The 229,994-nt window shown below is 36.7% G+C and overlaps 6 protein-coding genes across 6 annotated transcripts; 3 read left to right on the top strand and 3 right to left on the bottom strand.

Moving 5' to 3' along the window:
- Positions 1 to 373: 373 nt before the first annotated feature.
- On the bottom strand, positions 374 to 132,285 carry colec12 (collectin sub-family member 12). The gene is made up of 25 exons (XM_015354420.2): positions 131,540 to 132,285; positions 111,048 to 111,098; positions 71,132 to 71,253; positions 62,363 to 62,459; positions 60,473 to 61,516; positions 58,514 to 58,999; positions 57,872 to 58,008; positions 56,889 to 56,998; positions 55,409 to 55,554; positions 41,377 to 41,556; positions 26,425 to 26,490; positions 21,286 to 21,370; positions 19,119 to 19,194; positions 15,514 to 15,609; positions 12,922 to 12,936; positions 10,594 to 10,740; positions 10,041 to 10,131; positions 9,564 to 9,756; positions 5,925 to 6,019; positions 5,754 to 5,842; positions 5,267 to 5,354; positions 4,526 to 4,580; positions 4,107 to 4,260; positions 2,922 to 3,085; positions 374 to 1,873 (listed from the first exon to the last, which is right to left on the bottom strand). Exons 1-25 carry the CDS (start codon positions 131,544 to 131,546, stop codon positions 1,657 to 1,659), a joined length of 4,011 nt encoding a protein of 1,336 aa, XP_015209906.2. The 5' UTR covers positions 131,547 to 132,285; the 3' UTR covers positions 374 to 1,656.
- On the top strand, positions 29,554 to 50,413 carry hacd1 (3-hydroxyacyl-CoA dehydratase 1). The gene is made up of 7 exons (XM_006634305.3): positions 29,554 to 29,904; positions 37,706 to 37,823; positions 38,955 to 38,973; positions 39,073 to 39,161; positions 42,834 to 42,955; positions 46,187 to 46,365; positions 48,447 to 50,413. The coding sequence occupies exons 1-7, from the start codon at positions 29,789 to 29,791 to the stop codon at positions 48,527 to 48,529; spliced, it is 726 nt and encodes a 241-aa protein (XP_006634368.1). The 5' UTR covers positions 29,554 to 29,788; the 3' UTR covers positions 48,530 to 50,413.
- A 15,607-nt stretch (positions 132,286 to 147,892) lies between the features above and the next one.
- Positions 147,893 to 157,172, top strand: clul1 (clusterin-like 1 (retinal)). The gene is made up of 9 exons (XM_015354517.2): positions 147,893 to 147,956; positions 150,966 to 151,124; positions 151,309 to 151,457; positions 151,863 to 152,033; positions 152,788 to 153,223; positions 153,779 to 153,904; positions 155,408 to 155,622; positions 156,302 to 156,480; positions 156,872 to 157,172. The coding sequence occupies exons 2-9, from the start codon at positions 151,022 to 151,024 to the stop codon at positions 156,885 to 156,887; spliced, it is 1,395 nt and encodes a 464-aa protein (XP_015210003.1). The 5' UTR covers positions 147,893 to 147,956; positions 150,966 to 151,021; the 3' UTR covers positions 156,888 to 157,172.
- Positions 157,173 to 157,434: 262 nt separating this feature from the next.
- tyms (thymidylate synthetase) lies at positions 157,435 to 162,615 on the top strand. The gene is made up of 7 exons (XM_006634350.3): positions 157,435 to 157,904; positions 158,518 to 158,591; positions 158,681 to 158,855; positions 160,399 to 160,500; positions 160,706 to 160,881; positions 161,539 to 161,610; positions 162,453 to 162,615. Exons 1-7 carry the CDS (start codon positions 157,676 to 157,678, stop codon positions 162,588 to 162,590), a joined length of 966 nt encoding a protein of 321 aa, XP_006634413.2. The 5' UTR covers positions 157,435 to 157,675; the 3' UTR covers positions 162,591 to 162,615.
- On the bottom strand, positions 162,025 to 174,276 carry enosf1 (enolase superfamily member 1). The gene is made up of 16 exons (XM_006634306.3): positions 174,088 to 174,276; positions 173,570 to 173,672; positions 172,479 to 172,594; positions 172,048 to 172,134; positions 171,511 to 171,537; positions 170,264 to 170,336; positions 169,818 to 169,856; positions 169,646 to 169,728; positions 169,340 to 169,374; positions 167,635 to 167,722; positions 166,593 to 166,727; positions 166,114 to 166,155; positions 165,516 to 165,645; positions 164,125 to 164,224; positions 163,769 to 163,850; positions 162,025 to 163,284 (listed from the first exon to the last, which is right to left on the bottom strand). The coding sequence occupies exons 1-16, from the start codon at positions 174,169 to 174,171 to the stop codon at positions 163,180 to 163,182; spliced, it is 1,329 nt and encodes a 442-aa protein (XP_006634369.2). The 5' UTR covers positions 174,172 to 174,276; the 3' UTR covers positions 162,025 to 163,179.
- A 2,051-nt stretch (positions 174,277 to 176,327) lies between these two features.
- On the bottom strand, positions 176,328 to 228,282 carry yes1 (YES proto-oncogene 1, Src family tyrosine kinase). Its single transcript, XM_069191075.1, has 12 exons — positions 227,744 to 228,282; positions 200,872 to 201,150; positions 193,138 to 193,237; positions 192,119 to 192,217; positions 190,720 to 190,823; positions 188,820 to 188,969; positions 188,507 to 188,662; positions 187,735 to 187,918; positions 185,693 to 185,765; positions 185,127 to 185,280; positions 182,900 to 183,031; positions 176,328 to 178,214 (listed from the first exon to the last, which is right to left on the bottom strand). The coding sequence occupies exons 2-12, from the start codon at positions 201,140 to 201,142 to the stop codon at positions 178,006 to 178,008; spliced, it is 1,632 nt and encodes a 543-aa protein (XP_069047176.1). The 5' UTR covers positions 201,143 to 201,150; positions 227,744 to 228,282; the 3' UTR covers positions 176,328 to 178,005.
- Between the last annotated feature and the right edge of the window lie 1,712 nt (positions 228,283 to 229,994).

The following is a 229,994-nucleotide window of genomic DNA, read 5'->3' as shown; positions in this document are numbered from 1 at the left end:
ACCTGTGTCAAGTCATTTAAAAGCTAAATGTAAAACACAAATTTTAGTAGGTTTACTATCTTATTGTGCATCCTTCAATACCTACATAAAGTAAAGCAGCAATGTTAAATCATCAAGCATAAATATAACAGGAGATAAAAAGATCACACACTTCTTCTACAGTATCTTACCCAGGTGCTCAAGTCACTGTACTGTGTAATTCTTAGGCACATCATGGAAATAAAACTGAATCTTGATTCTAAGGTAACTTAATTGTATTTTTGTCTCCAAATGTGCTAAAAATACATGACATACTGTACCAGTAAACCTTCATCTTGATTATGGGAAACTAAAAAATACTTAAAAGAAAAAATCATCACTCAAAAGACAAGAATTATGCTGAGTGATCGATCCTTTATTAAAATAAGTACAAATAAAATGTTCTTTACATCAGAGATACTGTGACACCATTCAGGGTACTAGTGATATTAAGTATCTGCACTTATGTCATATAAGCTTGGTGATCCTGCTACTAGAAGAAAAAATACTTGGTCATGGACATCATACAAAGTTTTGATATCGTCCACAAATTTCATTAGATCAGGGCTGCTTAAGCTCTTATCTAAAATTCCAAGAAAACTCAGTGCGACAGCTTCTTTTTGGAATCTGGAAGGGGGTAAATTTTAATTGTAGAGAAAACACCTTCACAGAGAAGAAGAGCTGAGACCCAGTTACTAAAAAAAAATTGGGGTTTGAAATGAACTCTACGTTTTGTGCTTGAAATTTTGAGATATGTGGCAACTCATAGTGCACCTGAGATAACTAAGATTAGAATGAGCTCCTTAGAGCCCAACTTCATGAGATACAGTCCAAAGGCTTCTCAATGTATATCATATTGCATAAAATGTTTTCCTGAAATTTGAATATTCAAATACAGTTACTGGAGAACCCTGAACCTAAAAACAAAGCAGAGATGCCCATTTTATTATTTAATAATTAAACTAAAACATCTTGTTTCTCAGCTTCAAACTTATGACACATGTCCCGATTAGTGTTAATTACTGTATAAATATTACAAAGTGGGATTTGGTCAAGGTTTGTTTCATTTATTTTCCTCATTAAAGCATTCATTTCCATCCATGATGGAGTTCATGTGATAAACAATCACAAAGGGATTTTTCAAACAGTAGTTTAAAATAACCGAAGAATGCAGAATATCATGTTGACAATATTTTCTAAATACATTCCTTATACTGCTGCCTTAAAAAATCAAATATAAATTAAAATACACTACAAAAACATCAATTTCTTTGACAAATTTACTATACCATTAATCAATGTAACACTGAGTAAGAGTTGCCGATGTGATCAAAAAAGGCTAGCCAAAATGACAAATAAAAACGCCCCCATTCCGTTATATGTACAACATACATGTCTTAGCTATTCTGAATTTATCATATTAGCCGCACTATACTTGGTGTTGAGTTTTTAGTGAATACTAAAAACCCTGTTACATAGAAGAAAATAACCTAAGCTATTGTCCTTCATTTTAGTGTTCTGTAAAAAATAGAACCCCTCTTAACCAGTCATTGCACATTGTGATCAGTTCCTGCAATCAGATTCTTCTACGAAAGGGAGATGATCCAGATGATAAATGCTAGATTAATGTCCAAAGTCCTATAGCAGTGCTTTCTGGGAGTACTGCAACTGCTGCTGGGTGTCTGTCGGCTGGGGAAGACTCTGAGAGGCAAGGGTGTAGTTTGACATCTGGGACACACTGGCATTCTGGTAGGAGGTCATTTCAGCATTGGAAACAGCCACAGCATTAGGTGGGGGACTGTAGACTGCCGGCTGGCTCATGTATGCAGTGCCCGGAGTCGAGTTCACTATCGTGCTGGTTGACCATAAAAACAAGAACCAGAATTTTGTTACTTACATGAGCTAACACTTGGCAACCAATTCTCAACAGTGGTGTAACACAGAGAATACATATGCAATGATGTCATTTCGCACATTATGTGATATAACTGAATAGACTTGACTGAATCAAGTCTTACATGTTGAGAAAAATCTCAAAATCTCAAAAAAGGTCCGGATTTTATCCCAAGTGCAATCTGATCAATGTATAGTATACCTCACTGACTTCTACCAGGAATGAAGAACATATTTAATGTCACACTGTATAATCAGGGTGTTTTTTGGTTCAAAAGATTAAAAAATATTGAGATTTACTTTAATACATATTATTTTTTCAGCTTAATAAATAAAAACATTTTGAAAAGATAGATTAGATTAGACCATAGATTTCTCATTAGTACATCTTATTTTTCAATGAGGCATCAAGTCGCACTTGACTACAGCTACACTTAGCCAGGCAGAGCAATAAAATCCAATGAGGATATTTTCCTGTTCTTATTATAAAATACAAAGCACATACAAGCTTCGCACTATTTTCAACATTTATGCTTTAAATGCATGCAAAAGAGATGTCATCAGCATTTAAATTGTGTATTTGAATGTTATAGCTGTTCAATACATCTAAGCTCAGTAATTTGTAATAGTTTTCATCTAGTCCAAATAAACAGCAGAGACACTATTATTTATAAGTCTTGAAAATTACTGTTGGAAATGCTCTACTACATGCTTAACACCTTGCAGAGCAGATAACTAACCACAAAAACTCTAAAGACTCTAGATGATGGTGTTTGGATAAATAGCTCTAAAACAAAGAATAAGGTGCTCATCTGAAAATACTTGTAAAATAGTATTCTACTACTGAAACAATTTGAACTCATGATAATTGTGTTAAAATGTTTAAATTATATACTGTACCTGAACACTTAACAAATGGCACATAAATAGATCCAATTAGATTCCCATAAACAGAATTTCCTCCAATATCAGCAATGAAGGATACGGAAAGCTGAAAACAGCACTGTTACCTTGGAGCAGGCTGTGAGGTCATGGCAGGATTTGGGCTGTGGGGGAGTCCTCCTTGGTTCACTGAAGCCAGCTGTTCTTGTGGCACACTGTATCCCTGGACTGTTGCCATGGCAGCAGTCCCACTCACTGCATATGTGCTGCTCTGTGTCTGACCTGGGTAACCCTAGAAGTAAACACGGGGTGTTTATCCTCGCACCCTAACCTTTCTTACTAAGTTCATAAGACTACAAAATACAGCAAATCACAATGATTCCCATTGAAAACAACATTTGGCAACACACAATTCGTCAATTACATTTGTGTGAAAAAAATAAAGAGATTCATATTAAAGACAAGCTAAAAACACTCAGAGAGCAAAAACAGGTTACTGGTAACAATAAAGCAAACAAGCTTTCTCACTGCCCCACACTTTGAAAAATGTCCAGGTCCATTTGAGGGGGTATAAGGTCAAACCCAGGCAAAACCTGGAGCACACAAGAATCCTGAATCCTGAACACTTAAAGAACTATGCAAATTAAAATGTGACGCAAGGTTTTGTGGCCTGGTGAGACATATTGAAAATTTGAAGCACATCAAACCTGCTTCTCAACAGCAAGCATTGGGAAGGTTCACAGGAATCAGGGAAAATGGATATGGCAAAGTAGAGGTGAATCCTGGTGAAAAACCTGCTTTAGTAAGTCAAGGATCTAAAACTGGGTTTAAAATTCATATTTCATTAAAACAGTGACCTAAAACACAAAGCCAAAACCATACTGGAACTATCTGACAAGAATGAGTGCCCTTGAGTGACTGTGTGATCATTACAGTTTTTACATCAAAAAGGTAATTCGGAAAACCTACACTTATACTGTATGTTTTTGGGCTTCTGTTGGTTTAATTAATACAAAGAATGTGTTAATACTGTTCAACATAATTGTGTTTCATTTATGTCATGCCAAATCCTGGCACACTAGAACATTTTCAGTTTATAAACAATAAACTAAAAGGATTTGGTCATTTCAAAAAATGGCTGATATGGATAAGGGGGTAGTTTTAATACTACATTTCCCAGGTCACTTATCTTTTATGACTGTTAAAAACAATGATTAGCACACATTCACAATATTTTAAATGGAAGTTTAAGAATATATCAGTTTAAAAAACTTTTAGCTCACACCTAAGAGAAAGAAAAAAATCCTTTATACCGGCTGTGTTCCCGAAGCAGGCTGCTGCATATAGTACTGCTGGCTCTGCAGTTTGGCGTACATGGCGTACACGGGGTCTTCGTTCATCAGCTTGGCATACAGTGAAAGGGCCTCCATCACCTTTACATTCAGCTCTGACAGCTCAGAGTGCTTCCTGAGAGAAGAAGCAAGCAGCCGTCAGTCTTCGAACAAATGGTAAGAAAAACTTACAGTGCTAATTTTTATTCCAAGGACATAGGTCAATATTTATATTCCCGAAATTTTGGAACAACATTTTAACAAGACACGGTTGTACAGGTAAAAACATTTCATCGAAATATGATTTTGTACAATCGGAAAAAAATAATATTTATATTACCTTATATCCACATTACCTGACAAGGTAATTAACACAAATAATTTAGGAGAAGGCTTAATACCTGTCAATATCTTCTAGTTTTTGATCAATGAGAGGTCCCATTTGATTGCAAGCCACTATAATACAAAAAAAAATCAATATAAAATGATGATAGATGAAACATTGAATACATTTCTAAATGTTAAGTACAGTGTTCTCCCACTATCAGTATAGAAATACTGTATAGCAAAAGCAAACGTTACTGGTTGTAACTTAGACCAGAAATCTATAGTACTAGAAACAATGTTGGCTTACACCAGACAAGTTACTTTTCTGATTTATTTAGTGGCTATTAACTATTTCTTTGATTAAAATGTATCAAACAACAAAAGAAGTCAGATATGGCAAACCAAGAGCTTACCATCTTACAATCTATATGGTCCTATTACTGCCTCGAGCATCATTTTCAATCATCCATCATTATACAATACAGCATGCCACCATAATGTGGCAGTGCATTGGGAATTCCTTTAAGAATAAGTGTTTTCAAGTGTGAATGCACCTGGACAATTTTTAACAAGGATACTTTACTATCATTGCGCTCTGACTGCTGAAGTTAATTAAACAACAAACAGGGTCTCCTTATGTATTCCCTTCACAAAGGTAAAATCCTTAAGCCTCTCAGATATCCTTTCTTCAGTCTGTTCCAATATCTTAGTTCTTCTGTATAATGCTCATGCTGTATGATCTCTCATAGATAAACTGTATTTCATAAATGAAAGATTTAAGCTCAAGAAAACCCACTGGGTTTACATCATTTTACCTTCCAGCTGAAGCAATTCTGTGAGATCAGGCTGATTGTCTGTAGGATCTGCACTTTGTATCATCTGTAGCAACTGATCCATTTTTTCCTGAAAATTAGAAGCAATGCTTTAAAACTCTTAACCGTTTTAGTACTATTCTTCAAAACTGGTTTCTAGTGGACAGAATCCTCATGTCAAATGTGAAACTTGTGAAAAAAAAAGCGATTTTAACAATGTGTTCAAAATGCAGTCTAGAAACAGTATTGTTTTCAATAGAATCTACTTGTAAAATCCAAAAGATCTGTTGGACACAAGGAATCTATATATACAACTATTATCACAACTATTTAATTGTATTCAACACAGAATGCAACTGTGGGATCACTGGTGTTTCCTTGTTTGTTATGCTTAACACATCGTGTCCCACCATCATGCATCTACTGAACTAATACACATTTGGTCAATGCAAACCAAAGTGTGGCATGGGACAAGTTTGAACATATTTACCTCATCAATATAAACTGGCTCTGGCTCAGGTTCAATAGTTTCCACTTGAACTTCATCACTGAATTGTACCGTTTTCTTCTCCGTTTTTACTGTGAAAACAAGTTAATATTTATCTACATCTAATCTTCCTTATAAAACAAAACACTGGATGTAGAGCTTTCTTATACTCACTCATTTCTGGCTCTGCAGTCAGGTCAGCAGTCACAAAGTTTGAAGGAAACAAGCCAACTCCTTGATATGTTTCTCCTTTCCACCAGTTGGGGTCACTGTGGGAAAAATACAAAGCAAAAAAAGACACCAGAACTACAGAATTATTTTACTATGATCCATTTCAGGTTACTAATACAGTACTTCTTTGTAAATGCATTTACAGTATTTCAGGCTACTGTATCAATGCAACACTTGCTTAGTTAGAGAAAATACAGTGCCTTGCGAAAGTATTCGGCCCCCTTGAACTTTTCAACCTTTTGCCACATTTCAGGCTTCAAACATAAAGATATAAATTTTTTATTTTATGTGAAGAATCACCAACAAGTGGGACACAATTGTGAAGTGGAACGAAATCTATTGGATTTTTGAAACTTTTTTAACGAATAAAAAAATGAAAAGTGGGGCGTGCAAAATTATTCGGCCCCCTTGCGTTAATACTTTGAAGAGCCACCCTTTGCTGCGATTACAGCTGCAAGTCGCTTGGGGTATGTCTCTATCAGTTTTGCACATCGAGAGACTGAAATTCTTGCCCATTCTTCCTTGCAAAACAGCTTGAGCTCAGTGAGGTTGGATGGAGAGCATTTGTGAACAGCAGTTTTCAGCTCTTTCCACAGATTCTCGATTGGATTCAGGTCTGGACTTTGACTTGGCCATTCAAACTCCTGGATACGTTTATTTGTGAACCATTCCTTTGTAGATTTTGTTGGAAGATAAATCTCCGTCCCAGTTTCAGGTCTTTTGCAGACTCCAACAGGTTTTCATCCAGAATGGTCCTGTATTTGGCTGCATCCATCTTCCCCTCAATTTTAACCATCTTCCCTGTCCCTGCTGAAGAAAAGCAGGCCCAAACCATGATGCTGCCACCACCATGTTTGACAGTGGGGATGGTGTGTTGAGGGTGATGAGCTGTGTTGCTTTTACGCCAAACATATCGTTTTGCATTGTGGCCAAAAAGTTCGATTTTGGTTTCATCTGACCAGAGCACCTTCTTCCACATGTTTGGGGTGTCTCCCAGGTGGCTTGTGGCAAACTTTAGACGAGACTTTTTATGGATATCTTTGAGAAATGGCTTTCTTCTTGCCACTCTTCCATAAAGGCCAGATTTGTGCAGTGTAAGACTGATTGTTGTCCTATGGACAGACTCTCCCACCTCAGCTGTAGTTCTCTGCAGTTCATCCAGAGTGATCATGGGCCTCTTGGCTGCATCTCTGATCAGTCTTCTCCTTGTCTGAGCTGAAAGTTTAGAGGGACCGCCAGGTCTTGGTAGATTTGCAGTGGTCTGATACTCCTTCCATTTCAAGATGATCGCTTGCACAGTGCTCCTTGGGATGTTTGAAGCTTGGGAAATCTTTTTGTATCCAAATCCGGCTTTAAACTTCTCCACAACAGTATTACGGACCTGCCTGGTGTGTTCCTTGGTCTTCACGATGCTCTCTGCGCTTTCAACAGAACCTTGAGACTATCACAGAGCAGGTGCATTTATACAGAGACTTGATTACACACAGGTGGATTCTATTTATCACCATCAGTCATTTAGGACAACATTGGATCATTCAGAGATCCTCGCTGAACTTCTGGAGTGAGTTTGCTGCACTGAAAGTAAAGGGGCCGAATAATTTTGCACGCCCCACTTTTCATTTTTTTATTAGTTAAAAAAGTTTCAAAAATCCAATAGATTTCGTTCCACTTCACAATTGTGTCCCACTTGTTGGTGATTCTTCACATAAAATAAAAAATTTATATCTTTATGTTTGAAGCCTGAAATGTGGCAAAAGGTTGAAAAGTTCAAGGGGGCCGAATACTTTCGCAAGGCACTGTACATTGTATGTTTCTGATGTTACAAGTTTAAAGAACATCTAGTCAAAATGTATATATTGCAGACTCATTAAAATTTGGTACTTCTTGCCAGGAGTCCAAGAGGGACTCAAGTTTCAAAGAGCTTCCATGTAACTACTGATACCATTACTATCTTAAACCAAGTGCAATTTAAAGGCCGGTTTGTAATGTCGAATTTATATCTCAGAAAATAATTAAATTCAGAAGATATCGTTCTCATGTGAACCTAACAAGTATTTTAATGTATCCTGGGTTGTTCAACCTGGGTTGCTCAAACATTTTACATCCTGTTCATTTATCACACTTCTTTTCAATGTGTACTGTCTGGTGAATTAAATGTTTATTTGTTCTTGTACATAAATACGGAAACTTATTAGCTCCAGGGAGAAAAAAGATCTCATTTATACAAGAGAGTATTGCGTTTATACAAGGAAATTATTGCATTTAAATGAGAAAATGATTGCATTTAAACAAGACAGTATTGTGTTTATATGAGGAAATGATTGCGTTTAAACACAATACTTAATTTGTGAACAATGCTGCCTACTACATCAATATATTGTATTATATATATACAATATTGTCCTGTGCAAAGCAGCATTGACTTTAACAGAAGAATACTGCCACATTCCTCTTTTTGGGAAAAACAATCTAAAGGAGCACATGTTCCATCTTCTGTATACAGCACATGAAATACAGCAATGTGACAGTAAGCATTCCCAGGTTAAATGCTAGTCAGTAGTCAAGTATTCCATTCAATGTTTAAAGAGTCGACAAAAACCCACGTATGGTACATATTTCTGCAGATTCACATCAAGAATAACATACGTTTGGAAAGCCATGTGATTCTAGTTGTCAGAGAAACAGCGACAAACACACACGTTTAACCCAGGAATGCTCACTGACACTCTATTTATATATAAAAAAGCCAGTACACGTGCTCATTTATGTTATTTTTTTCCAAAAAGAGAAGTGTAACAATATTATTCTGTTGTTAAAGTCAATGCTATATTATTGCATATATAATGCAATATATTAGTCTAGTTGGCAACATTGTTCACAGATAAACAATTATGCCTAGATTGCGCTAATAAGTGTCCGTACATAAATGAGGTGTACATTGTAGTTGTTTGACCATATTTTACGGGTTATAAGGTAAAGACCCAGTTTGGAGTAGGGGATATTTGAACGGAGCTTGTATAGGGAATCGTTATTATATATTCTTTTTGTATTTTACTGCATTTGAAAAAATACAGGCTAACTAAATTAACATAAAGTAAATTAGATTCATATTATTCTCCTTTTCACTACAATCCCAAACACTTTGCTGTAGGTAAAGAACAAATACAAATGAAAAGAAAAAAAACGATTATACTAGTGTGTGCGAATGATCTAAATAAGCACATGACAAAAAAAAACTAAACATGCTGGGTGGGCTATAAACTGGCTGATATTTACAGAGAACAACTAAGAAAAAGCAGGACATTTTTTTCATTGGAAAACTCGTACAATAAAATGGGCACAAAACGTGAATAGTGTGGGACTGAAGAAAAAGAATACAGTGCAATGACCTGTTTCTAAAGCTATCCATTATCATAATGCTGCTTATTCCTGGTGAGGGTCACGGCAAACTGGAGCCGGTCCTAGAAGCATAGAGTATAAGGTGGAACTGCACCCTGCCTTTTGTTCTATTTCTATTTGCCCGTTGTTCTATCTTTGTAGCTATTTAAAGGGGTGTTAAAAGAAATAAGAAAGATTATTCACCTGTCATCGAGGACTGTAATAATTTCCCCTGACTTAAAAGTCAGTTCGTTATCTTCAGCAGCTTCAAAATCGTAGATGGCTCGCACTTTTCTGCCCTCTGATTTATGATTTGTTACCAGGCTGGAAGCACTGGGGTACAGACTGGAGAGGGCTGACTGGGGCTGCCTTTGCTCTTTTAATGACAGCTCTATAGCTGCATATGAAAGAGAGATCATAATATACCCACATGTACTTCACCAGGAATGAAATGCTCAACAACAAACACAAGGAAAAGATATACAGTATCTATATGGTAAAAACATTTTTTTTTAATGTGTAGATGATATTTCATTAACAGTTCCAACTTATTGAGTTAAACCACAAGAAGACAACTTACGTTTTTGTGCAATTATCAACACATTTCAACGAATTATGTTGTTTTAACTTACTGCCATTTTTTAAGACTTATTGGATTTTGAATAAAAAGGTTGAACTTGCCTTTAGCCAAGTCCTCTTCTTCCTTTTTATTTGCAGTAGTAGAGGGGTCTTTAGCTACCAGAGCGGGGCTTGCTTTAGCTTGTTCTGCTGCCTGCAACAAGGAAAAAAAAACAGTAGAGTCAGCTTTGTCATTATGTGCAATTATTTTGGTACAAGGTTAAGAAGTCACTATTTGATTATTTCTGTGTCTCTTATGAAAGTTGCACCGTGCTCTATATCGCGGTACTACATAAAAAAGGATGCTTGGATGATTAGTACATCTAAGAAGATACTGAAGATTACAGTATCTTAGGTTAGGTTTTGGTACATGGTGCACAATGGTCTTTGATAGAACTCATCTGGAATATTCTATCTAATCTCTTAGAGAATCTCCAAAGAAGAAACACTGAACTTATAATGAGGCAGTAGGCCTTGGTTTATGATGGAATTAAAAATAACTAAATATTTGCTCTTGGCAAAGGTACAGTAAGGCTTGATTTAGTGCTTCAAAGTGAAATAACTCTACTAGCTGCTTCTTTTAGTAGAAATTCTCACATGCATGCTGGTTTCATACCTGAGAGCCTGCAGCAGGAAAGGACACTCCCTGCTCTTTGAGATTTTTAATCATGGCAGATATGAGACTGAGCTGGGGGTCATTTCTGAACTCCTCAGCCCATTCCACCATCAGGGCCTTCAGTTTCTCACACACCTTTGGGTGACCCTGAAATGCAGAGGAACATTAGGTTAATTTAGCAGCTGGAAATTGAAATAAAATATATTGCAAGGCAGACTGAGGTTAACAAATGCTGTCACTTATGTGCTGAAAGATTGAAATTTCTACTTACTGAAAAAAAGATTAACATAAAAATCACTGACAATTTAAAGGTTACCCATTTCACAAGTCATTTCATTGAAATACAAGAAAGGCTACGTTTTGTAAGTTATTTATCCAATATTTTTTTTTTATCCATTCACTAAAAAAAGGATATGCTAAATTTAAATTTGGTGCTTTCTGCATTACTGTTAAATTGTATTCTGTATTATATTGAGATGCGAGGCAAAAAAAATATCAGTACTTTATTATGAGGGTGTTTTAATAAATAAGGTAACAAGACTGCCAGCATTTCTGCCAACCCAGCTAAAGGCATAATCATGAATAAGGCCATGCAATAATATGGCCATAAGACATGTGAAATCCACAAACATGTTTATGCGTAAGCCACTATGATATCAATATATAATCCTGCGTCACAGAAATCTGTATCAAGCTTGTGTAGCCAACAGCTTGCTACATTTTACTGACTTTTTATCCTCTTCTTAAATTTCCTTCTCGACCGGTGACTCTAAGACACTTAAACGATTGAAATGTACATTGGCAGACTAAGGTTTTCTGCATGGCAGCACAACAAATGTAGCAGATAGATCCTTGTAAAGTAAGTATGGCATTGTGGACATCTGTGCTTCAGTATCCAGTGGGTGCACACTTGCTGGTAATCCAACTGCATAGTTGCCTAGGGACAATGACGTGAACTGTTAACCATTACATACATGAGTTTGCAATAATAGAGTTCAATGTCTGCCTTCTCTTCATTGAGGCAAATACAGTATTTGCATCTGTGGAGAAGGATGCAGGGTTACCAGTTCAAAGCTCATCTTGAACAGCTCTCACTGTCAACAAAGCAACTTCAGCACACCTACTGTACATCTTTACACGACATGGCATAGGGTTGATATGGCTGACAGTCCCTAGAACCGATGATGAATTTCAGAAAGTGTTGTGTCCTTTGCAGGCAGACATATCATGCTGAAAACCTTAGTGCTTTGACTACATTTGCAAAAAGCCAATACTGGTCTGACCAAAAACAGGAATTGCCCTACCACAGCATGATGATGATGGTAAAACAGCACACTACTCAAACTTGTCAGGGTAATCTGTTTTCAACAGCGAGTGATTTTGACAATTTATTTATTGAAACACCCTCATTGTATTTAAACACAGCATTTTGTTAGATAAAGAAGATACTTATCACATTGTGGTTTTACTGTTCACAGAGCCTGATTGTTTCTGTGTAGCTGAGAACAACCTTTTCTGGTGAAAAAGCATGAAATATATCTTTTATGTTTTATATTAAAGTTTTCTCCATTTTGTGATATGAAGATGTTAGCGTTTGCATTAGTACAATAACAGTAAAAGTGCCCTATTTGTCCTTTAGGAGTTGATTTTATTATTAAACAGTTTCACATTACTTTACTTAAACTGACAATAGGAAAACCTTATGTTTTATTTGGTTGGCAGCTAAGGGGGAATTGGGGAAAGATGTATTCAGTTGTCACATTGACCATCTACAGTATAGGAACAAGTAATAGGTTTATTCCATGCTGAAAAGAGAAGAAAGAAAACAACGTTTCGGCCGTGGAGCCTTCTTCAGGTGTGAGGGTTTAGATGCTTCAGGTTCTTCAAACCTGGAAAAGGCGCCACGGCTGAAACGTTGTTTTCTTTCTTCTCTTTTAATTAATATTAATAATTAATTAAATAATTAATAATAACTGTGAGTTTAAAACCTGATACATAATAAGTTATATTTTCAATAAAATTGTTTCTTTCTAAATTTTAAAAAAAAAATTCTAAAGTGTAGAACAGTTCAAAATGTGTAAGACTAATGCACAGCAGTTTACATATTACATTACGCATTATTTGATTCTGTACTAGTTCCTGAACTGATTCTTATACCCTCGGTCTGAGTAAATAAACATAGTGAGCTTTTAGTTGGGCGTTAACAGTCTTTACATTGCATAAACAAAGACCTGATATTCAGGTATCTTTTTACATTGTGTCAAACAATCATATAAAAGGGTGAAAAATAAAAAGTAAACATTTTTACCCATTCTCCAATTTTCTCACCTCATTCAATGAACCCTGTATGATAAATCAAATAGCAAATGTGTCAAGCCTTTATGTATAATGTATAACTTCGAAACATTACATTAGAATGCTCAAATACCAATTAAATGTCTTCAGCAGCAGGAAAAGAAGCTTCATAAAACAAATACTTAAGTAGATATTCAATGTGGAAATAGTTGAGTAGATTACTTTTTTGCTTTTATGTAATGTATTTGCAACTACACTAGGACATAATAGTATTTGCTGATCTACCAATCAATTATATCCATTATAAGGTCAAGAAAACAATTGTAAGCTCTAAAATGTGCAAAACTATGGTGTGATTTAACTCAATTCAGAACCTGATGTTAAATCCAATGCAGAAGAAAGTAATTGTCACTAGATGGCACCAACAGCCTATATTTTAAGAGTTAAACTTTACATTTTTCATGTCTAGACAATATGACATACTGTACAAAATAAAACATAAAACAATTAAATTATAAATCAGTTTATTTTTTGTTTCTTTCTTGGGTCAAATAAATAGATATTTTCACAAATTTAGGTTACTAATGAAAAAACAATCTTCTTTCACCCATATGTGGATGCAGTTTGCAATTTCTTATTATGATCTGTTTGAATTTGAATTCATGCATGCCCACGGAGTTCTCAAGATGCACATTTGTAATAGATCAAGTTATAAGATACATAAGGTAACAGTAATAACTGAAATGACATCTTGTGGAGTTTAGGTTAATAAAAGCTGCCTCTTAAAAGCATTAATGATCACGTTAAAGCAAGTTCAATGTACCTTCCTAAAATGTGCAGTAAATACAGTGGACTCTAGAATTATTGGCACCCCTTGATAAATATGAAGACAAAAAGAAGTATATAACAAATAATATTTCCAACATAAGGAATTAATTATCCTGAATTAATGATTCAATTGAAACAACAAAGACAAAATACACTATAAATTATTTTCCCCAAAATAAAAGAAACATTTACTGGCATCCTTCTTTTTAGTACTTGGTGGAGCCTCTCTTGGCAAGGATGATGGCAGTAAGTCTTTTCCTGTAATGTATCAGGTTGGTGAACACACTGGGAGGGCTCCTAGACCATTGCTCCATGCAGAACCTTTTTCAGATCCTTGAGGTTTGTAGGTGTGCGCTTAGGGGCACTCCTCTTCAGCTCAGACCACAGGTTTTCAATAGGGTTCAAATCAGGGGACTGGGAGCATTTCTTTGTTGATTTTGAAGTGTGTTTTGGATCATTGTCATGTTAAAAAGATCCACTTCGGCCTAGATGCAGCCTCCTGGCAGAGGCAACCAGGTTTTTGGCCAAAATATATCCTTTTGATAATTCATGATGCCATCGATCTTAACAAGGGCCCCAGGACAACTGGCAGCAAAGCAGCCCCAAAGCATCAAAGATCACCCGCTATATTTTACAGTAGGTTTTTTACAGTAGGTTTTTCGGCATATGCATCCTTCTTCTACACCAAACATACCCGTGATGACTGTGGCCAAAAAGTTCAATTTTTATCTCATCTGACCACAGCGCCCACTCCCAGTGCCAATAGTGTTTGGCAAACTCCAGGTGCTTCAATTTGTTCCTCCACAACAGTAGGGGCTTTCTTCTGGCAACTCTTCCAAACAGCTTGTTGGCATGGAGGTGTTGTCAAATAGTCGTTTTTGAGACGGTATGACCCCAAGATGCATCAATCCTTCTTTAACTAAAACCTTTGGATTATTCTTTGCCACCCTCACCATCCTTCTCACTGTGCATGGGGACAGTGGGCTTGCATGCTCTTCCTGGCAAATTAACCACTGTTCTAGTGTTGTTGAATTTGTTTTAAATCATTGCTCTGACAGTTGATATTGGTATTTTCAAGGTTTTACTTATGTTTTTGTACCCATTATTTCCTTTGTGAAGATCAGCAATGGTTTGCCTAATTTCTGTTGTTAGATCTTTGACCTTCTCCATGCTGAAGGATGAGAAAAGGTTTTTCTGTGCCTGTTATACCCTGGGGAAACAGAAAGTCACTAAAGTACAGATATTAGCTCCTTAAGACAAAAGTGAACTCAAACAAGTATAAATATATTATTTTTTCAGATGTTTCTGATTGCATTTGAAAGGATCTTGAAGGGTGCCAGTAATTGTGACTTTTAATTACTATTTTGGCTAGTAATTTTCACCAATGATTTTCAGGTAGAACAGCATTACTTGTTTACAATTGAACCTTCAAATGAAATGTTTTGGGAAAAAAGGGACAAGTATTCCTCTTACATATGAGTATTAAATATCTGTCATTATCTATGTGGTTTATTTTATTCTTCATATTTTTCAAGGGATGCCAAGAATTCTGTATCTGTAAGATACCTGACAAAAAGTTGGTTGACTTGAAAACATTTGATTAAATGCCTCACAAAATTCACACGAATTTGTAAAAAAACAGAGACACAAATTAGAAAAAAATTGAAATTTACTGAATAACTGCACCTCTTGCAACTAAATCCACTTTTGTACTAAATTAGTAAATCAGTAAGAAAAAATCTTTCAAGCTTTTTTATTTTAGAAAAATCAAATCCTATTAAACTGCAGTGTACCTACCTTATTTAAGACATTGCTGACTTCACTGGCAAAATCTCTTGAGCAAACCTCGAGATGGAATATTTTGCCACAGTTTGATACACATGCTCCAAGAAGCTTCAAAATAGAGAAAAGAAGTATATAGACATGGGATGTTTTTTTTTTACTGTAACATAAGTTCATTAAAAAATCATCATCATAAACTACATTGATATTTTATGTGAACAGTTATACACTCTTTTCAAAAGCAAACAACTGAATTTATCTTCTATTACTTTGGTACATAAAACTCTCCTGATAAGATATCTCTCCCATGAGGAGTAAAACCTATGCATAGTTTGTCCACAACATCCAATAGTGCATCACCATCAGTTTCTGTCTTTTTAGTCTTAATCATCTCCGGAAGTACCTGTATACAGGGAAAACTCTCTTATAAATTTGTATCTTGTATGCATGTTCCTTGGGGTTAAGGTCAGCGGCCAGCAAAAGCTGAAATTTATTAGTAGGTGGACTTTATGCAATCTGTGCAGAGGATAAATTCAACAGCGCATTTGGATAGCTTTTGATTAAAGCAAGGCTTCCTATATATTAATTCTTACAATAAAATGAGCACAAAATGCCAAGGCCGTTAATGTTTTATTTACAGTAAATTTGCTAACTATCCATCAATCTATTTCTCACCTGCAAAAAAACATTAAAACATTGTCCAATTACAAATGTTTAAAAACATGATGATAATCAATTTACTGACAATGTAGCTTATTAAGTTATGAACTAATGAAGTGTAACACAGCTTAATAAAAGAATACAAAAGCTCTTTCTCAGTTTGACTAAATAAAGTGGTCAGCCAAATGTAGTTTTAGCATTAAAAAACAATTCACATATAAAAATACACAATTACCTGAAACTTAAAACTAAAGTGTAAGGAACTTCACCACTGGCCAGACCACATTAACATTAATGTTTTGTTACGGTAATGCATGAGTTTGTGAAATAATATAAATGCTAAGAAGGAGGAAAGCCATTTTATAACAACTGGCTCTGGAACAATAAAATGTTAATAGTAGGAGCAAGCTGTTAACAAATTTTCATTTAATCTAAATTACAATAAAGCTACTGTTAATTAATTTGTAACACAGATCCCATCCTAAGACTATTTACAGTGTTAATAGAATTCACTTCTATAAAATCACACTACAGGACACTAAGTAGGTCTTCCAAGTTTCCCCTGTGAAATAATTTGTTAGGGCCAAATGTGTTTTTAGGAAGAGTCTACATTAGTCAATAACAACACCATTGCTGAGTTGTAAACCACTTTACTGTTCTAATGATTGCATACATAGTGCATTAATTGATTATGTCTGTAGGGTTTCCTATAATCTGCTCTATAACAGATTTTCAAGACTTCATGACCTAACTAAAACATTTTTTTTTAATTCAGTTTAAAATTTAATATAGACATTTAGGTTGAGTTGTAAGGCCTACTGAGGCACTTCTGTGCTGCAGTCACTGTGGTTAGATGACGCATGTCTATATAAGAATCACTGGGAGCTCCTTCAACTAAACTGCAAATTAACCTATTACAAATTATTGTTGTGTCTATTGAAATGATTATTTGTTCCCTTTGCCAGTCACCTCCCTCCCAAATGTAATACTCATCAATATGGCTCTGTTACAAGACACTTTTATCAGAAAACAAAAGACAAGTATCAAAATGCGCACCTAGTAAAGCCATCTGACAGCTTTTACAGTGCAAATCCCAAAATGCCAACAAGAGAGATTAGCACTATTTGAAAATGGGAGGAGGCTTTCACTGACAATACATCACGTTCCCAGAGGCCCGGCAAGATCACAGATCACTGCCATGCAGAAAACAGAAGATACTTTAATGAAATACATTCACTCAAACCAGGCTGGAATCAGTGTATCACAACCTTGTTAATCAAGGTAACGGTTGGCTAATGAATCCTACTGAATCAGAGGGAAAACGCTTTGTATTCATCTTCAACAGTATCTTTATGCACAGTGGCTATCAAAATTATTCACCCCTCCTCCCCTTGGGCTTTTTTTTAACAATTCATTGTATTACAATATGGAATCATAATGTATTTAATGGAATTTTTGCCATTGATTGACACAAAACAGTCTACATATATCCCTAATTTAATTATAGATATAAAACAGAAAATAACCAATTTAATTAGTATGCATCCCCTTTGCAATGACACACCTAATTAGGGTATCATGAAACAAACTGTCTTGAAAACTTTCATTATTTGTGAATGGTGTCCACCTGTGTGCAGTTAAGTTACTTCACATGGGTCTACAGTAGGTGAAGTACATCTACAGTATCTCTGCAAGTCCCACCGCTGATTAGCAAAGCTTCCAACAAAAACAACATCATGAAGACAGAAAAATTCAAAGCATATCTAGGATAAGGTTATTGAAAAGCATCAGGGGAAGGGTGTAAGAAAAGTCCATTATAAAGAAACAGTGAAAATAAGGCACAACTGTAAAAATGTGTGGAACAGGGTGTCTTCAAAAACAGTATCCAGGCTAGAAGGGCACTCAGGAAGGTCACCAAGAGGCCTATGAAAACTCTAGAGGAATTACAGTCTTCCACTTCTGAGATGGGAGAAACTGTGCATATTGTACGACAATGATAGCCTGGGTGCTTCACAAATTTAGATTTCAGGGTAGAGTTACAAAACAAAAACCATTCCTGGAAAAAACCTCACATCAATTTTCCACTACAGCTTGCCATAAGGCATTTGGGAGACTCTTAGAACAAGTGGAAGAAGATTCTATGGTCTGATTCGATCCAAATGGACCTTTTTGGCCTCAACACCGATTGTTATGTTTAGTGCAAGCATAACACTGCACATCATCCTGTGAACACCATGCCTACAATGAAACACAGTAGTGGCTGCATCATGCTATGGGGGTACTTTTGTGCATCAGAGCCTGGAAGATTTGTGAAGAGACAGAAGGCAAAATGGATGCAGCAAAGTACAGAGAAATCCAGGAAAACCTGCAAGAGACCTGGGATCTGGGAGAAGCTTCATCTTCCAACAAGGCAGTGACCCAAAACGTACAGCCAAAGCCATAGTGAAGTGGCTTAAAAACAAAAAAGTCAATGTTCTGGAGTGACCCAATCAAAGCCTGGAATTTAATCCAATCGAGAATCTGTGGCAGGATAATAAAATTGCTGTTCACGAATGGTCCCCATCCAACTTGAGCAATTGCAAAGAAGAATGGCCAAATGCTATGTCCAGATGTGCAAAGCTAGTACAGACCTATCCAAGAACACTCATTCATTTCTGCCGTCTCTACCAAATATGGGCTCAAGGCAGATGAATACTTCTGCCATCAGTTATTTTCTTTTTCGTAGATATAATTAATTTAGGATTAATTTAAATGTAATTCTCTATAATCTTTTTCACTTTGTGTGGATTAAATACATTATGATTCCATATTGTAACAAAATATGAAAAGGTCCAAGGGGGGTGAATATGTTTGATACCCACTGTGTACATCATTATTATTTCATAGGTCACAAAAGGTGAAATAATTAATAGTAAATGCACAAGATGCATCTCTTCAATAGACTGTGTGGAGTGACTTACAGTGAGCGCTTGCATAGCAACATGAGGATCCTTGTGGTTTACTCTTCTCATTATAGACCGAAGGCATTCCTTTGGCCTGAAAAACAAATGGGAGGAAACCCACATAAAAGAAGCAGAAAAACTACGATGAAAAATACACAAACACAACATAACAGCCAGTCCTGACTTTTGTGAAGCTTACAATTTTAACATATCCCATCAAAAGAGATTTTTTGTTCATTTTGGTTCACAGTACAAAATCCTATTATTTATCATGTACACACTTCCAAAATTATTTTTAAAGATAATTATGGGCTAGATAAGAAAGGCATAACAATCAATCTTTTATTTCAGCCTTCGAACTGCTAAGTCATGCCAGTGTCTTGACACGTGCAGACAAATGGGTAGACGATAAAGGATGAAAATTCTTTCTTGCACATTTTTTGTTATTGTTGTGTTCAGCAACAACAAGGAGGCCATAGAGATGACCAAAAGGCTTTGATGACTTTCTGAAATAATTTCAACAACTTCAACTTAGGTTAGACTATACTATAAATAAAGTTGATTGTTTTTACTAGCTCTTGTTAGCCAAAGGTTCACATATTCTATAAGGGACCTACAGAGTTAGTGGATAAAACTGTAAACACCAGATGTTATACATCTCAGTTTATTGCTGCTTGTCTCAACAATGTGTTTACTATACACAGCAATTTTTCATAGTAACAACAAAGAAAATGCCTGCAGGACTAGGACCATCCCTTAACTAAGACGAAACTTCACAGCACAAGTGAAATATTTAATAGCAGTATACTTTCAGGTCAGACTGCAGCGCTATTGTGTAACTGTAAGAGGACACTGTGATGCCAACTGAACCCATTTCAGACTCATTCATTTTCCAGAGGGACAAATTAAATTAAATAATTAAAATTAAAATTTTCCATGTTAGGAAAAGGCATAATAAAAAAAATGTTTCATATTCAAGAATAGGGGGCTTCTAACTCCAGCATCTGTATGATAGATTCCAGGTAACCATTGTGAAGATCATTTCTGTGAAATCCTGTTTTAAGTTACAGAATCAGATCAAGTTTCAATGCACCAATCTATATTTGGTTGTGCCTTGGGTTTACACAAACTTCTACTTCATGCAAATAGAAGGGCTAATTTTAGAACCTGCAGTGGTGCACTTTCGAGTTTCTACGTTTGTAGTGAGGTATCCACACTGTCAATGTACAGTAGACCAGGGCTGGCAACACTATCTTCCAACACTGGAAAAACATGGTTTTAAAAATGCTTGCCATGCAGTGGTTGATGTAGTGCCAGCTTCTAGAGTTCAAGTGGCTGGTGTTATTGAATTAAAAGTTTCACAGATTTCTCTTTCCAGACACACAAACCAAAGACACACCAGCCTTTGGGAATGGAACTTCTGATTACAAGAAAAGACCATAACACCTGACTGTGTGTAATTGTCAGATGGTAAACTGTCATGCAATTCTTTCACAATATAAAGATCAGTCATAGTGATAGAGTGATGTTCTTTTTTCCCCCCCATCATGAGGGGACATCTCCTTATGGTCTGGTCATATTTGGACTGGTTTGGTCATGGTCTGGTATACTTAGTCAGTCTTCCACCTGGCAACCAAGATGACTGTGGTCTAGACAAGCTTTGAAAACTTTAAAACCCACTGGATTCATGCCAAAGACTATGGGTTGAAAAAAAAAAAACAGATGTAAAATTAATTGAAACGTAATTCTTCAGGTGAGACCCTACTGTGGGGGTTTTCCCCTATGTATAATGACTACATATCTGGATCATGAAGCAAACAAGAGAGCTATACTTTTTCGACATCTGAGAAGGAGAACCTGCCTAAATGTGATTACCTCTGACACGGCTAAAGTATTTAGAGAAAATGTATTTAGCAATTAAAGACAAGGGAAGGAAATTAGTCTTTAAAAATGAACATTACAATGGAAAGACTGCCATGAAACGTATAGCAGGGATACTGTTTTTATAGTTTTACATCAAGGTAATGATTATAAATGCCATACAGTAAGTGCTTTTGCACTGCCATTAGCTATTGTATATATACATTGCTATTGCTATTATATTATATGCATAGAACTGCCAGCATACACTTAGGATTAATATAATGCATCACACAAAATAGAACCATGAATAAATTATACTCACCCTGTACGTGACTGTCCTACTTTATCACAGATATCCAGTATGAGGCCCCAGTCCTCAGCAGTGTTCATCTCACTGGTTGCTTTCTCTGGTGAACAAGAATGTGAACACATATTTAGGAGTTTAAAGCTTCTCTGACAGGAACTGTATATTGAAAGTTCAATGCACAAATGCCATGTTTACACAGAATCCAATATTACAGAGTTTAACCAACAATCCTAGATGGACAAACATGCCTCTCCAGATTTATGTTACTTGTCTGCAAGCCAAAATGTAGTAAAAACTGAGAACTGCAAATTACCAAAGACCAAACGTGTAGCATCCAGCTTGGACTGAACCAAAATGAAGGAAATCACTTCAGATGTATCAAGGCAATGATAAGAATCTTCTGTAACTGCAAATTTAGGCTATCAGTTTGCACTAAAGACATGATCTACTTTACAGCAATCACAATCTTAGTGTTAATGATTAAAATTTGATTTCTTTTTTGCATGTCTCAGACAGAAAGAAAAAGATATTTACTGCAATCAAACCAACATAATATACGGTGTAAAACGTATGCTTGGTATATTAATTAAACAAACGCATCTGCAGTGTTACTGAATTTTGATTAAAGGTACACTGGAATGGCTAAACAAAAAGAAAGTGAATGTCCTTGAATGGCCCAGTTCCTTTGACTGTTAATCTGTGGCGAGACATGAAAATTGCTGTACATAAACAATCCCCAAAAAGCCAGACAGTGGTTGAACTTGTTTGCAAAAAAGAATGGACAAAACTGGCAGCATTCTGGTTTGCAAAGCTGGTATAGACTTTTCCAAAAAGACTTGCAGATGTACTTAGTGCTAAAGATGCTTCCTTCAAATTTTGATTCGGGGGATGAATTCTTATGCAAATCAACGTATTTTAGTTTTTTATGTCTTTCACCGGTAAAATTGGAAAGAGATAAATATTTTACGGGGAACTGTATGTTAAATACAAAACAGTCCCTACTGTTCACCATCTCTACAAGGAAATAAGAGTAAGAGTACACTTGACGGCTTCCATCGCCTACTGGACTAGTGGAAATCAAGAATCATTATGCCTCTTTGTGTTGCATCTTTGCAAAGAATCAGTCCCCTCTTGATCCTAAATGAAATGTTACAATTTATTGTATCGTTTTTGACATACACTCTCTTTTTCCTAGGGAACAATAAATAAGAAATATTTCAAATGAGAGGACCATCTAGTTGATGGCAGGTAAGTGATTGATCAAACAGTATCATCCAATCATTTCATAAAGAAAGCCAAAGTATTGACGTCAACAATATGGCCATGCTGCTAGTTCCAGACTCCCACAACCCACTTTTCTTTGTGTAAGAAGTTCGGCCTGGAAAATTTGTGTTTTCATTTTTTTTACTGTAATCTGTATTCCGCTGCTGGTACTGTTTGACGACTTTGAGAATACTTGAATCAAACAAAGAATACCGGACAGTCTAGACGGAAAAAAAAAGCTTTTATCTTCAGTGCAGGTCATTGCTTTAAAGGCCACATAGGGACTACACTGAAATGAAAATGTACAGTATTACACTTGGTTGTTTATTGTGTCATATATCTTGTTTTAACGCACCTGTATAGTAACACGCACTGCCGATAAGCAAAATGAAGGGAAACTGCAATGCTATGTTTAAATTTTGGAGTTAGAAAGAATCAGCATTCATGAGTGCATTTCAGACCACAATTAAAGTAAAATGTACACAGAAACTTGTAAAACCTCCAATTTACATGATAAAAGAGACAAAATTCCCAGATATGTGCATCGCCATGTTCTGCAATTCAGGCAACAAGATGTCTGGTGAAAAGTTGGGGCCTTCCTATATTTTAAAGCAGGCCTGTGAATATATCTTTTTTTAATCTAATAGAAATATTGCTCTCAATTTTGAGATGGTTTTGACAACAAATACTACTAACTTATTAACTCCATATGCAGATCACATTGGAACATTTCTGCGGTAAAACGTCTGCTGTACAACATCGTACATTGCATTACATTAGTAATTACAAAGACTAGTGAGCAAGAAGGTATCAATTTGTGTCACCATTCGTGGGAACTCTTGCTCTCTCCCATGGCGAAACTAGGGGCTTGCGACAACATTGCAACTTTTACAAAGTTCACGATTTTGTGTTTAATTCAAAATTTGTAAAAATAAATTATAACTTCAAGGAATTTATTTTGTTACCGAGATTTAAGAACCAGTCTGAGTAATTGGGACTGCAGTTCCCTTTTAAACAATCAGTCAAGCCTCCTCAGTTTTTGCAATATTTGCCCTTTGCCATTTTTTGTATTTCAGAATGTACTGATGTAAACTTTCGTAGACTCATTTTTGCCCAGTTGGAACTCAAACTGATCCACTATACAATCACTGTGGAAACTCCTACTTGTGACAGCCTGGTCGGTCTGTTCTAACACATCAGTAGTTCCAGGTAGAAAAAAACAGATAGTAATTCTTTATATTTCCAAATAAAATTCAAAGATTCAATGGGAAAACATTTTTGAGAGTTCAAAAGCCATTTTTTGTATAAATGCAAAGTCAATGCCATGTAGTGATCACTACAATTCTGCATGTACTGTATGTAATCAATATATACTGTATGTACTATATACTGTATATACTGTACATACAGTGCCATACACCTACTGTAGATGTGTTACAGTAAGAACTTGAAGGCAGTGATTGGTTGACTACCAACTGATTTTGAAATTGCTTATTTAAAAAACAATCTTATTTTGACATACATACACTGAACTGTATGGTGATGTAAAGACTCATCTATTAAATTAATATTGTTTGCAGAACACTACACAGAATACAGATTTCAAACCCATAAAGTCTTGTTACAGATATGAGCAAACCCCAGGAAAGAAAAAAAGAAAATTAAAAACTGAACTACTGCTTCTGTTTGGTACTTTAACGGTCTAAACTGAACACAGAATACTTATTGTGATATGAGAGGAAATGTTTGTTTTTTTTTTATTAATTGGAATTGGAGATAATGCAACAACAAGATTTAATAATAATTCAGACAGCAGCATCCAGATAGTAAGTTGAGCATTAACACAAGTCTTTTCTGATTTCTAATTAATATACAGTAGGTCAATTTTGAATTAAGAGTGTATTTAATACAACTAAGAATTTGTCCATTTACTTCTCTTATAACTATGTAATACTGCCACCCTCTAGTGGTACACAAGAGACCATTTTCTTTCTTAGTACTGCAGACAATTAAAGCCATTACACAGTTAAAATTTAAAAGAAAAAAAGAATGCACACAGAAGCTGAGTGCTGTCCACAGAAGTTGATCAAAAATCATAAAATGAGTAGGATGCACACTTTCTTCTCTATAAAAATGTATTATGTGCTGTTGATGTTTTGCACACAAAGGCCTACCTGTACATCATAACATTCTCAATTATTCATTTTCTCAATCAAAGCTAATCGTGCTTTTTCAGTTAAATATGTAAAAACGGAGAATGTCCACAACTGTACTAAATGGGGTGATTTTAACATTGTATTTAAAAACCGAAGCAATCTGAATTTTCTATGTCAGTACTTCGATACCCAATGTACTGTAATTAACACTAACATCATTTTTCTAAATAGTTATTGATCTGCAAAAAAACTGTATTTACAGAAAGTTTTTAAACTTCACTGTATGTTTTGCGTGGCTGAACTTTGTACCATCTTTGACTGAGCAGTTTATTAATATCTGTGTTTGGTATAGCAAATATTTTTAATGTTGTGTAAAAATTAGATTATTTTTAAGAATTATTATGTGTGACTTAATATTCTATTTCGTATGTATTTATAACATAACGGCACAACTTATTATTGATTGATTGAGAAATAAAGTTTCCCTTCACATGCATATTCTCAAACATGCTAATTATTCATCTTTTACAACTTGTAACAATGATTTAAAAGAAAACAAGTATACAAGGACATTCTCTAACAGGTACAGTAAATAAAATCCCCTGCAGGCTGCAAAGAGCTTTTTTTCCTGCCCTTTTAAAATGAAAGCACACTCTTATTTTAAAAAGTGTGGTTTTCAGAAAACGTTGTTGCTATAGAACATTTTTAGATGCTGGGGACTATATAATACTTGCTTTCATGTTAGATTTGTATCAGGAAAATGTAACGTCGCAAAGGAGTCGCAAATTAACATTAGCTACAAAAAAATCGTTTATTTACATGTATGAAAACAATACTTTAATTGTAAAGTATAACAACTCCTGTTATTATACTGTATACTTCTGCGTGGCACTAAATAAAAATATAGGATATACCCGAGAGATAACAGAATTATGTAAGTTTGAGAACTTATGTTTTTGGTCTTCTATTTAATTGATCATAGCCTTCATTTTAAACATTTTTTTTTTTTCAGAAGCAGTATTCGTATCATTCGACTGAATTATACAGTACCTTCAGACTGTATGTACTGTATAGTGTGGGGTGTGGGACAGCCAAGTGGCTTTCTGCGTTGCCTGTAGTGAATCCCAATAGATGTGAACGGATACTTAGCGCTGACAGTGGGATTCACTGTTTATTTTTAATCTGATCTCAAACAAGTAGCCAAGAATTAATACTTTGCACTAACTGCTTTTTCTTCAGAATAATACAAGGCTATTTCTTCTGCTAAGTAAGAGTACCACCGTGAATCTACTGTACTATTGCAGCGTCATTGTAATACCACAGTGGTCATGTGCTGATGCGAAACAAAATCACTGTTTCTGACTCCTTGAAATCCAAATGATAATATCGGGTTTATTTCACAAAGGACAAATAAACGTTACATTTTAAGATACACAATTTTACTTTCAAAAGATTCCCCTAAAACTGCTCACAATTAAAATCGGCATGTATTAAGCTGCTATAATATAAAAGAGTCTACTAGGGACCTACAGAGTGAAACAATTTAAAAAGGTACAACGGCGAATAACATTACGCACTTCTAATTATTTACTGGCGAGTTTTAAAGTAAAAAAAATCCAATTATGCTGTAATCCAGAGAAATATAAATGGAAGATATCCCAGAAACACCAGACAGGAGAAAACAAAACAAAAGCCGGCTCAGTAGCTACATGACAGCTAATAATAGGTAACTTACCCACATCTTGGTCAAATGGATTAGATGTAAAGAGAGGCATTGCAGAAATTAAAACTACAGCTTCGTCTTTTTATATTTTTTCACTCGATTCTCTAGGCAGCAGTTAATAAATAAATTCATACATAAATAAAAACTGACAAATCCAGACAGAGGCTCAGTATTGAGTCACAGACACTCCTGCAGGAGCAACTAAGCATTGTGGGAAACGGGGTGTCTGTCTGATTGCCTGGTTCGGTGAAATGAAGTAATGCACACGTTTCGGTCTTTTTGTTCTCACACAGTTTTACAGATGCTTCATAGTTTTTTCTTTCTTTAACATCGCTGTTGATATTGTCAGACCGTTATGTTTCGAGGTTCCTATCCGAACGAGCGGAGCAACTACAATCCTTATTCTGAAATAGAGCTGTTTTTTTGCAGTCAAGTGATCCAGTCAGATGACCTGCGAGCTTTTGTTATTTGGACTTTTATAATTAGATCGATATGACTGAGTTTGAAAGAGGGCGTGGTGTGCATGATTGAATGTAATTGTTGCGATTGTAAAAACAGATTTTTTAAAAATGCTGAAATTCTGCATGATTTGCTGGCTCTGGTGGCTCTGCTATATACAGTATACATACAGTTTATATTTTTTTCCAGAATTTGACCCAGTTTTGAATGACTGGCCTTATCGGATTATAATGCTGATTTCTGTTTAATTATTGATAGGAATATATAAAACCTTACACAACGAAATAAAGAATGATTCCATATTTAAATATTTTACAGAAAGTAGGTCATGTTAATTATTTTAATACAACATTTAAAATTGCCTGTTATGAACCTTTATTACACAGGTAACTATACAACAAGAGACCTTTACGTTATTTTCCAGGCCATTTGTGATATTTACACCAAGATTTTCGGTTTATGTCGTGTTTATCTCTATTGCTCTGCGCTTTTGTCATGGTTTATTACTTTGCTTTGACCGTGACAGTATACATCTCTAAGAATAAGGTTTTGAAATCAGTGCAGAATATGAAGCACCAGATCTACTTTTTGTGGCCACACTACTGTATTGTAGCATGTTATTAATCTGATTCTGGTTAGTCGCTTTGAGACTAGGGGGCAGTATAGCTCGGTACAGACATTTTTCATCTGCCTTGGTCCTAGTATTCGGCATACCAAGTATTTAAATAGTCAAATTTTATGTAATCTTAACTCTCAGTGGTTAGATCATATTTTTTTAAAACAAGGAAAGCTTCATTTCCAAAGGTAGACGTTTGAGAAATTCATAGATTTTTGTTAACATCCCTTGTGTCGAAAATAACCTTATTCTGTCTCTTTTTAAAAAGATTTTAAGATGACAGTATGTGTAGAGAAAACCAAAGTGGGCATGGAATTAATATTTTTTTCTAAACTTTGGAGGATATAGGGGACTGCACTAGCAAAATCTTTGCAGGAAATCAAAGGTGAAATGTGACTTCATAGATGAAAAACAACTTTAGATTAAAGAAACAAATGTGTTCTCAAATAATAGATGTTAGGAATAAATCGAGTGCTATAAATACAACACTGAATTTGTGTTTTTGATGTGTCATTACATTGGTATTGCACAGAACGTCAGAGTAGTCAAGGAGGACTGGGACTGTAGTGCATGTAAATGAACACAGTAAATTTTTAAAGCTAGAAATGACACATTAACTGACTTTGAAAGCAAATATTACTTGAAAATCAAGTAGTTTTAAAGTAGTACAGTAGAACCCAAATAGCCCCCCAAATATAAAACCTTTTTAGTTTTGTTATTATTCTGTTCCTTATATTAACTGCAGTCTGCTGAATTTTGATAACAATCACGTCAGCCTTGTTGAAGATGTATTTACTATATTCACTTAATAATTTACTTATTACTTTATTTACAGTAGTTTTTAAAAATACCAGAACAATCCTAATAAGTTAATACTTGTATTTTGCTATCCCCAACTTTCTTATAAAATCCCATATGTATAGCCAAAGGAGGAGCTGTGCTAGCTCAGATGGCGAGGGTGTCTAGCTCCTGACTAGAAGGTCCCAGGTTCAATCCTAGGTAGGGGAAAGCGATAAAGCTTGCTCTAATTCCTTCCAGACGGCTCCCAGGTCTGCTTTCCAAATGAGCACTGGGGGTTAATCCTTCTGGGAATAATAGGCTGTCCGGAGCGTGATAGTGTGATGCTGACCACATCACCTTCACTTCCGGTGTTGGATGGTTGAGGAAAAAAGGTGGTGCATGGGCCTTTATGGCCTGAAAAGAGGACCCAACCTACCTACCTTTGTATAGCCAAAGTCAGTTAAAAAGTACTATATTTTTTCGGTTTCCCTTACAAGATATACAGTACATTATTTTTCTACTGCTTGGCTATAGCTTGGCTATCTTCTCCACTGCAGTCCCTAAAGCTACGTTCTACTGTATACTGTATCACTGAATAGATACAGACCTCCTTTGTAATATCCCCCAGATGTTTCAGGATTTTTTAAGCATGATGGTAGCACAGTGTGTTGTCCTTTTATTGGAAAGTTGAAACTGTGTTTCTGTAGTCAAATTAAGGGGCTGATTAAGGTGATCAGAGGCCCTAGACTACACATTGTTACAATATTGTAAATATTTGGAATGAACACATAGAAAGAGGGATGTTATTGGTGGTTCTTCTTCACTCTAACTCTGAATTTCTAATATAAATAAAATCTAAATATACTAATATTTTACAACCCTCTACCCTTCTGTTAAAATATTACTGATATTATTAAATTTATCTCACAGTGATGGCAGTCACATTTATCCTTCCACAAGGATATCTTTATTACTGAGAAGGTTCTGTTTGTCTGAAAAAAAATATATTATGGTACACATTTAAGAACAGCTGGTTCATTTTTAGATAATGACATTAAAAAAGAGAACAACTATCTGTACTTAGAAGTCAATATATTAAATAACCTACTAACCAAAGTTAATCGGGAACAAACACACCACGGAGTACTGGAGAAATTAATAAAAAGTAAAATAATAATGTCTACTTCCCAAAAATCTCTGTACCATGTTTTAACAAACTTAAAAAAAAACATTTCTCCATTTACAGTACACGCACAACATATCTAAGTAGCATACTATTCTTTTGGTCCCTGGCCACTAAATTATTGCCAAGTACACAAGTGCGCACATTACATTTCAACGCGCCCCTTCGCCCTGTAGCTAATGAGGCTCTCTGGACGTGTCAGGCACTTGTTGCTCAGCAGTGATCCCGCGAGAGGGGGTGCCGTTTGATCCATGGATGGATGACTGTGCTGCTCTCAGCTCCAGCTGTCAGCCGTGCTCCTGCTCCTTTTCTGACTTACCCACTCTGTCCCTGGTACCATGGCGTCCAGTGAGGAGGACGGTGCGGTTGAGGAGAAGGAAAACAACAAGAAAAAGGGCAAACGCGTCCTCGCCACCGCATGGCTGACGTTTTACAACATTGCCATGACAGCCGGGTATGTAATTATAATTCTCATTATTCTTCGCCACTCCCTTTTATATGCAGCGTTACCTCTTGCGGCATGGCAGCGTTGCCGTTTATAGGAGCAAGTTTCTGCGTATCTGATCTGCTTTTAAGTTCATGCGCTGGGGAGTGGAGCAACAGTTCACGCATTTACGTGTATAGCGTGTAACAGAAGTATAATAGTATTCAAAACATATGTTTATTATCTGAAAACACATAAATGGCTAGTCTGTGCTTCAGAGGGAGAGCCCCGAAGCACGTTCAGCTTTTCCTAATACGGTCGATTACACGGTGTTGGCGTCATCTCTCCTGTCTTGACAGTTGCGGTGATAAGTATAGATTCAGCTCTGATACTGGAGCTCCGGTCTGGGAGAGCGAAACGCTCAGTAGGCACATTTTAATGGCTTTAGGAGTTTCGGCGCTCTTAAATAAACCCGAGAAGACCATATTATTATTATTATTATTATTATTATTATTATTATTATTATTATTATTATTATTATTAACTAACATGATTGTACATTATTAACTTTTCTTATATTCGAAATATCACTTAATACATATTTTTACAACGGATTATAAAGATTTAATCAGCAAGTAAAATCAATAATGGGTACTTGCCCGAAAAGCTCAGTAATTATGATCATATCTATGTACATGTATCCTGCTTTATGAATTATGATTTTAGTTTATCGATTGAACAAGGATTTCAAAAATAGTCTGTTAATTAATTGTCGTTATTTAATCATTACCATTTGTCAGTACAATACTGTAGTCTTTTAAGCCTTCAAAATCTTTGAAATCCGTATTAATGGAAATGTTTCGCATGTAAACCATTATAGTATATATGTATTTAAAAAAATAGATGCTTGATTTTTTTAATAAGTGCAAACGGGGTTAAAATGTATTTCATTTGCGTTTTATACTTCGGTTTTATGTCATGTTAGTGTTTACTGTATTATCTATACTTTAAACGTTATGGTATTGGCGAAATTAGTGAGAAGGCAAAATTCAATTATCTTTAAAGATCTTAAAACATAACTTGTCAGCCTTTTTAATTTATTAAGCTATAAATTTGTAAAGCTCTGTTAGCTTATACATTTATGCAGAAGATCAGTTTGAAACTAGTTTTTATTTTTCATACATTTTGTTTTCATATGAATTAAGATACTGTGGTGTCTACTATACATTTGTTTTGGTAGTGTGATTTATTCACATAACCAAAATGTAGTTTTATAATGATACATAAAAATGAACAACATACTGTATCTCTGTCATTTTAATTGAGGAGGAGAAAAAGTCTAATTCATTCCAGGAATTGTGCGACAGTACTGTACTGAATTTATGATACTGTAGGATCACATTGTTAATTCCTAAAATCAAAGGAAATGTTTTGCCAAAATACTGGGAACTGGAGGATAAAATATAAACTGGCAGATAATGGCCTTCAATCAATTATTCAGAAGCAAGGCTATCATCAAAAACTTACAGGTGTGCTGATGTACAATGTGTTAAAGCCCTAACACAAATAAATGTGATATAAATACCTTATTTAAAATACTGAATGTTATGTAAAGTAATTAAAGTTGACATCTGACTCTAATTTGTGTTTCTGAGATAATTGTAGCTGTACACATACAGTACATACGTATTACCAAATCAATTGGGAATTACAGCATATTTGCTGCACAGTTCAATGTCATGAGGAGCACTTTTATGACATGCAGTAAATAACTTTATAGAAGTAGCATAATGGGAAGCAACACATTTTCCTTAACATGATCTTGCTAACAAAGTCTTTAAGAAATGCTTTCTTTTTTCTGTTAAGTTGCAAGGGGTGGCAGAAGTGCATTGTTATTGACATTTCAAGACAAGCACATCCAATAATTTCAAAGTGTTGGTACCTGCATCCAGTTTTAGAAGGAGTTAAGTCAGGTAATTCAGATCTCAAAAGACTGAACACTGAAAGCTAATGTAGTAATCAAGTGAAATTAAAGAAAGTGTTTTCTTTTTTTCTAGGGCAGCTATCATGGCACTTACAGCAACCATAAACTATATGATTTCACTGGAAATGAACAAAGAACAAAGAAATAGTTTTTTTTCTAAAAGAATAAACAATGTTAGCCACTTATTCAGGTGTAGGATATACAGTACATTAGTGTTTTAGATGTTGACTTTGTTAATAATTATAAAGTCCTTCACAAACTTGTATGTCAGTATGGCTGCTGTACAGTATCTACAGAATATGGGAAAGAACCAGAAGAACTGTCACTTTAGGAGTCTAAAAAAGCCATTGGTTCTGTTTTGGAAACAAATGTAAGAACACTTAGATGCAGATGTGAAGGAGGTGTTTCTATAGTGTATAATGTATTCTGTTTTATGTAGAATGTAGGGAATACAATAATGTTTGTGAACTGTGAAAAAAATCCTCTGAAATAATGGCACATTATTCCATCAGTCTAATTATTTGTAATTCCCTAAAGTGTAGAGATTAGTGAAATTAGAATGTTAAGTGAGGGGGATATTAAGGATCATTTTTAGAATGTATCTGTTTAAGAATGATTAAATTGTTAAATTTAATTTTTGAGTTATAAATAGTCTTTTTCTGCTGATACTTTTGTAAATTAAACTGTTTTTTGAGAATTCAAGAGCACTTCTGTTCTCATCACTTTTCCAGCAAGCTTTATGTGAAACCATCATAAGTGGTCAATTATTGAAATCTATAAACTGACAAGTGAAAAACATTGTATTGTATGTTCAGTGTTTGATCTAACAGCATCTTTAACCTGGTCAATGAGGAGTATATGTCTGGCTATGGGCTGAGCCACCATGATTCCCTCAGATAGCTGGTGGCAGTATTAGGAGTACAGTAGGTTAGAATGCAAGCATAAAAATATGCAGGCTATTACAAGAAATTTCCAAATACCACTGTGAAGCATAAATGTTAAATTCCAAATAGCATCTTTGTGCAGCTGTTTCTGTCTTTGGAAAATAAAGTATATTGGAATACTGTAAATCTCAGATTTCTGAGTTTTACTTGCATTGGCAATAAAAGCCCATTGCTGGTGTTATTAGTTTTTTTAATGGGAACACGGGAACAAAAAGGATGGTTTTCTTACCCAATTCAAATTGTCATATAATTTTCCAGGAGACTCTGATCGAATAAAAAATATCAGCAGTATATTATGTTCAGAACTTCATTTTAGGTTATCTGCATTCCAGAGTGTGTTGTGATTGCATCTCTGTGACTCTGGGTAAGTTTTTCTTTCAAAGCCTGATGTCCTTCTACTGTATGTACAGTATTGCACCTTCTAATGAATATTTTGCAATCAGCTTTTTATGTGTCATGTTTAATGTCTAGACCTTTGCTTAGGGAAAACTGAGTGGTAAAAGTTCAAGCTAATTATTTGCTTTAATCTTCTTCTAAATTACTGTAACTGAAAAATAATTACCCTACAGTATCTGGCAATAATTGCTTTGTAACTTATCAGCTCTCAGTCTAGGAGTTCTACCAAGGTTTAAGAAACACATCTTTCTGCAAGTTTTTTTTAATCTCTAGTTTTTTTTACTTTTTTAGCTTGAAAATTGATTATTTTTAGTTTCAAGACAAAGTCATGGAGGTTAACTAGTGTGGACCCCAGTACCTATTGGTGATGATTCTATGCCATTTCCTTTCAGAAAATATGTAGTGTATTATTGACAGGAGGTGCCAGTTGTCTCAGCTTGACTGTGATGCTGACTACTGTAATAGCTGGGACTCAGTGCATGACAAAAAAGTGCGTTTTCGTTACACAATTTAGGTGAAGTCTAGTTTCGATTTGAATACACCCCACAAAATGTAAAAATATGTTTTATCTGTATTTTTCTCTTGATGCATTTGATTCACGTCTGTTATGGCCATATCACCACTAAAGTAACTCACAACAAACCTGTTCATTATATAGGCCACTAAGCCTGTTATTATCATCTAAATGCATACATCTTCTTTCATAAATTGTGCCATTGAGGTTAAAAACAATTGAACAGGTGTTAAATATAGAGTAATACATGGGGTGGTGGTAGTTGTGTGTTTACAGTATTCCATCAAGTGGTCCTGAGCCATCACAACCACAAGAACAATGCTCAAATTAATATTAACGTTAATATTAAAATACTTAAATTAAATATTTTCAGACAATTAAGCTTATGTTTTACAATAATTTTGTATTTGGTACAGTGTGTAATGAATGTATGATATCAAACCTTTGTTTTAAAGTTACATAGAACATTGGTGCATTACTGTTCTGGGATCACACTTGCCATTAACTTTCTAAATATAAGAGATCATTGGTATTCTTTGATTCAAAGTCTCAACCAGATAAGGAAAATTTGTAATATTTTCTGTATTGTGGGACAACGTGTGTTATAAGGACAAAGAAGTACACCCTTGAAACCTTTCTATAGTAACTGTATTATTTTTTCCATTATGGTAGTAAAACTTCCAGCATTACCATTTGTAATTTCTTACTGTACAGGTTAATACTCAATCACTCCTTTGGCACATCCCCTATTTACATTACAAATTATAATGTAAGACTGAACGGGCTTGAATTGAAATGCCTTTGCAGACACCAATAAAAAGCTTTTAAGATTTTGTTGTAATTAATCAATATGAGTCCTGTGACACAATCAACATCCCCATTTACTCCCCTGCAAAATAATTTGTAAACTGACTTTGATGGTGACAATTTTAAATTAATTTAAAAAAGAACCCCAAAAGTATGTTTTTCCTGGGTTGAATGATAGCAGTACAGATCCATGCAAACACCAAAAAAAAACAACAAAATAGTCCCTATTTAATAAATCATACATTGAGAAAATGCAATAAAGATCATAGCTGCATAAGTAATTCCTTGTTTACAGTTTCCAAAATGCATTGGTATTAGATGGGGAGTTGACTGGGCATTCTGGGATGGGCATCACTGAGTGGGCATTTGCAGACAAATTTTACATCTGGTAACTAAGGAGATTCATACTGATACTACGAAGCACACTAGGGATAACAGAGTTTTTTTTTATAATTTCTTTTTTAAGTGTTAAAGTGTTCATTTTCAGAGTGAGTGCTCAACACAGGCATTGGAGAGTGCTCAATGTGTTAGGTACCTGTACAGTTGGCAGTTCTTCTGTCACATAGGAACATGAGGAAGTCTTCTGGTCAGTGAGAGAAACAAGGTAATCTCTCCCTTTTATAGGGAGGAATTTGTAACGATAAACCCAGTATAGTAAAGTAAATGTCTTGTAGCTTTGAACGTTGATGTGGCTTAGTGAAATTATCACTATCAAAAAAATAAGACATTCCCTAAATGTCTGTCTGTGTGTAGCAATGTTTTGAATTGGTCAAGCAGGGCATACTGTAGATCAGCTCATTTCTAATGATACCTCTTCAGCTATGAGAAGCTTATAGAAAATAAAACTAAGTGTTTTTACAGGTGACTGTTGCTTTACATTGATTCTTTATTCTAATAAAACATCAGCCATGTTACTAACATGGTGCCTAATATTGTCTGATCTGAAAGCCTAAGCAAAGCTGGGCCATATAATTTCTGGGATAAGCGACCTCTAGGAAACATCAGGTTGCTGCTTGAAAGTGTTTTTTGTTGAGCTTGTATTTGGTATTCTTTCCCCTTGACCTGAATTTCTGAGCAAATGTGCCAAGATGGTGACTTGGTACTATAGAAAGTGCCGTACTCCTTTGTGCTGGATTAATTGCACTTTGAATACTATCTGACCTCCCTAAAGTTCTCCATTAGTTCAAAGAATTTCTCACTTTTATACAAAATCTCTGTAGTTGGGCAGCTGTTACCTACAAGACTGCTACTCAAGTCCCAGGTGTGTTCTACACTTCAGTGGTGGATGAGATAGAATCAATCTGCATGTAAGGTGCTTTGGGATCCTTGGGATGAAAAGAGAAATACAAAATAAAAGTAATTATTAATGTTATTATCATTGTTGGAATAATTGACATTGTTGGAATAGTTGGTAGAACTAACAGATAATTTTGGAATGTAGACTAAATCCATAACAGTGAGCAAAAGCTTTAACTGCAGAATAATATTGATGACTGTACATTGTGTGTATTTTTTAGTTGGATACCAGTTTTTGTGAAATTTATGTAGTGATACTTTGTATTTATTAACTATTGTTTAATGTGCTTTGGGCAGTTATATCTTATCAGGAAGTCTGTGTGTGATTTATTGTGACTGTTTTTGCTTAAACTCATCAGAAATGATTTTAGAGAAATACCAATTATTTCCCCCATACAAAAGCTGCTGCAAACAGTAAAAGGTTTGAGTTTTTTATAATTTTGTGTTGAGTATAATTTAAATCCAGAATTGTGCATTTAATGCTACACTATACAGTAGAAACATGGAATTACTATATAAAGCTTAAATTAAAATTCTGCGGTATGTAAGTAAATGATTTTCATAACTGTTAACAAGCTGATTTGAGAAAGACAAACAACCAAGGTCATGTACTGTACATATTCACTCTACTGTTTTGTTATAAAAGTGTTTTGTAATGGATAGAAGTTGGGGTAGTTTGGGCACAAAATGTCTGCTTTTGGCTGTTGTTTTCTGGTAAGATTCAAATATTTAATTTGAGAGTAAACATTACTAAAGAAATGGGAACATCCATTGTGAAACATTTTAGTGAACCAGAAAACAAAAGCGGACATTACAGAAAAGTGCTTTTAAAACTGATATCTTTGCATAAAGGGTTACGAGACTTTCAAACAAGCTATCTAAAGTATGTTTTTGAAGCTAATGCCTTGGATTCTTTCAAGAAACAGCTGGATGAGATCCTCAGATGACTTAGCTAAATGCAATGACCTCCCTCTCATTTCTAATCAGCTTTATGTCCTGAAGCATAACAACATCGAATAAAAGTTCTATGAAAGGTGCTGTGATTGTCACATAGTGCTAACTCTAGATCGTACTGGGTCAGGCCAGGCTGGAACCTGTTTTAGGGATACTGTTGTGGAGATTTATAATTATAACCATTTACTGTACATCAGGGATTTTTAATCCTGGTCACGGAGAGCTACGGTTTATTTAAGTTTAATTCCATCTGAGCTCTGAGAATGACTTAATTGGGGATGCCAGTTGCTTAATTAGGAGGAGCCAATGTGCTTCCTAGCATGCTGCTCAATAACCTTTATAGCTGCCTATAAAACCTGCAAGACTGTGGCTCCACAGGACCAGGGTTGCTGAGCCCTGCTTTAGTTCATTACCACTGTCTTTATTATTTATTATTTTCTGTTGATTTTGTAGGCTATAAGCTGGGTAGGTTCCAGAAACATAAGGATCTGGATGACACCTCAAAACGGAGATATTTTTTTTCAGGGTAGAGTTTCAGACTCTGTAGTAAAATAACAGTAAAATATGATATCTCTTCAGCTTTCAGTTGCTACCCCAGTCTTTTGAATTAGTAGAATTTAATGTTTTACTGTAGACAGAGACATTACAGGTCATGAAAAACATAAATATAGGTGATGGACAGTATAATGTGAAGTGTCCATAACAAAAAATAACTGATAACAAAGAAATAATTTATTGCACTTATTCAACATTGAAAATAATGAACACCTATAACTTTTGACTTTTATGTAGGATATGTGTTTGGGATTTTTAGTTTTCTTCTTATTCCTATGGGTACACATCTTTATTTTGGAATTTTGAGCCACTGTATTTACTGCATTATGCAGACAATTACAGAAGGTGCAGAAATTTACTTTTTTTTTCTTTCATATTTAGGTGGCTGGTGTTGGCTGTGGCTATGATCCGCTTTTATATACAGAAAGGAACACACAAGGGTCTCTACAAGAGTATATCAAAAACGCTCAAGTTTTTCCAGACATTTGCATTACTTGAGGTAAAAACAGTGTTCCTATTTGAATGTTATTATCCCTAAGCTCATCTTCAGAGAGAATTTAGTCAGTGACTTGTTTCTTTATTCTTTAATAAATGGTTTTAGTTAGGAATTGAGAGAACACTGAAAACTATGTTTGTTTTGACCAATTGCTATAAAAATTACCCTTCCTCTATGGTAATATTACATTATACATATTCTTAAACTAAATTTGCAATACTCAGTTGAGTTTTTTCATCTTAATTCCTCAGGAAAACTTCCTTAGACTACACAAGCCTATGTCAATACAGTATGGCACCTTTGACCTGGAGGTTGCAGTTTCAAACTAGACCTGTGCATTTCGCACAATATGTGGTGACAATCAATTCACTAACCTCTGCTGAATTTGAGATATCCGGTGCAGTGACCTTTGGTGTTTGCCAGAAGGATGCAAGGCATTACCACTAAGAGCTGTTTCTGTCCTCCACCTGCTAGTACAAATCTGCTCTTGAGCTCCTGAATTGCTCAAAGAGCAGCGTTTGGAACAAAGATGTGGATGACTTGATGATGCGCATATCAAAGAGGATGTATTAAAAAAAGGAGAAATTATCAACTTTAAAACTGCTTTGAGAAAAAAAGACTATCTGATAAAATTGTTATTTACCATGAAGCTAATATAGGAAAGACAAATCAGGAATCCTTCTGTGAGGTTTAGTTCCACATAAACATTTGTAAAGCATGCGTACTGTGTCTTTTTCTTATGTGAAAGATGTTGGGAATAATGTAATAATATTGTCCCATATTAAACCTTAGGTTTCTTCAAGAGGAAAGCATGTTGTTACTAATCACATTAGGGTACATTTACATTTACAAAAGGTTTTTTTTATTGTGTTGCTTCAACAATGTACTTCTTAAGGCTTCCTCTAATGTAAGGTACAGTATTAAGGCTAGCTAGACAGACTGACTATTCTCATATTTCAGGTTATGTAAGCTCACTACAGTCACATGAGCTTGTTGAATGTGTTCACAATATTTAATATAAACAAGATATGTCCAATGGCATATTCTGACATCAGACATTTACTCGAAGCTAGTATAAGATTTGGTATAATCATGTTATGACATATTGGTTTGACTTTTGTTTTCTATTTTCAGGTTTTCCATTGTGCAGTTGGTATGTATATAATGGGTTTTTTTTGTTGAATTTACAAAAAATATATAATGTTAATAATATATTCTAATATATAATAATATATCATTGTTTTTTTTCAAGGAATGGTACGCACGTCTGTGATTGTGACTGGGGTCCAAGTGTCTTCTAGAATCTATATGGTTTGGTTCATTACTCACAGCATTAAACAGGTAACTTGAACACTTATACTTTGTATTACTCATACAAGTGTGGTTATACAACAGTATATAATACCCTGAAAAGTAAGGGTATCTGTACTTTTAATGATGATTACTTTCATTTTTAATCAAATTTAATAGTGGAAAAATGAAGGACTGTATGTTGTTCATACTTTTGATTCACACAACATTTGGATATTATTGTACGTCCTGTTAGAATTAATTTAATACCTTTATGAACGTATGTGTTCAATGCAATTTGTAACATACTGCTTAACACATCAAACAGTACCTCAAATATCTTTTTAGTAAATTTTTAAAAGTAGGAAATTGTTGGGTTTTTTTTCAAAGCTGTGTGGGTTGTGACTAGGGTTCTGGACTTGCAGTTAAAAAGGTGTGGGTTCAGACCCAGAAGAGGATCTGCTTTTGTAGAGCTTTCCTACTTTGTTCAGATTAATCCAATAAAATGTCTAGCTGAGAAAATATTAGGCATTAGACCAGTACAGTTATTGTTAAAATAATCTTTTAGCACTTACTGTATATATTTTTCAAATAATGTTACTTTTGTTCCTTTACCCTATATTCCATTCATTATTAATTAAAATCTTCAGCAACATTCACTAGAGTCTGTGTTTCTCCCAAACTGACGTGACCAGTGATCATTAATAATACAACTGAATTTCAGTATGTTGCCATCTAGTGGGGACAACTGCACATGTTTAATGTACAAAACAAATTCACAGATGTATCAGTGAAAATTAGAAAATAAGATAATATTTAGAGAGACAAAAGGGTCATTCAGCTCATCTGACTCATTTAAATAATAATTAAATTATAGTTGATTGATCCAAGGATCTCAACCAGTTAATTTCTTTGAAAGAAGCAATGTTGTCAGCTTCCAACAACATGAGTGGGTTTCAGACCCCACAAAACCTAGTGAAAATTGTGCCTCCTGTTCTCTGTTTCCTGTTTCCCTGTAGTTTCCTTTTTTCTCCTCTGATTCATGTCTCACTGTTGATACCAAAGAAGTCGACATGGTTGACTGTCAGTACCTTTAATGATTTTAAATACTTTTATAAGGTCTTCAGGGCTAGAAAGATTCAGTTCTTTTAGCATGTCATTTTAGGACTTTCCTCTGAGGACAGGAATGTACATTATCTGTTTGCTCTTCTGGACAGATTCCAGGGCAGCTATATCTTTTTGTATCGTGGGGATCAAAACTAAACAGTATTCTAATCTTGGTTGTACTAGTTGTGCATTGTATGATTTTAACATAAAATCCTTCCACTTAAGTTGGAGAAACATTTTTAACAAGGCAAACAAAACAGTATACAAATAAACTGAATTGTCAAATATACACTATTTGAGGTGCAGACACAGTGAAGATCTCTCGAAAAGCTGAATGAAGCTACAGTACACAGGTTACTGGTTCATATACTGTAAAGTAATGACAATAAAAAACATGGAGTAAACCCATGCACTAGGTAAAACTGCAAATTCCAACAGTTTTTGGGATTCCAGAATCAGCAAACAAACAGATTTAACCACGCACTCAGTCTCTGTATTGATACATCCGCTCACAGTTCTCTATCTATGCAGCTGGGGTCCTCTTTACAGTGGGCCAGTGGAGGGGATCTGCAATCTCTCCAAAGTCCCAAAGACACCTCCAACTGTAAAAGGCCTGGCCAATGAAGCTCCTCAATGAATCTCTTTGGGAAGGGCCATGGCTCTACATCTCTGAATCTGTCAGTTGTCATCCCCTCTGGCTCCACTTCGTTCCACAGGAACTTGGTTTCCCACTGGAGGAGGTGGTACATCTTGGGGTGCCTGCTGCCTTAATACACAAGAAATGCACAAGCGCTTTTCTCTCAATTCTCAAGTGTAGCAGTCCCCACTTCTCAAATTGACAGAACTGAAGCACTTTGTTGGTTCCAGGGGAAGTACACGTCTTTACTTGTGACCCCATTGAGATTTCTGTAGTTCTCAAAAAAGAGACATATCATTTTCCTTTTTCACTAGAGCCAGCCTGAACAACCAGGGGTTTTCTTAGGACATTTCTTAGGACTGTATAACATTAGCCCTTATCAGGCTTTCAAGCTTTCAGGTCTGTTTTGTAGCTGAGCTCTTTAAGCTCTATACACTCCATTTTACTGGCACTATTTACTCTAATGCTTTAAGGCCTGCCTTTTTCAGTGACTGCATTAAAACACTAAGTCACATGACTTACAATCATGGCAGGTCTCTTCACACTCCCTCAACTCTCTGCTGTCAGTGCTGAGTGTGGTCACTGTGCTGACATGGCAGGCACTCTCTTCTTCATCTTCTTGGGGATATGGCTTGATCTGCAGCTTTCGTATAGGCCCCCACTTTTCTGGACAAGAAGGGCTGTTGCTGCTGTAGGCACAATCTGCAGGCCCTGACAGATTTGGCCACTGTTGTCCCTTTCACCTCTGTTGGAGCACATAGATCTTCAGTGCCCCCTGCTGATTCAGAAATCTAGACCAAGAATGCAGTATTTCCATGAAAGGAACTCGTACTGTACATCACCATACATTCTTTTAATGTATTTGATGTGTTGATAGACAAGAGATGTGTTTCTGAAACAGTGTGAAAATAAGTCTAAGGCAGACAGGTTGAGAAAACAGGGAAACCTAATTGACACAAGGCAGCTATACAGTGACTTGGTGCACTCTAGGAGCACAGCTCCTCTACCCCATGAGCACATTTAAGGGCACCCAAATTCTTTTAGTCTGCTGTGGTGGATGGTGGAAAAGTGATATGGGAATTGGCAACTCAACCCCACCAAGCAGGATCCTGCTGTCTTTATTACCTCAAATAAGCCCCCCACTCACATCCTTCATATAAACCAACTAGATACAGGGCATCTCGGTCTGAAATGTTACTCCAGCATACTTGAACACCATAATATCCAGTATTTAGATGTGAACTAGTTGCCTCCAATTGCATAGCATAGGTTATGTGAGCTAAAGGGTCTTGTGCAGCTTTGGCTAATAAGGCACCTATGGAAATACGTAATTAATATAGTTAGAACTAAAAAATGTTTTTATTACACATTCAGAACCTGATATCATCTGAAAAGTATCTGTAGCTAGTAAAACCTGTATTGTGCCGAAGATCTGTCCAGCAAGAGTCATATTTTCAACGCTAAATCAACAAGATTTTGAATTACATCATGCTTCAGATTTTGCTGTCCTCCTTAAGTTACACAAGGAAACAGTTTCAGACCTTTGAAAGTATCAGGAAATGTACTGTATTCCAGAAGGCTAGTGAAAAAAAAATGTTTCCTAATGCCCAGAAGAAAATGTGGCACTCTTTGAAATGTGTGAGGAATGTTTTTTGTCATTGAATAAGGAGTTGTCAGGCATTAACTATATTTAATTTTCATTCCTGTTGACAGTTATTTAAACATTTCTTTTTAAAGAATTAGAAAAAGAAGTACTCATTTCCACTGCTGAAAGCTTTCAATGCTACTTTTATAGACACAAGTCACCCTGATATTAAAATGAACTTGAGCTATGTTCAAGCTTGTTTTACTCCTGGTGACATACTTTTTTATGTCATTCATCCATTCCATGTCATTCATTGTGTCTGTAAGGTGGCCGAATTGTCATACATGTCACTGGTTTATTGGTTTGTGTGTTTGTTCTTGACTTTTTTTGGAAGATCCAGAATGAGGAGAGTGTTGTCCTTTTCCTGGTCGTCTGGACGGTGACAGAGATTACAAGATATTCCTTCTATACATTCAATCTGCTGAACCACTTGCCATATTTCATCAAATGGGCCAGGTGGAGAAGTGTGCTGTGGGGTTGGTTGGCATGCATGGTGTTTGCATGAGCTTCGCAAACATGCCATTGGATTAATTTTCCTTGCAACATATACTGTTAGTGTCAGGATTGTGCATTGGTAGCAACAGTTTGTGTTCCCTCTTGAAGGAAAACATTAATACCATACTAATTCTAAAATGGGAATTATTTAATTTGAAACAAATTGTTATAACAGATAATTAATATATGTTGTAGGCCCTTTATAGTTTTTGGATTCTTATTAAATAAGTTCATGTTTAATTCTGTCAAACAAGGTCATATCGTCTTATTTTAAGCTTCAATATATTTAGCATAACCTTTCTAAAAAAGCTGTGTTTAAGAGCATTTTTACTTACAGTGTTCCTCCACACATGCCCAAATGTCACTTGGGTAAGTTATAGAATGATAAAAATGTTATTCTGTTGACTTACCAAAACTGGATTTGTCAGCCCTGGGCTTGCAGTACATGAAAAGTGCAGTGAATAATAATAATAATAATAATAATTGCTTACACTTATACTGTATAGTACATCTCTGGACACTCCACTCAAAGCGCTTTACAGGTAATGGGGACTCCCCTCCGCCACCACCAAATGTGCAGCCCCACCTGGATGATGCAACAGCAGCCATAGTGCGCCAGAGCACTCACAACACATCAGCTATCAGGGGGGAGGAGAGCAGAGTGGGGATTATTAGGGGGCCATGATTGGTAAGGGCCAATGGGAAATTTGTCCAGGACACTGGGGTTACACCCCTACTCTTTTCAAGAAACACCCTGGGATTTTTAATGACCACAGAGTGTCAGGACCTCGGTTTTACATCTCATCCAAAGGACAGCGCCTGTTTACACTATTGTGTCCCCATCACTATACTGGGGCATTAGGACCCACATGGACTGCAGGTAGAGAACCCCCTGCTGGCCCCACTAACACCTCTTCCAGCAGCAACCTTAGTTTTTCCCAGGAGGTCTCCCATCCAGGTACTGACCAGGCTTTGTGAGAAGGGCACTTTGGTGCTGTCAAAGAATGCATGAGGCTAAATGCCTGTAGCATGCTCACCTGGGTTGTTGATGGGACAAGAAAGTTTTTTCTTTTAGTAAAATTTCATCTTAAATTTTACTAAAATTTCAAATATATATATATGAAATATATTTAAATAAGCTGCCTCAAAACGTTCTTTTGTATTCGTATCTCTTGTATTCTTATCCACCTGTGATTTCTTTTCTATAGTTAAATTTTATCCTCTTATTTGTAAATTTGCTGCAACCTTTTTTATTTTTTCAAAATTGATTTTTTCTCCATTTCTCTCTGTACAATATTGAAATGCTGACTAATTTTCAACCACTGAAAAAAAGACAAATAGAATGAAACCAGAGGGTAACCCTCTGGAATATAGTAAGGAGAATTTAAGGCCTGGTCATACAAAGTCTGTACCACAAAATCTCATCAAGATATCAGTATGTTGGCAGGTTTGTTTAGCGGAGGTAAAGCAGGGTCTGGGCTGATATAGAGAAAAAGTGTTATTATTGCTCTAAAGTGTAGTTTATGTTAGCATCACAGAAATTTTATTCCATAGCGGTTTTCCGTCAGTTTTTTGTCTTTTATATGAATTTTGTAGTGTATTTTTGTATCACTGCTAGGCACACTAAACATTCTGAGAAAGACAAAAGGTTATCAAAGGAGAAAAAACATCTGTGAGGAGAAAGCCATTAGGTTTGGAGATTTAATTTTGTGAAATATCTCCATAGCCTCCAGTTTGCATCTGTAATAATGGCATTTCTGTTAGACATTACCAAAAACATTACTTTTACATAGAAGAACTACAAGTACAAGAAGTACAAGTACAGATCTTGTGTAAAACCAATTACCAAATTCAAAATGATATGAACAGGGACAAGATATTAATTAAAGTAACTGAAATACTGTTTTGGAAATACTCAATGGCTAAGCAATGTTCTTCTATAACTTGTTACACACTTGATGTGCTGTTTGGGGAATTAAAAAATATTTAAAAAGTGAAGAGGCTACATTGTATACATTGATGGTACATTTTAGGTTCGGTTGATTTTATCAACTGCATGACTGAAATATTACACTGTATTATAATTACTTTTAATTACTTTAAATAATTAATTTAAGTTTATTTTAATAATGTAGAAGTGAACAACATAGAAGTAAACCTTGATGGGATAAAACATTGCCAGATGTGCACTGAGTTTAACTTGAGCTGTGTTTTTCTAGGATTTGATCAAACATAAATAGCATGAAAGCTTTGTCACTGTCAGTCTAGTGTTTCAGTTTTGGTTTTGTCCTTCTTAAACATGAAACATGGTGTCTTTTTCATGTTATGTGTCAATGTATGAGACAAGGGCTGCAAAACGTCTGTCTGACATGTAGGGGTGGCCCCTTTAAGCTGAGGAGAGGGAGAAGGCCTTGGGAGGGTTTCAGATTCAGCTGCTCCCATTTTAAAGGCCATCTGTTTTGGTCATGGAATGCACTTCGAACATTTCTTTCACATCCACTGAGACAGTCTCCTTAACTTCTGCCACTGTAAATACTAGATTCTCAAGGCTTGGATCACTAAATATAGTGCATCTGATGGCTTAACTAAGTCAGGTGCTAAGATCCAGTGAATCTGATTCATTGTACTATACCACACTCAAAAGGAGGCAGTACTATGCTGCCCTAGGATCCCTCTCATCTGATGTACTTTAGTACAAATATGGAACTCTAATTTCAAGGAGCCTAGTTTTCAGAGTGCAGGATATATTTTTATCTGCCAATTTAACATGAAGACAGAAAAGGTCAAATTTTCATCCCATAACTGACAAAACTATTATGTTTGATAACTAGTTTTAGGCCACATTTTAAGTGGAAAAGGTCACTTTTATGTAGTAAAGTACTTAAATTAAAATTTCCAGAATTGTAACATTTACAGTATTTCCGAGCAAAATATGCATTACATTTTTGAAAAGGGGAAAAACATAAGTGTTAACATAATATGAAGGAAAGAACTGTGTGTCCTAAAAGGCATTTTAAAACTTGATTGTGTTGTTTTCTTACGAGATGTTTTCTCAGTGTGGTTTTATGCATGTCGCCAAGGCCTCAGAAGTGTTCAGTGTATACTGGCTGTGCTGTTGTAGGAGTTGTAAGAATGTGGAGAGTATTCATTTTTTCTGCCCCTGACCTTTTCTACTATGTTTGTCTTTTCCAGATACAACTTCTTTATTGTCCTGTACCCAGTTGGAGTGGTTGGTGAACTCATGACCATTTATGCTGCTCTGCCTTACGTTCAAAAGTCTGGCATGTTTTCCATGAGGCTTCCCAACAAATACAATGTCTCTTTTGATTACTACATCTTCCTTATCATTGTCATGATCTCCTATATACCATGTAAGTAAGAGATGCATACTGTATATTATTGTGGACACATTTTGAACACAATAAACACATTATTTAACTTAAATATTTAACTTAAATCAGCCGATTATTATTATTATTATTATTATTATTATTATTATTATTATTATTATTATTATTATTATTATTATTATAATAACACTCTTTGATCCCTCCTTAGACTCATTCACACTTTGAAAGCTCCATAGGGCCTACAGATGAGTGAGCACTAGTTGGAGGTGTCTTACTGTTCTCGCTAATATCACTGCCCAAATTAAATGTGCCCATAAGGTGTTTGGAGGGTTCTTCTTGGACCAAAGGCCAAGGAAAACCTAGACAATTAAAGTTCAGTTGACCACAGTTGTCCTACTGTTAGTTGTCCAATGCTTTCTGAGAGAATCCCAGACACAACTGACTAGTGTCATAATCCAGGTTCACACCATAGATGTGTGTGTCACTCCTGAAGATGTCTCTACAGCTGAAATGTTGTGTTTCTGCTGTACAGTATATGTTTTAGTGTGGTATTAACCTTTATTTGCTCCTTTGTGTATTGTTATTGAATATGAATTTAATGTTCATTTATACGTACCATATATTTTGATTTGTACATGTGGATTTCTCCATGTACTAAGGCTTTACTTCATTTAAAATATCCATATGTGTATGTGACAATGTGAGTTTGAAAAATAATATTTTTCCTGGGTTCTAAAAGTTTCTACCCAATAGGCAAAGAGTTTATGGTAGGCCTAAAGTGAAGGATGGGTATAGACCCAGGCACTTGGTAGTGGGACTACAATATTTGTAACAAAACAGATGACAGATATGTCTGCGGTATCTTTCATTTTCCTTGTCCTGTCTAACATGCTAATTGAGTTACTTCTGATATTCTAGTCAACCATGATGGTCTGTTTCTCACTCTCAAAATATATTCATAATCATTTTATTTAAACAGTTACTAGTTTCTGTGTAGTATAGTAGAGAGGATGTAGCAGTAAATTGTGCTGCTCCAGGGTTCTAATTTCAGTTTTGTCCTCAGATAGCGGCTTCTGTGGTGTTTGTATGCTCTCCCCTTGTTCTTGTAGATATTCATCTCCAACGATGAATACCTGATTGGGGTTGACTGTTCTATATTGTTCCTTTTTCTGTGGCTCTACAATGGAGGGTGACACCCCAGCAAGTGTGACAGCAGACTGTGCTGTCAGTCCCACCTTGAAAGCTATGATACTGCAGCTCAGACTCATGGCCAAGGAGCCATAACCCTTTTAGGTTAAGTGGCTTACTGATAAGAGAACTTTAATACAGTAGGTGTATCACTTTAACAGGAATTTTGAAAAAGCACCTTTCCCGCATAAATCACAATTAAATGAACAGTAAAATATAACAAATCACATAGATTTGAATGGAAAATCTCAGAATAGTGAATTCCAATTCAAAGTATTTTTGTATGAACAGTTACAGTATGTTTATGTTTACAAAATGTTAGAATAAATACACTCTTAGGTATACATTAGGTTAAATCTACTGTTCTCTCCAGACTTTTAATATTTATATTGGTTAATTATTTTTAAGTAAAACTATTATGTATTTTATTAAGGCAGGAACCTCTACTTGCCAAGCAATTTCATAAACCTACATCCTGTAGATGGGCTCAGCCTTTTTATGAGCAAATAAAGTTAGTTCACTCTGTAAGTAAAGTCAAAATAAAGTAAAAGAAATCATAAGATCTGTCAACACAGACCTGATGTTTTTCACACATTGGTATTCTCGGTTATTATTGAAATGAGAAAATGCTGTATAAACACTCTGATGCTCAGATTAAAAGTTGGGGGGGGGAGATAACAGTTGTTCATTGTGTAAATTGTTTACATTCAAGCGTCTTAAGTTTTCTTTTAGAATATGGCATGAAATTAACTGGGAAATCATCCACACATGCACATTTTATTGTTCAAAATTAGATACATTTTATGAGCTGAAATAACATTGCTGTGGTGCGTTGGGGCAGTAACTTCCATATCGCCTGCCTATTATTGAATGCTCAACCTCGCGTCTCTTTTGTTTGTTTTTGTCCTTGAAAGTGTTTCCACAACTGTACTTCCACATGCTCCGCCAAAGGAGGAAGGTGCTTCATGGGGAGGTGATCGTGGAAAAGGATGAGTAGAACGGCTGAAGAGCCAGCCTGGCTTCTCTCGAGATTACAAGATGGTCCAGCTCGGCCACCATGTCCCAGGAAAAGAAGCTTGACTAACAATCATGGAACCAGAATAAATGGCTGTGCATGAAATTATGTGGACTCCTTTATCTCTTTTCACCAATGTGCAATACGTCTCTAACCCTTAAACCCACAAATTGGTGCAAAGGAAGGAGAGACGCCTTATTACTCTGATCAGATATGTGTCGTTTTTCTACTGGAAATATTTTTAGCGGTTTCTCTCCAGTGTCTTGATATATTTTGAGCTACCTGTATATGTAAAAAAAAAAATGGTAAAGCTCAGTTTTTTCTCATGTGTTCATCACATAAACAAAATGCATAAACAAAAACAGAAAACAGAATGCATACCAAGTAAAAATGCTGAAACGAGTTTGCTGTCAAAGAGTTTTTGCTTCTAAAATAAAGACTTCAAAGGGCAAACAAGCAAAAGAAGAAAGGTATGATTGATTTTTTAAAAGACAATTGGATACTGTAAAAATACTTAAATGCTTGTAATAGCTGTTTACAATAGTTAATTACAGTTTATATTACTGTTATTAGTCTTTCAATATGCAGCAGGAACAATATGATGTGTCAAAGTATTTGATGAAAATACATTAAATCTTACCATGTTTTTTAGCTTGTTTATGAATGAGATATGCTGATTTACTACATTTCTGATAACTTTTCAACATGTTTGATGAAACCTATGCTCATTGTGCAGATAAATAAGGCTGTAGTTGAACTGGAACAGCTGAGTTCCTGGAATGTCCAATCTTTAGGACGTTCTGTTACAGTTCATTCCAAAACAAAAATGCAGGGTTACAAGTTCTAGGCTCTGCAATTGTGGGTTACATGCGCTTCTAAAGATGTTGCCAGGTTTGGATGAAGCCACATTTTACTTTTTCCTTAGAAAATATGCCATTTATTCTTTTTTCATAACCTGCTTTCTTGTCAGCTAAAACCAATTCAGTAAACCACCACTTTTAAGGAAAGATTGAACATATTCTTGTATCTTTTAATTGTGTACAGTGGCATCACCTATTTAAAAGCCCAGTAACTGTAAAGCTAATTTTGTTATGGATGTAATGTAATAATACATAAAGGATTATGAAACAACCCGTAAAACCTAAGGAATATGCAAAACAAATGTAAGCACAGAATACTAAAAAGATTTTTAGTCAATTTAGTTAAATTTTAATTCCTAGTTAAAATGACACACTTTAAATATTTTTCTTGTTCTTGTTTCTGGATCGAAATTTAAACTGGATGTATAACTTACTGAAAGAGGTAAAGGCAAGTTTTTTTGTAAATAGCAGTAGAATTTCTTATTTGCAGTAATATGGTGCATCACTACAGAGCTGTCTTAAAAAAGACTGCAGCATCCTGAGCCATTACAGAAGTTCACTTACCGTTTCAAAGGTGCTGTTTGTACTACAATGAGATCATTTCCATGTTATGTGCAGCTAAACAAAAAAAGGAAGACCATATACTATATAGATACAGTACAATTTTAGATGACGGTAATCATAATTTTGACCTTTAGGAACATTTTTGTGCTCTGGGCAGTGGTACATCCAATTTCTGTGCTTTTAATTCAATTGAGTTAATGAGCACAGATATGACGCTTTGTAAAAACTGTGAAAGAAGTTCTAAAGCAAGTAGAACTTTAGTTCTGAATCATTTGATGTTTCTGTGTACCTTGGATGTTGTAACTGCTTCAGGCAGTCCTGATTGGGAAAATTTGAAGGGATTCTGTGAGGAATGGAAAGAAGTATTGCAAGCGATGTTAAAAAAGTGTACGTGGGCGTGCAGCAGAAAAACCTGATATGATATTAAAGGAAATCATCAGAACTTGTGGATAAATGTGGAGTTTGTGCCTTTGGAATTGCACTTCACTGAAAGGAATGAACACTGTGTTAGTTTACTAAAATGTATGAAGCAGTGCTGTACTTATTCAAGGTACTACAGTATGCACAAAAGTAACCACTAAGAGCAGTTTAACAGTTAACATGCAACTTAGCATAGCAGTACACCTTAGGAACAACATAATAAATTGTTTTACAGTATGTCTTAACAATAATACAGTACATGTACTAGTATTTTAGGTCAGTACTTTTGTGCATGTAATGTATGTGTATTAAACTGAACATAAAAACATTGTAGTTGTGCTGTTTATTTTTGAGGTACTCTATAGTTTATATCTACAGTATTGTCAAATAAAACTAGGATCTGTTCCTTTAGGTTCTGCAAAACAGATACTGAATAGTACTTATTTGCTTCATATTAGACTAATTAATGGCCCCTATAGTTTCATAGAGTTATTGTTATCACAGAGGTATTGTGCATATTTTAGCACTCAGCATTATACAGTACCTGCTTTGCTTATAAACTTACCCATGTTTATGGAGAGCATGTAATTCCAAACACATCAGTCTATCATTTGCCATGTGGAATAATTAGGGTTATAATGGTTTCTTTAGAATTTCAAAAGCCTATCCACCCTTTCTAAGTGAAAGGGTCCCTTCATTGACTACTTGTCATGCAGCTACTGGATACACAGTTTTAATTCAGGACTATAATTTTGTTAAAACAGAAAGGGGTGAAAACCTGTTCTTCAGTCTTTATGTTGATATGATGATATCTTGTTTGCTGCACTTCATTGACATTGTGTGACACTGCATTAGGGCAGCATGGGGGTACACAGGTGGTGAGTGGCACTGCTGCCTCACAGTGCTCTGGCCCTGGGTTGCATGAACTTCCCATGTCTACCAGGGTTTCCTCTGAGTGTTCTGGTTTTCTCCCAATGTCCAAAGGCACGCTGGTTTACTGGCTTCTGAAAAAACAGTCCTTGATGCAAGTGTGTACATGTTTGTGTGTGTGTATTGGCCTGTGATGGACTGTTTTCCCATCCAGGGTGTATCCTGCCTTGTGACAGCAACCTTGAATTGGAAGAAGCAGTTGTAAAATGCATTACAATTACAATAGCGTAATTATATTACACTACACTGCACCCTGAAAGTCAATGCCAAGAAAGTTAATGTAACATTGTAAATGTATAGGAGACCTGAGAAAGCTATATTTTTTCCTGGAACTCAAAATAACATTCAAAATTAATAGCAAGATAAATCTAGGTGTTTAGCTTCAAATTGAAGTCTCACTTCAGGATACATTAGATGAGCTACTGTAATGGACAAAGAGATTGCATACACTCCTAGAGGCCATGAAAACTAACTTTAGGCATCAACTCAACCACATTAAAGAAATGAAGGAACATATGTATAGAAATTTGCTTAGAAATGGTTAAAACGTTTTGGTAACCTCTATGTTTAACCAAAATCATGAGATACTGGAGACATACAGTATGTGTGAAAATATAATATGAATACGATGAAAATATATAAATACATTACCAAAGCCCAGCTAATACCAAATCGTAAGTCCCTGTCATTATCATAAAATACAAAGCCAGCAATTAATATTTCATTTGTAATTGGCAGGAAGATTTTAACTTAATCTAGGCTTACTTTTCACTTTATTTTTTGTTAACCATTTTCATGCAGCACTGACTGCTTAGATTTTGTATCAGTTATGCTTTCTTACTCGTAACTTTGTAACCAGTGAAACATTCTGAGGCATTTCTGCATGCTAAACTACTGTAGCAAACGCGTTAGCAAAGAAAACAGAGTCCAGACTCAATAACACATATACTGTACGTTTATTTTTGTTACTGATGGGCAGTTGGGAATGACTTATGAAAATTTAGAGAGAGGTTATTCACCACAACAAAATACGCTATACAGGAAATCACAATTTCCCTGAGAGTAGAGATAGAAATGTCTGGCTGGTCTTTCTGGATCAAGAGGTCAAATGTGTTTTTATGTACAGTGTGTAAAAAGTGTCTCATAAAATTATGTTTCACAATTAAACATAAAACATCTATTAAGTAGAAAAATATTATAACAAAATGTAAACTTACAGTTTTTTGCTTTCAATCCACTGAATGCCTTTTCATGATACTGTTAATATTATGTATGCAATATAGCTATGTATAGCCAGCCAATTCTCAAGGTTTAAAAAGGCATTCCTCAAGGATATCTTTACACCTTGTGGTTGATTAAAAATTTACAAGAACGCCTGTATCACTTGCAAAACAAATTATTTGATTATGGTACTGAAAAACATTCAAGAATCCAAGTACTAAATGACATGTAATAAGAAAAATATATGTTCTGAAATTAGTACGTAATGGACTACGGGCTTGTATATGTGAAATGGCATTTAAAAATAAAAGAAAAAATATACATTTTATATGATTGAAATAATTGGACTTATAGCTAAATAACAAATATAATTCTCTTAATTTGTAACTGTCTTTGTGCTGAAATGCTAAACTTCTTTTCTTTTGTAAAGAGCTGCTGTATAAATTCAATTTATTCTTGCAGCAAATTTAATTAAATGGTATTAAATCCTGAAACCACAGACAGGGATGAAATTGTGAATTGGTTCAGTTCCCTTTCGTCTTCAGTTTCTTCAGAAACTCCATCACTAAGCTGTGTGTTTGAGGTCTTCACAACAAGTTTATGAAGCACTTCAAAATTACACCGGCCAAACATCACACATTTTCTTTTTCTTCATGGGGCTTGTGTTATAATCCTAGCCTTTTTGCTAAAAAACAAAACAAAAGGTTAGTTTTGTAACCAAAAAGCGTCTCCAAACCAAAAAGCATTTCCAATGAAATAATAAAGATATTTCACATATTTAATGTTAATGCAACCATTAAAATGAAAACACAATTCCATTATGGACAGCACGGTGAGACAGTGGGAAAAACTAAGATTGCTGCTGGAAGAGGTGTCAGTGGGGCCAGCAGGGGGCACTCACCCTGCAGTCTATGTGGGTCCTAATGCCCCAGTATAGTGACGGGGACACTATACTGTAAAAAGGCGCCATCCTTCAGATGAGACGTAAAACCGAGGTTTTGACTCTCCCTGGCCAAATTTCCCATTGGCCTTTACCAATCATGGCCTCCTAATAATCCCCATCTATGAATTGGCTTCATTACTCTGTTCTGCTCCCAACTCATAGCTGATGTGTGGTGAGCGTTCTGGCGCACTATGGCGGCCGTCACATCATCATCCAGGGAGTTCCCATTACTTGTAAAGCACTTTGAGTGGAGTGTCTAGAAAAGCGCTATATAAGTGTAAGCAATTATTATTATACCATCTGTTTGAATGCGTTCATGTACATTTCTGCTATAGAGTGCCCCCTACTGTTTCATTAATTTTGATTGCAGCAGCAACCAGGTTTTCCTTAGACGTTCCTTAGACATCAGGCTACAAGACAGTAATGCGCTTCCATTTGAATTTAAATATACCTAATTACTTTGTTAAATACCTCATATGTTTGTAGTACTAAATCACTTGGGGTTAGTCATATTATTTAAAAATTTGTAAAAAGGTACAGTATAGTATCTACAGTATATTTCAATTAAACATTTTAAATATAATCAAACATTATTTGAACACTGTATTCATTATTTCTGACACATTAAATTGACTTATTTCATAACATTAAAAGATGAGTAACGATCTAAGTTAATAAAATTAATTGAAAGTATGTACACACTCAAAAGGGGAAGAGAATTGCAGCTTCTCTGTAACAGTGTCCATACCATACAACTACTGTATATACTATTTATTACTAGATATACTGTATCTACAATATACATTTTTAACATTTTAAGACTTTTGTTTTTGTATTTTCTGTGTATGTAAACTTTAAATAATTCAGAATAATGAAGATAAGTAAATGTGAAGGTGAAATTTAATATTTCAGATCTATATTGTGTATGTAACTGTACAAAAAATTTTAAATTGGTACAAAAAGAAAAAAAAGTCCATAAGAAAGGAGGTCATTTGTGTCATCTTGCTTATTTGCAATTTAATTTATGGGCTCCCAGGTGCCACAAACACTTGCTCAGAGCACATAAGAGACATCAAGAGGGACCTGAACGGGGAAGCAAAATCAGAAAAGGAGATGAGTAAGTCTGTTGAGTGTCAGTAACAAGCTACAGATCCACAGATCAATAAGGTGCAAGCAGCCAAATGAGAACAATGAGTCATATGGCCTCCTCTCATGTAACCTTCTTATGTCCTTAAGACAGATTCCAGTGGCAGCTAAACTGCACAAAAGCATCAGAAGGTACACTCTGTTCTTTGAAAAAAAAAAACTGAGCCTGGCAACAACCTTTCTCTTCAGTGTGAACTGAACTGGGTGAAAAACTACAAAACTACACAACAAATCAAGATGTATAACACTACAGTTAATGGCTACTGTAGTGCTGTTTTTTAGAAAAACAAATTGTTAGATATTTTAGTTTTTAATTTGCTAGTACAGTGTGGACCATGTTTTAAAACAAATAAAGGGTTTATCATTATGGTTGCTAGGGTATATGTACTTCACTTTGAACTAAAATAAAAGGCTAAGAGTTTTGTGTGCAGGTTTGTGTCTTTACAGACAGTCTTTTGGTGGTATTCACTAAATGTGCTTGTTGAAGTACATTGTAAGCAAGATTTGGCCTTTTCCTTTCTGGGTTGCTGTAGGATGATCCTATTATACAAACAATATAGAACAAACAAATCAGTCTTGATGAAAATATGATTTCTTCAGTCCTGTATATCAATCAATCTTTGTAACTTTCATTTTGTTGCTTAAACCAAGATGGCTTCCAGGCACAGAGGATCGCAAAGCAACATAAAAAACACCACATTTTTCACTGGGGTAAGTACTGTATACTACATCATAATAATGACTGAAGCATAAACTGACTCTCTAATGCAGCCTTACCTTCCTCCATGTCTTTCTCACAGACAACACTGTTGATTTCATCACAGAAGAAATCATTCCAGTAGCCGTCATGAATCAGGCCAGCACAATCTTCCCCTTTCTCATGACCATGGCTCCAGTTGTCTGGTTGTCCTGTTTTCCAGTTTCTGAAACCACAGAAGGGGTGATAATTAAGGCACATGTCAAATTATTGTTACAATGATCATAAAAGCTAATGTTTTTAGAGCCTACAAACAATGAGTAGGAGCCAAGATGTTTACTGAGCTGTACAGTAGGTGGTCTGAGATAAGATCAAAAGGATCCTGCTGGTTTACTAGTTAATTTACTCCCTGCCAAATCATTAAAGTCCTCATCGGTCAAGAGACAGGATAAAAGACTGTCAGAGAAAGAGAGAACAGAAGAAGAATGGAAGAAGAAAAGAAGAAGAGAATCAAGGAAACAGGGTGAGGAGTGTGCCAGGTGAGAGGACCTTGTTCTGATCAATCTTAAAGACCAGATTCTAGCTACAGTAAGTAATCCATCGATCCATCCATCATCCATAAATCCATCACACAGGATCCCAACCATCCCAGCCACAAACTGTTCTCCCCTCTACCTTCTGGCAAGCGGTACTGCACCGTTAAAGCAAGGACCACTATCTCAAGAACAGCTTCTATCCCACTGCAGTGAGCATCCTATATAACAGCTAACTGAGACTCAGACTCAAGTGCACTCTTTTTACATAGTCTATCCTTTTTTTTCTCTGTCTCACTACTACATATTTATTGTTCCCCAAAATATTTATTTCTCCTGTTGTCCACATTGTGTAGTGTTGTCAGTTGTACTGTGTGTGTCCCGAGAGATCAGCGTGATTAAGAATTCCAATGTACAGTATGTGTACATATGGCAATAAACTACTCTACTACTCTACTTGTTAAATTGAGCACGCGGTCCTTTATTTTAGGATTTTCTTATATTTGGCAATTCTGGCTAACTCCAAGTTGGTGATACCTTTTTAGAATGGAGGATAGATTCCCATTCATGTTTGGAGCATCCTGCTCTGTTTTTCTATTTTATTAACCCCCTTGTTCCTAGACTGTTGACGACACTCTTAATCATTTAGCAAGAAGTTAATAACAACAAATATAAAGGGATAACTTGCTTAATATTTTGATGTTTGGCATTATCTCTCCTGGATGAGGCAATTACAGCCTCAAGGATGACAAAACCCCCGTCTCACGTGAGGAATGAACCAGATCGGTGGGTTGGGGGGAGTTTACCAACACTTCCTCATTTTCCCCTGTATTTTCTATGGTCATGGAGTTTGTATGCAAGCCTAGACGATAAAAACGCACAACTGCCAATTTTAAAAAGGGTATGCATTGTAGTTGTCTACATACCATTACCCAAGCAATTATAAATATCAGGATGGTTTTTATTTGGCAAAGCATTTATAAAGTACACAAACAGCAGAACCACTGTGCATTCCTGTAATACTCACGTGAAAGATGGCTGGGTACCATCCCACCACTTCCATGTGTTTTCTTCCTCTTTGTCAGTCAGGCCTATCCAGAAGTAGCCCTTGCCTACAATTTGCTTTTTTAACCAATGCTTCAGAATAAAATAAAGAAAAACAAACCTGAATTAAAATGATAGATTTGATATAACTGCAATTCCCTGTCTACACGAATACTTCATACCAATTATTGTAGTAACTGGAGGTTTTGATTGGCAAACTATTTTCTGAGGAGTAGCCACAGGTTGATGCACTGTCACTTTACTCACTGAGAATACCGTTAGTGCAATGCCACAGATTCAGAAATAACAAACAATGGTGCTTTTCACTCCAGGAGGTTAAAAGCTCCAAATTAAAACCATCCAAAAGCTAAACATTTCTTCTGGTCTCCCAGAGACACAGACAGTGGTTAAGCTGTCAAATCTAAACACAGACAAAACAAGACAATGACTTTCTGCCAATGCTGAATCAGCTACTGCTGACTGTTAAAGTATTGTATTTTGTTTGAGATGAATGGGCATCCATGAATAGGTCAAGACAAATTAGAAACAATTAATTCATGAGTCTTACTAATTAAATTGGATTTGTTGAAACATTTGAAAAATACAATAAATAAACTATATAATACAAGAAAAATAAACTAGTCTGAAAAATGTTGAATGTTGACCTCATATTAAGTAGCAAATCAAATTCTAAGAACTAAAATTCCTTTCTCAAAAATACGAGGTAAATGTAGACTGCATTCAAGAGAGGGTTTACTGTTTCCAGTAGATGATTAAAGGTTACATACAGGTAATTCTGCTCAGAGCAGTGGCTTCACAATGATAAAAGTAACTCTAGTAGATTTAAATCTGAGTTAAAGAATTTCATACCTTGCACCTCATAGATATTTGGCTTTACATAAGTTATGGTTTGGTAAAATGAAGAGTGTAGGAAGAGCTACACAGAAACTCAGGAATGTACTTCACCTGCTCCTCCTGATCATTAATAATAACCATGGCAGAAGGCATCTCTTCACAGTGTCTTTTGGCTTCTTCAAAATTAAATCTTTCTGTGGAAAAGTAGTAGCACTTGTCTCCGAAGTTGTTCCACAGTGGAGGGCATCCTGGAAAAAAGAACCTTTTTTAATCAATAAAAAGATTAAGCATCTTCCATGAACATCCCAGATATGTTATCCATGTGGTCTGGTTTATCTTTACAAATTAAGTGATCATAATTTTAAAAGAAAACCTAAAGGTAGCAGTATTCTTTTTTATTTTTTAGTGATGCAGGTTCTGCTTAAATTGGATATTTATTTTTCAAGTTCTTGACATGAAATATTTTTCTGCACTGGCAGTGGCCAATGTGAAACCTATACTGTACATGGTGTAAAAATTGAAGTGCATCTGGCATGGGACGGCGAGTTTTGTTGGAACATGCAAAGTAAAAATAAAATTCATTATGCTGGATGAATTCAGCCCACGGAGACAAAGCCGTAAAAAGAAAGTGGGTTGATTATTGATTAAAAACAGAACAATCAGTGAGAAGCTTTACACTGCATGCATCAGGGATGACTACATGCTTCCCAAATGGTCCCAGTAATATCTGTGTAAGAGACAGACAAGACATACCCTGTGATTTAGCTACAGAAGTGGAGGTCTCGCTGTGCAGTGAAACAGGCTCCACAGGACTCTCGGGTCTGCCAGGAAGTCCTGGAGGTCCAGGGGGACCAGGTGGCCCAACAGGGCCCACTGGCCCTCGAGCCCCTGGTACTCCAGTTGGCCCAACTGGCCCTCGTACCCCTGGTGGCCCCTGTACCCCTTGGGGTCCTGGCAGCCCATCTCTGCCTGGGGGTCCCTGTATGCCTGGGTCACCCTTCGCTCCTGGAGCACCAGCTCGCCCTCCAGAACCCCTGGAGCCTTTAGAACCGGGACTTCCCCGAGAGCCCGGCTGGCCTTTAAACCCTGGGACTCCCGGTGGACCTGGAGAGCCCTTCTCTCCCCGTGGGCCTGGCAGTCCTTGTGCCCCTTTGTCTCCTTTCTCTCCTTTCTGTCCAGGTTGCCCAGCGGAGCCCTGAGGTCCTTTGTCTCCCCGCGGACCCCTAGGACCTGGAGGGCCTGGAATAGACAAGCAGAACTTTCAAGTCCAGCTCAGAGGAAGCAATGCTGATCATTTTAAATGAAAATGTTCTGGGGTGCTGCCATTTTTCGGTGCATTCTTTGCCCACAGTATAGAAGGCATCTGCGAAGTGCAATGTCTTCTAAATTAATATTTTTTTTTTACCTTTAGGTAACTTTAAACTAAAATGCGGGAGAAGGACATCAGCTTGTCTAGATCACTAGGTTGCTCATCCGTGACCTGTCAACAACATGGCTAGGTAGCTGGCTCCAGACTCCTACAACCCTTCTGCAGAAAAGTGCAACCTGCTTTAAAAGAGAGCAAGTAGCTAGCTCTAAGGTGGTTATTACTATTTTACAAGTGCTCACAGTGCTTTTAATAGCCTGTTAATATAGTGTTTATTACAATTCTCATGGATGTCAATACTAAAATGTTATCTCAAAACCTCTTGACAGGCTGAACAGCATGTCCCACCAAATATAAATGTGTGCCAGTAAAATTAGTCCATTTTTTTCTTTTACAAATTCTTTTACACGCAGTGATAAATTTAAGGAGATTCCAAACTGCAGTCTAAAATAATAAATGAAAATCTTATATCGCACTTCTGGGTCAGACAGCTAGAAACCAATCAAGCCCTGCAAATGAGCTAGGAAATTTCATTAGAGTGAGAAGATAGAAACCAAAGTTATTCCATGTTGAAAAGTAGAAAAGATATAGTAAAACCACTGTTTTCGCTGTGGAGCTTTTTTTAGAGAGTTTTTACTGTAGGTATGCATTCTGGCCGTCTTCAGGTCTCTTATACACCTGAAGAAAACGTCATAGTCAAAACATCATTTCTTTCTACCTTTCAATATGGAATAAAAGTTGACTTGTTCCTTTGTAGCTCGCACTCTGACACAACTCCCAACTTGAACCTCTGATTGCATATGTACAGTTAATGATTAAACAAGCTATAGTACAATATTCTAAATCACTACACATCTGATAAAAAAACTAAATCAAATACATTTTGTTATCTTCTCCGCAGGTTAAAGCAGTACTAATGACAAATAAAGCAACATTTTTTTATTTCTGTTTTGAGTTAATCGTTTTATCTAATCTTTACAATAGTAAAACAATATAAAAGAAATAATAATATAGTGAAAATAATTAGACTTATTTTCTCCATTTTACTCTCTTCTGTACATATAGCTTTGCATTGCACGGCATGGGTGACAATTTCACAGCCCAGACTCAAAGCAGTGACATTTTGTCTGCCCTACAGTGATATCTGTAGGACTCAACAGTGCTTCACATCAGTGCTTTAACTCTTAAGACTCGAATATTTACTGTGTTTTTCAGAAACAGAAGAACTGGAACTTCACTAAAACGCTATAAAAAATCACAACTTTAATACTGAGGTGCTCAGAACGTGGGTAAAGAGCAACAGATCTACATGATTCCTAAACTGAACTTGATTAAACTGCCTTTACCTTGAAGGATGGTGAAGTTAGTGATAAGCTGAGAATGCTTGGAGTCCACAAGCTTCATTTCTTCCATAACCATTGATAGATTGTTCACCTCTTTATCCAGACGGGCCCGCAGCTCGTCCTGTTGCGTCCTGAGAGTAGTGGTATCCACACGCACATCTGCCAGTGTACTGTTCAGGTTAAGCAGATAGTCTGAATGCCGGCCAATGGTCTCTGTGCACGTCCGCAAGTCATTAAGGTTGGTGTTAATGGCTCTGAGGAGTTGGGTGGTGATGCTAATGTTGCCGGTGACGCGGTCAATGTCCTGCTCTGTGCTGTCCATACGTAGTTCAAAGGTGTCAAACTTTGATGAAGTCATGTTATCATGGTCTCTCTGGTGGTCCATAAGCTCCCGCAGGCTCTGGTCATGACTTTCAGCCAAGACCGTGGTGTTCTGGATCTGGCTGCTGAGGGCTGCCAGCTGAGAGCCCATGTCCTCCAAGGAATCATTGTTCGCTTTGGCCAAGGCTGAGTTGTTAGTGGCCACAGCCTGCAAATTCTGCACCTTCTCCTTCAGCCACTCGGCATCCGTCTTGGTCTGCCGCACGGTCTGCTGCAGGTTCTGGAAATCGTTCTTGATCTTCTGAATGGCTTGGCTGGTATCATCCACTGACTTCTGCAAAAGACTGACGAGATTCCTCTGCTGTGCCTGTGTGATGTTTAGGCTGTTTATATTCACTACTGTGATGCTCTGATCCCTCACCTGGTTCTGGAGGTCAGTCTGGAGGCGAGAGGTGTCCTCCTGCAGGCTAGAGATGTAGCTGCTGTAAGTAAGCAGCGTGCGGTTGACATTTTTGATCATGTTGGCGTTGCTGTCAAGCAGGCCCTGTAAGGAGCTGTGGCTAGTTTGTATGGACTGTCCAGCATCCTGCAGCTTGTCAAGTGCTACTTTGTTTTTAGTGGCCTTTTCAGCAATGTCACTGAGCTGCTTTTGAAGTGTCTGAAAGTTAGACTTAAAAGCCAGGATCTCACTGCTGGTGTTCTCTGTTTTCTGCCCAGTCTGGTCATCTGAAAAAAAGCAACAAATTGTGAGGATTTTTTATAAATTATTAAACAATAGCAAGGGCAGCACAGTGGTGCAGTGGTGGCACTAACGCCCTGGTTTCAATTCCCGACCTGAGGAGTGGAGTTTGTATGTTCTCCCTGTGTTCACATGGGTTTCCTCCAGGAGCTCCTGTTTCCTCCCATATTCCAAAGACATACTGGTAGGTTAATTGGCTTTTGTGAAAACTGGCCTGGGTGTGAGTATGTGCATGTTTTTATGCCTACATGATCCCCACAATGTACTGGCACCCTGTCCAGGGTATACCCCGCCTTGCATCTGCTGCTTCCCTGTGACCCTGAATTAGACAAAGCAGTTAGAAAATAGTTGGATGGACATAAAATAGCTTTAGAAGAAAATTGCTTGATTATACTGTTATTGTTGTGACCATCTACGAAATCCTGAGCTACAGTCAGCCATCACCTGAACAGTAAAATAAAACGTTTATCAAGTCGTAAATATCATGACATTCGTGTTACAGTACATACAACAGCACTAAATTATGATAAATTACAATCATATTACAATTATGTGATAAAATAATAAAGTGATAAAATGTGATAATTTGCCAATTAATTACAGAACAGATAACTTATACAGCTTCAAAAACAGGAGTAAAAAAATATACTTTTTATTTTAGACATGTAGGTATATTTACTTCACAACGTGAATTTGTGAATTTTCAGAAATAACCACTTTATAAAATTACTCCAAATCTCCTGATTCAGGAAAAAATAAAGGAAAGACTATTATTTCTTAAGGGTTAACATTACAGAAAAGTGAGCACTAAATTACCTATTTTTGAAACTTACCAAGTTTCTTCAAGTCAGTCTCTACAGCTGTGATCTTTCCCCCATAAGACTGCAAGCCCTCTGTGACATTGTCCATCTTCTGGACCACTAGGAAACCCAAACAAAAAAGAGAAGAATCATTGTGTAACACCTGCAAATTGGTCTGTTTACCAATTATGTATTTATTTTACCTGTTTTGTTTTCTGTGTGACCAGTAAATGTTCAAGGTAGGATGATAAGTAGTGTACATTAAGGCTAAGAATGGCTTTTATGGCCTATTGCTATTGCATGAAGAGAGCTCTGTACACTTCAGGGTTAAAGAGTGATGCTTGAAAAGTAGGAAGTGAGTAATTAATCATGCTTTATATAACACAAAATCAAAATGACAAGAGAACATCTTAAATGAAAAATAAATCTTGCTTATATAACCTAATATATAACCTAAAGGTGGCTTTTAAGAAAAACTGATACCATTTCAACCAAATCCAATCCTACAAGACATTCTGCAAACAAAAATCCAAGAATATATAAGTGTATACATACATATTCAGTATCTGAGATATCAAATAAGAAAGCCTACAAATTTGCACAGGGTAGAAAGTCTCTTAGTAAACTAGGTGTCTGCTTTTTCCAATTCAAACCACTAGGCAGCAGTAGTGCTTATTTTTTTCTTCTGGTAGTGAAATGTTTTTACAGCCACCTACAGTATTTGTCTTTGAACATATTTTAACATGAAAAAAATAAAAAGAATTAACATCATTTCAACAAAGAGCAAACTACAGAGCAAATTTCCAGCCCAGGTAAAAATATTTATGAATTTATATTTATGATATTTTTGAAAGAGTCAGAGTGAACTACCAATAAATATGTTTGCATGCGTATGCAGAAACTGAAAACCACCAGCAGATTCCAGATCTCTTTCATTTCTTCTATTGTGAGAAATGTATATTCTCTTTTCCAATACCAAAAATCATAGACTACCTTTGACCCCTCCCTTTCCTTATCACATCATACTTTTACCCTAATAAGCTTTCGCCATCTACCTGTATTTCTAAAAACACCTACAGGATGCCTTTCCAATAACGTGCTCCACTCGGCTCTTCAGTCAAGCTCATGTTCTTTCTTGACTTGGTCACCAAAACAACTCTCTCAGCTGGCCTCTCTACACCAACAATTCACCCTCTTCAGCTCATCCTAAATTGTCATCCTAAAAATCTGCATTGCTTCACCCTTCCAATACCTGTTGTTCTGACTCTTCACTGCAGATTTCTACTCAAAACTCTTTTTACATTAATTGACATCCATTGCCACTGCTCCGTTCATTGTTCTGCCTGTGCTCTGTGCCATCACAGACAGGTCCTCACCCTCTTCACATCACCATGTCCCTGGCATTTCTAGAATCACCAAGACTTAAGCATCTCTGAACACCTCCTGATGCTTCTACAAGATTCTACGTTTAGATTGTATGATATATGATTGTATCAGTTCTGGATTGATCTTTTTAAGTTAATGTAGACTGTTGTTTTCAAACCTTTTCTTTTATTATTAATAATTCTATAACTTTTTCATTATAAGAAACCATTGTATGGTTCCTGCACCCATCATACCATTCTGTGAACTTTTACACTGCTAATATGTTTTGACTTTTTTGCATGTAAATTGCCCATGTCTTTTCTATTATGTAATTTATTGAACTTACTACTAGCTGAAAATCTACAAATTACATTCTGCTTCATTCTACCTTCCTTTCTGTGTATTTATCTTGTCTTATCTATCTATTTCTTGTTTTCTATTAGGTTATTTCTATAAAGGACAGTAAATCCTCAAAAGAAAGGTATATAGAGAGAACAACAATGATTTGTGGTTTCTGATCTCTGAGAAGCTACCAAAATTACAAAATTACAGTATGCAACAGCAGCAGCCTTTCCTGTATATGAGATTCATTCCATATGTGCCTGCATGTTTTATTCTACCTGATATTTTAAGTCATTCGTCATTTCCCTTTGAAGTACAACTTACACAAAGCTGCCCAGCCTTTTAGCTCTTCTGAGCAAAATACAAGTGTTGAATTCAAAATATAATTTCAGTTTTTTTTTTTTCGGCGAGAAGCAATACAGGCAACATGATCTCATTGTTTGACAGAGACATCGCCACTGGTTCTGCTGCTCTGTAGTTGCCAGGTCACTATTGTTGCACAATAAAACAGAGCATTTTAAAGTGGATGCCATAGATCCTGTTGCCTTACTTTCTGTCATCTTTTGTTTGATAACAGAAAACCTCTCTGGCCTCATGGCTCAATATTTCTTTGCTTGAATCACAAACTTTAACTCCTTGGTAAAGTAGACACCCACTGCTCTGGAGGTCTCCTGTAACTGGACAACCGACAAGGTTCAGGCAGAAAACTTGCGTGTGAGGAATGCCAAATTACTTCATGTGCCCCATCAAAACACATGATGTTTGTCTTCTGACATGGGGTCTGACTGCATATTTTAATTACCTGCAACCATTTGCCATCCAAATAATGACTTAATCTGCCAGTGGTTTATTTAGTTTAACCTCTTTTTGTCAGCAACTTATTAATGATTAATTTCAGGTAGGAATCTATTCACCCTCCAGATGTATGATTATGACTAAAATTACAATTGAGGATTAAAATTTAAAACGACTATCTAGTATTAACTTCTGCCCAAATCCTGGAGTTTACCTGTATGAATCAAGACGTTCCTATTTGCAAACTGCTGGTAACTCCTATTGTCGCATAGCAAATGTAGCATTATTCAAGATAATCCCTGCTTTAAAGTGCCCAAAGAACCCTTGACACTGACCAGACAGTGCTCATATCATCATGGGAATCTCTTTCAAACCTCAGTTACTTTGCCACTTGCTCTTAAGGATCACTACACGGAAGAAAAGCAGATGGCTTGGTGATACAGGCCTTGGAGGGACAACGTGTGTGGTCTTCAACTCTGAGTGTGATGCCAGGCTCCCATGGTGAGTTGGGTTGGTTAACAGCACACAGTTCCAGAACTGTGAGGTATGAAAAAAAGACTAGAGAATCTATATTTTGTTGAAAGATAAATGTCTTTTTTTTCCTAAAGTTTTTTTTTTTAAGTGTGGCTTTGTGCTTCTTTCAGTCTCTGGAAAATCCTTGCGTTTAAGCATTTGATGCCTAAAGATATCTCTTCGAAATAGAAATGAAGAAAATAAATATATTACCTCTCCTCCAAATAAAATAATATTGACTTTTGGATTTGTTATTTTGGATTTTCTATTTATTTGAATATTTCATGTTACATTTCAGATGCGGCAGTTCAATTTCAAATGATTTTTATATACAGTACGGTAATGTGTCTATTTGTCCCTAATGAATTAAAAAATGTAAACAATCAGTCACCCACTGACATGCTTGGCTCTCTGTTTGAGCTAGCGCAGCACCAGACTGAAATGTACTGTATGCTTCAATATTTCAAAAGTCAGCTTTGCCAAGTTGAAATTTATCTAATGCCTCAAAAGGTCATACTTGGTAAGCTGAAGCTGAATGGAACGAAATGCAACTACAAACATAACATGTGGATTTGTCATTGTTTCAGGCAAAATAAAAGTTCTGCATTAAATTAGATTACTTACTGTTAAAATTATACAATATGGGTGGCACAGTGGTGCAGTGATTAGCACTGCTACAGTACCTCACAGAACTGAGCCCTAGATTCAATTCCCAGGGTGTTATCTACATGGAGTTTGCATGTCCTCCACAAGTTTGTGTGGGTTTTCTCCGGATGCTCCATTCTCCTCCCGCAGTCCAAAGACATGCTGGCTGGTTAATTGGCTTCTGTAAATTTAGCTCTAGTGTGTACATGTGTGTCTGGTATAGGCTCTGGGCCACTGTGTCCCTGAACTGGATAAGTGGAAAATGAAATTGATGCAATGATGATGATTATGCAATATACTACCAATACTTCAATAACAATATTGGGTATAAATCTGGCACTCTTTTAATGTGAGGGATATGTCATAAGAGTCAAAAATGAATGGCACAGATTAAAAAAAACTACTCTAAATACTTTGAGTCTTAAAATACAGTAGATTAAAAAAGAAAGGTCATACAAGAACTCAGAAAGGAGAACCATATGGACCAAATAAGCACCTTGTTTTTCATAATCAATTCATTCTTGAATATTAAAAACTAGTGATGAAAAAACAAAGTTTATGATTAAGAAAATGTTTACCTGGAAATAAGATAAATTCTTTAAGACAAGAGCCATTTTGAAGTTGAAGCTATTTTAAACAGTTGAAGCCGTTTTATAGGGAACTTTCAAAATTGGCTGGATGAAATTCTCAGTTCAATAACACACTAACAGCTGGATGTGTAACATGATGTTTTTAGACATTCTTTCTGATGATCATCAACTCTATCATCACACCACTTTTTTCTTTCCCTGAAGACATCTGCTTTCTGTTTTTCTTTTGTTGTTGTTATTTTGTTTTATCTAGCTGACCAGATAAAGAGGCCTCTATGACATGTAAACCATTAGAAAAAATTCAAGGCATCCAATTGTTTATTAGTCTCAGTGGAGATTTACAAAGATAGAAAGACAAAACATAGGAAGGGCTAACCCTTTCTTTACAAATGAGTACTAACTGCCAAACTTTTAACCCAAAAGTTTACTCATGCAAATCTGAATTCAAACAAAACCCTTTCCATTGTGTAACATGGCACAAATACATAAAGAAGGATAATGGTTAAAAAGGATTGCAAACAGAAACAATATACAAAGCCGAACAGAATTCTGTTAATGAATAACTGTCCAAAATAAGGAAAATGATTTCTATGATCTCTAGATTTCAACTAGAGAAAAATTATCGCAAGCATCCATCTGGACAGTGCTATCTCAGAGAGGTAGCAATATTCCGCTGTGTTATTCCATTTCTTAGCTTCAAAACATATAGAAAAAAATTGAGTTTTTTAGCCTTCAGACAACACTGAGCGCAGGATAAGAGTTTAGAATCAATCAGATTAGCAAGGTGAGCTTTTTGACTCCTTTCGTCCATTTCTAAATTAATCACTTCTGGATTTTCACACGGTGACAGTACACATTATTGCTTCCTGAGTGTTTAAAACAGGTTTTATTTGATACAAGCAGATTTAATTGCATTTAGAACCTTGCAAGGGACGGGCACAATGACAAAAAATAAATATTAAAAATAAACAATTTTATGACTGTGTTCTATTCTGCCACCCTGATATACAGTAGTTGCTACTGTCAAAGGAAGAAGACTACGGTGGTATGGCCATGTAATGAGAAGAGATCAAGACCTAATAAAACATAGTAGAAGAGAATACTGAGGGAAAGAGGCCACGAGGAAGTCCTTTACTAAGATGGCTTGATTCAGTGAAAAAAGGTGCTGGCAAGGCCGAAATTGATGAAGATGCCTGGAGAGAGAGGACATGGTGGAGGAGGCTAGTGGGCGAGGCAATGGATCGGCTTTCGTTCGAGAAGCCACCTCAGTAAGTGGCCACTCTTTAAGCATATCTTTTAGACCTGTCTTTGCAAGATCTGCCCATTAAAATCAGCTATCTGCAATATGTCAGTTGTTTTGTGGAAACCATTTTTCATTACGACTTTAATTGTTGAAAACTCCATCCTAATTCGAAGGCAATCACATCTTACAGTACAGATAAAAAGTTTTATAAACATCAACATCAAATTCTAATATAAAATATCCTCTCCTGCAGTGTGAATGCTAACAAATCCCTCAGGTATGTTGGCTGGTATAGCGGCCTGCTCTTTAACCACACTGCTCTGAGGTTTCCATTCACCAGACTGTGGTCATACGTTCCACTGTGTGCAAAGACATTTCCAAATATAATTTAGCATAAGAGCCCATTATCCTCAGCCGTGAAGCCGTTTCCCCAGTGTTGTGCGACCCATGAGTCACCGCAGTGATGGGCAGGCAAGCTCATAGCCAGCTGCGCTCCAGCTGAAAATCACGAGTAGCATTAATTTTGATTCCCCGCACAGCTTTCATACCTTTATTTATTTTCACTTGGCCCATGTTTATACTCCATAATGGAGCAGTTCTGTGCAGTGTGCCGTATGGCTGGAAATGAAAGCTGGGTGTTGGAGCTTGGACACTGAACTGAGCCTTTTTGGTTTCCCCCCTCCCTTTGTCAGTTGCACATTCTTATACAGTGCATTACCCTGCACTAGCAGCAAACTGGTAGGGGGTTTCTTTTGTCACGCCAGTTTTATCGTTTGGAAAGTTAAGAAAGTTAATTGCACTTTCCAGAGGAAAAAAAAAAACATTTTTTTGGGAAAAAGGCTTGCAGAGTCACAGTTCCATAAATTGTGGATCAAATTGAGCTGCAAGACATGAAACAGTGTTTATGCATTTTGTTGAAGAAGACTAAATATTTTAAGACATAGTTGACTGGTGGTTATGCGATTTGCCGATTTCAAAGTTGACATTTGATTGGAAAGAAAATCTAACAAGTATGCCACAGCTGCATTAACTGAACAGCGTCATACAAATGTTGTATAAATTAATTTCTCCAATAAATGTGTAAGCGAAAGACCACTATTTGTGCTTAGCCTATATGATATGTAACCTCGTTTACTACGAGGGGTATTTCTGACTGCTTTTAATTTAATTTTGTACTATGTTTTGACGAGTTGAACTGGAGAATCTATTTTTTTTCTTGTTTTTTTTGAATGCCTTTAATTTGCTTTGCTTCCTATCCCAAAAACAAAACTTTCCATAAACCCCCCAAAAATATTTTCATAACATTCAAAGTATTTCTTTCAAGTAAGATTGAATTTTTATTAACATATGGCGTGTCTGGAAAGCTTCTGTAAAAAGGAAGTTTTTTACATAATTTATTACATTAATATTCACTGGATTCTGTGAACACATGGTCACTATTTAATTCTTGGCTTTGGCTAATTAAACTAATATTATTACAGATCTGTGAATGATTTAATTTAGGGTTGAATATGATACGAACACATTCCATAATTTGTCTCACGGATGTATTGAGAGAGCAGCTTGGAAATCTTTGGAGACAGACGTAAATATTAAACTACTGTATGTAAGGTGATCACAGAGACTGATCTCGCCAACCTACTGACCTTAACCCCAGTTCAATGTACAGTGCCTTCAAAAAAATACTGGGATACCAAATTCAAAATCGTAATTGTAAGCAATTTGTTTTTATGATCATTAGAACAATATGAATAAAAAGTACAATATAATATGCTGCAATAGCAATAATTGCATGAAGTCTATGACCCTTTAAGCAGACCAGACTCTTGTGCGACTATTTAAGATGCTTTGCAGCGGACACTTTGAGAACTTGCTTATTCTGGATTTTGGATAATCTGGATTCTAAATGTTCTAGAATTTCTAGAATTGTCTTGACTTATCTTCATACTTTTTAGCAAATTATGAAGCTTCTGGTGGAGATAAAGTACTGTATAGTATCTTGCCCCACACACAGTAAGGAGGATGGCTGGGGAAGCAAAGAAATATCCAAAGGCCACAGTTAGAAAACTACAGAATTTGGTTCCATCTTGGGGTCACTACAGTATGTCTCCAAATCTACCATTAGACAAAACCTCCATGCCAATGGGCTATTTGGAAGGGCTGTCAGAAAAAAACAATCAGAAACGTAAGTGCTTGTAGTTTGCTAAATGGCACTGGAACTTGGAACCGGGAAAATAGAGCTGTTTGGCCACACACACCAGCAATGGGTTTGTCTTCAAAAGAAGGATGATCATGCAGAAAAGGATGCTACTGTTAAATATGGTGGTGAATCTTTGATGTTATGCAGTTGTTTTGCTTCCACTGGTCCTGGGGGATTATAATAATGAGCTCCACCGGGCACCATGTGCCTGTACACACATCAAAATCCACAAATAATAATTAACTGGCCACAAAATCAACATTTTGCAATGACCATCTCAGTCTCCAGACTTGAACCTAATTGAAAACCTGTGGTTTGAATTGCAGAGAGAAGTCCATGATTGATCAAGGGTCTGGAAAAATTCTGTACGGAGGAATGGCATCCCAGGAAACATCCCTCCCAATGTGTTCTCCATTCTTGTAAAGCATCATAGAAAAAGTCTCAGTGTTGTTATCCTTGCAAGAGGAGAGTGCACTAAATAATGAAAACAGGGATGCCAAAATCTTAATTACTTTTTTTAAAATACATTTACATTTTAATTTTGGTTGATTACAATGATTAATAGAGGTAAATATATTCCATATGATAGTGAATTACAAAATAACTCATTACCTGCCTTTTGTGTTTATTTTTATCAAGGGAGCCAATAACTGTGGAGGTGACTGTGTATATACTATAAATGCTATATATAAAACAGTACATATATGGAATTTATATTGGGAATGGAAAGCTACTTTAAATGATGCTCACAGTGTAGATAACAATGACCGCATTACTCCATGTGCTGATAGCTATGCCTTCGTGCTGAGTCTGTGGTAATTTGGTTATTCTAATGCAGAAACATTCTGTCTAAATTCTGGCCACTCTCAAAATGGAAAACAACAATGTAGCAATTTGTAAAACCTCATGACATGCTATACAACTCCAAAATACTTGCAAGAACCTGGTATTCATTATTTCCATAATTGAACATGACACATTATGAAAAGATTAAAATGGAAAAGTAGTAATAGGAAAATGGAAGAAAAGAAAAGAAGGTTTTATATGGATGTTTTTGTTCATTATGGACTTGCTTCAGTGTGAACAGTAAAAAGTGGATAATTCTTACCTTTATATCCCAGAATAGCTACAGCAATAGTCAACAATGCACATAAGACATATAAAAGAACAATGGCTGCTTTGAGTGCCCAGTCATTTTTGCATTTGGTACATTGCGTACCCTCCTGAATTCCTGCAACAGAAGAAACACACAAGCGTCAGCTTCTCAAGATCTGCTTTTGTTTTGTCTGAGAAATCATCACATTTTTGTGGTGGTGATGGCACACCTAAAGATCTTAAAGCTGCTTGAAAATGTATGACAGTATTTACATCTGTTCCCTTGTTTGCATAACCTGTGTAATCTCTGCATGTTTTTTTCTCAGTTTGGAGCTCAGTGTGATCAGCTGTACAGTTTATATTTGCATCTATATTAAATATATGAAAAAAATGTATTTACAGTATACAGTATAGTAACATACTGACCTCTACTGCAAATCAATTGGATATTCAACCCTTATCCTGACCATAGCCTGAACAACAACCCATACTCTAAATCTAGGATGAGGGGCATATAATAATATTTTATAACTGCTTATACAATTATTAATAACATGTTAATAGATTGTTTACAGACATTTATTAGCTAATTCCTATACTAAATCATTACCACTTATTGTCCATTTTTAAATTACTTAATTAGTTAATGGATGCAAATAAAATTATTGGTACCTTTTAATTGGAAGAAGGTTAGTTACTTATTGCAATTGTGTGAAACTGGTACTCAGTTTTTCTCTAGTACACAGTGTCCTTCCTCAGTAGATAGTAATGTCCGAGAGCTTTACTTATGTCTTTCTTATTATACACCACATAAAAAACCTCAATCATGCTTTAGAGATTTAGAAATCATTTAAACAATAAAGAGATCAACCCATTCATAAACCCTGACTGAATGCCTTCATCATCCTGTTCTCTGGCCAATAATTCTCTAGAGTCATTTTCATCTTGTGATGGTATTAACATAAAAATGAAGCACATAAATCCTACCACACACATGTGCATAGAACAGTTCTTTGAACTGAAATTAATTTCAGTACATCCCGTCTCCATGAATTTCCTTGTTTTCTAAGGCCTCAGCAACCACATCAGGCTAACTGAATTAACCTTTCATTTACGTTTATATCATTGATACACGCTTCCCTCTATCTGTGAAAATGGAAGATACAATTTCAGTATCATTCAGGGTTTAATGGAAGTTCTTTCTCAAAACCTCTTTTGAGAGCACATCCCTTGTACAAGGTGAAGTTATAGTGGGGAATGAAGCATATTATTCTTTCTTGTTTTCTTAGCCAGAGGAAACTTGTTAATGATTTTCTAGCTGCAGCCTGTAATGGTCCCAGTGCATGTTTACACAGCCAATTAAAACTGTAAAAGCTATTAATCTTCTAAATGGAAACAGAAAAAATGTCTAAAAAGCTAAAAAGAATATATCAATTTATATATCTGAGTCATCTCTTGTAAATATACAAAGTACATTTCAGCCTATACCAATACTGTCAAATTTGATTAAATACAAATTATATAAATCAATAATGATCAAATGGTACACTGTTAAATGTCAAGCAGTCTGAATGTCAGCAAAACCTGCAAAGAAAATCTAAAAATTGATAACTGATTGAGCACTGATTTGTGTATTCAGCTCACAAAGTCAATTAATTGAAGCGCCTCGGACAGCAAGTCTTTTTTGGATAGTTCAACACAGTGGCATGGTGTAATTTTTACCAAATTTCAAATTAACTGTCTAAATTTCTGTGGCTGAACTGCTTTAGAGTCCTTTGTAAAATAAAGCACAAAAGTCTGAAGTGCTTTTCAATCACATCAATGACGCTAACAACAGTTGATACTGTATATGCAGGAAAAAAAGACATAGGACATTGTTGTAACAATGCTTCTCTGTTCCCTTGACAGGAATATTTAACTTATATTCTTAAATGAATAAAATGACAGTATATCTCAAACCAATAACTTATCTTCCAACTGCTAGAACAGCATGACTCTGCTTTTTAGAAAATTACGTATGGTATCCATGAAAGAACAGGCTCTGAAAGCATCTTCATCTACATTACTTAAGTTGCATGAAAGTTGCATTAGTTGGGATAATACTGTAACTAAACTGATTTATTTTTCAATTTTCTAGTAACCAAAGCAGTGTTGTGCATATAAAATTCAAAGGGACCCATCAGCAACTCATTTAAAATATGCTGATTCAAACTATTCATATCAACTATTCCTGCAGATTTAATTCACTTTTCATTTGACTTGAACAAAGATTAAATCAGACCCTAAACCAGGGTACAAGGAGTAAGCATTTCAAACATGCAGTTGCAAAGATCCCTATATCCTACAAAGAAACCCAGACAGCTAGAGCTGGGATAGTTTCCTCGTTTTTCTTTCCCTTCTAATTTTATCAGGCTGTAATAAGGATCAGATGCCGCAGGTCAGGCTCAAATGAAAGGCTTCAGCTTATTTGAGTAAGAAGCCCTCCAGTTCCTGTGTCACAGAAAAGGAATCACATCTGGAAAAACAACCTGGCACCCGGAACAAAGACTCCTGTGGTCACATGTGTGTGGGGACCAAATTTAATGCTGTGGACAAAAAAAACAAGCTTCTCAGCATTCCTGTTTTCTCTTTTCATACTGCTTGTTTTCTTAAGGCCATCATCTAAAGCCCTGCTTCAGGTCACATGGTGCCTTATATGTTCTATGAAATGTAAACATAAATTTTGAATACTGGATTTAATTAAGAAATAACCATCTTGTTCCTGCCCCTGCTGTGTTTCATGCATAACTGGCAATGAAGCTATTTGTATACTGCACTGTGAGGTATGCATACCATCACAGCATCTTGTCATTGAGTAGATGGTAACATCTGAATACAAGCAACACTGTTCTGTTGCAGTTCACAACAGAGCAGCATGATAAAACAGTTCAAAGACAATGAACTACATAGAACTTTGAAATTCTAAGAAAGCAAAAGTGTTCTAAAGTTTGTAAAACACAAGTTTCATAAGAAAGAATTCTTATAATCACTTAACATGGATTAAGTTCTTTAGACAAACAACAACAGTAATAGATACATGTAGGGCATATGGAATGTCTTTTTCAGAAGACTTTTGGAAAAAGTTGCTCATAAACAATTAATTAATAAATGAATTAGGCAACAGGGAAAGTGTTTGACTTAAGAACTGGTTATTAAATAGGAAACAGTGCATACAGAAGGAGTGAATATTCAAATTTGGGTGATGTAATTAGTGGAGTATCCCGGGGATCTGTTCTGGAGTCTGTACTAGGACTACTGCTTTTCCTACTTTATATTAGGAAGAGCCCAGTAAAGTAACAGTCAGGTTTGTGAGTGATACCAGATTAGGAGGATTAGCAAACATTATAGAAGTAGTAAATGAAATTCAGAACATTCAGAAAACTCCTTACAGATGATGTTTAATGTAATGTGCTAGGAGTTCCATTCAGGTGCAAAAACATAACCTATACATACAAAATGGGAAACAGTGAACTAGAAGAGGCAATTTATGATAAAAGATTTAGATGTACACTTTGATACGTCATTTACATCTTCCAGGTAATGTAGAGAAGCAATTAAAAAAAGGCTAGGATATACAATATACAGTAGTTCATGTGTAGAATTTAAACCAAGGGCGGCCTGGTGGTGCAGTGGTTAGCATTGCTGTCTCACAGCATTGAGGTCCTTGGTTCACATCTGGACCTGAGGTGCTATCTGGTGGAGTTAGCACGTTCTTTCTCTGTTTCCTCCAGGTGCTCTAGTTTCCTCCTAAAATCCCAAGACATACAGTAATATGTTATGTCTTAGGTTAACCAGCTAATGCCAAAACTGGGTCTAGTGTGCATGTGTCTGTGTTTGTCCTGTGATTGACTGGCATCCTGTCAAGGGTGTATCCTCCCTTGTACTTGGTGCTTGCCAGGAATGGATCCTACTCCCCCATCACCCTGTATTGGATACAGTGGCTATAAAAGGAACGGATGTTATGTTAAATTGAATGACACACTAGTAGGGCCTTATTCAGAACTGTGTTTACAATTTTTGTCACCAAGATACACAAAATATGTTGCTGGAATCAGTCAGGAGAAGAGCAACCAGACATATTTTGGAGTTTAAGGGAATTTCCTGTGCTGGCAGGCTGAAGAAACTGGAACTATTTAGTTTTGAATAGAGATGCTTATGAGGGGAATTGATATAACTATTCAAAATCTTCAAAAGCATTGACAAAGTCAACCGAGTGTATTTCTTCAGAATGACCAGTGAAACCAGAGGGCACAAGCTGACTAGTATCTAACTACCAGCTGGCCCAGACGGACTTAAGGGCCTCTCATTTGTACTGTAACTTGTCTTATGTTCTTACTTAGACCTTTTTACCAAAAAAGCTTCTGAAGAGCTGAATTTATCATGTATACAATTATGAGAGGAAAACTGTCAAGTTCTCAACAGTAATAAAAATGAATGTTGAAATAAAAAGAACATAAATTAAATCTCTAAAAAAGGAACATCCATTAACAGTAAGCTGCTTATTCAGGTGAGGATCACAACAGTCTGGAGCTGATCCTAAAAGCACAGGTGGAACTGAGAACATGTCTGCACACCCCCTTAATGGGACATAAGTCTACTGCAGGGCCACAGAAAAAGGGGAAATTTATACCAGCGAGCATGACCTTAGGAGGTGGGAGAAAAACAGAGGACTTGTCAAAAGTCCATGAAAACTCTTAAAGTGCTGACACTAGTGCTGTAAAAAACCTGAGTGAATCTGAGGAATGTGCAAAGCAAACCACTGCCATTAATGCCTCCAAAAAAGGTGGAGAGTGAATAAAATATCCTTTATTTCCCTAGAGAGACAGGACCTACTGTATAACATTAATTAAAACAGACCTGTCAACTCTCATAGTAGGTGTCATTTATTACCTGAAACAAATTACTTTTTAATTAAATGGAACTGAGTTGTTATTGGTTTTAATCAGCACTGTTAGTGTCTGGTTTGGTTCCTGTTAGCTCTTTGAAACATAAGAATAAGTCACTGGAATGTCATCACTTTCAGGACTAAATGTAACTATCATTTAAAATAGTTTTTCTTATTTTAAGATATCTGCTAGAGTTTGAACAAGTCTCCCATTATAGCAAGCTCCATCTTATTAATGTCACAGAGCCTAAACCAGTAAGGCATCTCACTGTTTTTTTAAGAATCTTATTACATTCAATTCTACAATATTCAGTGTGGTACATTATTGTATAGTGTGCTGTGGATTTAAGGTTCTACATACAACATCCCCCTTCTTAAATTGAAACACATTGTGAACTAGACAGCAAATCTCCTAATAATCCCTCACCTTTCTAGTCATATCGTCCACTGTTCTCTTTCTCTTCCTGTACAATTGCATCAACTTATCATATAGTAACCCAGTTAAAATATTATGACTTCATGTTCCAGTTGGGAGACTTTACAATACATAAATGAATTCCTGTCTATTAAGCACATTTAAAATGTTTCAGTCCAGCAATAACTGTCTTTGGTGTGTTAAGTGTTTCTTTCAGTCATTTCTAAATCTACATTATAGTTTCTCTATATCTCTATATTTCTTTCACAAGAAATTATTAAATATGCTGGAGTTTCATTCTTCTACAATTCTCCTGAAGGCTGTCTCTTATAGAGGCCCTATTCTGCAGGGTCAGCCTTAACTTTCTGTCATTCTAACTTTTTAGCCCTGGAAGAAACATACGAAGTCTTACAACCAACACCATCAGTGTCCACCTAGCCGCACAACCAGCAAATCAATGTGTACAGTAATAACCTCTGTGAGGTTACTTTCACCCTCTTTCTCTACCAGAGGTTCGAACAGTGTCAATTTATCGATTTTCCAGTCCATTAAAGGAAAATACCTTAAATGTTATGAGTAGAAATGGGAGGGAAACCCACAGCAGCCAATGCACCAGACACTTTCATCACGGAACAGTGGAGATTGTTTAAATCTAAGACACCAAGATGTTTCATTATTTTTTTCAAGAATACTTTCATGATGGATTAGTGTCGAAACCTGCACTGCGGCTGGTAAAACAGCTGCATTTAATTTTGTCTCAGGAAGTCAAAAATACCAGGTCCTGTTTTCATGTACCTGAAATAAAATAGCTGCAAATGCCCAGAGAAGGAATGTTGCCTACCACCTCTTCTGGAAATTTCCAAATCGACACTAAGAATGCCTGTGCATTTTTATACATTTTACTTCAGTTTTTGTGACACATTTGTCCACGTTCTATTAATGTTCTGTATATATACTGACCACAATAAAAATAAGAAAAACTGTTTCTCCAGAGACTTCTGGAGGTTTTTTACAAAAAGAATGCAGAAATATCTGACTTTTAAAAACATGAATCCTGCCAAATGCCACACAACATGTTCCCATTGACTGTTATTTTGTTCTTGAGGTTAATGAACTCTTTTTCCTTTCTCATTCTAAAAGTTATTCTTTTATGTTTTCTTTTTTCATAAGCATTACATTTCAAAGACTAAATTTATGCAGAAAACAAAGATGTCAATTATTTTATTCAAGATGGAATATTTTCATCTGTATAATGGATTTTGTTCTGATTTAAAAGTACAGTATCTATAAATGAACATGTTTATTTCATTTAAAAAACAGTTAAAAAACAGTTCAATTAATCAAGAGCTCAAATGGCAAAGAATCTTAGATGTACTGTGATGAAACCCTCAAGGACTGGTCAGAAAACATGTGGTTTAAACCTGTAACAAATTACCTTCAAATTGTAAATTATGATATACAAAATATCCCACATTTTGCTACTACCAAAACAGAAGTCCAAGAAACAACAAACACAATAATATTGTAAGGTCTTTTTTGCTCAAAAACTGTGTACAAAAATGTCTCTTAGTGAGAACAAAACCTTTTGATACACTGCCTGCTTTCAGACAACAGCCTCAAAGATGATTTCTTAAGTTAATATTTCAAGTCACAGTTTACTTCTGTGGCAGAGGTCACCCAGCATTTTATTTTCCTTTAGTATTTTACAGTTTAAGAAAAGTCCAAATCACAAACTTGTAAACACTACATTAGGAAATCACACTTGTGCCAAAATCACACTTTTTATAGAAAAAATATCCTACATTACACAGAAAAGTGTATTCTCTTGAAGATGTTTTACAACAACACATAGGATTTGCAAATAGCTCATTGAAAAGATTGTGTTTAAAAAAAACGTATTTCACATATTCTGCATTGACTAAAATGTCTACAGTTATTCTCAGTTTCACAGTGTTTGTAGATTCCTCAGCTGGGGAGTGGAGTTTATGATAAAAGATTTAGATGTACACTTTGATACGTCATTTACATCTTCCAGGTAATGTAGAGAAGCAATTAAAAAAAGGCTAGGATATACAATATACAGTAGTTCATGTGTAGAATTTAAACCAAGGGCGGCCTGGTGGTGCAGTGGTTAGCATTGCTGTCTCACAGCATTGAGGTCCTTGGTTCACATCTGGACCTGAGGTGCTATCTGGTGGAGTTAGCATGTTCTTTCTCTGTTTCCTCCAAGTGCTCTATTTACCTCCTAAAATCCCAAGACATACAGTAATATGTTATGTCTTAGGTTAACCAGCTAATGCCAAAACTGGGTCTAGTGTGCATGTGTCTGTGTTTGTCCTGTGATTGACTGGCATCCTGTCAAGGGTGTATCCTAAAATAACAGACACCTCTGGCTTGTTATTTTGGTAGCTTGATGCACCTGTTTACCCACAGAGTCAGCCACAGTGACACCTGATAAACGGGTTCACATTGAACAGTGAACAAACTGAGCAGTGAACAAACTGGTGTCCCCTGGCTGCCCATCTGGAATGTCCTGTATGTACATACTGTACGTATTATAACTTAGATGTTGTTCTAAACTGTTCTTAAATAGATGTCTAGCATGAGTTTGTATAATGAGCCAATTGAGCTGCCAAGACATTGCTGTGACCTCGGCTATAAATAATCCCACACTTCTTTGTGATTGTTTGCAAAGAGTTATTAGAAGAGTGTGTTGTACAATGTAAGTGCACTGATTTATTGTACCGAAGTTACAAATTATTTTCATTGTACTCTCCTGAACAATGTTATGGTGACTGTATATATATACTTTTTTTATACGGCAAGTCTTTATTTGTTTTCCCAATAATTCTAAATGCACTTCGTATTAGCTAGTACTGTATGTGCAGGGAGGCAAGACTTTATTTAAATTGTTCTTTAATTACTAATAAACTACAAATCATCTTGCAGAACATTTGCTGCTACAAGACGATTTTGAGGCGGCACAGTTTCACAGTGGTTAGCATTGTTGCCTCATAGCAATGGGGCTGGCTTCAATTTTAGATCTTGGGTGCTATCTGTGTGAAGTTTGTACATTCTCTCCATGTTTACATGGCTTTCATCTGGGCGCTTTGGTTTCCTCCCACAATCCAAAAAATATGCTGGTAGGTTAGCCGGTTTCTGGGAAAATCTGCACTAGTTGTGAGAGTCTGTGTCTGCCCTGTGATGGACTGGCGTCCCTTCCAAGGTGTATCCTGCCTTGCACCATTGCTTGCTGGGATAGGTTTCAGCTCCCCTGTGACTTTGAATTTGAAAATGGTTATGGATGGACAGGTGGTGCTAAAGCCATAATGCCAACAGCAATTAACTGGTGCTCACTGTTTGCTTCCTGATGTAATACTAAACAGAGCAAAGAGTAGATTTCATCCAACAATATCAGACTTCCAAAAATATTTCTAATGGCAGTCAATGAACTGTTAACACTGGTCAGTGTAAAAAAATAATCTCTGATGGCTACAATTTATTGTTGGCCTTTATAGATAATTGTAAACATGGCAGTTTCGGAAAAAACGAGCACCTGCCTATCTGCTTTTCATAGTCATTCTGCTTCCACATCTGCTCTCCATTAATCACAGCACAAGTGTGAGTCATTCACAAAATCCAAAGCACATGTATATTACTGGTTAGGAACCTATTAATGGTCAAACGGATTTAAAAGCCATCCATGACCCCTAAATATTTTACGAGACATACATGCGCCAAAAATATGTGTTGAAACTGCACAATGATCCTGCAAGTGAAAGTCTTACCCAGATAGTTACTTTAACTGGACTTAAAAACCCAATAGTGATTTGATCATGCAGTCACCACTTAATGACTTACAGATACTTCAAAGCAGTTTTTGGATGGGCCAGTTCTGTTCATAAATCTGTCAATGATCATCAACTACAAAGACATCTTAATGAGACTGGGTTATATCACTAGACAACTAGCGATTCCCCATGCAGTGGGGAATAAGAGCCAGAGTATTGCCAAGCCTGGGTGTGCTCATGTGTGCAAGGCTTCCATGATCTTGCCATGTAAGAGTGACATCTGAGACATGCTCAGCATGTCTGTGCTTATGGAGTTACCAGAGAGAATTTTCCCATCCATTTCTTATCTGCACTGTAGAATGCATATGTTTGAAGAACCTTAAAAAATACCAAGCAGCATCACTGTTGAGAGACAACATCAGTGTTCATAATTTCTAACTGAATGTCACAAAACATTCAGTTAGTCCTACTGACAATTTCTGTGTATGATTCAATATATGAGAAGATTAGGACTTGAATATTGACTATGTCACCAAGACAAAGGCAAAAGGGGGATGAAATTCCACTTCGACAGTGCCAGTGAACTACGAGTAAACTAGAATGATACCTATAAAGCACTGGGTTCTTTAGCCATTTAATAATTTTCAGTACAGGGTGTTTCTCAAGGCAGGTGATCATTCACTGACAACATATGAAGTACAGGCCTGAAGCAAGTTTCACATCAATTGATACAGCTTTTCCAAAGACAGTGGTTGTTTGAAGTTTAGGAACAAAATGATGGTGAGGAAATCATATCAATTTTAAGGAGCAACCCATTTCAACATGTTAATAGCAAACTACTGTAACTTGTTGATACCAAGCTTTGAATTATTTGTCCAACTAGTTATTGCTTCAGAATAGATTACTGGCATTGATATTCAAGTCAGATGCAACTTTGGTTATTCATGAAATCAAGTTTTAATTGAATCGGTGGAGTGTCTCCCAAGACAGGTAGTGTGAATTCTAAGAACAGAATGACAGTCATGCAGTCATCCTGCTATACACAGGGACAGCAATGCAATTTATTTATGTCCCAGATATGCTAAATATTCATAGGTGCCTTTATATAGTACATCCAAAACAGAAAACATGCATCCAGGCTGATAACAGGTTATGATCATTACAGAATGAAAACCCTTCATTTTCATTATCTGAGTTAGATGCACCAGCAGAAAGCTAGTTTTTTTCTTTGGTTGTTTGGATTCTGTAATTTCCATGTTACTCTTTTAAAACCTTTGGCAGCACCACATTCCCTCATATTTTAGAAGATAATTCAGATTCCTAAACTTTGGGACAGGTTTTATAGCTTTCCTTACAATTCTGAAAATGGTTCCTTATTTGTGTTTCATAAAATCTGAAGTGAAGTGTCAAACACACTGTATGCTAAATCATCACCCAAAACTGTCAAAACCAACAATATCCCCAAAGGAGTTCGATAACAGACTTGGATAGTGGCTTTACTTCTAAGTAGGCACTTTACACCAGTTGCTCCAGTCCAACCAGATGTGGGGACCATCTCTAGCCTGATGAGCTACTTTGGCTCATTTATGCAAATTACCTATTTTTAGTTAGACTGTATTATGGCCTTGTAAATTTCTATAATTTGCCAACGCGTTTTGAAAATCACCTTCACTTAGCACTACTGTAATGGCAGACAATGAGGGATGCGTGTTTTCAATAGGTAAATGACATATTTCATATACTCTCACTCTCTCACAACCAGGCCAATTTTCAAGGACGTCAATTAAACTAGTAGTATGTCTTTGGACTGGGGCAGTAAATGGAGTAGACCAAGGAAACTCACATGAACAAGAGGAGAACAAAAGCAGATAACACCACAGGATTTGAACCCAGGGCCCCAGCGCTATGAGGCAGTAATACTTACACTGCACCATTGTACCACCCACTTTTTCAATACAAATTTAGCTAAATGTTATTAAAGTAAAAGAAGGGCTACCAAAATCATCTTAGAATGTGATTCCACTTTTTAGTCATTCTCCTGTCGAAGGGAAAATTAGAGACCATTGATGATGTAAAATCTTAAAGTATATATTTTGTGCACAAAAAGCTTTCTTCAATGTTTTCATTTGCAAGTAGACAGTTGTTAGTTGCCAGAAAAGCTAACAATGTATTGTTTTTATTGAATTTTCCTCTGTGCGTGCATTTGCAAATTTCCTTTCCTTCATAAATTTGAGGTTAGCACGATGCCTTTTGGCTACACTGTGCATAGCCCTGATAAATATTGAAAAGCAACATGTGATATACAGGAAACACCAGTCTCAGTTCATTCCAGTCTTCCACTCCTCCTGTATCAGTCCATTCTAGTTGAAGGTTGTGCTTTGCATTCCAGAACAGAACATTCCAAGACAACAATAACTGGTGTCAGATCTGGCAACTGCTGTGGACACATCCGGCAGTGCTTCACAACATCTGCTTTTCTACTTCTAAATGATTCCTGCAGAGTCTGAAGCCCTGGTTTTACTGTTTGTCTTACTTTGGTATGAATTTTCAATCAATGAAAAGGACACACATAGTAACAGTTATAATACAGAGTAAGAGCGCATTTTTCAAATACTGTATCTCCAAGTAAGTAAACTGTCTTTGTCTGTAACAACATTTTATTTACTTTGACTTGTGTGTATTATCACTTTATAACTACTCATGGAAATGAATCGTTTAAAATTCAACAGACTCGATACCAGCATAGAATCTTAGATAGATAGAAAGATAGAAAATGACAATTTAACTGCATTACTGTCAGTTCAACATATGAAGCTGCTTAAGACATCTTTTTTATGTAGGCCCACAAAGCTATTGTATTAGGTGTTTGATATCTTTAATTCAGAAAACCAGATGAAAAAATACATATAAAATACAAAATAAATTGAATCAACAACAGAGCAAAAAACAATTGAAATACTACAAATAATTGTTTGTATTTTCTATATGAAAGCTATAAAATCAGATAAGCATAGAGCAAAGCATTCCTACATAATCTTAGATTGTACAATCAATGGTTTTATCATGAAAACAAATCACTGAAATTATTTATTCAATCAGGTGTAATTGTCATAAATTGAAACAATGTGTCATAATGTTTATTATTTTGTAATGTTTTAATGTTTCATATTAACGTTTTACAATGTTAATTATTTTTACAGTGTGTAAGACTTTAAAGTAGATGCAAAGCCCAACATGTAGACAATAGAGTTAAAAAAAGCAGAAAGCTGACTGAAATGTTTGTTTTTTTATTAACACCTTTATAAAAATTAATGTCTAGAATTCAACTTCACTCAATAAAAAAGAGAACAACCACACACACAGACACACAGAAATAAATGCTCCAAAAACTGATTTCCAGTGGCTTGCAATATTGTTGATTTGAAGCATGTAGTCATGCATGACACTTTGAAGTAGCAATTATTATGTTGTATACACAATCTTTTCCAGACATTCAAAGCAAAAAACAGAAAAGAAAGAAGAAAATAAATTATATGAAAGAAAAATACTAAAGTCATCACTACAAAAGAAGTCAAATGTTTTTCTGTGCCAAATGTTAACTAATTTAGGTGCAAAACATTACCTTAACAAGAGACGTAGTTGAGTTGCCAGTCTGTTTGCAGTAATAGTGGTTTATATGATTTCAGAATAAATACACCTATTTTTAGAAGGTCCCATAGTCACATAGTGCATTTCAAGAAAATATTCCATTGTGAAGCCCAAGGAGCTTTCAAAAACACTTTTGAAATTGAGATCATGAAACACATATAAAAATAAATTCAAAGAACCTTAATATCTCTTTGAGATATTGTGAAGCTGATCAATATGGAATAAATGACATACAGATAGTGCCTAGATCAGCATGTCCCTCCAAACTGAGCAGTCAGGCAATGAGGAAAGTGGTTAGTGATGCAACAGTGCGGCCAACACCAATTCTGTCTTTCAAAGTTCGGTGGCTAAAATGGGAGAAAATGTCCTTGAGTCAACAATATCCCAGTGACTCCACAAAAGGGAATCGGATGGAAAAAGTCTAAAAGTAAAGCATTACATCTGACACAAACTCAATGTAGTGCATCAGTCACACCATGCCTACTTTTCAAACACGTCGGAGGCAGCATTATGACATAGTTCTGTTTCTAATCAACAGGAACTGGGAAGCTTGTTAATAGTAATATTGATAGAGCAAAACACTAGAAACCTCAGACCTAAAATTGGGACAAAAAATCACCTTTCATTCATGAGGGCTGTCCAAATCATAAGGCCAAGCTACACGGACACTGGACTGACTTCAGGATAAGAAAGAGACTGTCCTTGAGTGGGACTATCAAAGTACAAGCTTTAATCCTGAATCTACTTCTTCTTGAGTTCACAGGTAGAATACTTATGTCATTTGATAACATTTACTGTAACTGATCTTATGCTTAGAAGTATTCAGTTTGAGCATTCAAGATTTAAATAAAATATTAATTGAATTTTAAAAGTTGTATATGCAATATTTTGTACTTTCACAAAATGGCACACCATAGGAATTGTCTGCAAAAATTAATTTTGCAAGTCACTATACATATTTATAATTCATGTTATACAGTCCAGGACTTGGTTTTCGCCTTGTAACTCCTTCTTGGACAGCCACCTGCCATGCTTTCTTCAAATTCAAACTCTTCCCAAATCTGTATCTTCCCTTGTTTCTTCTTGTACCCTCTTTTCTCATGCTACCGGACTGTTCTGGTACCTCCACTGGTCCCCTACTGCTGCACACATCGTAATTTAAACCATACTTTTCATCTAACATTCTCACCCTTTCCACTTTTGCCTTTGTTCATTCTCTAATCTCACGGTATACCCCACTTTTCCCACAAAGCTTCTCCTTTTGCACTAGACATTCTAAAACTTGTCCCTCATCTCCCATTCCCACAACCCATTCATTCTCCACCCCACCTCTCAGGAGTGAAATATCTACCCACAGAAATCAGAACTGCTCAGTCCCTGACCACCTTTCCACAACTGTTGAAGACTCTTCTGGGTAGACAGCATCTATGGCCTCTAAGCTCTTAACTACTTCCTTCATTAACTTTTAAACCATACTGTACTATTTGTCTTCATTTTCAAACTGGTAATTGTGACACTTTCAGGTGCGTTATGCATTAACTGTTATCTTAAACTTTTGATAGGTCTTTCATTTACACTGTGAAAAACACCTCAATATACAAAATAAAACCCTAGATCAGCCCTTACTGAATACTACAGTACATGAATTTCTTCTTTGTAAACTCTCTGTTAAAAATGCCTAATAGCTGGGCAGCTAAGATGCTTCCTATCACAAAACCAGTGAAAACCCAGTAACACACTATAATGTCCCAAACTCCACAGGCTCCATGGTTGGTTGTTTGGAATTGTCCTTCTCTCTCTCCCGTTGATGCAGTACATACAGTAACAACTGGATGTCTTTCCCAGACACCAGATTGGAAACCTCCATTTCCTGGTTTTAACTGTCACCTGACCATATGTCTTTATCCAATTGGTCCGGTGACAGAGGACAGCAGGTTATTTCCCATTGTTTTCTGGAGAATGTAGTTTAGAGAAGAACCACCTTTATTTCTCCACCCACCATCCTCATACATATCCTTCTCCATGGGAGGGAAGTCATTGGTCAGCTGAAGATTAGCTGTTCCACAGCCAATTTTACCCAGGGTGACAGCAGAAAATAGGGTAGGGTAGATAGGACAAACTGTTGATTCTCCAGGATCACACAACTATTGCCTTTCGTAGTTTATTCCATCAAAGATTACTGGACATGACTATCCCCTCTTCTGGGGCCCTAGGGAGAGTGGCACTGATTGCTACCTACAGTATTTCTCTCTTTAAGTCTGCTACAGTTTCTGAAATTTTTGCCCTCCCCAAGAGATCCACATTTACAGTTTGTACTACTCACTCTGCATGTAATGTGTTCCAAGATTCCTCTGCCTCTTTTAGCTTCACCATCTGGTTAACTGATTCAGTATTGCTCTGGCTGAAAATGTCCTGGGTTTCCTGCTTAAATTCCTGCAACTGGTTATTTTGAGGGAAAAGCATCTGAAAGCATCCCTTGGCTCCATCTGCCACTATCTCAACTGCTGTTTCCCAACATCCTTCACAGTCTGCCTAGGATTCAGTTTTTCTTTTCACCTTTTTCATTGGATGCCAGTTTTCACATGAAAATTGTGGTGTTGTGTTTTTAATTTTGTCACTCAATTACATTTTTTGTCTCTTTCTCATGTTTTTAAACTTGGTGTCCCTTCTCCAACACCGTCCTTTGACTGACCTCTACCAGAGCTTTTATTGAGTCCTATCCTCCTGCTGTCTCTTCTCTGCAATGGCTTGGTTGCGCCAGTCCCCTCCAGTACTTCATTTGTGACTCTGTGCTGGACACGCCAGACTGGATCTTGGTTAGTGTAGTCATCCTTTAAACTAGTTTTTTCTACTTCTTCCAGATAACTATCATTTCTGCTTTGGGACTTTCCTAGCTCTTCACTAAGCCTCAAAGTAAATGGTTGTACAAATAATACAATACACATAATTTTTTATATAAAATTGCAGCCACATAATGACAATACTTCAATCACCTAAACACATATCAGAAAAAATATTCAATATTTGCTGAATATCCGAATAAAATGCTGGAATAAATTTAAACTTATGACCTCATGAAGGAAATACCACTGATGGAAATATAAATGCAGCAAAAGAAATTATACCTATTTGTGTATTTAATGTAGCTTTACAGCATGCCCTAGAAATGATCTATAGCAGCCAATAACAGTTTCAAAACCCCAGAGAAGATCACAGGCCATAGATTTTAGAGTCTACTGACATATTTTGTGTGAATTTGAAGGAAGGACTTATTATCTAGAAAGTCCAGTAATTTTATTGCGCTGTTGACAATATTGAGAGTGAGAGAGGTGATTTAATGCTCTGAAAAGCATTTGTATTCAATTAAACACCAAAAATATTTACACTTAATACATATTTGAGTTTTTTTGAATAATTTTACATTTGCATAATATGTTATTGGCACACTGTTGTTAATTCTGTTTTCAGTATAATTTTAACTCCAATAAATTACATGCAATGTATTTCACATTGAAAGAAAAAATATTTTTCTTTAATATTTAGAAATATTATTGTATTGCTTAATATTGTAGACAATAGTATATTATCTGTAATATATTAGCGATTTCTTTAGAAATTATTTTCAAATTCTATTACTCATATCCTTGTTTTTAACTTCAGTCTTTGAGTCATGTTGTAGTTTCAGATTACAGAAAAATTAGATAGATTAAAATGGACAGTATGACTGGCCAATTTCAGGAAACAGGTCAGCATTTGTTTGCTTGTATTTCAGTAAAGGCATATGAAAACTTCCAAATGTCTCCTCTCTCCCTTGTGCACTTTCAACCTCTCTATCTTTCTCTTCCCCCATCCCCTTACTGCTGAGCAAGCCTCCCCACAAATCCCCAGGCTTTGGGCTTTCCAACTACTTCAGTATGACATTCATTTTTCTCTTCTGTATGTTTCAGCCTGCAGCCTCAGATAATTTAAGACATCCCTTCCCCTTCTTAATAGTACAATGTAATGTGCAGCCAATATCTACTAAGTAATGCAGCAGACATGGGTTTTGTTTTTTACATCATCTAGAACAATCTGAACCCATCAGTCTTTCCACACTGACAATCATCATCCAGAGAGCTGAGCTGAAACTTAAGTAATGCATAAATTTAAAGAAAGACTTTGAAACTCAATTCCGCTGTTTCAGAAGCACTGTAAGCTCATCTATAACTGTTTATAGAATGTGAAGTAGGTAGAAGTACATAGAATGTATGGTTAGGGACAGTACATAATAGAACACAAAACAGTTTTGGAGCTAATGAGATACGAACCAATCAAAAGGTTATTTTTGGATTTACTTGAGGTAAAATACTGCTGAACATAATTGTTATTGTATTTGATAAAAATGTTTTTTTTATGTTTTTGGCTAAGAATATTCTAAACATACAGTAACTTTAAATAAACAGAATAAAATAATAACAAGAGGACACTGCTGGACACTTAGTAGTTAGCATCTTGTAATATTTACCAGGATTAAATAACACTGTACTATAATGGTACAAATGCTCTCACTAAAGAGGTGTTATTAAATCATTCTCTTCACTCTAGTCACAGACATTTCTATAATTAATGAAATAATTAATGAAAGCATGACACAGTTCAATCCCAAAGCCGTCAGTGAATTGTGGGAGAACATTGACAGTTCCACTACATTTAATTCCTTTATTGTTATCCTTGTGAAGAATCATTGTTGTCTACTACATGCTGACCATGTTTAAACTCACATTTCCTAAGCCTTACTTTACTTTTTTCCCGGATGGTTTATAGCACGTGCACGTGTAAGCCTGTGTTTTATCAATCTTTTTTCTGTAGCCTTCCAATACTGCAGCAGATGTTTGCAGGAGTATCTCTTCTTAATCAAATCCATAACTCCCCAAGAAAAGCAAGGTCACACACAAAACATGCCACAAGCCTTCTGATAGAACTGCTGACATGACCTTGGACAACATGATAGATTTCCTTTCATTCCACAGCATTCCAAAACCCCCGCCATGCTGAGGCTGACAGCAGCCAGCTCAGACCCCACAGAAGGCCCACACCCACATTCTGTCTTTCACACCACTGTCTCACTGAAGCACACTAGGAGACATCTGTCCCATTCTATGGCGCAGCTTCTAGAGTAGAACTTCATCTGGGTCCTTTGCTTCAGATCAGAAACAGATCACTCTTTAAAAGAACTGTCAGTAGACAGGCCTGATTAATTCCCTATTTATTGCCTCAGTACATGTGAGGAAAACATTTTTAAAAACTCCAATTTTACTACTTGGATGCAAAGAAGTATCAAATTATTTTATTAGTTATAGTATTACGTCCCCCAATGCTGCAAAAAACAATGGCAGCAAATACTTTGTTTTCTAAATCACTCAGCACTGTAAGACATTCTGCACTATGTCAAGCGCTGTGCTTCTTATCGGCCATTTTACATATCTTTTTGGACAGTCACGCCCTAACCACAGTGTCCCAAAATGATTGTCTGCAACCTCAGTAGTGTACGAGGTAAAGTCCTCAAACTAGTAGAAATGCCTCCTGTAACTGCCTGGAGCGTCTCAGAAATCAAAATTAATTCATGGTGTTGCAGATATCCCCATGGATGTGGAGATTTCAAGTGTAGGGTGTGAAGCATTCTTGGGCATTGACTACTTCCAGTAAGTTGGATTGGAAACATTTTAAAATTAAACAAGAAATAGTGAAACATGACATGGTTACTGTAAATGAATCAATATGTTCTGGTGCCCCCTCCAGAAAAACACGATTACTTCACCCATCATCGAATTATAGGACTCCAAAAATATAAACCACCATGCTGTTGGCAACATTACTACTTCTACTGGTTCATATTATGATGATTCAGTTTTGTAGGCGGTCGACAGAATCAAGGGAGCACTGTCGCAATTAAAATTGAAATAGCATTCTTGACTGTGCTCCCTGCTGTCGCTTTAGGACAAACATTATAAATTCTCGTTTTGTCTTCAAAGGTTGGGTGCTCGATACACGTTCTTGGCTTTGTTTTAGTTTTTCAGATAGAGTTATTTACTTAAATGTAATTCCACAATTGGAAAGCATTAACCATACAGTTTCGGAAAGATGACCTTTGTTCACTGATTGCATCGGCCAAAAGTTCAGGAAAACAACATAGTTTAATAAGGGATTTAGTTCCAAGACTGTGTTATGGTATCAGTCTCCAAGCAACAGCTGAACACCATTTCTGATAATTGTGTGGCCTGTTACAGATTCCAGATAATTCACCACTGGCGATGCAACCATAAACCCATTTAGAACTGAAGAGAGTGTGCTGAATAAAACTGAATTGGAGAGGAGGAAGTGAACAAGATAAACTTAGCAGAGCATTCAGAAAACAAAACCTGTATCTCAACAACAGTTATTTTTTTTAATGTGTGTAAAAAACAAACACAATTATATCTATAGAGTGTGCCACATGGATCGACGTGGTAATTCAGACAAATTCATGCAGCTAATTGGAACAGGGTCAAACCCTGTAGGGAGAAAGAAATTAGCGCAGTAGATCAAACCTTAAATGCATGTCTTTGGGAGGTGAAAAGAAACTGAAGTCCCCCCAAAAAAACAGAAGCAAACCACAGTTAACAAAGGTGAAGACTCAAACTCATGATCAAAGAGTTGTGAGACAGCAGTGCTAAATGCCAAGTCAACATACCACTTTATATACCATTAAGGAGATGTGGTCATATTTTTTCACAGTGCATTTACTTTAAACAAAAAGCTGAAATTACATTTTTTTATTCTTGGTGGATGCAGCATTGCAGCTGTGGTTACACAACAAAAATCTGGTGCAAAATACTTCTAGGTTTCCACAAAACACTAAAGCAACAAATGGTGTCAAAAGAAGGTTCCCTGGAGAAAAGTTTAGCAGCCCATTGCAATGATGAGATAATTTACAGTGCCTTGCGAAAGTATTCGGCCCCCTTGAACTTTTCAACCTTTTGCCACATTTCAGGCTTCAAACATAAAGATATAAATTTTTTATTTTATGTGAAGAATCACCAACAAGTGGGACACAATTGTGAAGTGGAACGAAATCTATTGGATTTTTGAAACTTTTTTAACTAATAAAAAAATGAAAAGTGGGGCGTGCAAAATTATTCGGCCCCTTTACTTTCAGTGCAGCAAACTCACTCCAGAAGTTCAGCGAGGATCTCTGAATGATCCAATGTTGTCCTAAATGACTGATGGTGATAAATAGAATCCACCTGTGTGTAATCAAGTCTCTGTATAAATGCACCTGCTCTGTGATAGTCTCAAGGTTCTGTTGAAAGCGCAGAGAGCATCATGAAGACCAAGGAACACACCAGACAGGTCCGTAATACTGTTGTGGAGAAGTTTAAAGCCGGATTTGGATACAAAAAGATTTCCCAAGCTTCAAACATCCCAAGGAGCACTGTGCAAGCGATCATCTTGAAATGGAAGGAGTATCAGACCACTGCAAATCTACCAAGACCTGGCCGTCCTTCTAAACTTTCAGCTCAGACAAGGAGAAGACTGATCAGAGATGCAGCCAAGAGGACCATGATCACTCTGGATGAACTGCAGAGAACAACAGCTGAGGTGGGAGAGCCTGTCCATAGGACAACAATCAGTCTTACACTGCACAAATCTGGCCTTTATGGAAGAGTGGCAAGAAGAAAGCCATTTCTCAAAGATATCCATAAAAAGTCTCGTCTAAAGTTTGCCACAAGCCACCTGGGAGACACCCCAAACATGTGGAAGAAGGTGCTCTGGTCAGATGAAACCAAAATCGAACTTTTTGGCCACAATGCAAAACGATATGTTTGGCGTAAAAGCAACACAGCTCATCACCCTCAACACACCATCCCCACTGTCAAACATGGTGGTGGCAGCATCATGGTTTGGGCCTGCTTTTCTTCAGCAGGGACAGGGAAGATGGTTAAAATTGAGGGGAAGATGGATGCAGCCAAATACAGGACCATTCTGGATGAAAACCTGTTGGAGTCTGCAAAAGACCTGAAACTGGGACGGAGATTTATCTTCCAACAAGACAATGATCCCAAACATACAGCAAAATCTACAAAGGAATGGTTCACAAATAAACGTATCCAGGTGTTTGAATGGCCAAGTCAAAGTCCAGACCTGAATCCAATCGAGAATCTGTGGAAAGAGCTGAAAACTGCTGTTCACAAACGCTCTCCATCCAACCTCACTAAACTCGAGCTGTTTTGCAAGGAAGAATGGGCAAGAATTTCAGTCTCTCGATGTGCAAAACTGATAGAGACATACCCCAAGCGACTTGCAGCTGTAATCCCAGCAAAAGGTGGCTCTACAAAGTATTAACGCAAGGGGGCCGAATAATTTTGCACGCCCCACTTTTCATTTTTTTATTAGTTAAAAAAGTTTCAAAAATCCAATAGATTTCGTTCCACTTCACAATTGTGTCCCACTTGTTGGTGATTCTTCACATAAAATAAAAAATTTATATCTTTATGTTTGAAGCCTGAAATGTGGCAAAAGGTTGAAAAGTTCAAGGGGGCCGAATACTTTCGCAAGGCACTGTATGTTGAAAGTTTATTGAATTCATTAATGTTAGCCTTTTACCTCTGCTAAAGATCTTAACAAGCCACAGTTTGACATTAAGAGGTTTTCATATTCATCACCACTCAGAATTATTATGCATAGCATTTTATTTCAGCCTCACTATCTCACACATCTGCAGATCTGTAAGGGTCTTTCACCCCACAGCCACAAAGAACACATTACTATGTGTCTTATTTTGGTGACTTAATATAATAAACGCTTATATTAGCAAAGTTCTTACTGCAAAATACTTGTGGAATACAGACATAACCATTAGAATGTAACCCTTTCTTTTCACATAAAGGCTGAGAAAAAGTCTGTCTCTTTAAAACACTTAAATATTGTTGGTTCAAGGTCTTATTAAAGGTGAAAAAGGTCTGACATGATTTGTCTTGAGTCCAGCCTTTACACTAACAAAAGCTGAAATTTCAATAAGGATGTGTAGACTTTTTATCCACTGTAGGTCTGTAAATTAAACCAATATAAACTGAAAAAATTGTACAGTAGGTTCACGATCCTTTAGTAAGTTGAGCATACTTATAGAGTGACTTGAAACCAGAAATGTGGGTGGCACATCACCTAGGGGAGCTAGCTAGCAACTTCCACAACCAAAACCAGAACTAAATACTTCTTTACATCACCATTAAAGTGCAGTGCAGTTTTCTTGTTTATGTTTTGAATGATAAAAACCAAGGGTCAGAAAAATGTGACTCCACACAACATACTGAAGAATAGTTCACCAGTCACTAGACTCTGTTTTTAGAAAAACTGTAAAGAAGACTACTAAATGAGAAGTGTGCCACTAAAACATTTGTAAGCCATTTTTTTCCTCTCTATAACAACTTTAAATAAATATTAATTCTGATAGAAATTATGTATAATGTTTTCAAAATAATAACAGTGACACAGAACGGGCAGCCACATTATTATGTCTACAGCAGGTACTTAACAATTGACTTATAGAGAACATGAATAAGGGTACTGAAGATTCTCTAGTCTCAAGCATCACAAGTGAGGAACTGCAACATAAAGGGCACATCCTGCTACTGTAGTTTTGTCTTTCTCATTATCGTATAACTCGAGGCCATCATTGTCTCTTACCAGAGTAAGACAAACTAGCCATGCTTCCTTCCTAGACAACACTTGCAGGATAGGGATGACATGGACCAACATCCTTCCTCATCAATATCAGAAAATTCCTGCGCTATTCAATTGACAATTCAAAACAATTGACTTCTAGAGCACAAGAATCAGGTTATTGGAGATTCAGTAGTCTCAAGCACCACAACTGAGCATACAACTGCCACGCAGAAAGGGCACATCCTGTTACTTAGCTTTGTCTTACTCATTATTATATAACCCAAGGGCATCACTCCCTCTTACCAGAATAAGACAAGCTATCCATGCTTCCTTCCTGCCAGTGTTACATGGGCAACTGCTGCAGGATAGGGGTAACATGGCCCAACACCCTTCCCTCTCAATATCAGCAAATTCCTGTGCTACTCCATCAACACCACAGCCTATGGAATTACTTATCTCACTCGGCCAGAAGACAAGTAGGTTGAGCACCAGGTATTCAACCAGGGGACACAAGGATGCACAATTTCTTACACTGGCAAAGAAAGTGTAGCTCAAACATAGAGAATTGACATACAGTAGCAGTATCTTGTCATCTTCCACATTACAAAAATGGTTAGTCACTACAAAATAGCACTGTCGTTAGAATTCTATATTCAAAAGTTTTCTCAGTGCATTTGCAAGTTTTGCAAAGCATAATTATAATGGAAGAAAAGAATTAAAACTATTTTGCCCAATTAAATCCCTCCAATGATCTTGCTCCATTCAATACTTTATTTTTTAAGCAGTCAATCCAGAAAGGGAAAGGTATCCATTTACACACACCAGTGACAAAAGTAATCTCAGGATCGCTATGATTAAAAACGCGTGGGAGAAAGTGCTTACTATTCATATGAAGAAAGTTAAATACTACCTTCACAAATCTAACACTTCTGTAGTTTTGCCTTGTCAAGCATCAGTGAGACATTAGCTTGTCAAATCAGTAGTTTGTGCTGCATACCCAACGAAATATCACCACACCATCTGCACTTCTTAAATTTGCCAGTGTAAATAAATGTCCTTAATAGTTTTCATATGATGTGTTACTAAACAAAGCACGCAGCTTTTACTGGAATCCCACTCCATCAGGTCTCTTAAAGGATCACCAGGAAAAGCCTTTCATGACTTAAAAGAGCCCTGTTTTAAAGTGGTTAAGCAAACATTGCTAAATTTCAAAAACTCATAAGAATGGGGAAAGTGGAGATCTCAGTTGGATGCTTTGGAGCCTAGGAATAACAAGGATATTTGTTACAAAATAAACAATCCAGGTTTCTCCAAGGCCCCTGAGTTCTGTGTGGAGTTCTGGCTTTGAGCAGTGCTGTGGCACGGGAGGGGGGCTGTTGCCAGTGTGCACTGCCAACTTTTTAAAAAGGGTACTTGACAATGATTAACAGGAGGCAAAAATCAGAAGAAACGCAATAAACCATCTCTAGCCTTGTGTACTTAATGGGCTGGAGAGCACGCACAACTGGACTCTATTTACGGAACGAGCAAAGTGAGTGGTGCTGAATTACTGCTAAAACCTTTGTGTGGATTTCGAGAGATCTGCAGTGGCTGACATGAAACACGTGCACTCCACTTCCTGAAAACCTGTGTTAGATATCAGTTGGCCCACTCAACCTACCAGTCATGATGCTATTGAGAAAGAAAGGCATGTCTGATTGCTCAGCCTAAACAGGCTGACAGTTTAAGTCAAACAAAAGCCCTAATCTTCCCGTTGAGGAACAGAATTGGGGGCCAGGCCACAATCTTACAATCTTTTTTCTTGATTGCTTATAAAAGAATTGGGAAGTTATTTTAATGACGGAAACATCATGTAATTAGTATAGTGCTTATTTAATTACTGTAGGTCCTATCATAACTGGAATGTGGTATTAGAATGCTGTAGAAAATAAGATTCATATTATATTTGTAAACAGCAAGGGAGTTATTAAAGACAAAAAATAATTATATACAGGCAGTATACTTTTGTATTAATTTAATTTGAATAAATTATAATCCACTGGAAGTACTGGAAAGACAAAAAGCACACAGGAAGTGATGATGGACTGCACTGAAACTTGTGCTCGTTTTATTTTAATCACAATTTGATTTCTCCAATTGCTTGTTCATTTAATGGCCTTGGAAACACCAGTGATCAACTCTTTAAAGATATAACCCAAATACCAACATAGAATAAGGGTAAGAAAGGATAAGGACCATTCTTGCTTCCATTTAAAATGTTCACTTCTGATGTTTTATAATTTCCTGTTGTCCCTTAGTGTAAAAAACAATTAGCAAATTTGCAGAAATATTTTTATGCTTGGTGTAAATATCGCATAACCACAGATTATTTCTTAAATTACATGGACTGAACAGTACTTCAACCATGACCCCTTGGTAAAGGATGAAAATGCTGCTAGTGTGTTAGCGTCACGGAGATGAAAACTGACTGGTGTAAAGACAACATTTCATCCCACATTAAATGAATACTTTGGCAGACCTACACTAGTTAAAACACACTAACAAAATATGCAGTGAAAGGATCATCTATTTACCATAAGTCAGTTGTTTCGATACTCTCAGGCTACTTTGGCAGAAGAAGTTTTGTTGATTTTTTTCCCTGTCATGTTATAAACACAGGCATTGTGTCCAAAACCATTTTGGAGCTGCGATGTTCCATTTAGTGCTGCTGTAATAGTTGGGAGTTGAATGCCCTTCTAGCTCCTCTCACACAGATGTTTCTTATTGTTCCCTATTCATTCAAGACAAGAATATTTTTAGATGCTTGAAATGTTGATCAACATGATTCACTCTGCTGGAAGGGCACCAGAAGTGTTATAACACATCCCTCAGGCAGTTGAATGTGCTGTCCAAGTCACAGATCAGGGGAGGTTCTATATTGAGCAATTCAGAAAAGGCAGCTTCAGAAGAGCTTACAGTATGTTAGAAATGTCTGTGTTGATCAAGACCATTATCTCTCTTCCTTCCTATCTTTAAATACAGTGTATATATGTATGTCCAAACATGCATACCCTTGCACAAAATCCAAGAATGAATTGGGTTTTGACAAGAATAAGCTGCAGCATTGTTTCGGTGTTTTTATGCATTCCATTACGTTTATGTTCTTTCCATTTTCTATCAGCTTTACAAAATTTAGAGTCAGTAGGGGAGCTGAAGCCTAATCTGGCAAGAATCAGGCACAAGACAGGATACACCCTGGATGGGATACAAGTCCATCACAGTGCAAACATACAGGCATGCACAAACTCATGCCAAGGCTAATTTTCCCAGAAGCCAAAAAACCTACCAGCACGTTACTGTGGGAGGAAACCACAGCACCTGGAAAGAACCCACAAGAACATGGGAAAAACTCCATGCAGATAGTACCCCAGGTCCGGAATTAATCCCAGGGCCTCAGCTCGGCGAGGCCGCAATGCAAACCACTGTTACTGTGCAATGTGCTACTCCTTCATGGCTATTCATCTTTTTAAATTTGTTGGGAGCATCAGTGTAGGTTTACAAATCAATTTATTGTGAAACCACAACAACAGAAATGAATTGTTGATGTCAGGAAGGAAGCAACCAAATATCTCGCAAGACAACATTTGCTCAACCTGCCAGTGTGTGCGGATCCCATATTGCCTGTATCATTCTCTTTTGGATTCATAGAAGACTATGATCCTTGATTACAATGGAAAGCTGTAACAAGCCGTGTTGTTGTTTGAGTGAAGAACCCTATGCGGAGCAGGGGAGCCAAGGCAGGAGAGCTTTCTGACGAGTCCAAAACGTTTGGCCGAGACGTGGTAAATTCCGGGTTCGATACCAAAGGTTATCCGAATAGAGAGAGAGGCAGACAAATCCGAAGTGTTAGACGAGGTTGAGGTCAGAAGGGGAGATCAGGGTTCGAGTATCCTAAGAAGGCAAGAGGAAGTAGGTAATGCGAGGCACGACGTTCCAAGGAAGCTAACAATACCGAGCACTGTTCCGTGAAAAGCAGAAGGCTTAACTAGGTCTGGAAGTAGAGGGTGTGTTAACAGATGATGTGCATGGATTGGATGGAGGGGTAGACCGGGAGTGTTTGCAGAGATTGCCTTCACCTGGTGCTTAATTGGGACGAGGCCATTTGTGAGGATTAGCGGTGGATATGACGAAAACTGGTAATGTTGTTGTTACTAGAGTGAATATCTGCATCACTCTTACTATCTCTCACTCACTGCACTGTCATAGAATGTTTGATAAGAAATACTTCACTCTGGTCCATATCTAATGTACATTAATGCCCAAATGCACAACAAAAAAAATGACGAAAGAAGTAATACATGCAACATTCAGTGGCCCATAGTAAATCTTCTAATAAGTCTGTAGAGCATGTTGTCCTAAATACTAGGGTAATTAGTTAGGCTTATAGCTAAGACGTAACTTGCGTTGAGTACCACAAAACACTTTTTAGTTAATTATACAACATATTGCATAAAGCACATATACCAAGAACTACTGAATATTATTTTGTCAAACAAACTCAACACTAGAAGACTTTTGTAAAGCCACATGGCTTTGTCTGAATAACAATTTGCTGAAGATAAAGTAAATGGCAGGAGCTGGTGTAAGGTTTCTTAGATTGAACTAATAAAATGCAGGCAAATTGTCAAAGTGATGCAATTGTGCTATTAGCTTAGAGTACTGCATTGCAATTTGATTAATTTAAATCCACAGTAATCAGAGGAAAAACTTTAGATGTTCGGTTTAAAATGCTATTCCAATGCCTTCTGTAAAAAAAGGACTCCAAATGCCTGATTACTGATTTATAACAATGGCTATTTGGAAGCTCTATGAGCTGTGTCATAAAAATACTGTATATAATCTCATGGGAAGGAGAGAAGTGCATGGGAGTCAGCATCAGGTTTTTCTGGGAGTCAGAAAAACCAAGTACAGTAAATAAAGAAACCCTATCGTCCCAACTGACCTGTTGCTCTCAACTCATACGAAGGGTTTAGGATGCAACAAAACCTGTACAGTGCAATATCCACCATCACATACCACCATAATGCTATAAACCACCCACATCCTTAGAGCATTATCCCTATTCCTAGTTTATTCCAATTATTGTGGAAGTGAAGGAATTCAGCTGCTATAGATGTGTACTGCATAGAGAGAACACAGTAAATAAATCTGCTTACACAAAAATTTGATGTCCTAGATAAATGAAAAAAAGTTGTTTGTTGACATTAACCTCTTTCATCCACAGAAGTGTTCAGTTTTAGCATTCAAGTTCTGATTAAAACTATTCACTTTAAAAATATGTATACATTATTTATAATTCAGTGAGATAGAAATTAACCCAAAAATGTAGCAGCTGGTGTCTATCTTGTGACTAAATAATCTACTTAAAGTGTCGAGTTCATGCGGAGTTCCTAAGTATCTAAAACAGATATTTTACTTTTAAATACATTATGCTACAGGGCTATAAAGACAGTCTAGATCTAATTGATAATCAAATAAAAAAGACTGATCTTTTTTAAGGAGAAAGAAAAACCATGTAAACACTAAATTTTATGATAAATCCTACTCAATTCTGGCTCGTTGGCAAATTTCTCTGTTTGAGCTTAAGATAATTGCACATGCGCTAAAGATCCGAGGATGTAATTTGGTGGTGCAACAATTGTCATTATATGGTACAGTACCAGTCTTGCAATTACGAAGTCTCAATGGGTGGTCTGACGCGCCTGTGGTCTCCTTTGTAAGTGAGGGATGTCATTTGACAGTATAGTTAGTGGTCCGCTTGCTAGAGGTTAATAAAGCACCATTGGCATCTGGCAGGATCTTAATAATATGGGCAAGGCTACAATTGTTTTCAGGTTTTGTACTTTGGTACAGTATTTCATTATTACACAACAATATATCTTTCCACTCATACTTCAACAAGTATGCATGAACCAGCGAAAAGGGTTACTAAATAAAGGAAGTGCCATGAAATGAATAATAAACATGCAGCAATATATGTAGAATATTACAGTTTCTAAGATTTTTCATGATCCTTATGTCAACTGACCTCAAAACAACTCAGTTCATTCTTTACTTCATCATATATTTTGAGATACAGTATATTGAAATATATGAACATTCATCCATTTTTGTTTACTCCTTTATACAGTACAGGGTTGCTAGAACCTAAACTTGCTAGCAACAGGCACAAGACAGGGTACACCTGGATGGGATACCAGTCTATTGTGGGGCGGAGACAGACACAAACAACATTTTTCCAGAATTCAATTAAGCTACAAGGACATCCTTGGACTGTGGGAGCAAACCAAAACACCTTGAGGAAACCCACTTGAACACAGGGGAACATACAAACTCCACACAGATTGCATCCCAGAGATTGAACTCCGGACCCCCAGCACTGTGAAATAGCAATGATGCCTAATTGAATTCAACAGTGGACCTCATGCAGGCATTTGTTGGAAAAAAAGCAACAATATTATCTTTTAAGTTTCTCTTCGACACTTCTCCTTAATTTCCATTTGTGCTCTCTGGTATGTGTTTCAGGATTGATTCTTAAAAAGCCTATAAGGTTAACTTTGTCTTTGAGTATTTTGAAAACTTGAGTGAGGTCCCATTGGAATCTGTAAAACATTGTAAAACATTCAGTTCTTTTAACCTGTCTGAATAGGATATTGTTTTGAATTCAGAAATGTATCTACAGTAGTTGTTCTTCATCGAATGCATTCTATATAGTTGCTCAATGTAGATATCAAGGGCTTTTGATTTGCTATTTCAGACAATGAGCTGCAAGTGTACATTTTTCCATTGCTAATGTTTCCAAGTCATTGATTTGTTTTTCTGAGTTTTCCAGGCATGAACATCAAGTATGTAGTTTTCCAGGTTTCTGTGTGTGGAAACCCTGAGAGTTGACCTGATATACCTGTTTTTGATACATTCCACATTAAAAATGTGTTTCTTTAATTAGTATAACATCTCCAGTTATTGTAATGTGCAATGCTGGTAGGTGGTAAACAAATGTCTTGTTTTGTTTTGTGGTCAGGTAGTTATTTTCTATGTTTAACTATTGCAGGAGAAATGTATTTTGAAAAAACAAGATAAGAAAGTGATGATGGTTAACATACAGTTCCACCAGGTCCTCAGAGATCTGTTTTGGAGATTTTAACATTTTAGTAATTAATCCTAAAAACAAGGTTACAGTGGTTTTATGTTACAGTCAAAAGAGACAATACAAGGACATTCAACATTTCACTCAGTGTGACATGCTGTCAATCAGTGACAGAGCCAGAGACTGAGCTGGAAACCTTCTGGCAAAAAGTCCTTTATCCTAACCACATAGCCACCAAAGGAGCTCAGCCTCAAACTGGTTTTGAGGTATTTCAGTTTTGAGGTTTCACTCACAAACCACTCAATGCTATACATTGCAATTTTGATATACTTCCTCATTGAAGATTAATTCTAAAATTGTACGCTGTACAGTAGGTGTTACAAACTGACAGATGCATCTTACTGACAGGCTAGGAATGCAAATGCAAGGACTCAGGTAACTCCAGGGACAGGCGGAGAAGGCCGAAGTGGTTTAGAAAAGTTTAGGACCTGCCAGAGATAGATGTAGAGGAGCGGAGATGTATTGAGATCTGGTTAATAGAAAATTAAAGATTTTTTTATAATTAACCAAATGAAAGAGTACAGGGCGGGTGTGCATGATCCAATCTGGGTAATGTAATTAGCAGAGTATCACACACATCTGCATTAGAACCACCACTATTCTTAATTTAAATCAATAATCAATAACAGTACTGTATACTGGTATACAGTAGCTAGTAAACTAGTGAAATTTGTGGATGATACCAAAATAAAATGTTGATGCATCATTTGCAGGCTCTAGACACTGTGTGGAAGCAATGAAAAGGCAAAATGTAGGTTGAAATGTCATTAAAATCAATGGTTGATATATATTAAATCTTCAAATAAAACATCAACACAATTGTGTCCAAGTTACAATAGTCTAGGTGGGGGAAGATTTGGATTAGCTTTTGGGGGAAGATCCTGTGAATATATTTATTAAGCTGTGGCAGGAGTGTGTCTGAAAAAAAAATAAGTTGGAGATTACAGAAAGTCGAGAGTAGATTCCACACAGGAAGGTAAAAAAAGGAGATCTTAATTGAAGAGTCTGGGTTTTAGATGGAGAATGCATCCAGCAAGTTTAAATTCAATCAGAGCACAGGCCTCCAGAGTGTCTCAACTGGTACAGGCTTGTCACTATCCTAGTCACGTAATTAGCTATAGTAACTGAACCTAGAACTCCCCAAGCAGCTGCGCACAACTGGTCTGGCGCAACAGAAAGTAAGGTGGGCTGTCTCTGAGCAGTGTGTCTCTTCACCAATCTGATAAAATAATGTGCCTGTGATGTCTTAAAAAAATAGTGGTTTAAAGATGAGCAGGTCTGAGGAATGTACCTACACTTTCCCATTCTCTCCTGTGTGAGGTCACAGAGTTCCTAGCCATGAGCCAAGATGTGAAAAACATAACTGGCTTGTGTTAGACCCCACCTTCAGTAAGGTTGCTCCAGAGAGCACATAAAAACTCACAAATGGCAAATTTTTTATGATCCATATATGGTATGGCGTTATTGCAGAAATGTCACGTCTTCCAAACGAGCGACTCTAAAGAATTCCCAGACTGCTACCAATCACTGAATAAAACTTTGAAACCTTATTTTAAGGTGGCGAATACTTGGGTCAGGATTCCTTGTAGTCTGCTCTGTTTGAGACTAAAAAAGAGAACAAGCTAAAAGTGGTGAACAAAGTCAGCCCAATGAACTGTTTCAGTATCAACAGTGAGCAACAGACCTAATGTCACAATAGAAACGATGTGGAAGTTCGTTTATATCTAAGGATGGAAGGCACTTCATTAAGCAAAGGTTTGTGAGAATAGGGAACAAGTAGCCCAGTCATGCTGTTGAAGCTGACATTCTGGAGTCTTTTAAGAAACAACTGAACTTTGTTGATCCTGGGATCTAGTAGTTACTAATGACCAAATGGGCTAGATGGACGGAAAGTTCTCCTTTCCTTGTAACCTTTATTTTGCTCTTATGTTCTTACTTTGTCTTGATAAGAATCACACATTCAATAAGGAGAGGGGACTAGGTTAAAGGGTGAAACTCTCTGAAATGTGTTAGATGTTTTGATTTGTTAGATAGGAATAAACCCCACAGCCCCACAGAATTAAATTCCACATTCCACAAGCATTAAACATATAAATATACTACGCCCAAAAGGAAAAAGCATGACAAATATGGCAAACTAATATGGTAAATATAACCTCTAGCTAATTTGTGATTCACACATGTACTGCCAGCAAATTCATCTGTCACTTGAAATTACTGTAGGTAATGAAGAAAGTTATTGAATCATACATTGTAACAATATACTTGAATTGCAGCTTAGAGTGAAGACTGAGTTTGAGATTACATTGGAACACAAGCAGAATGTAAGAGACTTGAATAGGACTTTGTTCTGGTTGCATGACAATATACTGTACAGTAGTTATGTCACAACTACAGCTGGAATGTCCCAACACATTGTTGTAACCCGCTACACAGAAACACCATTAGTGCACTTCTGAGACAATTCCAATCACAATGGCAATGATATGCAACATTGAAGATGTAACTGTGTTATGGTAATGTCTGGAATTTTTCTTCATATCTAATCTTTCAGCCTTCCAGCACCAAAGGCTATAAAGATCAACAAAAAATGATCACTCCATTGTGGCACATGGAATGTATACAATGTGTCAAAAGAATGGTGTTGCTTTAATGGTAAGATATAAAATATCTAAATCAGTAAAAAAGTGCAATAAGTTGCAGTATTTTCTAAAATACTAAGTGAAAAAAATAAAAAGTTTTAAAGGAGCAAGTAAATGTCACAGTTCAGAAATAAAATCTCCTGTACTATAAGTGTTATATATTATTGGAACAAGTAATAGGTTTATTCCATACTGAAAAGAGAAGAAAGAAAACACAAAGAAAATGTTTTGGCCGTGGAGCCTTCTTCAGGTGTATTGTTAAATTATTATTGTTATATTTAATATAACAGTTGGTTTGTTTGAAGAACTTCCTACATGAAAAAAAAACATTTTTAAGACTTACAGAATTTGTAACAGCTGACAAATATCATTTAGACTTTAGTGTTGGGAAGACAGGAAATAATTTTTCATTCTAGCTCCAAAGTTCATTCAAACCCACTCAACTGCTGGTTTTTCTGCAGAGATGTTGTGCAGTATGTGCTCACTTTAGGTTTACATTAATTGTCCAGGCCCAGAATATAATCTAACTGGAGAGTGTCAGCATCCAAATCATGTATATTATTATTATTATTATTATTATATTTTGGGTTGAATATACTGGCTTCCTTAAGAAATTTGTGAGCTGATTGAAAGAAACAGGTTTTCTTTTTCATTTGATCTGGGATGAAGTATGCAATCTGTTCTTCACTGTTTTACATCAGGGGTTTTAAAACATCTGATTTGTCTGCCTCTACTATTCATTTGCTGTATCAATGCTTGGTACATGTCTATTATTTCTTCATTTTTATTGTGTTTCTCCTGGACTATAATTTTATGACTCTCAAAACCACTGTATTTGATTAATCAGATTCTTGAAAAGCATTCCAATGTGAAAGAAGTGTTTCTAAATCTACTTTGAAAATGCTCTCAGTTTTTTTTAAATCATTGTATTCTGTGACTACACTACTGTAGTGAAATGTGTATTTCTTTTTTCACAAAGGTGGGTAAAAACTAATGTACAGTATTTGGAATTCTTTTCTGCTGTATCATGTTATACCTGGCTTTGGAGGTAGCTCTATGTGTAGAGCACAGCCTCTCTGTTCAATTGGATCTCTCAAAAGCTCATAAAGCATATTTTCACACTTGGACAATGTATAAAAACCCTTTTCAAGGTTTTTTGAAGGTTGCATGGTCAAGAAAAGCTCTAGGCCCTAGAAATGATGCCAACATTCAACAGGTAGATAAGGGTCATGATCCTTCATCTACAACATTCAGAACACTGCCCACCTACCTAAGAATCCACCTTCAAACAGTCATTAACATTTTATGTGAACATTTATGACCAAATGGCTTTATGATTTGTATTTACATCTCGTGTGAGACATTATTTAAACATAGTGGCAGGATTGGAAATGTTGGATGACTGAGTTGGGCACACTGAGTTAGGGATGATTCATGTATAATATAGTTATTGTATTGCGAACGATGCACTATTTTGCTATTTCATGCAGTTTGTTTCCAGGGGATAAGATGTATAATGAAAGGGAGATCTAAGCATAGGAGCACAAAATAATATTTATCCCTGGAAACATACTGTAAAAAGGTAAGCTACATTCCACAATCATGGATATCAAGTGAAGTATGCAAGGAGGACATTATGTCATAATTATTATTAACTAAAAATAACAGGAATCTTTCTGAGAACCTCAATACTGCTTGTGGACACCTTGAACTACAGCACAGCCCTGGATACAGTGGCACATGCTCCTTGCCAAGAAATCTGGTTTTGCTAGACTCTGCTCCTTTTGGAAAAAACACTGATACTCTATACACTATATATCTTATACACAGGTGAACCATACAGTATATTTTTTTAAATGTGTGTTTAATGAGATACAAAACAGAACTAACTGCTGACAAATGTTTATTCTGGCAGCCAAGCATGATGGGTATGTCTGCAACATACTGTAACAAAAGTCTGTGGTGTATTGCAAAGTTGTGAGCTACTACAGTATGTGCTGATTCCCAAAACTAAACTGAAGTAAAAAAACAAAACTCATAACAGAGGGAGAATATCCTGGGTTTCACTGTAGTGTACAGTAATATTACAGAACAAAAAAGTTTGTACTAAAACAATCCAAGTCTGGCATCCAAAAAAATATCTGACATAATTCTAAACATTTTCCAGACTTCAAATGCAGTATCCTGTACCACTTAAATGCTTAATATTATACAGAGCAGATGATCAGATAAGCAGGCCACCATTTTTTACTTTAGAGCCAGTACCTATAGACATTACCTAGATGGGCTGAATGGCTTTCTTTCATTCTTCCTATGTTTTTAATAATTCCATAAACTGAAAAACAAATGGATATCTTAGTAATGTAAGTAAAGAAAGAATAGTTTACATTATTCTTTAAATTACTCTACACACATTTGGAATTCTTTGATATAACTGGTTCCACTGGCACAAAACAGCAGTGGTACTAATCTTAGGCAGATGTTGGATTCTGCTATTATTATGGAATCTTAAAGTTGACTTCAGCAAATTATCATTTAACAACGAAAGCATAAGAACTGTAGTGTTGCTTCTCATACATACTTTACACTTCGGCAAAGCTATCATTTTTAATTGCAACAAAAATGACTAATATCTGGGATGTAACAAAATTGCTCCTAGATTGGTACCTGAGAGGTTATTACTCGGACGACCTCCATACACTCATAGTTTTGAGAATAACAGCAGGCAGCTAAATCAAAGAGTATCTTTTTATTTAATAACCTTGGCACAGTGTCATAATCAGATTAGTGTACAAGACTGCTAGATTAGTGATTCAGAAATTCCCTTGCGCTTTGAACAGATGCCCCTTTTTTCTGTGATTAAAGAGGTCACCAAGTGTGAAGCACTTTTTTTCTCGTTTGGCCTCCACTCAAGTGCCTGTTAGCGTTTTTCAAGCCATGCGCTTTATAGCAGGCTCACAGGTGGAGCGGTTCACGTGGTCAGTGAGTCAGTCAAGGCTATTTGTGGTTATTACCCTCACTGTAAATCTTTTGGACTATTTTCTGTGAGTTCTTCCCTGGGGCAGCTTAAAATAATTTGAGGAACAGGTCCTCTTTGACCAAAGCTGGAAATGCAGAATGCAATAAAAAAGTTACAGCAGACTGGCTCTCTTCTGAGATAGGTGAAAGTAAATACTTTCAAATATGTACTTCTTCATTATCAGAACAATTGTCCTTTTTTATTTTAAACGCATCATCAAATTGCTACAAAAAAAAACGATGCACCTCCTTACAAAAAGCTAAGTTTTGACAATGGTGTGTTTTATAAAGGAAAATCTCTATGGTAACCCTTCCTGAATAAGAGAAGGTATTAATTATACCTTATGTCTGCATTTATGCCACTCAGATTTATCACTTTGCACAATCAATATCTTAAGGTCAATTGTGTGGTCAAGTGTCCTATTAAAAGTAAAAGTGCTAAACTGATGCCAATTACGTGGTTGATGGCTGTCAACTGGCTTTGTTTTCATTCCTCAGAAGTGAAAAATGAAATATTGCAAAAGAAAGATCCAAACCTGTCCTTAGAAACTTGAAACTACAAAATATGAAAAAGGGGAAAAATAAACAAGACTCATAAGAATAATAACTCCCAACCATGTCATTAGAAAGTTAAATGTGAACTGCAAAAAAACATTAGAATGGCGCAAGCTAAGCGATTTTTTTGCTTTTACAGTTTGAAGCCACATTCATTTAAAACCACTTATTTGGAATACTGTATTTGGAAAGCATGCAGAAAACAAGAAAATATTCAGTTACTCAGTATATATACCACCAGTCTCAGAGGTTGGTAATAAAGTTTAAGATCATTTTTAATTACTTAAAAGGGATGTAAACATTTTTGCTTTTATGAAGTTTCCAAAAAAGTTAAATAGAAGCTTAATGCAGCTTCAAAAGTCTGGTTGTGCTTCTCTAAAGAAGTCAGTGCCCCAGTTATGTACAGCACAAAGACCTTTCAGAACTCTAATAAAAGGTCATTTCTAGGGGATCCTGGTTGGCAGCAGCGATTGGTACTGGTGTGGAACTTGGTGAAACTTGGTGCTTGGACATAATCCATAAGAAAAGCTAAAGCCTGCAGGAGGGCAACCCAACAGCAGTCCCCTGGTCCTGCTGACACAGCTGGGCCAGGGTACAGAACCCAGGCTCTGGAGCCCAGGGGCATATAAGGTTGCAGGGAAGAAATCATAACAAGCACAGGAAACAGATCAGCACACTTCAGGTTTTACACCATCCCCCGGGAGGCTGTCTTTTCCAAAATGCAGATGTTAAGGAAAAAAAAAACCTCTAAACCTCAGACCTCTCTCTCCAGTTCTCTTCGCCTAAGTAAACTAAGACAACAAACTGAAGCAGAACTTTTTTTTGTACTTATTTTTCCTGCCAGGTATCAGGGGATGACATTAAGGAAAGATTTTGAATTGCTCCTTTGAAATACAGGATACAGGAGGTATTAATTTAATTCACGTGGTGGGCCACTCCAGCAGGTCAAGGTTTAAAGGTGAATACCCTGTTCAGTCAGAAATGCTCTGGCTGTCTTGCGCCCAGTTTCCACTTGCCACTGACAAGGATATAAAAGCTCTCCCATTAAGTGTCCGTGAACCCCAGAGTCACATGGTGAAAGCAATCCTCATTCCAGCTTCCAAAATGTAATTTTTTATCAAGAGATAACTCTGATAAGGCTGCAGTTCAGCAAAAGCAAACATGTTTACTTTGAATCAGAGGGATATGCTAAAAAAATCAGAAAAACAAATTAACTTGAGTATGGTAAACACTAACAAAAATGAAAGAGAAATTATGATTTATACCAAAATGATAGGCAATGTGACTTTCTTATAAAGCACCCATCTTCAAATTAAAGATCTTCCTAACTGATATCAGAATTAATTGAACAGACGTTCATGAGAAAGTACTGTTGCTAACTGTAATACATTGCTCTAGTTAAACTGTACACACAGCCACACAGGATCCAAAATTACTAGTCTAGACCACGTGGAAAGGTGCCTTCTGCCTCAAAAAAACTCACCACATTTAAACTTTTTTTAGTTTTCTCAAGGAATAAAAAATGTGTTAAAGCAGAAATCATTAACGTCTAATATGTTCGGTTATTTTTCATGGAACTTATTCTTCATTGTTTGCAGTCCCATACTTTTCCCTTTTATCCTTTTCTGGATAATTGCTATTATAATTAGTTCCTAAAATACACTGCCTAGCAAATGTTATGCAGATAAACAGTCTGAAGGCTAGGAAAGAATATATATACAGTATCAGATTTTATTTGTTTCTGTCATAAGTTGCTGTAACTAAGCTAGTGAGATCCACAAATAAGTTCACCATACACAAAGTTGAAAAACCTTTCTTGATAAAACAAGAGTAATTGTTTCCATTAAGACTTTTACATACTGTAAATTGTTAAGTTCTGGTCAAAACTGATGATACTGTAACAAGAATTATTATACGGTACAAAGCAATTACTAATCAAACTTGCTTGGTGAAAAAAAACGCCCTCTGTTGTATCTGAATATTGTCTACAATTTGTCTTCATACGACCCTGATTCTACATGTGACTCAGAGTAAAAAAACAGGCAATGGTGAATGAAATTTTTAAGTGTTACCATGTGTAAGTTCCTTTGTAATTCAACAATTGTTTTAGGTTAGGTCAGCTGGTGGTAATAAAAAATACAGCATAACAGTTGCCAGGTGATTTCACAAGCCAAGAACACCAGGGATGATCTGAGTTTAAGTGTTCTGGTTTAAGTGTTTACTTTCGTTTTATGTTATAATTTTTTTAAGTTTCCACAGGTCTAAAGTTCATTTAAATAAACTCTAAAAAGCACTAACATTGGCTCCCTTCTTCCTTTTTTTATCTTTGTCAGAGCCACAGCCAAGTCACAGATCAAAATAAACAGGATAGTTTCTCTTCCAAGATATTTTAATGACTGGGATGGCCGAGTCTGAAGTACAGTTTCTCCCTTTAATTTGTTACATTTCATATGCTCTGTACACATACTGTACAGTTGCGTATTTCATAAATGAGGAATCATGACAATCCTTCTTGAAATCGTTGAGGAGCTTCTGCAAACACTAAACACTTCTTCAAGAATCTTTAAATATCTTTTCTAATTTTACTTAACTTTTTGCTCTGATTGTGGATTCTATGTGCTTGTAAACGTTTACACACTCTAAAAAGACTTGGGATGATTAATTGTGGAAGTACTGCACCTGTATTCCCTCAAGAGAACTTCACCCTTACTTCCAGCACTGTTTATTTTAAGACCATGACTAAAGTCAAAGAACCACTCAAGGCCAGGACATTACTGGCTGTGCCTGACACCGATTTCCAGCTCCAGCTCTGGTAAGAGCTGGGTTGCTTGTATCCTGTAGATAACATTAAGTGTTTTGAGTGGAATTCCTATTGGATTGGTTGTGTAGTACAGTTATGCCCCATTGTTCTGTATAATCCTTGAGCTAAATTAAATTAAAAGGAGAAAGTTTTATGTATTACAAATATTGTTTTACTTATATGTACAATGCATTCTAATATTTGTGATGCAATGTTGGTACTGATACTTAAAATGAAAAAATACTAAAACATTAAATATCCATCAGATTCTAACAGGTATGTCAGAAATATTTTGGATTCCAATGATACTGTGAAGGATGCTTATCAAAATAAATAATATAATTTATTTTGCCTGCCAGAAATTCCTCACCTCTGGAACTGGAGCAGACTAACAGAAATTAGTTACCTATTTGAATGCTCAAATTATGATCTTCAATAAGAGTTTAAAAATAGTCCATGTATCTAAGGTATATAATCTAATTAAGCAGGTCATACATAACTGTGTATGGAAACCTTAATTTTTACACAATAAGCAGTTCCAGGACTGTAAATTGTAAAAACCTACACATCAATTTATTTAATTACATACAAGCTAAGACCAATAGACTGTCTCCCTCAGTAAGGCAGCAATTAAGGTGTAAAATAATTTCATAGTTTTAGGTTCATATTAAATTACACATTGGACTCACTAGCAAACGGCAAATAACAAACCCAAAAGCTTGTATTTTCTTCTCATAAGTTCTTTGCCTTTATCCACTACAGTGCTGCTGTAAAGTACTGAGTTTGTAATTTTCAATAGGCAGGTACAGTAGGTTGAAATTCTAATTTAATTTAAATACAGGTATACAGTTAATCTGTACTTTGAAATGCCAACATACTCTGTTTATAATAACAGTGATAGAAATCACACCTTTTCATGAGCATGTTTATCAAAAAAGATGACCTATATAGACCTATATAGACACTTTACACAAAAAAATCAATAATTTGGTTTTCTTCCATAAAAAACTGACTTGTTTGACCGGATAACATGATCCTCACATAAAATATGCTTTCATACAGGTGACAATTCATTCAGTGTCCAAAAGAAATCCTTGCCCTCCGACTAAACAAAAGTTCATTAATGAGCACAGGATGGTGAAATTGTTACTATTGCTATTGATTATTTTGTGGGTAGAAGAGACTGATATCGGAATGAATTGATCAGTGCTATGTGAATGTGTATACGCGATACTTTGGCTGAATTATGTTTGATCTGCAGTCTACTTACCAAACCTCTTGTATCCAAAGGACTGCACTTCCTCTTCGTCTGCAAAGTCGTCTGCCGAAATAGAATTACAAACAAATATGAAGTGACAGTGAAGGCCAAGGGCAGACTAACATCAGTGAAGAGTGTTCAGCCATTCAGACAGCATTAGACTCTTGTGCACGATCACTGATAGATACCACAATAAAAGTGTGTAACATGTAACAATGATTTCTTGGGTCACTAATTTGATAAGAACAGATATAACAAAAAAAATGTATGTTTCTGCTAATAAACTCAACTTTTATCCAGTACCCCCCACCCCTTCAATATATCATTGAATCCTTGTATTGCTCGCTATCCTTTGGTGACACTTAACATCTTTAACAGTAGCGTAGTTCATCTTGGACAGGAGTTCAGAACCCTGGGACTAAAGTATAGAATTATTACTGCAACATGGCCACCAAAAGGGTTGAGGGTCTACAGACAAAAATATTCTAGAAGCCCACCAAAAACTCTCTCCATCTATCCATTATCAGAACTCCTCTTGATGGCAGCCTGGAGCCTATCATAAAGTCAAAGAGCTCAAGGTGGAATTACGCCTTGGTCAGGACACTAGTCCATTGCAGAGCACACCGACACACACAAGCAAATAGGAACTCTTGTGAACATGAAGAGAGCATGCAAACTCCACAAAAAGGAGAACCAATATATTCTCATAATAAGTTTTATTTTTAAACATCTTCCCAAACCCAAAAACACACTACATAGTGATAAAGAAAAAGACAAAAATGCAATAAACGTAAACGAAAAAATAAGAATTTACAAGATAAGCTGCAGGGCAATCAGACACAAGCCCTCATAAAAAGATGAGTTTTGAGTTAAGATAGAATATTATAGAATATACAGAATATTAGAATAGAATTCTTTATTGCCACACAATAGTTGGTGGAACTTGCTTTCAGTACAGCAAGGGAACACAGATAAGGCAGAAACACAAAACATACAAACATTAAAAATATATAGAAATTAAAATGAAAAGACAAGCAAAACACAATCATAATCATATACGCGTGTAAACAGTTACCTTATATTTGGTAACAGAATGGTAAAGGAGATACTCATGGGAGGCTAAATAGCTGAAGTGGGAGAGTTCAAAGTTTGTACGGCAGTAGGAAAGAAGCTAAGATTAAGGCGGGCAGTTCTTCATGGGATCAATTTAAAGCATTTACCTGAAGGGGGGAGCTAAACAAGATTAAGAGCTGTATGAGAGGTGTCTGAAATAATCTTGTAAGTATGATTGGAAGTACAGAAGGGTTTTCAGAGACTATTAGTTTTGAGGCTTTGAACTTGATCCTTTTAGCATTTCCTTTTGTAAAGTTGTTCAAATTCCCTAACAAACTGTGTGTGGTAGCTATCAAAATACTTTGAATTATGGCTAAAATAGACTAATACGTTGCCTGAGAAAGTACATCCTCTGCTGCACCTTCTTAACTCTATTTCATCTGTGTTGGTGTTCCACTTAAGATAGTCACTTACTGTACATATTTTTCCCAAGAATTTGGAGGAGTCTGTGGTAACTATAGAATGGCCATCAATGATGGTGGTGAGTTTGATGTCCCAGACACATTTAAAATCAATAATTATTTCCTTAGTTCTGAATGCATCGAGTTGAAGGCCATATCAGAACAGAACTGTACCCCAGTTTATAACCTGTTGGCATGGAGTTTCATAATTTATCAGAAGTAAGGGCAACAACAGAAGTATCATCTGGATAATTAAATGTCTTAACCAAGTCAAGTGAAGTTGTAAAAAGGGAAATAAGACAGAGATACTGTAGGACATTGAGCCTTGGGAAGCACCTGTACTAAGAGTCAAAGGGTAAGATGTCCTGTTATTCACTTTTACCATTTGTTAGAGGCACATCAGAAAGTCCAGAATCCAATGATGCATAACAAAGTTCATGCTCAAATCCAGCCATTTATTATATGATTTATGTGCGTTAATGTTGTTGAAGGCCAAACTAAATCCAAAGAAAAGGATATGAATATAGGAAGTTGGTTTTTCCAAATTCTGGAATGTACAATGGAGATCTAGGTTAACAGTGTCAGATTTTGAGAGTCAAAGAATTTGTCTCTCAAAGAGTCAGAGGAACTGCATTCCATAACAATGGATCAAAGACCAAGATTCAGTCTTAGTTACAGTGAGCAAAGGACCAGCCTCAAATGAACGGAGCCTGTGGGAGGAAGAGTCAACATAGAGGAGTTCAGAGATGTATGATGGAGCCAGATTATTTAAAGCCTTACAGATTTAAGTGTAGGAGTGTTTTGCTGTTCATTTAGTGATGTTACAGTACAGTATATCATCTAAGGATTTATAAGGATTTCAAAAGCACACTGAAAAGGTATTGTATTACAGTATTACACACTCTGTTTCAACAAAAAGAAAACTATATTCCAATGTAGTAGGAGATGGATGTGCTTTCCTAAAAGATTTTTACAATAAATTAGGAATGGAAGTCTCAATCAATGGCCATGAAACAGCACACACCATCATGTACAGTATGTAAGTACATGACAGCATGGTTGAAATTAAAAGAAGAAGACACAAAAGCTCTCCTGGACAAGGGCTAGAGAGAATGGCAAATAAAAGACAATCCACAAACTATCAAAGTGTAAAATAACAGCTGTTTCATTCCATGCATTCAATCAAACGATCCACATTAGCTTGAGTCATTAGCTGGGGTGGTCTCACCATAAAAGACAATCCAATTTCATACTGTCCAAAACGGGGTAACCACACTTTCATGTGGCTTTGGGATTCATCAAAACCTATGGAGTGATTCTGCATGGCTTACATCTTACTGTCAGTGGCAGAGTGAGAATACAGCACAAGTGTTTCCTATAAGAGAACGGATTCACTGCCACCAGAAAAGTTTGTTAACTGCATGTTCAGGCCACCAAGAAATTTGGTATTTGAGAACCCTCATGTTTAATTGGCCAGCTTAGCAAAAAAGGCACAGTTCTTCATAGCTTTCCCACAGTTCATAAACCTGCTTTATTTAAACATGCTTTATTAGCAGCACATTTCTCTGCAAGAAAAACTAACTAACGAAAGACAAGGAAATTTCCATTCCAACATGGTGTGCTATACTGCCCTAGCAGGGCGGTTAAAGTTGTTTGTGACCTGATTCTCTAACTTTGTTGAATTCCTTTTATTTCCATGAGAAAAAAATGTTTTTAGAAACAGCTGCGCTTCATGTCCTGGTAGGTGGTGATAGAAAAGCACAGTGGGACACCACTCCCATGAGAAAGATCTGCTTCTCACTCTAGGAGAGAGTAGTGAGAGGCCATTTCATAGCACATGAATGAAGGACAAAAAAAAGATTTGAAGATCATACATCCAGAATAACACATGCATATATACTGTATACATATATCTATGCTAAAAGGCTGAAATAAAGTGGAAGTTAATTAGTTTAATCTTTAACTATACAATTGGTTTGCATCCATGCTGTATGGTACATTTGTATGATTAATGTATTATTATGCACAGAAAGATAATAATAATAGATAATGCATAGATAATAATAATTTCCCAGAAAGATTTTCTCAGTTTTTAAACAAATGCAGTCTCTCACTTTTCTTTTTATATCCTCCAATTTGAACATTCTGCTTATTATATGGAGGTTAGTTCTGTTTTTTCTTGTGTGTGGACATGGTTTTTTTCAATGTATCCACCCAGCTGGAAATCACAAGTTGTTGTTCCACTTAGCTCACTGCTGCTATGACTCTCTTAATGGCTTGGAAGAGAGGAGCTGTGTGCATGCCTTCTTCTGAAAAGTACAATGTCAGTTAGAGTTATCAAATTCTTATTCACACTGTAAGTTAATATCAGCTGAAGTACATAAAGTATATAAGTATATAAGTGAAGTATATTCACAATAAAAAACTCTGCAAATTAACAGGTGCCATGGATACTTTGACTGACATAGGATCCCCTATTCCTGACAATCGTCAATGAATTGAATGATTTTTAATCTCAGACAGCCCAGACTTGACTCACTAATGTCTGAACTATAACACCCAACTTTCACTCATAAACAAGTACTTTACTGGTTGAACCACCATTTAGAACCCCAGCTGAAAGATTCTAAACCCTGGCTTTTAAATGTTTCACCTTTTCAGAAAAAAAAACACATATACAGTATTTCACATTAATAACATCATTTATTAATCTGTGAGGAGATGGTCTCAGGAGGCTATGGAGGATCTACGTGGTGCTCTGGAGGCCACCAACTGGGATGTGCTGTATGAACCACATGGGGACGACATAGACAGCATAGTGGACTGTGTCACTGACTACATTAGCTTCTGTGTAGACGACACCATCCCCACCAAAGACGTACACTGCTTTTCCAATAACAAACCCTGGATCACCAGCGACCTGAAGGCTCTTCTGAATGACAAGAAGAGAGCCTTTAGGAGGGGGGATAAGGAAGAGGTCAAGCGTGTACAGAGGGAGCTAAAGCAGAAGTTAAGAGAGAGCAAGGACGCCTACAGGAGGAAGGTAGAGGACAAGCTGCAAAGGAAAAGGGTGAGGGATGTATGCAGCAGCATGAGAGAGATCACTGGCTTCAAACAGGCTGGGGGTGCAACGGAGGGGAACCTGGAGATGGCCAATGAGTCGAACCAGTTTTTTAACAGGTTTGATTCAGGGCCCTCTGAGGCTCAACACCCATCCCCCCACAGCCACATGCTCCCTAACCCTTTACAGCTGCGACTGCCCAACACCTTCTCCATCCCCCCCACAATCATGGCCGTCTACAGCTATGACCCCCAACAACTACTCAACACCCCATCCCCCAGAGCTGCCACTCTCCAACACCTCCGCCATTAAAACCTGCAGCACTGACAGCGCTATGAGCACCATCCCCCAGGCCAGGCTGACCATCACGGCTGACCAGGTGAAGAAGGAGCTGAAGACGCTGCACCAAGGTAAGGCCACAGGACCAGACAACGTCTGTCCCAGAGTTCTGAGGGCCTGTGCCGATCAGCTGAGCGGAGTGCTCCAGCGACTGTTCAACCTGAACCTGCGCTTGGAGAAAGTCCCTGTGCTCTGGAAGACATCATGTCTGGTCCCGGTACCAAAGAAAGGGCGCCCCTCTGTCCTCAATGACTACAGACCAGTTGCACTGACTTCTCACGTCATGAAGACACTGGAGAGGCTGGTCTTATCCCACCTGAGACCCCTGGTTAGCTCACCACTGGACACCCTACAGTTCGCCTACCAGCCCAATGTTTGTGTCGAGGATATGATCACCTATATGCTGCAAAGGGCCTACTCACACCTGGACAGGGCTGGCAACACCGTAAGAATCATGTTTTTCGACTTCTTCAATGCCTTCAATATCATCCAGCCCTTACTTCTAAGGATGAAGCTGGAGGAGATGCAAGTCGATGCCTCCATGACCTCGTGGATCACTGACTACCTGACAGGCAGACCTCAGTCTGTGAGACTTCAGAACTGTATGTCTGAACAGGTAGTGAGTAACAGGGGCTCCTCAGGGAACGGTTCTTTCTCCATTCCTCTTCACCCTCTATACTTCGGACTTCAAGTACAACTCAAAGTCATACCACTCCAGAAGTTCTCAGATGACCCTGCAATTGTGGGATGCATCAAAGGTGGGCAGGAGGAGGAGTACAGAGGACTGGTCAAAAGCTTTGTGGAGTGGTGTGGGGAGAACCACTTGGAACTGAATGTAACAAAGACAAAGGAACTGGTGGTAGATTTCAGGAGGAAAAAGGTCAAACCTACTCCTGTCTACATCCATGGGAGTGGCTTGGAGATGGTGGACTTGTACAAGTACCTGGGAGTGCACATCGACAATAGACTGGAATGGTCTAAGAACATTGAGGCCATCTATAAGAAGGGACAGAGCCGACTTTACTTCTTGAGGAGGCTCAGGTCCTTCAATGTGTGTAGTAAGATGCTACATATGTTCTATCAGTTGGTGGTAGTGAATGCCATTTTCTACGTAGTGGTTTGCTGGGGCTCTGGGATTAGAGCAGTGGATTCTAAAAGGCTGAACAAGCTCATCAGGAGAGCAAGCTCTGTCATTGGGTCTGACCTGGATCCCTTGGAGGTAGTGGCTGAGAGGAGAATGGTGTCCAAACTAGAGGCCATCATGGACAACATCTCCCATCCCCTCTATGACCGGCTTGTAGAAATGAAGAGCACGTTCAGCAATCGAATGATTCATCCACAGTGCGACAGGGAGCGCTACAGGAGGTCATTCCTGCCTTCTGCCATAAGACTGTACAACGTATCCACCTTGCGTCTGGGCAGAGGCAACACTGACAGTGACCTGTTTCTGGACTGAACACATCTACACATCTACTGCTACATCTGTTCTTTTTCTTTTCCCGTTTACAACTGTTTTTGTGCAATATATGCCAGGGACCCGTGCAATACATTTATATTTATATTTATCTATATTTACATCTATATTGATATTCATATGTGCAATACGATTTTTCTGCGTACTGTTCTGTTCTAATTTGTTCTTTGTGTGCCCTGGACTGTGAGTAACTCTTTTAGTGCACCCCTCACTGTACTGATTGTATTGTATGTATTGTATTATTATTATTGTATCATTCGTTACACTGTGGCTGTGTTGTCTGTATCAAGCTGCTGTTGCAGTATGTATATATTTTCTTTATTTATGGTTCTTTTTTATATTTTATGCACACAACAAATAGTTTCTATTGATTTACTGTATTAATTGTTTGATATTTCAGTTTGTTCATTAAACTGAAGTCAATACACTTTTTAACTAGAAAAAAAAGTTTGTTACAGTACTAAGCGAGCAATATCCAGAAGAAGCAACAGAATGAAGTTTAGAGAGACCTGTAAAAATAAAAATCGGGGTGTCTGTGTTTATTTTGAATAATACATGCATTTAATGTCACTCAAACAAATGGAACCACAATGTCTGCAAACCAGCAAATAATGGTAAATGATTTCATTTACTGAGAACACCATCCTACATTGATGCTCTATGGCACAACCAATTCAATAACACATTGTGAGAACTGATGAACAGTTTTTTTGCCAGTCTTCTTTTTTACTTTAAAATGAAGTTAAACATCATTATGTACTGTATACTGTATGTACATACACATCTGAAATTGATTTAAGAAAGCTGACTATGCCTTTGTTGCTAAGGAAACTCCATTATTTTGCCCTTGATTAATATTTCTATTTGAAGTAAAAAAGTGAATGTCCTGAAGCTGGTGGGCATGTGCAAAAAATACAAATTAGGTTAATTTAACAGTTAAACTAGGAGTCTAAGTGTTTAGTTACTGCTATATTTCATTGAGACCTGACAGTGATATAAAAAATAAAATCTTGAAATTGCACTTGTCATGTACATATTTATGGAAACCTGTTTCATATTATTAAAAAGTAGTAGATCCTATAGAGACAATTAAAGGTGATAGTTAATTCTCATCTGGCTGGTTTTCTTTTGGCATGTTTGACCATGGGATTGATCAGTCATTTCTGTAACATTTAATAATAACAGTATTATTATAATAATAATTGTGGGTGGCATACTGGCACAGTGGATGCAGTGGTTAGCATTCCTGCTTTGCAACACGAGACCCCTGGGTTTAATTATTATGGAGTTTGTGGTGATGATGATGATGTTATGTCAGTCGGATCCGACTCTCGGCGATTCTATAGGCCATCTCTCGCCACGCTTTCCGGTCTTGGACTTTCTCTTTCAGCTGTTCTATGCCTAAGCCAGTGTCCGTTTTGATGGTGTTGAGCCACCGCGTTCTTTGGCTGCCTCGTCTTCTTGTTCCACTGACCATTCCAAGCATCATTGCTTTCTCCAATGAACCTGATCGCATCATGTGACGAAAATAAGTGAGCCGGAGTCTGGTGAACTTTCCCTCAAGCGAAATTTCTGGCTTGATGCGCTCCAGAACCTCTTTATTGGTGACCCTTGCTGTCCATGGTATCCATAACAGTCTTCTCCAGCACCATAGCTCGAAAGCATCCATCCTCTTTCAGTCAGCTTTATTCAGGGTCCAGCTTTCACACCCATACATTGATATGGGGAACACAACAGCATGGACCATTTTGCATTTGGTTGTGAGGCTGATGTCTTTGCTCTTCCAGATTTGGTGCATGCTCAGCATCGCACTACGGCCTAATGCAATTCGTCGCCTGATTTCAGGGCCGCAGTCATGGAGTTTGTACAATAAGGTAAAAACATAAATATACACCCTTAAGATTTTATCATTTCACATATCGAGATATATTTGACACCTAGTCCTCACCAAGTCCTATTAGTAAATTAAACTAATTTGATTTGACAAATTACACACAAAAATTATGAAAGCTTATCAGCACCACAGAGAATAAATTACTTATTGCATTTAAACAAGATATTGTTTATGTTAAAACAAGATCAAAATTAGATAGTGCTGCTTACGCATCACTGGGTTGTGTGAGGTCCTGTATCTCTTTACATTCATGTCAAACCAACACAGAAATGCTGTTTCTTCTCTTTTCAAATGACATGTTTCTTGCATTTTTCTGTGTAATTCCAAATTCAACTGCATCTGATGTGTGCATAGGCTACTTTGATGCATATTTAATGACTGACCAACAGTAAGAGTAACAGTAACAGGAAGACAACAGTTTAATTCTTACTGTGAAATCACCATAAATGTATTATATTCAATGTTTAAAAATTAGACAAAAACCCAGTACATGTTTCTGCAGTTTCACATTAAGAATAAAATACATTTGTAAATCCGTTTCATTTCTGCTTTTTTACAGAAATGGTGCAAAAGACATTTGTTTAACCCAGGATCACAGGATGTTCTACTTCATGTACACATGACATTACAAGTGCTTCTTAAGATTAATTCATTTGCACAAAGAGGGGTGTGACTCTTCCTTTGTTAATGCCAATGCTACTTTGCATAGAACAATGTTACTGCATATATATTGCAAGATATTAATTTATTAGGTAATACGGTAATATTAGGTAATATTTACACACCTGAAGAAGGCTCCACGGCCGAAACATTGTGTTTTCTCTCTTCTTTTTTTCAGCATGGAATAAACCTATTACTTGTTCCTTTGCAGCCTACGCATGCTGACGCAGCTGAATTACTAGGTAATATTGTTTACAAAGCAATTATCACATTTAATGCTATGTTATCTCATTTAAACACAAAAGGTATCTTGTTTAGATGCAATAAATTGCTTTTTTCTCAGTGACCCTAATAAGCTTATATAAAAACCTTAACTTTGTAATTAAAAATAAATCATCCAGCATTCAATATCATTCTGTGAGAATTTAAGTCCACCCCTTGATTCAGTAACTTGTGGCACCACCTTTAGTAGCAATAACTACTATAATTAAATGTTTTCTGCAAGAGTGGATCAGTCTCTCACATCACATGGGAAGAATTCTAGTCCACTTTATCTTACAGAACAACTTCAACTCTATGATGTATGAGGGCTTTCTCATATGTACAGCTCTCTTTAGGTCCTGCCACAATATTATAAAATGTTAAATATCTTTTTTGAGCCATTCTGCTTGTGTGTTTTGGATCATTTTAACTGTCAAACAGATGGTCTCACATTTCCCTCTATAACACTCTGGTAAAGTGTGGAATTCACGGTAGACTCAATGATAGCAAGTGATCCAGGTGCTGAGGCAGCAAAACAGGCCTAATCCATAATCCTCTAACACTGTGCTTCATGGCTGGTATGAAGTCCTTCAGGTCAAAAGAAGTATTAAGTTTTCACCAAAAATGATGTTTTGTTTATGGCCAAACAACGCCAATATTAACTCATCTGTTCAGAATACGATGTTCCAGAAGTTTTGCTTTTCATTCAAGTGCTATTTTACTTAACCTGTGCAGCAATGTTCTTCTTCTGGTTTCCTCCTGATTATCCTTTTATGAAAGTCATTCTTATTCAGTCTTTTCCTGATGGTGGACTCATGAAGTCTGACATTTACCATAGCAACAGGTCTGTAGATAACATTGTGGTTGTTTCAGACTTCTAGGAGGATCATACTGTATGGGCAGATCTTGTAAATAGATTTATATCCCTTCCAAAACTGCAACAATTCCTTTTCTATGACTTTCACGGATTTCTTTTGATCTGGGCATGATATGTTACCACAAACCTGACAAAGTTTATGATTTTATGTATAGGAGGAACTGTTTCACGTGTTTTGGTGCAATTGATTCTACATACCCTCTTAATTGATAAATACACTTACTTTGTCACACAAAGATATTCAATACTGGTTGTTTTTTATCAAATAAATAATAACAAAGTAGACTGTGTGTTACATGTCAAATTAGTTTTATGTATATTAGGACTTGGTGAGGACTAGGTGAAGGCTAAATATATTAAACCATGAAATCTAAAGGGGGTGTACCTACTTTTTTACTACGATGTATGTTCTCCCCATGTTAGCATGTTTCTTCTGGATGTTCTGGTTTCTCCTACAGTCCAAAGATAGTAGGTAGGTTAACTGGCTTCTGTAAAAAATGACCCTGGTATTAGTGTGGACTTCCATCTGTGTATGCCCTGCGATAGACTGGTGTCCTGTTCAGGGTGTATCCTGCCTTGTGCCCATTCCTTGCCGAGACTCCGGGTCCCCTGTGACCCTGTATTGAGTACAGTGGTTAGAAAATGGATGGATGTACAATAATAAATGAGGTGCTCTTTATTAAAAAAGAAGACTATTGTCATCTGTAATAGTGTACTGTTTCCCCTGTCTGCAAACTGTGTGACAAATTAACCATCTAATTCAATTATAATGAAATTGGCAGTTTACCCACGAGAGAAATAAGGACCTTAACATGTCATTAGTGTCACTAAGTTTGCATGGTGACCTCTTGTGGTCAATTAGCAATACTCCAGAAAATAATTTGAAAGTACAGTATATTTGTTTTTCTGTTTTATCACTTCTTTTCATTTAACTCTTGTTACTTTGTCATTGTGATGTCACCCTACCCTGCCACAGTGTGGCTTTTGAATTCACTTTGCATCTTAAATCCCACATTCCTTAAAAACCTTTTTGTTCACAACATAATTTAAGTGGATGGCATGGTGCTGCAGTGGTTAGCATTGGAGTTTGTACTGTATGTTCACCCCATGTTTGTGTAGTTTTTCTCTAGCTCTGGTTTTACTCCCAGTCTGAACACATACTGGTAGGTTAACTGGCTTCTGGAAAACCTGGTCCTGATGTGAGGGTGTGTGTGTCTGTGTGTGCCCTGTGATGGTCTGGTGTTCCATACTGGGTGTATCCTGCTTTACACCCATTACTTGCCGGGATGCTGGCTCCCCTATGACCCTGTATTTAATAAAGCAGTTAGGAAATGGATGGATGAATGGATAATGTAAGTACTGTAGAAAAGTGGTTACAATACCTGAGATGTTCCAACCTGAAAGAGCTAAACCATCAAGAATATACTCAGATTATTGTAGAATAGCTATTCTGCATTTCATTCTATCTTAAATGTTACATTACCATATATAAAAAGCATCATAGTTTTATTACTAAAGTATTTTTTCTCCATTAACATCTACAGCATCTACAAGTTTCTTTACAGAAAAGTATGCACATTTTTAAATGCATAAAGTACAACAGTAACATCAGTTTATTTGTAAGAGGCATAAAATGTTTCTACAAACAAAAATGTAATTACATGTTTTCAACTGGCAAACTGTTTGCAGTCCATGAGCTGGCATTACTTACTATGTTCTGTTTGGACCAAACTGAAAACTAAAAGTTGATTATGTTTTTCTTAATTATATATATTTTTAAAACTTTTCTTATTGCTATGAATTAAAATGCCTAAATGTTACTGTATTTTGTATGTACAAATTGTATTTTGCATGAGGCAGAAAATAATATTCCACAATTATTATTTAAGTTGGTTTCAAAGCACCCTACAAGCGTCTACAGTATGCACAAATTAACTAAGTCCTGTAAATTCTTTCCACAAATCTAGAAGTTGTGAAACTTTTCTCTGTATGGGAGGAAATAGAACATATCTGATCTAAAATCCACTACTGAGAGACTGCCCATGGTTCATAGTAAACACTAATTATACCTCACTTGAAAGTCCATGTAAACTCAGCACTGATAGCCTGAACATTGGTGATAATAACAAACACATGTTCCAGAGCTCCAGTGTGTTCATGGGGGCTCACTTTGATATATTCAGCATGGGCCCCCTGATCTTTTATTAACCTGTTTAATTTACTTCTTAAATTAGAAAAATAATCATTTCAGACAAATCCAAGGACTCTAAGCTTCCTTCCAGCTAAGCATAATGTTCTATCTCTAGAGATCTTACCTTAATATTCACTTAAAAAAACCCAAAAGTTTTAGGTCAGGGGTCGAAGAGTTATGTATGAACAACGCACAGATGGTTGTTGTGTTACGGATTACTGCAAAACACAGTAGGCCTTCTGTATAGTCTTGGCTGCAGCAACAAAATGAAAAAAACAAAACAAAATCACTGGGATTCTACCAAACAGCTCATAATTCTTATTTCTTCAAATAGAGAATCTTACAGGTATATTTTCATATGGGCAGCACATACAAACAAAACGTAATTTGCAGTTGTGTCATTGAAATTCTTATCTCAGCACTGAACTTCCATATCAGACCAGCAAAACACTATAATTAATTATTTCCTTACACTTACAGTATATACAGTAGTGCTTCTCTGGACACTCCACTCAAAGCACTTTACAGGTAATAGGGACGCCCCTCCACCACCACCAATGTGCAGAACCCACCTGGATGATGAGAAGGCAGCCATAATGCACACATTACACTCACCACACATCATGTACAGTGCATAGAAAAAGTATTCACATCCCTTGGACTTTTTCATATTTTATTGTGTTTTGCCACTCATCAACATCAATACTCTATAATGTCAAAGTGGAAAAGAAAATCCAGACATTTTACTAAAGTAATTAAACAAAAATAAAATAAAATAATTGAATGCATAAGTATCCCCCTCTCCCCAGATTTAATATGTGGTAAGACCATATTTGGCTGCAATTACAGCTGTGAGTCTCTTGGGGTAAATTTCTATCAGCGTTGCACATCTTGACGCTGGAATTTTTGCCCATTCTTTTTGGCAAAATTGCTCAAGCTCCATCAAGTTGGATGGGAACCGTTTGTGAACATCAACCTTTAAGTAATTCCACAGATGCTTAATTGGAATGAGGTCTGGGCTTTGACTGGGCCACTCCAGGACATTAACCTTTTTGGTTTTATGCTACACTGGAGTGGCTGTATGTTTTGAGTCATTGTCCTGTTGGAAGATGAATGCTCTTCCAAATCCCAGTGCTCTTGCGGATTGCAGTACGTTTTCCTCCAGGATTTTTCAGTACTTAGCTCCATCCATTTTTCCTTTTATCTTTATGAGGTTTCCAGTCCTTGCCGCAAAAAGCATCCCCAAAGCATGATGCTGCCACCACCATGCTTCACTGTAGGTTTGGTGCTCTCAGTGTGATGTGCTGTGCTTAGGATTGAGGCCCAAAAGTTCAATTTTGGTCTCATCAGATTGTTGAGTCTCTCACATGCCTTTGGGCTATCTCCAACCAAGATGTGATATGAGTTTTTTTCAACAAAAGCTTTCTTCTTGCCAACCTCCCGAACAAGCCATATTTATGAAGTTTGTGTGCTATTGTTGTCTCATGCACAGTTTCTCCCACCTCTGTCACGGAGGATTATAACTCCTTTAGAGTTGCTGTAGGCCTCCTGGTGGCCTCCCTTACTACAGCTCTTCTTGCACGGACACTCAGTTTTGGACGGCCAGTTCTGGGCAGATTCACAGTTGTTCCATATTTTCTCACCTTTTTAATGATGGTGTGTGATTCACTGTGCTTCTAGGTATTTTCAATGCCTTGAAAATGTTCGTATATCCTTGTCCTGACTGGTATTTTCCAAGAACCTTGTCTCCGATCTGCTTGGAATGTTCCTTGGTTTTCATGGTGTAGTGTATCCTTGGAAATGCACTAAGTGGGGAAACTCCCAGACACGGGTTTATTTATTCTGATATCATGTGAAACACCTCAACTGTACACCGGTGGACTCCAATCAAGTAATTCTGTGAGTTGGTTACTTCAGAGGTAATTTAGGTTTGTCAAAGCAAGGGAGTGAAGACTTATGCATTCAATTATTTTCTGTTTTTTTATTTTTAATTAATCTAATAGAATGTCTGGATTTTTGTTCCACTTCTCAGTTAAATACATCATGGTTCCATGCCGTAACACAATAAAATGTGAAAACGTCCAAGGGGGGTGAATATTTTTTATAGGCACTGTATCAGTGGGGAGGAGAACAGAGTGATGATGCCAATTCATAGATGGGATAGTTAGGAGGGCATGATTGGTAAAGGCCAATGGTACATTTGCCCAGGACACCGGGGAAACACCCCTACTCTTTTCAAGAAAAGCCCTGGGATTTGTAATGACCACAGAGAGTCAGGACCTCGGTTTTACGTCTCATCCAAAGGACGGCATCTAAAGTATGGTGTCACTGACACCATGCAGGGGCACTAGGACCCATACAGACTGCATGTTGAGGGCCCCCTATTGGCCCCACTAACATGTCTTCCAGCAGCAACGTCAGCAACCAGGATGTCTCCCTTCCAGGTACTGGCCAGGCTCACACCTTTGCACACACATAATGTATGGCTATAGTGTAAGGGCTATATAAGTGAGTAGATAGTGAATTGGGCTATATAAGACAGCAGTTATATCACCCTGCAACTCAGTGGATTGCTAGTTATGAGCTGCAGGGTGCTATTGCTGCTGGCTTACTGTACATAGCCCAATCCGCTATATACTCACTTATATAGCCCAATACACTATAGCCCAATTATCTCAGAGACATGCAGACTCCAGAAAAATAGAAGGGTATATATTCAACTCTTATTTTCAAATCCATTCATTTGTAGACTTATAAGAAAAGTTTTATTGATAATTAAACAAAAGCAAGGTTGCAGCAAGCATCTTTAGGACGAGGTTACTGTCATGATTGTAGTCCCTCCTCCTTAAGGGCGCTCCGGCTCTTTTCACTTTGGACTTAATTCTGTGCACCTGCCCCTTGTTCCAGCCTCCTTCCCGATCCCCTTAAAAGCCAGACACTCAGTCAGTTCAGGGCTCTGCATCTGATTTCCATATCGTGCAAGCCCGGGTCCTGATGAGTCTGGCTCCGTCATGTTTTTAAGTCTCTGTTCCCGTTCCTGTTCCCCCTGCCAGTTCCGACCCGGTTCCTGGTTTTAATCTCCTGGATGGATCGCCTGGCCATGGATTTACTCTTGTGTTTTTGGATTCCCCGTCTGGATTACTTTTGGATTGTTTGCCTCGGCCACACCTCCCCAGTGCACCAGCGCACTTTGGACACGCCCCCCTGTTTTCATCCCCGTATTCCTGCATGACCTTTTTCCCCGGTGTTTCCTCACTACTTCGGATTGTGTCGTCCACATAGGGTCCGGAAAGAACTAATCGTTATAGTTACCCTTCCAATTCACTTGTATGGAGAAAATGTCAACAACCAGCTCCGTATTTCTACAATAGACAATTAGCAGGACCAACACTGCATTGGAGTAGACTGAAGGACTGTACCTTATGTAGCCATGGTTTGGAACATTCAAACCTTCACTTGCCCTGTAGTACAACGATACAGTTTAACACTTCACATGTGCCTGAAAGTATTGCTATCTGTTTTTCTAGAAATCTTCTATTTTTTTTACAAAGATTATACATATAAATAATTGTGATAAAAAATGTCTTTCAATATCTGTAATATACAATCTGTTGTTAAGAAGTGTAAGTGAGTTTACAATGAACTACATATGCTTTATTCCATCCATCCCCTTCATCCATCCCATCCATTCATCAGCCATATCACCCTGCGACTCACAACTGGCAACCCACTGAAGTTAAGCCTGGTCAGTACCTGGATGGGAGACCTCCTGGGAAAAACTAAGGTTGCTGCTGGAAGAGGTGTTAGTTGGGCCAGCAGGGGGCGCTCACCCTGCAGTCCATGTGGGTCCTAATGCCCCAGTATAGTGATGGGGACACTATACTGTAAACAGGTGCCATCCTTCGGATGAGACGTAAAACCGAAGTCCTAACTCTCTGTGGTCAATAAAAATCCCAGGGTGCTTCTCGAAAAGAGTAGGGGTGTAACCCTGGTGTCCTGGCCAAATTTCCCATTGGCCCTTCCCAATCATGGCCTCCTAATAATCCCCCTCTATGAATTGGCTACATTACTCTACTCTCCTCCCCACTGATAGCTGATGTGTGGTGAGCGTTCTGGCGCACTATGGCTGCCGTCGCATCATCCAGGTGGATGCTGCACATTGGTGGTGGTGGAGGGGAGTCCCCATTACCTATAAAGTGCTTTGAGTGGAGTGTCTAGAAAAGCGCTATATAAGTGTAAGCTATTATTATTATTATTATTATTATTATTATTATTATTATCCATTTTCTATCCAGTTCATCCCATTTTAGGGCTGCATGAGAGCCAGAGCTTATCCCAGCAATCGAAAGGCAGGGTACACCCTGGATGGGAAGCCATTCGCAGGGGAGACACACAGACACAAACACAGATACACAGTATACACACTCACACCAAGACCAATTTTCCCAGAAGCCAATTAACCTACTGTACATCTTTGGACTGTGGGAGCAAACTGGAGCACCTGGAAAAAACTCCGCACAGATGGCACCCCAGGTCTGGAATTGAACCCAGGGCTCCAGCGTTCAATTGCAGGCAGTTATACTACTCACCTTGCCACCCTAATATGCTTTATTGTTTTGAATTATTGCATCAATGTAGTCCTAACTTAACATGTAGCATTTATGCACTGAAGAGGTTTAGGGTGTTCGATGTAACATCAATTCCTTGTATTTACGGTATTGTATATAACACTTTTCACCTCAAAGGATGCCAATAAGCACCATATATAAAAGGGGACCCATTTCATCCACCACTACACAGCAGCACCCATTTGTGTGATATGTGACTGCCATTATGCTAGTTACTCATCAGAAGCCGTACTAAACCTCACTACAGAGCTGATGAGGTGGAGATGTCTAGACATCCTAGACTTAATACAGTCTTTTTTTAAAGGGCTTTTATTTAACTGGTTCTGTGGGCCCCTAGGCTTTCCTACTGTATTCCATACCCCCAGCTGCTGTCTCCTCTCATCTCAATGTAAATTAATTATTTTTATAATTATTTTTATTATTATTATTATTGGGGAAGGTCTGGTAGTCCAGATAGTGCAAGCTCAAGCTAGAATTTAGTCAGGCACCAGGGTAACACTCCTGTAGTAGAGTGTCCCCAGTCACCATACTGGGGCATTGGCTATACTGTATCTATAGTAACTGGTCCAGAGGGTTCAGTATTCTTTACTGAAAAATAATAAAGTCTCCTCTTTACATTGAGAAGAAAAGTGCTATTAATGCCTCTCTTAAGGTAGAGGTGTACATGGTGTTCTGGACTTTGGGTTTCTGTAGGTCATTGACTCACCAAACGAGATGTTGACTTACTGAACCATATATATTATAAACTGCTGTGCACAAGTCTTGGAAATTTTGTTTTGCTCTACGCTAAACATTTCTTTATACAGAAACACAACTGTATGGTGAAATTCTGCTGAAATGTTAGACAATTTTGTGAAGCTAACATTCTAATCAAATCAATCTGTTCTGTTTAACCTGGATAAGTCTGTATGTCATACAATATAAAATAGCCTTTTAGCTTTATGGATCTATAGAGATGTGTCATATTTATTTAATTGGTAAAGGTGATTCACTAGTTAATACAACATTTCATGTGGATGCTCAGATTTTGAAGATTCTGATTAATAGTGATTTTAAACTGTGCTTAATGACAGGTTTGGTTTCTTTTTACGTAAACTAAGCTGTGTTCATAACAGTCAAAGCTGTAATAATACTATAAAACTTTAACTGAGGCTCTGAGTATATTGTTGATGTTCATAACACATATCTAAGCTCCTGCTTGTGTCTAGGATGACTTTTGCACAGCAGTGTGTCTGATTAACAAAATGGCAAAAGTATGAAATATAGAAACAAGCAACACTATCATCGGGTTAATTACAGGACTGTATATCTTTTTTGTTTTCACAAAAATCAAGATGTAATGAAAACACTGACCATTGACTCTTGTTCTCTACCAGGAACTTGAATGAAACCAAAAGTTCCTTACAGTAATAAACTTTACAGGGACACTTGTGAGTTGCTGGGAGAGAGATGAAGACTAATTGAATGCACTAGCATTAAAGGCATGATCAGAGAGGTTTGTGGACACAGGAAGGATTCAGTTAATTTTAAGGAAGAAATAATTCTGTAAATGACCTCAAATGTTTACTGTGGATCTGAAATATTCCTTTTTAAAAAACTTTTTGCATGAACATTGGTTTACAAAATGGTAAATGTTAGTACTATATTGCCATTTTACTTAAAATAAAAAATGTTGTGTAAAATGGTGCTCTCCATGTTACAAAAACAATGTTTCTACTTTGGAATCATATACAGGTACTTTCCTGAGCTTCATAGCTTGTGGACACAAATGGAAAATACATGGTAGTACAGTACATTTAAAACAGAGAACAGGAGGTACTTCTTTTCACAAAGGATTCTGCAAGTGTTACTGTAAATTAACTACCCAGCCACGTTGTTAAACCCTGACGCCATGGATTCCTGCAAAACATAGCTGTATAATGCGTTCCAATCAATAAGCTACTACCTATCCAATAAACAGTATTGATGGACCAAATGGCCTCCACTTCTTTGTAACTATTCTTAGTTAAACCTCAGAGGTAATAGGACCGAACAACATGGATACTGTTAAGAAGTAAGAATGGCTGAGATCCTCAGATCACTTAGATCTTTTAGAGTTCCCCCTAATAACTGGGTTACAAAACAGGCTCTTTCATCCATCCATTTTCTAACCGCTTTACAAAATAGTGTCATGCTGTAGCAGCAATTGGGCCAAAGCAGGATACACCATGGATGTGACAGACACAAACAGCGCACACATTCATACCCAAATCATTTTCCCCTGAAGTCAATTAACCTACCAGTAGGTCCTTGGAAGGAAACTGGAGGACCAGGAGGAATCTCAAAGGAGACAAACACAAGGAGAACATACAAACTCCACACAGATAGCAACCAAGGTCCTCAGTGCTGCGGCTGCAATACTGACCAATGCACTGCCCACAGGCTCTTTGACGCGGTATAATTTCTTATTTTTGTACGCTGGTGCATTGCATTACTTTGTTCCACCTTTATTTTCATTGTAGTCAAAATCATACACGGAACACGATGGTCATAATTAGTCTGCGCAAGCATTCTGGCTGCCGATAAATAGTATATATAAAACAACAGAAAAGTGTGGCTTGTACTCTCCCTGGTACTATACGTTGTGATAACACGCGGAGGCTAGCTGTCTGTATCAGTATGGGGGAAAAAAAATTCCGAAATAATTATTGAAGAATTAAACAAATGGAATGTTAGTAAAAATAAATGTTGTAAAAATAAAAAAAGTGTTCCTTTTAAAATGTCCGATTATACTGCATATTTATACAGTGTTTCTTAGAAGACATTAGTCTAAAATGTTATTAACAAATCCACAGGAGGACGACAGTGGGAATAGCATATCAGTTTTCATTTTGAATTGTAATCTAAAAATCATTACATTTCGTTAATACATTTAATTAAAAAATGAACAGAAAAGTGAAATTCAGTAAAAGCAAACTAAAGTAAAACTAAATCACTGAAAAGATATAGGTACATCTTAACAAGTCATAATTTAAGAATTTTCGTAGCTGATGTTTTAGTAGTAGAGTAACAGAACAGAGTATTTGTGGTTATTTAGTATTTCATAGAGTATATAATGCGTACTTGACGGATATAATTAAGATAATTTTTTCTAAAACATTTGATTAGCTTTAACCCCCCCCTTTAATTTCCCCTCTTTCATATTCGAAATTATCAATCCTGACACTACTTAAAGCATTAAACAAAAATGACATTTTGATTTTAAAGGCATGATATAATATTTAAATTGGTTTTGAAAAGTCACCGCACGCCAACATAAATTGCTAAATGCTTAATTCAAGTGTCAGATCTCCCATGATAATAAAAAACTATTCTGGAGCCTCACTGAAGTTCAAAGATGCCAAATAATTTCACAACCCAGTTTAGCTTCCACTGGCATTTAATCGTTACCAGATGTCACACACAAGTTCATTACTATTACTTAGTAAAATAAACCCTACAACAAAAATCTGTACAGTGAAAACTGGTAAAAGCAATTAAACTGCTAGGTACATACATTATAAAAACATATATATTCCATACTTTTCCACTAATATTTTGTATAAAAGTATTATGTCGATACATACCTTTCATTGTGGTTTTAAGATGCACGGTAAAAAAAGGAGAAAAACGTCCGTTGTGGAAAACGTTATTTTAATGCATTTTCTATTGCATTCGCTTCAAAGAATTCCCTTTGAGAGTGCAACCCGTGTTAGTGTTCATTAAAAAGAAACTAAATCTCCCGTTAAGAGTAGCGTATCTTCCAGTTGATTCAAAAAAAAGAAAGATGAAGGCACCATATAGATTATAATTGCATCTCAGGCTCCTTTCCGTCAAAACTCCATTCCCACGACCAACTGTGTACTGTATGTAAGTCCTGCTGCCTTTTTTTTTAAAAAAAACTTTTCCAGGTTCAGAACTTTTTTCTTTACAATGCCACTAGTCCCTACATTAGAGTACTGGGTTCCGGTATTGATGTTTCTCCTCCAACTCCGCTGGCTACAATCAGAAAACCACAAAAATGTCAAACTAGAAAGGAAGTCCCAAGTCTGCAGGCATTCGACTAAACCACGTGTTTTCTACATCTGTCTGATCCCCCTAGTCTCCGTTTCTTAAAGGGGAAAAGGTGAAGATCTCCAAAAAGTGTAAATCCTAGGACGTGCAGAGTCTGCGAAACCGGAGATGCGATTAGATTACCGCTCCGATGGAGCTGTCCTTGTGGTAAGAAATCTGGGACTCATTAAGCACTTTTTTTAATTTAGGACGTCACCATATCCAAATCCAAACCCTGCTGCAAAATTACACAACAGTATACTCCTTCGTTTTTTCTATGGAAGAGTTCCATCCATCCCCCGTCATCAGAAATGCGTTTAGAAAAGTTCTTAAACAGGACAAGATGTTGAAGGCAAAACGGGGGCATTAAAAATCACCCATCTCATGCAGGTTAAAAAAGTGTGAAATCATGAGCTTCATCGGTTTTGTATTTACAGGCTAACACAGACACCTCCGGATGTAAGTATTTGCTTAACAGCATATGTGAAATCGGCTCAAACCATTTGCTGCGTAATTGCGCGTGTAATTACTAGGTTGGAATTTCTGTTATCAAAATAAATGTCTTTTAAATCATTGATATTAGTGTATCTTAATGCAAAACAGACGTGAGCTCTTATGGTTGAAGGACTTTAAAATCATTCAGTCCATGTCTGTGAAGACTTAACGTAGTCAATATTAGAAACTCTTTAAACATTCTAAACTCATGGGAACGCGCATTACAGCAGAAATAATAGTAGTGATAATTTAATTTGTGTAGAATTTGGTATGGCATTAATCTCAAAGGATCCCAAATTGCTTTACATGTAGAATGGTCCCTCCTTCGTATGCCATTTACAGTAAGTGAAGCACCTACAGTATAGCACCTGGGTGGCACATTGACGGTCAGTCAGACCAATTCGAACAGATCTGAGAAAATGACTTCACCAACTGAATTTAAAAAAAGCACGAAAGTGTTGTGCAGGTTCAGTTATGCAGGCCCAGGAGGACTGTAGCTAGAGCACCAGGGTTAACACCCCTACAGTGCCATGAGATGTTCAATTACCAAATTGATCCAAAAGGGGTTTAAAATGAACACCTTTGGTCACCACCATATCAAGGCACTGCGTTGGAGATTTTAGTCAAGAGGGAGGAGTTCTACCTTCTGGTCCACCAATACCACTTACAGCAGCAACATGGCTTTCCTTGGAGGTTTTCCATTTAATGGACAGCTTTGCAGTCTTGTCCTGTGGTGAACGTGAATAGAAGTAGAACCCTAAAAGTAAATACAATTTGTAAGACATTAATCTTAGTTTATGATAGAGTTACATGGCTTACAACAGTATATTGGGACCTTCAATATTATAAATTAGTTTCAAACTCTTAGCGGAGATTTAAAAATAATAATATATATTTTTATCTTGCAGAAATGCAAAGCATCACGTATTGTTGTACAACTACAGTAGAAGGTGAAGTGAAAAAAATTAGATTACAGAAGAAAACCGAATCAAAGTGCCATATAAACAGCAGGTAAATAAACAATATAAATTCTAGTCAAAATAGAAATGGCAATTATAAGACAAACTTAAAGAAAATGCACCGTGTCGAGGAAATTTAACTATCAAGGAAGCCACAAGAGAGAGTTCTCACCTGAGTAAGGTCTTTATTTCAATATTGCAATATTGGGAGCCCTGCTGCCACTTCGCAAAGTGCAACCAGAGACTCAATTTGTTACAAGCAGTACAGGGTTTTTATAAGACGTTGCGCTGTAAAAAAGTTCAGCACTTGGTCCCTTCTAAAACTTCCCCTTTCTCTAAGAGAAAACAAATTACATCATAGAGCGAGAGAAGAAGCACTAGATTTGTTATTCAAAGCTTATCAGTTACTTTCAGCTAATTCTAATGACCCAGACAGCATATATTGTTTTGGTACATTGTCTTCTAAACTAACCTAAACAGTGTACTTTGTTGACAAACTGTTTTCATCTAAAAGCACCAATATATTTTTTGCAAAGCTCTCTACATTTTTAATAATCAATTTACTTATTAGATTTCCACTTCAACCGATACTCTGAAAATGAGCAAAAAGTGCTTTTAAACAAAATATAGTTCAAGAGTTTAAGAAATCCATCCGTTTTTTTAACCACTTCATCGAATTCAGGGTTGCAGAAGACCCAGAGTGTATCCTGGAAAAAAAATGTGTGAAAAGCAAGATACACCCTGGACAGGACAGCAGTCCTTTGCAGGGCAGACTGACAGATACAAACAGACACACACACCAGGTCCAATTTTTCCAGAAGTCAATTAATGTACCACAAGCTTGTTGGACTGTGAGAAAACAACGGTGAGAACATACAAACTCCACACAGATAGTACCTCAGGTCCAGAATTGAACACAGGGCCCCAGCACTGCAAGGGAGCAATGCTAGCTACTTTGCCACTGTGCCACCCTGCCTGGAAGATGACAAAATTAAATAAACATTTCAGTCAGAGTAATCTGGATGTGGGTAGCCAAATTGAAAACTTTGTGAAATATCAGAAGAGTAGAGTTTAATGGTAATTTCCAATAGTCTCAGTCCCAAATCAAGAGGCCCGCAGATGGTTATCACTACATTGTACCAGCAACATGCAGGATGCAGTGTACACCCTGCTCTTTGAGTAGCTGCTTATATAGGACAAGAACATGAAAAATTCTTAGCAAAATTATTTTAAATACTTAAGATTTACGCTGTACATTCATGTTACAGGTGTCAAATTGCAGCCAAGCTTTGAACTTGACTGGAGGGCTGTTTTCAAATATTTAGAAAAAGTTTATCATTGTTTTCCTCAGTCAGTGAACTTTGTTAGTTATTACAGTAGTTGCTGTAGAACATTGCTGTTATTGTCATCCATAAGAATAACACATGTAACCTCCAATTTATATTTTTAAACAGGTTGTACAATCTTGGATTATATAACAACCATTGTTCTATAGCAAAAAATACTATATTACTGTAAGTTTCCAAAACCAAACAGAACCCAGTATAGAAACAGAAGGCCAGGATACAGTCATGTTAAGATTCCATGAACTCCAAAGAGTGTGAAAATAACTTGACTGATAACAATTTGATGGAAAAAAATACATAGTGTTTGTAAAATTATAAACCAAATACATACTGTATTATAAAGGAAAGCATTAGGGACCTAGGCATTTTCAGTATTGCTTTGTTGTTTTTACCTAATAAATCTGTAACAGCAGTCTGAACCATGTTTTGAAAATTAATATAGTAAAAATGTAGTTAGTTCTGCACTGTGTAATTACTGTACATTACTGCTACTTTAAATCTCAGGCAAATTTAAACCAAATTTAGATTTTTAAACCAATATTTAACCAAATTAAAACAAATCATTGGAAAAAAATGTGACTTTACCCTGTTACTCCAAAACAAACAAGTGAGGAGTTGGAGCAGAAACAATGAACCTATTCTAAATAAAATAGTTAATGTATGCAAAACTAGTTCATGCAAAAACTTTTAGAAAGTTCTCAATGTATATGCAAATCCTGTAAATAACAGGACTAGAAAAGCAATTCAATTTTTATCTTTTTTTTTAGATAAAAGTATTTTAGAAGTATACTGAAAGGTCACTGAGGTCTGTACATTATTCAGGAGCATGCAGTTGTTTTCTCTAATTTCTGACAAACATCTCTGTATTTAAATTTGTGAAGAAACATACTGTATGTAAAACATGGCCAAAGGGTTTGGTAATTAATTACTGTCTCTCTCTGAAACATGGTGTGACTGATAGATGGCTCACTTCATACAGACCCCTTTTTCATTAAAGAAGAGTCATGGGGGGTTGAGTGCTGTCAAGTCAGTATCAACTCATGGCGACCCTATGGAAAATTCCACCATCACTATCCATAGAGTTTTCATGGTAAGACACAGAAGTAGATTGCCAGGCCTGTCTTCAACACAGATAGCACAAGTGGTGTTGCTGTTGTCACAGATATGTGACCCTACACCACCCCATACTGCTGCTGCTCAGTATGGGTTATAAGAGAACCTTGCACCCAACATGGGACATGAACCCACTGCCCTGAGATTATGAGTCTCATGCTCTACCAACTGAGCTAGTCAGGGTTATAAAGAAGAGTTGTACTGTTCTGTATCTCAGTTTTCCATTTCAGTTATTTGGATGTTGTGCATCCTTTTACATGTGATTTAGGTTTTTCTTAAATCAAGAGTTGACTCAGTGAAAAACTGTTCCTGTAATACTGTTGTACTGTTACTATAAATGTAGGTCATGGAAAGATGATTAATAGTGTACTTGTAACTGTACAAACATTGCAAAAATCTGAAAAGACATAATTTTCAACACTGTAAAAGAGGGGGTGGAGATGCTTGTTAGTATCACATATACTCATTTCTAGTATAACCTTTGCATAAGTACAATATTCTCTAGCCTCCACAGAGCTCATCCTAGCATTAGGCTGTGAGACATTTCTTATGAAGCTGTATTTATTGGACTAAAATACTATTTTTGAATACCAAGGCAATCTTTAATGTTGTTTTTATCTTTTGTAGATATTTTTTATGAGTTGGAACATTTCAGTTAGTTCAACTAGTGTCTTTGGGTTTTTTGTATCCCTTATGTTAATTTCCCAAAATTCTTTTCAGATTTCTGATTAGCAGTTTTCATGGCAAGTATCAAAGAAACACTGTCATCTAATAAATATAACAAAGGATCATTCTAGGGAAAGGGAGGAAATTTTGCTTCTACGACATAGTTTTTCTGCTTCCTATCTTCAGTCTGTATTTAATTAGTTCTTCCTATGTTGTTGTTGGGATTTCAGAGATTAGAGTTATTGATTTTTGTGGCTAGAGGTTGCGTTGACTGCCTTTCTATAACATATGTGAAGAGTGCTTCCATTTGTCTGTCAGTCTCTTTGACCGCAATACTTTTCAGCAGTTTTCAAGAGTGTTTTGTAGAGTTTAGACAAAGTAAGAAGCACACTTAAAAGAGTGCAAGTATTCTTGGTGCTTTCTTTAAATGTAGTACATTAGATCTTTATTTTGGGTTTATTCTAGACCTACTTCTAAGATGTAATTACTGTGTTGCTTATTTCCTCACCCTTTAGTGCAAGTTCTGTCATTTGTTTGCAACTCCAGTTTTTTTCCAAGTAAATTTGATATTTCAGTGTATATTTATCTTTATAAGAATTGAGAAATTCTGTACTTCATATAATTTTATCATGTAACTATGTTTATAAGATAAAGAAAACAGTTGGCTTTGGTAGTTAAAATTTTAAAGTGAAATACTATAGTAACAGAAAAATGAACAACAGTGAAAAATAAATAGAAATGATTTACACCTACAGACGAGAATGTATTTTATTTTTGTTGTAGTCTGTATGATACAATTTCAGAGCATCATTTCCCATTGATTCATATCACATACATAATATCAGCAGTTTACTTCATGAGACATATTACATTTATATTCCTGAGGAATGTTCTCAAGCTCAAGAACACCACTGCCATGTTCCAGGAGGTTGCATTTAACTTTACGTTAATAGCCCACCCAACTTGTGCAAAATGCAGAAGGCACAATGTGCCTAACAGAAATTATTCAAATTTGTTGCACATATTTATTGATGGAGGTGTCACAGTGGCACAGTGTTTAGGATTTCTGCCTTGAAGCACTGGGGACCTGTGTTCAATTCCATCATCTGGGGTTTTCTCCATGTGCTCTAGTTTCCTCCCACAAAAAAAAAAGACGTGTTGGTAGGTTTCTTGGCTTCTGTAGATGTTGGCCCTGGTGTGAGTGTGTGCATGTTTGTGTCTGTGTGTGCCCTGCAATAGATTTGAGTCCTGTCCAGGGTGTATCTCACCTTGCACTCTATGGTCCACAGGATAGTCTCCAGGCCTCCGTGATAAGCAGCTGTTGACAGTGATGTGATGATGATGATAATGTGAATCAGGGATAGCCCTGACTGAAGGCCCTAGGCAAGATCTTGGAAAGGGGCCCTTCCAGATTACAATTTGTTCATATATTACTATCATCAGCTCCCACCCCAAATGTATTTTACTATTTAGAACAATTAAATAAATTAATTATATAACTAGAAAACTTTTATTAACCTACCATGAAGAACACATAATAACAAAGAATAAATAACTTACAAGCAAGAACAAGAAGCACACATTTTACTAAGATAACGTATTTTAATATTGAAGTCATAACATGAAACGTAAATCTGTTCATTTGAAACACATCTCAGTAGTCTACATGTCAACCTAGAAAATTTGGCTTGACTACCGTTCACTAGTTATGTGGATCTGAAAGACTCAAAACCAAATACAAATGCATTATAACAGTGACTTGATTTGACATACCTCTGTTTTGAGATCGGTTATCCTGCTCTTTTTTTCAGAACTTTTTCTCAGCGCACAATATATGTCCTTTTGGCGGACGATGTGCTTTTACCAGTGGCAACTATATGATTTTAATTTTAAACCATTATAACATTGTTTGCATGTTAGATGCAGTGAAAGATTAATACAATTGATAAATTCAATTTCAATTTTCAATTTCAAGCTTTATTGTCCCCTAGGGGAAAGTTGTTTTACAGCATAAACACTACACAATGACAATACACATGATCATCACAACATTTACTACTTTCCAAAATTAAATGAACAGCATTCAGTGTAGCAGCAGCTGAAACAGCACTGATATCCTAATTTTACGGCAATGATGAAACTCATTTACTACTTTTGACTCATGTCTGAATGTGCGGATTAAAAAACAATTATATGTTGTGTTGCACATTGAGAGTGCCCCCTGGTGGCCACAGGGCCCTAGACAGTCGCCTAGTTCGCCTAAACCAAGGGTGGTAGTACTGTAGTTCAGGTGGGTAGCTGCGTCAGCATGCGTAGGCTGCAAAGGAACAAGTAATAGGTTTATTCCATGCTGAAAAAAAGAAGAAAGAGAACACAACGTTTTGGCTGTGGAGCCTTCTTCAGGTGGGCCTGATATTATTTATGATTTGAATATTACCAAATACTTCACTCAAGAATTCACAAAATACTTAATGGCACTAACAAGGTCAAACCAGAATAGTTTATTCAGAATGAACTGTTGAGTATAAACCAGAGAACAGAAGTGGACACCAAGGCCAGGACTTCCTCTCATACCCTGGATGAGATGAATCAGCAGGGTGAGATTTTGAGAGCTAGGCTTCCACCTAATGAGCAACATTGGCTGAATGTAACCATCATTTGTGACCTTCCATGTGTTTAATATGTTAAATAAGTGGCAGTCTGAATGTAGGAGCAGACAGTTATTGAATACATAACATACATGTGTGAAAACACATTTTGATTTTGCTTTACTTCTGATAAGGCTAGTTACAACCTTTACTTAAAGTAATCTGTAAAAAGAGAAGTACCATTGGTGGAAAAAGATTATTTGATTCTTTATTATTCCTAGGCAGAAGGTAGACCTTACTGGGGAAAGCTCCCCAGTGTTTGAGACAGTGTGGAAACCAAGAAGGTAATCTTTGGCATATTTTCTAATAAGGCTTTTCTGGATAGATTTACATGGGACCCTGGACAATATATTCACAAGGAATCCATTTACTCTTTACATTTGAGCAAGCTTGATCCTCATTTGAGGGGTACTGATGAATATCTGTTTGGAGTTATTTTAACTGCAGATAAAAAGGCAATGACAAGAAAATGGCTTCTCAGAGATTTACCAATAATAAATGATTGGATTCAGTTAATAAATTAAATTTATTTAATGGAACAATTAACATTTTCACTTAAATTACAGATGGACAAATTTGTCAAATATTGGTCTAGATAGGTTAAGTACATTTAACCTTTAAAGTCTGAATTTATCGAGATACAGAACAACTGAAACTTGAATAAAGAATGTATATTTACTCTACATACCTTTCCCCTTTTCATAATCATGTAAAACTTATACATCTTCCTTATTTTGAATCTTTATGGTTAGATAAGAAGTGGGTAAAATCATTGTAAAATATTAAGGGAACAGATAACAATAGACTAAATTTACATCTATGATGTATATTTGCACATTTGTATCGTAAAAGGACAGTTGTGTAATGTCATGTGTACTTAAAATGGTTTAATCTGTTCTCTAAAATAAAAAGATTAAAAATCTCTATGTGTAGACGGCAATAAGGAAATATTTTACCAATTATGATTCTTTACCTCACTCCTTATGCTTTTACTTTAGCATTTTCCCATATGCTAAAAAACAGTTTTAGTGTCGTGCTTTATAGATGTTTTGTGACCTTGACTCATTCCAGTCTGCAAAATGGTTTTGTTTACCATATTATTAAACCTCAGTTTACTTAATCAGGTTGTGATGATGTTGCAAGAGAGAATCGGATGCATTTCCTAAAGTTTACACCTAATAAGAAGGATTAAAAAAACCAAACTCACCTTTGGTTCATCGAGGGACAACTATGGTAGAATTTCCTGAACTTAAAACAGCAACATCTATTTCCTTCTTCCATTGACTCGTGTCATGATATTGAATTTATACAGTATATGTCATGTAATGCAATAACTTGTAACATATATGTATTTTCTTTTTTTTAAACTGTGTACATTTTACAACCATTGTTTCTTGAGAACAGTAGTATTATTATTGGTGGCCCATCTTAATGCTTAAAACAAAGTTAAAAAAATTAAACTGACTTTTTAAAAAAATACATGTGAAAATTGATCTAAATATAACAGAAAGATAATCTCTCACATATTCTACAATAAAATGTGAAATGTGCTGCAGTTTTTTTTTTTTTCATCGTTTAACCTAATTGAGGTTAAGAAATACAGCTTGAGGACTACTTGCAATCATACACAACAGCTGTTTTCCAGGTAACCTCTGGACTAGAATTTTACTGTTTCTAATTAGGATGCTGAGACCTTATTTACTGGGTCATAACTCTCCACAGAGGATTATGATTAAATAGGGTTTTTGTTACAAATTACATGTCAGGGGACAACCTCATATAATTTAATACTAAGACAAAGTATTTGTATTTTAGTTTTAAAGCTGAATGTCAAGGCAGAAAACATGCCACAATTTAACACACTTCAATTGTGCCATTATGTTAGAAAGGACGTCTTATACATAGAAGGCCATACATCATAAACATACCAGAACATCTTCAGCTGAATGGCATCTATGAAAACTTTATAACAGTGTTTATATCTAATTATTCCAAGTTCTCTGCTTTGTTGCTTTTTAATTGTAGATTTTTTCAACTAAGAATTATAGCCACATAACATTTATTTCCAAGAAACAAAATATCATATTTAAATTATATGATGGCATAGAATTGTAGAATGTTTAAAATTCTATACTGTCTATAGTTATAAAGGTCTTAAGGCAACTAATGACATTTTTAATGTGCCAATATAATACTGTCCAGATAACATTTAGTTTTTGCACAAAAAAGTATTCATTTTTTATGTGTAAATTGCTTAATAGCCTCATTTTTTTAATATTTATAATTTATATATATATACACATTGGTTATTCCTCTTTGTGCTATAAATAATAAAAAATAAGTCCGTTCATGATTTGATGAGATTGGATTATAATGTGTATTCAATGTTAATTATTTCCTGAATGTGATATGTTAGTATATACAGTATATTATTATCTGATCATATATTCCAATTTGTCTCATAACTGCAGACTGTAGGAGAATATGACAATATACAGGAGGGGTTACAAACCAGAAGAGGCCATTGGCCAACCTTGCTGTTCTTACTGCTAATAGTTTTAACTTTGTGTTGTAAAATTATATATTTGTAAAGTAACTGATCTTCCTGGTTAAACAAATTCAACATTCAAACACTGCTTGATCTGGGAACATTCTTTGTTTCTTACAGAAAGATTGGATTTTTGAAGTTGATATGAAACTGTGAAATGTTAATATCTCTTTTATTGTGTCTAGTGAAAAGTGTTTTGGACTTGGATTGTTTCTTTACTACACAGCCTGTGAATCTGCTCATGCCAGTGTTGTCGGCCATTCTAACATCTGGTCCGCAGTTTTGTTTTTATCTGTACTTGTTTATCTGGCAGGCCAATCTACAGATGAACTGCAGTAACAGGTAAAATGCCACTAGAGGGCTCCAAAGACTCTCTTACACATATAAGACGTTTCACAGGGTGTGACAGTTAATTGTATTATTGGTTATTAAGGGCTTGAGTACACTTTCTTACATACTGTAGGGATGATTAGTGGTATATTAGTTTATAAAAGGGGCTTGCATGAGGTTAATGGTGATTGGGTTTTAAGGTAGTAGTCTCCTTAGTAGCAGAACATATTTTTCTCTAAGAAACAGTTATTGTGAGTTTTTATTTACTCAGATCAGTTAATCTAGGTCCTAGATTAAATCAAAACTTCAAAGATGAATACTTCCTGATGGCTCTTGGTGGGGTGTGCCACAATCTTCTTAAAGTTGGAGCTCCTAGGAAGCAGGAACAAAGTACAGCTTTGATAATTGGAGGTAGGTTTATTTAATTTTGGCCGATACTGTAGAGGGAGCAGCTTTCACAATCATGCTCTTGGTAGTTGAGCTTGTAATTGTTGATAGATATCTGAATATTTAAATAATCTTTAGGTAACATCTTTACTTAAATTATGCCCAAATCTACACTCAACTTATACTGTACCACTGACTCTAAGCCCCTGCATCTCATTGGGTTCTTGGCTATCACTTATTCACTGCAACTAAGAAGCCAAGTAAATAACTGCTTACTGTGCTTATTCACACTAAACAACCACTTCTGTATTATATTTCAATGTCCTGTGTGTTGTAGTGATATGGGGGTTTTAGTTTATTGTAACAATCAGAAATTGCAAGAGTACTTGATAACTTTTAGGAATCATACAATTTACAGTCTCATACACAGATTCTAGATATAACAATATAATGCCTAAACATACATAACAAATACAGCAACGATCTGCTGTGATACAGAAGCTGATTGTTCACTTGAAGAAGCTGTGATACAGAAGCTGATAGAGATTATATGGAGACGTTAACCTCGGAATTAAAATACATGGACTATATGTGCGATGGTCTACTGTATCTTGTAAGTTTTGCCAGTCTCCTGTAATGACATCACATAAATCAATTACATCAGATACTGTACAAGTAAATATGCATAAACAAACTTGTTTGGAATAACAGTTCAAGTCTCAAGAATTATAATGTGAATAAAGAAGTTTTAGATTTAAAAATCCATTGGCCAAATGTACTGTACTTGATGACTTCATGCTTCTTGCTGAATGGATGGAGCTGGGCTGGATTAGTTTGTGATCTGATTTAGCAGCTGCTTGCTCAGCCTGGGAATGTCCTGGTGCAGAGAGGAGAGAGAGAGAGCTTTTCCTTTTGCTGGGTCTCAGCAGTTAGCATTGACCCTCAGGCAGCTCTGCTAGAAGATAGTATGGCTGAACTTTGGTATTGAAAGTCTTTGCACAGTTTGTCTTCTTGGGTCTGGCCAAAAGTTAGACAGGTGAGGAGAAATTGGTTTGTCCTGACTGTAACTTTGTTTTGAATATGCAAGATGTTGACAAAAAAAAGAGTCCAGATGTCTTATTTTATTGATCAGGGGAAAATCTTCGTGGGTTTGCGAACACAAAGATTTTTGGACTGCTTCCAGTCACATGGTTGGAAAAGTCAGATTGACAGTTCAACTGGAGAGAGATGAGGAACCAATGAGTTAACCAACGATAAGAAGTTGGGTTCTCACTTTTAAGGTGCAACACCACAAGTTGGATATGCTATCAGGGATTGTTCTGATACCCACCTTGCAGAGTTCAGACCCCCGTTGTTGGATCTTCCTTTGGATGATCAACAGTAACCTTGGACTTGTGGTCTTTGGAAGAAAGATTACAGGTTTGAGTTCATCTATGCCATATACTGTATCATTAGAGGGTTCAGCATGGATACAGCTTTACTAACTCTCAGCTTTACTCGCAGTCCTGATCATTCATATTGCAGCTCTCTATATTATAGTAAGGTTTTCCAGCATTTCAGCTTCTCTTGCAGGCAGCGCTTTTAATCTCTCTTCACAAGTTCCTCTTTCTTCAGACTGATCTACTCACAGCTTTCTCCCCCGCCGATGCTTGGGAACCTTGCAGCCTGTCTGCCTTGTACTCTAAGTACAACGCTCTCCCTCTTTTACTCTGGCCCGGATCTCTTTATCTGTCTCAGTTTCTCTCTTTAGCACATTCTCTAGCACTATATCTGTAACGGAACAGTTCTCTCCAGACCCTATGCAGACGACACAATCTGAAATAGTGAGGAAACACTGGGGAAAATGTCATGCAGAAATATGGGGATAAAAACAGGGGGGGCATGTCCGAAGTGCGCTGGTGCACGGGGGAGGTGTGGCCGAGGCAAACAGTCCAGTAGAAATCCAAAGGGGAAATCCAAAATGAAAGCAAAGGTCCATGGCCATGTAATCCATCCGAAAACCAGGGATTAAAAACAGGTGCCGGGTCAGGACCGGCGGGGGGAGCAGGAGCAGGAGCAGGAGCAGGAGCAGGAAGCTAAAAACATAACAGAGCCAGGTGCAACCCGGTCCCAGGCTCACACAATGCGGAGATCAGAGCCACAAGTGAAGTGAGCGCCTGGCTTATAAAGTTGAACTGAAACAGGGTGGAAACAGGGAACAGATGCGGGGGAAGAGGCAAACGAGGAAAGGCTGGAGTGCCCTTAAGAGGAGGGGTTTGCGATCGTGACAATATTACTCACTCTCGATGTCTGTGTTACTTCATCTGGTGCTTCCTCTGAGACCCATTGCTTCTCCCAGACTTATATCCATTAGTGAGACACACCTCCTCCTCATTTGAGCACCTGTTGCCAGGAACTTCTGTCACCTTCTCAAATAAGGGTGCAATTGAATTAAAGGGTGCAATTGAATTAAAGGCATGGCACTTCCAGGGACCCAGCCTATGAGGCTTCACACAAGGTACTAGAACTAAAGATGAGCAGTGATTAAAGACTGACTGTTAATATAATGGATGAAATGGATAATGGATCAAACCCTTTTAAGTATCAAAAAAGAAAATGCAAGTGTTTTAGTGTGATGGCTTGATAACTCTTTCTCTCTAGATGTGGTGAAGTGAAAAGTGCAGGAATAAGTGTAGTGTGATTACAGGGATGCAAAGAGTAACAATGCTGTCCTTCAAGAAAGAGATGGATAAGACACCAAAATTTTTGCATTTCCTTTCTTCCCTGGCAGTGATTTCCTTATTATTAAAGGCAACATGGAAACTTGTTAAGCAAACCCCTGCTTTCCTATTTTTTATTTCAAACTTACCATTGACACATCCCAGTTTCAAGGACTGAATATATTAATTTGTTTTGGAAGACTTGGGCTGTGTAGCACCCTGAACCCTGAACTCAAAGCAGTGTACTGTAGCACTCTTACAATGAGAAAAAGAAAGTTACTAACATGGAGCATATGCTAAAAGGTGAGGTAGGAAACAGAATGCACTTGAATGAGTTCAAGATAATGGCCAGTGGAAAATCAAGAACCTTTGTGATGCAAAAATGTGTACACAAGAAGCCTCATCTGCTTTTGAATTTTGAGAATTGTGTGTGGTAGGGGACTGTCTTTGTGTAATCTCCCACTCCACAGGCTGAATAAAGCTGGTTCTGTTGAACGCCTTCTCCCAGCTCTCGGATTCCTGGTTTGGATTCTAACAGTTCAGATATTTTTCCAATATTCTAATTTTTGCGAAATATTACAAAAGTAAACAAAGTTCCCGGGGCAGACCATGCACCTTTAATAGATAAGAGATAGAAAACCTAGAAATCTTGCAGAGAGGGAACAGGAAACAATGCAGCTCTTGCTAGGTAAAACCCAATACTGAGCTAAGAGTGGTGTGTCAGGCTAGTTTAAGTAGGCAGGTGAAAGAAGGTGTGCCTGATTAGTTAATTGGAAACTGCCCTGGAATGTGAAGGAGTTGATTGAGGGCGGTGAGTTCTCCGGGGGCGTGATGTAACACACCTAGTGTGGCTACAAGAGCCATAGAACTTTGGTGGCCTCGGGTATCAAGTTGTGTGGTTGGTACAGTGCCTTCAAAGACCAGCCTGCCACAGTGACTTTTACATAACCTTTTTCACTTCTTTATTTGAAACTTTAATGCCCTCTAAAGGAGTCTGACTATACCATACCATAAGCTCTATTTATATCCATTTCTGCTTTAGCTTGCTTGAAGTAGTCTAACAACTTAGTTACACATGTTGACGAACTCCTATAATCTTATTATAGAGATTATCACAGAAATAAATCTACCTGTTAAACTCTAATTGACCTCTCCTTCCCTTTACATGTAATAGAAGTAATGCTTGTTGGTCTATAGTTATCTGACTCAGTGCTATCCAGCTTTTTGTGGATTGGTGTTTTGTTGTCATTTTTTTTATTCCTTGGGTACAACTCTTGTTTTGGTGATGGTTTAATAAACCTAGATAATAATCTAAAATCCCTAATTTCTTTGAAATCCTAATGATTCCTAAGAAATTCCTGGGCTAAACTGAAACTTCCAAGCTAAACAGACTGCTCTAGGAATGAGACACTACAGAGGGGGACACGGATCTGACTGGGGGTTTCTGGTATTGTTTCTGAATTAAATGGAAAAAAAGTGTACTGTTTTGGAATTTGTTCACTCCATATGTGAAACAGATTATGCCTGAAAGGCTTTCCTAAAAAACTGATCCCCTAAACTAAGAACGTTCTCCCCAATTGTTTAGCATATTGATTCTGTTTCATGCGTGCTTTACCCTCTCTGTGTGATGAACACACCACTCATTTCAGCAGGCCCAAAGGACTTTCTTGTTTATTCTTTTTTCCAAGCATGATTTTAAACCCAAGGTTGAATTTACATTTTTTTAATTTGGTTTTCACTTAAAACATTAGAAACAATTTCATTAAAATTTCAACCCTCATGTCAGTTGCTGATTCCCAAAATAGTACTTCTTGATGGCTCTCAGTTGCACAGGCATTGGTTTTCCAGAAAAGGGGAACAAGTCTTGACATTTGAAATTGGTGATAGATTAAACTTTTGAACTGGGCCTGTATGGAGGGATATTCTGCTGTTTGCACTAGCTTTTTTTACTTTTAGACTTTTTTTTTCGGTCATCACAAAACACAATTGATAAATATGAATAAGTATAAAGTCTGCTAATTTACATTATTTTCCAGTTTGACACAGACGTCTTTGCACTAGCTTTAATAAAGTGGAAGAACTTGTAATTGTGGATAGACTTGACACTCTTCCTAATATATATAGTATACTTACAAGTACCCTATTGTATATGTACAGTCTTGTGTATTTCCATATGGCCATCCAGCTGAAGATTACCTTTTGCTGTATTACATGAGTAGTATACTGTACCATGCTTAATTAAGCCCCCTAAAATGTATCGTCCTGTGTAGAGGAAGAGGCTGAAGTCATGCTCTGCTTTCTTTGTGCTCTAGGTATGTATTGTTGTGTTTATTCAACAACAGAAAAGATCAAATGCTGAAACATCTTGCTGAAAAGATAACAAAGATGGTTATTGTCATGTTAGTAATTGATCTGTATTGAGTTTTTAATTTGAACAAAGAAGGGTGTTGTTTCTTGTTATTTTTAATTTCCCCTGGGTAATTTCCCCACTACCCATCACATATGCATTTTATCTGATGCATGTTGAATGCATCCTTTGTGCAGTAACATACTAAACTCTGTGTAAAATACAGTATTAACACTTCTTAATTAACAAGTATACTAACACCTTCATCCTGATTCATGGTCACAATAAGGCAAATGCGTTAATAGGATTTATGCTGAGTAGCTGTATAAATAGAAAGATCCTTGGTAAAGAATAGCACTGCACGGACTTGAATGCTTTTGCTGTTTTGGCGAAGGCTGAAGTTTTACAGTCTTGTAAGTAAGAAGTTGATACATTTGTTTTTAATTAGAGATGTGCCAGTGTATATTTCAGTAATGTAAATTGAAAGTTTAATTTGGTACATGTAAGCAAATAATAAATTAAAATACTTTTAGTGGAATTAAAAAATTAACTACTTATATCTGTTTAGTTATTATATTAGTTATTATTATAAGTAGATGTAAATGATAAGGAACATCTGACAGTGAGTCAATTAGTTCTGACTGGTAAATATTGTATGCTGGATCAGCACCTATAACAATTCATACTGGTTACTCATGTAAGGCTTACCTCTTGTTGTGATCAGAATTTAGAATATTTCAATCAATATGAATTTGTTTTCAAATAACTAGTTTGGTTTCCTCGCATTCCAAAGTAAGATGTATTCATTACAATCAAAGCTGTTATCGCAGTAGAATGTGTTAGTAGAAACTGAGTCAATATACATACTATAACTTCTTGTAACTACTGTCTGTATCCAAAATGTGTAAGGCTTTCTTTTTTGTTATGTATTATCTAAATTATGAAATACGTTGATGAAGCATTTTAAAAACATTGTGAATTAATAAAGGACGTCTGAATTATACAATGATGTAAATCAGTATTGAATTGCTGCTAGAAATGCACTTGTGACAACAGTTTATTTAGCACAGCTTATAAAATGGCAAGTGAACAATTTCTATTAGAATACAAACTTTATACAGTTAGGAAACACCCAAGTGATATATGTATTATATACAGTATGTAGTTCAAGTAGGTAGCTGCGTCATCATGCGTAGGCTGCAAAGAAAGAGGTAACGGGTTTATTCCATGCTGAAAAGAAAAGAAAGGAAATCCGATGTTTCGGCTCCACAGCCGAAACTTTGTTTCCTTTCTTTTCTTTTCAGCATGGAATAAACCCGTTACCTATTCCTATGTATTATATATTGTGTGTATAATACATTTTGGAAGGGATTGGATTGACTTTATAGAAATTGTAGGTTTGAGTTTCACCACTTGAGAATTAAAAAAATATATTGATATTTAAATATGTAATATGTAATTCTACTATCATCAGTGTATATACTGTGTATACATGTATTAATGAATAAACAAAAAAAGCTTGGGGCTTTAGATTTTCTGGGGGTCTAGTGTGTAAAGTGAACTTATGAATTCTTACATTTCCTTATCGGTCCAAATTGTGATATTTCATATACAAATAAGCCTCTGTCTGGTAACTTTAGCAGTTGTATTGATGTATTTGTTACTTAAAATATGTTAAGATCCTCCAGTATGTTGTTTTGGTTTTGCTAATCAGTTTTAATAAATATATACTCAAAGGCATAGCCAACATCTTCATTTACTGACAAAGAGTCACTGTTCTGAGGATAAGAAATGCATGAGACATTTAAGAACAATCAAAAGAATAATAGCTGCATTTTACAGCTTGACCAAAGTTGATGTTGGTGACCTACAGTAGTTTAAGGCTGATTTTGATCCTTAAATCGCATCACTTACCCACTTCCTTTTAGGAAAATACAATCTTCCTTTTGTCACACTTTTCTGATGGGAAATTTTTTAAACTCCGGAATAAACGGAGTAAAAAATAGTCAAATAGTACAAATTGGTACAGGGATGCTAAAGCTATTTCTTTTAATAAAAAAATCAATTCGAATAAGGTTAAAATAAGCATAATACAAGAAATGTTCAGACAGATACGATATACATTTCAGTAGTATTCTATCATTTAGGTCAGTTTGGATCGTGACCAAACATACTATAATCTTCTTTTTGCCAGGGTGAAGTAATGCTTTAGAATACAGCAGCTAACAAAAGCTCTATGTAATATTAAAAGATGGTGAAAGCAACATATATAAATGTTACTAATGTAGTTCAAAGCAATTTTAAATTATGTTCCAGGAAAGCAAATATGATAATACTCAAAAGGCAAACTCTTAAATGAATTTAATCCATTACAATCAGAGACAAAATGTTCTAGTCATTCGACAACAAAGCTGGGGCTTTGACGTTCAAACACGTCATCTCTAGAGTGCATACAGTGTATAGCATTTACTTATACAACAGTATTACATCCACAGCCGAAATGTTGTTGTCTTTCTTCTCTTTTCACCATATAATAATGGTGGTGGGGTTAAATCTTCAAATAAATTTGGTTCTGACACTATTCTAAAAGATTAAATTATTTAACTTCAAATAGCAAGGTACCCCACCTGTCAGGACATACCGAACAAAGTCAAATGGTTTCTTTTAGCCTATGATTGTTGGCAAGCTGTGGAATAAACAGATTAATTAAAAACAAATATTTCTTTAAATAAAATGACATGCTACTAAATATACTAAACACAAAAATGTCATGATAAACAAAATTAATTTTGGCATGTAAAATTAACAATTTTACATTAACATTAACATTAACATACAGATATGTTTGTACAATAATATAGTGTCCAAAGGGTTACTGTATCTGTCTCTGAACATGATGCATCAAAACAGCAAATTTAGTTGCCAGATTCAGGGAAACATTTTCAAAACTATATAAAATACAGTTACTTTTGTAAATGCATTCAAAGTCACGTTGGTGCCAAGGGTCTAGTACCAGATTTACTTTCTTTTACTTTCATTTACTTTTTTTTAACATTTATAAAGTATTGCTAAAGTCATAAATGCATCATTATATCTCTCATCAATGTTAAGTGATGGAACGGCCTTCTACCCCTGCACATTTTGATGCAATTACTGGAGTAAAGAGGTCATTTAATATCACTGCCTATTGGCAGTGTTCAGTGGTGCAGACAACATGAAATGAAAAAATAAGCAAGAAGTTAGAATTTTAAATATGTTTATTGTAAATGACATAAACTTTAATATATCCTCTTGAGAGATAAATATAATTAAGCAATATCCCCAACAGTATTTATGTGTATCATTCTAACTACGTGTTGAAAAAACTGCATTAAAAAAACTGTGAGCAAATACAAACCGACAGCCTCTCTTTTTTATTTCAGTATTCCACATCTTAAATTTTCTCAAGTTTCAATTGGATTAGCTGAGATCACTGAAAATGAGGTGGCTGCTGGTCTTGGTGATGTGTTCGACATTACTTGGAGTTCTTCAGAGCATCCCCAGGACAAATCAGGAAGGCCTGTCCAAGGACACTCTTAAAAGTGAGTTAAAAAGATTCATTCATTATAAAGCTAGTTAGTGCCTCTCATCTCACAGGTTATAAAATGCTTACATTTATAGAACCAGTTGTGTTCTCAACTAAGATCATGTCTAAACATGATCTGTCACAGGAATTTGGTAAAGTGCAAGCAATGGAAAATGATAGCGTTCCTTTTTATAATTCAGAGTTGTCGAAAGACGGGCAGAAATATGTGGATGAGGAGATGAAGAAGGCTCTGTTTGGGGTGAAGCAGATGAAGGACATCATGGAGATGAATGAGGAGAAGCACGAGCACCTGATGTCCTCACTGAGGCACAGCAGTGAGAAGAAAAAGGTCTGATGCCGATACCACCAAGAGGAAAACACAAATGCAGGACATGGCATGATTGTTCAGTCAGATCAGTCTTCCCTTCCCAACAAATTGCCACACATCACTTTACAGAAAGATGTATAACACAGGTATATGAGACCACTGGTCATGCAGGAGGGAGAAAAACACATAAAAATAGAAAATCTGTTTTCCAAGGCCTTCTCCTCCAGGCAATGAGTCCTGGAAGTTTACAAAAAAGGCAGGTTCCAGATTATGGTTAAATTCTTGAATACTTCATGGGGGTTTGACACAGATGTATTTTAAAAATATAAATATTCAATTTTATGCAGTTCAACTACTTTGAAATGCTCAGTACCAATGGGGGAAAATGAATGCTTATAAAAGGGATCTTCTTCTTTCTTCCACTAGGGGGCAGTGCAGCTTGCCAAGGAGGTAGAGCAGCAGCTGGGGGTGGCAGAGCAGCACTGCCAAGCCTCCTTAAGGTCTGCCTGGGAGGAGTGCAGGCCCTGCCTGGAACAAACCTGCACCTCTTTCTACACTTCCAGGTGTCGCAGGGGCTTCTCCACATTCACAGCCAAGGTACACTGGCTACTGAGAAACACAAAACATCTCCGCATGTGTAGGTGTTCGGGTGGGGGACTGTGCCAGTGTGCAAATAAACAAGTACTGTAGAGCTTCTTGTTAGACATTAGGTCTAAATAAAAAGAAAGATAGTAAAATACTCTGCATTTTAGCCATGGAGCCTTTGTTACTTACAGTATGAGCCCTGCTGACCCACCTGAAGAGGGTTCCAAAAGAATCACTTTGTGGATATTTAATGTACTGTATCTGTTAAATTCATTAATAGCAACAGTTCATATACATTACACTAACAGATTTATCCAAGATACCTTACATTCAAAATAGAATTACAGACCTCTTTGTGTCTATGCAATGTACAAGTATAAAGATATATACTTCAGTGCTTCATCTACATTTAAGTATAAGAACAAAATAATCAGTACAAAATAGAGGAGTTTGATCTAGACTGTTTGATATTTAAGTATAATTTTTAAGGAACTTGTTTTTTAATCCAAAACATAATATTCATTATCTTCATGTTATGACACCTCTTTATTATTTATTTGAAATTAAATATTGTATTTGTTTTATTAGATATGATACAACTGTAATTTTATTAGGGCTAACATACCCAAAGATGTAAACTTTCAAGTTCCTTTGCAGCCTACACATGCTTACGCAGCTACCCACCTATTAAAACACAATGAGGATCAGTTACTAATGTTTTCTACTGCTGCCAGAAGTGGTTACGAGATTTTTTTTCCATCCACAGGTTGAAGAATTCTTCAGTAAAATGTCATCCCAGTTTAGCTCTCATGACAACCAGGATCTTCTTTTTAAGCAGAGCCCAGAAACTTTTGACACCGAAGTGGCCCAGATTGAGAATTCTTTTCACCAGCTGCTCTCAGAAGTAAACTCTCTTTATGAGAAAAGTGTGATGCTGGTCACCAAGATGCAAAAGCAGTTTGACCAAGCCCTCCAGGCAGCCTTCACCTCTGACCTGAGATCAAAAGAACTTGTGGAAAAACCCCTATATCCCTCTCAGCAGACCCCTGACTCTGGATTCTTTGAAGGACTAGGCCTGGAAGATGTTCTTGAATCCTTCTTTGATTTTGGGAGGAATGTTTTTGAAGAGTTCAGCTCTGTCATAACTCAGGCCTTTGGTGATCTTCAGGAATCAGTTACTGAAGAAACAAACAGAGAGAAAGGTAATTAGGCTTTATTTTCTTCAATAAGAACTAGAATTATCAATTATTTCCCCCCTCCACTACTGTATCTGCCTATTTCAAATAGAAAATGACTTTTTTCTCTAACTTATAGTATGTGTAAGGGATAGCTACAGGCAATTTATTGCACACTCGTTCATTCAAGTGTATTGTAGCCAGATTAATTGCTTTAAAACACAATGTGCCAATAATCATATTAGGAACTGGATTATACAACTTCACTCACTGCAACAACCCCAGAACCAGCTCATGAAAGACGATCCTTTGAAATGTGGTGAATGTGGTGGGTCATGCCATCCACTTAATTTCAGCACTGTGAACCTGGAACAGAATCAGCATGACTTTAGAGCCAATAGAAGTTCAGTCAAGCCCTCACTGACAACAGCACAAACCTACAGGCACACATCCAGTGACAGGGATTACTATGGCCAACCCAACTCTTTGTCAGAGTTAAATATTATTTCTGTGCTAATGACATACAAAAAGGGTACACAAAACGGCCTGTATTTGATTTTTCTTGTTGTGGATGCCCTACAGAAGGAGAGTTGTCCCTGCAGGTACTGCCATCACAGAGCAGACAGCTGTGCCGGGACCTGCACAGACAGAGCTCTGAGTGTTGGCAGTTTCAGAGCAGGTGCCAGTCATGCCAGAAGGCCTCACAAGGTATGGGAGAACAATTATAATAAGAGATACACAGTGTTACACTCCAGTCCAGACCAATGGCTTGTTTCCAGTTTGCCATTCACACTCAGGTTCAGACTAACTGAGGTCCACACAATTTGATTCTGTAAACTTCCACCCATTTTATTAAGATCTAACTTAAGTAAAAAATAACTTAACTTAATACAGTACTGTATTTTAGCAATCTTTTTAATTCTAAAACAAATACATTTGGCACATAAAAATCTTGTAGAAGACAGACTTATTCTGAGAAAACAGACACTTGTAGAGTATCATAAAAGAGGTTAAGGAAAAAAGTCTGATTCACCTGAGGTGGATTCAGGTGGAAAATGACTGGCTGTGTCATTTATCCTGTGAGGATCAGCTTCTGTATCAGTTTTACACATTAAGACCTGTTTTTCATTCGGATTGCAGTTGCAAGTCCTTTGCTTTCATATACCCGATGTCTCTGTAGTAGTGTATAAGTAGAAATAAAATGAAAGCAAAGGATTTGTAACTTAAAGGGTTTGGGACAGAAAAATAGAAGATTGTTATAACTAAAAACCCATCACCAAACACTGACAAGTGAGATGGGCAGTTCGATGCTGGATCAAGGTCCTGTTTTAATTCAGGCTTTAGTTACTTAATAATAATGGGATATCTTTGAATGTTTTTATTGTGCAAGTGTTTTAAGGGATGAAGAGAGTACTGAGTAATGTGCACACTAGAGCAAAATGTTCTGAAAGGGTCCTTATGATATCACCAGTCATGCAGCAGTCATATGCTCATATTAACTCTTATGAACAGTTACCTTCATAAAAAACTGACAAATAAGATATTGGTCAATTAAAGAGGAGACAGAAAGAGGAGAAGAAATGTATAGCCTCAAATTGCTGCACTGTTGGCAAAGGTGTTTGTTGAGGGAAAATGTTCATCAGAGAAGCAGGATACAGTTTTGTGTGCAGATTGCATTTTATTGAGCCCAATAAAGACAGCAACATGCACTGGGTCTGCCCTGCAAAACAAACTGCAAGTGTTTCCCAGCTCTTGTATACAGTACATGGGCTCAGAAAGAAGTTTCTTTCAACTTTGAATGTTTGTCCTATTTTATGATCTGTTGTTTTGTCCTTCCTTATGTGACAAAAGATGGTTTCACACTTTGAGTGTTAGTCATTCCAATAGATGTGATTACTCCTGTTCTCAACACCTTGTAAAAGGAAATTAGTTACTGCAGCTGTTAAAGCAAGTCGCCTTTATTCTGTCGTATTATACCTTTTGGTAAAGGCTAAATTAACAGATGCCAGCAATTACTGTAATACCTTCCACAATGTGGTTCAATAGTAATATTGTAGTGCTGTATACATTATGTGCTGTATAGATATACTGTAGATCTTACTTCAGTTTTGATGAGGAAGATCTCTTTTAATTTAAAATGGCATGGTCATAGTTTTTTTTCTCTGTACTATACCAGTAAAGAGCCTCAGATTTCATGTTTTCCCTGAACAGAGTGCCCCAGCGTGACAGAGTTGCACTCTGAGCTGAATGAAATCTCCTACCTGGTTAATGTGTCCAGCCAGCAGTATGAGGAAGTCCTTCAGATCCTGCAGCACCACACAGAGGACACTGTGGGCTGGTTGACAAACATGGCTGCCTACTTCGGCTGGGTGGCCGAATTGGCAAACAGCACTGTGGAACCTGAGAGCGTTTTCACCATCACCACGGTAACAATGAACTAAATGTTAGTGAAATATGGGGAAGAAGGACTAGCTAGTAACCCACATAATTTAGACTGAAATGAAGACTGAAGTAACAAATTGTTCAAAATTGATTTAATAAATCCTGAGCAGAACAGACATAAATTAATATATATTACAGGTTTTGGAAGGTGAAGGCAGAAGAAATTTTAGTAAAATATTTTTTTTAATGTGAAATCTAGAATTTTTGATATACCAATTAATTTTTTTTTATTATAGACATTCAAATATGTAGTTGCGTCAGCATGCAGAGGCTGCAAAGGAACAGGTAAAGGTTTATTCTGTGCTGAAGAAAGGAATGGAAAGAAGCACACTGTTTAGGCTGTGGAGCTTTCTTCAGGTGTAAGGGAGAGAGAAAAAGTAGCAAATAAATAAGGCATAGGAGAACAAAAGACAGATATGTGATTCCCAATTGTGTCTTTACATGCCAAGGTCCTTTTCAGGCTTCCATTTAATAAAAAAGAAACATAATTTGAGAACAAACAATAAAGTAGTCTTAGTTCCCATTCCATATAAATAGGTTTCCACTAGGTGGCATCACAGTACTATAAATATATTTTAGGATCACCAAAGACAGCGCTAATGTATTCTTTTATTTTAGCAGGAGCTACCTTTGCATATCTCTGTCTCTGGTGTCTATTCACAGGTGGTGCCACATCCCCAGGATGGAGAGAGTAACTTTGATTCAGACACAACTGTGGAAGTCAACATTCTCAACTCGCCTACATTTACCCTAAGTGTTCCCGGAGATCTGGAAATACAGGACCCTGACTTTGTCAAATATATTGCACAGGAGGCACTGGGGATGTACAAACAGCTGGTTAGGTATGCTCAGTCACACAGTACCCTTCCAAAATGTTTATCAAGGAGCTGTGCCTAATCACATGCAGGAGCTCCAGTCTGAACTAATATCCCTTTACCAGCACAAATCTGACTGGTCATGAAAATGATCAACCAAGTTGAGGCTAGCCAAATTTATAGAAACACAGTAGTGGAGTGAGTAATCACCAAAGGGTCTTTTTAGCCTTGTGACAGTAAGTCACACCAAGTGTACCCAATGGACATGGTTTATCAAGATCTTCACATGAAGTTTCTAGAACTACAATGATAGTCATAAAACATATACCATATTAACAAGTTTATATTACTTTTTCATAATGAGATATAATTAAAAAGGATTAAATGTTGCTTTTTCTGCTTTCTTGTGTGTTTGCAGGCAAGATGCTGCTTGAAGAGACCTCTATGGGAATATCTTCATCCTTCTTTAGAATATAGAAATAATGAACCTTACTTGTGTATTTTCTCAATATTATCATGGTACAGTCACTGTATTGTTCTAAGCTGATAATATCATGATAATTGGAGAGTGTGAAAAAATGGAGAAGATATATACAAGAAATGTGTTTAATTATAAATTATTAAATACATGTTGTTTTGTCATGATATGATAATAATATGTATATAATTTAAATATGTATTGTTGTTTTTCCTAAAATAAATTTTCTCCTGTACAAAAACATCTTGTTATGAGTGGCTAGAAATGATCACTCTTTTTCAAGGATACTGCAGTTCAAAACGGTTCTTTCTTATTTTGTTAACACATGTGATATATACTGTATAACGCCAAAAGTTCGCGCGAGGGAAAAATTACATTCGTGAAAGCTATGCAACGAGATTTATTTTTCGGTTAACGTGAGGAGACGTTAACTTCGATAAATCCTGCATAACTGGAGCAGCTTCTGCAATGTTTTCCTGCTTCTGCGAGTGGAACCCCTGCCCTGTTTACCCTTGTTTTCGGAAATGATGTCAGCTCTAGCCCCATTGGGAGGGAAACTGACGAGTGGCGCCTTAATTTTAAATTCCGCGGGATTTTGTCATTAACAGAGTATATTTAGGTGTTCACATAAAACTGCGCAAACTAATCAGATTGTGCATTTAGAAGTATATTACTTGTTGCAGCGGAATTGTAAGATAAATCCCTTTAGCGGTTTCGTTCTTAAAATATAAAGAAAAAGCTAAAATGCCTGCTACTGCAGAAATAAATTGCGAGGGAGCTGCTCGTCCTGAAGCCAGCGACAAGGATCAATGTAAAGCGTGTTGTCAGACAGAGATCCTTCATGTCGTTTGTGACGAGAGAGCTTACCTGAATCAGGTGGAGTATATTCTTAAAACTGGAGCCCGGAAAGGCGATCGGACCGGGACAGGAGTGATCTCAGTGTTTGGCTCACAAGCGAGATACAGCCTTCGAGGTAAGTAATTTATTATTAATGTTATAAAAAAAAATTAGGATGCAAAATGTTTCAACTTTTTTTCGGTAGTTTAAAACATTTAGCCAAAATTAAAAATCCTTTTCCTCGAGAATATACTTTATTTAAAAGTTGTCATGTTAAATTAAAAATTCAGCAGTCACGCAAAATATCTCTGTATTCAATTTTTTTCGACGTTAAAATAGTATATCTAGCTTTAGATATTTTAAGTATACTGACCTTGCGCTTCATAAACTCGATCGTTTTTAGCGAACCGTCTTGGTCACTTGATCAAAAACACAGGGAATCAATAGAGGTTCGTCGAGGGATAAGCATAAGTATTTGTTGCAAATGCTTACATATTTATACAATAAGGACTTTAAAAAGCAAATTATGTGCCTTTTATATAATTGGGATATGATGTATTGGCATAATATACTGTAAAATAACAATTGCTTTTCTACTTATTTCTGCAAAAACAGCATAAACAACTTGTATAAGACCTAAAACTAACAGGGAAGCAGTGGAGCTGCTTGGTAAAATCATTCACCTTCCTTATCTCGCATTGTAAATTAATTACAGACTGGTTAATTAAACTCATTTGCTTACTTTACAGATCAGTTTCCACTGTTGACTACAAAGAAAGTATTCTGGAAGGGAATCTTGGAAGAGCTGTTATGGTTCATTAAGGTAAAATAGTTTTATTTCCTTAGTATAGTATGTGCATAATGTTTGGGTTTTACTGTAATTACCATCCAGATTTTGGCTCTTGTTTCTAGGGCTCTACAAACTCCAAGGAGCTGTCCATGAAGGGAGTCAAAATCTGGGATGCAAATGGATCCCGGGAGTTTTTAGACAAGAGTGGCTTTACCTCCAGAGAGGAAGGTGACCTAGGGCCAGTGTATGGTTTTCAGTGGAGGCACTTTGGAGCAGAATACAAAGACATGCACACAGGTAAAGCAAAACTCTCGGGCTACATACAGTATCAGAAGCTTTGCTTTCTTATTAAGGCCATGTTATACAGGATCATGTCCTATACATTTAAATAAGTCATTTAACTAAAAGATGCTGTTCTTTTTAATTGATAACTAAACAGCTGGGACCATGGGAAAGAGGTGAATAACAGGATTTTACACTTCAACTAAGGTACAGTTCTGAAATATTATTTAAAATAAAATCAGAAGGTTTTGTTTTATATTCATACTTGAGTGACTAATATCCTTTAACCTGAATTCTGTTCCTTATGGTAATATTTCATACAGGTAGTGGACAAAAAATATAAACACCTGGGTAAATGAGGCACACCAAGTACAGTATATTGAAAGCAAGGTCTTCCACACAGGTCTGGCTCGTGCATTAATTAAGCAAATAACCCTACAGTAAGTATGCTGGGAAGTTATGAGTAAAAATGCTAGAAATGCTGGACAACCAACTGGCATTAGTCAAGAGGAAACCAGTACATTTGAAAGATGGGCACATTTGGCAGGAGTTTCAGTGATCATAAAAGCTCAGCCTACTGATGTTTCATGAGCAATGATGATTAAGGTGATGTCTTGATGGAAAGACATTATCTGCAAATAGTGGGCTGAAGCACATACTCCAGGATTGTGATATCTGTGCATTGTTTTGAGAAGCAAGGCAAAACAGGGAAGCAACTGCAGATCAGACAACTACAAATTTCAACCTGGAACACAAGCAACCAATTCAATCAAAACTGGTCTGCCAAGAACTCCCAACGAGCAGAACACTGTGTAGGGTTGCAGCGCACATGACAGCTGACTGTGCACGCTTGGAAGTCCAGTGCTGCAAATTACACAGGCATTGGACTTCTGACCAGCGACAAGAGTAATCAGGTCAGATGAATCCTGATTCGCCAAGTTCTTGACAAACGAACAAGTGCTCATGTTGCACAAACCAGGTAAAGAACTCTACACCCCTGAGTGCTTGCTTCCAACAGTGAAGAGTTCTGGTGGTTCTGTAATATAAGGGCCAGTTTCCTAGCATAGTAGTATAAATTAATTCTAATCACTGTTTATGGTACTGATTGATCATCTTCCACAGAGCATGTGTGATCTCCTAGTGGTTTGATGAACATGATATTAATGTTATGCATTTATAAAGGCCTTTTCAGTCACCAAATGTGAACCCATCTGAGCATTAATGGGATATACAGTACTGATGCCTAAAATAGTTTTTTTACAACCATTAACCAAGTGTGAGAGAGGGGTGCTGCATCCCTCCTACAGAATTCCAGACACCAATAGATTTTGTGCCACAGCCCATATAATTTGTAGTAACTGCACATGGTAGTCCAGCTCTGTACTGACTTTACTTAAAGTTAACTCTGAGATTTCCATCTTTATGCCCACTACGTGTGTATACTGTATACATAGGGTAAAAGTCCTCTTAAGCAGAGAAAATAGTCTGGTACCATTATTGAGATGCTGGACTAAGTTATAAGACATACTCTCTAATTGCTGTTGTGTTTTCTATGCAGATTACACAGGGCAAGGCGTGGACCAACTACAGAAGGTCATAGAAACCATCAAGACCAATCCTGAGGACAGACGGATCATCATGTGTGCTTGGAATCCCAAAGGTATTTCCTGTCATCTGACTACATGCTTTGACCTGTACCCCTACAAATACATTGATCAGTAATATTTGTGAATACATTTACAGTACCTGAAGAGAATCAGACCAGAGAGATTCGTGGCTCCTGAATCAGGAGTAGAAAAACACTGTTCTACTTACAGCACATTTTCTTTATTCCCTTCATGAGACTAATTTCCTTTTTTACTCAGATATGCCTAATATGGCTCTTCCTCCCTGTCACGCCCTGTGCCAGTTTTACGTGTCCAATGGTGAATTGTCCTGCCAGCTCTATCAGCGCTCAGGAGACATGGGGCTGGGTGTGCCATTCAACATTGCCAGCTATGCGCTGCTCACGTACATGATCGCTCATGTCACTGGGCTGAAGGTAACCAGCAGGGGGGGTGTCTGCACTATATTCTTACAAGACAGTGCTCTTCAGCCTGGTTCAAGTGGAGCCCAGATCCTTCTAATCTTTTTGTAGGAATTGTCTTAAAGTGTTTAAAGAGCATGTTGAGTTTGAATAGTTAAGTGATCAACCAGAATGGAGTTAACCAAGGTTAAAACAAGTTAAAACATATTTTCTCAGGTACTGTAGATGAGAGATGTGGGATATCAGTCTGAGATTTAGCCATACACATCTTGGGATGAAAATATGGCATGTTTGTTTCATTGTCCCTGAAATCTGTTTTATTAGATTAAAAGATCCTTTTACAGTGAATTTTAGGAATTTGACTAGCAAGTGCTATCTGTTAGACATTTATGAAAATATACACAGACTGATCCCAATGGAAAGATGCGGTAAGCCCTTAGCTGGTCAGAAACAAGATGCGATGGATTTATTGTTACTTTGAATTAAGTAAATAGTGATTTATTTTTATTATATTGTTCATCAGATATGTTTATCCAATAAACTATTTTGTGGTGTGCATTTAATAAAGTGAAAGGCAGCTTGATTATTAAAATTATTTTTGTTTTCCCTAATATGTAAAGACATATTTTAACTTGATATTAATTATTCTCCTTTTGTCTATTTGTTCCTTAGCCTGGTGATTTCGTACACACTTTGGGAGATGCACACATTTACATCAACCACATAGAGCCTCTGAAAATCCAGGTAGGTTATTTGCATTCCTCTATAATGGTTGTTGTGCGTCTGAATCAAGCTGCCAAACCATGTTGTTTTGGATCAATAAGATTCTAGCAACCAAACAAGTACAGTGGGTTTGTTGTAAACTTGTTCTAAAAAGCATACAACAATATCTGTTATTATTGAGAGACAAGCTGATATGAGTCATATAGATGCGTTCATCTGTACACTGCACATTGCTATCTCACTGCTGCATCAGATTAAGATTGATTATTGCTGTAACTGAGCACAATACAGAACATTAATTCCCAAGCCTGATATTCATGGATGGCTGTCTACATTTTGTTCTAACCAAAGTCTAAATTTTGGAGGTTAATCAAACATTTTACATAAAATATTTGAAAAGATTTGATGGACAATATATGGACTTCATGGACAATATTTGATTTTTATTTTAACTTTATTTTGTAATAGATTTTTGTTTCCTAAGCAATGCATACAGTATGTCACAGATGTAGTTCTGACACATAGGACTTGATGGTAAAATCCTTGAGAGACAGTGAGCACTTCACTGGGAGTTTCCAGTATTTTGAGTCTTCTAGGTGGGGGCTCGGAGGCTGAGGATACTATATATTGCTTCATATTTTTTTAATAAGAAGTTAAAAGAATGAGAATTGCACAGAATATGTTCGTGCTTTCAAAAACCTGACTGGAATAGAGAATGCACACATCTAGAACAACACTAACAAACTGTCTCTATAACCATAAATCCAACTGTTATATTGAGTCCCTGAAAGGAAGCTCTTTTTTTTTGTCTTTATACACGGTGTGTATAGGATGTGGTGTAATTAAAGTGTCCATTCCTACAGCTGCAGAGAGAGCCCAGACCCTTCCCTAAACTGAAAATCCTGCGCAAAGTGGACAACATTGATGACTTCCGGGCTGAAGATTTCGAAATTTGTGATTACAACCCCCATCCAGCAATTAAAATGCAAATAGCAGTTTAACAATAACACTTCCATGATTACCTAGGATGGGTTTCTCTTTTCATATGTTCTTTGGTAACATGATTTTTTTATTCTATTGCTATTACTGTCTATTAATAGCAATGTCTGCTCTTACTAATGTTATTTATTTGTATCATTCAGCTTTGTGTTCTGTTGCAAATAATACTACTTAAGGTCTCTTTAAAATGTGCAAATTAACATGTTGACATTTTTCTAATAAAGATCATTTTAATATTAATTTCAGAATTGATATGATTGAGTAGAAGGTATAGAAGTTATTTCTGAATTAAACAACGCTAAAATAAGCCTTATTGCTAAAACCATTTAAATTTTGAAAAATACAATGATATGGATACATCTTAGTTCATGGTTTGATTTAGAGCATATTTTATCTAAGGTGCTAGAAAGCGAGTTAATACAAATTTAGCATTCAAGAGACTATCAGACAGACAATACATTCTATAGAGGCAATTTGATCAAACAAGACACTTCCATTTTTAGTTTGGATTGAAAATTCTTAGAAAAATTGTGTACACTTCATAAGCAACAAAGTATTGTTAGTAACTGCTTCTTCATCTCTAGTTTCCGTCTACTGAACCCTTCGACTAGCACGGAGCTCCCGCCAGACCTCTCCATCAGGAAATTGATGTCTCTTCGCTGAGTCATCCTTCATTTCTGTGGAATATCCAGGATTCTGCCAGGGAATGAAATAATTGCATGTTTGAGTCCCACAGCAGTTACAGTATGTCAAGTTGATGTCAAGGGGGAGAACTAAATGAGGTTTAACCCTTTATATCCTATTATTTCTATTCCTGCTCTTTCTCCATACATTTTCTAACCGCTTCATCCAACACAGGGTTGCCGAGGAGCTGGAGCCTATCCCAGCAAGCAGAGGGTGCAAGACAGGATAAACCCTGGACAGGGCCCACACAGACACAAACACACACACTCACACCATGGCCAGTTTTCCCAGAATTACCGGAATATATTGGAACTGTGAGTGGAAACAGGAGCACCTGGAGGAAGCCCATGCAAACAGAGGAAGAAATAGAGACAGCAATGATAATGACGGTGAGCTGTGAGAACATTTCTTTCTCAGACTCTCAGCTCAAACAACTGATCCAAGGAAAGGACCAGACTTGTATTTTAACAAAATGTGAAAACAATAATAAACACACCTTTGGTGGCATATAGGAGGCATTTTTAATCACCACAGGGTTTGTAAAATGTTCATGAAGATGATCAACGTACTCGCACATCCTGCAAATAAGAACACTAGTTTATGACAGGACATTGAAAAGAGTTAAAAAAAAGAAGCACAGCATCTGTATCTAAATATATGAAATGAAATATAGTCCAAATATTAAAGTATTTTCAGCCATATCTGTTACAGTTAAGACACTTGGAATTCACTGCAACTGGTTTAATCAATCCAGTATAATCAATTCCTTGGGAGAAAAAAGCCATAATAGCTATAGTACAGAAGAAATAATTAAATCTAAAGTAAGTAAAATATAGGAAGTAAAGAACTAACCTATTTTCCAGGCTTCCTGATACAGCAATGTAGTCGAAAAGTATTAAATGCTGTACAAGCTCACAGAGTCCAACTCCACCAGCATGGGGACACACAGGAACTATAAGAACAGGTCCAATGACAGCACAGCGTGAACCAGTGAACAGGTAGATAAACGGTACAATTCAGTTTCATAGTCAATAACTGTAATGGACACTTCCATCTATATGTAGTCAGCTATATAAATGATATAATTCCTAGCATGTATTTTCCACTTCCAATTCTCAACCAACTAATGTACAAAGGTTTTCTGAAAAATCCGTTAAGACCTTTTTTTAGCTTATGCTTGTGTATTCTACCAAGTGAGAGAAAAGTAGATAAGCAAAACCTAATTATTATTACATCTTTTAAAATACAAACGAATGAATTAAATAGCCAATTAACTTTCTAAAAAGCTTAACCCAATGCCTAATACAATTTTTTTAACGAAATATTTGGACCAAATTTAATCACTTTGTTAACTTTTTTTCCCCACAAAGGGATAATAAAGCAAACTTATTTTTTGTTCAAATGTATACTGTACATGTATTTCCAGGTTGTCATAACCAATTGTAACACAGGGGGTAGTTAAGGGTTACTTATAGAGACAAATACATTAAAAATACTTACATTCACTGGCTAAAATATTAGATGTTCTTAGCAAAACAGACTCTGTTGCAGATAATGCAAGGTTAGCTTGTGAAAAGCATAAGACCTTGAATACCATCATTATTCGGTGGTGATTCACATTATTTTGGTAAGGGACTATAAAGAAACTACCTGGAGTATCAAGTCTGATACCTTTGTGGACAGAAATTTTGATTAATGTAGCAAACAAATAATAATAATAATAATAATAATAATAATAATAATAATAATAAGTACTGTAAATATAATTAAGAATGCACGTTCCTATCCAACAAACCAACAGAGTAGTTTTTTTTAATGGGCAGGTTTGTACACACTGACAACTGTTTAAAGTAAATGTAGAAGTTGAAGTCAAGTGAAGCTGATTCACTGGGATCCTTTAAGATATGAAAAGTAAAGACAGGGTCATTGGATCATTACATTACTAACAACCAAACAATCATTGTACATTGAATGCAAACCTCTTATTTGTAATATTTAAAATTCTACATTTATGTGACTATTGCTCGGGAAATACACAGTAAGGGATATTTACCAAAATTCCACTGAAAATTTCTTCTCCAGAATACACATTATATTAAGTAAAAATGTATTCTTGCTATATAAGACGACAAAATAATTTCAAGAATAGAAAAGGTTGTTGAGATAGCTAGAAGTCTAACCAGTTTTGAGTAGGTGCTTTTCTACAGTACATATGTATTTTTTAGCACTTTTGATTTTATCACCTTGAAATTTCTCGGCCATCAGCAGCACCGCCAGATTTTCATTGACGCTGCCCAGTCTGCAGCTGTCAATCTGAACAAACCGGAGAGCCTGCGACTGCAGCAGCTGCTTGAACATCACTCTATTGTGACACTGAGAAAACATGTTTGAGTTTCAGAGCATATGGGTATGTGTTTATTAATATTTAGTGGGATCCAAGACCAATACAGAACAAAACAAAATCTTAAATCTAATGAATCAAGTCATCTGGCATTTAAGTACCTAAAGTGCTAATAATCTGAACTAAGAAGGGGTGGAGATGTGCAGCACAATGAACATAAACATACATTTTTAATAATCAGGAGACGGGCACTGCCCAACGTGGGGCTCGAACCCACAACCCTGAGATTAAGAGTCTCATGCTCTACTGACTGAGCTAGTCGGGCAAAGTCATTTTTAATTAGTCGAGCTTGTCATTTTTAATAATACAGCAGAGGAGTATATTTATAAGCAATACTATCCCCCTCAAGCAGTGAATACTCTTTTCCAAGGTAAAGGAAAAGAGCAGATTCTGTGCCAGGCATCTTATCCTGTATGGACACTTTGTGCAAAAGCACTCACTTGTTCTCCAGTTGCCACACCTATTCCCAGGGGAGCCAGAGCCTTCAACACAAATAGAAAAAGCTTATTTCAACACAAACCTTTGAGAAATATGCTAGTGTGCACTCACAATGGTATACCCAGATAGCGGTGCTGTGTGAAAACTAACATTGCTAAGATTTGCATTGAAGGAAATGTACTTAAAAAGTTTCCAAAAGCCAAAAAAAGTTCTCATTTTTAGTCTTCATCTTTCAATAAAAACACCAGAGACAATACAATTCATCATCACCTGCCCTCTCATACCCAGTCCCCATCATTGCCTAGATGGGAACTGCTGAACTATTAAAAACAGAACATGCTTACTGCAGCCAAGCAGCTCATTACAGTGTTCTCTGTGCACAGGGCCAAGGTTGTCCACCGATATCAGATGGGAATATAATAAACATGTGGTCAATTAGAACACAGCAGTTTGTGCCATCTGCTGGCTCCCACACACACACCTTGGCAATTGCCGCATGGCCCAGGATGTCATCAGGGGAAGTAGGCTCCTCTATCCACAAAGGTTTGAACTCGACCAGTCTGGAGACCCACTCAATTGCCTCTGCAACATCCCATCGCTGATTGGCATCAATCATCTGTAACAAGGCAGGCTGTGAGGAGAGCTCTACATGACCCTCAAAGGCTAATTATCTGCTCCAGAAGAGTTCTCAAAGTGCAACTGAAGGATTGTACAAATGCCACTGGGAAACAGTGTGGTTCACCGGCCGGTGAAGACTACAAGAAAGACTGAGAAGACAGGTACAGAATTAGGCATCATACACTGGAAACAGAATTAATCAGAGGAATTAATATCTGTTTTTTTATTTGATAGGGCCCTCAATTACTGTAAAAATCATAAGCATGTTTATATAACCTGACAAACCTAATGGAATGTGTAGAGAGGAACAAATTATATTAATGAGGAGGAACACCACACAAAAAGTTAATTTCTATGTTTAATTAGACACTTCATATGTCTGTATATAAAGATCATATATAGTTTACTTTTATAGTTGTTGTGTTCTAGTTTTTTAAGATTCTGATCAGTGTGAATTAAAGACGGCTAAAAATAAGCTTATTTTCTTCTCACCCAAACTCAACTGGTATTTCACTAACTGCTTACTCCTGGTGAGAGTCAAACTATGCTGTTTTAACAACAGTTATCATAGCAGAAAACACTAGGCTCAAATGTATTTTAACACCAACAAATATTTATTACATTATAATATAAAAACATACTGTATGTCCATAAATGCAATTTATACACAGTAAAACAGTGCTGTAGGGCAGGGTGAGGTCGCAGTGGCACAGTAAAACAGTGCTGGTGGGGCACTTAAGGTATAAAACAGATTGCTAGAATCTGTAAACAAAAACAAGTGGTGAAATCTTAAATATTAACAATGCATGTGGTTCAATAATACTTGGTGAGAATGCAGTTGTGATTCAGAATAAATAATTCAAAAGTTGTGATTTAAAAGAAATGCTGAAGAAAAGTCCACATACCAGAGTTTTGTCAGGTCCTATCATCTCTCTCAGGAGACGGCACCGGCGAATGTCATCATTCAGATCTGCTCCAACTTTTACCTTAAACCTGCAGTAGAACATTTGGAATGTAAAACCTACAGTCAGCATGAGCCGAGAGTGGACTGTAAATATAACAGCCAAGAACTGAATAAAGTGTTTCCATCACCACTGTTCAATAATACTTATGATTAACTTCCATAAATCTAAAAAACATCCATAACTATATAATCTATGAAAATAAATAAAAATACAATATTGCAATATTTTTTGGGGGGGTAATGAACAAATGTAAAATATAAATATAAATATTTCAATATGCAGAAGCAGGCTCTGTTTTTTCTATCAGTGTATAATGGAGGTGAGAGTTGGGGGATGGCTAACGTCACTTCATCGTTTACCACACAGTTGCAGGTTAGGAACTCATCCTTCACATAACCAGTTAGCCATTCCCACTAGGAAGTCCATGTACAACTCGCTCTTACAGTGCAGCCTCAATGCAATTCTTATTTTTATGTACAGTACTACTACCTCGTCCCACTAACACAGCATGATCCCAGCGCTTCTGACACAGTCTACATGATCACTATGCTTGAAGTTGTGTGTTCATTCACTGATAGTGCAGGCCAGGGCCGTAGTGATGTGAAGATACATTTTCAGATTTATGAAAACATCTAAACACTAGATGACTAGAAACATTTTACAAAAACAACACTGGGCTAGGGCAGTACAGTGGCAGAGTGGTTGGCATTGCTGCCTTATTGCTTGGGCCCTAAGTTCAATTCCTGGGGTACCTTCTGTGTGGAAATGTAATTTTCTCCCCATGTTCACTTGGATTTATTTCCATGTGCTCCAGTTTCCTCCCACAGTCCATACATATATTGGTAGGTTAATTGGCTTTTGTAAAATTGGCCCTGGTGTGATTGTGTGTACCATGTGATGGACTGGCGTCCTGTCCAGGGTGTATCCTGCCTTGCACGCAATACTTCCGAGGAGAGACTCTGGGCCTGAATTAGACAGGCAGTTATTGGAAGTGATATGATGATTAACACTGAGCAACACAAAAACATGTGGAATCTACTTTGTACATTTTTTCTATGGGTATCCATTTGCCTTTTATGTTATTTGTACAGAACTGTTATATATTTTTATGTGCACTTAAATCAGCACAAATCAGAAAACAAATGCATACAGTTTGTAATAATATTTTTTAATGATGCACATGTATTAAGTCTGTTACAGTCTGATAATTTGGACTGATGTTAATAAGAAAACTGAGGTGGTGAACAGAGAGCTTGCGATTTCGTAGATTTGCCTTGAGGTTTATCTGGAGCAATGCGATTTATAAGCAAGGCACCTGATAGGAGTGACAGGAGAAACAAGCAGTGAGATAGATCTTCCAATATGGGGCTAGAGGGGACCTGGGGCCTATGCCAGCAAGCAACAGGCACAAGGCAGCATACACAGTGGACAACAGTTCCCCCTACAGTACTTCTCATTAAAATACAGTACTAGCTAATCTGATGGGTGGGATCTCTTCACCTTCACATTGTGAACCCCGCCAATACCTATTGCTGGAAGGCATTAAAAATGCTCAAATATTACCACCATACGTTTTTGAAAAACAATGGGAATTTAATGTCAAATAAGCCTTGAAATCCAGTGTTCAGTATTTCAATTTCCTTACCTCGTCCACCCTTCACTCAGTGCTTTTGAACAGAGCTGAAAGAAAACACAGATCCCTATTAATGCTAATGTTTGATAATGTTAATGTTTGATAGTTTATGTGTTCAAACTGTACAAGAAGGAAAATGTTCAGTTCAGAATGACATTTTACTGTCATCTGTACATTTTCTCTTCCTCTGCAGCGTTCTTTAACCATTTATTAATTCAGCTGTTTTGCCAGGATAATGATAAAACCAGCAGAGGATTTAAATCTTGTTTTGATACTGATTTTGGTCTCTCATGAAAAACCCTGATCTCTGTGGGAAACCTGTTTTAACTGCTCATCTGGGTAACCAATCCAGGCACAGGAGGTGGTGTATGCAGGATATCCCTCCTTCAGCATGTGTTCCTCTAAAATAGAAGTAATCAGTCATTTGTGAGCACAGGTGTGGGCCTCAGTCTGTAGCAAAAATCAGGAATTTGAATGGAAGTTCACATACCTCTCTTACATTTTCCATCTCGAGCCTTCCGAAGAATATCTGAGAAGAGGTGACAATAGTGTGTGTGTATATATATATTCACAGTCAAAGGGAGATATCTGTAAGTTTTGTTTTTTCAGTATATAAATTGTGCATAAAGTTAAACTTTTTAAACAAGTTCCTTCTGGTGAAAAAAAATAACATTTCAGGTACAGGCAAAGCAAGACGACATGTTCATTTAGCTGAATCTGATTGTTAAGTTGGAGAGATGAGCATTCTCTTACTTTGTAGTCCTTTATTTTCCATACAGAATGTGTAATTAGTCAATTCAGGTTTGAATCATTTCATCACTTTTTTAATTTAGTGCCTGTTAAGTGCACTAAACTGTCACTGTTTTAGTGCCAGAGAAAGGAAAATGTCTTCTTAAATGTAAACTGACTTTCAATAAACAGTTAAGATTAACTCACCTAAAGCCTCCTTCTCTGTGAGAGCATCAGTGATATATCGGAAGTCTATGCAGGAAATGAGCTTTTCTGGGTCCTGAAAGCAGAACTTATAGTCAAGTACTGTACTTAAGATTTCTGTAATGAAGACAGTTTCATCATCCGTCCATTTTCTATCTGCTTTATCCAATTCAGGATTGCTGGGAAACCAGAGGCTATCCCAGCATGTAATGGGCGTAAGGCAGGATACACCCTAGACAGGACGCCAGTCCATCACAGGGCACACACAGACACACGCACACACCAGGATCAATTCTCCCAGAAACCAATTAACTTACTGGTATGTCTTCGGACAGTGGGAGGAAACACCCAGAGGAAATCCACATGAATATACAAACTCCAAACACTAACACTACAGGAATTGATCCCAGGGCACCATTACTACAGCCACTGCAGCAGTGCTAACCACTGTGCCCTGTTGCCACCTCATACTTTCACCATTTATATTGAAATGAACATATAACCATATACTGTAGATATGTACTGTATATATTTATTTGAACTTTTTTATTCAGGTTATCAAAATGTTTAACATCGATTCTGCAAAAAGACAATCAATTTAAGTAGCACCAATAATAATGAATGTTTGATTCCGAATCGATTAAAAAAATAATAATAAGCAGATCGTCTACTAGACTATCGTTATCTTAAGATTAGAGGCGCCCTCTGCTGGATATTAAGATGTACTTGTTGAAGGGAAAGTTCAATGGTTTAACATTCTCTTTGCACCAGAATACACTATTGTTATATTATTAAATCTTCTGAGCAGCTCCGTGAAAGCCAGGATTATGAAATAATCAAAATACTTGAGAAACAGTATTACTAGGTAATGGTACACACACCAAGAAAGTGGAAATTCAAGACTGCTTGAGCTAGTAATTAATGATGTGGAGCTCTGCTGAAATAATAATAATTAATAATAATTGCTTACAATTATATAGCGCTTTTCTGGACACTCCACTCAAAGCACTTTACAGGTAATGGGGACTCCCCTCCACCACCACCAATGTGCAGCATCCACCTGTATTATGTATTATTAAATGTATTATCAAAGACTTCAGCTGAACACAAAATGAGATCACTGATCTGTAGGATCAAATTTTTCCAGTGACAAATAAATCTAATTTAATACTTTGGTTATGTGTAAAATGAGCTGCACTTTTTAAGTTATAATTTATTATTTACAGAAGTCTATCATTTAATTGACTTACCATGTCTACCAGCAACTTCCAAAGTGGCTGTTGAAAACGAAAACAAAACGATTAAAAATAAAATCACCTTCATATTCCCCTTTTGTCATTCCCCAGGTTATTATAGGCAAAAATATATTTCACCAAACCAATTTTCTGCAAACCTCGCACTAGCCTATAGGACAGGAAAGTGTCATGGCTGTGTATGCAGCCTGTCCAAAAGCACAATTACAATGAGAATCACACAATAAATGGAGTTCCTGAATCCTAAAGTAATAATTCATCAAAGAAAGAAAGGCACTTTCTTGTTTTTGAATGTTCTTATTTTCTTAAAACAACCCACCTGTGACTTGCCCTGCACTGGACTACCATAGGTAGCTCACCAAAGAGCCCCTGCCCAGCTCCACCACACCGGCATCGAGACAAACGCAACCCCTCAATGACGGAACTGGGGAATTCAGACGAACCAAATAACCAGCTTGACGTTTTTTCCTTGGGGGTTGTGCCGGCTGTGTGCCTTCACTCTGAAAACAAACCAATTACGTCAGGGCCACTCACCTTGCCCTCTGCTCTGGCCCAGAGATCCCACACGGCATTGAGCACCGCAGCCGCCGCCAGCTGGACCACTCCCTTCTCGGGGCCGAGCTGCCAGACAGGATCGCGGAGAGGTCATTCCTGATGCTCCCGTCACTCACCTGATTGATTCGGATCTATTCAGAGGCCTTCAGGGAAAAGACAGTGGTGCTCGTGCTCCCCAAGGAGCATCATTTTTCGGCTTTGTTTAATACAAGAAATTACACTGCAATGACAAAAGTCATGTCTTGCTGAAGACTTTATTCTTCCATCGTTCTTCAAAGCAGTTTAACTGCTCATGGCCCAGGCCATAATGTTGTTAGAAACTCTTCCCAGAATTTATCTTTACGAAACAGAAGCCGCATCAAGAATATACCTTGTTCGCCTGCCCTTGCCTTGTCTCACTATATATTTACCCATCTCATTTGGCCATCACTTGTCAACAGTCTGTAAAAACTTCGGAAGTCATTCACAATCTCCTCTGAGTCTTTCCCAATCACAAGTGAAGACAGGGCCTGCACTGCACAGACAACTGCAAAAAAACATGCCCAAAGAAATTAATTAGTTCTCCTTTCAGCAATGCAGGAAAAAATGAAGTAATTCATAACTTAGTCATGCTCACGGTTTGACTTAAGTGATCAACTGTAAACCATATGGTGTCACAGAAATATCTGTAGAATCTCTTTTTTTGCTGTGGGCTAAAGCAGCTAATACTCAGCATCTTATCTTGGAAATAAGTTCTTCTGTTGATATTCACAGAATTAAGTGGATAATCATTAATGAATATAAATGGCATGCTACCAGCATTAAACATGCTACATACGATGCAGTCATTTGCTTCTTTTTTGCATCAGAGAACATATAATAATGGTGTTTTGACACTGAGCTTTGAGAGTAAAAAGAAAAACCACAATCTATATATTTACCTTTCTACATTTCTAATAATCGATACAGCATCTGTCACAAAACAGTCAATTCTACAATAGGTTGCTGATCTGTTTTAGTACCCTTTAGAACAGATTTCTAAGATTTATGGATTTGTCTGTTTATATGAATATTTGTTATTAGTATTTTGCTTTTAAAGTTAAAAATAGTGATATGGGGAACTTTATTCTAAATTGGCTGGTGAATTAATCTGTTATCATCTCAAAAACCTTCGAAAGCTGTTTTGCAATACAAATAATTGTACACAAAAAGATATTTACACTTTTATTTTACAAATATGTGTAAAAAGCCAGAATGCTTACAAAAATTATATTTGTTGATAGTGATTATAAAATAATCATAATCAACAATCTTTAAACTCAGTGATTTCAGGCAAGCATTTAAAAATAAGAATAATCCTTCCAATTTAGTGCAACCTTAGATATAACAGTATAAAGCTCACGTACAGTAGACACATGTTGAGAGGCCTACCGAAGGAGGGCGCTCTTGCAGAAAATAAACTCCCAGCAAACTACCAACAACAAAAAGTTCGCTTTGCATTCAGATGTACTTTTTATCTTACCTATTTCTGTGCCCTTCCCCAAGGTAAAAGTAAGTCCGTATCCCTTCAAGCCACCTTCTGTCTCGATAACAACATAAGCAACGGAGTAATCCGGATCTGGGTGCTGCAAGTCACATGATTTCAGCATGAAACTTGTGAAATCTTAAGGCAACTTCCAACAAGTTAATACGATCATTATATTATTCTACATGCAGCCCTGAGAGTGGATAACAAACAGCAATGTTCTCCACTAGCAAACCTAAATGTGCTATTATTCGGAACGAGTAAACTATGGAACTTATAAAGGCGGTTTCGATGTACGAATTGCTGAATTAACACAAGTGACAGTTTCGGACAACGGAATTGGTCTCCCAAAATAGTACTACCAGAAATCTGAAAATAAAAATCAAATGCTCCTCAAGCACCAGCATGACTGGAGACAGTGTTTTATTTTCCTAGTTTAAACTCGTTTCTGGACATTTATTAGTATGCATTCTTGCTTTTGGAGTCCGCAAGGTAGTTGGTAAAAATGCACTGACCATTGCATCTGACCCATGCTGTTCAAGAGAAGTCGGAAACCTAACGTCGCTGACAGACAATTTCGTGATTTTGCCCTTCAGCATTTCTTGTATTCTTTAAATTACACCCTTGGTGCGTAACAGATCACAAATCTTTGCAGTAAGGAATAACGTCCCTTAACGCTTTCACTCCGCCCCCATTTTTCTGCGATTGGTTGAAGCCAAGACATCTGCTTTCACGTGGGAAGTCATGTGACATCGACATTTACTGTCCCATCAGCTCTGAAATACAGCGGCTGAGACACCGTCTGCAGTGCTTAGACAGGGCAGTAGCTGATCAGGAAGCAACATGATCACATTAGCGAGATCATTCAATTTGTGGTGATTGCGGTAGCTACAAGAGTAATTATAAAATTGTAGATGTCTGCGTTGTAAGAGTTTTTCTGAAGTTGTGTGTACATTTACGACACCGAAAATCAGGTATCACCTCTTTAAATAAAATGCCAGCAATTTATGGATTATACTTCATTTTAAATTACACAGACCAGAAGTGATATTCCTGAAAAAAGTATTTCGATGTACAATATTTTTTCGAATCCAAAACATTTTCATTTCGTTGGTCATTTACTCCTGATTAGAGCTATTACTAAATCAAATAAAACAATCTTCCACATTCTGACAAGATTCTTCCACACTCTACTAGGATAAAACATTCGATTTTAGTTAATTAAGCAGTTATACAAGCAGTATATTAAGGATAATATATTAAGTATATTATATTAAGCAGTTATATAGTGGGAGTATTTTAATTAACTGCAGAGTTCCATTTTTTAATCTTTTAAACTAAATCAAGTCAAAAGTGGTACTGTACTAAATTTAAAGGACAATCAAGAGTACAATTATCAACAATAGATTTACATATTATACTTAAAGAGTATTCTGAATTTTCAGCAGTGCTCCTATCCTAAACTTCAATCACAGGTTAAAGATTATATCCACCATTCTGAATAATCCAGTACAGTAATGGCTGGGAAATTAAAAACTCAGAAAAACTGAAAACCAGAACATTCGTCTCTCCATAACCACATCTGGAGACTAACAGTACATTCTTGATGTCATAAACTCCAAAAGAAATGAAATACTGAGGTATGAAAGCAAAACTATTGTCATATTTCTATTATAACTTATTAATGCTAGAGTTCACCTATCTAAAATCACATCTCTGATTTACAGCCTTCATCCTTTCTGAGACTCAGTACATAGTGCAGTATGAATTACTCTTCCACAATCGCAAATTCATATTTAGATTTAGGAAATCTACACATTGCACCAAACACCTGTGAAAAAGTTACAAATTCATGCACCAAATCTGTAGACAAATTTTAAGCCAAAGGAACCGATCATAAATGACTAACTTAAGCAATTTATCAGACAAAAAGCTTTTCTGTGTTTTGCAATCTCTGCTAGTAAAGATTATTCAGGTGTTCAAAATGTATTTCATTCAAGACGGTGTCACTTGAACAGCAACTTATTTTGCTGACTTTGTGAAATCACAATTTTCAGATGAAAAATGCAAGTCTAGGCATTGGGTTTGGGTTTGATTCCAGATCTTACCGTCTGTGTGGAATTAGTATGTTCTCCCACATTCATATGGGTTTCTTCCATGTGCTCCAGTTTCCTCCCACAGTCCAAAGACACAGAGGTATGTTAACTGGCTTCTGTGAAAGCTGGCCCTGGTGTGAACATGTGTCTGTGTCTGTGTGAGCCCTGCACTGAACTGGTGTCCCAGCCAGGGTGTGTTCTGCCTTGTGCCCATTGCTTGCTGGGATAAGCTCCAGCTTCCCTGCGAGCTTGTATTGGATAAAGCAGTTAGAAAATGAATGGATAATGCAAGTCTGTAACATTCAAGGACTTATACAGTGCTGCTTTTTGCAGTTGAGGATATTGGATCTCTCATTAGAGAGAATGTTTTCACTACAGCATCAACGTCAATACAGAAACAATTACTTATGCATATTAAAAGATTTGTTCTACTACTGGGGAAATATTTTACCTTGACAAGAACTGGGAAAAATATAATTTGTTGAATCAACACCAAAAAGGTTAAGCTCTTATACTGTGAACATGTTTTGTGAAAGACTGAATAGTACTGAATGCTCACAAGGGACATCAAACATAATTTCACTCTTTTCTGTAGCGTAAAAAAAACTGCTTCCGGGAAAGAAAAAAATAGAACATTCAAGAAATGCACTGCAGGGAAATAAAATCAAGAAATAAGTTTATTTTTTTAAACTGTACAAATTTTTCAGATTAGTAACTAAACCATAATTTGCCAGACCTTAGTTTCACTTAAAGATTTAAGATATCAGTACGTAAAACCATCATGTTTAATGCATTTTTAAAAAAAAACTTAGGTTTTCACAACTTTGTACAAAGCCCTTTTAAAACCCACGATCATAGGTTAACGGAGAAGGATGAGGATAAAGACACATACAAACAATGGCACTCTTTAAGAGGGTTGGTTTGGTTCAGGGTTTCAGCACTACCAAAACCTTGTGTAAACACTCAGAAAGAGTTTCAGCACACCCAGAACTAGACTTCACTTTACAGAAACTAACCCAGTTCACTTCTCACTTTACAGCCACAGTTTGAAATGCTAAGTATGATTCCACAGATTGTAAACTACATATACTACATTTCTAAAATAAAATGCACACAAAACAATTAACTGAATCCTGCATTACAGTTCAAACAGGGCATGAGCACATTGTAAAGTTATTGCTTAGTGTTCACCAATCACTTTAACATTGAGGGAGTCGTTACTTAAAAAAAAAAACCCTTTAAAGAAGTGACACTTAAATAACAGTTTTTTAAAAAAATATTTTCTTTCTATACTGGTTCATTTTATTTGGCTGGTTTATTGGTGTACATTTGTTTCTGGATTACCATAAAGAAACAATACAAAAGAACATGTTTCATTAGGAAATGGTAAAACCGTTTCTGTAGATATCCCTGCCACTTGAGTTATAGTCATGAACACTGCAATGTTCGCAGAGAAATGCTTAGAATGGAGTGCTGGATTTGTGGAGCGTATCAGAAACCTGGAATACCTCTGTACTATTGTCAATTGATGCCGAACATCTTCTAGTATCAGACTGTAAAAATGTGTACTTTTTCCTGCCACCATATTTTCTGTTCAAAGTACTTGGTCAATGTCATCAGCAGCCATAAATTACGACACTTTACCTTGAAAATCCTTTTTCGTCTTAGTGTTATAAATGCTTTTTCAAAAAACATTCATGACTGGGAAGGAATTTCAGAAAGTTCTTTTGAACCCCTTAGCACAGAATTGTTTACAAGTTCTCAAAATCACACTTAAATCAACAAAGATAAAAAAAAATTAGTTCACCTACTCAGCTCTGCTACCAAAACCACCTATTTAGATCAAAGAAAAAAATATATATCTTCCAGTTGAAATGATGAAAGCAGTCCTGAAAGCAGGGCGTTTACACTCCCATTTCAATTTAGCTTAATTAAAAAATAAGATTTCAAAGTTGTTATGCTCAATACACATAATCATCTTCCTTGAAAGGATCAACAATGTTCTCCAGGAAAGCTTACTGATAGGTCACAGAGTAATGCAAGGCATTCATGATTCAACAGGATTTAAAGATAGTACAGTCAAATATTGGTCACTTTAACATTTACATTTGAATCTGCTACAAAAAAGGAGAAAACTTTATACAAACCAATACCTTCAGCCCCTGAATCTGGTACATGTCCATGATTAGTGTTTGAAATAAAACAAATGGAAAAACAGTGGTTTGTGTATAACAACAAATTCCAGTTTGCCTTTAATAAGGAAAGCACAGCCATTTCGTTTCCAGGAACCATAACTGAAGGATGAAATGAGGAGACCTGATTGGCTGTATGCAACAATTATAGGTTGTCCCCTGGCTGGTATTGAGGCTCTGTAGCTGTGAAATAATCTTCCAGGAAAGACTGGATGTACTCAAAAGTTGGTCTCTCATCTGGCTCTTTCTTCCAGCACAACTTCATCATCTCATGTAAAGACTCTGGGCACCCCTGGGGACAGGGCATCCTGTAGCCACGCTCGACTTGCTCCAGCACTTCACGGTTCACCATACCTACAGAAAAGGGTTAATAATCCATCAGGTTTCAACGGTTTCATTTTCCCTTTTGATATCTAAATGATACCAGTCACTTAAGTGAACTGCCAGTTTCTTAAACGAACTGCGAATCTCAAGCTTTGCCACAACAGAAAACCTTGGCAGTGTTTTCTTTGTACCAGAACGGGGTACAAGGCCTATTCTGCATGTATCAGTACCACACTTGCATTTAAATGTAGTAGCAGTTAGGGAAAGTAGCATTTTTGGGATCAGCATGGGGAAAACTAGCACAAAATTGATTGTGTGAAGTTTGTCCCAATTATCTTTTTAGAACAGTGTTGTTAACCTGTATGTAGAAGTTTCTGTTCTGCTTTTATGTGTCCATATTGTGTTCACAATTTCAAAAGGGATTAACTTTATTTTTCATTTCAGGAGACACACTGAGGCAAACACCCTATCCTGCTGGAGCACTGGGGGCAGTTGTCATTCTGGTTCCAGCCAGGGACAAACTTTACTTTCTACTGCACAGACAGATTCAGCACCAGTGCACAGCAATATCTTTTGGGAGTTTGAGCTGTGTAGTTCAGACATTTCTGGTTCAGATGGGGACAATGTCATTAACCACAACTGGGGAAGTGCTTCACTGTGATAAATACTGTATGTAAAATTCTTCAAAAGCTAAACATTTTGGCTCTGACGCTGCAAAAATGTTGACGATATATACTGGACAAAGCCCATCTGCAGTAATCATGGTATTATTAGATTCAATTATTAGAAGGTATATAACAGAAATAATTAAATTATCAGAAATGACATCCATATATATGGTACTTTGAGCAACGATCGTACTGCAGTACCTTAATCTTCTTAATAAACTCAAACAGTCTTTTAATTTCTACAATTTACACACATAAGATTGTAGATTAACAAGGGATGTACAGTATATGGCTATTGACACTTAATGATGCATCCATTTTAATCAACAGTATTGTTGTATGTTGGGGACAGCCAGGTGTTTGGATTTACCAAGAACATGACAATATCCTGTGGGCAGCACCAAGGTGCAGTTAGCACCTTGTAGCACTGGGGCCCTGAGTTCAGTTCTGGACTTAGGGTTTCATCTGCATGAAGTCTGTACAGGTATGTTCTCCCTGTGGTCGTGTGCGATTCCTCCTGGTGCTCTGGTTTCTTCCCATAGTCCAAAGACATACTGGTATATTAATTGGTTTCTGGGAAACTTGGCCCTGGAGTGTGTGCATGCTTGTGTCTGTGTTTTGCAATGGACTGATGTCCCGTTCAGGGTGTATCCTGCATTATGTCCTTTGCTTGCTAGGCTAGGCACTGGCTCCCTCATGACCCTGTATTGGATAAAGCAGTTAGAAAATAAACGGATGACCATATCCTGTAAGTTCAGAACAACAAGAATTCCCTGAACATTGAAACAACTGTCTTTCATTAGCCCTTGTTCCTTGAAGCAGTAAACATGGCCAGTGTATAATCAGCAGACTAAGACATCAGAATATGTTCAAGTAATATGAGCACTGAAAGAGTACTGTATTCTATGGTTTAACAATGATACTTGCCGTCTTGAATTGCTGGAAATACCACTTATGTGTAGAATCAACAAGAAAAAAAAATCTCTCATTGTTTGCATATAAATGTTTTGCTTTATTTTGGAATAGAGAAATAGGTTCCCATTAAATTAGCATTACCATCTGGTTTAGAGTTATTTTGTATAGATTTTTTAAAAGACAAGTGTTCCCTCTTTGTCCGATAAAGGCGTATGTCTAGAGACAGTCATATAGTCTCATAGCCTCATAGTGATAGTCTCAGAGGTCTATGGTTTCAATATTTACTGCAGATAGGAGTTTTATGCGTACAGTAATATAAATATGTGTAACAAATACAGGTAATACTATTAACTGTACAAGATTTTCTGTTGTGTAGCTGTATCTTTTTGTAAAATAAATATTTAAGTGTGCCTCCTAGGTGTTACTTTGTTACCAAGTTGTATGAGAGAAATCAAGAAAACTAATACTAACACTTAGCCTTCCCTGATTATAGAATGTGTAAATATTGTTAATTTTCTAATATGCTTGAATGACAAGTTGATCTTAGGACTTGATTTTTATACTAGCTTGATACTTCCTTATTTGTAAATTATTCTCATTTCCTTATCTGCAACAGTTTTGCAGACAATGCAGCGATATACAAAAATGATAATCAGATACCAAGTTTTGCCGTGTTTGAAATGATAAAAAAATATTTACACTGTAAACTGAACTTCATACATTCTTCTTTCATGGATTGATGATACTGGGTGAAAACCAACCCATACAAAGAAACACTTCTTTCTGCATCCATGTCATTAGTAACAATGACAAATATTATGTAGTTTTTTGCAAATAATTGAGAATAATATTCAGCATAATTCCAAAATTTATCCAAACACATTCCACTGCAATCTTTTTCTGGATAGTTTTCACTTCAGATTTACATCATCATCAAATCCTGGGAGATAATCTCACAGGAAGGTATTTATATCCACACTGCATATTTGCTTTGTGTTGAATAAAATTGATTTTTGTTTTTAATTGTTCTGGGTTGAAATAGGCAGTCAGTTACCCAGGATCTTCATCTTTTGCCAGCAGCCATATCGCCCTGCAACTCTAAATTGATAACCCACTGAAGCTAAGCAGGTGTGAGCCTGGTTGGGAGACCTCCTGGGAAAAAAACTAAGGCTGGTGCTGGAAGAGGTGTTTGTGGAGCCAGTAGGGGGAGCTCACCCTGCAGACTGTGTGGATCCTAATGCCCCAGTATAGTGACAGGGACACTATACTGAAAAAAGGTGCTATGAGACATAACACAGAGGTACTGATTCTCTGTGGTCATGAAAATTTCTAGGGCATTTCTCAAAAAAAGTATGGGGTGTTACCCCATTGGCCTTTATCAACAGCCACCTAATAATCCCCATCTATGAATTCGCTTCATCACTCTGTTCTCCTCCCCACTTATGGCTAACGTGTGGTGAGTGTATTGGCTCATTGCTGCTGCTCTCCCATCATCCAGGTGGGGCTGCACATTGGTGGTGGTGGAGGTGAGTCCCTATTACCTTTAAAGCGCTTTGAGTGGAGTATCCAGAAAAGTGTAACTGATAATTAACTTTTTCACACAAAGGTATGTTTATTGTGCCATCTGTGCTGTACCAATCCATGGGTTATGCATTTATTCATTCACAGCTTTACTATATGTTTTGAAGACTCTTTACTACTCTCAAGTTACAGTATTAGATCTACCACATACATGAGTCTCAATTGCATAGAGCGCTTATAAATCCTTCAGTATTGTTTGCAGCTCCTTTAACATCACACTTCACATTCAGTGAAATGTCTGCTTTCATTTACATGATGGTGCGTAAAAAGTAATGTAATTGAAAAGGTATTCTGCAGCAGAATAACGTGCTTCATCAAGAATGCCATTGTATTTCTTCATCATGCAATGCCTATTTTCTGAGACAAATCCAATCATGTTCTTAAAATTCAAATAAAACATGTCTAAATATTGGATGACATCCTGTGCCACTGAGGAGTAATTCACAAAGTTCAGATAGTCCGGAAGTCCAGAATTAATGTCTTGGTCTACTTTAAATATAAGGGTGTGCTGCACTGCAACATGTAAGAGGTCCAAGAATAAATTAGGATAAAACTAATCTGAAACATTACTTATTTTACTTCAAGCATTCACAGAGCTGTTATGTGAAAACCAATCTAACATGAATTTTCTGGAACATGAATTTAGATACTCAAAGATAAAAGCAACAGGGTATGTATGTATGTATCCATGGTATAATGTATTCTTCAGGACTGGATGCAAAAAAAAGATTTTACATACAAAAAATAAAAAGTTGCCCTAGAGGAAATCTTTGTTTCTATCAGTTTTAAATGTACCAGTCACAGTTCACGACCACTGAAATATGAAAGATCACCAGTAAAACAATGGAGAGTAGCAGATGGCTGTAAACAAGCTCAGTGTTCAAAATCACAATTTATTTAAAGGCCAGATGGTACCACTGTAATCTTGGTCTGCTCTACATGCAAAGCCTTCGACGCCTTTTCACAGACAGACCACATTTAACAAGCTCCACTGAAAAATGTAGGAGGATCTACAAAGGAGGGAATTCAAAAACTAAGGTAAAAAAGGAGGGTTTAAATGTCTTTGTCAAGTGACCAGCCAGTCCTTTATGCTAGGCCTCATCTTAATGTGAAGACATCTAAAAGCTGGCTCAGCTACAGTAATCATTCAGTTACCGTATATCACTGTCATACCTATTACAACCCTGGTGGCTCCAGGCAAGCAACATGATCAAACCACACATTACAAATTCTGTTTAACTTCTATTTCACAATCTGAAATTTTTGTCATCTCATCAAATGTTGAGTCAGGGTGGAAGTACATCTTTATCAAACCGTAGTGATATAAACACTTTATTGTTTAGCTAGAACAATAAAACAGTAGAAAATCACTCCATATGGTACATATCGGCTTTTTCTCCAAGGCATCACTATAAAACATCTAATTTCTGTTAGGAATCTCTTTTTTCCCCCAACTGACAAGTGGCCTTACTTTCATTTTCGGGTGAAAATGAACTACAGCCAAAGACACTGCTACTGTTTGTCTGAAGTTGAGCTTCCAGTACCTCTTACCTGGGTATGGAACTCGTCCCTTAGTAACCAGCTCTGTCAGCAGGATGCCAAAGGACCACACATCTGATTTAATGGTAAAGCGGCCATACAAAGCAGCTTCAGGTGCTGTCCATTTAATGGGGAATTTGGCTCCTGGATTAAAAAGGAAGGATATACTTGATTAATAGCCAGACAATGCCATTAAAATATACAGAAATTAATACAATAAGAAAAGCCTAAGCCAGGAACTCAAAGCTATCATTTTAGTTTGGCATTATTTCAATATATTCATAGCGTCATTGTGTAAACATTTTCCTACAGATACAAAACGTATTCTGTCACCTTCGACAGAAATTAGAGACTTTGAGAGTAGCTTTTCTTTTTCTGTATACCCATGAAACAAAAATGCAAACCTCACCTCAGAAACACAGCCTTGATTTAAACATCATCTGTTACAATGATAACGTGGCTTAACAACAAATAAAATCATATGGAAGTAATTGATATGAGATGTTTTCTCAAATGCAATTTTTCCACAAATAACTTGAATAAAAAGCTGGTTTTCAAGTTTTCAATCTAAGCCACTGATGGATGGATTAGAACTACATTTAATTCAACTACAGCAAGAAGAAATACCAGACATTCTGTTTATTATATCTTTATCAGTTTTCTCATATCTGACAGTAGAAATAGCTTGGAGTAGCCTGACCACAAGGAACAGTCAGTATACTGTATGTCAGTCACCTGACTGGTGCACAAAACCGTTATAACAACACATACAATGTCTTGGTTGCTGAGGATACCCCAAATTTTATGTCAGAATTTCAAGTTCTACAGGCACTGCTGCTGCAGAGAAAGTCTATGCTTGAGCCTGAAAAGCTACCAGAGCACCAAGCTAGAATGACAATGAGAGCACCACTGAAGCATTCAAGACTCAAGCATTTGATGAATCTTGCTGAATACAGCTGGTATCTCCTTGACTGCCACTTCCCAGTTAGATGGATTAAACAGCCAATTAGCAGGAGTCACTGTGAGGACTTTTGAGCCATTAGAAGGAAATTTAAAAATGAATACCTTAAGTATATCAATGGAAATTATTAATTACATTTATTATTAATCTAGTAATACTTTTTTTTCTATGAATCATAAAAGGACAGCCGGACAGCTGCCAGCTCTGAATAACTGAAAGTTAGCCACTGAAACTAACAGGAGCAATGTTCTGCATCTGTTTTCAGCCTTTAACAAATTCACCGTGAAATGAATCAGTGTCATTTCATAGTAAGCAGTGAAGGCACTTTTTCACGCATTCTTTTTCTGTATACCCATGAAACAAAAATGCAAACCTCACCTCAGAAACACAGCCTTGATTTAAACATCATCTGTTACAATGATAACGTGGCTTAACAACAAATAAAATCATATGGAAGTAATTGATATGAGATGTTTTCTCAAATGCAATTTTTCCACAAATAACTTGAATAAAAAGCTGGTTTTCAAGTTTTCAATCTAAGCCACTGATGGATGGATTAGAACTACATTTAATTCAACTACAGCAAGAAGAAATACCAGACATTCTGTTTATTATATCTTTATCAGTTTTCTCATATCTGACAGTAGAAATAGCTTGGAGTAGCCTGACCACAAGGAACAGTCAGTATACTGTATGTCAGTCACCTGACTGGTGCACAAAACCGTTATAACAACACATACAATGTCTTGGTTGCTGAGGATACCCCAAATTTTATGTCAGAATTTCAAGTTCTACAGGCACTGCTGCTGCAGAGAAAGTCTATGCTTGAGCCTGAAAAGCTACCAGAGCACCAAGCTAGAATGACAATGAGAGCACCACTGAAGCATTCAAGACTCAAGCATTTGATGAATCTTGCTGAATACAGCTGGTATCTCCTTGACTGCCACTTCCCAGTTAGATGGATTAAACAGCCAATTAGCAGGAGTCACTGTGAGGACTTTTGAGCCATTAGAAGGAAATTTAAAAATGAATACCTTAAGTATATCAATGGAAATTATTAATTACATTTATTATTAATCTAGTAATACTTTTTTTTCTATGAATCATAAAAGGACAGCCGGACAGCTGCCAGCTCTGAATAACTGAAAGTTAGCCACTGAAACTAACAGGAGCAATGTTCTGCATCTGTTTTCAGCCTTTAACAAATTCACCGTGAAATGAATCAGTGTCATTTCATAGTAAGCAGTGAAGGCACTTTTTCACGCATTCTCAACTTGCCTTGTCTCGCAGTATATTCATTATCTTCAATTAGTCTTGCCAGTCCAAAATCAGCAATCTTACACACTAGGTTGTCTCCTACAAGAATGTTGGCAGCTCTCAGATCTCGGTGTATGTAGTTCATTCTCTCAATAAAAGCCATGCCATCAGCAATCTTAAAAACAAATTAAAAAAGAAAAATAAGTTACAAATTTTAATGTTGCACCAATATCTTGAACAAGAGTTTCACCTGTAATCAAGCATTTATGTACAACACAAATTAACACATTGAGACCAACTCCGGCCCCTACAGTGTTTACAGAGACAACAGGAATTATATTTTTCCAAAAAGAGAAGAATTTGAAGAAACATGCAGACAGGGGTATAAGACAAGGAGTCATGTGATTATTAATTTGTACTAAAAGAAACCTTTCAGAAGAGTTCATCACTGAACAATCACTGATACATATCACATATACAGTAATTCATTCCTTTTCTTGAAGATGAGTGATTCAACAGAGATAAGCAAGAGGAAGCTGTACAGGACTGTCTCTAAGCTGTAAGAAGACACTTGTTTTTCCATGTACCTGTGCAGCCATGTCAACCAGCTGTGGAAGCTTGAGGAGTTTCCCCTCCCCTTCCTTCAGAAAGTCTAGTAAACTTCCTGCAAGACAAGACGTACAGAACAAGATGAAGAATGGGAACAATTAAGAAATGAAATGTAAAATGAGACATTGAAGCTGTAAATTCCATGGCGTGTTTTTCTGAAAACATCTATCAAATTTACTGTACAGAATGTGTTTCTCTCTGTACAACCGTGCTAAAACAGCACCTAACAGTAGAAAAAAAATAGGCAACACTTAATGCAAATTAAGCATAATTAATACGAATAATGTGTGACTGATTCAACACCACAAAAAACACTTTACTAATATTTTCAGTAGCTGCAAAACGTTGCTTCTTAGTTTTGAGAGCAGCACTGACATGCTTCTAAATCAGTGTGTTCTGGAGACGGATCCTTGTGGTGGACAGTAATAATTATTATATTATTTCCCTTCAGGAAACCCCTTTTATTCTCTATGAGACATGAAATGTATACTTCTGACAAATGGGATAACCACACCAATGCTGAAGCTACTGGTCTGTCAGAGTACAAACTGCAAATTTATCAAACGTATAAAATGAAACAAAGAAGAACAGATACAGTACTAAGCACTTGATGAGGAAGGGGAGGAGAGGGCTTGCCAGTTGTGTGGGTGAAAAGAAGACTGAGAAGACAGATTTGGTCCCAAAAAAATAAGATGACGAATGTACTTATTACTCCAATTCCTCATGACTCAGAGAGGCTTGGCCAGATGGATAAACTGTTGTTGCTATCATCAGAGAGTAAACATTTAGATTTGCACAAGACAAATCTACACTTCACATTGACAATACAATAGACAGAGAGTACTAAACAGTATATAGCATGATGCATAACTACTGGTACTAATTTTAAATTACAAAGCGTATCAGCACATTCAGGGAGAAGCACCCCAGAAAGGTCTAAGCAGGACAGAATTGGGCAATGGGTTTCTGACAGAATTCACATCTGAGAATGTCTTACTTTGAGTAGATCTGAGATTTTTATATTGTTTTTTTCCGATGGTAAAATTATTTTATAAAACTGCAGAAGAAACACCTGAGCCTTAATATTTTTCATTTAAAATGCATTTAATTCTTTTTTTTATCCTAATGTGGAAAAATTAAAAATACACATTATTTAGACTTTATTTTCGTCTTGAATGTAACAATGGAAGTAAGTGGACCTAGTGCAATATTTCAGTTGCACTAGTCTGCATGCACTGATAATTCAAAGAGGGAATAGGACAACGTGAGGACAATGTCATATATAACTCGCATTTTTCCAGTTCAGACTGATGACAACCAGCCTCAATAACCTTTTTTAAAGCAGTGCTCTTTGGTGCAAACGAGTGATGGTAATTATAAGACCATAAGTCTTAAGTAGCACCAAAAATAATAATAAAAAATAATAAAATAAAAAAAAGCACAAGTGCAAGAAAAAAGCTGCTCTTGAAAAAGTTATATTATTTAAAAAGGAACAGTTTCATTTAAATGTCATTCTAACTAATTAAAACCCTTTTCCAACCACAAAATATTTAGCTGTAAATAAATTCAATTTTCATCAACTCTACATAACCCTTAAAACAAACTCTAGGCTCACAAAACTTTCATCTCCACTCATCCTTCAAAAAGTCAATAGTGACAAGCTAGATGCAATTATTAGCAAGGTGTATATTTGGTATATTTAGTTTAGGGAAATAAATGTCAAGCACAGTAAAGCAATTTTCTTTTTGAAGAAAAACTACTTGAAATAACAGGTCAATAATCCCAACAAAGCCTGCTCTGCATATATAATCTGTTATCATTGTCCAGCCAATTCTTTCAGAGCCAAAGTTCACTGCATTCACAGACATGAGTGTTCAAACTATTCCAATTATTCTTGCATTACACATAAGATGATTATTCAGATGGAAGTGATTTTCCTCTACCTTGATGCTAAAACATCTCGTATTCTACATTAAAAAAGCTTGAATTTCCAAAGTATCTCTAGGTGCTGTGAAAAGACTTGCCTTTAGCCATGTATTCAGTGACAATGTAAATGGGCTCCTCAGAAACCACAGCATACAGAGGTACTAGTTTATCATGCCTGAGCTTCTTCATGATCTGTGCCTCCTGCAGGAAGGCCTCAGGCGACATTGTCCCAGGCTTTAGAGTTTTAATGGCAACCTTTGTAGTTCCATTCCATGTTCCTGAAATCCAAAAATGCAGAAATAAAACATATGGTAAGAACAAATAAACAGAAAACCAAGGAGGTCTCTACAGCTTCAAGGAATAAGTACTAAATACTCATTTAATAGGAAAGCAGTGGGACTTGGAGGTCTTGAAACACTGAGACCAGTGACAAAATAATTAATGACAATTAAATGTTGCCAAACTACAACTCAATGTTTCAATGTATTTATACCTGATTAATTGTTATTTTTATTCCTAATTTATTTTTATTCACATGTTCATCCCATGATCATCCCTTCCCCATGGGAAAATGTCCACCTGTCAACATAAGTCAAAATTATTTTGTAATTATTACTTGTAAGGTCCTATACTGGCAAATTGTTGTGAAAGGCACAAAAATGAGTTATTGAACTGAAGTTAATGAACTTCAGCTACTGCCGATATAGGATATAGGAATGCTCTGAACAGTACAAAGTTTTCACCTTATGCAGATAATCCATTTGTAAGTAACATTAAGATTTCCAGAACTGTATATCTCTTACTTGGTTTCAACATGTAATATGCATTGCTCAAAGAAAACAGATACTGCAAGAAATTGTTCTCACCCATCCACACTTCTCCGAAGCAACCCTGCCCAAGTTTCACCTCCAATCTCAAGGATTCTCTAGGAATCTCCCAGGCATCCTTTGCTAGACCCTGTGTCTGTGGCTTCACAGTAGGACACACTGTTGTCAGTCTGTGGCACAATCCATCAGCATGTTCTGAGAACATTAAAATGGAGTAACCTTAGACAACCACAGCTTTTCCAATCAGTGAGGTTCTTCACAAAGTTCAGCTTTGTCAAGCAAACACACACAGCTTGTGAACTACTATCATTAAATATGACACATACTTACTACTGGTAGTTTATTTTATTACCTGTGTAGTGTTTGACCAGCTTTTGTAGTGTTTCAAATTGTGCTCTTGTTGTAATGTAGTAGCCCCCATTGTCAAGTTTTCGGATTTTGTAGTGTTTCACATTGTCTCCTTTCATCTCATCCCAGTCCCGAATGGAAAGGGAATAAGCACCTAAGGAAATGAAATCAATGTAGAAGTAACAGTCAATGGAGTGATACTGAATATCTCTTATGGAAACAGTTTATGCATACAGTACCTGTAAATAATAATAATATAATAATAAACTTTATTTTATAAAGTGCCTTTATAGGTGGCTTCTCAAAGTGCTTTACTGGATGACAATAACAATAAATAAGAAGAATACACAAGATAAGACACAATTACAATATATAGAGGAGACAGTGGATGGTGGTACTAAGAAGAGCAGAGGGGTGAAGAATGGAACCAGTTAAGTAAAGGCTTTTCTGAAGAAGAGGGTTTTGAGTCAGGATTTGAATTTAAATGCCATCACTTTGATTTTACCACTGGAAAGTATTTTTTCTTAATTCATCTACTGGAAGAAGCATTTACTTTGAATCAGAATATGCTACACAAGTAGCCATTTTCATCTCTGCTGAAAAAGCTTGTACATTACCTAGAAAAAGATTACTAACTACTGAATGTCTTCATACAAAACTGTTATATTTAATGCACAGAGGCTAACACCAAGCTAAAAAAAACTTTCTGCCTCTCACTTAACATTACAGCAATTAAGTGTTTTCCTTCAACAATCCATCAAGCAGAGTCTACAGGTGAAACTAACCATTGATTACATTACAGTCACTCATCACATTTCAGTATGGCATACTATTTAATATATACACTTTTATTGTTATCTATTCTTCAATGATATGTCTGGCAGTATTTTTTCAACAGAACAGAGATGCAAGTAGTGGAAATTTTATATTATATAGATATTTTAGATAATTATAGTTAATACTGTTACAGCTTTAGGTGACTGAGAAGTGTCTCTTGGATTTTAGATAAACTTTGTGACACTTGGAAAAGTAAACACTTCTAACTTCAAAGCAGAGAGGAAGCTTGCTGAGGTCTAGGGGGGTCCCTTGAGCTGAAACAATTGTAAAGTTTACCTTAGTATACCTAGGGAAGTTGTGGATTAATGATTGTCAAGGAGCAGTACAGACACACAATATAAGATCACATTAAGAACACAGAAAAAAGAGAAGAGACAAAAAGAAGCAGGGAAGAAGGAGAGGAGAGACAGGAGTCTACAGGATTTGGGACTTGAAGCTTGTGCCAGGAGAGAGCCCCTACTCCATGATCATCCAAATCAAACCTGACTGGAGCTAAGTGTGTGAACCTTGTTTAGAGAGTGTGCTATTCTGTGTTTTTAGGGAACTTGGGTTTCCTGGGTAAAAGATACTTCAGAAACTATCCTGCTCAGGGTGCATTTTTATGGATAGGGAAATTGGCTCCCAATTATTTTGTTGCATCCGGGGTGCCGAGAGATACATTTAACTGCAGATTGCATTGTATTTAGTTAGAAGGCAGCTCATCTCTTATGTAGCCTCTGTAGGCATTAAGAGTTTAACCACATGTGCTTGGATTCATACACCTCTTAACAAAGCTGTGCCAGAGAACAAATAATTCATGTGCCTCTAATTATACCAGCCACTCGGGTATATTGCTAGAAATCACTTACAAGTTGGAAAGTTTATGAATAATTATTTCACTTATTGACTTAACCGCTCTGTCCATTCCTGTTTTTCACCAGTTTCGTAACAATCTTAATTTTATATTAAAAAGACAGCAATGTTTTACTATACTGCTACCTGCAATTTAAAGAGGTATGTAGTTGTGAAATAACTAAAAATGAGAAATACTAAAAAGGTACATAGAGAACAAAGTCTGACGGTTTTACCTTTAGTAGTTTCACTTTCTCTCACTAAGAAAGTGCCTCTCTGGTTTCCTGGATTCAACAGCAGCCGTTCTGCATCTTTGCGTCCCATTTTTCCAAAGTACCACCTAGAAAGCCATTTTAAATACATAAGCATAATTAGAACTATTTAATCAAAGACTGTTCAAGGGTATTTTCTGTAAAGTTTAGCATTAAGCTACTGCAAGCAGTTTACACATCTGCCATCTACAGGTTATTTTTTGGCTAGTCAACAGCTGAGAATTTATTCCAAGGATACATTTTTGTATACACATATCGCTGAATAGTATGGCTATTAAAACCAAGACTTTAGGAAACATAAAAGTAGAAAATATAAATCAAGGTATTCCAAAATAAGGTAAGCATCTTAAAACAATAAAAACACGAGTGTTTTCTACAATATAATGAAACTTAAGTGTTTTTACTCAATTTGATTTGCAAAGAAACAGTTACAAAGTTATTATGAAAACAAAAATTTCAGTAACAAGTCCCCGTCAGCTGACTAATAATATAATTTGATAATTTTTCAAGAAAAAAAGAGCTGTAAAACAGGACAAGAGAAGCAATCAGAAAAAATGGGGAACAAAAACCTACCAAATTGACTTAGTTAAACAAAGTCTTTATCCAGCTTTAACGAAAACTCTAAGTGACGTCTAAATACATCAGCATTCACAATGTGTGTACTGCTCCTGGGGAGGTCATAGATTTAGAGCTGGACTACAACCATGCAAACAGCACTTAGAATCTGGAGACAGATCATTCAGAACCTAACAGGTAAGCAGGAAAAGCAGGAACTGTATGCCAATGGAACTGGCAGAGAATGGGAGATGTGTGCTGTTGCAGAACAGATAAGATCACTTTCTTAACACTTTCAAAAACATGGGGTGAAGGTCACAGTGAAGCAAACCAACATCAAGGTTAGCAGACAACAACTGGATTCACCCACTGATGCCCCCGCCAGTACAAAAAAAGTTTACTCATACTAACAAATTTCAGTATTGTCTAAAGTAAATCACAAGAAAGTGCAAATAAAAGTCCACCCCTTACATAAAACTCTCTTGTGAGTGGATCTACATTTAGATTGAAAACAGCAGGGGTATTATAAATAGGCTTTGCTTGTCGTTTATAAATGAAAAACCTCAATCCATGTTGACAGTAAAAAAAAAAATACTAATCCTTAACCTCAAAGTGGAATGGAAAATTCATGAAAGAATTAAATTACCAATACATCTTAAATAACCTGAGAAGTACGAAAAACAATCTCCGAACAGTGTTTGTTTCTTTAATGCCTACAGTAGAAATGTATGGCAAGCGATCATGCCCTCTCAATTACAATTAAGTGCAATCAGATCATTAGATAAACAGCAAGAAGAATTGGCCTTACTCTTCTGCCTGAATGGAGTCTGCCGGAGCCACGTAATTACTAGGAATGTATCCTTTCTTCCCTGTATTAATGGACCTTGCTTCCCACCAGTCACCCTCCCTGAAAAAGGGGGAAAACACAGTTAGACTTCAGCCGGTTGTGGCCTTTTCAGCAGAAGGTATTTTTTTGCTTCTTCAAATTATCGTCAATGTCCAAAATTTGCAAAACACTTAACATCAGGGCTGTTCAACCTTTTCTGTGGAAAAGGCCATGTTAGCCACCTGATGACACACAGCTTTTGACAAAAAATTCAGTTAAAGAGAAAGCAATAATCCAGCAAATTTAACAGTATGCTAAAGCTTCTACATCATGCACCGCTGTGGATGCAAAATCTGTTATTTATATATATATATTTTTTTAAATGTCCTGTGTCTTTTAAGAATTCCTATCTGAAACATTAATGCCGAAAGCAATGAAGAAAAATATACCAAAAACATTGATTGGTGAACTATTTTCATTTTATACCCCTTATACTCTTTTACTATGCTCATTTGCTGGCTGTCTGGAGTCCCACAGGGCCCACAGGTGAGTTTGCATCAAGTGCAACAATGACCTCAATCTCACTCACAACATCACTAGCTCTCAGGCCGCCAACAAATCACAGGGACTGTTGCTGCAGAGCCAAAGCTGAAAATACTCTAATTCAGTGCTCTGAAAATCCCCTGGCCAGCCGTACTAAGGTAGTATTAAACGGAGTACTGCAATTTTCATTTAATTTTTTCCACATTTACAATAAAAAAGGCAAGGTTTAAATCTCATATTTAGCTTATTTAACACAAATGCAGGGATACTACACAGAATTGGGTCCCCACAATTGTTTTAAATAAAGACCTTTTTATGGATAGACAGATGTTTGTAAAATTTCATGTTTCACAGTGTGTTAAGTTATTTAGAAATGTAGAAGAGATGGGTGAGAATTGCAAAAACTCATTCTCATTGAATGCCCTGAATAAATTGAATGATATTTCTTTAGTACTCACGTGTTATTAATAATCTGGAACCTATCACCTTTCTTAAATGAAAGGTCATCTGAAGTTCTAGCTTCATAGTCATACAAGGCCACAAAAAATGTAACCCCACCTAAAGGCAGAAAGGAAAAGTTAGTTTTAAAAAAAGGAACAGTTAAAACTCCAAGAAAGTGTGATAAATACTTTGTATCTGATACTCTGGTATATTTGCACACTTTTGTATGTATCACAGTGGATTGTTTATACCTTCATTACCTGAACTATGACCAGCCCTTCATTAAGTTACTCTCACTGTCCGTCTGAAGTGCTACTTTTATGTTTATTTGCAAAACTAGACACACCCATACCTATTTTTACGAACATAGTTTGTACCCATTAACTCTTGTGTATACTGAAAATTCCTAAAAAGAAATAAAATATTTACATTATTTCTTATGGGGAACAATTATGATCCAGACCCCAGAAATAACACCCCTTTACTTTTTTTTCCCCACCAAAAAATAACAAAAGAAACAATAATCTAACATTCAGACTGCGGCTTTTGTTTAAAGTAATAAACCACTTAATTTGCCTTTTGTGTAATTAGCCAGCTGCCCAGTTGGTCACAACTTGCAACCCATTGAAGCTAAGCAGGTGTGAAGGGAGACCTTCTGGGGAAAACTAAGGTTGCTGCTGGAAGAGGTGTTAGTGAGGCCAGTAGGTGGCGCTCACCCTGCGGTCTGTGTGGAACCTAATGCCCCAGTATAGTGACAGGGACACTATACTGTAAAAAGGCGCCATCCTTCGGATGAGACGTATAACCAAGTTTCTGACTCTGCATGGTTACTAAAAATCCCAGAGTGTTTCTTGAAAAGAGTAGGACACATAGGTGACCTACCCAAAATTTCCCTCTGGCCTTTACCAATCATGGCCACCTAATAATCCCCATCTATGAACTGGCTTCATCACTCTGTTCTCCTCCCTACTGATGCACCAGTACGCTCACCACACACCAGCTATGGCTGCTGTTGTATCATCCAGGTGGATGCTGCACATTGGTGGTGGTGGAGAGGAGTCCCCATTACCTGTAAAGTACTTTAATTGGAGTGTCCAAAAAAGCGCTATAAAAGTGCAGGGGATTATTATTGCAAGTGACCAGTTTATGATCAACAAACACAGGTGGGAGCCCAATGTATCACACACTTCCACTTCTGTGTTTGTGACCTGGTCTCAATTCAGACAACACACCGGAATGAAGGCAGTTCTGAAACTCACTAATTAGTATAAGGATGACACAAATCAGAAACCCCATTCAATGCCTTATACTTTCAACAGCTATCAACAGAAACTTCAAATATTCCTGCTCTGAAGAACACTGCTTGAACAAAAGCCAGAATACACTTGGGGCAAAAGGACCAACGCTGTGTATCAGTGCTGTTTCTCATATTACTCAATATCTGCAATAGGAATTAGGGGGCTTATATTTACACCTCAAAATCAAACTACCATTTTATTATGTTATTTAATATTCAACATCAGACAATCTAATGCAAATCTAATGCAAATCAGTAAGATAATTTGATGCGCAAGCAATTTTTCACATAGTTCAGGAGTTTTGGTGAAATTAGTTCATGCTTTCTGCATATATCACTGCTACATTTTATCATGGAATACAACTTGAAAAAATAAGAACTTTGATAAGCCTAAGATTTCTTGTTTAATGAGAACATGCCATTAAACACACACGCAGATTTAACATATTTTGTTGAATGCATTTTGGATGTGGAAGCCCTTTACTAAAGGTAATTAATACAGCAACTACTTAAACAGTCTAGAAGTCAAAGCTTTAGAAATATTTAAAATTGTCCCGGAGAAAATGACTGCATCTCTTGATCTCAATAGTACTGCTGATGGTTTATTCCATACAAAAATCAGAACATCTGTATTTTAGGAATATTCTTATATCTGTGATGGCAACCACAGTGTTCCAGCAATGGGTTCTGAAAATTAAAAGCCCAGGATAGAACTCCAGAGTCTATTAACTAACATATATACAGATGGGAAGAGCAGAGATGAAAAACAAACTAAATGCACATTTGCAGGGTGCTGTGTTATGCATCACAGATGTACTCCTGACAGTACCAAGGGTTGTACCAATTTTGAGGCTCTTGATTATAGGGTGCAATGGGTCTTTGGGACTACATTTATTTTATTGATTGAGCCACCTCCAAGCCTTTGACTTGAAACATGTTTAATTCAGCTGACGTATCAATTGATGTTCCAGACCCTGTAATTAAGCCTAATGAGGGGATGTGTATGGGTGGAAGGGGTGTACTCCACAAATGATCTAAAGCCAGTTCCATGACACAACACTGCACAGAACACTGGTCTCAAGAAGTGTTGTCAAAAACTGACTGAGTATGATAAATGAAGATAATTGGAATTTTTGCGACTATTAAACAATTCCAGTTACACTCTTCTTAAGATTTCTATGAAAATGTCAATGTAAAGTGATTGCATGATGAAATTTGTATATTAAAGAAAGAAACCTTTATTGGTGAACCTGGAGCAGACTGTCAATTTCAGAAAAGGATTTGTGTACCTAGTAATCTGGGAGATCAATATATTCTAAAAGCTATATTATAAATAATTTTCTGCATTGAGAATTTAAAAAATGAAAATAATTCAAAACCCTTTTTATATGTTACCTTTGATTTGGTTTGTTTCATAATTAAAATGTTTAGGGTCACCTATACTCACTGGCCAATATACTACAAACTAAAAGAAGAGAAAAGACAGGACTGAACTACAAATAATTCAAAGCTTTGTGGAAAAATATGGAACAGCTTGTGGCTGCTCTTGCTGATCCCAGAGGGCCAGAATATTATGCAATGAATGTCCCTAATAGTCTGGTCAGGGACATTTGGAAATGTAGATGCAGGTAACAATGTTCAATCAGCACTACTTTGCAACTCTGTAGTGTATTATAGCCATTGACAAAAAAGCTATTTATCTGCACTAACAGCAGCCTACAATGCGCAAGTATAAACAATACTATACTTCTGTAAGCATTTAGTTGTTTTTTTTAGGTGATCTTTATCCAAAGTATGACATAACCAAAATATTTCTCAATAAAACAGGCCCCGGCAAGTATGTGTATTAATTTAATTCAGATTAAACCCTGGCAGAACAACAGCGTGGGGACATTAGATGTCCCAGTGAGCAATAAAACATTGAAATATTGACAAAATTGTATATTCCTTTATATATAATGTATATTATCTGGGGTTCATTCAACAGAACGTCCAAGATGCAGATATATTTAAAATGTGGACTTTGTGCCACATCTTATGATACTAGTATCTTTTAAGCAACTAAACACTGTTCACAGCCTACAAAATTAAACTACATTTAAGAATGCAAAGGAACAAGTAATAGGTTTATTCCATGCTGAAAGAGTAGAAAAAAAAAGCTACCCACCTGAACTACACTTAAGAATTTCCACTTCAGTTTACATATAGGTAGAACACTTCTCAGCTGAGAAAAGTTAATAATTTTAACTGCTCTCAAAACAGAGAAAGATAGCACATTTACACAAATCATAAGGGCGCCAGAGAACATCTCACAATATCCTCACAACAAATCTCTTTTAGTGTGCAATGCCAGAAAAAGGCAATAAAAGTGTAGACAAAAAGACAAATGCCAACAACAGCTGTAGAGTTTTGTTAATATATTCTCCGCATCATATAATTCTTATCTTTCCTCATCCCAGAGATGAAATCTCTCTGAAACACTAAAGCAGGCGGAAAAAAAATATTTACATTGTAGTATAAGGGCAGCACAGTGCCACACTGGAAAACTCACAACATGATGGTTTTCGCTGCACTGGTTCCCTGTTATTCCTTCCTATCCACATGATGCTGGCTAGATTAATTGGCGTCTCTAACTTGTCCCTGGTCCTGGGTGTGGTGTGTGCGAGCACATGTGTGCCCAGGGTTGCAGAAAAGCAGACCAGGATTAAGAAGTTTTCTGATGTATAAAACAAGAATTCCAGCCCTGACAAATGTAGAACTGTATATACTGTAAAAGAGCCTCTGTTCTTACTTACACCACATGGGTCATGACTGCTGAAGTGTTCAATAAAAAAAAAAATTAACGGTTAGGGAAGTCCAGCAACTAACATTGCAAAAAAAACACATTTTACATATCAGGGAGACGTGAGAGTACAGCTACTAAATGAAACAATCAAGTAGGTAGTCCATTACATGAAACAGCATATAATAGAATGTTTATATGTGAAAAAATAATCAATCCCATACATTTAGGCTTAAACAGCCCCTCAAGACAACATAATTCATTAAATAATTTACAACCTTAATCCCCTGGAGTGGGGATCCTGAACGTGATTCATGAGACAATTTTGGAGATTTTTAAAAAGTATTTTTGCTAAAACAATATAAAATGTTAACGGTAAACAAATTGTGAGTCAAATGAAATGTCAGAAAAAAAACTACTAAAAAGAATGAAGTAGGCATTACTATTAAAAAGAAATCAGAATCAGATATTATAACATAATAAATTCTGGCAACAGAGCCCAGAGGCTCTATAAGTTACTATTTTCAACTTTCATGAATGTATGAAACACTTAACCCTAAAATTACAAACTGGCTCCAACTTCATTAAAGGCAAAACATAATCCCTAAAAAAATACTGAGCATGAGGAAAGTAAAAAAAAACAGATCCTTCCACAGTTAATCAGAAGATGAATTCAAGACCAAAGTTTAGCACTTTAGCATTAGTAACAGAAACAGGCTCTACAATAATCCCATGTGCTTGACAATAAAACTAATCTGTAGGGCTGTAATGATAATTCAAATAATTTTCATATATTAAAAAACAATAATCAATTCAATGTTGATGATTTGCAATGATTGTGAACAGTGAACAGTTCTTAAAAATCAATCACAGAATCAGCAACCTGATCATTTACATGGATCTTTTTCCCAAGACAGCAAATGATCATGTGCTGTACTCTGCAAATCGGAGATACCATGGCACTGAAGTATGACATACTGCATATACTAAAACATTTAAAAAGGAAACAGACCTATGCTCAGGAACCATGAACAGGAGAACAGGTCTGCAAGGAAAGCTCTTCCCACTGGTTAGCTAGCATTAGATGTTTATAATGGTACTGTTGCAACTACAGATTATCATAGTGTTAAATGAAAGACAGCTGAGCATTCACTGTACACAAGTTAGCTAGTTGGAAAGATGTTTAACTTGAGGTGTATGCTTTAGTGCACTGCAGTCTTTCCACTATTCCTCTGTAGGGATAAAGGAAGCCAGTTTAGGAAGCAAGTTTAAATAGGAATAGGTCACTGAAATACAGCCGCAAGAAACTGAGAGGAAACAGGCCATTTCTTTCCATTTGCCACCAATGCAAAATATAAGACTGTGTTTAATGACAACATGTGCAAATCCTGTGTTGACATGACTGAAGTTGAATTGCTTTACATAAAACCAATATCGTACAGACATCCAAAGTCTATTCAAAAACCCTAAGCAGTGAAATGAAATAGCACAGTAGAGGAGCTAGCAAGTAAAGAGATTATACTGAAATGCAATATGAATCGTTCATGTTAACTGCAGTTGTAAAATTCCCATAGCAATAAAATTGTTTCAAGTTAAAATATGTACTCATACTGAAGAATCATATTTCTAATATATGCAACACAGTTATGGAATACCCTATGCATATATGTGTACATTACTATATTAAAATGTCCTATTTATCACATGGACTCCCTGTGTTTGAAAACTTTACAAAATATGTGGTGAAATACATAGATGTGAGGAGACAAATATGAACTGCTGAGTGTGATAAATATTATATTGTGCAACATATGTAATCTGCATATTTACAAAACAATGCAATAATGTATCTCTTCCTACAACCATTTCAATATTATTATCTTTTATTTTATTTAGAATTAATTTTACCAACATATAATATTAACAAATCTTTTAAGCAAGTTAGGAGCATTATTTTCATCTGTAATTGGTCACAGAAAAAAAAAACATTAAAACATACTATTTGTGGTTTACGAAACTACAGAAAGGCATATTCAATGCTTTAAAGTCTCTCAGTAAGCAGGAAACAGATTAAGGAACAAGATTCCACCTCCACAGCATTTTAAGATTCTCCTGTGATGAGATACTGCGCTTGTGTCATAAGCAAGCATTCCATATCCAATTCCAGACAGATGATCTTATTTTTCTGTGTCTACCAGTAATTATCGGATACTAATGTGTCTTTCTGTGCAATTCAAACAATCAAGAATTTGTGCAAATATAAGTTGTAGATAAAAATATATTTTTAAATGATATATTTCAATAAATTTTAAATAACCTGCATATAATTACAAGTGGAATATATAAGAAAACAGCCAGATTTGTATTTTAAAATATTTTTCTCTACACTTTGAGGTATTAAATTAATTTCATTTATATTCCCTTCACATTGATGGATCACATTTAAACATTATCACTCATACAGTTAAAGGTGTTTCTGCCATATGAGTAGTCCACAGCTAAATGTGCTGTCTCTACATAGTGGTTACCTAATAATGCTAGCCTAATATCAACATAACAGCTTAGACAGCGATTTGAAACTCGGTTAAAACTGACTGTTCACATTTATAGCAAAAACACAAAGGCATACGGATGGCTTTCTTAATTAAAAGATCTCATGCTCCCTGCAGCAAAAAAATGTTCTAATTAAATGTGTGCATCAGAGACACGATGCCTTTGTTTATGGTAGATGATGAAGGTTTTGGGGAGATAATTCAGACACTTCATCCTTGGGAATATTAAAGGAATTAATATATCATGCATGTCACCAAAAGCTAAAAACCAGCGTGAGATCCACCGATCACATGATTTCTGCACAAACCTTGCCACAGAGGCCTAGCTTGTATTTAACCATCTAAAAATACAGAGCTACTTGAGAAGTGATACAAATCAGCCAATATAGATAAATGGAAGGGAGAAATTTTGCCAAGATTTAAGCTTCCCTCAAGATAGGTTCTAGTTTGTAATAACGACATAAAAATAATGGCAGCTGTGAAAGTGTTTCAGCATGTTACAGATGGTCTTCATTGTGCTGTTCTGGCCACACCCTCTAACATTACCCTGTATGAAGAACCCCTCCATCAGCAGAGCCAGTGGTGCAGCAAGGCATTCCACTGAACATTTCAAAAGACTGTTCGATGACACCAAAATAACAGCATGTGAATAAATCTAATGCTTTAAGAAGTACTTCTTGTTCCCATTATTCAAATAATCAAGTTTAAAAAGTCAATACAATATTAGAATACCTTATATTCAATTGTTCCAGCCCTACCACACTCCACCACTGGTTCAAGTACACCAATGTTTAGGGCTACCATGAAATTTTACATGTGAGAGAATTAGATTATTCATACTTTGCAGTTTTGTTTACACATGAAATATCAGACATATTGGTTCAACAATCATATTAACATAACATCTGCTATCCAATGCTTTACAGAGCTTTTCCACTAACTACTCATTGCAATCTGTAGACTAAAAAGAGGCCTACATACATGAGCTGAAAAGCAATCAAAGCAGATCTTTACTCACTGCACTTCTACTGAAATAGATCTGTACAGTTTTCAAAATGAGAAAACGAGTTTGTCAGTTGCAATGATACCCCCCACCCCCCAAAAAAAAACTTTTGCTTACCTGTAGCAGATCCTGGAAAAGGGTTTGTCACAGCAGAGGAAAAGGAAGAGGAGGATGCACCTCCAAAAGGAGTCATCAAAGAAGACCCTCCAAATGGAGTCATGGAATGACTGTTGTAGTTACTTGCTGGTCCCTTTAGGGCTGGAGACTGGTTCAGCTGGGTGGGATCAGGGCCATAGTGACCGACATGGGCACTGACAGACTCCGTAGTGTTTTCAGGCCTGTATTTCATCGTTGGGCCTTTGTCCTCTTTACTCTTTATACAACCCATAGTCACGTCTAAAAGGGAAAAGAATAAACTCAATAAATATACATACCTTAAAATCACTCTGAATACTCTGCGATATATCTAGAATGTTACTGCTTCGTTCACCACATTTCTGTACATCACATTGAACTGGCCAGGTGGAACAGGAATGCATAGGATGAAGCAATGTTTTACTTTTGATTTTTCATGCAATTGAAGACAATTAACACTGGGCAACCAAACATCTGATTTTATCAAGTCTAAAGTACCAAAAAAGTGCCACTGCATCCTAAACACAACAGTCATAGGTTCAGAACTTCCACTGTTAAAATCCTTTGTGGTCAAGAGAACGAGAATGGAGTTCCAAAGTGTGTCTGTCTTCACAAATGTCAACAGTGCTACACAAACCTCACCACAGTAAGCATATTGTTTAAGCTTTTAAACTTGAGGACTTAGAACACACCAGTACACCACAAAAATGTTCAACTTACATTCCTGGTTTTTGGACAGTTCAACAGACTTAAAATTTTAGGCCTGAAGGAAATCTTACACTTAAAATAAGATTATTGTTTGCATACATTTTACCACAACAATGGAAGCAATGAGTTTAACATTAAATACATACATGGCCTTTAATACAAAATGTTTCATAAAGAGCATGGTGCTGTACAGTTCGGGATATTTATTTGATTGTAAATTCCTAAATATTCATTATAAGAGAAAGAATCCACAATCATTGTGTTACTTAGAAATGGGATACGTTAAACCTTCTTTCATGCCACTGTTGTTGGAACCTTGTAAATTAACAGAAGCCAAAGGAATTCAGAAAGTTCCCTTGCCAACAAGCAGTTTTCAAGAACTTAAACACAAACACCTGGTGACCTTTGCTGCAGTCCACTAATCTAAATCCCAAACATCCACGGAGTTTTCAACACTTTTCCTCCTCCTTCACCCATCAGCCTTGCAGAACCATTCCAAGTCTGCATATGGGGTCTACCTCTGGAAGGTACAGTCATGTTTAAGAAGGGTACAAACACAAGATCCTCATGACAATGCTACAAGCAAAACTGCGTTTCATTGCTCTAAGAATGTTGTCGCGTTGAGTCGATCAGATCAGCCTAGCAATCAAGTGGATATTATAACAAAGTAGAATGGAGAGTGAACCTTTAATTCTAGTTTCATTCATTATTCCACAGCAAGACACAGAAAAACAATGTGAATTGACAAGATAGTTCAAATAGTGTATGTCAGGTAAGCACGTAAAGGGAAGTCCATGTTGTTATACTAGCCTTTACAAATCTTAAAACAAAGAATTGTGTACTGCCAAAAAGTAATAGGAAAAAATTCAGAGGCAAAGAAGAGAAAAGGCATAACTTGTGGAAATTTCCAGTTATACTTGTACAACCAGCTAAATCCCAGAGTTCATTTTTTAAAGATGAACCAAAAGGCCCTATGGATATTGAAACAATGTATTCTTCAGAAATGGAAAGTGTGAACGAACAGGTGGCTCACAAGGACACTGGTCAGCCTCCCATGGTCAGACTGTTATGAATTGGCTTCATCACTCTGTTCTCCTCCCCACTGATAGCTGATGTGTGGTGAGCGTTCTATGGCTGCCGTCGCATCATCCACGTGGATGCTACACATTGGTGGTGGTTGAGGGGAGTCCCCACTACCTCTAAAGCTCTTTGAGTGGAGTGTGTAGAAAAGTGCTATATAAGGGTAAGCAATAACAGTAAATGAAGAAAAATATTATACATTTAGGGACTATATATCACCCTTGAACAGAGAAAAAGACAGTGCAAAGGCTTTCCTTGTGAAGGGCCTTGGAAAGAAGGTTGTTTTCAGACTTACTTTTGATTTTTTTTAGTAACAGAGAAACCACAATAAGGATTTAAGAATAGACAGTTTCCCTCTGTTTCAGAGATTGAGATACTAGTGAGTAAGGGGGATGTTTTAAGACTGAAAGAAAGCAGAGAAGAGACCATGGAAGAGAGCAATACATTATACCACTGGTGCACAGATTATCAACATTTCTAGTTGTGTGTTTACCATTTGAGACTCACAGGTAGGCTTAATTGCTCTATCAAATTTATCAAAAGAATATTGATGTCCTTTCAGCTCAGATTGTTAGGTCTGGTGTGATGTCATCAACCTCTTGACCTCTTGGTGCACTGCAGACCAAAAGTAATCACTTAATGCACTTCAAACACAGCAACACAACCGCTATTTAAATGACCTTTCTTCACATTAAAGCAGTTAAAGAATATGTGCATGTTCATATTCATATTCCAAATGTTGTCATGGTACATTCATTCAGGCACTCCTGACCCATCATCAGCAGTGAGTAGCTTAGATTTCACTTCAGGTCAACAGTTCCATTTTCAATGCTCAATCCCTGTACAGCCAAATCTCTTAAAAATCAAACGATCATTCAAAATCATCGACTTCTTTTTTCCGTTATGGTACCGAATGCCAGCATTTGGACATGCTGGCAGTGGGACAACAATGACACTTTGCACTGCTGATTTCTTTTGGCTGTTTCAACTTGTGTAACACATATGAGGACTAAAGAAAAGGTCGATGCAATCATTTTGACAGTTCTTGACCTTTCAAGGGACACAACAAGAGAGTCACTGTTCCTCTTACAGATTAATACATGGTCTGGCTCTCCCACTTATGCATTAATCGTTGACCAATTTAATCTTCTTCAAGAAGATAATAACAGAAACAAGACTAGATGAGTAACCCATTCACTCCTGCCACGTTCAAATTTGTTCTGAAACCACTGCCTAACAACTATGATCACTTTTTTCCAAAATGGGGAAAAAATATTATATACTTCTAAAAAATGTATAAAGGAATCTTTTTTGATGAATACTTAATTTCTGCAGCGAATACCACAGACAATATAATGTGAACACAGCAGTGTGATAGCACACTCACTTTAAGCCTGTGTTGAGTAATTTGCACCCCCCTCCTAAACTTGTTCCTATCCACAACTCTATAGCATATATTGATGAGAAGATTTTAAAAAGTGGACGGGATAGAGCTCACACCCTGGATATTAGTAACCCAGCTGCCAAAAGTGCAACAGGTACACTGGAATTCATGGGAGCTCCTTGGGATGTCCTGCCATTCCGATGTCCAGAAATTTACAGGGGATTCGGACACCTGAATGTTGATTCTAGCTAAATGACTATACTAGATGTGCAGAATGACACCTACAACTTGGAGACTACAAAGTCAGAAATAGGAGAGCAAAAGGTGAAATGTGAAATCGTCCAACCAATTGTCTCCTGTTGATTTGAGTGTCACGGACTGATCATATGTCTGCAGTTTCGGTGGGTATCAGTCAGTGTTTTGTGATTTAGCAAGGTTGTTTTGATTTTGATAAGAAGTTGGGAGCATGCATGCGGTGCATTTTTGGTTCTCTAACATTACAATGGAGTTTCAGGGCTGAATGCTAATTCAGTCAAGCTCCTAGTGTGTAAAATCAGTTTACACACTAGGAGCAGATATGATCAAAGTTATTATGCATGCACACATCAACACTATTAAGGACAGATATGCAAGAACTACAAGAGATGAAACTCATTAGCGTTCAACAATTATAAGTTTTAAAGGATACAACGCTGGCGAGTTCATTATAGGTTGTTGATCATCCTATATAAATAGCTCTTAGCTTTTTCTTTGCAGATTCAGAAGTTAAACATCAAAAATGTCCACTGCTGTCTTTCAGTGTTCCTGGGATTTAGATGTATACCATCAGTGTACCACAAGTAGAAAGAAATTGGGATTTAACAATACTGTAATAAAATATATTTTCTCTATGTTTTTCATACAGTGACAGTTTATATAAAGAACGGTGGTAAGAGGCAAAGATTTAACCAAAGAAGGAGGAAAAAAAATCTTGTGGATTCCTTAAAGATATTTTCTGATGAAGCAGGCAATAGCGGTTATGCAATATGTAAACTACTGGTTTTCTTTTCATCTGGCAAAGCTGCTTTCTTGCTGTGGTATTAATTTTGAGAGTCACAGGATTAAAATGCAATACAAGCTGGAATTTTCTGTCCTCCCCGATGAGACGTACTGTAGTTGCCTACTTCACAGATCCTCTGTGGAAATTGCTCTCCTCAGGTATGCACTTCGGATTACCCAATTGGATGAGGGATTATGAGAGAAAAAAAAAATCGGTGCATACTGCTCGTTGATGAAAAACAATCAAGAGCTTTGGGGTAAGCATTTTTAAGAAAGCTGGCTTTACGTCAGATGGAGGTCTATTACACAATCCCAAATGACAAGATGCAGCCCCCTCAACAAAAAAAAGTTTGTGGGTGGACATAAGTTGTTTATTCTTACAGTTGTAAGTTGTACTCCATCCACCCAACAAAAATTACCGAACATTATGGAACACAAAAAGCTGTTACTTTTGTAATATTGAAATTCAATCTTTAGACGGGCATTTTTTATTCTCAGTACTCAGAACCCAGTAAAGCTTCAATGCTGATATTTCCTGAAGAAACTACTACATTTTTTGGGCCAGCTTCAAATGGGTTACATCTATTTCATGGAGGCCACAATTCCAAAAATCAGGCTATGAGAGAAATTGCCCCACCTTGTCACCTCTTTGTTGAATTTAAGACTAGCAGTATTATCACCATCTAGGCTTCTCTCAGATCTCAAAAGCTAAAGAAGGCTGGGCCCTTTCAGAGCTAAAATGGAAAACCTCGAAGGAAATTCAAGCTGCTAATGTAAGTGGTGTAGGTGGATGAGGGTGTGGCGCTTCCCCCTGGGCACATATTTCCAAACCAATGCCTGGCATGCATCAGTGACTGAAGACTGCTGTAGGAGGGGCCATCCATTGGATGCGATCTTAAAATGGCCTCCTTAAAGTTCCCCTTTAAGACAATGAGTGAAGCAATTTGTCCCTTCTCTCCCTGATCTACAACATCGTAGAAAACACCACAAAAGCTCTAACAATCACCCAAAAAGAAAAGTAAAAAAAGAAATAAAGCATCTGACAGCATCACATCCAACTACAGCTAGACAATTTCATTCACATACATCCCTATTTGACTTGAAAATGGACTTGACAATATGTATCCTTACAATGCACTGCAACATCATTCATCACTGTCGGAAGGTCATCCGCTTACCCAACTTTGTATACTACCAAATATTAAGGAACTGACACGCAAAACAAATTTAATTCACACCTGTGATGCAATCATTTCTATCACAGAATACTAATGTCTAATTTGTATTGAATAGTGTGAAGTAAATGCAATAATGTATTTACAGCTAATCATTAACAACATGCATCGCTGCAGTATAAGATAGTCAAAACATTTCTTTGAAAATACATACATATCCACAGTAATGACACAGGACAATTTTTTGACTACATGACCAGTTGGTTGTCATGTCTACCAATATATGTCAATGTTCTTCTTGCCATGGCCAAACAAGTACCGTACTACACAAGAATTCTTATGAAGATGGCGGACAATTAAAAAACCTGAAGAGTCGTTCCTTGAAGCCCTATGCAGCTGTTGTGCAGCCACTGCTTAGAAAGCCCAGCTTTACTGTATTTAAACCACAGTTTAGTATTCCTAATCCTTCACTGCAGTAATTTTGGTTTTGGGCAATAACCAAGAACACACCCTAGAAGAGAAAAAGCTACAGATCTAAATTATGTGCTTGTTCTACACTTTTTCCCCTCTACACTTTTATTTCTGTCCATCTGCAGTATAACTATTAAACTAATAACCACTATATTTACTTTGACGTTATTCTAACTGCAGATGGAAGCAGACACTCCTTTGCGGCTGTTTTTTCATACTAAATATTTTTTTTCTTTTTATAGTTCCTAAATCTGGAATAAAAAAATGAATAATTTGGTCTTTAATGCCAGAAGCAAAACAGGCAGGATACACTTGCCTCTCAAATGTAGACTATCAAATCCACCTGCCATATTTTATACTCAAAGCCCTACTGTGCCTGAATGGAGACTGAACACTGGATTCTTCAAAACAACAGAATCTGCAAAAAAAACTGTCACAAAGTTACATATGCTGCCCTTTGCCTCCATTTTCAATCTATACATTGTTTCAGCACCACCAATGGGTGATACAATCCAGACTCAGACAGCCCTTTTGCTACTTTTAACAGCTCAACATCTTTAGCAGTTCATTTCTTTGATCACTGTTTATGTGGGGTATTTTACTTATTCCACTACAATGTGTGTTTAATAGTTTATGTATAACTGGGTTTAAAAAACAGATTCAGTTCCTATGGTTGCAGCACACCTTTACAGACTTAGCGGAGGCTCCTGTCCTTGTGATTTGTGAAACTTCCAATTGTCAGAAGATGCTTTTCTCTACCTGTCTAACAGAGGGACAATCCATCCATAGTACTATAGAAAGCACATATGGAAAAACAAGGAAAAATAAAGAGATTACCTTGTAACTTACACAATTTAAAATAATTTCTTATCAACATGAAGTGTTAAAGGAAGAGACTGGAAATTTAATTTCGGCTTCTTGTATTTGCCTAAGGCATGAATATTACACAGAGAAACTAAAAGGGTAGACTTCTCTATTCATCGTCTGTCCTGAAAACGAGTTAGGATGATCGAGTTATACTTTAAGAGTTAGTGAATGTTTTTAATTACATTACACAGCGTTCTGACCAATTTAAGGTCTAATGCCCCAAAATATTCAGCATACACTAACAGACTTTTTTAAAGCAAGGGATCATAATGATGCTGCTTTTTCAGATTTACACACATCTAACCATATCAACATTAACCGCGTGAAGAATGGTTTTCAGCCATATGCCTGACATCAATAAATATGTGCTCACAAATCAGTTAAAAGCAAAATGGCTTTTCTTCAGCAGGAATTTGTTTCTCAATGTACTTATGATAAAAAGTGATGAAAAGTTGTCTCCAATCAAACCGATCTGAGCAGAATAATCTTGCTGTTACATTTGCTGTTCTCTGGACTGTTACAGAAAAGAGACATATTGGACTTTTTTGTAGTTGCTGTTTAGCTTCTGCGTCTTCACCTCAAATATAGGTACGTGCATATAAACAATTAGAGAAGCATCTGTCACATGTGTGCACATAGATCTTGACGGCATCATAAATGGATTAGACTACAGAAAATGCTAGCATGATTTATAGATGCCCTTTTCTATGTTTTTGATGCTTCCTTTTTTAAAAACATCAGTTTTAGTATTATTTGGATGGGAAAAGTAGTGATCAAAGCCAGCAACTATTCAAGTTCTTGAATTAGACAAAAGCAGATGAGACCTAGTCCTGCACATTGTTTCAGAACCCCAACAAATAATTAACAAAAAAATTCTACAGAAAAAACAAAAACGAGAAAGCTTACACTTTTAGCTTAAAAAAATATGATGCCACTCCCCGCAATTAATGAAAATGCTGACCAGCAGGTCTTGGCATAGATAAGCCTGTTCTCATTAATCATACTGCTGAGACTAATATTTGGATTTCTCCTGCACAACAACGTGTGCATTGTGTTTAGTGAGAAGAATACCTGGACCATGATGCTGGGAAATTCATAAACGAGATTATCAAAGCCCATGAGTTTTTCATTCACCACTTAGAAGAAACAACAAAACCCACATTCTGAATTGTTAAGGACACATTCCAAACCCTTAGACATGCTGCTGATCCGCACGGCTCACCTGAACTCAGCCACTTCATCAGAGAGATTAGGAAACCATTTGAGTTTCTGTATTTAAACTAAACTAGTGCTACGTGCGCACCCAAAGGGGAGGAATGTCACAGCAGAAGCAAAAAAAACTTACATTTGAATTTTTTAGAAAGCAGCATTCTTGAATGTTAGTGGAGCTAAACAGCTGATCAAATAAAGAATAAAGAAGTGGCCAAGATCATTAAATTACTTTCTTAAAGCACTTTTTCAAGAAGTAGAAAACTGAACTATGGATTTAAAACATGCAAGTTCATCATAACATTAACTAATCTGTTAAACATTCGGAACTTGATTGCAGAAAATAAGCGATAACTTCACAGGCAATATACAGTACCTTGCAAGAACTGAGAATCAGTCTTGCCTCCAAAGGGTTTAAACCCTGTCTCTATCCTTGAACCCTGCCAGACAACAGTCTGAATTCTTAAAAAGGGCAGAATGTCTGACTTTTTTTTTTATCCCTGTGAAGTGTTAATCTCGAAAAGGGAGGATGAATCTTGCATTTCATTAAGAAAATCAATGATGGAAGATTAAGGCAATACTCACTAAGACAATTATTGTACATTAACATCTTGCCACACAGGATATATGAAGTCCAGTGACAGATATTCATGCTGAATACATATAGTATTACAGTATATAATGAAACTACCACCAACATTTTTTGTAACATTAAGACATTTTAAAGAATATTTGAAGATATTTACAAATGTGTTTGTACGCAATTATTCTTTGTCAAGTGTCATATTGAATGACCTATGCCAATGCCACAAGAAGTCAAATCCAAAAGTTTTAGGTAAAAATGAATTTATTTTAAGAAAGGTACTTTATGATTAAAGGTGCAGTCATTATCCGTACATAGTCTTCTTTACAAGAAACTGAATCTTTCTTGTAAAAGGCTATAAAAGATCTGTATACAAGCCTCAAATAACTGCTTGACGTGCATGAAAAATTGAAGAGCTCATGCAACCTAAATCAATTTAATCTACTGTCAATTGAAAAAAAATAAAACGTGCAGGGTTAAGAGATTAACACGCTCCACTGTTTGTGCCACGCAAACCCATCCTATAGTGCGTAAAGGAAATTGTAGTCGGCCATGAAAGTTTTCATGTTTTTCAACTCTGTGAGGCTTTTAAGTGGCTTATGTGGTAAAGGCATGCACCTGAGCATATTTCGAGCTTCCCAGTTCAGGTGTCACTAGACGTTCACAGAATTCTCCAAGCAGAGGTGCACTGCTGACCGTGTGTTGCCAAGGACAGGGCTGTATTAGTTGGCCAGGACTTTTTTGACTCCTGGCAAAACCACAACCCCTGTGACTTCCCAGTCACACTCAGGGTTGTGATACTGACACTTCCGGAACGCGGCTGCATAGCCTGAACCGTGTTAAAAGGAGACCGGCTCCAAGGGGAGGCTCAGAGGAGTCTGTCTACACTTGGTCTTTCTGACCTTGTCCAGCTGCAGGATATGAAAAACACACAACCAGCAACTCCGAATTTGGAAAGCTTAGAACAGAAGAGTTTGAATAAAACTGATAAAACATTTTTCAATTTCGCAGGTAAAACCTGGACAATACAGCACATGGTGACACTGGATAAAAAGATCCTGTCATCTAAGCGAGTTGCTTATATGTTGATGTACAATGAAAACATTTTTGACATTTCCCATTTTGATTATATTTTTTAACCTGGTACAAAACACAAACATTCTTTCAAAACAATAAACTTAAACTCCTTAGGAATTTGTGAATTTATTCTTTTAAATACAGAATCTTTCAATGTTTTCTTTTTACTTCTATTCTACTAATTGGAAAATTATAAGCAGCCACTTAAAACACACAAAAAAATCAAGATATCAAGATATAGAACAGAAAGTATACACTGAATTTCAAGTCCTTGGATTTCAGTAAACCATTTCCAGCAATCTACCCACGGTTTATTTTGACTACTGTTTTCTTTGCAAATATGATAACTATTTAAACTCTAGAAAAATACTTCAAACATACTACATATTCATTCTCAAGGACTTTGGAAAAAGTTTGTGTCATACATTTCTCCATATTTAATTCATGAAAAAATATATGGCAATAACACCCCTTGACAAGATCTAGTAAATATTTCCAGTATACATGTTAAAAATATATATTGCAAATTGTCACAGCCCATACGGTAAATTTTGCTTCAAGTCAATAAATGTTGAAGTACTACAAAACTTTAAAAAATGCCTCCTGAACCTCACTTGGTCCTAATTCTATTTTTAACTGAATGTCTTAATTGAAACATGATGCAGCCCCCAGCAGATGGTTCCAAAACGGCATGAAATTCCTTTGATTTCACACAAAGATATTTTATACCAAATGACAAATAACACAAAATCTTCCTATTCAGGGGTATAAGTAACACTGAAAATCTGAAATTGTTATTTTCAGTACTGGAAAGTACTTTCCTGCTGTTAGTCTTGGCACTGTAATCTGGTCCAATATAACAGAGCTTGATCTATAACAAACAATAAAGCTTATTTTTCCTCATTCTTCCCTAGACATTATTTTGTCATTTTACTCCTTTTTTAGTACTGTGTCCTAGAGACATATCTATGACAGTTTCTTAGAGAATCCAGATATTTTTGTGTCGACTGAATGAAAGGCAGATGGTCACATGTTAAGGCAATAGTAACTTTTGTTCAGAAACTGGCAAAATTCATCTTATAGGCTTACAGGCACATGGAATTAACCTATTACTTGTTCCATTGCATCTTATAGGCATTTTTGAAAAAAACAAAACAAAACAAAATAAAGCAGTAGAATGACAGCTAGATCAGATCACCAAATGGCTAGACAGACCAAATGGCCTTTTTAACTACACTTCTGTGCAACACTCTGAACACAGAACTAGTCTTTAGCTTTTCTCACTGCGTTAATCAACCGGGGGTAAAATATACCATATAATGTTCAACGTCTTTACTGTCATTTACATAAAGGCATTTCCCACTTATCTAAGGCTTTCAGCTAATCAAATTACCATCTGATTTTAAGGATATTGTCTTCTCCAGAAAGAAAATGCTGTTGTATCTATGCATTCTTTGTCCTGACATGGAAATTAACCATGAGCTATGATAATGAGCATTACAGATGTTTATAGCTGGCCTGCAATGGTTTAAATTAAGCTTTACAGCCCATTCAACCAACTGTTGGAGCAGCCTCTCTCTTACTTCTTTCAACTCTAGTAGATAAATTGATGCTTCAAGACGCCCCCCTGTTCTGACTCCACCTTCAGGCTGTGTGATGCATCATTGTAATTTCTGTGCCTTGCACTGTATTGCTTTTGTTTACTTACTGTAGACTGAAATTCATAGCTGTGTATTTTAATTTTTGAAATATGCTTTGCCTGCTTTATTATGTGGCAATAGCTTTATTTTGTTTATGCCGCTCATCATTTGTACTTTGCACTATTATTAGTGTACATTTCAATGATCACAAGTCCCCTCGAGTTAAGTGTTTGATAAATAATAAGTGCAGCCCTGGCCTTTCACGCTCGATACAGACTGCCACTGTGCATCAGCCCTTTCCCTTTTCCAAGTCCTTTTTCCTAAACATTTCTCAACAGCAACATCTAAACATTTGGGAATGCATGGAATATGTTCAGAGACACTATTAGGATCTACCGACATGTCTGACCATGCCCACCTGAAATGCACTATGACATCGTAGGAAGTCAGAGAAAATGTTTACTGGTGCCCTGAGGCCTTTTGGAGTCCATGCACAATAACCTGCACAGAGCAAAGAAAAAAAAGATCCAGTGGGTAACTACGTTAATTATGTATTATATTAATTAGTATGAACCAGTACCTTAATACTGGTCATATACTGTCATATGCACATGACCAATGCATCCCTGAAAAGTGAATACAAACAAAACATGCATATAATGTTATTATTTGTAAAGCATCCAGACTGCATACAATGAAAAACTAAGAAGCCATGAAAAGAGATTAAGGGTACAATACAGGCATCAGGGATACCTTTTTTAGGACTCATGTATTGCAGAGCAGGGATGATTGCAGTGCACAGCGTGCTATTAAACATAATGTCAATTCAATTCAATTCATTTGACCTTCCCCTAGTGCACCAAGCACCAAAATAGGCTCAATCTTACAAGACTGACCAGATTAGAAAATTGTGACGCATCTCTCTCGACAGAGAAGATCCGATCATAAGCTCATTAGTGGTGCAATAGAGAGTGCGTCTCTGACCAAGGGAAAACAAGTCCATGCTGGGAACTAATTTCTCTTCCTACCCTCTTCTAGAAAAATTGATGCCATGATATAACTGGAAATAGAAAATTAAATAAAAACTTTTGTAGTCAATGAAAATCAGACATGAATGATCAAATTAAACAAATTATGACATGAGCTTTCTAATACAATCTATTTCCTTTTTGCTTAGCTTTACATGAGAATTAAGTAACCATGAGGCATTATAATTTGTTAGAGATGTTTACAGTTGACCTGTAATTGATTCAATTAAGCATTCTAGCTGGATTAACTAATTGTTGGAGCAGCCTTATCTCCACTCTTCCTCAAACAGTTCCTCTTCAAAGCCCACCTGTTCAGACTCCCCCTTCAGCTTGTGTGATGTATCATTGCAATTTCTGTGCCTTGTATTGTATTGCTTTCGTTAATTTGTTCAGTTACTGAATGTTGTAATTTGTATCAGCGTATTTTAATTTGGGTAATTTCTTCTATTATGTGATATTATACCAGCTGTCTTTTGTTTTTGCTCCTCTTTACTGTGTACTTTGCATTATTAATATTCTATGGTTCACTAATCATAAGTCACCTTGAATAAGAGTACATGTTCCACGCCTTCCTAAATGTTGCTGTTAGGAGGCGTTTAGCAATAATATGTCAGAAGGAAGGAGGTGGTTGGCATACAGACAGTGGTGGTCTGTGTGGATGTCCAGGGCTGTTCTTATTACATGTGGCACTCTTATTCAAGGTGACTTATGATTAGTGAACCATAGAATATTAATAAGGCACAATACACAGTGAATATAGCAAGAAACCAAAGACAGCTGGTATAATATCACATAATACATAACCAGACAAAGTTACCAAACCAAGGTTTAAATGAATCTGGCTGCTTGCACACCAGATTGGAATTTACAGCTGCTCACGTATTCAGCCTTGCATTTCACAATTATGCACAGATGTTCACAGAGATCCTGAAGAATTCCTCTAGCTTTTGCCAATGTCCTTCCTTCAAATTACCATGCCGTCTCTATTTTAGGGCACCACTGCTCACGAAACATCAGCAGGCTGACCTGTCTTGGTTACTTTGTTACACGTCCCAACAATCACCCGTCTTTCAAAGTCACTGAGGTCTCATCTTGGAGACACATTAGCCACAATTATAGGCAACAGGCCTGTCCAGCAGTTTTATACCTGACATGACCATAATCAGGCTAGGATAAGACACATTTAAGGGGAAGACCTTGCTTTCAGGTTACTTTCCATTTTTTGTGCACTACCTGCAAATCCTTCCTTATTCTATATTGTATTTTACTGAAGTGGTTTTTGAATTAGCATTCTGAAATGCAAACTGGAGTATTAGTTTTAAAAAGTCAAAATGAATGTGCATGATCAATTCTAGTCCATTAAGTCTTGATTCTTGAATTGTTTGCACAGTGATGCATGGCTGAGGCTGGTGGGATCCCACTAGTTCTACTGACAAAACATACCCTCTGTACAATACCTATCTGACCAAGCTTTAGACATCCCTTCACTTAGTATGTAATTGGTAATTACTCAGAATGTACTGCAGTGTTTTTTAAATCTGATCTATTTGCACTTTGACTTGCTCTTTTAAGACGTATATTTTACGTTTTAAAACATAAAAGAACAAAATTGCCCGTGGTTATGGATATATTTTTTGTCTGTGCTTGAGTCGGTGTTACAAGAATTATTCAGTTTGAAAGTTAATACTTCTAACATGCACTTCAGGACACTGTAATTTACCAGATAGTATTTCAGGAACAAAAGCCTAGAGCAGCTGAAAAGCAGGTTTTTCAAAGAGATTGTGATCCTAGCAGCTTTCCAGGGAATCTGATTCTAATAGTACTCTCACCATGTTGAGGAGCCGCTGAAGAAAGCAGCTTAGGCAAAGCAAAGTGTAAAGTGCCCCTGAGGGAAGAAGACAGGCAAGACTCACTGAAGATCAACTATCACCACACCACTTCAAAGCCTTCTTGAAAGTTTGCCAAAGGGAGAAGGCCATTTGGCCAGTCTCTCTTTTTGCTTTTTAGTTTCAAATTGACCCAAGGACCTTATATTGCTGTTTTTCCTTGTGCAAGAGTACGATCAGTAGAAGGATGATGTCTTGAGATATTACATTTGACCTATTTTGGAAACATTCTACTGGACCTCAATCTACCAGTACACGCAGTGAGAAAGAAAATTTGGTCTTTCAAATTTTTGTGATATTCCTTGATAACTTGTAATGTACATATCACATTACTAAGAAAGATTTAGTAAGTGTCCGATTACAGCAGCCTAGAAACTGAAACAAAAAAACAGCACAGAAGGAATGAGCACTATTTCATGTTAGCCAGAGGAGCTGACAAACATGAAGAGAAAGCACTAAACCGATATCTAGTATCAGTGTCTGTACTAGATGCAGTCAACTATTGGTGCCAGAGCTCCAGCTTACCCAAACAGACACTACAAGATAACACAACACACATGGGATCACCACAGGAGTCGGTCTACCTGCAAGCCCCTGGGTATGCAATAATTACACATTACCAATGTGTCAGCTCAGTGACAATGCAATATGTTTGCTTCAGAATTTCAAACTGAAGACCTGTACAGCTTCCCGTCAAGCTAACAAAAACAAGGTTTGGGATATACTTCTTCTGAATCTAAAAACTCAGAAAACTGTGAGGTTTTGTAGTTGCATGGTAGCCTTATAAAAAAATTAGTGAGATAATTACCAATGAATTGAGACTCTTTCAAAACTGCAAAACAAAAATGTAGACATTCACTTAATGAAGGAATGTTACATGTTGAAAAAATGGAAAAACGTTGCCTGACAATTCTTAGGGCCTTGTCAAATGATTGTTTAATTTTAAATTGGTCACAGAAGTGTCAATAACCAACAACTTTGAAACCTAATGCCAAATAAATAGTAATTATAAATATCAAAAGGTAGAATGGACTTAAAAAGACATGTTATGGAGTATACTTTACAACATTCTCTCCCTGAAAACGTACTGTAAAATTGTATTAATTACAATACCGTTTACAACTGACAACACTTTAGAGTACATTTAGAGTATACATTTAATTAACAGCTCAGTAGTTACGCTATGTAGGTAGAGTGCTAATTTCTTAATTGTCCTAAAGTATGACCCCTACATTCAGAGAGATCTCGCACTTAGGCAAGGCTGCTCTGAACTGAGACAAGTCACTAACGACATCACACACAGCCCACTATAACTATCAGCAGGTTGATCCTGGACATATGAAATGATATTAACATGGTGCAGCTATTTCAATTGAAGTCTTCAATGTAATCTGATGCCCTTACCGAGGACCGGAGAGAAAGTAACATTGACCTTATAATTTCAAAATTCCAACATACCTTTAAACAATCATGTAAGGTGAAAAAAGAAAAACTATACAAAATATAACTGTACTTCACCTTCACTGAAACTGGGAAACTGGAATGATGCTTAATTATACTTCACCGTTTACCTCCTTTCTAGCTCTTTCAACATCTCAAGCACAAGCTTAGATCAGTCCCCCCTTCAGATAAGGGAGAAGCTGGCCTTCACACTAAGATTGCAGTCAAGGAATTTTATCTTCAGTAAAAAAGCAGTAATACATTTCTCTCTCATTTCGCCCAGCAGTGGGCAACCAGCTCAGCCTTTTGACCAGAAGCCTCCTGGTAAGCTGTTATTCTTACTCTGAAGAAATGTACATTGTGCTCCACACTTAAGCAGCTACTTAATTCAACTGAAGCATACTGTTTCTTTCCATATCATGCACTGAAGAATTTTTCAGGTTTTCCCACCATTTAATTTCACAGTAATTACTAATATTCTTATGACTATGAGAGTGCATACCAGCAGCTGTTAAATATTAATGACCAAGATTAAAACAATAATAACTATCGTAGCACATCTAACACGTTCATACAGCAAAGCTATTTTGACAACCCTTTATTGCAAATAATAACGAGACGGTTCTCAAATATCAAAAGCTATCAGATTTGCATGACATTCCGAGAAATTCAGCTCCATGGTTCTCTCAGTTCTGGAAGATAATTAACTTTCAGTGCTCCTACTACCAAATCACTTTGCCAAGAGCAAAGATAAACTGACAAACACAAGGAGCTCTGGTTACTCAGTAGTTTTCAGCACATCAGGATCTCAGTCACAGTAAAGTTAGCTTTACTATGATGGCAGTGGTGAAAAGATCTAGGATCCTGCTGCAATCAGCCATTGTACAAACCAGCCTCTCCCACATTTACAACATCTGCATGCAGCAGGGCCTCCTTGTAATTTACTGACAACATTCCTGCCCCACCTTATTCACTGCAGTTCCAAGAGGAAGCACATATGGCCTAATGTTCTATTACACATACCTCCCAAAATGGAATTATTTAAAATATCTGGAAAGTTAAATGGTGTGGGAGGCAAAATGTGTTACCTTATTTTAATTAACAGTCATTAAAATGTTGATGGAAGATATAACCTATTTCTACAATTTAGTAAACCTGTACCATGCTAAAATTGCTTGGTTTAAAAAATTTCACCACACAGAAAATGGTCCAAGTTTTATTCGGCGACACTGACAAAGTTATTTTCATTTACATCCCACAGTTGAGACACTAAACCACAGTTCTGATCATCTGGATATTAAAGATTCCATGGCACTGTTCATAAGAGAAGGGATGTTAACCCTGGTGTTCTGGTTAAACTCTGCCCTAAATTTTCTCAATCTGGCCTACTTAAAGCTCCCCCTCAGTTCAACTTGTGGCGCAATGTTGAACCTCTCCACCTGATCTGCACTGCAGTGAGGCTGCTTGTACATGATGTCTGCCACACATCCCCAGGTGATGGTGGCACACTTCAAACTTCAATGGTGGAAAACGTGGGTCCCCCCCCCCGTGTGTACAGTGGAATAAAAAAAATTCAGCACAGTTCATTCTTATTACTCATATATGATTTGCGCCAATGACAATCCGCTATGCTCCAAGCTGAATGCTTAAAACGCATTTAAATGTCACCAGACAGTATCACACCATCTTTCAATTCTGCCAGATTTGAAAAACAAATAAGCATCTAACATTCACAAAGCGGCTGTGGTTTCTCAGCATTAACCCAGCCAGGGATGATTTGGATACATGAACAAACTGGCGGGCAGAGTTGCTCCGAAACGCTTCCTTTAATTGCTCGCGCACAATAAGGGGGTTTGTTTGGGGAGCAGGCGAACAGACAGATCGTGGCACCCTGCAGCCCCTGCCAATCACTTAGACGAGCACTTCCTTCCGCGCCCTTTGTTTGCTTCGCCACCTGCTACGGCTTCTAATAGTTGGAATGCGAGTCAAAACAACTGATGCCGAGATTTACACCAAAGCCATGTAGTGCTGAATGCTTACATTGAGCCTGTGAGGAGTAACTCAATGACTGCTCTATGCCTTTATTCTCAGAAACCAAATGGGGAAAAAAAACCCAGTTGACTATTAAATACACTTCATGTTGAGCGTAATTAATTTTTAAATGAGAAAATTAAGACACTAAGCAATATCAAAACCCTGCATTCAGTGGTTCCAGACACACACATCCTACCATGACCAGAATCCTGTATCAAGGGACTAAAGAAAATCTAGTGCTTCTTCAACGCATTACTAATATCTGTAATAATGTTTATTTCCAGTGCTACTGTACAGGTAAAATGTGCCATTATCATGTAATTGTCTAGGAACTAGAACATGCTCTCACCTGCAGATTACTGCACTAGAGATCTTCATCCAATGCACACAGTGCTGCTCAAGTACACTTAAACCAGGCTGAAGGCAACAAAAGGCATCAATCACTACAATCGTAGTTCTCAAAGTACAGCAGCTGCTCAGGACTGACAGGAGTCGAATGCAAAGTTTTCAAACTTTGACAGGTTCCGAATGTTTGAAAAAGAAAACACACATCAAGCTACTCTGATTAACATTACAGGCATTGTTCAAAACGAAACTCTAGAAGGTAGTTTTAAGTGTAATAAACTTTATAAAATATTTTTTTTCTATACAAGATAAAGAAATTAGCCACACTAAACAGCAGGTGGTTGAAGCAAACACAAAAAACTTAATTTCAGAAAGTAACCACTTTATTGCGGTAAAGGGGCATTATATCCCTTATGCTTACATTTTATTTTGTAAGCTAGTCTATGTGTTAGTAGCCTATGTTTGTATGTTGAGGCACATACTAGCACTTAAAACGTTAGTGTTTTCAAAAATAAAGTGTTTCAGAAATAAAGTACTAATATATGGCTTTTGTGACTTTTAGGTAACCCAATATTACAAAATCTTCAATAAATGCAAATGGCCTTTTCCAATAGATTGAAGTCACTTTTCAATACCTCATCACATTTTTCACAGAAATTAAGTCTGCTTTTATCACAAACCTCACCATGAAGACTTAGTGATGAAATGTTCACATCTTAACAGTCTTTTGGGTCTGCATTTTTTACAGAATGGAATACGTCACCCATGCAAAAAAGTGGAAATAACGTTGACATGATGACATCTCAAAAAGTATACTCAGCCATCATTTTCTTTTCAAGTCATGACAGCAAAACAGTACAGCTACACTGTTTTAAATGTAGTATTATCTTCAAATCAGAGTAACAGGTCAACTCGTTGTTGGTTGGACTGGAGGACCAACAGTTAACGCTCTTCTCTCTAGACAACAGTTTCCAAATCAGTGTCCCAGTTTGGTGAGCAAGGTGCCATCCCATGAATAATTGAACTGTGGTCTTCACTACTTGGTCAAAAAGATTATCCCTGCTGAAACAGTAGGTTTATTAAACCCACTCCCTGACTAAATATCCCATATAGGCTAATCTCCCCTTTATTTTAATTGATGAAGCATCATGTCTGCCATGTAGTGGGGTGCTGGGGGATAATGGCTGATGCACATCACTTCAGCGGTGGATGAGTGGGCCCCATCGTATATGGAAAGTGATTTGGGATGAAAAAATACTACACAAATGTAAGGGACTTAACCTGTATTGAAAAGAGTATTGTATTTAAGAGCTTCTTAACACAGTAAAAACACTAAGTGTGAAAAAGTAGAGATTGAGTGCTTACAATTGTTTTTTTTAACATTACAAAAACAAAACATTTCAGCTGGTCAGGAGTAGGCTGAATGTATATCCTTTATCCATTTTGTGAGCTGTGTATGCGTGTTCATGGTTTGATTTCAGACAATCCATGGATGCTATACTTGGGGGACTCCTGGGTGCAACTTGAAGCCCTATAGTTCAGAGTTTAGTGGTTTCAACCAGTGTTATATCATTAGTCACACCGGATTATGGAAGCAGAATCCTGCAGGTGAGTGAGCACTAATAGGGCTAGAAGGGAGGACTGGGTTGGTCAGGGTGTCTTTCCTCCATCTATCAGTCCTTTTCTAAATGAACTCTGTTTCTCTTTTTCTTTTAAAAAGAGTTCTGTTCCTCTGTTAAAAAACATCAGTGAAGATTTGTGCATTTTTCCCACAGTTTTTGAGCATGGAAATGTAACATGGAAATATGTTACCTGAACAGTTGCACCCAAGTGTTTCTCGGTTTTTAATTTTTATTGGTAGAAAAGATTGCAACATAAATGTAGCCAACAATATTCCACTGCTATTCTACTAAAATATTAATCACTGAAATCACATTACAGTTCAAGATTGGAGGTGACAGTGAAGGTATTTGCTTCCGATATTTGGAGCCACTCTACACATTCTGTTTTTGCCAAGACTATTCCTCATGTGAGCTGAACTCAGAGTCACATATCCCCCGTCTATAACTACTGTAATGTATGTTTATGCTTACTAGTCACCAATGCCATGCACATCTCCTGCCACTCGAGGTCTTTCACATACCTATATACTATGAATTTCTAGTTTCCTTTATTGTGTCCTTCAAAACTCATAGGAAAATGTGAAACATTTCTTGACACTAACTTCACTCATGCAGAAAGTGGCTGATATCTAAACTCAGAAGAGAAATTCTCCCATTTTTCCCACAGCATTCTGTCTTGCTGAGATGAGGGCTAGTCTCATAAAGGAGTTATTTAGTTCATTCAGGACTGAAAACAGACACTTTGCACAAAAAAAAATACTCTATGGCGCTGTCAAATCTAGAAGAACCGTGGAACTATTTTTATTTCTATAAAAGAGTCAAAACTGCTTCATCTATAAGTCTGCAAAGAAAAAGAAAAAATCAACACCCATCCTCTTGTAGATCCTCAGCATGCGGTTTTGTGTTCCACTTGCTTCAGCAGTTTTAGAAGTAAATGGCTTGGCTCTGTCACTCTGTCCACCCATCACTGCTTCAGCCACTGACTCCTCAACAAAAATCAAATTATCGTGTGCCAAATACGCCATTTAAGGGTACCTAGAACACTTATGCAGTGTTTTCCCCCCCCCAAAGTGAGGACGGCTCTCACTTAACTTGCAAAGGGAGTTCTTGTTCAGCAATTTAGCAATCGCTGCTAATCTTGCCTGTATTTTTAAAAACAGCACTATTAGTGTTGCAGGAGCTAATGGTGACAAACCTAAAAAACAGTTGCCAGACATTTTTAGCTTGCATTGGAACCATCTTTGTGGCCGTCAGGAACCAAGAACCTTACAATCTTGGAAAAAAAAAAGGCAGCGTGTTTGGAAAGAGGTTTTCCAACTTCAGTCGGGTCATCACGTGAAAAACATTTTAACTCGGACAGAAGCTACAATCTCCACTCTGCCTGATATCTTGGTCACAATGTGCCCTCTTCATAATACTTGAGACAGATTTCAAAATAAATTGTCCCTAATTTACAACAATGCATTACCTCAAAATAAAATACAAGAGCAAAGTATCAAATAATTTACAAATATACCTAAATAAAACCTTGCAAAAGAAAGAGATAATGAATTGGATAATGCTTAATAGTAGTATTTAAAGTTTTCAGATAATCATTAGACTTATTTAATTAATATAAAGATGTAATGTAAGGATAACTGTAAAACATAATAATGGCTAAAAAGTTCTGAAATTATGAGCACCTTCAATGCTATATTGTTGAACTATGCACAAGTGAAAGAGTCCTTAAATTCTTTCACCCAGGTGTCGCGGGTGGCCCTGCGTGCCTGGGCTGAGTCTACTGGAGGCCCCTCAGGGTCTTAAGCTGACTGATAACACTGCTTTCACTCTGATCCAGAATGGGGAGAGCAGTGGCTAATATCAGAATAAGTAACTTGTACTTACAAAGTGGACTGTTAGTGGAAGACGTAACACAGCATTTGTAACGGCTTGATTTAAAATAGATATTCCTGTCTGAATTATGTACAAGTCTGACTAACAGTATGTAACCCCATATAACAATATATACTAACCCAACATCCAATTCTCTGTTTGTATAACAACATTTTCAAATATTTATAGACATTTCTAAAAACATATTTTATAAATCACGATGGTAACATTGCATAAATGTTTTCACTGCTAATATCTGAGAACATTATCTGTGGATTTCTGGCATTTTCAATGATGGTTTTCATTTTAATTTCGTCAAGTCATTACAGGGTTTTATTTTTTTAAGTCCAGGCTTATATCAGCATCCCAAATTGTCTTTGGCACAACTTTTGGTAATTTTTCCACATGACCAAATGCATGAGCAATGCTTTAAAACGCACTGTAAGCTATTTTCCTTCAGATGTGTGTGAATGTTTGATCTAAACCAGTGGCATCTGGTATTTTATGTGATGAAAGCTACTTCTGATGAACGAAAAACATCCTAAGCCACTACATCTTACACTGAAATTTGTAATCACGAGACCAACATGAATTAAGCACTATATGCTTCATTTTTAGGTAATTCCATACACACATTTGATCATATTCAAATAAAAACATACTTTGTGTTCAACCCAGTGATTTTAAGTGACCACAAGTATTCCACAAGTATCGGGACACATTCACATTAAGTTTCAATGTGCAAACATCAGTATTTGTTTCCATATCCCTTTGAGGCAATAACGGCAAGAAGTCCACAACCCACAGAGCTCACCAAACTCCTTGTGTATTAATTTGAGAAGCTTTGCCAATCCAATGACTGCAGTCACTGAGCTAATGGCTATTTTTGGGGTGCTCCGACTATGAAATCCATATTCATCAGGATTTAAATCTGGAAGTTATCTTGGCCAGTCAACATTTTTTTGCTTTCTGCTCCAGATCACCGCCATGGACATCACTCTTACTGCATTTGTTTTATTCACAGTAGAAAAAACCAGCTGCAGTGTGTGATGTTGTTTCTAGCAGAAAAGGCTGTCCCTAAAATTTTGTCTTTAATACTACGAAAAATCATCCCCTAGCTCTTGATGGACAGGACAGATGGATAACCAACAGTCAAAGTCTTTGATGAACAGTGCAAGTATGTTTCCCCGCCATTACAGCGTACCCCAGGATCCCATGTCAGGTCACATGGATCTACAATTTAATAAAGTAGGGGTCAGAATGAATATTTTCTAATAGGATATAAAGTACTTAATCTAAGTGTCAATGTAGGTAAGGCATCAGAGGTGTTTTGAAAGCAATTCGTACTAAGGGTATTGTGCTTCTCACTGGCAAATGGCAAGTCTACCGATCAACATCTTGGCGTCCTCATAACAGCGCACACTGACATGCAGAGGGATGCATCCACACGCAAGGCTCTGAGCAGATAACAAGCAAACAGGCATGAGTGAAGTGGAAAGCACTACACTGAGAGCAGTGGTGCAGGTCTGTAGAAAGGGGAAAATCCAGGAGTCGAATCAAAGCTTCAAAAGTCCTCAGCCTGGTAGACACAAGGAAGAACAAGGTAAATCCAGGAGAGAATATGAGGACATGAGCAAAAGTCAGAACACGGTGAAGTGAGCATGTAATGGTATAGCACAGCAAGGAAGGGGTTTGATTCCAGGGAAGCAAACCCAATGACTGAGCGCTGGTGTAGAGTGCAGGTAGGACTTAAATACACGGAATAACCATGTGAGGCGCCGTTAGGGGCAGGAGTACTCATAATCTCACCCCTAACGAGTTCATACGGCCCTGCCAGAAGAATCAGGTGGCACAGAAACGTGGCTGGTTGCCATAGCGACCTGTGAGTGCAGGTCTGCAATCTGATAAAAACCAAAAGTCATTCATTCAATTTTTCCTCTACCTGTGTCACTCATTTCGGATTTATTCACCTTCAATTCAAAAAGTAATTTTTCTGGCTCGTTAAATTCCAGAAATCTCACACCACCAAGACTTGTATGGCTTATATTTGAAATGCTTAAATTGTGCAATCTGCAGGCAGTTTTTACAGCTGGGCAAATACATCTGACTGGTTATCTTTATAAATTACTCTCTGGTCTCTGAGCTGCTGGTAAAATACACATTAAGTTATTTTAGATACTCATCACTAATTGTTTTTAATTTACTTAATAGTGAAGTTGATAGCAAAAGATTTTTTCAATGTTTCTTTGCAGAAGTAATGTACTTGTTGCAAATATACGATTGTGCAACCAGATCTTACCATAACTACTGCAGATTAGCTCTAATTCTTTTCAAGTCAATAAAGTCAAACAAACAAACATGGGTTATCTTATCTGCATCATACTGAAAATGCAGGCGATACTAAATTTTCATTTTTACTGACAAAGACCCAATTCCTCACCTTCATGCATGACTACTAATGGCACCTCACACCCCTAAAGAACTTTTCTAATTTAAATAAGCATCTTAAAATTTTCAGCCAGACCTGAGATAAGCTGCAGGGTTTGTCTGTCTTTAAGATTTAGATTTTATGTCTTGATCTCCCTTTAAGCTGTTCCTCAAATAAAGCAATTCTTCTTGGATTCCACTGAGTTAGAACTGTGTATGGTGTACTTGCCAGGTGTATTCTGCACCATCCAGGAGAAAAAAAATCCTCAGATCATTTCTCTTTCAAAAAAAGCATACCAAGTACATGTTGAATTAACAGAATACAATTATTTTCTGCTATGTCTGCCAAAGGCCTTTCACAGTACATATTAGCCACAGGACTGAAAACACTACATTTTCTCATTTATTGGACCTTTGAACTATAATCTGTAAAAAGATGAATGCAGAAAATGAATAAGTCTAGTAAAACTCAAGAGCATCAAGATCCACACTAAATCCAGTTACATGATGTAGTGCAAAGGAAAAAAACAAATGCAGAAATAAATCCCGAAACATAAAATGAAATTCTGAAGAAAAAAAAACATATATGGTAGAGCTTATGTTTCCAAAATACACATTTAAGTTCACCATTTTGCTTTACAGATCTAGACAGGCAGCCCTCTTCTGCACTCACTATGTGTAATGCTAAGGATAAAGTTAACAATTTAAACCACATCATCATTGACAAAACTACATTCTATACCAACAATCTACAGTGTCTGCCAAACTTGTCAAGGTCAATTTTCAAAATGAAAACTGAACACCAAATATACTGTACTGTAAGGAATTTTATAGTAGTCACAAATGGAATATCAATACAATACGAATAAAAGCATCCTGTGGTCAAATTAGTTTGGATGGCACAAAGGAAGAGCACAGTAGTTATACTGAATAAGAAAAAAACCTTGTTTTTATATCAAAAAGCATGAAGCAGAGCATGTTAAACAATTACACGAAACACCATTTAAAGGTTTTCTATTAAAAGAACCGAGTGTTCAGCATACCCATGACTGCTACTCTGTTGTGTTACTGCTTTTTCTGTTTTTAGAAAGAACAGAATATTTCAGAACAGGCCCACAATGGCAGTCTGACATTTCTGGTGTGTCTTGGATGACACTAAACATCATAAAAACAGAATTCATTTCAGTTACCAGAAAGACCAGCACAATGGGTAAACCGGATGAATTCCAACATGCTATATTTCCAAACTACCTTCCTCTCTCATTCTATGCGTCTTCTTCTGGGAATTAAGTATTGGTGGCTGATAGCCTGTAAATCAAGTTCAACTACATTTTTTTCAACGTTTTTTTTTTTAATGTTGAACACTTTTTTAATGTTGAATTTCAAGAGAACAGCGTTATGTTTAGATTTATAAGTCACTGGCTCCGTTTAGCGGAGCCAAGCAGAGGGTTTAACACCGTCTGTTGAGGATGGAATGCGGACTCACTATAGGTGAATTGTCACTGTAGCCCAACCTGTGGATGTACAGCATAACAAGCTATATGCATCAGGTACAGGTGTTAGGAAGAAGGAGGCAACAAGCAATTAATCTTTATCAGCGCTGTGAATGACATCATGAGTGACTTTCAGTCACACTGGAAGCAGCTCCAGATGTAACGATCATAAATACATTTCACATTGTCTAAGTTATATCACAGTAGATTTGTAGAACAAGTATGAAAGTCCTTCACAAACACTAAAGATTATTCCATACCTAATATAAGACTACTTAAGAACCTCACACATGTTTGGCAAAGATTTTTGTATTGGGATACTCTGTGAAATAGACAACCCATGGAAATTCCTGGATCTACTTCTTTACCCATTATTTCACAAGATGATCGTGACTATCCATGTGAGAATGAAAAGTGGGACTTGTTCAGCAAACTGGGACTTGTTCAGCAATTTAAACAAAATCTACATATACTAAACTAGATCTGTACTGTACAGACCTACAAACAATGGTTAATCAATAAAAAGGATCAAAAACTCAAGACTTAACTGTGAGAACTACTTCTAAAACAGAACTGTTAGTTACTGTACCCTCCTACAGTCTTTAATGGACCAGTACACTACAGGAGTCAAGGTTCAAACATGGAGCCTCTATGAATAACCACTACTCTGCGTTAAAGGCACATACCTACGTGAAGCTTGTAACAATAATCAAACCTAGCAGAAATACTTTCGTCTTCAGCTGGCTACTCATAGTAGCCCGAAAATATTAAACTAGACTAGATTAAACTACGAGCACAAAGTGTGGAAAGCTCTATAAAATGAAAACCGGCCACGTGATTGAATTCTCTCTCCGCATTTTAATTCAAGAATGAAAACATTTAATGAATGGAAAAAAAAGCGGAAAAAACAACTACAGACTGTTTCAAAAACACATTTTTCTGCTAAACAGCCGCGATTCCAGGGCCCATAACTCAATTTAGATCAAAACAATGACCGAGTAAGTAGCTCTGACAGAGAGAGGAAAGAAATACTATTCAAGTTTCCTTGATGTACAGTAACAGCTGTTGCAAGATATTCCAGCACCCTTGCAGTTAGTGTAACCGGTCACGTAAATGTTTCGCAATAAACCTTCAAAACGCGTTTTTCTCTATAAAAGCTTTAAATAAAATACATATAATTCATAAATAATGCGATGAAATAATTTAATAATTTAACCAGAATTGAGATTTTTTAATCAACCTTAGAAGGCAGAAACCTTAGTTATGCTACTGCGTTGTTCATAAAAAGTAACATTACTTAAATATAACTGAAACGTCATATTAAAAAGAGCATCGTGATATCTGTACATAATGAAACCCAAACTAACATTGTTATGGTCACATCAAACTTTCTTAACACAAAAAGAAGACGCAAGGCCTACCTACTTGATATTAAGACTGCGATTCATGTTTCCACGAATTTTCAAGTCTCTTACCTTCTTTAAATCCTCCTCTTCTTTGTTAGCTTACATGCGTGTCTTTGTGTTTCTTCAAGTAATGCTTTCGACGAGAACCTCGGCAATGTTTTTTATTGTTATTTTAAACTTGAAATCACTGCCTCTCCCATCTCTGTTCCATGCAGGAGACCCGCAACAAACTGTAGGTTTAATAATGTAAGGGGAACAAATCAGAACACCCCAACGAAAGAAAGGAAAGCAACGTGCAAATAAAAAGACCAAGTAAATGAAAAAAATAAAGAAAAAAAACAAAGACCGAAAAAAAGCCTGCGAGGTGCAACGGGTACAAAATGTAATCTACATGACAAAAGGCGACCAAGTGACTAAAAAGTCTACCAGTTCCTGTGTACTTCCCTCTCACTAAACTTGCAACAGCCCATCCAACAATATGGCCGCCCTTCATCCAGGGAAGCACAGAGCAACCGGAGAAAGCACCCCTTCCATCTCTTTAGTTGCGAACCAGAGGCACAGTTTAAGAAATACAACATTTATGGAAGAGATAATCTTTGCATTATCATTGTAAATGAAGTACCATTTTGAGAATGAAGGGTTTTGGCATGTTGAATTACACATTTAAACTGTTTGCTCAGTAGGGAAGAGCAGAACACAATTGACCCTCTGCCGCCCTCTAGTTTGTACGGCAGAGAATTCCAGGATCCAGGACCGTCCCAGAATGTTACGGGGGTTTTCCCTTATAAATTCGTCCGAAGCCCTTAGAAAAACGCCAGAGGCGACGCCAAGGTGCCAATGTGTTGCAGAACAGATGCTTGAAAAACACTGATAAGGTGCCAGTTAACACCCCCTTAGTGGATTATCTAGTGCAGTACTGTATAAAACATCAGGACGGGGTACACTTAAAGTATAGTTCGAAGTTATTGCACATGCGTCATTTGGACAATAAATAATATCGGTTTCGAGAAAGGTCTTATTAAGCAATTGAAAAAAAATAGACCCATACCTGAATCAGTTGTTCCGTCAAATAATATGAGAAAACATTTGCACTCCTTTATCATTGATTTTACATTAATTGTTGCGGTTTAAGCAAAGCCCATATGTGCTCGTACGCGTCATAATATCTACAATTATTTATCTTGGAGGAAAGCAGCATTCATGCTTACAGTAAGTTATAATGTCCTAGTTATAATGCTACTGTAACTGAATTCCAGGGCAAATGTACATATAAAAAATAATTATAGTGGATTTCAGCTCGGGGAGCAAGGATGAGATCCCTGCTCTTTTGTAATGTGCCATGGGATGTTAATGGCCAGTTAGTCAGAACCTCTGTTTAACATCTCTCCCTGCAGGATGGCAGCTCCTACAGCTCAGTTTTTTGTCACCATTCTGGGGCGTAGCTTGGGCAATTGATGTCCAGGAGGAAGAGTGCCATCTACCGGTCCATCAGCGCCACTTTCAGCAGCACCCTTGTTATCCTTGGGGATATGGCAATGCTGCTCCTACAATTCTGCAGCCAGCAGCCATATCACTCTGCAACTCACAACTGGCAACCCACTGAAGCTAAGCAGGTGTGAGCCTGGTCAGTTCTTGGATAGGTGACCTCTTGGGAAAAAAAAGGTTGCTGCTAGAAGAGGTGTTAGTGGGGCCAGCAGGGGGTGCTCACCCTGTGGTCCATGTGGGTCCTAATGCCCCAGTATAGTGACGGGGACACTATATTGTAAAAACAGGCGCTGTGCTTCGGATGAGATGTAAAACCAAGCTCCTGACTCTCTTTGGTCATTAAAAATCCCAGAGCATTTCTCGAAAAGAGTAGGGGTGTAACCCTGGTGGCCTGGCCAAATTTCTCATTGGCCCTTACCAATCATGGCCTCCTAATAATCCCCCTCTATGAATTGGCTTCATTACTCTGCTCTCCTCCCCACTGATAGCTGATGTGTGGTGAGCGTTCTGGCGCACTATGGCTGCCGTCACATCATCCAGGTGGATGCTGCACATTGGTGGTGGTGGAGGGGAGTCCCCATTACCTGTAAAGCGCTTTGAGTGGAGTGTCCAGAAAAGCGCTACATAAGTGTAATCAGTTATTATTATAATAATTCTATAAACCTATGTATTTAGAGTTTAAGACTCTATAAATCTTTATGAAGGCTGAATATACAATGCATGGTCTTTAGTACATTGAAAGTATAAATATAACATAAGCCTATTGTATTTTCCACAGAAGATTCTATATTTATTAAACATTCTGCACAGAAACGAAATATTTTGTAACAGTTGC

This window comes from Lepisosteus oculatus, chromosome 6 (genome assembly GCF_040954835.1).
Source record: "Lepisosteus oculatus isolate fLepOcu1 chromosome 6, fLepOcu1.hap2, whole genome shotgun sequence".
Taxonomy (NCBI): domain Eukaryota; kingdom Metazoa; phylum Chordata; class Actinopteri; order Semionotiformes; family Lepisosteidae; genus Lepisosteus; species Lepisosteus oculatus.
Note: the sequence above shows the minus strand (reverse complement) of the source record. Positions and strands in the feature narration are given on the sequence as shown.

What these genes read in the sequence shown, in the direction of transcription:
- colec12 (XM_015354420.2), bottom strand. An exon ending in TGAAGAGACCTGCCATGATT is followed by an intron (nt 26,491 to 41,376) that starts GTAAGTCATGTG and finishes AAATATAAAAAG; the next exon opens with ACGAAGCTGTAGTTTTAATT. An exon ending in AGAAGAGGACTTGGCTAAAG is followed by an intron (nt 9,757 to 10,040) that starts GCAAGTTCAACC and finishes TTTCATATGCAG; the next exon opens with CTATAGAGCTGTCATTAAAA.
- hacd1 (XM_006634305.3), top strand. Translation starts at nt 29,789, where the DNA reads ATGGCGTCCAGTGAGGAGGACGGTGCGGTTGAGGAGAAGGAAAACAAC. An exon ending in AACATTGCCATGACAGCCGG is followed by an intron (nt 29,905 to 37,705) that starts GTATGTAATTAT and finishes TTTCATATTTAG; the next exon opens with GTGGCTGGTGTTGGCTGTGG. An exon ending in TATTTCATCAAATGGGCCAG is followed by an intron (nt 42,956 to 46,186) that starts GTGGAGAAGTGT and finishes TGTCTTTTCCAG; the next exon opens with ATACAACTTCTTTATTGTCC.
- yes1 (XM_069191075.1), bottom strand. Translation starts at nt 201,142, where the DNA reads ATGGGTTGTATAAAGAGTAAAGAGGACAAAGGCCCAACGATGAAATAC. An exon ending in AGAAAGTGAAACTACTAAAG is followed by an intron (nt 188,970 to 190,719) that starts GTAAAACCGTCA and finishes TCATTTCCTTAG; the next exon opens with GTGCTTATTCCCTTTCCATT. An exon ending in GCTGGTCAAACACTACACAG is followed by an intron (nt 188,663 to 188,819) that starts GTAATAAAATAA and finishes TAATGTTCTCAG; the next exon opens with AACATGCTGATGGATTGTGC.
- enosf1 (XM_006634306.3), bottom strand. Translation starts at nt 174,171, where the DNA reads ATGCTGAAGGGCAAAATCACGAAATTGTCTGTCAGCGACGTTAGGTTT. An exon ending in AGCATGGGTCAGATGCAATG is followed by an intron (nt 173,673 to 174,087) that starts GTCAGTGCATTT and finishes TGTGACTTGCAG; the next exon opens with CACCCAGATCCGGATTACTC. An exon ending in GTGTGGCAACTGGAGAACAA is followed by an intron (nt 165,646 to 166,113) that starts GTGAGTGCTTTT and finishes ATGTTTTCTCAG; the next exon opens with TGTCACAATAGAGTGATGTT.
- clul1 (XM_015354517.2), top strand. Translation starts at nt 151,022, where the DNA reads ATGAGGTGGCTGCTGGTCTTGGTGATGTGTTCGACATTACTTGGAGTT. An exon ending in GTCCAAGGACACTCTTAAAA is followed by an intron (nt 151,125 to 151,308) that starts GTGAGTTAAAAA and finishes TTTATAATTCAG; the next exon opens with AGTTGTCGAAAGACGGGCAG. An exon ending in TCTCCACATTCACAGCCAAG is followed by an intron (nt 152,034 to 152,787) that starts GTACACTGGCTA and finishes TTCCATCCACAG; the next exon opens with GTTGAAGAATTCTTCAGTAA.
- tyms (XM_006634350.3), top strand. Translation starts at nt 157,676, where the DNA reads ATGCCTGCTACTGCAGAAATAAATTGCGAGGGAGCTGCTCGTCCTGAA. An exon ending in AGCGAGATACAGCCTTCGAG is followed by an intron (nt 157,905 to 158,517) that starts GTAAGTAATTTA and finishes CTTACTTTACAG; the next exon opens with ATCAGTTTCCACTGTTGACT. An exon ending in ATACAAAGACATGCACACAG is followed by an intron (nt 158,856 to 160,398) that starts GTAAAGCAAAAC and finishes TTTTCTATGCAG; the next exon opens with ATTACACAGGGCAAGGCGTG.